This window comes from Myotis nattereri, assembly GCF_964212035.1.
Source record: "Myotis nattereri genome assembly, chromosome: 2".
Classification (NCBI taxonomy): Eukaryota; Metazoa; Chordata; class Mammalia; order Chiroptera; family Vespertilionidae; genus Myotis; species Myotis nattereri.
The window spans coordinates 105,854,586-106,141,682 of record NC_138076.1 but is presented as its reverse complement, the minus strand read 5'-3'; the positions used below and the strand labels follow the sequence as shown (position 1 = coordinate 106,141,682).

General features: G+C 41.0%; 2 protein-coding genes and 2 pseudogenes across 4 annotated transcripts; 1 reads left to right on the top strand and 3 right to left on the bottom strand.

Moving 5' to 3' along the window:
• Positions 1–17,790: 17,790 nt before the first annotated feature.
• Positions 17,791–19,580, bottom strand: LOC308514544 (tripartite motif-containing protein 60-like; annotated as a pseudogene). The gene is made up of 2 exons: positions 19,323–19,580; positions 17,791–19,240 (listed from the first exon to the last, which is right to left on the bottom strand). The product of its transcript is annotated as a tripartite motif-containing protein 60-like (transcript).
• A 61,554-nt stretch (positions 19,581–81,134) lies between these two features.
• USP18 (ubiquitin specific peptidase 18) lies at positions 81,135–143,495 on the top strand (the record flags this gene model as incomplete). Its single annotated transcript, XM_081083514.1, is given in 11 exon segments — positions 81,135–81,150; positions 81,153–81,293; positions 82,536–82,632; positions 97,574–97,719; positions 132,856–132,935; positions 133,238–133,384; positions 134,195–134,290; positions 136,531–136,698; positions 140,924–141,055; positions 141,558–141,607; positions 142,873–143,495. Coding segments are annotated over 11 exon segments (1,119 nt in total). The 3' UTR covers positions 142,919–143,495.
• A 4,482-nt stretch (positions 143,496–147,977) lies between these two features.
• Positions 147,978–286,347, bottom strand: SOHLH2 (spermatogenesis and oogenesis specific basic helix-loop-helix 2; the record flags this gene model as incomplete). Its single annotated transcript, XM_081083924.1, has 11 exons — positions 147,978–148,001; positions 155,614–155,877; positions 159,132–159,246; positions 159,878–159,969; positions 160,120–160,267; positions 204,839–204,949; positions 207,110–207,209; positions 210,076–210,180; positions 210,260–210,321; positions 244,091–244,302; positions 286,300–286,347. The coding sequence occupies 11 exons, from the start codon at positions 286,345–286,347 to the stop codon at positions 147,978–147,980; spliced, it is 1,281 nt and encodes a 426-aa protein (XP_080940050.1).
• On the bottom strand, positions 152,102–152,505 carry LOC308514399 (large ribosomal subunit protein eL42-like; annotated as a pseudogene). Its single transcript has one exon. The product of its transcript is annotated as a large ribosomal subunit protein eL42-like (transcript).
• Positions 286,348–287,097: the final 750 nt, after the last annotated feature.

The window sequence follows — 287,097 nt, the reverse complement described above, 5'->3', positions numbered from 1 at the left end:
CCCCAGTATTAACTACAACAATCAAGGCTTAACTACAACAAGACTGCACACAAAGACCACTAGGGGGTGCACCAAAAAAGCATAAAAAAAATGCGGAGACAAAGAAACAGGACAAAATTGTCAATGGAAGATATAGAGTTCAGAACCACACTTTTTAAGGTCTCTCAAGAACTGTCTAGAAGCTGCCGATTAACTTAATGAGATCTACAAGAAATCTAATGAGACCCTCGATGTTATGATAAAGAACCAACTAGAAATTAAGCATACACTGATTGAAATAAAGAATACTATACAGACTCCCGACAGCAGACCAGAGGAGCGCAAGAATCAAGTCAAAGATTTGAAATGCAAAGAAGCAAAAAACACCCAACTGGAAAAGCAAAATGAAAAAAGAATCCGAAAATACGAAGATAGTGTAAGGAGCCTCTGGGACAGCTTCAAGCGTACCAACATCAGAATTATAAGGGTGCCAGGAGGTGAGAGAGACCAAGATATTGAAAACCTATTTGAAGAAATAATGACAGAAAACTTCCCCCACCTGGTGAAAGAAATAGACTTACAGGTCCAGGAAGCGCAGAGAACCCCAAACAAAAGGAATCCAAAGAGGACCACACCAAGACACATCATAATTAAAATGCCAAGAGCAAAAGACAAAGAGAGAATCTTAAAAGCAGCAAGAGAAAGAAACTCAGTTACCTACAAGGGAATACCCATACGACTGTCAGCTGATTTCTCAAAAGAAACTTGGCCAGACCAGAAGGGAATGGCAAGAAATATTCAAAGTGATGAATACCAAGAACCTACAACCAAGATTACTTTATCCAGCAAAGCTATCATTCAGAACTGAAGGTCAGATAAAGAGCTTCACAGATAAGGAAAAGCTAAAGGAGTTCATCACCACCAAACCAGTATTATATGAAATGCTGAAAGGTATCCTTTAAGAAGAGGAAGAAGAAGAAAAAGGTAAAGATACAAATTATGAACAACAAACATGCATCTATCAACAAGTGAATCTAAGAATCAAGTGAATAAATAATCTGGTGATCATAATAGAATCAGGGACATAGAAAGGGAATGGACTGACTATTCTTGGGGAGGAAAGGGGTGTGGGAGATGGGGGAAGAGACTGGACAAAAATCGTGCTCCTATGGATGAGGACAGTGGGTGGGGAGTGAGGGCGGAGGGTGGGGCGGGAACTGGGAGGAGGAAAGTTATGGGGGGAAAAAAGAGGAACAAATGTAATAATCTGAACAATAAAGATTTAATTAAAAAAAAAAGAGACTGCTTTCGCTGTGTCCCATAGGTTTTGGATTGTTGTGTTTTCATTGTCGTTTTTTGCCATGATGTTTTTTATTTCTTCTTTTATCTCTCTGGTAACCCAGTCATTGTTTAATATAGTGCTATTTAGTCTCCATGTGTTTGATTTTTTTTGGGTTGGTTTTTATTGTAGTTGATTTCCAGTTCTATGCCATTTTGAACTGAGAAGATGCTTGATATGATTTCAGTCTTCTTGAATTTGAAGAGACTTTGCCTGTGACCCAATATATGGTCTATCTTTGAAAATGACTCAGGTGCACTTGAGAAGAATGTATATTCTTTGGCTTTGGGGTGAAATGTTCTGAAGAGGTCAATTAATTCCATCTGATCTAGTGAGTCATTTAGGATTGATGTTTCTTTGCTGATTTTTTGTTTATAGGATTTGTCCAATGGTGATAATGGGGTTTTCAAGTCCCCTACTATGATTGTATTGCTGTCAATCTCTCCCTCGATCTCCTCCAGAAGATTTCTTATGTATTTGGGTGTTCCTATATTGGGTGCGTATATGTTTACCAGAGTTATTTCTTCTTGTTGGACTGCTCCGTTTAGTATTATGAAGTGGCCTTCCTTATCTCTTTTTATGTCCTTCACTTTGAGATCTAATTTGTCAGATATAAGTATTGCTACCCCGGCTTTTTTTCTGCTTCTATTCGCCTGAACACCTTTTTCCATTCCTTCACCATCAGTCTGTGTGCATCTTTTTTTCTGAGGTGTGTTTCCTGTAGACAGCAGATATATGGGTCATGTTTTCTTATCCACTCAGTTACCCTATGTCTTTTTATTGGGGCATTTAATCCATTTACATTTAAAGTTATTATTGATACATAATTGTTAGTTGCCATTTTTATTCTTTACCCCTGTGTTCCTTCTTTGTTTCCTATTTTTTCTTTTTACAGCAGACCCTTTAGCATTTCTTGCATTGCTGGTTTGGTGGTAAGAAACTCCCGTAGTCCTTTTTTGTCTGTGAAGCTCCTGATTTCACCCTCAATTTTGATTGATAGCCTTGCTGGGTACAGTATTCTTGGATTCAGACCCTTCCTTTGCATGACTTTGTATATTTCATTCCATTCCCTTCTTGCCTGATGTGTTTCTGTTGAGAAATCAGTCGCTAGTCTGATGGGGGATCCTTTGTAGGTAACTTTCTGTCTCTCTCTGGCCACTTTTAAGATTCTTGCTTTGTCGTTGGTGTTTGCCAATTTATAATGTGCCTTGACGTGGGTCTTTTGGGGTTCATTTTTTTGGGGACTCTGTGAGCTTCTTGGATTTGTGTGAGTTTTTCCTTCCCTATGTCAGGGAAGTTTTCTGTCATTACTTTTTCAAACAGGTTTTCTATTCCTTGCTCAGTTTCCTCTCCTTCTGGTACTCCTATTATTCGGATGTTGTTTCATTTCGTGTTGTCCCACAGTTCATTTAGGCTCTCCTCCTGCTTTTTAATTTTTTTTCTAGAAGCTGCTCTGCTTGGTATTTTTTCCTACCTTGTCTTCTAGCTCACTGATGCGGTCCTCTGCTTCTTCTAGTCTACTGTTGATGCTTTCTATTGAGTTCTTTATATCAGTGATGTCATTTTTCATTTCTTCTTGGTTCTTCTTCATTTCCTCTTGGTTCTTACACATATTGTTGAATTTGTCTTCCATTCTTTTCATCCACCTTATGGCCAATTCTCTGAATTCTTTCTCTGACAGGTTGCTTGCCTCCATTGCCTCCATTTCGTTTACTTCCTTTTCTAGTGATGCCTGTTTTTCTTTCATATGCAGGCTGGTTCTTTGTCTCACCATGATCTCTCTTCTCCAGGTGTTTGGTTATGTAGTTCTCTCTCTGCTGCATTAATTGAAAGCACAAAATACAACACAACAAGGCACAACACACAAGGCACTGAATACAAATGTATTCATGATATTAATAACCCCAAATAAAGGTGACCACCAGAGCAATGAGAATTAGGGGATAAGGAAGAAAGAAGAGAAAAAGATAAAAGAGAAAAAGAAAAAAAAAGAGTGCAAAAATGATATTGGGAAAAGGGAGATAAAAAAGTAAGAGAGAAAAGAGAGAAATGAAATAGAAGAGGGGAAGAGACTATTTATATGGGGAGAAAACTCCAATAGAACCACCACTAATCTCAACCAATTCCAGCAACAGATCCGTGGAAACGAATGCAAACTACAAACAACCACTAATATCAAGCGAGGCGAGGGAAAACAGAAGCACAAAAATAACCGGAGGAAAAATAAACCAACAGAAAAATTAAAAGCAAAAGCAAAACAATCTCACTAAGAAGCATAAAAAACCCAATATACTCAACAATCAAGCTAACAATAGAAAAACGACAGAGAGAAAAAAAATTTGGATAGTGAAGAAAGATAGGAGAGAGGTGTATATGGATTTAGAGCAGGTAATTGGAAATTAGATATATAAGTAGAATGAAATTTAGACAGGGTGTAAAAAGAAGGAATAGGGAAAACTAAAGCAGGAATAGGGTAAGAGAAACAGGACAACAAAAGGGGAAAAGTGAGGAAGAGAGTTTTGGCATAAAGGTAAAGTTGAGGTAGAGAAAAGTGATGCTAAAAGGATGATAAAAATAGAATGTAGAACACTAATCCCAAAATAAAATAAAGAGAAAATAAAATGACACTTTAAAAAATGGTAAAATGGTAGTAGTAATAATACTGGTTAAAAATAAAAATGTAGTAATTAAAAAGGTAAAATCAGATGATGAAAAAAAATAGTTTCTTAATTAAAAGGTGAAAAAAGAATTAAAAAAAAATAAAAGTGTGCAGTAGTGAAGGTGCTTCAGTTTCTCTACTCTTCTTTTCGGCACGCCTTAATCCTGCCAGGTATTCAGGAGAGTGTTGAATTCCCCTGCGATACACAGTTCCTCTGTGTTGTAAACCACAGTCCTGATTTTAAGGCAGGCTGTATTTGTTTCCCAGACTGCCTTTATTTGTGTTTACAGAAGAGTCAGTTCGTGGATCAGCCCCTGGATGGCAGTGTTTCTGGATTGACCTCCGAGGCTATAAGTCCTCTCTATCCAGCAGTTAGGGTTTATTTTCCCTATCGCACTTAAAACTGGTTTGGGAGAGTCGACTGCCCTAGAGCCTGTTCTTTAATCATTACTCCCCGCTCTGTTTCCCAGGTTCCACAAAAACAATTTTACCCTGCAGTCTCTGCTAGTGACCCCAACTGGGCAATCCCATGCACTGGGTTTTATGATCAAATGCAAAGATTTAAAGGGAAGAGAAAAAACAAGAGCCTGAGAAGTTGCGCTAATTTGCAACCCTCCACCTTCCAGCTCTGTGCACAGTCTCTTCCACGTGTCCTCTCTCCCCTGGCACTAAGCAGCCAGCACACTGGCAAAATCTGAGGCTGCTTTTTTGCATCCAGTCCAGCTATGGGCTTGTTTTTAGTGTTCCCTTCTGCCAGGAGCCCTGCGGGAGCCCTTCCACACTCGCGGATCATGCTGGCCCCACTGGCCACGGACTTTGTGGAGCGCAGATTTCCCCAGTGCATTCCTCTCTTCAACCTGAATTGCAAACCGCACCTTTTAGGGGAAATCTGACCTTTCCATGAGGAGAAGCAGGGTTCCTCTAAGTCCACGTAGTTGCACTGCTTGAGATCCATTGTTTCCAGGTTAGTAGCCAATCTCTGGATGCCGTGGATGCCGGGTCTTTGGATGTATACGCTTCCAATAACAGCCACTCAAGATGGCATGGTCTCCGTGGCTGAGCCGGTGGTCCGGGAGAGATTTTAGCCGCAGTCTCCAACCATGCCCCTTCTCTGGGAGTCCTCTGTCTTTCCCGGCTGCAAACTGTCTCCCAGCTGAATATCTTCTGCTTTTTCGGGCTGTATGTTACCCGTTTCAGCTGCTCACCCTTATATGCTCTGGGACAAGGCACGGGACACGTCCGTCTATACCTCCGCCATTTTCTTCCTCCTCGCCACGACCCTTTAATATAGTTCCTCATGTTGTGGTGATCCCAACCATAAAATTATTTTCATTGCTACTTCATAACTGTAATTTTGCTACTGTTATGAATCGTAATGTAAATATCTGATATGCAGGATATATTTTCATTGTTACAAATTGAACATAATTAAAGCATAGTGATTAATCACAAAAACAATATGTAATTATATATGTATTTTCTGATGGTCTTAGGCGACCCCTGTGAAAGGGTTGTTCGTCCCCCAAAGGGGTCGTGACCCACAAGTTGGTGACCCACAGGTTGAGAACCGCTGCTCTAGGAGATGTATCCATAAACATATTGCCATGAGAGATGTCTGAGATTTTGCTGCCTATTGTTTCTTTTAGAATTTTTATGGTTTTCTGATTACATTTAAGTCTTTTATCATTTTGAGTTTATCCTTGTGTATGGTGTGAGTTGGTAGTCTAATTTCATTTCTTTTGCATGTATCTGTCCAATTTACCCAACACCATTTATTGAAGAGACTGTATTGACTCCATTGTATGCTCTTGCCTCCTTTGTCAAATATTAATTGAACATAATGGCTTGAGGTCTCTGTTCTGTTCCATTGGTCTATGTGCCTGTTTTCTTGCCAGTAACAGGCTGTATTGAGTATGGTGGACTTGTAGTATAATTTGAAATCTGATATTGTGATCCCTCCAACTTTGTTTTTCTTTTGCACGATTTCTGTAACTAGTTAAGATCTTTTTTGATTCCAAACAAAATTTTTAATATTTGTTCTAGGACTGTGAAATAAGCCATTGGTATTTTGATAGGGATTGCATTGATAGAATGGACGTTTTAATGATGTTGATTCTACCAGTCCATGAACACGGTATATTGTTCATGTATTGGTAGAATATCTTCCTCTATCTCTTTTTTCAGTGTCCTGTAGTTTTTCGTGTGCAGGTCTTTTACGTCCTTGGTTAAGTTTATTCCCAAGTATCTAAATTTTTTTGTAGCAATAGTAAATGGGGTTGTTTGCTTGGTTTCCCTTTCTGAGAGTTCATTATGGGTGTATAAAAATGTCATAGATTTCTGGGTTTTAATTATATATCCTGTTATGTTGCTGAATCCATTTATTAAATCTAGTAGTTTTCTGATGGAGTCTTTAGGATTTTCTACATACAGTATCATGTCATCTGCAAATAATGAGAGATTTACTTCCTCTTTTCCAATTTGGATGCCTTTTATTTCTTCTTTTTGTATGATCACTATGGCTCGCACTTGTAGTACTATGTTGAACAGGAGTGGTGAAAGTGGGCATCCCTGCCTTGTTCCTGTTCTTATGGGAAATGGTTTTAGCTTTTGTCCATTGAGTATGATGTTAGCTTTTGTCCATTGAGTATGATGTAGGTGTGTCATATAAGGCTTTTAATGTTGAAGTCTGATCTCTCTAGTCCCATTTTGTTGAGAGTTTTTATCAAAAAATGGTGTTGAATTTTGTCGAATGATTTTTTGATATCTATTGATATGATCATGTGGTTTTTATCTTTCAGTTTGTTTAGTGATGTATCACTTTTTTTGATTTGAAAATATTAGTATTGTATCATGCCATGCTTGCATACCCAGAATAAATCCCACTTGGTCATGATGAATGATCTTTCTAATGTATTGCTGGATCTAATTTGCTAGAATTTTGTTGAGAATTTTAGCATCTATGTTCATTAGGGATATTGGCCTGTAATTCTCTTCATTTGTAGTGTATTTATCTGGTTTGGGGATTAGGGTAATGCTGGCCTCATAAAAAGAACTTAGAAGTGTTCATTCTTTCTGAAATTTTTGGAATAGTCTGAGAAGAATAAATTTTAGTTCTTCTTTAAATGTTTGATATAACTCCCCTGTGAAGTTGTCCAGACTGAGGCTTTCGTTTGCTGGGAGTTTTATTACTGCTTTGATTTCATCAGTAGTTATCATTCTATTCAGGTTTTCTGATTCTTATTGATTGAATTTTGGAAGATTGTATTTTTCTAGAAATATATCCATTTAGTTAAGGTTGTCCAATTTATTGGAGTAGAATTGTTCATACTATTTTTCTTTCTTTTTTTTTAAAATATATTTTATTGATTTTTTACAGAAAGGAAGGGAGAGAGATAGAGAGTTAGAAACATCGATGAGAGAGAAACATCGATCAGCTGCCTCCTGCACATCCCCCACTGGGGATATGCCCGCAACCCAGGTACATGCCCTTGACCGGAATCGAACCCGGGACCCTTCAGTCCGCAGGCCGACGCTCTATCCACTGAGCCAAACCGGTTTCAGCCATACTATTTTTCTTTTAATGATCCTTTGTATCTCTGGGGTCAGTAGTTACTTCACCTCTTTCCTTTCTGATTTTATTTGTGTCCTCTCTTGTTTCTTGGTGAATCTGGCAAGAGATTCATTGATCTTGTTTAATCTTTCAAAGAACAAGCTCTGGTTTTATTGACTGTTTGTACCATTTTCTTGGTCTCTATATCATTTATTTCTGCTCTGAGCTTAATTATTTCCTTCCATCTATTATTCTGGGTTTTCCCGTGTTCCTCCCTCCCTTTAGATTTCTTCTTTACAGCAGTTCCTTTAAAATTTCTTGCATTGCTGGCTTGGTAGTTATAAACTCCTTTAGACTTTATTTTTGGTCTGTGATGCTCCTGATTTCACCCTCAATTTTGAATGATAGCCTTGCTGGAGAGAGTATTCTTGGATTCAGTGTCTTTCTTTGCATCACTTTGTATATTTCATTCCATTCCCTTCTGGCCTGATGTGTTTCTGTTAAGAAATCATGTTGCTCTCTTTCTAATTCTTTAAGTTGTAGTGTTAGGTAACGTATTACAAAGTTTTTCCTGTTTTTTTTGTTTGTTTGTTTGTTTTTTTAGGTAAGCCTGTAGTGCTATGAACTTCCCACTCAGGATTGCTTTCACTGTGTCCCATAGATTTTGAGTTGTTGTGTTTTCATTGTAATTTGTTTCCAGGATGCTTTCTATTTCTTCTTGATCTTTTTTGGTAACCCATTTATTGTTTAATAGCATGCTATTTAGCAGCCATATGTTTGATTGTTTTTGATTGATTTTATTGTAGTTTATTTCTAATTTCATGCCATTGTGATATGAGTTTCTTGATATGATTTCAATCTTTTGAATTGTAGAGACATAGTCTATGGCCTAACATGTGGTCTACCTTTGAATATGTCCCATGTGCACTTGAGAAGAATGTATATTCTGTAGCTTTGGAGTGAGATGTTCTGAAGATGTCAATTAGTTCCATCTGATCTAGTGAGCCATTTAGGATTGCTGTTTACTTGTTGATTTTTTATCAAGAAGATTTATCCAATGATGTCAGTGTGATATTAAAGTCTCCTACTATGATTGTGATCTCTCCCTTGATATCTTCGTGAAGTTTTTTTTATATATATATATGTATATTTGGATGCTTCTATAATGCGTGCATATATCTTTACCAGAGTTATATCTTCCTGTTGTATCAACCCCTTTAGTTTTAAGAAGTGGCCTTCCTTATCTCTTGTTATGGCCTTCCCTTTGAGGTCTATTTTGTCAGATATAAGTATTGCTACTCCATTTTTTTTTCATTTGCCTGAAGAATTTTTTTCTTCATCCCTTCACTTTCAGTTTGTGTGATTCCTTTGATCTGATGTGGGTCTCTTGCAGATAGTATATATATGGGTCATGTTTTCTTATCCATTCATCTACCCTATGTCTTTTGATTGGAGCATTTAATACATTTACATTTAAGGTTATTCTTTAAAGGTACTTGTTTGTTGCCATTTTTTGTTCTTTATGCCCATGTTCCTCCCTCCTTTTAGATTTCTTCTTAACAGCAGTTCCTTTAAAATTTCTTGCATTGCTGGCTTGGTAGTTATAAACTCCTTTAGACTTTATTTTTGGTCTGTGATGCTCCTGATTTCACCCTCAATTTTGAATGATAGCCTTGCTGGATAGAGTATTCTTGGATTCAGTGTCTTTCTTTGCATCACTTTGTATATTTCATTCCATTCCCTTCTGGCCTGACGTGTTTCTGTTAAGAAATCACTTGATAGTCTAATGGGAGATCCCTTGTAGGTACTTTCTGTCTCACTCTTGCAGCTTTTAAGATTCTTTCTTTGTCTTTTATATTGGCCAATTTAATCACGATGTGTCTTGGTGTGGGTCTTTTGGGGTTCTTGCTTGGGATCCTCTGTGCTTTTTGGATTTGTGTGACTTTTCTCTTCCCCAAGTCTGTGATGTTTTCTATCATCATTTCTTCAAATAGGTTTTCAATTCATTGCTCAGCTTCCTCTCCTAATAGCACCCCTATTATGTGGAAAATTGTTTTGTTTCAAGTTGTCCCAAAGCTGCCTTAGACTCTCCTCCTGTTTTTAATTTTTTTTCCAGTTGCTGCTTTGCTAGGGTGTTTTTTCTACTTTGTCTTCTAACTTGCTGATTTGGTCCTCAGATTCTTATAGTCTACTCTTGAAACCTTCCATTGTGTTCTTTATTGCACCTATGTCATTCTTCATTTCCTCTTGGTTCTTATTTCACAGTGAAATTCTCATTCAGCTCGCTCCTCATAATTCTCATTGAGTTGTGTGTATTTGTTATCCAGACGTTTGAGCATCCTTATAACCATTACTCTGAATTCTTTCTCTATCAAATTACTTGCTTCCATTTCATTTCATTTATTTTCTGGAGATTTCTCTTTTTCTTTCCTTTGGAGATTCTTTCTTTGCCTCCCCATTTTTCTGTACAATTGTAATTGTTTCTATGTCCTAGATCCAATTGCTATGCCACCCAGGTTTTTGGGCATAGTCCTATGTAGTTGGTGAGTTATGGGACCCAGTGGTGCAGTCTCTCAGATCTCCTGAGCTGGCTGTTCTAATGGAGCCACCTACTTGATTTATTAGGGTTCTCCTAATGTAGTTGGGTCTTGAATGTTAGTTTCTCATTTGTGGTTGAGGTCTCTTCACAAGTTGCCTTACAACATGACTCACCCTCAGCCTCCTCATCTAAGCTGTTGTGGATATGCTCTAGATTCCAGCTTTTGTGGCAAATTTGTCTGAGGTCTCACTGGTGTGGGGCTCACTGTAATGTTCTGGAGTCCACATTCTGGGTGTCAGGGGTCCCTGGACCCTCGGCTAGGGTAGTTCAATTCTGGCTGGTGTGGTATGACTCCTGCTGGGGTGGTGTCACTCTGTGAATCAATATAAGGGTTCTGGAGCCTGGGATGGGGTGTGGGCATCCTGAAGTCTGGAGGTAAGGCATTGGGACTCTGGTTGGGGTGGCTTCACTCTGCAAATCATGATGGGGTTCAGGAGCCAGCAGCCATGAACCCCATCAGGGTCATGGGGTCTGCAGCTGAAGCAGCACATCCTTGGTGGCTGTAGAGATTTATACTCAGCAGCTCTCTGAAGGGCCCAGGAGCTGGCAGCCATGGGGTTTGCAGCCAAATCAGTGTGCCCTTGGCAGGAGAGTTGTGCAATCATCAGCTCACTGAGGTGCCCAGGAGCAGGTAACCAGGGACACAGTAGTAATGGGGTCTGTTAGTCTGTCAGTGAAGCAGCAGCACTTTGACCAGAGTGGCTGCAGCATCTGGGATGGTGTTTAAAGCCAGTTTGGGTGGTGGTGAGGCTGGGCTCCTAATCCTGTAGTGTCTTTATCTGGGTTTGGAATTAGGATAATGTTGGCTTCATAAAAAGAGATTGGAAGTGTTCCTTCTTGAATTTTTTGGAATAGTTTGAGGAGTATAGGTATTAGTTCTTATTTGAATGTTTGGTAAAACTCCCCTGTGAAGCCATCTGGACTTGAGCTTTTGTTTTCTGGTAGTTTTTTGATTACTGCTTCTATTTCATCAGTTGTTATTGGCCTATTCAGGTTTTCTGATTCTTTCTGATTCAATTTTGGAAGATTGTATTTTTCTAGGAATTTGTCCATTTCATCCACATTGTCCAGCTTGTTGGCATATGGTTATTCATACTATTTCCTTAGAATATTTTGTATTTCTGTGGTGACAGTGGTTATTTCTCTGCTTTCCTTACTGATTTTATTTACTTGAGTCCTCTATCTTTGTTTCTTGATGAGTCTAGCTAACTGTTCATCAATTTTGTTTATCCTTTCAAATAACCAGCTCTTGGTTTCATTAACTTTTTTGTATTTTTTTAAGTCTCTATGGTATTTGTTTCTGTTCTAATATTATTTCCTTCCTTCTAATTACTCTGGGCTTTTCTTGTTGTTCTCTCTCTAGTTCTTTAAGTAGTAGGTTAAATAGTTTATTGCTGATTTTTCTTATTTTTTTGAGGTATGCTTGTAGTGCTATGAACTTCCCTTTCAGGACTGCCTTTGCTGTGTCCCAGAGATTTTGGGTTGCTGTGTGTTCGTTTTCATTGTTTTTCAGGAAGTTTTTAAATTATTTATTGATCTCATTGATAACACATTCATTGTTTAATAACATGCTTGTAGAAACTTGTTTTGTGTCCTAACATGTGGCCTATCTTTGTGAATGATTCATGTGCACTTGAGAAGAATGTATATTCTGCAGATCTGGGGTGAAATGTTCTATAAATGTCAATTATATCCATCTGATCCAGTGTGTCCTTTACAGTCACTGTTCCCTTGCTAAGTTTTTGTCTGGAAGATCGATCCAGTGAAGTCAGCAGGGTGTTAAAGTCCTCTACTATGACTGTGTCGTTTTCAAACTCTCCCTAAAAGTCCTCTAGAAGTTTTTTTTTACATATATATCTAGGTGTTCCTATATTGGGTGCATATATGTTTATGAGGGTTATATCCTCTAGTTAGATTCAACCCTTTAGTATTATGTAGTGACCTTTGTTGTCTTTTGTGATGGCGTTCACTTTGAAGTCTATTTTGTTGGATATAAGTATTGCTACTCCAGCGATTTTTTCTTTCCGTTTGCATGAAAATATTTTGCCATCCCTTCACTCTCATCCTGTGTGTATCTTTTGTTCTGAGGTGGGTCTCTTGTAGATAGCATATAATTGGGTCATGTTTTTGTATCTATTTAGCTACCCTATGCTTTGTAATTGGAGCATTTAATCCATTTAAATTTAGGGTTATTATTTTTTTTCCTTTCTTTATTAACTAAGGTATTACATATGTATTTTTATCCCCAATTGTCCCCCCACCTCATGCCCTCACACCCTGGTCTCTGTGTCCATTAGTTAATCTTATACACATTCATACAAGTCCTTTGGTTGATCTCTCCTCATTACCCCCACCTTTCCCTATCTTCCCTCTGAGATTTGAGCATCTGATCAATGCTTCTCTGTCTCTGGATCTGTTTCTGTTCATCAGTTTATATTGTACATTATAATCCACAAATGAGTGCAGTTAGGTAATTTTAGATTGCAAAGGGCCAGGTCATTCCTATGCAAAAGCCTCTGCACACAACTTGGGTGGGGCGGGGTCTCAAGGAATCAACAGGGCAAAGCAAACAGCTATGGCTGATCCTCAGTCCTACCCTAAGAGGCCCTCGGTCTCAGTGTTCCTCGGTATTCGCTGAAAGCACCTCTGAGAAAGCTGCCCTCGAGTTCCGCCCAATGCCAGACAGTACAGTGTCTCCCCATATTGAGTCTGGGTCCCCAGAGACTTCCCGGAACTGGAGTTCAGAGCAGTCGGGGGCTTGTGACTCCCTCCTGATTCAAAAAGACAGCAGCATCCTCAGTTGCCAGCCCTTTCCGCGTGTGCCTCCGTACCTCTGCACTCCACCTCCGCAGCTCCTCTGAGCCTCAGTGTGCTTTTCTCTTTCTTTCTAGTTGTAGAATTTCCACTCAGCCAGCTTTCCTGTAGTTCTGGATGATGTCCATTTTGTCTTTTAGTTGTATTTTTGAAGTTGTTGTGGGAGGCAGCAATTTCCGGTGTTTACCTATGCCGCCATCTTGGTTTCTCTCAACTCTTAGTTAAGTTTATTCTTAGGTATCTTAATTGTTTGGTGCGATGGTAAATGGGATTGTTTTTAATCCCTCTTGCTGTAAGTATACTCTTGGTGTATAAAAATGCCCTAGATTGCTTGGTGTTAATTTTGTATCCTGCTACATTGCCAAATTCATTTATTAAGTCTAATAAGTTTTTTGTTGGAGTCTTTAGGGTTTTCTAGGTACAGTATCATGTCATATGCAAACAATAGACAATTTTACTGCTTCTTTTCCAATTTGGACTCATTTTATTATTCTTCTTGTCTGATCGCAATGGCTAGCACTTCCAGTACTATGTTGAACAGGAATGGTGAAAGCGGGCATCCCTTCTTGTTCCTGTTCTTAGGGGAAATGGTTTCAGTTTTTCTCATTGATTATGATGTTGGCTGTAGGCTTGTTATCTAAGGCTTTTATTATGTTGAAGTATGATCCCTCTATTCCTACTTTGCTGAGTGATTTTATCAGAAAATGGTTTTGGACTTTGTCAAATGCCTTTTCTGCGTCAATTGATATGATTATGTGATTTTTGTCTCTCAATTTGTTTTTGTTATGTATCATGTTTATTGATTTCCAAGTATTTTATCAGCCTTGTATCCCTGGAATAAATTCCACTTGGTCATGGTTTATGATCTTTCTAATGTAATGCTGGATCTGCTTTGCTAGATATTTATTGAGGATTTTAGCATTTATGTTCATCAGGGAAATTGGCCTGTATTTCTTTCTTTGTAGTGTCTTTATCTGCTTTTGGGATTAGGTAATGCTAGCTTCATAGAAAGACTGTTGAATTGTGCCTTCCTCATGAATTTTTTGGAAGAGTCTGAGAAGGATTGATTTTAGTTCTTCTTTGAATGTTTGGTAAAACTCTCCTGTGAAGCCATCTGGTACAAGGCTTTTGTTTGCTGGAAGCTTTTTTATTACTGTTTCAATTTCATTAGTAGTTATCAACCTATTCAGGTTTTTTGATTCTTCCTGATTAAGTTTTGGAAGCTTGTATTTTTGCAGGAATATGTCCATTTTGTCAAGGCTGTCCAATTTGTTGGAGTAGAGTTGTTCATAGTATTTTTTGACAATCCTTTGTATACCTTTGGGGTCAGTTTTTATGTTACCTCTTTCATTTCTCATTTTATTTGGGTCCTCTTTCTTTGTTTCTTGGTGAGCCTGGCTAGAGTTTCATCAATATTGTTTATCCATTCAAAGAACCAGCTCTTGGTTTCATTGATATTTTGTGTGTGTATGTGTGTGTGTGTGTATATATATATATATATATATATATATATATATATATATATATATATCTTAGTGTCATTTATTTTGCTCTGATCTTTGTTATTTCATTCCTTCTACTACTCTAGGCTTTTCTTCTAGATCTCTTTCTAATTCTTTAAGTTGTATAGTTTTATTTATTTATTTATTTATTTATTTATTTATTACCATTATTTTCTCATTTTTGAGGTTGGCATGTAGAGCTATGAACTTCCCTCTGAAGATTGTTTTCACTGTGTCCATTGATTTTGGATTGTTCTGTTTTGATTGTCATTTCTTTCCTGGATACCTTTTATTTCTTCTTTGATCTCTTTGGTAACCCAATCATTGTTTAATAGCATGCTATTTAGCCTCCAAGTGTTTGATTTTTTTCATTGTTTTTATTGTATTTGATTTCTAATTTTATGCCATTGTGATCTGAGAAGATGCTTCTTATGATTTCTATCTTCTTGAATTATGGAGAGACTTTGCCTGTGTCATAATATGTGGTCTATCTTTGAAAATGTCCCATGTGCACTGGAGAGGAATGTATATTCTGTAGCTTTAGGGGGAAATGTTCTGAAGATGTCAATTAAGTCCATCTAATCTAGTGAGTCATTTAAGATTGCTGTTTCTTTGCTGATGTTTTGTCTAGAGGATTTATCCAGTGGTGTCAGTGGGGTATTAATGTCCTCTACTATGATTGTATTGCTTTTGATCTCTCCCTTGATATCTTCCAGAAGTTGTTTTATGTATTTGGGTGCTCCTGTATTGGGTGCATAAATGTGTACCAGAGTTATATCCTCTTGTTAAATTGCTCCCTTTAGTATTATGAAGTGGCCTTCCTTATCTCTTGTTATAGTCTATTTTGTCAGATATAAGTATTGCAACCCCAGCTTTGTTCTCATTTCCATTTGCCTGAAAATATTTTTTTTATCCCTTCACTATCAGTCTGTGTGAATCCTTTGTTCTGAGGTGATTCTCTTACAGACAGCAAATATATGGGTGATGCTTTCTTATCCATTCAGCTACCCTATGTCTTTTAATTGGAGCATTTAATCCATTTATGTTTAATGTTATCTTCAATGTTATTGATAAGTCCTTGTTTGTCTCCATTTCTATTCTTTATGCTTTTGTTCTTTCTTGCCTTTCTATTTTTTCTTTTTACTGCAGTCGCTTTAGCATTTCTTGCATTGCTAGATTGGTTTTAATAAACTCCCTTAGTCCTTTTTTGTCTGTGAAGCTACTGATTCCACCTATTTTGAATGATATCCTTGCTGGGTATAGTATTCTGGGATTCTGTCCCTTGCTTTGCATCACTTTGTATATTTCTTTTTTTTTAAAATTAAATCTTTATTGTTCAGATTATTACATTTGTTCCTCTTTTTTTCCCCCCATAACTCCCCTCCTCCCAGTTCCCACCCCACCCTCCGCCCTCGCTCCCCACCCACTGTCCTCATCCATAGGTGCACGATTTTTGTCCAGTCTCTTCCCGCATCTCCCACACCCCTTTCCCCTCCAAGAATAGTCAGTCCATTCCCTTTCTATGTCCCTGATTCTATTATAATCACCAGTTCATTCTGTTCATCAGATTATTTATTCACTTGATTCTTAGATTCACTTGTTGATAGATGCATGTTTGTTGTTCATAATTTGTATCTTTACCTTTTTCTTCTTCTTCCTCTTCTTAAAGGATACCTTTCAGCATTTCATATAATACTGGTTTGGTGGTGATGAACTCCTTTAGCTTTTCCTTATCTGTGAAGCTCTTTATCTGACCTTCAGTTCTGAATGATAGCTTTGCTGGATAAAGTAATCTTGGTTGTAGGTTCTTGGTATTCATCACTTTGAATATTTCTTGCCATTCCCTTCTGGCCTGCAAAGTTTCTGTTGAGAAATCAGCTGACAGTCATATGGGTACTCCCTTGTAGGTAACTGACTGTTTTCTCTTGCTGCTTTTATGATTTTCTCTTTGTCTTTTGCTCTTGGCATTTTAATTATGATGTGTCTTGGTGTGGTCCTCTTTGGATTCCTTTTGTTTCGGGTTCTCTGCACTTCTTGGACTTGTAAGTCTATTTCTTTCACCGGGTAGGGGAAGTTTTCTGTCATTATTTCTTCAAATAGGTTTTCAACATCTTGCTCTCTCTCATCTTCTGGCACCCCTATAATTCTGCTGTTGGTATGCTTGAAGCTGTCCCAGAGGCTCCTTACACTATCTTCCTATTTTTGGATTCTTTTTTCATTTTGCTTTTCCAGTTTGGGTGTTTTTTGCTTCTTCGCATTTCAAATCTTTGACTTGATTCTTGCGCTCCTCTGGTCTGCTGTTGGGAGTCTGTATAATATTCTTTATTTCAGTCAGTGTATGCTTAATTTCTAGTTGGTTCTTTATCACAACATCGAGGGTCTCATTAGATTTCTTGTACATCTCATTAAGTTTATCGGCAGTCTCTAGAAGACTCTTGAAAGACCTCAAAAGTGTTGTTTTGAATTCTATATCCAGCAGCCTGCTTTCCTCCAGTTTTGTCATTTGTGTCATGTTTCTTTGTCTCGGCATTTTTTATGCTTTGCTGTGTCGATAGAGTGGCTTTCTGTGCTAAGTGTCCCAATTACCTGAGGTAAACACTCTTGGTGCACCCCCTTGTGGTCTTTGTGCACAGTCTTCTTGTAGCTAAGCCTTGATTGTTGTAGGTAACACTGGGGGGGATTTGACCTCCAGGCCAACTGTCTGTGAGAATCAGTTGTGTCTGCAGTGGGAGAACTTCTGTCCTCTAGGGAGGTGCTAATCTAGCCTTTGTCTGAGGCTATCCAGCAAATGCCTCTGTGCAAGGCTTGGGCAGGGCAGGTCACAGGGGATCAACAGGGAGGGTGGAGTGAGCATTTATGGCTGCTCTCAGTCCCGTCCCCAGAGGCTCTGCCTCTCAGTGTCCCAGTGAAAACCTCGGAGAGAAAGCTTCCCTCGAGTTCCAACTGAAGCCAGACAGTCCCACTTCTCCCTTATGAGTCTGGGTTCCTAGAGACTCACCCGGAACTGGAGCTCAGAGCCTGAGACTCCCTCCTGATTAAAACAGACAACCGCACCCTCAGCCACCAGCCCGCTCCGCACGCACCTCCGCACCTTAGTATTACACTTCCGCACTGCGCCTCCTCTGAGTCTCGGTATGCTTTTCTCTTTCCTTCTAGTTTTGGAATTTCCACTCAGCCAGACTTCCTGTGGTTCTGGGTGATGTCTGTTCCGTCTTTCAGTTGTATTTTTGAAGTGGTTGTGTGAGGTAGCAATCTCCGGTGTTTACCTATGCCGCCATCTTGGTTTCTCCACTTTGTGTATTTCATTCCATTCCCTTCTAGCCTAGTGTGTTTCTTTTGAGAAATCAGTTGATAGTCTAATGGAAGATCCCTTATAGGAAACTTTCTGTCTCTCTCTGGCAGCCTTTAAGATTCTTACTTTGTCAGTGATATTTGCCAATGTAATTATGATGTATCTTGGTGTCATTTGTTTTGGGCTCAGCTTTTTTGGGGCTCTATGTGCTTGTTGGACGTGTTTGGGTTTTTTTCTTGCCAATAACAGGGAAATATTCTTTCTTTTCTTTTCTTTCTTTCTTTTCTTTCCTCTTCTTTTCTTTTCTTTTTTTTTTTTTAACCAGAATCAGGATATTTATTATAAGTATTTTTTTTTTATTACAAGGGAAGGAAATAAGCACATACAAAAATCCATCCAAATTGTCATCACTTGCCTCTGCAGATATTGATTATAAGAGATGCTGAAGAAGATGCAATGGAGAAATAAGGCATAAGTTTTTTTGTAAATGTATCAGTGATTCCATACAAGTATGAGCAGTTATTCAAATTATAAAATGAAACCTCTTCCACCTCATAGTCCAGAAAAATGCCAATCTTTGGTTGTCCTATAGGGCTAGGGCCACTTGTAGGAATCCAGAACAATTATCGCCAGCATCCATTTCTTGCCAATGGTGGTATGTGAGTGTTTCTGGGGAAAGATTCCTTACACACACCTAAGAAACATTTACCTGTGCCTGTTATTTTTACCCCCAAAAAATGTCTGTCAGCATCAAATCCCTCAGAACTCAGGACAGCTGGGTAAGAAGTAAGATCCTGGGGATTAGGGAAATCATCTGGTGTCTTATATGTCACACTTATTCTATCTCTTAACATAATGAATTTTGGATGGGCAGTTTCAGGATCCAGTGTCAAATCTGCCTGAAACATGTGGATCGTTTTATGCAGGCCCAAATAATGTTGGGGGACATTGTAAGTCTCCTTCTTTAAATCACATGAAAAGACTGCTGGGTCTCTAGGTTTTCATACTTGTTGTGGAAACTTTTAATATCTGTGAGTAAATCCAGGTCTTTCTGCAAATACTTCTCTTCTATTTCACTTAACAGATTGTTTGACTTGAACATATGGTATGAAATGTGCCTTCCATTTTCAATTAGTTTTTCTTCAACATCATTCTCTTCTATAAGTAGATCATTATCAATTTCATTTTGCTCAATTGCTAAGAAACACTTAATTTCTTTACATTTATTGTCCAACTCCTCCCTCCATTTTTCCATCTTTCTCTTCATTTCCCAAGTATTTTTCAACTTGGCTTTTATATACCGTTTCAACAACTCCAAGGTGATTAGTCTTGGCCTCAATGTTCCTTTTGAGCATCCCCCTGTGACTAGCAGCAGCTTCCTCAATGGGGATCAGAGGCTGATCCTGGTGGTTGGATGACACCCTGCACTGGGCACACAGCAGCTCCAGGTCCTTCTCACAGAATACAGTCAGAACCTCATGGTGCTTCTTATACAGGGGTTCTGCACTGGGCACACAGCAGCTCCAGGTCCTTCTCACAGAATACAGTCAGAACCTCATGGTGCTTCTTACACAGGGGTTCCTCTTACCATTTCCTCTTTCCCCTCATGGTGGGAATCTGCTGAACAATCTCAGTCATGCGACATAGCTGGATGTTCCTCATCAAGCAGGGCAGTGGTGGAGGCAGACAGTGGAAAGGTGCCCTTCAGACCTTCCCAGAACTGGTGGATGCAGGAGTGACAGAAGTTGTGCCCACAGGCAATGGTCACTGGGTCTCTCAAGTAATCCAGGCAGATGGGACAGCTGGACTCTGCCTGGAGCTTGGCCACAGGAGCTTCAAAGGCCATTGTGCAGTGAAGGTGTCTATCAGAAGAGACTCTCTTCAGTCAGTGTGATCCTCCAGGAGCTAGGAAAAGTGAGAAGCTGAGGTTGGCTCAGTTCTACCTCTCTGTGGAAGTCACTAGGAGCTTCCAAGCAGAGTTCCAGTGGGCAGATGACATCCAGTCTTCTGTCACCTACTCCTTCTGTATTTAATGTCAGGTTGCCCCCAAGTGAAGATCAGCTGTGGACTCTGGTAAAAAAACCCAGCACAATCCAAGTCATAAGTGGTTTCTGGAGCCTGCTCCTTTGAGTCAATCCCTGAAGTGTGTCTCCAAGAAGAGTCTCCAAAGCCAGTCTCCTACCAGTTATGTCATTATTTCTTTAAATGGATTTTCTAGTCCTTGTTCAGCTTCCTCTCCTTCTGGTACTCCTCTTATGCGGATGTTTTTTGTTTGTTTTGTGTTGTCCCAAAGCTCCCTTAGGCTCTTTTCCTGCTTTTTAATTTTTCGTTAGAGTTGCTGCTGTGTTTGTGTGTTTTTTCCTACCTTGTCTTCTAATTCACTGATGTGGTACTCACCCTCTTCTAGTTTACTGTTTAAGCCTTTCATTGTGTTCTTTATTGCAGCTAGGTCATTCTTCATTTCCCCTTGATTCCTTTCCATGTTGGTGACATTCTCATTCAGCTCCTTATAATTCTCATTGAGTTGTGTGTATTTGTCATTTAACCATTTGAGCATCCTTATAACCATTACTCTGAATTATTTCTCTCACATGTTACTTGCCTCCATTTCATTTAGTTACATTTCTGGTGATTCCTCTTTTCTTTCCTTTGGGGATTGTTTTTTTGTCTCCCAATTGTTTGCTGTAACGTTTTAATTGTTTCTATGTCTTAGATCAGGGGTTCTCAACCTGTGGGTTGCAACCCCTTTGAGGGTTGAATGACCCTTTCACAGGGGTCCCCTAAATACATCCTGCATATCAGATATTTACATTATGATTCATAACACTAGCAAAATTACAGTTATGAAGTAGCAACGAAAATAATTTTATTGTTGGGGTCACCACAACATGAGGAACTGTATTAAAGGGTCGCAGCATTAGGAAGGTTGAGAACCACTGTCTTAGATCCAGATACTTTGCCACCTGATTCTTTTGGGGGTGGTGATTTTTGGTACTCAGTGGTGAAGTTTCTCAGGTCTTCTGGGCTTGATTATATAGCGGAGCTCTCTACTTGAGCTATTTGCAGTCTCTTGATCTAGTTGGGTCTTGAATGTTAATTTCTTATTTGTGGATGAAGTCTCATCATGGATTGGCAATGTGACTCACCCCCAGCTTCATTGTGAAAGCTGTTTTGGATTTGATTGTGGTTCTGGCTCTTGTGGAAATGGTTGCCTGAGGTCTCACTGTAATGTGCTCACTGTGGGTTCCCAGAGTCCATGGTCTTGGAGGACGGAGTCTTGGGGCCGGAGGCTCAGGTACTATGACTTTGGCCAGTGTTGTGTGACTCTTCCTGGAGTAGTATCACTCTGCAACTCACTATGAAGGTCCTGGAGCATGTGAAAGTGGTGGGCTGATGTCTTGTAGTCTCTGGTTGAGGCAGTGGGACTCTTGCCAAAGTGATTTCCCTCTCTGAATTTTGAGGGGGTTCAGGAGCCAGCAACTGGGGATGTGGGAATCTCAAAGCCTGTGGCTGAAACAATATGACCTTGTCCATGGAGGCAAGTCCTCAGTAACTCACCAAGGTGTCCAGAGGTAGGCATCAAGGATGGGGATGTCATGGATGCTGTTGAGGGAGCCGTGCACCCTTGGTTTGAGAGGCAAATGCCCAGTGGCAGCTCACAGAGGGGCCCAGGAGCTGTCTGCCAGGTGTGTGTGCTTGTGGTTCCCACATGTTGGATTGGAGAGATTGTGGAGTGCCACCAGACCCATGGAAGGAGAAGTCCCAGTTTCTGCTTCAGGAGACGTGTGTCCTTAGTTGTATATGCATGCCCAGCGGCCACTTACAGAGGCACCCAAGAGATGTCTTCTGGGGCAGTGGGCTCAGGGGCCCTGTGTGCTTCAGTGGCACTACTGTGGGGACTGGATGCTGTCAGCCTGGGTTGTGCCTTGCAGTGGCTCAGAAAAGCACCCCAGAGCTGCCTTCTGGGGCAGCGGGCTCAGGGTGCTAGGCATTGTATTGGTGCAACTGTGGTGACCAGGGGTCGGCAGCCAAGGAGGGGGTAAGTCTAAGTTTCTGTTGCCAGGGCCTTGTGCCCTTGGTTGGATATGAGTGTGCCTAATGGTGGTTCACAGAGGCACCCGGGAGTCACCTGCTGGGGCGGCAGAGGCAAGGGGCCTGCGTGCTGAAACCACAGGACCGTGGTATCTGTGGGAAGGCAGCTGGGAAGGGGGGAGTCCGAATTTCTACTGCTGGGGCTGTGCACCCTTGTTTGGATACAAGCAAGCCCAGTGGGGGCTCAAAGAGGCACCCAGGAGCTGCCCATAGTGGCAGCAGGCTCAGGAGGCCTGCATGCTGGAAAGGTGCAACTGAAGTGTCCAGAGGTCAGCAGCCAGGGAGGGGGAAGTCCCAATTTTTGCTCCCTTGTACTTTTGGTTGGATTCACACATGCCCAGCAGCAGCTCAAAGAGGCACCTGAAGCTGTTTTCCAGGGTGGCACACTCAGAGTGGCCCTCATGTTGAAGCTGCATGACTGCGGTGTCTGTGTGCAGGCAGGTAGGGAGGGGTAGACCAACTTTCTGTTGCTGGGACTGTGTGCCCTTGTTTGGATATGAGCGCACCAAGCTGGGGCTCACAGAGGCACCCAAGAGCTGCTTGTGGGGCAGAAGGCCTTTGTGTTAAAGTTCACTTTGTCTGGTATTGTGTATGGCTATCCCAGCAATACATAATTTTAAAAATTATCATTTTTGACTACTGCTGAAATTTCTCCTGGGGTGGCCAGCTCTGCCACAGAGACTGTGTCATCTTGGAGGGGAGAGTAGCTGTGATCGGAAGTCCAGCCTTACCTTCACCCAAGGAGACCTCAGATACCACCTGGGACCCTTCAGCCACAACGCCCAGGGACCAGCTGCATAGGCTATAACCCACAAACACCAGGACTCCAGTCTCCCCAGCTGCGGGTGCCTAAGATGTTTGTCTAGGGGGAGACAAGGTGGCAGCCGAGTAGGCAGACAGGTCCTGCACCCTCTCACAGAGCAAGTAGAAGAAACAGCTGAATCGAATAACATCTACCAGGAATTGGCAAATTAGACACAGCTGGTGAGGCAATCTGTGGACAGAAAGGTCAGAGATCGCCTGGAAAGAGGTGGGATCAGGGATTTGGGCTGCAGGGAGAAACACTGGCAGCCAGGACTAGAGTTTCAGAGGGAGACTGCGCAGCACAAAATCTGCATCCTTTGGGGTCAGTGTAGCCCTTGAATGTGGAAGGGGGTCCACATGGCTGCTGGCAGCAGTGGATTCTAGATCTAAGCCCACAGCCACGGGAGTCTTTGCCCAGAAAGGCAGCCTGAAATTTTATACTGGCTGTGCAGTGCCAGGGGGAGAAAGACGCGAGGTAGCGTGGTTGCTCTATCTTTATAATTTCCATGCTTTTACTTGCTAAACCCAGTGTATAGGATCTTTCAATTAAAAACACTCACTGAGACTGCAGGGGGAGGTGGTTTTTGTGGAAACTGGGAGAGAAGAATAGGGAGAGATGACAGGAAGCCAGCTCTGGGTGTGTCCATCCCTCCAGTCCTGAACGGACATTTTTCTCCTGAAGACCAGGCTCCTCCTATCAGTCCAGCTGCACCCAGTCTTGAGCATGACAGGAAAAGGAAGATTCTAAATACCCCAAGAAAGCCCTGGGGGACTGGATTAAGGGGTCATTTGGTCCCGGAAACTAATACAGAAACACCACCACCTAGGGTTCATGTCAGAAAATAGACACTTGTGTAAATATGACTGAAAGCAGGCAGAAAAATAAAGTGAGCAAATTGATCCTGACTATTTGAAACCAAGGTTGTGGCATATGACACAGGAGCAGTGGATTGCTGGGAACTTCAACACTGTGCTGACTACCTGACAGGAAACTGAGACATGGCAGGTGGAACAGTAGAGAGGGGTCTTAAATCAGGCCCCATGGGACATTGAAGCTCTGCTGAAGTGAACGAACTTCACTACTTCACTTTTTTATTATTTTAACTTTTACTTAAGGAACTAAAAATTTTTTTTTCACTTTATTTTAGTATTTTTATTATTATTTTAATTTTATTATTATTTTTTTTACCTTTCTTTCTTTTTTTTAATTTAAATTTTTATTTTTTTTGGATCAGTGTTCTACATTCTATTTTTATTTTTTATCATTATTTTACACTATTTCAGCTTTTCCTTTATGCCAACACTTTCTTCCTCACTTTTCCTTTTCTCATCCTGTTTTTCATCTCCTGGTTCTGCTTTAGTTTTTCTCTATCCTTTCTTTTTACTTCTTGTTCAAAATTTATCTTTATCTTTTTTATTGATATATTACTATTAAAGTAGTTTCTGTTGGCCTACTCATATATCTAATTTACTCTCCTCTGCTCCAAGTGCATGCACGCTTTTATTTTCTCTTTCTTCGCTAGCCAAAGTCTTTTCTTCTTGTTGTTGTTTGTTAGGTTTTTTTTTTAATTTCATGCTTTTGTTTTTCCTCTCCTTTCTTGTTCTCTTCTTCTACTAATAGCTTAATTAGTTTCAATCACCAACTCAGGCCTATCTGCTCTCTATTCTCTTTTTCCAAAAATAGATGAATACATAAATATGTAGATTAAAGAAAGGGAAAAATTATATATATATATATATATATATATATATATATATATATACACACTAGAGGCCCGGTGCACAAAATATGTGCATGGGGGTCTGCACTCTCTCTATTCTGGGACCCCTTGGGGGATATCTGACTGCCAGTTTAGGCCTGATCCTGTAGGATCAGGCCTAAACCGGAAGTCAGACATCCCTCTCACAATCCAGGACCACTGGCTCCTAACATCTCACCTGCCTGCTTGCCTGATTGCCCCTAACCACTCTGCCTGCCTGCCTGATCACCCCTAACTGGCCTCCCCTGCTGGCCTAGTCATCAATAACTGCTCAACCCTGCTGGCCTGGCCACTCCTAATTGCTCTCCTCTGCCGACCTGGTCACCCCTAACCACCTCTTTTTTGGCCCCCACCACTGTGGCTTTGTCCAGAAGGCCATCTGGAAGGATGACCGGTCTAATTAGCATATTACCCTTTTATTAGTATAGATATATACATTTTTAATATATATTTTTAATATATATATTTTTAAATTATTATTTTTTTCAATTATCATTTTCTACTATTTTTTGTATTTTGTTTTTTATTTTTCTTCTTACTAGTATACACTCATTCTCTTGCTATATCCCCTATACTGAATCATGGCCATTTCCCCATTTATTCAATTCCTTGACCTCACCTTCTGGAAATAATCTCTGCCTCTTCAGATTTAGCTTCCTGCCTTCTTTTCTGGGTGTTTGTTGTTTGCATTTTTTTGGATTAGTTCTTGGTTTTTTGGATTAGTTCTTGGTTTTTTGGAGTTTTCTCCCCATATACATATATTTTCCCCTACTTTTTTTCTTCTTTTTCTCTTCTGTCTTACCTTTTTTTTTTCTTTTCTCAATATCATTTTTGCACTCTTTTCTCTCCCCTAATTCTCTTTTCTTTGGTGTTCACCTATATTTGGAGTTATTCGTATCATGAATACATTGTGTAAATACACAATGTATTCTCTGTATTGTGTCTTGTTGAGTTTTTTTTAAAAATATATTTTATTGATTTTTCACAGAGAGGAAGGGAGAGAGATAGAGAGTTAGAAACATCGATGGGAGAGAAACATCGATCAGCTGCCTCCTGCACATCTCCCACTGGGGATGTGCCCGCAACCCAGGTACATGCCCTTGACCGGACTCGAACCTGGGACCCCTCAGTCCACAGGCCGACGCTCTATCCACTGAGCCAAACCAGTCTCGGAGTGTCTTGTTGAGTTTTATTTTGTGCCTTTAAGTCAACTTGGTAGAGAGTGAGCCACATGAACAGACACCCTGAGAAGAGTGAAAATGGGGAGACAAAAAAAAAACAGCCCACATATGAAAGGAAAGGAGGAATCACCAGAATAGCATGTAAATGAAATGGAGGCAAGCAATTTGTCAGAGAAAGAATTCAAAGCAATGGTCATAAAGACACTGAAAAGGATGGAACACAAATTCAACAACCTGTGTAAGTACCAAGAGGAAATGAAGAAACAAGAAGAAATGAAGAATGACATAGCTACAATAAAGAACACAACAGAAAGCATCAACACTAGACTAGAAGAAGCTGAGGACTGCATCAATGAGCTAGAAGACAAGGTAGGAAAAAATACCCAAGCAGAGCAGCAACTAGAAAAAACAAACTTAAAAAACAGGAGAAGAACCTAAGGGAGCTTTGGAATAACACAAAACAAAACAACATCTGCATAATAGGGGTCCCAGAAGGAGAGGAAACTGAGCCAGGAGTAGAAAACCAGTTTGAAGAAATAATGACAGAAAACTTCCCTGATATTGGGAAGAAAAAACTCACACAAGCTAAGAAGCTCACAGAGTCCTAAACAAGATGAACCCCAGAAGACCGACACCAAAACACATTATAATTAAATTGGCAAAAACCAACGAAAAAGTAAGAATCTTAAAGGCTGCCAGAGAGAGACAGAAAGTTCCCTATAAGGGATGTCCCATCAGACTATCAACTGATTTGTCAACAGAAACATATCTGGCCAGAAGAGAATGGAATGAAATATGCAAAGTAATGCAAAGCAAGGGACTGAATCCAAGAATAATATATCCAGCAGGGCTATCATTCAAAATGGAAGGGGAATTCAGGAGCTTCACAGACAAAAAAGGACTAAGGGAGTTTATTACCACCAAACCAGCAATGCAAGAAATGTTAAAGGGACTGCTGTAAAAAGAAGAAATAGGAACGGAAGAAGGAACACTGGCATAAAGAATAAAAATGGCTACAAACAAGCACCTATCAATAATAACCTTAAATGTAAATGGATTAAATGCTCCAATCAGAAGACATAGGGTAGCTGAATGGATAAGAAAACATGACCCATATATCTGCTGTCTACAGGAGACCCATCTCAGAACAAAGGACATACACAGACTGATAGTGAAGGGATGGGGAAAAAATTTTCAGGCGAATGGAAATGAAAGAAAAGCTGGGGTAGCAAAGCTTACATCTGACAAATTAAACCTCAAAGTAAAGGCCATAACAAGAGATGAGGAGGGATACTTCAGAACACTAAAGGGAGCAATTCAAAAAGAAGATATAATTCTGGTAAATATATATGCACCCAATACAAGAGCACCCAAATACAGAAAAAAACTTCTGGAAGACATCAAGGGAGAGATCAATAGCAATACAGTCATAGTAGGGGACTTTAGTACTCCACTATCACCACTAGATAAATCCTCTAAACAAAACATCAGCAAAGAAACAGAAATGTTAAATAACTCACTAGATCAGATGGCATTAATTGAAATCTTCAAAACATTTCACCCCTAGCCACAGAATATACATTCTTCTCAAGTGCACATTGGACATTTTCAAAGATATACCACATATTGGGACACAGGCAAAGTCTCTTCAAATTCAAGAGAATAAAAATCATAACAAGCATCTTCTCAGATCACAATGGCATAAAATTAGAAATCAACTACAATAAAAACAATGAAAAAAAATCAAACACTTAGAGGCTAAATAGCATGCTATTAAACAATGATTGGGTTACCAAAGAGATCAAAGAAATAAAAAGCATCCTGGTAACAAATGAAATGAAAACACAACAATCCAAAATCTATAGGACACAGTGAAAGCAGTCTTGAGAGAGAAGTTCATAGCTCTACAGGCCTACTTCAAAAAACAAGAAAAAATGGTAATAAATTATCTAACCCTACAATTCAAAGAATTAGAAAGGGAACAACAAGAAAATCCAAGTGTAAAAAGAAGGAAGGAAATAATAAAGATCAGAGTGGAAATAAACAACATAGAGAAAAAAAATACAAAAGATCAATGAAACCAAGACCTGGTACTTTGAAAGGATAAACAAGATTGATGAACCTCTAGTCAGTCTCACCAAGTAGCAAAGAGAGAGGACCCAAATAAACAAAATCAGAAATGAAAGAGGTGAAGTAACAACCGATCCCACAGAAATAGAAAGGATTATGAAAAAATACACTGAACAACTCTATTCCAACAAACTCGATAACCTAGATGAAATGGACATATTCTTAGAAAAACACAATCTCCCAAAACTCAATCAGGAAGAATCAACAAATCTGAATAGGCTGATAACTAGCAAAGTAATTGAAGTAGTAATAAAAAATCGTACAGCCAACAAAAGCCCTGTTCCGGATGGCTTTACAGGAGAGTTCTACCAGACATTCAAAGAAGAACTAAAACTTATCCTCCTCAGATGATTTCCAAAAATACAACAGGAATGCACACTTCTAAGCTGTTTCTATGAAGCCAGAATTACCATAATTCTAAAACCAGATAAAGACACCACACACACAAAAAAGAGAACTACAGGTCACTATCCTTGATGAACCTAAACACAAAAAAATTCTAGCAAATCAGATCCAGCATTACATTAGAATGATCATACACCATGACCAAGTGGGATTTATTTTGGGATGCAAGGATGGTACAATATCCGCAAATCAATAAATGTGATACATCACATAAACAAATTGATAGACAAAAATCACATAATCATACCAATCTATGCAGAAAAAACCTTTGATAAAAATCCATCATTATTTCTTCATAAAAACTCTTGGTAAAGTGGGAATAGCGGGATCATACCTCAACATAATAAAAGCCTTATATGACAAACCTACAGCCAACATCATACTCAATGGGCAAAAACTAAATCTATTTCCCCAAAGAACAGGAACCAGACAGGGATGCCCACTTTCACTACTCCTGTTTTATATAGTATTGGAAATGCTAGCCATAGCGATCAGACAAGAAGAAGAAATAAAAGGCATCCAAATTGGAGAAGAAGTAAAATTGTCCTTATTTGCAGATGACATGATACTGTACATAGAAAAACCCAAAGACTCCATTATAAAACTACTAGACTTAATAAAAAAATTTGGCAATGTAGCAGGATACAAAATTAACACCCATAAATCTACAGCCTTTTTTACGCTAATAATGAACTGACAGAAAGAGAAACTAAAATAAACAATCCCATTTACCATGGCACCAAAAAAATTAAGATACCTAGGAAGAAACTTAACTAAGGAGGTAAAAGACCTGTACTCAGAAAACTACAGGACATTGAAAAAAGAGATAGAGGAAGACATATAAATGGAAGAACGTATCATGTTCATTGATTGGTCAAATCAACATCATTAAAATGTCCATACTACCCAAAACAATCTACAGATTTAATGCAATCCCCATTAAAATACTAACAGCATATTTCAAAGACCAAGAACAAACTCTCCAAAATTCATCTTGAATAAAAAAAAAGACCCCAAATAGCCACAGCAATCCTGAGAAAGAAGAACAAAGTTGGAGGAATCACAATACGAGATATCAAGCTATATTACCAAGCCACTGTTCTCAAAACTGCCTGGTGCTGGCACAAGAACAGACACATAGACCAATGGAACAGAACAGAGGCCCCAGAAATTGGCCCAAGCCATTATGCTCAATTAATATTTGACAAAGGAGGCAAGAGCATAAAATGTAGTCAACACAGTCTCTTCATTGAATGGTGCTGGGAAAGTAGGTCAGATACATGCAAAAAAAAAAAAAAAAGAAAGAAAGAAAGAAAGAAAGAAACTAGACGATCTACTTACACCATACACAAAAATAAACTCAAAATGGCTAAAATACTTAAATGTAAGATGGGAAACCATAAAAATCTGAGAAGAATCCATAAGCAGCAAAATATCAGACATATGTCATAGCAATATCTTTACCAATATAGCTCCTAGGGCAATGGAAACTAAGGAGAAAATAAACAAATGGTACTACATCAAAATAAAGAGCTTCTGCACAGCCAATATACCATCAACAACACACCAAGAAAGCCACTGCATGGGAGAAATCATTTCACAATGCTATTTCAGATAAGGGTTTAATCTCCAAAATTTACAGAGAACTCATACAACTTAACAAAAGGAAGATAAATAATCCAACCAAAAATTGGCAAAGGATCTAAATAGACACTTTTTGAAAGAGGACATACAGAAGGCCAGGAGACATATGAAAACTTGCTCAAAGTTACTTATCATCAGAGAGATGCAAATCAAAACGACAATGAGGTATACCATCTACCACCTGCCTGAATGGGTATCATCAACAAATCAACAAACGACAAGTGCTGGTGAGGATGTGGAGAAAAAGGAAACCTCCTGTACTGCTGGTGGGAATGCAAACTGGTGCAGCCACTGTGGAAAACAGTATGGAGTGTCCTCAAAAAATTAAAAATGGAACTCCCATTTGATCCAGTAATCTCACTTCTAGGAATATATCTCAAGAAACCAGAAACACCAATCAGAAAGGGTATATCTGCCCTAACCAGTTTGGCTCAGCGGATAGAGCGTCGGCCTGCAGACTGAAGAGTCAAGGGCATGTACCTGGGTTGCAGGCACATCCCCAATAGGGGGCGTGCAGGAGGCAGCTGAATCGATGTTTCTCTCTCATTGATGTTTCTAACTCTGTATCCCTCTTCCTCTCCCTTCCTCTTTGTAAAAAATCAATAATATATATATAAAGAAAGGGTATATCCATCCCTGTGTTCATAGCAGCACAATTTACCATAGCTAAGATTTGGAAACAGCCTAAGTACCCATCAGCAGATGAGTGGATTAAAAAACTGTGGTACATCTACACATGGAATACTATGCTGCTGTAAAAAAGAAGGAATTCTTAACCATTTGCAACAGCATGGATAGAAATGGAGAGCATTATGCTTAATGAAATATCCAGTCAGAGAAAGATAAATATCACATGATCTCACTCATATGTGGGATATAATGATCAACATAAACTGATGAACAAAAATAGATCCAGAAACAAATGTCAGGGGATGGGAGGGGTTTGAGATCAACCAAATGATTTGTATGAATACATATTAGCATAACCAATGGCCACAGACACTGGGGTTGTGGGGGCTTGCTCTTGGGGGTAGGAGTGGCTGGGGGGTGTCAACTGGAGGAAAAAGGAGACATATGTAATACTTTAAACAATAAAAAACAATAAAAATGATCATGTTCATGAAATGTCTTTTTCCATCTCTTTAAGTTTGTGTATGTCTTTCCATCTGAAGCATATGTGTAGGTCTTCTTTTCTTATCCATTCAGCCGCCCTAAGTCCATTTACATTTAAAATAATTATTTATAGATATGTACTTATTGCTATTATTTAAAACTAGAGGCCCTGTTCATGAATTCGTGCATGGTTAGGGTCCAGCTGGGCCAGCTTGGGGGAGGGGCCATGAGAGGTTGGCCGACCAGGGGGAGGGTCTGCCGGCAGCTTCAGGGAGGGGCCTGGAGAAGACCCACTGAGCTGGAGCTGAGCATGGGCCTCAGGCTTCCCAGGGAGGATGGCCTCAGCAAGGAAACAGAAACCACCAGAAGGCTCTGCAAATAGGCCCTGAGCTCCCTTTGGCCAGATGGACTCAGAGCTGGTGTCTCTGTGTATACATTAGACATAGCCCAGAACTTGCCTTTGTTTGTTAGTCAAATCCATTGCATTGAAAAACTTATTCCCCTTCTTCTCTTTGGGCCCTTACAAAAATACAGGCCAATTGGAAGACATGGGCTCCAGTGGCAGAGCCCCAAAATCACCTGGAATTTAGGGCTAAGACAACTGGATAGCAATCTCCCAGAATACAGTTTTAGTGTCTTAATTCTCCCCTAAAATGTGCCCAGCTGCTCCTCTTTAGCCAGCATAGACTGAACTAAGAAACCAAAGACCGAGTTTCCTTTGAGGTGAGATCCACCGGGAGCCAGCTTGTGGCAATGCCCCTCACAGGCTGCTGCCTTCCCCCCAAGCTCAGTGTGCTCTGAGCTGGTCTGTTTCTGGTGGTGCTGGGTCCTGGAATGCTGGTCCAGTGGCAATTACACAGAATTTCTCTCTGCCACCTTCCTGGCCTCCCAAGCAGTACCCTCCAGCCCAGCGTGCCAGGCAGCTGTTGCTAGAGCCAGAACTCAGAGGACTAAGGAGCTGGACCTGCAGGTGACCAGGTTGCACCTCCCACCCCACTTTTCAGTCTTGCTCACATGGATTGGGCCAAAGCCCATTGCCCAAGACTGGCACCATTAGGGGAGGGTCATAGCGTGGAGAGGGGCACCCTGACCTCCAGCCTTGGTGATGATCATCTCGGTGCCCAGCTGATTGAATTCACAGAGCCTTCACCTCAAGCTGCACGCTCACACTGGCCACCTTCGCATTCTTTACAGGCACCTTGGTGGCGGACATGTATCTGGCCCTGGGGCCCTTGGGCTTGGCAGTGGTGCTGGTGGCTGCCTCTGCCACTTGCACATCAGAGCGACTGGTTGTTCTGGTTATTCTGCCATAATGGTCGCTGGGCTTTTATTATTCTATCTAATAAAAGAGAAACATGGTAATTAGCCGTAACTTCGCTACCCTTCCCATTGGCTAATCAGCGAGATATGCAAATTAACTGCCAACCAAGATGGCGGCCGGCAGCCAGGCAGCTGACACGAACATGGAGGCTTGCTTGCTCCAGTGACGAAGGAAGCCAGGTTCCCTGCCTGCCGGCCTCTCAGCTGCTCTCTAAGAAACATTGTTACAAATATAGAAGCTAAACAAAACCCCAGAAACCTGCTTTCAGTCAGCCGGGATCTCAGAGCTGGAGTCGCAAAAACGTTTCAAATACAGAAGGTAAACAAAGTCCAGAAACCTGCTTTCAGCAGCCGAGGTCTTAGAGCTAAAGCCAGCTCTCAGCTCCAGTGACAGCCATAGAAGGTAAATAAAATCCCAGAATAAAAAAGAAAAACTAAATAAAAGAGAGGTTGGGAGCTTCAGTCACCCGCCAGCCTGAAAACAGCCCTCAGCCCCTCACCCAGACTGGCCAGGCACCCCAGTGGGGACCCCCACCCTGAAGGGGGTGTGACTAGCTGCAAACAGCCATCATCCCCTCATCCAGGCTGGCCAGGCACCCAAGCGGGACCCCCACCCTGATCCAAGACACCCTTCAGGGCAAACCAGCCGGCCCCCACCCATGCACCAGGCCGCTATCCTATATAGTAAAAGGCTAATATGCCTCCCAGCACCGGGATCAGCGGAGCCTCAAGTCCTCCCGGCACCGGGATCAGTGGAGCCGCGAGGCCTCCTGAACCTGGGATCAGCGAAGCACTGAGGCCTCCCAGCACCAAGATCAGTGAAGCACTGAGGCCTCCCAGCACCAGGATCAGCGGAGCCGTGAGGCCTCCCGGCCTGGGATTAGCGGAGCCACAAGGCCTCCTGAACCTGGGATCAGTGGAGCAGCGAGGCCTCACTGCCCTGGTGTCAAGCAGAGCTGTGAGGCCTCCCAGCACTGGGATCAGTGGAGCCACGAGGTCTCCTGGCCCCTGGAGCAGTGTGACAGGGGGCAGCACCCAACCCCCTGATCGCCCTTCGGCTCTGTGTGTGACAGAGGGCGGGGTCACAACCTCCCTATCTGCCCTGCTCTGTTCGTGACAGGGGAAGGTGCCCCAACCCCCTGATCGGCCCTGCTCTGTGCCTGATAGAGGGGAGCTCCCCAACCCCCTGATCGGCCCTGCTCTGTGTGTGACAGGGTGGAGCCGCAACCTCCCCATCGGCCCTGCCTTGAGTGTGACAGGGTGTGGCGCTCCAACCCCCCAATCGGCCCTACACTGAGCGTGACTGAGGGTGGCATCGCAACTTCCTGATCCGCCCTGCTCTGTGCATGGCAGGGGGATCTCCCCAACCCCCTAATCGGCCCTGCTCTGTTGGTGACAGGGGGGAGCTCCCCAACCCCTTGATCAACCCTGCTCTGTGTGTGACAGTGTACGGAGCCCCAACCCCCCTGATGGGCCCTGCTCTGTGCGTGACAGGGGGCAGCACCCCAACCCCCTGATCGGCCGGCTCTGTATGTGACAGGGGTGGCGCCACAACCCCCTGATCTGCCCTGTTCTATGCGTGACAGGGGGTGGCGCCAAAACCGCCCCATCGACCCTGCCTTGAGTGTGACAGGGGGAGGCACCCCAACCCCCCAATCGGCCCTACCCTGAGCGTGACTGAGGGTGGCATCGCAACCTCCTGATCTGCCCTGCTCTGTGCATGACAGGGGGTGGTGCCCCAACTCCCCAGTCGGCCCTGCTCTGAGCCTGACCAGGGGCTGCACCTAGGGATTGGACCTGCCCTCTGCCACCCAGGAGCGGGCCTAAGCCAGCAGGTCGTTATCTCCCGAGGGGTCCCAGACTGTGAGAGGGCACAAGTGGGGCTGAGGGATAGACCTCTGCCCCCGCCAGTGCACAAATTTTTGTGCACTGGGCCTCTAGTATAGATAATATTTTCAGTCTCTTTATTTTCTTTTTCTTTTTAAATATATTTTATTGATTTTTTACAGAGAGGAAGGGAGAGAGACAGAGAACCAGAAACATCGATGAGAGAGAAACATTGATCAGCTGCCTCCTGCACATCTCCCACTGGGGATATGCCTGCAACCCAGGCACATGCCCTTGACCGGAATCGAACCCGGGACCCCTCAGTCCGCAGGCCGACGCTCCATCCACTGAGCCAAACCGGTCATAGCTCTTCTTTTTCTTTTAGAAGTCCCTTTAACATTTCTTGTAATACTGGTTTGGTGGTGGTGGACTCCTTTAGTTTTCTTGTCTGGGAAGCTCTTTATCTCTCCTTTGATTTTAAATGATAGCTTTGTTGGGTGATATTTGTTGTAGGCCTTTGGTTTTCATCACTTTGAATATTTTGTGGCAACAGCTTTGGGCCTGCAAAGTTTCTGTTGAGAAATCAGCTGACAGTCTTATGGGAGCTTTTCTTCTTTCTCTCTAGATGCACTTAAGATTCTCTATCTTTAAACTTTGCCATTTTAATTATGATGTATCTTGGTGTGGGCCTCTTTGGGTTCATATTGTTTGGTACTCTTTGTGCTTCCAGGGCTTGTATCTCTTGTATGTCCATTTCCTTCACCAGATTAGGGGAGTTTTCCATAATTATTACTTCAAATAAGTTTTCAATTCCTTGATTTCTCTCCCCTCATTTGGTATCCCTACGGTGTGAAGGTTGGTATTCTTGATGTTGTCCCAAAGCCCCTTAAATTATCCTCATTTTCTTTGATTTCCCCCCTTTTTTCCCTGTTCTGACTTGGTGTTTCCACTATCTATCTTTCTAATCTCTCATTTGATGCTGTGCTTCATCTAATCTGTTAATTCCTTTTACTATACTCTTTATTTCAGTTATTGTAGTCTTAATTTTTGACTTAAAAATTGTTTCTATGTCCTTTTTCATGCTGTTGAAGCACTCACTAATTTCCTTGAGCATCGTTATAACCATTGTTTTAAACTTTATATCAAGTAGATTGTTTGCCTTCATTTCATTTAGTTCTTTTTCCAAAGATTTTTCCTATTCTTTTATTTGGGGCATGTTCACTTGTCTCCCCATTTTTGCTACCTTCCTGTGTTTGTATCTATGTATTAGATAAAGCTATTTCATTTACTGGTCTTGGTAGAGTGGCCTTATATAGTAGGTGTCCTGGAGGCCCAGTGGTGCAGTCTCCCTGGCCACCTGTGCTGGGTGTTCCAGGTGTGTTGTTTGTGTGGGTTGTTTGTGCCTTGTTGAGGTGAACTTTGATTGCTATTGGCAGATCAATGGAGGGGATTGACCCTCAGGCTAATAAGTAATGAGGACTGGCCATGACTACAGTGGAGGAGCTTTTGTGCAGGTGCTGACCCCACTTAGTAGGATTTGCTTTAGTGGGGCTCTGGTGTTTGCTGTGTCTGTCATTTGCTGAGATGGTGGGTGGTGCTCTGGAATGGTCTGAATGTGGACACAGGTGTGTTGGTTCTGGGGCCTCTTGGGAGGTCAGGCCAAGGTCAACTGCTGCCTGTATGCTTCCTGGGGCCACCTTATATGAGCTACAAAGTGATCTGCTGATGACTGCCACTTGTGTAGAGCTTGGAGGTGCCTGGGAGAAACTAAGTTGTAAACTGAGGTTGTTGGATAGCACTAGTGCTGGAGTTGGGGCTGCTTAGTAAGAGGTATGGGGCATGCCAAGGCCAGATACTACTTGTTTGGGGTTTGTGAACCTTTGAGAGATTTTACGGTAGTCTGCAGCATGAGGCAAGACAGGCCATTTGTATGAAAATGCCACTGGAATCAGCTTGTATGGGCCTTCAGGTTTGCTGTGGCCTTCAAGTTTACTCAGGGAATCACCAGGGTAGGTAGAACAGTGTTAGCCAGGTTGATGGAGGTTCAGATCTGATATTTGCCTACACCTGCAGAGGGAGGGCTCAGTAAAGTAACAATGGCTTATGCCAACACTTCTGTCTGGGAGAAAGCTGCTGTTCCAGCCCTAAACCTGAAGCTAGACAATTCAGCTCCTCCTTTATGTCCCTGGTGCCTTTCAAGCTGCTGTCCCAGCGCTGGAGCTCAGAAGGAGTGAGTATTTCATTAAGTAAATTGACAGGCTCTTTAAGAGGAATGCCTAGGGCTCCAGCAACCCTCCATCTCACTCAGCCACAACCCTGCTGGTTGTTACAGTCAGAAGATATGGGGACTGTCTTCTTAGCACTGGAACTCTGGGGAACCCAGTGTGGGGCTGGGACCTTTCATTCTTCAGGGGGGCCTCCATAGCTGATATTTCCCTTCTGATCTTTAATTGCTACACGTGAATATGAGACCAGCCCATTCTGTGCCTCCATTCCTCTTACCAGTCTAAATGTGGCTTCTTCTGTAAATTCTTAGTTATAAGACTTTTGTTTAGCTAGATGTCAGGGTTTCCTGGTAGAAACCCTGTAGTTTAGTTATAATTTTGAAATGGTCATGGGAGGAGGTGTTTACCTACTTTGCCATCTTTACTGAAAGCCAACCGATGAATTGATAAATGAACTGCAGTACATTCATACCATGGAATAATACTGAGCTATAAAAAGGAAAAAAAAAGTATTGATATACTCAACAATCTGGATACATCTCTAGAGAATTATGCTGTGTGAAAAAGCCAATCCTGAAAGGTTACATACTGTGTGATTCCATTTATATAACAGTTTTGCAATGAAAAAGTTATGGAAATGGAGAAGAGATTAGTGGTTGCCAGAGGTTAAGGAGGGTGTAGGGGAGGGAAGAAAGTAGGCGTCGCCATAAAAGGGCAACATGAGGGATTCTTGCATTGATGGAAATGTTTTTTATTGTCACTGACTGCATCAATATCAATATCCTGATGTACTAGAGTTTTACAAGATGGAAAACTCGAATATTTCTGCATTACTTCTTACAGCTGCATGTGACTGTATAATTATCTCAAAATAAAAAAATAATAACTAAAATAAAAGTTAAATAATAATGGAATGAAATTATGGCTTGGATTATGCATTGGAAATAATAATTGATATAAAGGACAATATTGGAATAATTGGAAAAAATTAAATATTGACTATATATGTTAGAAAATTGTATTGTATCAATATAGATTTCTTGAACTTGAGAATAATTGCACTGGGGTTATGTAGGAAAATATTTTTTTATTCTAGGCAATATACTGGATTACTTAGGGCTGAAGAATTTTAATCCCTGTAATTTCATCTCAAATAGTCTAGCAAAAATACCTCAACACTGATTTAATATATATACATATAGGGAGTATGTGTGTGTGTGTGTGTGTGTGTATGAAGACAAAAGCTATAAAGGAACTGTGCCAAAATGTTAATGAGTGAAGAGTATATGGGGGTCATTGTAATATTTTTGTATGTTTAAAATTTATTTTCTAAAATAAAATATTTAATTTTAAAAAAAGTCCTCTTTTTTTTTTTTTTTTTAATCCTTGCCAGAGGATAATGACTAGGGAAGGTAACAGATGCCATGCCATAGTCTGTCTTAATTCTACCTGAAACCCATGTGTGGGGCCCTATATAAGAGTACACCAGATGATTCAAGGCCACTCTAAACATGAACTAATAGGGGGTGCTCAAGGTTAGATACTTTATGCAGGTACAAGGTTGCCGGAAGCTTTACACTGCGCAGAAGTACCTTTCTGTAGTAAAATGCTGATGGCAAAGTGCCTTCTTTGTTTGAGATTGTTTGAACATGTATATAAGCTGTCACTGACCAACCAGCTATGGCTGCTATTGTGTGGAATAAAGCATGTCCCATTGCCTGCTTGTACATATGTGTTCTGTAACAGCGTGACCTGCAGAGATGACCGCCAGGCACTCAGATCAAAATTTAGGAGCCTTTATTAAGCTGGCCAGTGACTACAGTTACAGCACCTTGCCAAAGCAGAGGCTGAACTGCAGTGCCGACTACAGGAGTTACATTTTATTATTAAACTAGAGGCCTGGTGCACAAAAGTTTGTGCACTCGGGGGGGGGGGGGTCCTCAGCCTGGCCTGTGCCCTCTCGCAGTCTGGGACCCCTTGGGGGATGACCACCTGTTGGCTTAGGCCTGCTCCCCGGGGGATTGGGCCTAAGATGGCAATCAGACATCCCTTTGGCAGCCCGGAAACCCTCGGGGGATGCCCACTTGCCAGCAGGGAGCAGACCTAAGCTTCAGTCATACATCCTTAGCGCTGCTGAGGAGGCAAGAGAGGCTCCCACCACCACTACTATACTGGCAGCCATCAGCCTGGCTTGTGGCTGAGCAGAGCTCCCCCATGTGGGAGCGCCCTGACCACCAGGGGGCAGCTCCTGCATTGAGCATCTGCCCCCTGGTGGTCAGTGTGTGTCATAGTGACCAGTCATTCCCAGACTTTCTGCTGTTAGGGTCAGTTTGCATATTACCGTTTTACTATATAGGATAGAGGCCTGGTGCATGGGTGGGGGCTGGCTGGTTTGCCCTGAAGGGTGTCCCAGATCAGGGTGGGGGTCCTGTTTGGGTGCCTGGCCAGCCTGGGTGAGGGGCTGATGGCTGTTTGCAGCTGGTCGCACCCTCTTCAGGGTGGGGGTCCCCACTGGGGTGCCTGGCCAGCCTGGATGAGAAGCTGATGGCTGTTTTCAGGCTGGCCACACCCCCTTTATGGTGGGGGTCCACACGGGGTGCCTGGCCAGTTTGGGTGAGGGGCTGAGGGCCGTTTTCAGGCTGGTCGGTGACTGAAGCTCCCAGCCTCTCCTTTTTTTCTTTTTTTCTTTTTTTTTTTTTTATTCTGGGATTTATTTACCTTCTATAATTGAAACATTGTTGCTGTCACTGGAGCTGAGAGCCAGCTCCAGCTCTGAGGCCATGGCCTGCTGAAGCAGGTATCTGGGGTTTGCTTAGCTTCTATAATTGAAACTTTGTTGCTGTCACAGGAGCTGAGAGCTGGCCTGATGAAAGCAGGTAGCTGGGGTTTGTTTAGCTTCTATAATTGAAACTCTGTTGCTTTTGGAGCTCAGAGCCGGGCCGCGGCAGGCGGGGAACCTTGGCTTCCTCCATCACTGGAGCAAGAAAGCCTCCTGCTCACTTCAGCTGCGTGGCTGCCGGCCGCCATCTTTGTTAGCAGTTAATTTGCATATCTCCCTGATTAGCCAATGGGAAGTGTAGCAGAGGTACGGTTAATTACCCTTTTTGTCTTTTATTAGATAGGATTTCGTGGAGGCCCAGAGAAAAATGTGTCTTTCAAATTCTGGGCCCCAATATGGAGGAAACTCTCTTTATTTATACTTTTTCCAGTCCTTTGTCTCCCAAATTTGGAATGAGACTTCTGGGCCTTCTGAGAGAGAAGGCCTGCATGCTGGGAAGGGGTCATGAGACCATATCTCAAGGCCTGGCCTCGTGTCAGCACTGAGAACTCTGTCTGGAGCATAGTTTATGGTCTCTCTGGAATGGGAGTAGTCTTATTTTTCTTATTATTTAAAACAGAAGCCATACTATCAGGGTTAAAATTTCAAACAGCAGTTTTTATATAAGATGGATACTTAGGTTCTTCCGATTTCCCTCACAGAGGAGAGTCAAGTCCTTGGCTGAAGAGTTAGCAACTCACAGTTGGCGTAGTGGTTGACAGGATTCTGGAGTAAGTACCCCTTCTACCCTGTTGGAGGACATATGGCCCCAGACCGGGTTGTGGTATCTGGTAGTGGCCATCCTGAAGCCCCAGAAGAATGGGAGCAAATTCAGGCAATGCTGGAGGTGTTGGAGAAGGCTTTGTCATCCTTGATGGACCAGATCCCAAAGGACCAGCGGAAAGCTGCCAGGCAGGTAGGCTGGTTGCTCCTAACAGCCCTGAAGCTGAGAAGGAGGACTTGGAGGCCTAGGTGCATGCATTAGAGTAGCAGGAGGCAGCCTCCGTGGGACAGGAGGGACTGGGAGAGACAGAGGAAGGCTCGGAGAAGGACGGTGCTACTGCAGGTGTGGAGACCTCTGTTTTGCAGGCACAACCGATGGTGAAGACATATCTGGAACACAAACAGCCTGTGGCCTCAGGAGGTGGAACTCAAGGGCCACCCATGGTTACTGAATTAACCACATATACTTCCTATACCCCCACAGAGCTAAGTTAGGAAAGCAGAGCCAATTCCTGCCAGGGTTCATATCTCAGCATCAAGAAGGGTTCAGGAAATCTGGAGAAGGCTGTGTGTAGATTAAATAGGAATCCAGAGACAAGCATAATTTTGAAAGGCATTTGGGGGTCAGAGGAGCTTAGCTAAAGGAGCTAAGATTTAAGTTGTAAGGCAGCCGTGGGCAAACTACGGCCCGCGGGCAGGATCCGGCCCATTTGAAATGAATAAAACTATTGAAAAAAAAAAGACCATACCCTTTTATGTAATGATGTTTACTTTGAATTTATATTAGTTCACACAAACACTCCATCCATGCTTTTGTTCCGGCCCTCAGGTCCAGTTTAAGAACCCATTGTGGCCCTCTAGTCAAAAAGTTTGCCCACCCCTGTAATCTAAGGTCTTAAAAGTCTTAGGTCTCTTCGTCTCAGGACCCCATGCTTTTTATTAACACAATTTGTCCTGAAGCAAGGCAGAGATATACACATCAAAGGGTCAACATTTTGTACAGAGTCCATTCTCAGAATGGGGGAATTAGCCTAAGGCTGTTCAGGTGTTTGGCCAGTAGGAGGCAATAACATGTAGATTAAGATGCCCTTTAGCTGTCTGGTAGCCAAGAAATCAATTTAATGTATCCTATTCAGGTTTAGGGAAATGCCTTCAGCCATTCCCAGATGCAGCCCTGCTGTCATGCAGGAATTAGTCTCTGGCAACTTCCGGTGTGGCTCTTAAGGCAGTGGGATGAAGGTGCAGATAGCCTGCAGCTGTCTCCATCCAAGATGGAGATGTTAGCCTCCATAATGAACCACCCCTCCTTGCAGCAGTGACTGCAGATTAGTTGCTGTTTGGGAGACAGACAGAAAGGTCACTCCCTGATGGACTGGTTAATGGCAGTGTCTGGAAGCATTTGGCAGAATGCCGGAGAACTGCCCAACACTGTGAGTACATGGACTACGAATATAGATTTGGTGCAAGTGATATGAGAAATGAGCATGAGACAAGCCATGTTTAACTCGAGTACTCGTGGTCCTGATGAGTGTTTTACAAAGCATATGAAAGAATTCTCTCTACCACTCCTCCAGAGGGCAACATTTGGCTCACTGGCAGCTATTCTGATACCTTTTGTAGACCACCGTAGGTCACTACAGCCATGGCCAGCTTGGGGTACGTGGAGGTAAAGCCATGAGAAAAGGGAGTAGCAAGACCCATGACTGTGCAGAAGTCTATGGTATGTAAAGCAGTGCCTAAGACAGTGGGCTCTGGATCTGGAAAAGCAGCGGGGGCAGAGCCTGTGAAAATCTCCCACATGCAAATGTGGGTGGACTTGCTGGCTGCAGGAGTTCATCAGCAGCCTAATGATGTGCTTCTGGCTCTGTGGAAACAATTATCAGTAGGACAGCGTTTCTAGCAGCTGCTGATGAAAGGCAGTTCCCTGAGACTGGTGGTCTCCAAGATTACTTAGACTTCCCCCAGGGGGAAGAATATAACCTTCTAGAGTCTGAGAAAAAGGCCAAGGGACCTGGTTAGGAGTAGACCCGTAGGACCAGAGGCCTCATGTTTAACTTACTATTCTCTGGTCCTCCCCGCAATGTGCAATGTGTGTTGGCACTGGTGGACACGGGTGCAGACTGCAGCTTGTTGTATGGTAACCGAAACAGATACACTGTCCCGTTAGCCCATATAGATGGGTATGGAGGCAGGACTGTCCATTACAGCAGGCAACGTTGACACTGGGTATTGGCCGCCTCCCCCCGAAGGCCTACACTTTGTTTATTGCCCCCATGCCTGAATACATCTTGGGCATGGATGTACTTAAAGGGTTAACTATTGCAACTGCCCAGTGCAAATTTCGCCTGCGGGTGCATGTGGTAAAGACTACCACAAGAGGGCACCTGCATCATGCAGCTGTGACTCTGCCTAACCCCTGCAGAGTGGCAGTATTGCCTCTCAGAGAGCATGAAGAGATCAGGCAGAGGGTTTTGCAGCTGGAAAAGGCAAAGATCATCCGACCCATGCACAGCCCCTACAGTACTCCAATATGGCCTGTGAAGAACCCAGATGGCACCTGGCGAATGACTATGGATTAGAGAACTGAATAAAATGACTCCTCCGTTACACTCCGCAGTGCCGGCTGTAACGAACTAGATGGACCGTTTGACTTTGTCTTTGGGCAATATCACTATGTGGTGGATTTGGCTAATGCTTTCTTTTCCATAGATATAGCCCTGGAGAGCCAGGAGCAGTTTGCCTTTTCGTAGGAAGGCCGAAGTGGACTTTTGTTGTTCTCCCTCAAGGATATATGCACAGCCCTACTATCCGTCATGGTCTGGTGGCCCAAGATTTAGCCACCTGGGCAAGCCTCTCACAGTGACACTGTTCCATTATATTGATGATATCATGCTACTCATGATTCTCCTGCATATTTGAATGCAGCTGCCAGTAGCCTATGGCAGGTGTTGGACTCATAGGGATGGGCAGTGAATGACTGCAAGGTCCAGGGACCTGGCTTGTCTGTCAAATCTTGGGAGTTGTCTGGTAGAGTAAGACGAAGGTGATATCCGAAGAAGTCATTGACAAAGTGCAGGCTTTTCCCCGTCCTACTACAGTGAAACAGTTACAGACTTATGTTGGTCTTTTGGGGTATTGGAGAGTATTCATTCCCCACCTGGCGAAATTTTTGCAACCCTTGTACCAGTTATGTAGGAAGGGCTCCAGAGTTGAGGAGCCCTTTCTTGCTGCCAAGAGGGCAGTGGCCCAAGCCCAGACCTTACAGGTTATAGACACAACACAACCATTCCAGCTGGACATAACTGTTACTCCATTGGGGTTTGATAGGGGTCTGTGGCGATAGCATGGGCAGAGAAGGGTGCCCATTGGGTTATGGTCTCAGTTGTGGAAGAGGGCCTCATGGAGAAGCACTTGGCAGCCACTTATGTGGCCTTGCAGGCATGTGAGGCAATCACAGTACAAAGTAAGGTGCTCGTCATTCACCATAGCTAAGATTTGGAAACAGCCTAAGTGCCCATTAGCAAATGAGTGGATTAGAAAACTGTACATCTACACAATGGAATACTACGCTGCAGTAAAAAAGAAGGAACTCTTGCCTTTTCCAACAGCATGGATGGAACTGGAGAGCATTATGCTAAGTGAAATAAGCCAGTCAGAGAAAGATAAATACCACATGATCTCACTCATTTGTGGAATATAGAGAACAACATAGACTGATAAAAAGGGACAGATCCAAAGACTGAGAAACAGCGATCAGGCTATCAATCCCCAGAAGGAAAGTAGGGGAGGGAGGGGGTAAGGGGAAGAGATCAACCGAAGGACTTGTATACATGTATATAAGCCAAACCAATGGACATGGATAATAGGGGGATGGGAGCATGAGTGTGCAGACCGGGGGAGGTTGGGGGTTAATGGGGGGATGAGGACACATTTGTAATACCTTAACTAATAATAATAATAATAAAAAGCAAGGTGCTCGTGAAGACTGCCTATACCAGGGGTGGGCAACCCCTGGCACGCCTGGCACGCGTGCCAAACATGGCACACCAGTAACTTTTGCTGGCACGCGAAACCCTCTCTTATAATCTTCCATTTACAATTTTTTTCTTAATATCAACTCTTTTATTTTTCTGATAAATTCAGTGTAGGTGCATCTTAGACAAATAAATAATTTTACATAACAAGTTATCTTAAAGACCATAGACATGGATTGATGAGAGAGGGGAAGAGCAATTTCTATGCCTCTGCCTTAACTCTCCCTGCCTTCCTAGATCCGACCAGTGTTTTGGTTTCATCCACATATGCTTGTGAATCTTTGTTCTCAGTGATGAATTTTGTTAAGTCTCGTAATAGGAGTAGCCTGATGGATGAAAGTAGTAGCTCATGCATATCTCTGAAGGTCACGAAATATAAACCTGATGTAAAATCTCTGTCATCAGTGATGCAGCCACAAAAGTCCCACTGATAATATCAAATGGAGTCATAAAGTTTTCTGTCAGACTACCAGTGTACAAGTATACATTAAAAATAAATGTATTTTTCATCATCATATACTGTGTTTTTGTCGCTTGAATGAATTTTATTATTTCTTCAAGGTTCTTCACATACGTACACCTTAAGAGATATCAAGTAGGCATAACATGTTCTAAAAAAATTAGGGTTGGCACATAGAAGAATTTTGAGTCAGAGATTTTGCTGGTTTTGGCACGCACTCACAAAAAGTTTGCCCACAATTGGCCTAGGACAAGTGAAGTTAAAAAATAAGCCTTATTTCAGATTGGTTTAAATTGGCTAATTAAAATAAATGAATATTCATAAAAATTTTGTTGTACTGGGCAGAAACTGTTTCTGAAGCATTAACTAATTTTTTTAAAAATATATTTTATTGATTTTCCACAGAGAGGAAGGGTGAGGGACAGAGAGTCAGAAACATCGATGAGAGAGAAGCATCGATCAGCCACCTCCTGCACACCCTCTACTGGGGATGTGCCCGCAATCAAGGTACATTGACCGGAATCGAACCTGAGACCCGTCAGTCCCCAGGTCAATGCTCTATTCACTGAGCCAAACCAGTTAGGGCAACATTAACTAATTTTTTACTAATGGTTTATCTCATAGTTCAAAAACTTGCTTAACATGCAGTGAATCCAAACCAGTCATATTTCTGTGCATAAAATTAAAAAGTTATCAAGACTGCATTGCAAAATTTCCAAAAGCCTCTTAATATTATTTAAATCAAGAAAAGAAGGGGGATAGTGGAATAATCCCCTGTGAGTAAATTACATCAAGAAAATTTTTTACTTTAAAAATTATTTTTCACTTGTAATGCTGAAAACAAGACACCCATGAAAACACACATGGTGTCAAAATAAGCCAAAGGAAAATGGTTTGGGCACAATGAAAAGAAAGGATCCCAAGTCTAGTTTATAGAAAGATTCCTTTATTAACCTTTGGTCGAGAATATGTTTATATATTTCCAGAAAACTCCTCCAAGCCTGTGTGGATTCCTGCAACAATGAATCCCAGAGAGGAACTGACCAGATTGCTCCAGCCACGAAGACAAGAGGAGAAACAGTCCAGAGATGGAGATGGTGAAGATGCCTTGCCATAATAGCAGTCAGCAGCTGTGCATCGCTGCAGGTTGCCCAAGATCAAGTCAGAGAAGGTCAGACCTGCATTGCCACCATTTATCCACCATCCAAAACTAGAATATCATTGCTGGCATGTACACATAAGGAACTGTTGGACATTGAAATTGGGACTCAAAAAACTGTTGGCCCAGGAAAAAACTTACTACAGACTGATTCATTTGCCTCTCAGCATAACCACTATTGCTTGTCTCATTTTTGTTCTCATATGTTTATTTCTAGTCTGCAGATACAGAATAAAGAGTCTTAAAAGGACTTGAACCTTTCAGGCAGCATTCACTTTTCAAGAATTATTAAGGAAAAGAAACTGGGGAGATGCAGGAAGCCACCCATTGTCTTCACTATCAGAGAAGTGTAAACAAGGATCCCGGAAGGCTGGTGAACCTTGAGCCCATGGCAAGAACCAGAGCTATGCACTGATTGTTTAGTCCAGACAATGGTGGCTCAAACTATTTCCTGACCAAATAGTCTCAGAGTAAATCTTTCTAATATTTACTGATCTTTAAGATAGTCTGTCTGTTACCACAGTTACCTGAGTAAGAGCTAGATGTATATCCAAAATGGAATAAAAAGTTGGTGAGGCCTGGGCACCAGTGGAAGTCCTTTCTCTTGCATTGGGCTTGCCTACCTGGCCCCCAATATTTCCAAATTATTATTTCTTGTCTCGTCTCTTTCATTTGTGTGCAGCCCCTTCTCCAGATCCTGAACCCTGAACCCTGAACCATGCGGGATGTGGGGTCACATACTCATCCAATACATGTTAGGTCCTGTGAACCCTGAGGAAGAAGACATCTATGAAGTAGGGCTTCCAGTGGCTAACTGGGCTAAAATTAAAACAAAAACGAGCAACAACAAAAACACGGAGCCTAGCAGCCATTTTTACACAGGGGCTTCGCACACAAACTATACTTTAGGGAGAAGCCTGTACTGAACTGCCTGCCTGCACTGTATTCCTGCCATCTGAGCCAGCCTTTACAAAGGAGTTCTTGGAATCCTATTTCAACCAAGAGGACTGAGGCTCTCCCCATCCAATTGGAGCTGCAGCTCCAGCCAACTAGAGTGTCTCTATTCTGACCAATTAAGATAGTGCCTTTTGGGCCAATCAAACTTCAAGGATTGGCATCCTCATTTGCATGAGGACAGACTAGTCAGGGACTAGGGGCAGAGACTTCTGTCCATATAAGCCAGCTCCCCTGGTTTTGAGAGCCTCTTCCATTTCTATTGAAGGTTGCATTCTGGCTGAACTGAAACACTGAAGGTGTCTTCCTGGAACAGAACTGAGCAGAACAGCGCAGGTCAGAGTACACTGGCACAAAATGAGCAGATCAAAGCACAGCAGAGCAGACCAGCACAGTGCAGAGCAAAGCAAAGCAGACCAGCAAGGAGCCGAGCAGAGCTGTCTAACCAGAGACAGGCCTGGGCTAGGACCACCTGGTCCCAGAGCTGCCTCACTGCCAAGCTGTTTCCCAGCTGTGCTATATTACAATTGAGCTGTTTTGCACTGAATAAAGTTTCCTTCTTATTTTTAAAAAATATATTTTATTGACTTTTTACAGAGAGGAAGGTAGAGGGGTAGAGAGTTAGAATCATTGATGAGAGAGAAACATCGATAAGCTGCCTCCTGCACACCCCTGGGGGTGTGCTTGAAACCAAAGTACATGCCCTTGACTGGAATCGAACCTGGGACCTTCAATCTGCAGGCCAAAGCTCTATCCACTGAGTCAAACCTGTTGGGGCAAGTTTCCTTCTTTATGGCACCCCAAATTGGGGATTCCTGTTAGTGTTGAATTGGTACCAACGACCACCTGTTGACAGTTTAAAAGTCAGACCTTGCCACTGGAAGTTCTAATGAGAAATAAGAAGTGCACTTTCTTTTCCCATTTTGCTCTACCATTCATCTCTTGGATTCTTTTCTGCTGATTATGCAAGCAGCAGAACAATAGAACAGAATAACGACTTTATGCCTACATGCCACATTTCACTGAATCTAAAACGTATTGATTTTAAGGTACATGATTTAAGAAATTATACTTTAGCATTAGGAAAGAAAAAAATGCTGCCATGTGTACTATGCAATGCCAAGAGATTATGAGTCTAGAAGAGCCTGGCATATCTCAGGGATCTTAAAATGTCAGATGAAAAAAAGATGTCTTCTTGGGATCCTAGACAAAATGCATATATTGAAAACACAGCATACTTAAATGTGCAAGTGCCAAAGCAGACACAGAAGCTCCGCAGAGCGGCTCTGTTGTTGCCCGCCAACTCGCCTATGCAGGCGCCCTTCAGCTCCGCCCCTTAGGGCTGAACACAGGGCTCTGCTGAGTTTCACTTTCCATTTCGTGGGAATCAAAAGCCCTGGCGGGGGAGGCGAGGCGTGGCCAGAGCTGGAGCGGCTAGCTAGCACCAGAGCCCTCCTCTGAACTTCCCCAGCATCCAAGTCAGCAGTGGAAGCTTGGCGCTGCCGTGGCACTTAAGGCAAGTTTGGTGCTAATTTGGAAGCTTTCTTTCCAGGAAAGACATCCCACGGGGCTCTACTCATATGCCACGTGGGTAATTAAGAAGTTTATTGGGGAATCTGCAAATTTTAATAATGGTCTGTAGTCATTGCATACATATATTGGACTAAGAATTTTTCCCCAAGCTTATATATTTATTTGGACTCTTGCATGACTTTGAGTTTAACTTAAAAAGAAATTACAGAAATGTTGCAAGCTTTTAAAAAGAAAATACAAACCAGGGGTAGAAACAAAAGTTTCTCTTAATCTTCAATCTGCATACCTAAGTTATCGAATGTATTCCTTGGAGAAATGGGTAGGAGACTAGCACAGGCATACAGCTTTATCTTGATTTATGGAACACTAGCAAAAAATGACAGAAAAGCCTTTTTTTTATTTTCCTTTTTCATTATTAAAAGATGTGTTGCACAGTTTTGGTGCTTGTGCACAATGCTGGGCTTGCAAAGGAGAAAAGTTTAACATCTACACAGGCTCAAAGAAGGTAAGTCCTAATGCCTTTCACATGAGCTCTTTTTTTTTTGAGAAAGACCCAAAACCCCCTCTTATTTTGGGTTTTATGTGCTGTGTGGTAATCTGTGTGTCCAGCACAGTGCTATCACTCAAAACAACAACAACAAAACAGCAAATGGTTAAGAATGAAGTCTGGATTTGTTGTTGCCTTTATGGATTGGATTTGGAAGACTGGAGCAGCTTGTATCATGTTCCAGGCATGCTAATTTTATTCCTCTTAGGGCATTTACAGACAGAGTCAGTATTTCTTTCAAAGTCTAGTTGTGAGTGAACAGCCCAATTAGAGACCGGAACCAGGTTTCTTGCATCATGATTTTTGCTGTTTCTTGAACACCCTGATTGATTCTTTGTCTACAATGACAGTGAGCCTAAACCAGCTGCTTCTGTCATTCACATTTACTTATTTTAAGGGTAAAAATTTTAGAAAGTGTGGGAGGTAAGTTGGTGTAGCTCTTTGGAACCAAACAATAAAGCTTTAAAAATAACATTATTAATCAATGTCAGCCCAATACACTTAATTAAAAAAATAAAATAACAGACTTTATTTTTTACAGCAGTTAGGTTCACAGCAAAATTTAGTGGGAAGTACAGAGACTTCCCAGGCCCTCTACCCCCAGGGTCTGTCATTATGACATCCCCCACCAGAGTGATACATTTGTTAAAACTGATGAATCTACAGTAACACATCATTATCATCCAAAGTCCATTCTATGAGCTTTGACAAATGTATAATGCCATGTAGCCACCATTATAGTGTCATACAGAATAGTTTCATTGTCTTAAAAATCCTCTCTTGGAGCCAATTTTTTTCTTTTTTTTTGTCATGGATTGAGTTTGAAAATGCAACTTTCTTGGAATGTATCTATTCTCTTTGGTGGGTGCTTGTTGCCACTCGCGTAGCTCAACTGCATGCTGTCTGCCCACTCTGACTTTCCCCATCCTTCTTGCATTATAGTTTCACTTTCCTTCTTTTTGTTGCTTCACATAACTGTCTCCCCTCTGTGATCAGCTCTGAAGGTTGCTGCTTTTTTCTCTTGCCCTTTGGTATCTGGCCTGCCAGCCTGCCCAATTGATATACTCCACTGGGTTTTATTGTCCTATTTGGCTGAAGTATTTTCGAGGTCTTGGTATAGTCCAGAACAATGTCTCTGGAAAACACAGGCTGGCCCCTTTCAACTCTTTTTCATCAGATTCCCCTCAGTGTGGTCTCAAAATCCTACTTCTTGCTCATGGAATTGTCAATTGTCATCATTTCTCTTTCAACTTAACTCTCCTAGACTGAGCCTCATAAGAACAACTATTCATGACTTTTGAAAATAAATATTTTCTAAGAAAAAGAGGTTGTTTGTTAACATGAATTTAATAATCTATTCATTTATATTTAGTTGTTTCCCAACTTCAGATGTCTGCTTTTCTCCACATGTTGTAAAAGAATTAAGAAAAAAAGATTGGGATACTTCTTTTCATTCCTAATTTATCAAGCTTTTGTATCTTGGAACAGGAATGCTATTGCCAACAAAGGCTCCATTAAAATATATTAAATCTATCCTTTAAGTGAATTACTATTTTAAAATTATATATCTATTAATTACAAGATATTTGTAATTTAAGAAAAATAATAAAGAAAAAAATCCCAAAATTATTTGTGATCCCACCAATGAGCATTACCTTTTAATTACATTTTTGGTATATTCATCCCAGTCATTTTTCAATATGTGTGTGCATGTGTATACAGTAACATTTATGTTTTATAAAATTAGGCTTATACCATATGATTTCTTTATAAACCTTTTTTATTCAATGATTATAGTCATTTACCACTCTTTATTAAACAGTCTAAAATGATTTTAATGTCACTATACTATTCTATTCATAATTTACTTAACTCTTATTGTTGCTTTTTCATTTTTTTGACCATGATAAATAGTGCTACAGCTCTTGAATTTGAAAGGGTACTTTTATTTTTTTGGCAGTTGACAACAATAACAAAAGTCCCCATTTAAAAAATTGCCTCATGTTAATAAAGGTGGAACAAATGATTTTTAAAAGAATGAACAAAATGATAGTGGTATGACTTCACCACTATCTCCTAAATGTCATAATTATTCTTATAAATATTTCATTTTATTTTATTTTTAAAACATAAAAATGCAACATAATGAAAATAGGTAATAAAAACAAATTTTGGTCAACAGTCTTTTGCATAGATCTTTGTATGCATCTCTGATTATTTACTGAATGGAGTCCTAGAAGTAGAATCAGTATTAATCAGTACTCTTTCAGCTACAAGTGACAGGAACCCATTTCCAACTAATTTTAAAAATAGTAAAGGGATTCTGAGTTTAGAAGTTTGGTGGGTAGGTAGCTTGAGGCTTTATTAGGTCCAGGGCTTAAGCTGACGGCCTCCGGATTCTGTTTTTCTGTCTTTCTCCATTTCTTGGCTCTGTTTCCAGTCATTGGCTATTTTCTTTGGTTAGTGGGGTTTCTTACTGTGATGGAAAAGATGGTTCAATGTCAGTTCCTCGCTTAAAATCCTATTTAAGAAGTCTGGGGGCTGATTATGATGAGCCCTAATTGGGTCTACTGCAATAGCCACTGTGACACTGTGTGTCAAAATGACTGCCCTTACAGCCAGGATGAGCTCTACCCAGTACTCATAGTCTGAAAATGGAGATGGTATTTGAAAAGAAAAGATGAGTCTGCTACCAAAAGGAAGGGCACTGGTCTAGCAGAAACGACAGCTGTCCAATGACTATTTTTGAGGTTGTGATATATGTTGCCAAATTGGCATCCGGGATGGCTGTAGCCATGGCCACTCCCAGTGGCAGCATATGGAAAGCTGGCTGTTGCTGCTGGACCTGGGCCAAGAGATTTCTGTCTTTCATATCTATACAAATACACAACATGAGCTTTTCAATAATGACTTCCTTAGATGGAAATAAAGCAACCTGGAAATCATGCACATTTAGGAAAGCTAACACTGAAAACAATCTCCATGAAACCAATGAAGGTAGTTGCTCCTCATTAAAACCTGTATTCCACTGGCCAACACTTGACAACCAGATATTCTTCAGTACTTGTTGTCTAGAGCGGCTTCTCAAACTTTAATGCACATACAGATCATATAGGAATCTCATCAAAATGCAGATCCCAATTCAATAGGTCTGCAGTGGGACCCAGTATTCTGCCTTTTAAACAAACTTCCAGGTGATGCTGATGCTGCTGGTCCAGAGACCTGTCTTTCTAGTAGCAAGATGTTAGTTAGACCAGTAGATCCCATTATTTAAGCAAAGCAGAACAAATCATTGCAGGATCCCAACCTATCAAGATAATTGTACACTGCTTGTGGGAATGCAGACTAGTGCAGCCACTGTGGATAACAGTATGGATTTTCCTAAAAAAATTATAAATGAAACTACCATTTGACTCAGGGATCCTACTTCTAGGAATATATCCCAAGAAGCCCAAAACATCAATCAGAAAGAGTATATTCACCCCTATGTTCATAGCAGCATAATTTACAATAGTTAAGATCTGAAAACAACCCAAGTACCCATTAGTAGATGAGTGGACAAAAAAGCTGTAGTACATTTACACTATGGAATACTAGGCAGCAGTAAAAAAAGAAGGATATTTTACATTTAAGACAGCATGGAGGGACCTGGAGAGTATTATGCTAAGCGAAATAAACTAGTCAGAGAAAGAAAGGTATCACATGATACCTTTCTTTGTGGAATCCAATGAACAAAATAAACTGATGAACAAAATAGATCCAGAGACAGAATCATAGAACAGATGAATCTCAGAAGAAAGGTGGGGGTGGGTGGGAGGGTGAGGAGAGATTAACCATGGAATTTATATGCATACATGCATAGCCCATGGACACAGACAATAGTGTGGTGAAGGAATGGGGGTGGGGGTGTGAGGTCAATGTGAAAGAAAAAAATGGTGACATCTGTAATACTTTCAACAATAAAGATAAATTTTAAAAATAAAATAAAAAAGAAAAGATAATAATTGTACTTTTAGTATCCATTAATTGAGAAAACACTTTGAAAATCACTATTACGAAAAGCTTTTACACGAGCTTGTGTTTTTATAGTCACGACAGCATCTGCTTACATTTTGGCATCTTTGACAGAACACTAAAGGACTGAGTGTTAAAATCAACATTTTGGTTACAGTTGAGGCCACCTGCTCTTCACCTTTATTTAAATGCACACCAATTTAAGCAATCTTTACTGAAGTTAAAGGACAGGAGGATCTTACAGTACATAACTATATGAGAAATATTGGATTCTCAAGATGATTTTTAGCTTAGTTACTTCTTCAGTAACTTCTAGTGACCAACCTGTGGTGCCGGGGTTCATGTCCCAGCATCAAGAAGGGTTCAGGAATCTGGAAAAGGCTGTGCGTAGATGACATAGGAATCCAGAGACTAATAAAGAGTCCTGAGACAAGATATAATTTTGAAAGGCATTGGGGGGTCAGAGGACCTTCAGCTAAAGGAACTGAAGAGTGTCCCTCCTTGTCTAGGACCCTTGCTTTTATTAACACAATTTGTCCTAAGGCAAGGTGGAGATAATACACTTCAAAGGGTACAGTTTCAAAGGGTACAGAAGCATTGTCACTTTGGGGAATAGCCTACGGCTGTTCAGGTGTTTGGCCAGTAGGAGGCAATAACATGTAGATTAAGATGCCCTTTAACTGTCTGGCAGCCACAATCAGTTTCCTATTCAGGTTTGGGGAAATGCCTTTAGCCATTCCCAACAGGTGACTACATGTGTGACTCAACCCTGTTGAGTCCCCAAGTCTCATCAACCTTTTGATGAAACTCTTAAAATTATGACATTCTGGAGTTGGTCTACGGCACTGTGGACACTATATTCTGCAAACTATAGTACTTTTATGGTCACTGTTCAAGTAGCATTTTAAACTCATAATGTCTGCTATTCCATAGTGTTTGAATATCTCATATAAGTACCCAACAAGATGATTCCAAAATATCTTTGTTGTCAGGTAGTGTGCTCTTGACTGATAAAGAATGAGCGATGAAGCTGTCCCACTGTCTTTCTCCTTTGGTCATAATTTCTGTTACATTATGCTATGCAATAATTACTTCCTAAACACATACTGAAAGACGTGAACAAACTACTGGATGCTAGGCAGATTACACAATTTGTGAGTTCCAAGGTAAAATGAAAGCATAGGCTCCTTTTAAAAATTCTTAAGAATTCAAGATTGCAACAGGAGAGTATTAAACCAAGCCTGCGCTCTTCTGAACACTGGTTTCTGCAACTACACAGGTCCCACACTCATGAAATCAGCCTTAATTCCCAAACCACTGATAGCCTACATTTTGTTTGTTTCCTTGTTGATAACAATTGTATGGCATTGCCATTTTAAAAACTGGTTTTCCAGTCTGTAAATACTTCCTCAATCAGATTTGCAAGAAGAGAATCCTGGCTGAATTCACCATTAATCCACCATGCTGTTAACTCTGGTTGTTTCTGCCTGTTCAGATTCCTGATGTACATGATATAGAAGTAGCACATTTAGAATTATCACTGTTTTTGTGTGTGAGAACAGCAGAATATAATTCAGAAAAATTATTTTTATGAATATATTTTACAGAGCAATGTTGTGCCTAGAATTTATAGTTTGGGCAACTCTCAAAAGCTGGGAGTTGCATTTCCAACAATTGAATTGAGTGACAACCCAGAGCCATCATTTGGACAAACATTCTTAGCCTCCAGAAATAGACTAAACACTAAAAAGAGCTGTGTGCTTGATTCATTTGTGTAGTTTCATTTTTGAACCTTGGCTAATGAGAACAAACTGTGTTTTGGGTACCTTTTTTTTTTCAGGTTAAAAAATATCCTTTATTATACCCAAATTGCTTGGTATTTATTATTGCATTTTAAATATATTTTTGTCTGGAGTTTTTCCTCTAATGATAATTTGAGGTAATGAAGTTGAAGTTGTGCTTTTAATTCATCTTTATAAGATGTGCAGAATTTTCAAATATAATTTTTTTTTCTCGAAAGACTCATGGCTTACTTGGGATTAAATAATTAAAACTCAAATACAATTCTAAAATATTACTTTGTTTAATATTATGAATGCTGGTGTATTAAACAATTTTACAAAGCATAGAAGTAATCTAATCTTTTTAAAAATTTATCTTTAGCCCTAACAGGTTTGGCTCAGTGGAGAGCATCAGCCTGTGGACTCAAGGGTCCCAGGTTCGATTCTGGCCAAGGGCATGTACCTTGGTTGCGGGCACATCTCCAGTAGGGAGTGTGCAGGAGGCAGCTGATCAATGTTTCTAACTTTCTATCCCTCTCCCTTCCTCTCTGTAAAAAATCAATAAAATATATTTTTAAAAAATTTATCTTTATTGTTGAAAGTTTTATATATGTCTTCTTTCCCCCCATTTCCCTCTTCCACCCCTCCCCTGCAAGCCTTCACCACTCACTGTCTGTGTCCTTGGGTTATGCATATACGCATATGCGTTCACTGGTTGATCTCTTCCTTCCCTCCACCCTCCCCTGCCTTACCTCTGAAGTTTGACTGTCTGTTCAGTGCTTCTATGTCTCTGGGTCTATTTTTGTTCATCAGTTTGGTCATTAGATTAAACAAATGAGTGAGATCACGTGATACTTATCTTTCTCTGACTGGCTTATTTTGATTAGCATAGTGCTCTCTTGGTCAGTGATGGTGAACCTATGACATGTGTGTCAGAGGTGACACGCGAACTCATTTTTTTGGTTGAATTTTCTTTGTTAAATGGCATTTAAATATATAAAATAAATATCAAAAATATAAGTCTTTGTTTTACTATGGTTGCAAATATAAAAAAATTTCTATCTGTGGGATTACTGGGTCAAATGGGAGTTCCATTTTTACTTTTTTGAGGAAACTACATACTGTTCTCCATTGGGACAGCACCAGTCTGCATTCCCACCAGCAGTGCATGACGGTTCCTTTTTCTCCACACCCTCGCCAGTACTTGTCATTTTTTGATTTGTTGATGATAGACACTCTGACAGGTGTGAGATGGTACCTCATTGTTGTTTTGATTTGCATCTCTTGGATGATTAGTGACTTTGAGCATGTTTTCATATGTCTCTTCGCTTTCTTTTTTTTGTTGTAGTTTTTTTTTTGTTTTGTTTTTGTTTGTTTTTTTCTTTATTTCTTTCTTTTTTTTATTGCTTAAAGTAATACAAAGGGTATTACATATGTGTCTATTCCCCCCCCACCCCCGCCCTAGACAGTCCCCTAGCCTCCCCTCTCCCCCAGTGTCTTATGTCCATTGGTTATGCTTATATGCATGCATACATGTCCTTTGGTTGATCTCTTACCCCCCTACCTCCTGTCCCCCAAACCTCCCCGGCCTTTCTGCTGCAGTTTGACAATCTGTTTGAGGCAGCTCTGCCTCTGTATCTATTATTGTTCAAAAGTTTATAATGGTCTCTATTATCCATGAATGAGTGAGATCATGTGGTATTTTTCCTTCATTGACTGGCTTATTTCACTTAGCATAATGCTCTCCAGTTCCATCCATGCCATTGCAAATGGTAAGAGTTCCTTCCTTTTTAGAGCAGCATAGTATTCCATCGTGTAGATGTACCACTGTTTTCTAATCCATTCATCTACTGATGGGCACTTAGGCTGTTTCCAGATCTTAGCTATGGTGAATTGTGCTGCTATGAACATAGGGGTGCATATATCCTTTCTGATTGGTGTTTCTGGTTTCTTGGGATATATTCCTAGAAGAGGGATCACAGGGTCAAATGGGAGTTCCATTTTCAGTTTTTTGAGGAAACTCCATATTGTCTTTCATAGTGGCTGCACCAACCTGCATTCCCACCAGCAGTGCACAAGTGTTCCTTTTTCTTCACATCCTCTCCAGCACTTGTCGTTTGTTGATTTGTTGATGATAGCCATTCTGACAGGTGTGAGATGGTACCTCATTGTTGTTTTGATTTGCATCTCTCGGATGATTAGTGACTTTGAGCATGTTTTCATATGTCTCTTGGCTTTCTGAATGTCCTCTTTTGAAATGTGTCTATTTAGGTCCTTTGCCCATTTTTTGATTGGATTGTTTATCTTCCTTTTGTTAAGTTGTATGAGTTCCCTATAAATTTTGGAGATTAGGCCCTTATCAGATATGACATTGGCAAATATGTTTTCCCACACAGTGAGTTTTCTCATTGTTTTGTTGATGGTTTCTTTTGCTGTGCAGAAGCTTTTTATTTTGATGTAGTCCCATTTGTTTATTTTCTCTTTAGTTTCAAGTGCCCTAGGAGCTGTATCAGTGAAGAAATTGCTTCGGAATATGTCTGAGATTTTGTTGCCTTTGGATTCTTCTAGAATTTTTATGGTTTTATGTCGTACATTTAAGTCCTTTATCCATTTTGAGTTTATTTTTGTGTATGGTGTAAGTTGGTGGTCTAGTTTCATTTTCTTGCATATATCTGTCCAATTTTCCCAACACCATTTATTGAAGAGACTATCTTGGCTCCATTGTATTTTCTTGTCTCCTTTGTCAAATATTAATTGAGCATATTGGTTCTGGCCGATTTCTGGGCTCTCTATTCTATTCCATTGATCTATATGCCTGTTCTTGTGCCAGTACCAGGCAGTTTTGAGAACAGTGGCTTTGTAATACATCTTGATATCTGGTATTGAGATCCCACCTACTTTGTTCTTTTTCAGGATTGCTGTAGCTATTCGGGGTCTTTTTTTATTCCAGATGAATTTTTGGAGAGTTCGTTCTAGATCTATGAAGTATGCCATTGGTATTTTAATGGGAAGTGCGTTGAATTTATAGATTGCTTTGGGTAGTATGGACATTTTAATGATATTGATTCTACCAATCCATGAACACGGTATGTTCTTCCATCTGTGTATGTCTTCCTCTATATCTTTTTTGAACGTCCTGTAGTTTTCTGAGTAGAGGTCTTTTACCTCTTTAGTTAAGTTTATTCCTAGGTAGCTTAATTTTTTTGGTGCGATGGTAAACGGGATTGTTTTTATAATCTCTCTTTCTGAAAGTTCACTATTGGTGTATAGAAATGCCTCAGATTTCTTGGGGTTAACTTTGTATCCTGCTACATTGCCAAATTCATGTATTAAGTCTAGTAGCTTTTTGATGGAGTCTCTAGGGTTTTGTATGTATAATATCATGTCGTCTGCAAATAAGGACAGTTTTACGTCCTCTTTTCCAATTTGGATGCCTTTTATTTCTTCTTCTTGCCAAATTGCAATGGCTAACACTTCCAGTACTATGTTGAACAGGAGTGGTGAGAGGGGACATCCCTGTCTTGTTCCTGTTCTTAGGGGAAATGGTGTTAGTTTTTGTCCATTGAGTATGATATTGGTTGTGGGCCTGTCATATATGGCTTTTATTATGTTGAGGTATGATCCTTCTACTCCCGCCTTACTGAGAGTTTTTATCAAAAATGGGTGTTGAATTTTGTCAAATGCTTTTTCTGCATCAATTGATATGACCATGTGGTTTTTTTCTTTCAATTTGTTTATGTGATGTATCACGTTTATTGATTTGCGGATATTGTACCATCCTTGCATCCCTGGGATAAATCCTACTTGGTCATGGTGTATGATCTTTCTGATGTACTGCTGGATCCGATTTGCCAAGATTTTGGCATCTATGTTCATGAGGGATATTGGCCTGTAATTCTCTTTCATTGTGTTGTCTTTACCTGGTTTTGGTATTAGGGTGATGCTGGCTTCATAGAATGAGCTTGGAAGTGTTCCTTCCCCTTGAATTTTTTGTAATAGTCTGAGGAGGATAGGTTTTAGTTCTTCCTTGAATGTTTGGTAAAACTCCCCTGTGAAGCCGTCCGGTCCTGGGCTTTTGTTTGCTGGAAGCTTTTTGATGACTGCTTCAATTTCTTCCATAGTTATTGGCCTGTTGAGATTTTTAGATTCTTCCTGATTGAGTTTTGGAATGTTGCATTTTTCTAGGAATTTGTCCATTTCCTACAGGTTATCTAGTTTGTTGGAGTAGAGCTGTCCATAGTATTTTTTAACAATCCTTTGTATTTCTGTGGGGTCTGTTATTATCTCTCCCCTTTCATTTCTGATTTTGTTTATTTGGGTCCTCTCTCTTTGCTTCTTGGTGAGTCTGGCTAGAGGTTTGTCAATCATGTTTATCCTTTCAAAGAACCAGCTCTTGGTTTCATTGATTTTCTGTATTGTTTTTTTCGTCTCTATGTCATTTATTTCTGCTCTAATCTTTATCATCTCCTTCCTTCTGCTCACTCTGGGGTTTTCTTGTTGCTCTCTTTCTAATTCTTTGAGTTGTAGAGTTAGATGATTTACTACCATTTTTTCTTGTTTTTTGAGATAGGCCTGTAGAGCTATAAACTTCCCTCTCAGGACTGCTTTCATTGTGTCCCATAGGTTTTGGATTGTTGTGTTTTCATTGTCATTAGTTTCCAGGATGTTTTTAATTTCTTCTTTGATCTCATTGGTAACCCAATCAATATTTAATAGCATGCTATTTAGCTTCCAGGTGTTTGAGTATTTGGGGTTGTTTTTATTGTAGTTTATTTCTAATATTATGCCATCGTGGTCTGCGAAGATGCTTTTTATGATTTCAATCTTCTTGAATTTGGGGATACTTTGCTTGTGACCCATATATGGTCTATTTTTGAATATGTCTTATGAGCACATGAGTAGAATGTATATTCCCTGGCTTTGGGGTGAAGTGTTCTGAAGATGTCTATTAAGTCCATCTGATCTAGTGATTCATTTAGGATTGCTGTATCTTTGCTGATTGTTTGTCTAGAGGACTTATCCAGTGCTGTCAGTGGTGTATTAAAGTCCCCTACTATGATTGTATTGTTGTCGATCTCTCCTTTGATATCTTCCAGGAGTTTTTTTTATGAATTTGGGTGCTCCTGCATTGGGTCATATATGTTTATCAGGGTTATATCTTCTTGTTGTATTGATTCCTTTAGTATTATGAAGTGGCCTTCCTTATCTCTTGTTATGGCCTTCACTTTGAGGTCTATTTTGTCTGATATAAGTATTGCTACCCCAGCTTTCTTTTCCTTTCCATTTGCCTGAAAGATATTTTTCCATCCTTTCACTTTCAGTCTGTGTGAGTCTCTTCTAATGAGGTGAGTTTCTTGTAGACAGCAGATGTATGGGTCATGTTTTTTTTTATCGATTCAGCCACTCGATGTCTTTTGGTTGGAGCATTTAGTCCGTTTACATTTAAAGTTATTATTGAAAGGTACTTGTTTGTAGCCATTTCTTTTTTGGTGTAGCTGTTTTCTTTCTGAGCTTTTTATTTTTCTTTTTATACCAGTCCCTTTAGCATTCCTTGCAATGCTGGCTTCGTGGTGATAAACTCCCTTAGCCTTTTTTTGGTCTGTGAAGCTTCTTATTTCCCCTTCAAGTTTGAATGATAGCCTTGCTGGATAGAGTGTTCTTGGATTCAGTCCTTTGCTTTGCATCACTTTGTAAATTTCCGTCCATTCTTTTCTGGCCTGATGTGTTTCTGTTGAGAAATAATTTGATAATCTAATGGGAGATCCCTTGTATGTAACTTTCCATCTCTCTCTTGCAGCCTGTAAGATTCTCTCTTCGTCCTGAACATTTGCCATGGTAATTATGATGTGTCATGGTGTGGGTCTTTTCGGGTCCACCTTGTTTGGGACTCTCTGGGGTTGTGTGACTTTTTTCTTCCCCACCTCAGGGAAGTTTTCTGATATTATTTCTTTGAATAGGTTTTCTAATCCTTGTTCATCTTTCTGTTGTTCTGGCACCCCTATTATTCGTATGTTGTTTCGTTTCATGTTGTCCCAAAGCTCCCTTAGGTTCTCCTGTCTTTTAATTTTTTTCTCCAATTGCAGTACATTTTGGGTGTGTTTTGCTTCCTTGTCTTCTAATTCACTAATTCAGTCCTCCGCTTCTCCTAGTCTACTGTTGATACTTTCAATGGTGTTTTTTATTGCAGCTATATCACTCTTCATTTCTTCTTGGGTCTTACTTAAGTTGTTGATTTTTTCATCTGTTTCTTCTAGCTTTTTCCATATGTTATTGATTTTTTCATCTGTCTCTTCTTGCTTCTTGCATAGGTAGTTGACTTTTTCATCTGTTTCTTCTTGCTTCTTGTAGAAGTTGTTGATTTTTTCCTCCATCCGGTTTATGCACTCTAGGACCCTTATTCTGAATTCTTTTTCTGTCATGTTGCATGCCTCTGTATTACTTAGCTGCTTTTCTGGAGAGTCCTCCTTCTCTTTCTTTTGGGGGTTTCTTTGTCTACCCATGTTTGATCTCACTGACATATCTAGACGTTGAGTCATTCAGTGGTTGCTCCCTGGGTGGCAGTGACTCCTTGGTCTGTGGTTGTTCTTCGGGCGGTTGCGGTAGCAGCTGCTCCTCAGTTGGCAGCAGCTCCTCTGGTGGGTGCTGTTCACAGCTGTGGTGGCTCTTCTGGCTGGTGGGGGGAGGCTTCACGTACAGCTGCTGTTCCTCAGACTGAGGGTGTGGCGCTCAGGAGGCTGCTGTTGCTTGGATCTGCTGCGTTGATTTAAAGGCACAAAATACAACACAACAAGGAACCACGTACCAGCTACTAAACACAAATATATTCACGATATTAATAACCCCAAATAAAGGTGACCACCCGAATTAAGAGAATTAGGGTTAAGGAAGAAGTAAGAGAAAAAGATAAAAGAGAAAAAAGAAAAGAAAAGTAGGGACCAAAAAAGGAGGTCAAAAATGAAATTGGGAAAAAGGAGGGGAGAAAATAAAAGCGAGAAAAGAAAAGAAAAAAAAAAAGAGCGCAAAGAGAGCATGAAGTGGAAGAGGGGAAGAGACTTTTTATATGCGGAGAATACTCCTATAGAACCGCCACTAATCCCAACAAATTCCAGCAACAGCTCCCTGGAGATGGATGCAAACTAGAAACAACTAATAATATAATGATGAAAATAGAATAGAGGACACTAATCTCAAAATAAAATAAAGAAAAAATAAAATGGCACTTTAAAAAATGGTAAAATGGTAGCAGTAATAATTCTGGTTAAAAATAAGAAGGTAGTAATTAAAAGGGTAAAATCAGGTGATGGAAAAAGAAGAAAAAAAAAGAAAAAAAAAGAAAAAAAATGAAAGAAAAAAAATTTGTTTCTTAGTTAAAAGGTGAAAAAAAAAAATTTGCAGTAGTGAAGGTCCTTCGGTTCTTCTATTCTTCAGTCTGGCTTGCCTTTAGTCCTGCCAGGTATTCAGGAGAGTGTTGAGTTTCCCTGCGATACACTGTTCCTCTGTGTTGTAAACCACAGTCCTTATTTTAAAGCAGATCGTATTTGTTTCCCAGACTGCCTTATTTTGTGTTTAGCAAAGTGTCAGTTTGTGGCTCAGCCTCTGGGTGGCAGTGTTCTGGGTTTGGCCTCTGAGGCTATACGGCTTCTCTATCGCATTTAAGACTGATTTGGAGAGGTCAACTATCCAGAGCTGGTTCCCTAATAGTTACCCGCTCTGTGTTGTTGCTGGGATTGAAAATCCCTCTATAGGCCAGACCCTGTTAACTCCCAGGGACTGATCAGATCATTTTAATCCTTGATCTCCTTCAGTGTGGAATCTGGGTGTGGCTGTGCTCCTTGGCTGGGGGCGGGGCGGAGGAATCTCACTCTCCGGAGAGAATGGCTGCCCCAGTCCTGGGCTCAGGGGTGTCTCAGCGCTCAATTCGCTGGCACCTCTCCCGGCCCCCCTTCTCTCCTCAGTCTCTCCCCAGATTCCACTCCTCCGCACCCTCTCCCTCTCTTCAGCACAGGTGAGTATCTGTATCTGAAATATCTCATGAACAGGATTCAGTGAAAACAAACAAACAAACGCTGGCTGCGGAAATGGGGAAGGCTTGGTTTCTGTAAGCTCTTCTCTTACCAGCACTGCATGGTCTGGTCAGCTCTTCAGGCTGTCCCCTTTAGGCTCAGTCCTCCGTGATCACAGAACCCAGCTCTCAAATCCCCCGGCGGCACCAGGAATCCCGCGGATCTCCTTTCCCCAGTCAGGAGCTGTGCCTGTCCCAAGGGACGCGGCTGTCTGCCATGCGGTCTTCCTCCGACCCTCTGGGCTCAGAGGTCTGGCAAACTTTCCTGCCCAAATCCCTGTTTTTTTTTTTTTTTTTACCTTTCCAGGGGAGTTCTGCCCTTCCCGGCTGCAAACGGTCTCACCAGCTGAGCAATTTCGCCAATTCGGGGTGGGTGTTATTAGTTTCAGCTGCTCACTCCGTTTGCTCCGGGACACGACCTGGGACGCGTCTGCCTATATCACCGCCATCTTCAGAATCCCCTCTTCGCTTTCTTAATGTCCTCTTTCGAAAAGTGTCTAGTTAGGCCCTTTGCCCATTTTTTTAATTGGATTGTTTATCTTATTTTTGTTAAGTTGTATAAGTTCCCTGTAAATGTTGGAGATTAAACCCTTATCAGAGATAACATTAGCAAATATGTTCTCCCATGCAGTGGGCTTTCTTGTTGTTTTGTTGATGGTTTCTTTTGCTGTGCAGAAGCTTTTTATTTTGATATAGTCCCATTTGTTTATTTTCTCCTTAGTTTCCATTGCCTTAGGAGTTGTAGTGGTAAAGATATTGCTATGACAAATGTCTGCTATTTTGCTGCCAATGGCTTCTTCTAAGATTTTGATGGTTTCCCATCTTAGGTTTAAGTCCTTTATCCATTTGGAGTTTATTTTAGTGTATGGTGTAAGTTGGTGGTCTAGTTTCATTTTTTGCAACTATCTGTCCAATTTTCCCAACACCATTTATTGAAGAGGCTGTCTTTACTCCATTGTATGCTCTTGTCTCCTTTGTCAAATATTAATTGAGCATATGTCGATTTCTGGGTTCTCTGTTCTGTTCCACTGCTCTATATGTCTATTCTTGTGCCAGTACCAGGCAGTTTTGAGAACAGTGGCTTTGTAGTATAGCTTAATATCTTGTATTGTGACCCCTCAAACGTTTTTCTTTCTCAAAATTGCTGCAGCTATTCGGGGTCTTTTTTTATTCCAGATGAATTTCTGGAGAATTTGTTCTAGGTCTTTGAAGTATGCTATTGGTATGTTAATGGGGATTGCATTGAATTCATAGATTGCATTGGGTAGTATGGACATTTTAGTGATGTTGATTCTACCAATCCTTGAATCTGGTATATTCTTCCATTTGTTCATGTCTTCCTCTATCTCTCTTTTTTTTTTTTTTTTTAGCATCCTGAAATTTTCTGAGTACAGGTCTTTTATCGCCTTGTTTATTCCTAGGCATCTTAATTTTTTTTATTGCAATGGTAAATGGGATTGTTTTTAAATTTCTCTTTCTGTGAATTCATTATTGGTGTATAGAATAGCCAACTACTTCTGGGTGTTAATTTTGTATCTTGCTACATTGCCGAATTCATTTATTAAGTCTAGTAGTTTTTTTTTTTGTTTTGTTTTGTTTTAAAATATATTTTATTGATTTTTTACAGAGAGGAAGGGAGAGAGATAGAGAGTTAGAAACATCGATGAGAGAGAATCATCGATCAGCTGCCTCCTGCACATCCCCCACTGGGGATATGCCTGGAACCCAGGTACATGCCCTTGACTGGAATCGAACCTGGGACCTCTCAGTCCGCAGGCTGACGCTCTATCCACTGAGCCAAACCGGTTTCGGCAAGTCTAGTAGTTTTTTGATGAAGTCTTTGGGGTTTTCTATGTACAGTATCATGTCATCTGTGAATAAGGACAGTTTTACTTCTTCCTTTTCAATTATGGATGCCTTTTATTTCTTCTTCTTGTCTGATTGCAATGGCTAGTACTTCCAGTACTATGTCGAACAGGAGTGGTGAGAGTGGGCATCCCTGTCTTGTTCCTGTTCTTAGGGGAAAAGGTTTCAGTTTTTGCCCATTGAGTATGATGTTGACTGTGGATTTGTCATATATGGCTTTTGTTATGGTGAGGTATGATCCTTCGATTCCCACCTTGTTGAGCGTTTTTAATCAAAAAAGGTTGTTGGATTTTGTTAAAAGACAAAGACTTGATTAATGTTGGATTTTCTCTGCATCGATTGATATGAATATGTGATTTTTGTGTCTCAGTTTCTTTATGTGATATATCACATTTATTGATTTGTGGATATTATACTTTCCTTGCATCTCTAGAATAAATTCCACTTTTTCATGGTGTATGATCTTTCTAATGAAATGGTGGATCAGATTTGCTAGAATTTTGTTGAGGATTTTAGCATCTATGCTCATCAGGGACATTGGCCTGTAGTTCTCTTCCTTTGTGGTGACTTTATCTAGTTTTGGAATTATGGTAATGCTGGCTTTGTAGAAAGAGCTTTGAAGTGTGTCTTTGTCTTTAATCTTTTGGAATAGTCTGAGGAATATAGGTTTTAGTTCTTCTTTGAATGTTTGGTAGAAGTCTCCTGTTATTGGTCAGGAAGAGGGCTTTTGTTTGCTGGAGCATTTTTAAATTACTGTTTTAATTTCATCCATAGTTATCAGCCTATTAGGTTTTTTTATTCTTCTGATTGAGTTTTAGAAGCTTGTATTTTTCTAAGAATATGTCTATTTCGTCTAGCTTATCCATTTTGTTGGAGTATAGTTTTTCATAGTATTTTTTAAAATAATCCTTTGTATTTCTGTGGGGTCTAGTGGTCGCACACCTATTTGTGATTTTCTTTATTTTGGTTCTCTCTCTTTGTTTCTTGGTGAGCCTGACTAGAGGTTCTTCAATCTTGTTTATCCTTTCAAAGAACTCACTCTTGGTTTTATTGATCTTTTTTATTGTATTTTTTTTTTCTGTCTCTATGCCACTTATTTTCCCTCTGATCTTTATTATTTTCTTCCTTCTGCTTGCTCTGGGCTTTTCATGTTGCTCTTTCTAATTCTTTAAGTTGCAGGCTTAGATAATTTATTACCAGTTTTTCTTGTTGTTATTTTTTAGGTAGGCCTGTAGAGCTATGAACTTTCCTTTCAGGAGTGCTTTCACTGTGTCCCATTGATTTTGGAATGTTGTGTTTTCATTGTCATTTGCTTTTTATTTCTTCTTTGATCTCTTTCGTAACCCAATCATTGTTTAATAGCATTGTTTAGCCCCCAACTGTTTCACTATTTTTATTGCTCTTATTGTAGTTGATTTCTAATTTTATGATGTTGTGATCTGAGAATATGCTTGATATGATTTCTCTCTTCTCTAATTTGAAGATACTTTGCTTTGAAAATGTCCCATGTGTACTGTAGAAGAATATATATTCTGTAGCTTTGGGGTGAATTGTTCAGAAGATGTCTATTAATTCCATCTGATCTAGTGAGTCATTTAGGATTGCTGTTTCTTTGCTGGTTTTGTGTTTAGATGATTTATCCAATGGTGTCACTGAGGTATTAAAGTCCCCTAGTATGTTTGTATTGCTGTCAATATGTCCCGTGATATCCTCTAGAAGTTTTTTTTATGTATTTGTGTGCTCCTGTATTGGGTGCCTATATGTTTACCGGAGTTATATCCTCTTGTTGAATTGCTCCATTTAGTATTATGTAGTGGCCCTCTTTATCTATTCTAATGGCCTTCACTTTAAGGTCTTGCCATGACCTTCCTGGTGAGGTTCACGATCTGACGGGGGCTGATGCACAAGTGAAAATGCTATACAACAAATATGAATTAGGAATGCATTGGGGGCCAGGTGAAGACCTCTTTACTGAATTGGCCCAGCGACCTCTGGCCTGGTCTGCTCTTTATGTACTTGAATACACATTTTCCCATTACCAATGCATACAGGCAGATCAAAGGTAAAGTTTAAGGATTATCAGGTTAGGAAATTACCTTGAGCCATTGATCCCACAGCAGGGCAGTTTTATTCTGATTTTCAGTTCTGCTGAATATCAATGCCATTGGCCTTCCAATGTTTGTTTTTGCATTCTTATGCTAACTGCTGTTTGCTTTAGCCTCTAGCAAGGTCTATTTTGTCAGACATAAGTATTGCTACCCAACCATTTTTTTTCATTTGCCGAAAAATATTTTTCCATCCCTTCACTATCAGTCTGTGTTACTCCTTTGTTTTGATGTGGGTCTCTTGTAGACAGAAAATGTATGGGTCATTTTTTTTTAATCTATTCAGCTACCCCAGTGTTTGGCAAACTGTGGCTCGTGAGCCACATGCAGCTCTTTGGCCCCTTGAGTGTGGCTTTTCCACAAAATACTGACTTCTGCGCATGGGCCACGAAGTTTCAATCACACTGTACATGCATGCCCGCACATGGTATTTTGTGGAAGAGCCACACTCAAGGGGCCAAAGAGCCACATGTGGCTCATGAGTTGCAGTTTGCCGACCACTGAGCTACCCTATGTCTTTTGATTAGAGCATTTAATCTATTTACATTTAAAGTTATTTATTGGGATCTGAAGATGGTGACTGACAGGAAGGTAGGGAGGGAGAGAGTATGAGAGAGTGAGAAAGCGATAGAGGAGTGTGTGGACATGTGTGGTGTGTGTGTGTATGAGCTAGGGACAGTTAGATTCTGTAGGTTTTCCAAGTGGTGGCCAAACTGGGCAGTCTTAGATGGCGGAGCTCCACTGCCACCACAGACACTCTGGGGGCGGCCAGCGTGGGCACAGAGACCACGCCATCTTGAGAAACAGAGCTGCTTGAGGCTGGGATCCTGGCCTCAGCACCACCCAGTCTGGTCTCAGATGCAAACCGGGACCCTGCAGCCACTGAGGACAGAGACCTGTGACCACAGCTGCAGACCTACAGACACCAAGAATCTAGACATCCCAGCTGCAGATTTCTGTTAGTCACAGAGCCCATCCCCCTTCCCGCAGGCTCATGGCAGTGCCATAGGAACTGCTAGACCCACCCCTCGCACAGGGCCACAGCTCCACTACAGGAATTTGAGCCTAGGCATGCGCTGACACTGGGAATCTGTTCCCTGCAATGCAATCGCAAATCAGGCGACCAAACCCCATGCCCACACAGGGCGGCAGTGCCACCTGATTTTGATTCTGGGCAAGCACACACGCAAGTCTGTTTTTCACAGAACAGGAATGGACCTCCTACTGACACAGTGCACCTGTGCAACCGATCCCCCAAGCAGACTGGGGACCCTGATTCTCTGCGCGAGAGGCAGCACTGAGCACCAGTGACGTGACTCTGTTTCTCATAGCGTGCGCCTGGGATCCCAGATTCCCAGTGCATTCACACTAAGAGTCAGTGACTCCAATTCTTGGCACATGCACACAGAGGGACCCTGATTCTTGGTGCAAGGCCGCACCAAACAACAGAGACTCTGATACCCGATTCTTGGTGTGGGCACAGGGAAACTCTGACTCCTGGCACACGCTAGGTGACTCTGATTATCAGCACATGCCAGCGAGGTCTATGTTTTAGTGTGGCACAGGCAGGGTCCCTGATTCTAGGTGCATGCACAAGACCACACTGAGTGCTGGTGACTCTGATCCTGGGCGAGCGTGGTTCCCAGCAACCCATGGCAGCTACATGTCTTGGTGTTGGAGCTCTTCAGTGACACTTTGGTGGTGTGAAGCTCCCACTGTTCGTGGCCCAGGCCCACACAACTCAATGTTTGAACCTTCTGGTGATAGTCAGAATGGGGAGACGACACAATCCCCAGAGGAAAGAAAATGAGGAGTTGCCAAGAAAGGAAATAAGTGAAATGGAAGCATGTAACATGACAGAAAAAGAATTCAGAGTAATGGTCGCACAGTTCATACACTGGATGGATGAGAAAATCAACAACCTATACCAGTGGTCAGCAAACTGTGGCTCGCGAGCCACATGTGGCTCTTTGGCCCCTTGAGTGTGGCTTTTCCACAAAATACCGACTTCTGTGCATGGGCCACGAAGTTTCAATCGTACTGTACAGGCGTGCCTGCACGTGGTATTTTGTGGAAGAGCCACACTCAAGGGGCCAAAGAGCTGCATGTGGCTTGCGAGCCGCAGTTTGCCGACCACTGACCTATGCAAAAATCAGGAAGAAATTAAAAGTGATATATTTATGATCAAAAACACCATGGAAGGTTTCAACAGTAGACTAGAAGAAGAAGGACCAATTAGTAAGTTAGAAGATAAGATAGAGAAACAAGCTCAATCTGAACAGCAACTGGAGAAAAAGATTAAAAAGCAGGAGGAGAGCATAAGGGAGCTTTGGGACAACATGAAACGAAGTACCATACATATAATAGGGCTGCCAGAAGGACAAGAAGGGCAGCAAGGATTAGAAAATCTATTTGAAGAAATAATGAAAGAAAACTTCCCGGGTATGGGGAAGAAAAATATTACACAAGTACAGAGAGTCCCAAGCAAGGTGAATCCCAAAAGATCCACACCAAGACATGTCATAATTACAATGGCAAATGTTAATGACAAAGAGAGAATCTTAAAGGCTGCAAGAGAGAGACAGAGAGCTACCTACAAAGGATCCCCCATCTGATAATCAAATGATTTCTCAACAGAAACACATCAAGCTAGAAGGGAATGGAAGGAGGTATATAAAGTGATGCAAAGAAAAGGACTGAATCCAAGAATACTATATCCAGCAAGGCTATCATTCAAAATTGAAGGGAAAATCAGAAGCTTTGCAGACAAAAAATGGCTAAGGGAGTTTATCACTACCAAGCCAGCAATGCAAGAAATGCCAAAGGGAATGCTGTGAAAATAGGAAATAGAGGAGAACCACCAAGATAGAGGCATAGGTAAACACCTATACCTGCTGCCTCTCACAACCACATGAAAATTACAAATAAAAGGCAGAACAACTACCACCCAGAACCGCAGGAAAGCTGGCTGAGTTTTGTTCCACAACTAGAGAGGTGAAGAAAGCACATTGAAACTGGTAAGAGGTGCAGAGGCATGGAAAGTGCTGGCACCTGGATGTGCTGCTCTTTTAACTGGGAGAGAGATACAAGCTCCTACTTGCTCTGAACTCCAGTTCTGGGTGAGACTCTGGGGGTCCCAGGCACATATGGGGAGAAACTGGACTGTCTGGCATTGGGACAGGAACACAAGGGCGGCTTTCTCTCAGAGGTGCTGGCAGCAATCATTGTTCCAGCATGGGGTCATGGATCGTGGAGGCCCAGGGACCTCTCCGGTGCAGGGCTGACTGGCAGCCATTGCTGTTTGTTCTGCCCTGGTGATTCCTAGAGACCCCGCTCCACACAATTTACAACCCCACCCAAGCTGTGCACTTCGGCTTTTGCATATGAATGGCCTGTCCTTTCTCTGCCTAATACCTGTCAAGCTGCAGCTGGGTCAGAGAGCCCCAGAGCTTCCAAAAGAAGACCCAAGACCTGGCAGCAGCAGCCTGCCTTGCTTTACAGCTGGGCTTCGTGTGGGCACTTCCAAACCCTGTACAAAGAGGAGAAATCTTCAGTTGTCCATGTAGCTCCTCCTGGGTGGCCCCAGACAGTGGTTGACCTTGCACCTCCTTGGAAATCCAAGAGCCAATGCAACCACTGGTCAGAGTGAGACCATACTGGATTACAACTCTTCACATCCATAAGAGACACACTCAAGGGGCAGACTCAGTGAGCAACAAAGCCCCACTGAAGCAAGTCCTGCCCCAAAGGGTGTCTCCTGTGTAACAGATCTTCCAGTGTAGACACACCTGGTCATCACAGCCAATGGCCTGGGGGTCAATTCCTCCCAGTGATACCAACAGCAATCAAGGGTTGACTACAACAAGACTGTGCACACAGCCCACAAGGGGTGCACCAACAGTGTCCACCTCAGGTGACTGGGGAGGCTGAGCCACTGGGCCTTATAGGACACCTACCACACAAGGCCACTCTATCAACTCAAGGAGACTTAGCAGCTACCCAGTACATAGAAACAAACATAGGGAAGCAGCCAAAATGCAGAGACAAAGAAACAAGTCACAAATAAAAGAAATGGATGAAACAAAATACTGGATATAGAGTTCAGAACCATGGTTATAATGTTACTTAAGAATCTTCTAGAAACCTCTGAGAAATTTAGTGAGACCCTCAAGGATATGAAAAAGGACCAACTAGAAATTAAGCATACACTGACTGAAATAAAGAATAATATACAGAGATCCAACAGCAGACTAGAGAATCCCATGAATCAAGTCAAAGATCTGAAATATGAAGAAGCAAAAAACACCCAACTGGAAAAGCAAAAAGAAAAAAGAACCCAAAAATATGAAGATAATGTAAGGAGCCTCTGGGACAACTTCAAGCATACCAACATGTGAATTATGGGGGTGCCAGAAGAAGAGAGAGAGCAAGATATTGAAAACCTATTTGAAGAAATAATGACAGAAAACTTCCCCTACCTGGTCAAAGAAATAGACTTACAAGTCCAGGAAGTGCAGAGAACCCCAAACAAGGAATCCAAAGAGGACCACACCAAGACACATCATAATTAAAATGCCAAGAGCAAAAGACAAAGAGAGAATCTTAAAAGCAGCAAGAGAAAGACTGTCAGTTACCTCCAAGGGAGTACCCATACGACTGTCAGCTGATTTCTCAACAGAAACTTTGCAGGCCAGAAGAGAGTGGCAAAAAATATACAAAGTAATGAATAGCAAGAACCTTCAACCAAGATTACTGTACTCAGCAAAGCTATCATTTAGAATTGAAGGTCAAATAAAGAGCTTCACAGACAAGAAAAAGCTAAAGGAGTTCTTCACTACCAAATCAGTATTATATGAAATGCTGAAGTGTATTCTCTAAGAAGAGGAAGAAGAAAAAGATAAAGATAAAAAATTATGAACAACAAAGTGACAACAAATACATATCTATCAACAAGTGAACCTAAAAATCAAATGAATAAAAAACCCAATGAACAGAACAGACTGGTGAATGTAATAGAATCAGGGGTATGGAAAGGGAGTGGACTGATAATTCTTGGGGGGAAGAGGTTGTGGGGTGTGTGGGAAAAGATTGGACAACGAGCTTACACATATGAACGAGGTTAGTGGGGGGGAGGAAGGCCTGGAGTGGGGTGGGTACCAGGTGGAGAAGCTATGGGAGGGGGAAAAAGGAACCTCTGTAATAAACTGAACTATAAAGATAAAAAACCAAAACAAAAAACAAAACAAAAACAGTCAACAGAAGAAAAAAAGAAGAAATAGAAAGGGAGGAAGGAATACAGGCATAAAGTACAGAAATGGCTACAAACAAGTCCCTATCAATAATAACATTAAACCTAAATAGATTAAATGTTCCAATCAAAAGACATCCAGTGAGTGAATGAATAAGAAAACATGACCCATATATATGCTGTCTACCGGGACCCACCTCAGAACAAGGGACTCACACAGACTGAAAGTGAAGGAATGGAAAAATATCTACCAAGCAAAAGAAAAGCTGGGGTAGCAATACTTATAGCTGACAATATAGTCCTCAAAGTGAAGACCATAACAAGAGACACGAAAGGCCTATTCATAATTCTAAAAGGATCGATAGAACAAGAGGATATAACAATGGTAAACATTTATGCACCTAATGCAGGAACACCCAAATAAATAAATAAAAAGACTTCTGGAAGAAATCAGGGGAGAGATTGACAGCAACACAATCATAGTAGGAGACTTTAATACCCCATTAACATCACTGGATAAATCCTCAAGACAAAAAATTAGCAAAGAAACATCAATCCTAAATGACTCACTAGATCAGATGGACTTAACATCTTTAGAACATTCCACCCCAAAATTATAGAATGTATGTTCTTCTCAAGTGCACATGGGACCTTTCCAAAGATAGACCCCATATTAGGACACAGGCAAAGTCTCTCCAAATTCAAGAGAATTGAAATCATATCAAGCATCTTATCAGATCGCAATGGCAAAAAATTAGAACTCAACTACAGTAAAAAACAATCACAAAAAGTCAAACACTTGGCGGCTGAATAGCACACTATTAAACAATGAGATCAAAGAAGAAATAAAAATACATCCTGAAACAAATGACAATGAAAACAGAACAATCCAAAATCTTTGGGACACAGTGAAAGCAGCCCTGAGAGGGAAGTTCATAGCATTACAGGCCTACCTCAAAACAAAACAAAACAAAAACACAGACACACAAAAAAACACACACACACAGAAAAAAACAAAAAATAAGAAAAACTGGTAATAAACCATCTACTCTGCAACTTGAAGAATTAGAAAGAGAGCAACAAGAAAAGCCCAGTGTGATCAGAAGGAAGGAAATAATAAAGATCAGAGTGGAAATAAATGACATAGAGGCAAAAACAACAACAAAACAATACAAAAGATCAATGAAACCAAAAGCAAGTACTTTGAAAGGATAAACAAGATTGATGAACCTCTCACCAGGCTCACCAAGAAACAAAGAAAGAGGACCCAAATAAAATCAGAAATGAAAGAGGTAAAATAACAACAGACCCCACAGAAATATGAAGAATCGTAAAAATAATAGTATGAGCAACTCTACTCCAACAAACTGGTCAACCTAGAAAAAATAGAAATTTTCGTAAAAAAATATGACCCTCCAAAACTCAACCAGGAGGAATAAAAAAATCTGAATAGGCCGATAACTATGGAGGAAATTGAAGCAGTAATAATAAAACTTCCAACAAACAAAAGCCCTGAACCAGATGGCTTCACAGGGGAGTTTTATCAAACATTCAAAGAAGAAATAAAACCTATCTTTCTCAGACTATTCAAAAAAATTCAAGAGGAAGGAGTACTTCCAAGCTCTTTCTACAAATCCAGGATTACCCTAATCCCAAAGCCAGATAAAGAAAATACAAAAAAAGAGAATTGCAGGCCAATATCCCTCATGAACACAGAAGCCAAAATCCTCAACAAAATTCTAACAAATCAAATCCAACATTACATTAGAAAGATCATACACCATGACCAAGTGGTATTTATCCCGGGGCTGCAAGGATGGTGCAACATCCACAAATCAATAAATGTGATACTCTACATAAACAAACTGAGAGATAAAAACCATATAATCATATCCATTGATGCAGAAAAAGCATTTGACAAAATCCAACACCCTTTCTTGATAAAAACTCTCCGCAAGGTGGGAATTGAAGGATTATACCTCAACATAATAAAAGTCAAATATGACAACCCCACAGCCAACATCATACTCAATGGGCAGAAACTAAAACCATTTTCCTTAAGAACAGGAACAAGACAGGGATGCCCACTCTCACCACTTCTATTCGACATAGTACTGGAAGTACTAGCCATTGCAATCAGACAAGAAGAAGAAATGAAAGGCATCCAAATTGGAAAGGAAGAAGTAAAATGGTCCTTATTTGCAGATCACATGATATTGTACATAGAAAACCCCAAAGACTCTTTCAAAAAACTACTAGACTTAATAAATGAATTCAGCAATGTAGCAAGATACAAAATTAACACCCAGAAGTCTACAGCTTTTCTATGCACCAATAATGAACTCCTAAAAAGAGAAATTAAAAAAAAAAATCCACTTACAATTTTATCAAAAAAATTAAAATACGTAGGAATAAACTTAACCAAGGAGACAAAGGACCTGAGACAGAAAATTTCAGGACACTAAAAAAAGAGATAGAGGAAGACATGAACAAATGGAAGAATATACCATGTTCAAGGATTGGTAGAATCAACATCATTAAAATGTCTATACTACCCAAAGCAATCTATAAATTCAATGCAATCCCCATTAAAATACCAATGGTATACTTCAAAGACCTAGAACAAATTCTCCAAAAATTCATCTGGAATAAAAAAAAACCCCGAATAGCTTCAGCAATCTTGAGAAAGAAGAACAATGTGGGAGGGATCACAATACCAGATATCAAGCTATACTACAAAGCCACTGTTCTCAAATCTGCCTGGTACTGGCACAAGAATAGACATAGAACAGTGGAACAGAACAGAGAGCCCAAAGATCAACACAAGCCAGTATGCTGAATTAATATTTGACAAAGGTGGCATGAGCATTGAATGGAGTCAAGACAGTCTCTTCAATAAATGGTGTTGGGAAAACTGGACAGATACATGCAAAAAAAGAAAAAAAAAAAGAAAAGAAACTAGACCACAAACTTATAGCATACACTAAAATAAACTCCAAATGGATAAAGGACTTAAACATAAGATGGGAAACCATAAAAATCTTAGAAGAAGCCATAGCAACAAAATAGCACACATTTGTCGTAGCAATATCTTTACTGATACAGCTCCTAGGACAATGGGAAATAAAGAGAAAATAAACAAATGGGACTACATCAAAATAAAAAGCTTCTGTACAACAAAAGAAACCAACAACAATACAACAAGACAGCCCACTGCATGTGAGAGCATATTTGTGAATGCTATTTCCAATAAGCGTTTAACCTCCAACATTTACAAGGACTCATACAACTTAACAAAAGGAAGATAAACAATCCAATCAAAAAATGGGTAAAGGATCTAAATACATACTTTTCAAAAGACATTAAGAAAGCCAATAGACATATGAAAACATGCTCAAATTCACTAATCATCTGAGATATGCAAATCAAAACAACAATTTGGTACCATTTCACACCTGTCAGAGTGGCTATCATCAACAAATCAACACATGACAAGTGCTGGAGAGGATGCAGAGAAAAAGGAACCCTCATGCACTGCTGGTGGGAATGCAGACTGGTGCAGGCACTTTGAAAAGCAGTATGGTATTACCTCAAAAAATTAAAAATGGAACTGCCATTTGACCCAGTAATACCACTTCTTGGGAATATAACCCAAGAAAACAGAAACACCAATCAGAAAGGATATATCCATCCCTATGTTCATAGCAGCACAATTTACAATAGCTTAGATTTGGACACAGCCTAAATGCCCATCAGCAGATGAATGGATGAGAAAACTGTGGTACATCTACACAGTGGAATACTATCCTGCTGTAAAAAAAAAAAAAGGAATTATTACCATTGGCACAGCATGGATGGATCTGGAGAGCATTATGCTAAGTGAATTAAGCCAGTTAGTGAAAGAAAAATACCACATGATCTCATTCATTTATGGATAATAAATAACATTACAAACTGTTGAAGAAAAATAGACAGAGGCAAAGAAGCATTGAACAGTCTGTCAAACTACAGCGGGAAGGTAGGGGAGGGTTGGGAGGGTAAGAACTCAACTGAAGGACTTGTATGCATGCACATAAGCACAACCAGCTGACGCAAGACACTGGGGGCAGGGGGACGAGGACAAGTGCGGGAGGTAGGGGAGGCTGGAGGAGGTCAGTAGGGAAAAAAAAAAGAGACATGTACTCCTATTTGTAATACCTTAAACAATAAATTTTTTAAAAAAACACAATACATTTGCAAATATAAAATTCTTTTTAAGAATAAAATCAATTGATAGTCTAATGGGAGATCCCTTGTAGGCAACTTTCTCTCTGGCAGCCTTTAAGATTCTTACTTTGTCATTGTTGTTTGCCAATTTAATTATGATGTGTCTTGGTGTCAGTCCCAAACAAGATGAACCCAATGGGGGTGGTTTCTTTTTCTCCCCTTTTCTTTCAAATGGGATTTATTTCTGTCTTCCCATTTTTACTCCCCGTTGTTCCTTTGTGGTTGTTTCTATGTATTAGATAAAACTTCTATGTCACCCAGATTTTTTGAGTTTGTTTTATATAGTAGATGTTTTGTGGGACCCAGTGATGCAATCTCTCAGGTCTTCTGGGCTGGTTATTCTAGGGATGCCCCCTACTTGGGATATTTGGGTTCTCTTGGTGTAGTTGGGTCTTGAGTGTTATTGTCCTGTTCATGGGTTGAGTCTCCTCTCACAGTGTCTGGTTATGTGGTTCACTGTTTACTACATTGACCGAACTGCACAAAATACAACTTGACAAGACACAACTTAAAGGGCACAATACATGAATGTACTCACAACCCCAATAACCCCAATAAAAGTGACCACCAGAGATAAGAGAATTAGGAGAGAAAAAAAGAAATCAAAATTATATTGAGAAAAGAAAAAGAAAAGGTAAGAGAGAAAAGAAAAGGAAGAAAAAAGGAAGGGGAGAAATATATATGGGGAGAAAACACTACAAAACAAACAAATATGCCAAAAAATGCAAACAACAAATACTGAGAAAAGGGGTTTAGGGACAGAATCTGTAGAGGCAGAGCTTATATACAGAAAGTAAGGTTATGAAATTGAATGAATAGGGGTAGGATTATGGTTCAGTATAGAGGATGTAGAAAGAGAATAAGTGGTTAAGAAGAAAAGTAAAAAACAAAAAAATGAATAAGTTAAAAAATAAGATAAAACAGAATTTAAAAAAATTTTTCTATCTATATATTCATCTATTTTCAGAAAAGGAGAATAGAGGAGAGAGAAGATAGGCTTGGGTTTAGTGAGTGAAACTAATTAAGCCATTAGGAGAAGAAGAAAGTAAGGGAGGAGAGGAAAAACAAAAGCATAAAAAAGGTGGCTAGTGAAGAGAGAGAAAAGGGAAGGGTGCATTAAGCCTGGGGGCGTTGCTTCTCGCCGTTGTGGACTTAGATCTAGACTTGGAGCAGGGGAGAGAAAATTAGATATATGAGTAAGCCAACAGAAACTACAATAATAATACATCAATAAAAAGTTAAAGGTCAATTTTTAACAAGGGGTAAAAAGAAAGGAAATAGAAAAACTAAAGCGGGGACAGAAAAAGAGAAACAGGATGAAAAAGGGAGAAGTAAGAAAGAAAAGGTTGGAAAAAATGAAAAAATAAGATAAAATAAAATGATAAAAAATAAAAATAGAATGAAGAAAAATAATACAAAAATATATTTTTTTAAAAAAATAAGAGGTAAAAAATAAAAAAGTAAAGTGTCATTTGCTTCAGCTGAGTTTTAATGTCCCATGGGGGCTGGTTTAAGACCCCACTCTACTGTTCTGTCTACCACTTCTCAGTTTCCTCTTAGGCTAGCCGTGGGCAAACTACGGCCCACGGGACGGATCCGGTCCGTTTGAAATGAATAAAACTAAAAAAAAAAAAAGACCGTACCCTTTTATGTAATGATGTTTACTTTGAATTTATATTAGTTCACACAAACACTCCATCCATGCTTTTGTTCCGGCCCTCCGGTCCAGTTTAAGAACCCATTGTGGCCCTCAAGTCAAAAAGTTTGCCCACCCCTGTCTTAGGCAGTTAGCACCATGTTGAAGTTCCAAGCGATCCACAGCTCTTTTCTGTTTGTGTCTATCTCCACAGCCTTGGTTGTAAGCAGGCAGGACTAATCTGCTGGCTTTGTTTGTCTGCCTGCTATCAGTCTTAATTACTCAAGCATCTATTTCTGACATGGGCTTTAGGTGGGGATGTTGCAGTATTGGTTTCCAGGGCCAAATGGTCCCCCAACCTAGTCCCCAAGGTCTCCCTGGGGCTATTCAGAGTTTTTGTTTTTTCTGCAAAGTTTGAGGCTGGATGCAGCTGCACTAGTTTCCCTGCACCTGCTGGGAGAGGCTGATTCTTAAGGAGAAAAATGGCTGCTTAGGTTTGGAGGGTCTGGAATGTGTCAGTGCCAGATTCCTGGTCACCTTTCCCTGTCCTGCTCTTCTCCACATCCTCTCCCCCAGCATCCACAAAACTGCACCTCCATCTGCATCACAGCCTTGGTGAGTGAGTGTAATTGAAAGATCCTATGAACTGGGTTTAGTGAATAAAAGCAAGGAAAATACAGACTCAAAACAACTGTGATACTGTGAGTTTTTCCCTCCCTCCCCCTGATCCGCATGGCTTAGGCAGTTCTTCAGGCTGTCTTTCTGGGAACAGCTTCTCGCCATTGTGGACTTAGATCTAGATTCCCCAGCCACCAACAGCCCTGTGCACCTCCCTTCCACAGTTGGGTGTTACGCATGTCCCCAAGGGATGTGGTCTTGGTGCAGTGCTGGTTCCTTCTGACCCCTCTTGTCCCAGTGGTCACACATCTCTCTCTCCAGCCCAGATCCCCAATCCTATCATTCTCCAGGCATCCTCTGTCCTTACTGGCCAAGGATTGTCTCACCAGTTGTATTTAATTAGCCAATTGCAGGTGGATGTTATTTGATTTAGTTGTTTCTTCTATCTGCTCAGTGAGAAGGCGCAGGACATATCTGCCTATTCAGCTGCCATTTTGAAACTCCCAAACTAAGCCCTTTCCTTTCTTTATTGAATGCCCACTATGCACTATGCAGAGTGTATTGGGAGCAGTTGAAAATACACAGTGCCCACAGTTGGATGTCAGTTTAGACACTAAGACTCTGTCTGAGATGTGCATTCAGGAGATTTAGTGCCCTTTGAATTAATGACTAAGAGGGGTGAGCAAAGCAGGGATGGGAGGAAGGAAGAGGTGACTTGCCAGACAATTGCAACAGAGGCCTCAGAAGATCTTAAGGGGAGCTCTGGAGCTGGATGACTGACCCTTCAGAGCTATTTTACCTTGAGGCAAGGTGTTAAAGACTTTATATCTGCTCCTTGTTTGGTCACTGAATAGGGATCGAGCCAGTGTTTCTAGCTGAGCGACCCAGGTGGGAATTGTGTACCACTAACACTCCCCTCCACCTGGGGAATGGTGTCTGTCCTGCAGGAGTCTCAATGGTGCACTCACTCACAGAAGAGGCAGCTCTTCCCCACACCCTATATAAAAAAGAGGTAATGTGCAAATTGACTGTCACGCCCTCGCACAGGATGGCTGCCCCCCTGTGGTCAAAAGATGGCCGCCACAAGATGGCCAGCAGGGGAGGGCAGTTGTAGGTGATCAGGCCAGCAGGGAAGGGCAGTTGGGGGCAATAGGGCCGGCAGGGGAGGGCATTTGGGGGCGATCAGGCCTGCAGGGGAGGGCAGTTGGGGGTGATCAGGCCTGCAGGGGAGGGCAGTTGGGGGTGATCAGGCCTGCAGGGGAGGGCAGTTGGGAGCGATCAGGCCTGCAGGGGAGGGCAGTTGGGGGCGATCAGGCCTGCAGGGGAGGGCAGTTGGGGGTGATCAGGCCTGCAGGGGAGGGCAGTTGGGAGCGATCAGGCCTGCAGGGGAGGGCAGTTGGGGGCGATCAGGCCTTCAGGGGAGGGCAGTTGGGGGTGATCAGGCCTGCAGGGGAGGGCAGTTGGGGGTGATCAGGCCTGCAGGGGAGGGCAGTTGGGAGCGACCGGGCCTGCAGGGGAGGGTAGTTTTGGGCGATCAGGCCTGCAGGGGAGGGCAGTTGGGGGCGATCAGGCCTGCAGGGGAGGGCAGTTGGGGGCGATCAGGCCTGCAGGGGAGGGCAGTTGGGAGCGATCAGGCCTGCAGGGGAGGGCAGTTGGGGGCGATCAGGCCTTCAGGGGAGGGCAGTTGGGGGTGATCAGGCCTGCAGGGGAGGGCAGTTGGGAGCGACCGGGCCTGCAGGGGAGGGTAGTTAGGGGCGACCAGGCCTGCAGCGGAGGACAGTTGGGGGCAATCAGGCCAGCAGGGGAGCAGTTAGGCGTCGATCAGGCTGGCAGGGGAGTGGTTAGGGGTTATCAGGCTGGCAGGGAGAAGCGGTGAGAGGCAGTCAGACAGGCAGACAGGCGAGCAGTTGGGAGCCAGCAATCCTGGATTGCGAGAAGGGATTGAGCCTAAATTGGCAGTTGGACATCCCCCGAGGGGTTCCAGGATGGAGAGGGTGCAGGCTGGGCTGAGGGACACCCTCCCCTACACCCATTGCATGAATTTTGTGCACTGGGCCTCTAGTTAGAATATGATGAATCAAATATTTTAAAAGCTTTGTGTGCAAAGTGTCTGAGGGGAGCCAGGAAAGGCTTTCCAGTCTTACACTAAAATCAAAAGGCCAAAGTGAGAGGCAATACGCATTTTTTATTTTTGTTTGTGATCAAAGAACAGTGTTCAGGAAGCTCTGATTCAGGGGGCAACCCAATTAATATTCTGATTAGGACACAGAGGCAAGAGATATGCATGAGAAAGGGAAGGAAAGGCAGTTTTATTGGTGCAGATAGGCTAATCTTGTGTCACTAATGCTAAAAAATGTTTTAAATTTTGGTCTGGTAGCCATCAGGCCCTTAGTCATAATACTGCTTTCTTGTTATCTTTGCAAACAATTCTTTGAGATACACTGTTGCTTTAGTTCCAGTCCAAAGGTTATTTTGCACTGTTTGAACATTCCAAAGGTTTGAGGCATAAGACCTGCACAGCAGTTCTTCTGGCATGGCAGCTCTGACTTCATTTTAAGGCCGCTCTCTTTATTATTTGTTTATACCAGGAAGTCAAGGGTATGGAGAGAAAGGGGAGTGATTGTGAGAAGCTTTTAGGCAGTAGAATTGACAGACCTCAGTTTTTTTGGGCCTGGGAAGGAGGAGCAAGGGGACATCAGTCTCTGATCTGCAATGCTTGGTGAATATTGTGCCATTTGCCAGAAGGGCAAACCTTGGTGGGGAGTGGTTGGTGGAAGAAAATGGGGCATTCCTCACATGTGGGACAAGGAGGGTGGGTGTGTAGCCTGGTTCTCATTTCTAGCCCTAGAGCTTTGTGAGCCAGTCTTTCCATACATCTCCCTCCAAGACTTGGCTCCTTGGAAACAGAACTGCTCACATGAATGTACTTTTCCCTTTGCTTACCCTTAACTGTCTGTCGTGTATTTTCGCAGAAGTCCCACCAAGGCTGACTCATGAGAATGCTTCCCAGAAGTGAGGTCATGCAGTGCTGAAGAACTGCCAGCCAAGAGCCTGGAGATTTTGGCGTGATCACTAATGGGCAAGGTGTTTGGATTCCTAAAGAAATTTGCCAATCAGTCCTGGCTGAGTCTCAACATTTCTCAGTAGACCCTGTTGAGAAGAAGCAAGAGAACAGCAACATGAAGAAGAGGGAGAAGCTACCAAAACACTTGGATGCCTGGAACTGCCCTAAGGGTCATTACCTCCCTCCCATTTTTCAATTTTTGACTATTTAGAAACATTTTGTTTACTCACTATACTCTGAAGCAGTAGAGCTTTGTGGTTAAATGACTCCCGATCCCTTGTGCCACCATTTCTGCATTTTTAAGTGGGAATAACCATAGTACTGAGAGCATACAGTTGTTGAGAGAATAAATGAGATAATCTGTGGAAACTTCTTTAGATCATATAGTAGCAGTTAGTTCCTGTGTTTACTGTTGTACCTGTGTGCAAGTATGTCTAGAGGCAAGTGCTTCTGCTGATTCAGGAGTGTATATCTGTGATTACCTGCTACCCTGGATTTTTACATTTTTATTGCCCTATCTCATGTACACCAAAGCCCTTTCCACAGGGATCCTGATATTAGTGGTACTTGCTCCCTCTTTTTTTTTTAAAAAAACCCACCCCCAAAGATTTGCTTTCACTGATTGAGAGAGAGAGAGAGAGAGAGAGAGAGAGAGAGAGAGAGAGATCAGTTGTCTCTCCTATGCACCCTGACTGGGGATGAAGCCCACAACATGGTATGTGCCCTCACTGGAAATTGAACCCACAGCCTTTAGGTGAACAGGATAAAGCTCTAACCAACCAGACCACCCTCTTAAATCACTCACCTTTGTGGGGTCTGTGGAACCCAAGGCTGTGTTTAGAAAGGCTGTGTTTGGTTGCAAATGGGTTAGAGAAATGCCATCTTTTGGTTGTCTCATAAGTTTCTTTTGGCTTCCAGCCCCTGGAGGTGAATGTAGATGAGTGGATTTCTCCCAAAGCTTTCTTCTGATTTCTCCAATCATGAGGTGGGAACTGGGTAGGGCCTTTCCACTGGAATCCAAAATTACTCTTATCCCTGAGCCCTGTAGATGCCCAGACTCAACTCTGGCAGGAACTCATAATTCTCCCAGGTACACTTTCTGTAATCTTTCTCACTTTTCCTTTGCTCATACAACAATGGCTTGTACTACACATTTGACAATAAGTAATGCAACTCTTGTGACATCTCTCTTTCCTAATGGATGACTAAACTTTTATTACTATTTTACTTACAGAGCTCATGCTTTATCTCTTCTCCCCAATTATTTTGCATGCTCCCTAGTGATATCTTTGTGCCTCTGAGAGTACTTTGTAGGATTTCATGTCCTTAAGTAGATTCCAGAAAAAAACATGACTTCTGTTAAATCCCTTAGCTAGTCCTTGTCCTCAGTATTTTTTCTCTTTCCCTTACAGGCCCAGTTGGTTTACACAACATTGGACAGACCTGTTGCCTTAACTCCCTGATCCAGGTATTGATTATGAACATGGGTTTCACCCAGATACTAAAGAGGTAAGGCTGTTATTCAGGCTATAAACATGTATAATCCTTTATGTTTTCAAATATTCAGTTATTCACAGTGACTTAAAGTTTTTTAGAATAATTTTTAAAATTTTTCAATTACAGTTGACATTCAATATTTTATTAAGGTATACAATATAGGGACTAGACATTTATATAACTTACCAAGTGATCAGCCTGATAAGTCTAGTACCCACCTGACACCATACATAGTTATTACAATACTAGAGGCCTGGTGCACAAAAATTTGTGCACTTGGGGGGGTCCCCCAGCCCGGCCTGTGCCCTCCCACAGTCTGGGACCCCTTGGGGGATGTCCACCTGCTGGCTTAGGTCCACTCCCTGGGGGATTGGGCCTAAGCTGGCAGTCAGACATCCCTCTGGCAGCCCAGGAGCCCTCAGGAGATGTCCACTTGCCAGTGGGGAGCAGGCCTAAGCTGCAGTTGGACATCCTTAGCGCTGCTGAGGAGGCTGGAGAGGCTCCCACCACCACTGCTGTACTGGCAGCCATCAGCCTGGCTTCTGGCTGAGCAGAGCTCCCCCTATGGAAGCCCACTGACCACCAGGGGGCAGCTCCTGCATTGAGTGTCTGCCCTCTGATGGTCAGTGTGTGTCACAGTGACCAGTCATTCCCAGTCATTCTGCTGTTAGGGTCAATTTGCATACTACCCTTTTATTATATAGGCTAATTGCCTGTACACCAGTGATGGCGAACCTTTTGAGCTTGGCATGTCAGCATTTTGAAAAACCCTAACTTAACTCTAGTGCTGTGTCACATATAGAAATTTTTTGATATTTGCAACCATAGTAAAACAAAGACTTATATTTTTGATATTTATTTTATACTAGGGGCCCGGTGCATGAAATTCGTGCACTGGGTGTGGGGGCGGGGAGAGTGTCCCTCAGCCCAGCCTGCCCCCTCTCACATACTGGGAGCCCTCAGGCATTGACCCCCATCACCCTCCGATCGCCTGATCGGCCCCTTGCCCAGGCCTGACGCCTCTGCCAGAGGTGTCAGGCTTGGATAGGGGACCCCCATCTCCCCCCGATCACTGGCTCTGGCCCCCGTCCAGGCCTGAGGCCTCTGGCCCAGGAATCATGCCTGGGCAGGGGACCCCCATCTCCCTCTGATCGCTTGCTCCACTCCCTGCCCAAGCCTGACGCGTCTGACCCAGGCTTCAGGCCTGGGCAAGGGGACCATCATATCCCCCCAATCCCCGGCTCCGCCCCCCACCCAGGCCTGATGCCTCAGCCAGAGGAGTTGACTTCATCACCCTGTGATCACCAATCACCGGATCGGCCCCTTGACCAGGCCTGAGGCCTCCGGCAGAGGTGTCAGGCCTGGGCAGGGGACCCCCAGCTCCCCGTGGTTGCAGGCTCTGCCCCTGCCCAGGCCTAACGCCTCTGGCCTAGGCATCCGGCCCAGGCAGCGGGGACCTGCAGTGGCAGCGGGGGGCGCCGCAATCGTGGGCTTCGCTTTAGGCCCAGGCAAGGGACCCCTAGCTCCTGGGACTGCCAGCTTTGACCGTGCCCAGCTCCCATCGCTGGCTCCACCCCTACTTCCTGCTATCACTGGCCAGGGCGGCAAAGGCACCTGATTCTCCGATCATGGCTGGGGGGCAGGGCAAAGGCGGCCCCAGGGCCGCCTTTGCCCTGCCCCCAAGCTCTTAGCTCCACCCTGGGTTTCCGATCACTGTCAGTGGCAGGGGGCTTCTTCCTGCTTTCCCTTTCGCCTCCCTGCATTGTGCCTACATATGCAAATTAGCCGCCATCTTGTTGGCAGTTAACTGCCAATCTTAGTTGGCAGTTAATTTGCATATAGCCCTGATTAGCCAATGAAAACGGTATCACCATACGCCAATTACCATTTTTCTCTTTTATTAGTGTAGATATTTAAATGTCATTTAACAAAGAAAAATCAACCAAAAAAATGAGTTCACGTGTCACCTCTGACATGCATGTCATAGGTTCGCCATCACTGCCTTATGCTGTACTTTACATCTCTGTGAGTATTCTGTAACTACCTATGTGTAGTTTTTAATTCCTTTGCCTTTTCATCAATTCTCCCAACCCCACTCCCATCTGGCAACCTCAAAATGTTTTCTGTATTTATGAGTTTTCTGCTTTGTTTGTTTATTCTATGTTTTAGACTCCACATATAAGTGAAACCAGAAAATATTTATCTTTCTCTGTCTGACTTATTTCACTTAGTATAATAGACATCCATGTGGTCACAAATAGTAAGATTTAATTGTTTTTTTTTTGGTCAAGTACTATTCAATTATATAATATATATATATATGTCATTTATCCCTCTTTTAAAAAATTACATTTATGGGGGTGACATTGGTTAATATGATCATACAGGTTTCAGGTGTGGGTTTCTACGTTGCAAGAACTGTTTATTGCACTGTGTGCCCACCCCCCAAAGTCAACTCATCTTCCATCACCTTATATTAGGTCTCTTTAACCCCCTTGCTCCCACCACTTCCTTCTGGCTACCACCACACTACTGTTTGCGTCCATGAGTTTCAGTTTTATATCCCACATATGAATGAAATCATATGGTTCTTAGCTTTTTCTACCTGACTTATTTTACTTAGCATAACATTTGCAAGGTCCATCCATGTTGTCACTAAAGGCAGTATTTCATCTTTTCTTATGGTTGAGTAGTATTCCTTGTGTATATGTACCACATTTTCTTTATCCTGTCCTCTGTCACAGGACACATTGGTTGTTCGCATGTCTTGCCCACTGTGAATAATGCTACAGTGAACATAGGGGTGCATATATCTTTGTTAATACATGTTTGGAGGGGTTTTTTTGGGGGCGGGTATATATGCAGGAGAGGGATTGCTGGGTCATATGATACTATATTCTTAATTTTTTGAGGAATTGCCAGACTGTTTTTCATAATGGCTGTACCAGTCTACATTCCCACCAGCAGTGAATGAGGCTTCCCTTTTCTCCACAACCTCTCCATCACTTGTTATTACTTGTCTTATTGATAATAGCCATTCTAACAGGTGTGAGGTGGTATCTCATTGTAATTTTGATTTGCATTTCCCCAATTGCTGGTGAAGTTGAATATCTTCACACATGTGTTGGCTGTTTGTATGTCTTCTTGGGAGAGATGTCTGTTCAGGTCCTATGCCCATTTTTTGATTGGGTTGTTTGGTGCTGAGTTTTATTGAGTTCTTTTTATATTTTGGATATTAAACATTTGTTGGAGCTATTGTTTGCAAATACTTTTTCCCATTTGGTTAGCTACCTCTTTGTTTTGTTGTCAGTTTCTTTTGCTGTGTAGAAGCTTTTTAGTTTGATGTAGTCCCATTAATTTATTTTTGCTTTACTTCCCTTGCCTTTAGGGTTAAGTTCATAAAATGTTCTCTATGACCAAAATCAGGTGATGGTCTTCTGGGATCTCCTTGTAAGTAACTGACAGCTTTTCTCTTTCTGCTTTAAGATTCTCTCTTTGTCTTTAACCTTTGGCATTTTAATTACAATGCGACTTTATGTAGGCCTCTTTGAATTCATCTTGCTTAGGACTCTAGGACTCTCAGTACTTCCTGGGCTTGTATGTCTATTTTCTTTGCCAAGTTAGGGAAGTTTTCTGTCATTATTTATTTAAATAAGTTTTCAATTCCTTTCTCTCTCTCTTCTCCTGCTATCACTATGATGTGAATATTGGTACACTCCCAGAGGCTCCTTAAATTATCCTAATTTTTGTTTTGCTGTTCGAATTGTTTTCAAAATTGTTGTCTTCAAAATGCTTCTTTGAACTTCTGCTTCTAATCTACTGTTGATTCCTTCTAATGTATTCTTCATTTCAGATATTGCATTCTTAACCTCTGTTTAAAGATGTTTTCTCTCTCCATTTATATGTTTCCTGACTCCTGTTGAAGTTCTCAGTGAGATCATTGAACACCCATATAACCAGTGTTTTGAACTCTGCATTTGGAAGATTGCTTGTCTCCATTTTCTTTCTTTCTTTCTTTCTTTCTTTCTTTCTTTCTTTCTTTCTTTCTTTGGGTTTTGTCCCTTTTTCATTTGAAACATGTTTCTTTGTTTTCTCATTTTGGCTGCTGTTAGGTCTGATCAAATAATTGAATCGATCCCCCCTCCTCTGGGAACTGACCTTTAGGCCACTTCACAATGGGCATTCCACTTGCTTAGACCACATTCCACTTGCTAAGACCATTATCTCTCCTCTCTGGAGTTTCCCAGAATACAAACCTCCACAGAGATTTCTCCACCCAGAAAAAGCCCGCCTAGAGTCCTTTAAAAACCTCTGACACCCTGTCTTTGGGTTCTAGTGCCATTTTGGGGCTCAGCAGCCCACCTGGTATCCAGATGACCCAATGAATTTATAATTCCTTACCACTTTGGCCTCATGTGTTCCTCCTTCGGTAACCATAATATTTGGTGCTGAAACCCAAGGGGGTTCCACGGGGATGGGGAGTCATCGCCCTGGCTTCAGACACCATGAATTTGCTACTCGGAGAGCAGTAGGCAGCGGCAGCTCGACCTGGATTTTATCACCGAATCCTACTGAGGTGACATGATGGCCGGCCTCGATTAGGCCTTCCTCCCTTATGGACACCACCCCCGCACCCCCCAAGCCAGCAAAGGAGAATGCTGGATCAAGAACTGCTCTTTCTCCATTGTTGATTATCCATTCCACACTGGCCAATCTTGTCTAGGTGAGTGACATTCCATAAATTCCCTCATCTTGAATCTTCTGCCTTCTCTCTCTCACTGACTTCTCAAAAGTCTCTGGTCTTGAAAGTCCTAGCGCTAGGCCAGAAGACTCCTCAGCCATTTGGCTTTGGGTCCTTCTGGATTGGAGATGCCCAGTCCAGGGGGTCACCTCTTATTTCTTGTGGTAGTTTGTTTAGCAGTGGGGATGCCTGCCCTAAACAGTCACCTTTGGATTTGTGGTCTGTGACTCACCCGTCCTCTCTCATGGGCCACACTATACTCCCTCTGCACACTCATGGGGAAGATCACGCCCAAGCACTTCATTTTATTTTGTAACACTGTGTGGCCACAATATAAACTAGCCTCAATGGCCTGAAAATGGCACTTTCAATTTTAACACACTGAGCAATTATATTTCTGTCACCACAATGAAAAATGGTCAGAGATTCCCTACGTCCAGGCCTTTTGCATCCCCCTGTCCTGACCTTCTCTCTGTCAATCCTTCTCTACCCATCAGATTCTTCTCCTTCACACAAAACATCATACCCCTAACACTTCTGATTCTGAATCTACTTTTGACCCAGCAAACCACCGACCTCCACCCCCTTACACGCTCCCAAAATACAGACCCTCCTAACAGCAACCACCTTCTCCCCAGGCCCCTCAGAGCCCAAATCCCGAGAATATGAATTCTAATACAGCCTTTTCCCTCCTAACACTCACTCTTGAGCAACCCAAAGACTGCCTTCCTCAATAGCCACTTCTGTTCCCATACCCATTCCACCCCTGAGGGAGGTAGCAGAAACTGAGGGCATAGTCCAAGTCCACGTCTCATCCTCTGTGTCCAATCTCACACAGATTCAGAGTTGTCTCAGGTCTTTTTCCACTTGCCTGACCACATTTACTAAGGAATTGAGTACCTGACCCAGTCCTTTGACCTGACCTGGCACGACATTTAAGTCATCCTGTCCTCCTCTCTAAACCCAGAGGAGAAGGAGTGCATTTGGATAGCTGATCAGGGCCATGCCAATATCCTCCATAGACAGAATGTGGCAGCAAACCCTCTTGGTATTGATGCATTCCTCAGAACTGACCCGAGATGAGACTATCAGGTTACTTCTCCAGGGCACCAGTTCTGTAGCCATATAATCACCTGTCTCATTGCCAGACTCAGAAAAGTTTGCCCATAAAGTGGTCAACTATGACAAACAATGAAATCACTGAGGGCCCTGACGAAAACCCAGCTCTCTTCCTCTCCTGCCTCATGGAGGCCTTAAAGAAATGTACCATCTTAAACCCACCTCCCCAGAGGGAACCCTTCCTCTGAATACCCATTTTATATCCCATTCAGCCCCCAAAATATGCTGCAAACTTTAAAAAAAATAGACATAAGTCCACAAACCCCTCAAAAAATCTTGTTAACTTGGCCTTTAAGGTCTTTAATAATAGAGACGAGAAGACCCAGATCCAAAACGAAGGTGAGATCAGGCCAAAGCTGAGGCCCAGAGGAGGCCTTTCAGCTCCTAGCCACCGCTTTCATGAACCCCAAACAAGGTGCCGGTCCTCCAACCAAGGGTAACTCAGGTGCTAAGCCTCCTCCAGGCCCATGCTTCAAATGCAACAAGGAAGGACAATGGGGCAAGTCCTGCTCAAACCCAAGATCCCCTCCTGGGCCCTGCCCAAGGTATGGAAGGAAAGGCCACTGGAAATCAGACTGTAGTCTGACCCCTCCAGGTCGGACCTTGGACAGTCCAGCCAGGACATCCTCTGGGTCCAGTTTGGAGCTCCCAGACCTCCTGGGTCTGGCCACCAAAGACTGAAGGTGCCCAGGCCCCAATAAGGCCCCACAGACTTACATCACCAGGACAGAGCCTTGGGTAATGATTGTGGTGGCAGGTAAGACAATCTCTCTTTAATTGACATGGGGATCACTTATTCTGCCCTCCCCGAATTCACTGGGACCCTTGTCCTCCCCTCAACCTCTATTATGGAGGTTGATGGATTAATCTCTCAGCGATTAGCCATCTCTCCTCTATATTCCATCTTACTAGACACTCCTTTTATCCACTCTTTCCTCTTTCTACCTCAGTGCCCGACCAGGGCTACCTCACATCCCCTCATAAAACCCAGTTTTCCTAAACCACAGTCACCTGCCTCAGTTTCACTCTCACCCCACAGAGCTGAGCCAGTATCTTGGACCTTAAACACCGTATCTTCTCCATGACTGTCTGGTCCTCTAGATAAGAAATAGGCTCCTTTCTTGGCATCACTGAATACTTTATCCTCTGGGTTCCCAAATTTAGTCTTCTTGCAAAGCCCCTCTATGACACATTGAAGGGAGCCCTCACTAAGCTTTTAGATCACAATGCCAGCATTTTCATCCCTTTAATGTTCTGAAACAACTCTTACCTAACTGCCTTCTCAACCCCCTTCCCAATGAACACCTTTCTTTACTAAAAAACTGCAAACACTTACTTAACAGTCCTGCTACTATCAGAAGGTGAACTCATTATCATCCAAACCTTAACATGTTATCTCTAAGGAAAAATGTGGCAGTTTTAAATCCAAGTGACTAGAGACCCAGGGACATGCTGCTGAGCCTGCTTCCTCCCCCGCCCCCCCCCCCCCCCGTTTCTTTTCTCCAGCCTCATATGCCTATAGATAATTTTCCAAAGTCTTTGGTAACTTAAAGACTTTAGAGCATTGCAGGATTAAATGATAAACATCTAAATATTTTAAAATAACATAAAATACTGAAACATTGATTGCTAGACAAGTTTTAATTTGCCTGCTCTTAGCTCTTATTATAGTAGGTCTCTTATACTTTGTTGAATGCATATTTTCTTGAAAGTAAGATTGTGTTTAAAGTGTGTTGATAAATGTCAATCTAGGTTGTTTGCTTTTTGGCTAAAGCTGGTTATTTGTGAATGGATAGAAGGTTTGTGTTGTTCAGTGAGTCAGGACCCAATCACCCCTGATGTCCAAAGGGACCCCTTCTCTCCTAGTAAGCTAAAGCCGTCCTGCCCAGGCTCTCTCCTATTACTTAAGTCCTTATATCTAGACTTTATTTCCACTGCTCATTCACAGTCCTTGACACTATCATTGAAATCATCAACATGTCTTCCTGCTTAGTATTTAGGAATCTCTCTCCCCTTTTCTAACTTTCTTAAAAGTCATACACTGCAAAGGACACCGAGTCTGGAATGATCCCACAATACAGGGAAATAAAGCAGACCAGGAAGCCAAGGCAGTGGCTCAGAGGAAGCTTCCATCTCCTCAACTCTTAGCTATACCTCATATAACACCCTATATACTCCAGAGGAACTTCTGTCCCTATTAGCTTTTGGGGCTCCTCAGTAAGATCCATGGTTAAAATTTCAGGGAAAATATATCCTTCCCCAAGGACAGGCCTATGATATCTTAAGGGCTATTCATAATTCCCTACATATAGGATACATTTACAACTCCTAAAACACCTAATTGCATGTCCTAGACTAACCTTCCTACTGTAAGATACCACCAAAACCTGTTCTACTTGTTACTCAGTATCTCTCCAAGGACAGGTTAGACCTCCTTCTTTCTCCACTCATAGGCAAGAGGCCAAATCTCTGGACAAGACTGGCAAATTGACTTCACTCACATGCCCCCTATAAAAAGAGCCAAATACCTCTTAACCCTAATAGATACCTTCTCAGGCTTGGTAGAAGCCATTCCCAACTATGTCTGACCCACCTCATTACAATCATATAATGGACCTGCTTTCATGTCTCAAATGACTCAACAGGTCTCCTCCACTCTGAACATCCAGTGGAACTTACCTTCAGACAAGGTAGAAAAGGAAAATTCCTTAAGTAAGTCTAACCTAATAAATTAACTCTTGAAACTAAAGTACCTTAAACTAAAGTACCTCCTACCTTTAGCCCTTATGCACATCAGGGCAACCCTCCCGTGCACACTCCTTTCTTAGTTCATTTGAATTTATGTATAAAAGACCCTTATTATTAGGAAACCTCCCTCCCACAGAGGCCCCTCTAGGAGACTATGTCCCCATTTTAAATCTCATCCAACAATTACTGAGAGAACATGCTCATCAGGTCCTCCCTCAACCTTTTGTGGGAGACATGCCCCCCCCTACTCCTCACATCCAGGGGACTGGGTACTCCTAAAGGAAATCTATTCATCAAATAATTTATAGGTTCAATGGCAAGGCCCTTATAATTACCCCAAAAGCAGCTAAACTATCGGGGCATATCCATGGTTCCACCCTTCCAGATTAAAACCCATCTCAGGAACACCTCCATCACTGCCGGGAGCCGGTCCATGCTTGCTGTTCAAGGGACCTGGCATATATGGCGTGCTGTTCTTAATATGTTTGCTCACCTTCTTGGCACTATGTGTTTTAACCAAGGTCTCTGAGAAAGGTTGTTTCCCCAGGCAGGGATTTCCCCCTGAAGTTAGGGAGGGAATAAAACCTCTTAACTAATTGCCAGGCGGGTAATTAATCACTTTAACTATGAACAATCATGCTTAAGCTACATAATCTTTACTCCCTGGAATGGAGATAAGAAACGCCCTAACCTTTGTAATAGAGATTGATAGGATTGAATCAACTGGTATAAATACAGATGTAACAAGACAGAAGAGAGACAGAACCTAGGCACAGAACCTACACAGAACGTTCTCTAGAGACAGAAGAACTTCTCTGGAGAGAACATGGCAAAAGATCCTGGACAGAAACTGGCCTCAGAACCTAGAGACAGAACCTAGCGAGAGAACATGGCCAAAGATCCTGGACTGAACCTGACTACAGAAATTGGCAAGAGAACCTGACTAGAACCTTGTGACTGAACCTGGCTGGAGAACCTGGACAGAACCTGGCTGGAGAACCTAGCGAGGGAACTTGGCTGAAGAACCTGGCTACAGAATCTGGTGACCGAACCTGGCTAGGGAACCTGGAGAACCTGGAACCTGGCTGGAGAACCTAGCGAGGGAACATGGCTACAGAACTTGGCTGGAGAACCTAGAGAACCTGGCTATGATGATCAACTGAACTCTGCCTCCGTGTCCTTCCTTCTTCGCCGACTCCGTCCACACCTTTGGGGACCCCTGGACCCGCTGGGGTTGGACCCCAGCACATCACATGAGCTGGAGTTCCCTTAGCATTACAGCCACCTGATTGGGCCAACCAGACTCCACCTTCTCTGCATCCCAGAAGAAGAGGATGAATGAGTGAGCGAGCACCCCTGCACATGCTCCCTATATATTAACCCTACCAATCCTGACTTCTCTGAAAGTCCACCTTCTCTCCCAATACAAATACTCCAGGTCCTAGCTACTACCCCCTCTCCCTTTGCATCAGGATTCTCACCTTCCTATGGGACTCCCTTCTATAAGGGGACTTTGATTACCCATGGGAAGAGACTTACTTCTTTCTAGACCCCAAACATATCCTTCCTAACCTTGGGACAATCCCTGATCCTGGAAGTGGGGGTTAGCTCTCCTTCTCATCCTATTCTAGTCCTTGTCTCCTACACCCATAAGGAATTTTCTCGCCTCCACTCATTCAAATACTTAACCTTACGCATTCCCTTCTAAACCAGACCAATCCAACCTTTGCCAGGGATTGCTGGATCTGCCTTTCCCACTGCTCTTCAGCATATACCACCATCCCTATACCAATCACAAGATGGCATCAGGTAAAAATCACTCTAGCTTATAAAAAGGAAAAGGGAACTACATTTCTCAAAAAGGCAGACATGCTTCTGACATCCTATAGCCCAACAAATCAAGCCTCCCTTCTTTTCTGTATTTATATTCAATCTCTTGCTAAGGTAGCTCCTTCCTCCATCCTAGTCACAGGTCCTATTACTCTACACGAACCACTAATTGCCCAAACCCCTTTATACTTTACAAGGTCACAAGGCAATATAATAATAAGCCATCTCCCATCATCAGCTTGCAACACCACAGTTAATGTAGAAATACCAAATGGTCACTGGTCCCAATGGGTTGACTACCAGGTCTTCCCAGAAGCCAATGGTTATTTCCTACATCCAGTCAGATTTACTTCTTATCCACCCATTCAGGCCCGAGGCTCCTACCGCTTCTTTCCTTCCCTTTCTCTTTTCCCTTGGATAACAGCCCATTCTATCGTTCCCTTCCACGTTCACTGCAATAAAATCTCAACCACTCATCTGTCACTCCTTATTGGTAGTGCCATGGTGACTACCCTTTCAGCTTGGAGTGCAGGACTGGGAAAAAGAACCTCATACCCTTTAGTCCACCTCTTCTCTCTATACCTTTGAGCTTGTCTCCATGATCCAGGATTCTTTTTCTTTTGTGGAGAGAACACATACATCTGTCTCCCCACCAACTGGACAGGAACCTGTACTCTCATCTATCTCTAACCCAATGTAGATGTAACCCCCAATAATCAGTCTTTACCTGTCTCAATAACCCACCATATCCAACACAAGAGGGCAGTTCAGATAATCCCTCTCCTAATAACCTTTGGCATCACAGAAAATGTTGGAACTGGCATAGAGAGCCTAACCACTGCTTTATCCTATTTTGAAATCCTGTCTCAGGACCTACAAGAAAGCTCTAGATGCCTAGTAAAACTAGGAAAACAAGAACCTCTCCCCCAGGGTAACCTATCCTCCCCTTTAATATCACTAGTCAGGCAACGTAGACCCCTGATCTTTTTATTTTATTTATTTTATTTTTTTATTTATTGCTTAAAGTATTACAAAGGGTATTACATATGTGTCCATTTTATCCCCCCCGCCCTAGACAGTCCCCTAGCCTCCCCTATCCCCCAGTGTCTTATGTCCATTGGTTATGCTTATATGCATGCATACAAGTCCTTTAGTTGATCTCTTACCCCCCTCCCTTCTGCCCCCCAACCCTCCCCGGCCTTCAGGCTGCAATTTGACAATCTGTTTGGGGCAGCTCTGCCTCTGTATCTATTATTGTTCAAAAGTTTATAATGGTCTCTATTATCCATGAATGAGTGAGATCATGTGGTATTTTTCCTTCATTGACTGGCTTATTTCACGACCCCTGATCTTTTCCTCCCTAAAGATAACATCTAGGCCTCAGCTGCATTTCAGACCAAGGCCCAGAAAAACAGCAAAACCAGACAAGTAATGCTGTGGCAACCTCAGGACCAGCTTTTACTCCCAAGCCACTCAACAGGACCATTTTTGAGCCTTCACCAACCAGTTTCTTGGGGGAAATAATGCTGCGGAGACCCCTTGTTTAGCCCACTACTATCAAAGCTCATTCCCCTGTGATCTCGACATCCCACCTCAGCAGGAAGTAGATATAGAAGATATGACCTTCGTCCCTATTCCATAAACAAAAAGGCTGGAATGTTAGGTATGATCAAATGATTGAATTTATACCCCCTCCCCTGGGAACTGACTTTTAGGCCACGTCACAATGGACACTTGCTTGGACCACATTCCACTGGCTAAGACCATTATCTCTCCTCTCTGGAGTTTCCCAGAATCTGGTCCTGCACAGAGAATACTCTGCTCAGAAAAGCCTACCTAGAGTCCTTTAAAAACCTCTGACTCCCTGTTTTTGGGTGCTGGCACCATTTTAAGGCTCAGCCCATCTGGTAGTCAGATGACTTAATCAATTTATAATCTCTTACCACATTGGCCTCATGCATTCTTCCTTCAGTGACTCCAACAGCTGCCTCTCTGTGTATGTTTCTATGCATTAGGTACAACTTCTATGTCTCCTGGTCTTGGCAAAATGGACTTACGTAATGGGTATTTTTTGTGGGCCAGTAGTACAGTCTCCTCATCACCTGAATTGGTGCTACAGGTATGTGGTTGGTGTGGGTTGTTCCTTCCTATTGTTGAGCCTTGATTGCTATTGGCACTACAGTGGGAGGGATTGACCCTTATGCTGATTGGTTGTGAGGGCTGGCCATGACTACTGTGGACAAGTTGTTGTGCAGAATCTGATCCGATGAAGCAGGATCCACTTTAGCTGGGCTTTGGTGTCTGCTGGATTCACCCTTTTGGGCGTGTCATTTGTAGAGGTGGTTGGGTAATGCTCTGGTGGGGAGTGAATCTGGTCACAAGGTGTGTTGGTTCTGGGGCCTCTTGGGAGGTTAGGCAAAGGTCAGCTGCTCCCTGGGCCCTGCCTGTGGCCACCTAGTATAAGCTACAATGTGATCTGCAGGTGGTTGACGCTTGTGCTGGACTTGGAGGTTTCTGGGAGAGGCTAAGTTATGAACTGAGGCTTGCTTCTGCAAATGCTGGATTGGGACTGCTTAGCAAGAGGATGGGCCATGCCAAAGGCCACATGCTGCTTGTTTGGGGTTTATGAACCTTTGAGACTCTTTATGGAAGTCCTCAGCATGAGCCTAGATAGCTATTTGTTTTAAAAAGCCACTGGAATAGGCTTGGATGGGGATACAAGTTCAGTGTGTTAGGGTCTCAGGGAATCACCAGAGCAGGGCAAAAAGTGTTACCTAGGTTGATGGAGACTCAGATCTGGTGCTTACCTGCACCTGCAAGGGGAGGAATCAGCAAACACACAATGGCTTCTGCCAGCACTTCTTGCTGGGAAAAGCTGCCCCTTCATCCCTCACCCCAAAGCCAGATAATTCTGTTCTTCTCTGTATGTCCCTGGTGCCGTTTGAGCTGCTGCCCCAGCAATAGAGCTCAGAGCCAGTGAGTCCATCAGCAGATAAATTTGTGAACTCCTGGGACTCCAGCAGCTCTCTGTCTCAGTCAGCCACAACCTCCATTAGTTTTCACACTTAGAGGTTATGAGGACTCCTCTTCCTAGCACTGGACCCTGGGCTTAGTGACCCTGTGTGGGACTGGGACCCTTTGCTCTTCAGGGGACATGTGCAGCCAAGATAACTCTCCTGAATTTTAACCACCACATGTGTAATTGGGAACAGCCTATTCTGCGACTCTGCTCCTCCTAACAATCTCGATATGACTTTTTTGGTATATCATTAGTTACAGGATTCTGTTCAGCTAGACTGCAGGCAGTTATCAGTGATGGCTGTTCTGTAGTTTAGTTGTAATTTTGATGTGGTCACAGGAGGAGATGAGCATAGCATTTACCTATGCCACCATCTTGACTGGAAGCCCACAGTGACTTGGACTTTTAAAAATATTCTTTCAAATGTTACTGGAGAAGAGTCTTGTTCTGCACATTTTGGACTACACATTCTAATCATTTGAGAAGTTTAAAATATAAATGCCTGGTACTACCCCCAGACATTTGGTTTCATTTGGCCTATGGTGGGACACAGTCACTGGTACTTTTTAAAAAATATATTTGTATTGATTTCAGAGAGGAGGGGAGAGAGAGATAGAAACATTAATGATGAGAGAGAATCATTGATCAGCTGCCTCCGGCATGCCCGCCTACTGGGGATCGAGCCCACAACCTGGGCATGTGCCCTGACTGGGAATTAAACCACAAACTTTTGGTTCATAGCTCAACACTCAACCACTAAACCATGCCGGTTGGGCCACTGGTACTTTTTAAAAGATGCTTCGGGTGATTTAAACATGCAGTCATGATTGACAGCCACTGATTTGATTAAAAAGAAATTGAGAGTAGACCAGTGTGAAAGGAGGGATAAATCAGTAGGCACACGCAAAAGTCTCTCTTGATTTTTTCAAACAAAGCAAACACGCGTATGTATTATTACACATTCTTTTCTGCCCCGTGTTTTCTGTTTTTTCCCCCCTTCCATTGGCATGGACAATTTTGAGATACCTATAATTAAGTATATCATTTCTAAAATGCTCTGACATACCTTCACATTGCTCTTTCTTCCCAGGATCTAGATGAGTATTTGCTTTTTCACTTTGGGGTGCTTCAGGATGGATATTGTGCTGCATGCCCTCTTTACTGTAGACCCAGACAAGACATACTGTGTCTGCCTTTTATTTTAGTGTGATTGTCAGGCAGAGTGGAGAGAGAGGTGGTGGGGCAGCAGTTGTTGTGCTGATACCCTCTCAGGAAGTTAAAAATCATGGTGTTTTTTAACCTTGTCTGTACATTTAAATTATATGGGAAACTGAAAAATTTGATAACTGAGTCCCACCTCCAGAAATTCTGATTTAGTTATTCTACAGAGTGGCCTGGACTTAGAGATTTCTGGAGGTTTCTTCAAGTGATTCTAGTATGCACCTAACATTGAGAACTGTTGTAACAAGAGGTTCATGGCTGTTCTAATTTGGCAGGGTAACAGTACCAAGGAGAGTGGAAGAGCAGAGGAGAAATGTCCCCTTCCAGTTGCTCTTACTGCTGGAGAAGATGCAGGACAGTCGACAGAAAGCAGTGCGACCCATGGAACTCGTCTACTGTCTCCAGAAGTACAATGTACCATGTAAGACAGTGCTCCCAGCACTTGCTCCTGATCTAGTGCTCTAAAGGGTGTGGGAGATTGAGAAAGAGATAGGAAGAAGGAGGGGGAAGAAAAGAAGAGGGAGGAGAGAGACAGGGAGGAGAGGGAGAAAAATAGGGAGAAGGAAGGAGAAAAAGGGAGAGGAGAGAGAGGAGGGGGAGGATAGGAGAGGAGAGGGAAAAGAAGAGAGAGGAGAGGGGAGAGGGACTAATAAGGAAGTTAGGTAGACTGTGGACCTCTTGTGTTGGAGGCATTTATGAAGATCTGAAATATTTTGAAGAGCCCCATTTATATATGCATAAATAATACCAAATACAGATTTGGTATTATTATTATTTTTTTTAATTTTTTTAAAACAGAATATGATTATTTTTAATGCACAAGTTTGATACAACCAAAAAGTAAAACAGCAGAGTAAAATAGTAACAAAAAAACATGGTATATCATTTGCAATGCATGAGAAATGGTTAACATCTTTAGTTATAAACAAGCTCTTAAAATCCAGTGACATGATAATAATGCAAGGAAGCTGGAAAAATGAAATGAAAAAGTACAAGTGATGATTAAGCAGTGAGCATATATGATTTTGCTGAACAGTGATGGAGAATAACTTCTCTGCAGTGTCAGTGAGCAGAATAAAGACAATGACGCCTAACAATCTACAGCTTTGGAGAGTGTTGTGCAGTTTGAAGTCTCAAGCAGGGGGAGGCAGAATAAAGAGAAGGACCTAGAATGAGGGGAAAGCTAACTTTTGAGTCTATATATTAATTGAGTATTTTTAGCCAGAGTAATTCCAATTCATTGGAATTTTTTCAACAAGTTAGTTGAATAAATTCCAAACAGATTTGGTATTATTTATGCATATATTTCTTTCACACTTACTCTTTTTCTGCCTCACAGTAGCATAAGTAAGCCTAAGAGTTTCCTCAAAGCTGATTCAGCTGCAGGTAAGGAATCCCAGGAAAACATAATAAAGGATTAATAAGGAGAAACCATTTTCTACAAAAGACAACTCATAAAATAGTTTTGTTTTAAAAACCAGCTTTATTGAGCTATACATCACATACTGTAAAATTCAATCTTTTAAAAATATGTAATTCAGAAGTTTCAGTATACTCACAGAGTAGTGCAGTCATAATCACAATATACTTTTAAAACAGTTTATCACCCGAAAAGTGACCCCATACCTTAGCAGTCATTCACAATTCTGTTTTGTTTTCTTCTAGGTTTTATACTTTTAGCTCTTACATTTAGATTTTGTTTCATTTTGAATTAATTTTTGTGAATGTTGTGAGGTAAGGGTCCCAACTTCATTCTTTTGTATGTGAGCATTTAATTATTCTAGCACCATTGTAGAAAAGAGTATTCTTTACCGATTGAATTCTTTTCTTTTTAAAAAATCTTTATTGTTGAGAGTATTACATATGTCTCCTTTCCCCCTTGTTGACCTCTCCCAGTCCGCATCCCCCAGATCTTCACCACCCTATTTTCTGTGTCCATGAGTTATGCATATTTGCACCAAGTTTATTGGTTGATCTCTTCCCACCCATCCACCCTCTTCTGCATTCCCGCTGAAGTTTGACAGTCTGTTCGATGCTTCTGTGTCTCTGGACATGTTACTTTATGTTGTTCATTAGATTCCACTTATGAGTGAGATCATGTGATACTTACTTTTCTCTGACTGGCTTGTTTCACTTAACATTCATGCTGTTGCAAATGGTAAGATGAGGCAGGGGGTCCTGCGGGGGTGAGGCCGACGGAGTCCTAATGAAGCATGCCCGACTTCGGAGACCAGGTTCAAAGACGCAGATCTGAGTTTATTGTTTAAGTGCAGCAACATATATAACATTCCAGACCAATCAGAAGTTTACACCATCCTTAGGGCAACCAATGGTAGGAAAGATAGGGTACTATGTAGGGGCTCTAGGGGGCTTACTCAGGCGGGCGCTGCCACTTCCCGGTGTGCCGAGGAAGCTTGTATAGGCGGAGTGCACTCACGCCATTGCATCTGCCACTGCACTGAGATAAATCTCCTGAGCTCTTCCCACAGTAAGAGTTGTTTGTTGTTTTTTTTTTGTTTGTTTTTTTGTTTTTGCATAGCTGCATAGTATTTCATTGTGTAAATGCAACACAGTTTTTTTAATCCATTCAACATGGGATGTTTCCAGATCCTAGCTATTGTAAATTGTGCTGCTATAAATAGAGGGGTACATATATTCTTGTAGATTGGTGATTCAGATTTCTTTCTTTTCCCCATTATTGATTAAGATATTACAAATGTGTCCTTATTCCCCCAATATCCTCTCACCTCCCATATCCTGCCCTCACCCTCACCCCCTGTTGTCCACATCCATCGCTTATATACATGCATACAAGTCCTTTGGTTGATCTCTCCCCCTCACCCCAACCCTCCTCCACCTTCCCTCTGAGGTTTGAGCATCTGATCGATGCTTCTCTGTCTCTATATCTGTTTTTTGTTCATCGGTTTGTGTTGTTCATTATAATCCACAAATGAGTGAGAGCATGTGATATTTATCTTTCTCTGACTGACTTATTTCACTTAGCATAATGCTCTCCAGCTCCATCCATGCTGTTGCAAATGGTAGGAGTTCCTTCCTTTTTACAGCTGCATAGTATTCCATTGTGTAGATGTGCCAAAGTTTTTTAATCCATTCATCTGCTGATGGGCACTTAGGCTGATTCCAAATCTTAGCTATTGTAAATTGTGCTGCTATGAACATAGGGATGCATATATCCTTTCTGATTGGTGTTTCTGGTGTTTCTGGGATCACTGGGTCAAATGGGAGTTCCATTTTTAGTTTTTTGAGGAAACTCCACACTGTTCTCCACAGTGACTGCACCAGTTTGCATTCCCACCAGCAGAGAAAGAGGGCTCCTTTTTCTCCGTATCCTCATCAGCACTTGTCATTTGTAGCTTTGTTGATGATAGCCATTCTGACAGGTGTGAGATGGTACCTCATTGTCAGTTTGATTTGCATCTCTCAGATGATTAGTGACTTTGAGCATCTTTTCATATGTCTCTCAGCCTTATGAATGTCCTCGTTCGAAAAGTGTCTAATTAGGTCCTTTGCCCATTTTTTGATTGGATTGTTTATGTTCCTTTTGTTAAGTTGTATGAGTTCCCTGTGAATGTTGGAGATTAAATCTTTAGCAGAGATAAATTGGCAAATATGTTCTCCCATGCAGTGGGTTTTCTCATTGTTTTGTTGATGGTTTCTTTTGCTGTGCAGAAGCTTTTTATATTGATATAGTCCCATTTGTTTATTTTCTCTTTAATTTCCATTGCCCTAGGAGCTGTGTCAGTGAAGAAATTCCTTCGGCATATATGTGAGATTTTGCTACCAATCTATTCCTCCAATATTTTTATGGTTTCCCGTCTTACGTTTAAGTCCTTTATCCATTTTGAGTTTATTTTTGTGTATGGTGTAAGTTGGTGGTCTAGTTACATTTTTTTGCATCTGTCTGACCAAATTTCCCAGCACCATTTATTGAAGAGACTGTCTTGACTCCATTGTATGTTCTTGCCTCCTTTGTCAAATATTAATTGAGCATAGTGGTTTGGGTCAATTTCTGGGTTCTCTTATTCTATTCCATTGGTCTATATGTCTGTTCTTGTGCCAGTATCAGGCAGTTTTGAGAACAGTGGCTTTGTAATACAGCTTGATATCTGGTATTGAGATCCCTCCTACTTTGTTCTTCTTTCTCAGGATTGCAGCAGCTATTCTTTTTTTTTTTTCTTTTCCAGATGAATTTTTGGAGAGTTCTTTCTAGTTCTATGAAATATGCTATTGGTATTTTAATGGGGAGTACATTTAATCAATAGATTGCTTTGGGTAGTATGGACATTTTGATGATGTTGATTCTATAAATCCATGAACACGGTATGTTTTTCCATCTGTTTATGTCTTCCTCTATCTCTTTTTTCAATGTCCTGTAGTTTTCTGGGTAGAGGTCTTTTACCTCCGTAGTTAAGTTTATTCCTAGGTATCTTAATTTTTTTGTGCAATGGTAAATGGGATTGATTTTTTAATTTCTCTTTCTGTAAGTTCACCATTAGTGTATAAAAATGCCATAGATTTCTTGGCGTTAATTTTGTATTCTGCCACATTGCCAAATTGATTTATTACGTCTAGTAATTTTTTGATGGAGTCTTTAGGGTTTTCTAAGTACAGTATCATGTCATTTGCGAAAAATGACAATTTTACTTCTTCTTTTCCAATTTGGATGCCTTTTGTTTCTTCTTCTTGTCTGATCCATTTGGCTAACACTTCCAGTACTATGTCGAACAGGAGTGGTGAAAGTGGGCATCCTTGTCTTGTTCCTGTTCTTAAGGGAAATGGTTTTAGTTTTTGCCCATTGAGTATGATGTTGGCTGTAGGTTTGTCATATAAGGCTTTTATTATGTTGAGGTATGATCCCTCTATTCCCACTTTGCTGAGAGTTTTTATCAAGAAAGGGTGTTGGGACTTTGTCACATGCCTTTTCTTCATCAATCGATATGATTATGTGATTTTTGTCTCTCAACTTGTTTATGTGATGTATCATGTTTATTGATAGCCTTGCATCCACGGGACAAATCCTACTTGGTCATGTTGTATGATCTTTCTGATGTACTGCTGGATCCGATTTGCTAGGATTTTGTTGAGGATTTTGGCATCTATGTTCATGAGGGATATTGGCTTGTAATTCTCTTTCATTGTGTTGTCTTTATCTGGTTTTGGTATTAGGGTGATGCTGGCTTCATAGAATGAATTTGGAAGTGTTCCTTCTTCTTGAATTTTTTGTAGTAGTCTGAGGAGGATAGGTTTTAGTTCTTCCTTGAATATTTGGTAAAACTCCCCTGTGAAGCCGTCCTGCACTGGGCTTTTGTTTGCTGGAAGCTTTTTGATTACTGCTTCAATTTGTTCCATAGTTATTGGCCTATTGAGATTTTTAGATTCTTCCTGATTTAGTTTTGGAAGGTTGTATTTTTCTAGGAATTTGTCCATTTCCTCCAGGTTGTCTAGTTTGTTGGAGTAGAGTTGTTCATAGTATTTTTTTAACAATCCTTTGTATTTCTGTGGGGTCTGTTATTATTTCTCCCCTTTCATTTCTGATTTTGTTTATTTGGGTCCTCTCTCTTTGTTTTTTGGTGAGCCTGACTAGAGGTTCATCAATCTTGTTTATCCTTTCAAAGAACCAGCTCTTGGTTTTGTTGATCTTTTTTTTTTTTTTTTTTTTGGTCTCTATGTCATTTATCTTCGTCCTGATCTTTATTATTTCCTTCCTTTTGCTTACACTGGGCTTTTATTGTTGCTCTCTTTCTAACTCTTTGAGTTATAGGGTTAGGTAATTTATTCTCATTGTTTCTTGTTTTTTTGCAGTAGGCTTGTAGAGCTATGAACTTTCCTCTCAAGACTAGTTTTGCTTTGTCCCATAGGTTTTGGATTGTTATGTTTTCATTGTCATTTGTTGCCATGATGTTTTTTATTTCTTCTTTGACCTCTCTGGTAACCCAGTCATTGTTTAATAGCATGCTATTTAGTCTCCACGTGTTTAATTCTTTTGGATTGTGTTTATTGTAGTTGATTTTCAATTTTATGCCATTGGGATCTCAGAATATGCTTGATATGACTTCTATCTTCTTGAATTTGAAGAAACTTTGCCTGTGACCCCATATATGGTCTATCTTTGAAAATGACCCATGTGCATTTGAGAAGAATGTATATTCTGTTGCTTTGGGGTGAAATGTTCCGAAGATGTCAATTAATTCGATCTGATCTAGTGAGTCATTGAGGATTGATGTTTCTTTGCTGATATTTTGTTTAGAGGATTTGTCCAATGGTGATAGTGGGATATCAAAGTCCCCTACTATGATTGTATTGCTGTCAATCTCTCCCTTCATCTCCTCCAGAAGTGTTTTTATGTATTTGGTTGCTCCTGTATTGGGTGCATATATGTTTACAAGAGTTATTATTTCTTGTTGGATCGCTCCATTTAGTATTATGTAGTGGCCTTCTTTATCTCTTTTTATGTCCTTTACTTTGAGATCTAATTTGTCAGATATAAGTATTGCTACCCCAGCCTTTTATTCATTTCCATTCACCTGAAAAACCTCTTTAGATCCCTTCACCATCAGTCTGTGCACATCTTTTTTTTTTGAGGTGGGTTTCCTGTAGACAGCATATATATGGGTCATGTTTTCTTATCCACTCAGGTACCCTATGTCTTTTTATTGGGGCATTTAATCCATTTACATTTTAAGTTATTATTGATAGATACTTGTTTGTCGCCATTTTTATTCTTTACCCCTGTGTTTCTTCTTTGTTTCCTATTTTTTCTTTTTACAGCAGACCCTTTAGCATTTCTTGCATTGCTGGTTTGGTGGTAATAAACTCCTGTACTCCTATTTTGTCTGTGTAGCTCCTGATTTCACCCTCAATTTTGATTGATAGCCTTGCTGTGTACAGTATTCTTGGATTCAGACCCTTCCTTTGCATGACTTTGTATATTTCATTCCATTCCCTTCTTTCCTGATGTGTTTCTGTTGAGAAATCAGTTGCTAGTGTGATGGGGGATCCTTTTTAGGTAACTTTCTGTTTCTTTCTGGCCGCTTTTAAGATTCTTGCTTTGTAATTGGTGTTTTGCCAATTTAATTATAATGTGCCTTGGCGTTGGTCTTTTGGGGTTCATTTTGTTTGGGACTCTGTGAGCTTCTTGGATTTGTGTTTTTCTTCTCTATATCAGGGCAGTTTTCTGCCATTATTTCTTCAAACAGGTTTTCTATTCCTTGCTCAGTTTTCTCTCCTTCTGGCACCCCTATTATGCAGATGTTGTTTTGTTTCATGTTGTCCCAAAGTTCTCTTAGGCTCTCCTCCTGCTTTTTAATTTTTTTTCTAGAAGCTGCTCTGCTTGGTATTTTTTCCTACCTTGTCTTCTAGCTCACTGATGCGGTCCTCTGCTTCTTCTAGTCTACTGTTGATGCTTTTCATTGAGTTCTTTGTCATTTTTCATTTCTTCTTGGTTCTTCTTCATTTCCTCTTGGTTCTTACACATATTGTTGAATTTGTCTTCCATTCTTTTCATCCACCTTATGACCATTTTTTTGAATTCTTTCTCTGACAGGTTGCTTGCCTCCATTTTGTTTACTTCCTTTTCTGGTGATGCCTGTTTTTCTTTCATATGCAGGCTGTTTCTTTGTCTCCCCATGATCTCTCTTCTCCGGGTGTCTGGTTATGTAGTTCTCTCCCTGCTGCATTGATTTACAGGCATAAAATACTACACAACAAGGCACAATGCACAAGGCACTGAATACAAATGTGTTCACGATACCAATAACCCCAAATAAATGTGACCACCAAAGAAAGGAGAATTAGGGGATAAGAAAGAAAGAAGAAGAGATAAAGAAAAAAGAGAAAAAGAAAAAAAAGGAGTGCAAAAATGAAATTGGGAAAAGGAAGAAAAAGTAAGAGAGAAAAGAAAGAGAATGAAATAGCGGAGGAGAAGAAACTATTTATATGGGGAGTAAACTCCAATAGATCAGCCACTAATCCCAACAAATGCCAGCAACAGATACCTAGAGAAAAATGCAAACTACAAACAACAACTAATATCAAGTGATGTCAGGGAAAACAGAAGCAAAAAATAACTGGGGAAAAAAAACAACAAAAAAATAAAAAGAAAAAGCGAAACAATCTCACAAACAAGCATAAAAACCCCCAATATAATCAACAATCAAGCAAACAACAACAAAACGACAGAAAAAAATTTGGATAGTGAAGAAAGAGAAGAGAGAGTTGTATATGGGCTTAGAGCAGGGGATTGGAAATTAGATATATAAGAGGGTGAAATTTTCACAGGGGGTAAAAAGAAGGAATAGGGAAAATCTAAAGCAGGAATAGGGTACAAGAAACAGGACAACAGAAGGGGAAAAGTGAAGAAGAGAGTTTTGGCATAAAGGTAAAGTTGAGGTAGAGTAAAATGATGCTAAAGGAAAGATGAAAATAGAATGTAGAACACTAATCCCAAAATAAAATAAAGAGAAAATAAAATGACACTTAAAAAAAAAGATAAAATGGTAGTAATAATACTGGTTAAAAATAAAAATGTAGTAATTAAAAAGGTAAAATCAGGTGAAGAAAAAAAAATTGTAGTTTCTTAAGTAAAAGGTGAAAAAAATAAAAATGGGCAGTAGTTAAGGTCCTTCATTTCCTCTACTCTTCTGTTTGGCACGCCTTAGTCCATTAGTCCTCTCTAGCCAGTATTTAGGTGTTGTTTTCCCTATCGCACTTTATACTGGTTTGGAGAGTTGACTGCCCCAGAGCTGGCTCCTTGATCATTACTCCCCGCTCTGATTCCCAGGTTCCACAAAAACAACTTTCCCCTGCAATCTCTGTGAGTGACCCCAATTGGGTGATCCTATGTATTGGGTTTAATAATCAAAAGCAAATATTTAAGGAACAACAACCAAAAAAGAGCCAGAGTATGTGCATGAGCTCTCAGCCCTCCACCATCCAGCTCTGTGTTAAATTCTCTCAAAGTCTCTTCCGCATGTCCTCTCTCCCCTGGCACAAACAGCCAGCACACTGAGGCTGCCTTTTTGCACCCAGTCCAACTATGGGCTGATTTTTAGAGTTCCCTTCTGCCAGCAGCCCTGTGGGACTCCTTCCACACTCACGGATCACACTGGCCCCAATGGCCGTGGACTTTGTGGGGCGCAGACTTCCCCCGAGCGCGTTTCTCTCTCCAACCTGAATTACAAACCACACCTTTATCTAGGTGAAATCTGACCTTTCTTTGAGGAGGAGCAGGGCTCGTCTGAGTCCACGTATTTGCGCTGCTTGAGATCCGGTGTTCCTGGGTTCTTAGCTGGTCCCTGGGTGCCGTGGTTGCAGTGTCTCTGGATGTATACGTTTCCGATATCAGCCACTGAAGATGGTGCTGTCTCCGTGGCTGAGCTGGCCACTCTGGGAGAGATTTCAGCAGCAGTGGAGGCTGCCCAGTTAGGGGAGCCCTATCCGGCAGTCTTCAACAGTCCTCTGGAGTATAGTTATTGCTCACTCACAAATTTACACACTCAGGACGTCCACACACTCTCCTTTTGTTCTCTCACTTTCACAATGGCTTGCAGTCTGCCTTCCCGTCGGCAGCCGTCTGCCTTCTCTTTAGCTCCCAGAAGTTTTTTTTATGTGTTTGGGTGCTGCTGCATTGGGTTCTTATATGTTTACCAGAGTTATATCCTCTTGTTGTATAGATCCCTTTAGAATTATGAAGTGGCCTCCATTGTCTTTTTATGGTCCTCACTTTGAGGTCTATTTTATCAGATATAAGTATTGCTACCCCAGCTTTTTTTCATTTCCATTTACCTGAAAGATATTTTTCCATTCCTTCACTTTCAGTCTGTGTCAGTCCCTTGTTCTGAGGTGAGTCATGTTTTCTTATCCATTCATTCACTGGATCTCTTTTGATTGGAGCATTTAATCTATTTACATTTAATGTTATTATTGATAGGTACTTGTTTGTAGCCATTTCTATTCTTTATGCCTGTGTTCCTTCCATCCTTACTATTACTTCTTTTTACAGCATTCCCTTTAGCATTTCTTTCATTGCTGGCTTGGCAATGATAAACTCCTTTAGCCCTTTGTTTGTTTGCAGAACTCCTGATTTCCCCTTCAATTTTGATTGATAGTCTTGTTGGATAGAGTGTTCTTTGACTCAGTCCTTTGCTTTGCATCGCTTTGTATACCTCCTTCCATTCCCTTCTAGCTTGATATGTTTCTGTTGAGAAATCATTTGATTATCTGATGGGGGATCCTTTGTAGGTAACTCTCTGTTTCTCTCTTGCAGCCTTTAAGATTCTCTCTTTGTACATTTGCCATCGTTATTATGAGTGTCTTGGTGTGGGTATTTTGGGATTCATCTTCCTTGGGACTCTCTGTACTTGTGTAACTTTTTTCTTCCCCATATCCGGGAAGTTTTCTGTCATTATTTCTTCAAATAGATTCTCTAATCCTTGCTGCTCTTCTTGTCTTTCTGGCACCCCTATTTTATGTATGTTACTTTGTTTCATGTTGTCCCAAAGCTCCCTTAGGCTCTCCTCCTGCTTTTTAATCTTTTTCTCCAGTTGCTGTTCAAATTGGGTTTGTTTCTAACTCACTAATTTGGTCCTCTGCTTCTCCTAGTCTACTGTTGAACCCTTCCATGGTTTTTTGATTGTAGCTATATCACTTTTGATTTTCCCCTGATTTTTGCTTAGGTTGTTTTTTTCATCCATCTGGCTTATGAACTGTACGACCATTATTCTGAATTCCTTTTCTGACATATTGTATGTGTCATATTTCACTTATTCCCTTTCTTGGTGATTCCTCTTTTTGTTTTCTTTGGGGATTGTTTCATTGTCTCCCCATTCTAGCTATGACCAGATGGTCCAAGTGACAAGTTGTGGGGGCCTGAGGTGTGTGGCAGGAGTGTCGCACCACCTGAGCATCACTGAAGAGCTCAGGTACTGAGATGTGTGGCTTCTGTGGGTCGGCGGGAGCCACACACACCGAAAATCAAAGTCCCCACATGCCTGTGCCGAGAATCACAGTCACGGGCACTCAGTGTGGCCTCTTGCGTCTGCCGAGAATCAGAGTCCCCACGCGTGCTAATAATTAGAGTCACTGGTGCTTGGTGTGGCTTCATTCTCACACCTACAATTAGATTATCTGCATGCACGCTGAAAAACAGAGTCCCTCCATGCATGGACCAAAAACCAGAGTCTCCCAAGCATGTGCTGGGAATTGGAGTCCCTGTGTACACATGCCGAGAATTGAGAATCAGAGTTTCTGGTGTTTGGTGTGGCCTCACGCACTCTCCGATAATTAGGGTCCCAGTGCACATGCGACAAGAAACAGAGTCCCCAGGGATGCTCCCTGAGAATCAAAATCACTGGCCCTCAGTGTGGCCTAGTGCGTACTCCCAGAATAAGTTCGTGCATGTGGATAATCAGAGTCCCCATGAGCGCGCGATGAGAAACAGAGTCCCTGGGTGCATGTGCCAAGAATCAAAGTCATTAGTGCTCAGTGTGGCCTCGCATGGCACCAAGAATCAGTCCGTGTGTGCTGATAATCAGAGTCCAAGTGCACGCATGCAACAAGAAACAGAGTCTCCTCTTGTGCGTGCAGAGAAACAAAGTCACTGGTCCTCAGTGTGGCCTTCCAAGTGTACCAGTAATCCGAGTCCCTGGCCTGCTAGTGGGGTGGGGTTGCACATTGCCCGGTGTTGGTGGGAGGCTCGCTTGCACACCACATGTCATGCAGGCCCTTTACCACTGTGGCAGGCTGAGGGGGCAGGGGTGTGTGCTTTGTGACTAACTGAAATCTGCAGCCTGGAATGTCTGGAGTCTCGGTGTCCCTGGTTCTGTAGCTGTGGTAGCAGGTCTTTGTCCAGAGTGGCTGCAGGGTCCCGGTTTGCATCTGAGGCCAGTCTGGGTGGTGGTAAGGCTAGAATCCTAGTCACAACAGTTCTTCCCTTCAATATGGCATGGTTTCTGTGCCAGCGTTGGCTGCCCGGGAGTGTTTGCAGCAGCAGCAGGGTCTCACAGTCTAAGACCTTCCAATCCACCAGCCCCCGAAAGTCGTGCAGGATCTAACTGTCCCTAGTTCACACACACACTCACCACACACGTCCACACACTCCTCTTTCGCTCCCTCACTCTCTCACACTCTCTTTCTCCCTGCCGTCTTGCCAGTTGCCATCTTCCTTCTTCCTGTACCACAACTTTTTTATCCACTCATCTATTGATGGGCACTTGGGCTATTTCCAGATCTTGGCTATTGTAAATAATGCTGCTATGAACATGGGGGTGCATATATTTTTTTCTGATTGGTGTATTGGGATTCTTAGAATATACTCCAAGAAATGGGATTGCTGGGTCAAAAGGAAGTTCCATTTTTAATATTTTTGAGGAACCTTCATACTGTTTGCCATAGTGGCTACCTCAGTCTGCATTCTCATCAATAGTGCACTAGGGTTCCCTTTTCTCCACATTCTCACCAACACTTGTTGTTTGTTGATTTATTGATGGTAGACATTGTTGCAGATGTGAGGTGATATCTCATTGTACTTTTAATTTGCATTTCCCTGATGATTAGTGATGTTGAGCATTTTTTCATATTTCTCTTAGCCATCTGTATGTCCTCTTTGGAGAAGTGTCTATTCAGGTCCTTTGCCCATTTTTAAATTGGATTGTTTGTCTTCCTGGTGTTAAGTTGTATAAGTTCTTTATATATATTGGAAATTAACCCCTTATTAGATGTGTCATTGGCAAATATGTTCTCCCATGCAGTGTGTTCTTTTGTCACTTTGCTGAAGGTTTCTTTTGTTGTGCAGAAACCTTTTAGTTTGATGTAGCTCCATTTTTTTTTTTTAAATTCCCTTGTTTCTCTCTGCCCTAGAACAGGGGTGGGCAACACCTGGCACGCGTGCCAAACATGGCACGCCAGTAACTTTTGCTGGCACGCGAAACCCTCTCTTATAATCTTCCATTTATAATTGTGAATCTTTGTTCTCAGTGATGAATTTTGTTAAGTCTCATAATAGGAGTAGCCTGACGGATGAAAGTAGTAGCTCGTGCATATCTCTGAAGGTCACAAAATATAAACCTGATGTAAAATCTCTGTCATCAGTGATGCAGCAGCAAAAGTACCACTGATAATATGAAACAGAGTCATAAAGTTGTCTGTCGGACTATCAGTGTACATGTATACATTAAAAAATAAATGCATTTTTCATCATCATATACTGTGTTTTTGTCGCTCGAATGAATTTTATTATTTCTTCAAGGTTCTTCACATACGTACACCTTAAGAGATATCAAGTAGGCATAACATGTTCTCAAAAAATTAGGGTTGGCACGCAGAAGAATTTTGAGTCAGAGATTTTGCTGGTTTTGGCACGCAGTCACAAAAAGGTTGCCCACCCCTGCCCTAGAAGATATATTGGCAAAGATTTTGCTATGAGAGATGTCTAAGATTTTACTACATTTGGTTTCTTCTAGGATTTTTATGGTTTTGCAACTTACATTTAAGTGTTTTACCTATTTTGAGTTTTTCTTGTGTATGGTTTAAGTTGGTGGTCTAATTTCATTTTTTGCATGCACCTGTCCAATTTTCCCAATACTATTTATTGACAGGATTGTGTTTACTCCATTGTATGCTCTCACCTACTTTGTCAAATATTAATTAACCATAAAGGTGGGGGTTGATTTCTGGGTTTTCTGTTCTTTCCCATTATCTATATGCCTGTTCTTATGCCAGTACTGGGCTGTTCTTTGTTTGTTTGTTTGTTTGTTTGTTTTTTAGTTATGTTTCAAGTTTATATTTCATTTTATTTTATTGTTTAAAGTATTACCTATATCTCCTTTTTCCCCAATTGACCTCCCCCTCCACTCCCTCCCCCCAGGACAAGCCCCCATCACCCCAGTGTCCCTGTCCATTGGTTATGCTAATATGCATGTATACAAGTCCTTTGGTTGATCTCTTGCCGCACCCCGCCCCCCCCCCCCCCCCGCCTCCCCTGAGCTGTTTTTTTAAAAAATATGTTTTTATTGATTTCAGATAGGAAGAGAGAAGAGAGAGATAGCAACATCAATGATGAGAATCATTAATTGGCTGCCTCCTGTGTGCCCCCTACTGGAGATCTAGCCTGCAACCCAAGCATGTGGCCTGACTGGGAATCAAACCATGACCTCCTGGTTCATAGGTCGATGCTCAACCACTCTGCAACCTTGGCCAGGCAGTACCAGGCTGTTTTGATTACAATGGCTTTATAGTATAATTTGATATCTGGTATTGTGATCCCTCCAACTTTGCTGAAAGATCTCAAGATTGCTGAGGCGATTGGGTCGTTTTTGGTTCTACATAAAATTTTGGAATATTTATTTAGATCTGTGAAATATGCCATTGGTATTGAAATAGGAATTGTATTGAATGTATAGATTGCTTTGGGTAGCATGGACATTTTAATGATGTCAATTTTCTAATCCATGAACACGGTATATGCTTCCACTTGTTTGTGTCTTCTTCAATTTCTTTCTTCAATGTCACATAGTTTTCCCAGTACAGGTTTTTTGTTTTTGTTTTTGTTGTTGTTGTTTTTTTACCTCTTTGGTCAAATATATTTTTAGGTACCTTATTTTGTGGTATTATAATATTAAATGGAATTGCTTCCTCAGGTTCTATTTCTGAGAATTCATTATTGGTGTATAAAAATGCCACCAATTTCTGTATATTTATTTTGTATCTGCTTTGCAAAATTCATTTGTTAGATCCAGGATTTTTGTTGTTGTAATTTTTTTTTAGTACTTCTAGTACTTTGTTGAATAAGAGTGGTGAAAGTGGACATCCCTGTCTTATTCCTAATCTTAAGGGAAATGCTGTTAGTTTTTGTCTATTGACATTGACAAAACTAGGTTTCTCATATATGTCCTTTATTATGTTGAGGTATGATCTTTCTATTCCCACTTTGCTGAGAGTTTTATCATAAACTAGAGGCCTGGTCACGAATTCGTGTGTGGGTATGGTTCCTAGGCCTGGCCTGTGATCAGGGCCATCTTCCCCAGCTGCCCGCAGCTGGCCCCGCCCCCTGCCTCCACCCACCTCCGGTTCCCCATTCACCATTAGGCAATCAGAGCCTGCTGGCTAGGGGAGGCACCAAGAGGTCAGCCACTCCCTGGCCCTGCCCCCTACCCCAGTTCCCCATTTGTCATTGGGTGATCAGAGCCTGCTGGCCAGGGAAAGGGACCAAGAGGTGGTTAGTGCACCTCATAGTGACTGGCCATCCAAGGCTTGCCTGTGCCTTGGGCTGGCCATTGGCAGCTGGGGGGCTGAGGGGACTGGGTGACTCTGGAGGCAGGTGCATAGAGCCTTGCCGCGCACCTGCCACCTTGGTGGAGATAAAGGGACTGGGCGCCGCCATCTTGTGGCTGTGGGCACTGCCATCTTTAAGGGCATGGCAGTCAATTAGCATATTCCCTCCTTATTGGCTGTGGGCACCACTGTCTTTGAGGGTGGGGCAGTCAATTAACATATACCCTCCTTTATTGGCTGTGGGTGTCACCATCTTTGTGATGGTGTGAGGTTCAATTAGCATATTACCCTTTTATTATATAGGATGGCTGCTGGATTTTATCAAATGCTTTTTCTGCATCTATTTTTCTTGAAGGGGGAGTGTCTTTATTGATTAAGGTATTACATATGTGTCCTTATCCCACCCATTGCCTCCCACCCCCCACTCATGCTCTCACCCCCTGTTGTCTGTGTCCATTGGTTAAGCTTATATGCATGCATACAAATCCTTTGGTTGATCTCTCCTCCTTACCCCCACCCTCCCTACCTTCCTTCTGAGGTTTGATGGTCTGATCAATGCTTCTCTGTCTCTGGATTTGTTTTTGTTCATCAGTTTATGTTGTTCATTATATTCCATACATGAGTGAGATCATGTGATATTTATCTTTCTCTGACTGGCTTATTTCAATTAGCATAATGCTCTCCAGTTTCATCCATGCTGTTGCAAATGGTAAGAATTCCTTCTTTTTTACCGCAGTGTAGTATTCCATGTGTAGATGTATCACAGTTTTTTAATCCATTCATCTGCTGATAGACACTTAGGCTGTTTCCAAATCTTAGCTATGGTAAACTGTGCCACTATGAACATAGGGGTGCATATATCCTTTCTGATTAGTGTTTCTAGTTTTTTGGGATATATTTCTAGAAGTGGAATCACTGTGTCATTTTTCTGCATCTATTGACATGTGATTTTTATTCTTCATTTTGTTTTTGTGATGTATCACATTTATTATTTTGCAAATATTGTACCAACCTTGCATACCTGGAATAAACCCCATTTGGTCATAGTGTATTATTTTTTTAATGTGTTGCTTGGATCTCATTAGCTAAAATTTTGTTGAGGATTTTAGTATCTATGCTCATCAGGGATGTTGGCCTATAGTTTTCTTTGTTTGTAGTATCTTTATGTGGTTTTAGAATTAGGATAATGCTGGCCTTGTAAAAAGATCTTGGAAGGCTTCCCTCCTCTTGAATTTCTTGGAATAGTTTTAGGTGAATAGTTATTAGTACTTCTCTGAATGTTTGCTAAAATTCACCAGTGAAGTAATCTGTTCCATGAATTTTGTTTACTGCTTCAATTTCATTTGTTGTTATCTGTCTATTCAGGTTTTCTGATTCTTTCTGATTCAGTTTTAGAAGGTTGTATGTTTCTAGGAATTTGTCCTTTCCTCCTGGGTTGTCCAATTTGTTTGCATAGTTGTTCATAGGATTTCCTTGCCATCCTTTGTGTTTCGTTTTTGTTGTTGTTGTTTTTGTTAATCCTCACCTGAGGATATTTTTCCATTGATTTTTAGGGAGAGTGGAAGAGAGAAGGAAAGACAAAGAGAAACATCAGTGTGAGAGAAACACATTGATTGGTTGCCTCCTGCAGTTGCCTCGACCAGGGCCCCAGCTGGAGAGGAGCCTGAAACCAAGGTACATGCCCTTGACTGGATTCAAACCCAGACCCTTTGATCCACAGTCCAATGCTCTACCTACTAAGCCAAACTGGTTAGGCCTGTGATGTCAATTTTTACTTCTGCTCATTCATTTCTGGTTTTATTTATTTGAGGCCTCTCGCGTTTCTGATGAATCTGCTTAAAGATTCATCAATCTTATTTATTTTTTCAAAGAATCAGCACTTGATTTCATTTATCTTTTGTATTTTTTTAAATATATTTTTTATTGATTAAGATATTACATATGTGTCCTTGTTCCCACGTTACCCTCTACCAACTACCCCCCCCCCCTCCGCTCATGCCCTCACCCCCCCGTTGTCCGTGTCCATTGGTTAGGCCTATATGCTTGCATATAAGTCCTTTGGTTGACCTTTCCCCCTTACCCCTACCCTCCCCTACCTTCCCTCCAAGGCCCGACAGTCCAATCAATGCCTCTCCGTCTCTGGATCAGTCCTTGTTCATCAGTTTATGTTGTTCATTATATTCCACAAATGAGTGAGATCATGTGGTATTTATCCGCTCTCCAGTTCCATCCATGCTGTGGCAAATGGTAAGAGTTCCTTTTTCTTCTTCCTCTTCTTAAAGAATACCTTTCAGCATTTCATATAATGCTGGTTTGGTGGTGATGAACTCCTTTAGCTTTTTCTTATCCGTGAAGCTCTTTATCTGACCTTCTATTCTGAATGATAGCTTTGCTGGATAAAGTAATCTTGGTTGCAGGTTCTTGCTATTCATCACTTTGAATATTTCTTGCCACTCTCTTCTGGCCTGCATGGTTTCTGTTGAGAAATCAGCTGACAGTCGTATGGGTACTCCCTTGTAGATAACTGACTGTCTTTCTCTTGCTGCTTTTAAGATTCTCTCTTTATCTTTTGCTCTTGGCATTTTAATTATGATGTGTCTTGGTGTGGTCCTCTTTGGATTCCTTTTGTTTGGGGTTCTCTGCGCTTCCTGGACTTGTAAGTCCATTTCTTTCACCAGGTAGGGGAAGTTTTCTGTCATTATTTCTTCAAAAAGGTTTTCAATATCTTGCCCTCTCTCTCCTTCTGGTACCCCTATAATTCTGATGTTGGTACGCTTGAAGTTGTCCCAGAGGTTCCTTACACTATCTTCATATTTTTTGAATCTCTTTTCTTTTTTCTTTTTCGGTTGGGTATTTTTTGTTTCTTTGTATTTCAACTCCTTGACTTGATTCTTGGGATCCTCTTGTCTGCTGTTGGATCTCTGTAAATTATTCTTTATTTCAGTCAGTGTATGCTTAATTTCTAGTTGGTCCTTTTTCATGTCCTCCATGGTCTCACTATACTTATTGAGGGATTCCTTAAATTTATCAGCGGTTTCCATAAAATTCTTGAAAAACCTTATAAATGTGGCCTTGAACTCTATATCCAGTCGTTTGCTTTCCTCCATTTCTGCCATTTGTGACCTGTTTCGTTGTCTCTGCATTTTGGCTGCTTCCCTGTGTTGATAGAGTGGCCCTGTGCACCAGGTGTCCTGTAGGGCCCAGTGGCTCAGCCTCCCCAGTTACCTGGGGTGGACACTCTTGGTGCACTCTTGGTGCCTTGGTTGTTGTAGGATCACTGGGAGGAATTGACCTCCAGGCCAATTGGTTGTGAGAATCAGCTGTATCTGAAGTGGGAGAACTTCTGTGCTGAAGACACCCTTCTGGGGCAAGACTTGCTTCAGTGGGGCTTACTGAGTCTGCTCCCTGAGTGTGTCCCTTATGGATCTGAGGAGTTGCAATCTGGATGGTCCTCCTCTGACCACTGGGTACAGTGGCTCCTCGATCTAAGGAGGTGTTAATTCAGCCTCTGCCTGAGGCCACACAGCAGGAGCCACGAAGAGGCTCAGCTGTGAAGCAATGCAAGCCGCTGCGGGGCCTTGGGCCTTCTCTTGGAAGTTCTGGGTCTGCCTGGCTCGGCTGTAGTTAGGTACATTCACATGCAAAAGCCTCTGCCGCAGCCTGGGTGGGGCGGGGTCTCAGGGAGTCAAAGGGCGGAGAAAGCAGCTATGGTGATTCTCCGCGCCCGGAGTTGCGCTTCTCAGTGTCCCGGTAACGGCTACAAGCACCTCTGAGGGAAAGCCGCACTCAAGTTCGCCTGCTACCCGACAGACCAGCTCCTCCCCATATGAGTCCTGGGTCCCCAGAGACTTCCCGGAACCGGAGTTCAGAGCAGTCGGGAGCTTGTGATTCAAAAAAAACAGCCACGTCCTCAGGTGCCACCCCCTTTCTGCACGCGCGCCCGCGCGAGCCGCCGTACCTCTGCACTTCACCTCTGCAGCTCCTCTGACTCTCAGCGTGCTTTTCTTTCCTTCTAGTTGTAGAATTTACACTCAGCCAGCCTTCCGGTTGTTCTGGATGATGTCTGCTCTGTCCTTTGCGGTATTTTTCAATTGTTGTGGGAGGCGACAATTTCCCGGTGTTTATCTATGCTGCCATCTTAGTTTCCCCCTATCTTTTGTATTTTTTAAAATCTGTATGTCATTTATTTCTGCTCTGGTATTTATTATTTTCTTTCTTTTTCTGAGCTTGTTGTTCTTTGTCTAGTTCTTTTAGGTATAGGATTAGATTTTTTATTTGATGTTGTTCTAGCTTCTTCAGGTAGGACTGTAATGCTATGAATTTCCCTCTCAGGATTGCTTTTGCTGTGTTCCATAGATTTTGGATTGTTGTGTGTTCATTTTCATTTGTTTCCAGGTAATATTTTTATTTCTTCCTTGATTTCTTTGTTAACCCATTCATTATTTTATAACATGCTGTTTAGCTTCCATGTGTTTGAATGTTTTAGGGTGTTTAAAATTGTAGCTGATTTCTAGTTTCATGTCATGGTTATTCGAGAAGATGATTTCATTCTTTTTGAATTTGTTAAGACTTAAGTTGTGTCCAAATATGTGGCCTATCTTTGAGAATGTTTCATGTGCATTTGAGAAAAATGTATATTCTGCTTGCTTTGGGAGGGAATGTTCTGCAAATATCCATTAAATTCATTTGATCTATTGTGTCATTTAAACTACCTGTTTCCTTTTTGATTTTTTGTCTGGAAGATCTATCCAGTGATGATGTGGGGTATTAAAGTTTCCTACTATCACTGTACTGCTGTTGCTCACTCCCTTAAATTCCAGCAAATGTTTTTTTATATACATAGATGCCCCCATATTGGGTATATATAGTTTACATGGGTAATATCCTCTTGTTGGATTTATCCTTTTAGTATTATGTAATGCCTTTCTTTGTCTCTTCTTATGGCCTTTGTTTTGAAGTCTATTTTGTCAGATATAAGTATTGCTACCCCAGTTTCTTTTTGGTTTCCATTTGCATAGAATATTTTTTCCATCCCTTCACTTTCAGTCTTTGTGAATGTTTTGTTCTTAGGTGGGTCTCTTGTAGACAGTATATAAATGGGTCATGTGTTGTTATCCATTCCATTACCTTATGTCATTTTACTGGAACATTTAATCCATTTACATTTAATATTATTATTGACTAGAGGCCCAATGCACAAAATTTGTGCAAGAGTAGGCCTTCCTTTCCGCAGCTGCCAACACTGGCTTCCCTCTGGCACCTGGGACCCAGGCCTCCCCTTGGCACCAGCAGGCACCCAGGACCTGGTCTTCCCTCATAGCCCCTGCTTTGTCCAGAAGGTCGTCTGGAAGGATGTTGGTCTAATTAGCATATTATGCTTTTATTGTAGACTTGAGGCCCAGTGCACAAAAATTTGTGCACTCGGGGGGGAGAAGGGGTCCCTCAGCCCAGCCTGTGCCCTCTCGCAGTCTGGGACTCCTTGGGAGATAATGACCTGCTGGCTTAGGCCCACTCCTGGGTGGCAGAGGGCAGGACCAATCCCTAGGTGCAGCCCCTGGTCGGGCTCAGAGCAGGGCCAACTGGGGAGTTGGGGCGCCGCCCCCTGTCATGCACAGAGTAGGGCAGATCGGGAGGTTGCGATGCCACCCTCAGTCACGCTCAGGGTAGGGCCGATTGGGGGGTTGGGGCACCGCCCCCTGTTACACTCAAGGCAGGGTCGATAGGGAGGTTGTGGCACCACCCCCTGTCACGCACAGAGCAGGACCCATCAGGGGGGTTGGGGCTCCGTACCCTGTCACACACAGAGCAGGGCCGATCAGGGGATTGAGGAGCTGCCCCCTGTCACTCACAGAGTAGGGCCGATAGGGGAGATGGGGCACCGCCCCCTGTCACACACAGAGCAGGGCGGATCATGGGGTTGGGGCGCCGCCCTCTATCACCCACAGAGCAGGGCCAATCAGGGGGTTGGGGCGCTGCCACTGTCACACTCAGGGCAGGGCCGATGGGGAGGTTATGGCTCTACCCCGTCACACACAGAGCAGGGCCTGTACGGGGGTGGGGTTGGGGTGCTGCACCCTGTCACACACAGAGCAGGGCTGATCAGGGGGTTGGGGCGCCGCACCCTGTCACACACAGAGCCGCAGGGCAATCAGGGGGTTGGGGAGCTCCCCCCTCTCAGGCACAGAGCAGGGCCGATCAGGGGTTTGGGGCGCCTTCCCCTGTCACAAACAGAGCAAGGCGGATAGGGAGGTTGTGGCCCCGCCCCCTGTCACACACAGAGCTGCAGGGCGATCAGGGGGTTTGGGCACTGCCCCCTGTCATGTTGATCCCGGTGCCGGGAGGCCTCGCGGCTCCGCTGATCCCGGTGCTGGGAGGCCTCGCTGCTCCGCTGATTCCGGTGCTGGGAGGCATATTACCCTTTTACTATATAGGATAGAGGCCTGGTGCATGGGTGGGGTCCAGCTGGTTTGCCCTGAAGGGTGTCCTGGATGAGGGTGGGGGTCCCCACTGGGGTGTCTGGCCAGCCTGGATGAGAGGATGATGGCCGTTTGCAGCTGGTCACACACCCTTCAGGGTGGGGGTCCCCACTGGGGTGCCTGGCCAGTCTGGGTGAGGGGCTGAGGGCCGTTTTCAGGCTGGCGGGTGACTGAAGGTCCTAACCTGTCCTTTTTTTCTTTTTTTTTTATCCTGGGCAAGCTTTAGCTCTGAGGCTTGGCTCCAGCTCTGAGGCCTCGGCTGCTGAAAGCAGGTATCTGGTTTGTTTGGGTTCTATAATTGTAACACTGTTGTGGTCCTGCTCACTCCAGCTCTGAGATCCCGGCTGGCTGAAAGCAGGGATCTGCGTTTGTTCTATAATTGAAACAATGTTGGCTGGGGTTTTGTTTAGCTTCTATATTTGTAACAATGTTTCTTAAACTGCAAGCTCAGAGGCCGACAAGGCAGGTGGGGAATGTTGGTTTCCTCTGTCACTGAAGCAAGCAAGCCTCCTGTTCGCTTCAAGCTACCTGGCTGCCGGCTGCCATCTTGGTTGGCAGTTAATTTGCATATCACCCTGATTAGCCAATGGGAAGGGTAGCGGAGGTACGGCTAATTACCATGTTTCTCTATTATTAGATAGGATAGGTACTTATTGTGATTTTATTTTTTGTACCTATGTTCCTCTCTTTCTATTTCTTCTTCTTAAAGCAGTCCCTTTAACATTTCTTGCAAGGTTTATTTGGTTGTAATGAACTACTTTTAGCCTATTTTTTTTGCCTAAGAAGCTCTTTATTTTGCCTTCAATTTTTAATTATAGCTTTACTGGGTAGAGTAGTTTTGGCTGCAGGTCCTTCCTTTCATAACTTTGAATATTTCATGCCAGTCCCTTCTGGCTTGAGTGTTTTCTATGGAGAAATCAGCTTACAGCCTTATTGGAACTCCCTTGTAGGTAATTAACTGCCTCTTTGTTGCTACCTTTAAGATTCTCTCTTTGTCTTTAATCTTTGCAATTTTATTTATTTATTTATTTTTAAAATATATTTTATTGATTTTTTACAGAGAGGAAGGGAAAGGGATAGAGAGTTAGGAACATTGATGGGAGAGAAACATCGATCAGCTGCCTCCTGCACACCTCCTACTGGGGATGTGCCCACAACCAAGGTATATGCCCTCGACCGGAATCGAACTCGGGACCTTTCAGTCCGCAGGCCGACGCTCTATCCACTGAGCAACACCAGTCAGGGCAATCTTTGCCATTTTAATTATACTGTGTCTTGGTGTGGGTCTGTCAGGGTTCATCTTGTTTGGGATTCTGTGCTTCATGAAGTAGTGTGAGTTTTTTCTTAACTAGGCTAGGGAAATTTTTAGCCACTATTTCTTCAAACAGGTACTCTAGCCCTTGTTCACTTTCTTCTCCCTCTTGTAACCCAATAATGTGGATGTTGTTACATGTCATCTTGTCCATGATATCCTTTAAACTGTACTCATTCTCTTTAATTATTTTTTCTTTTTGCTGCTCTGATTGGATGTGTTTTCCTACCTTGTCTTTTGATTCAACCCTCTTGCTTTATCCAACTTACTTTATATTCCTTCTAGTGTATTCTTGATGGCATTCTTCATTTATGATTTGTTATTTTTCATGTTTTTTTATGTTCTTTGTCATGTTGTGGTAGTTTTCACTAAGCACCTTGGGCATCCTTATAACCATTACTTTGAACTCTATTTCTGGTAAGTTCCTTACCTCCATTTTTTTTTTTTTCCCCTGGAGATTCCTCCTGTTCTTTCATTCTGGGCCTGTTTTTGTTTTTCCTTTTCTTTTTTATCTCCCATTATGGCTGTCTTTTTGTTTTTGTTTCTATGTATTAGGTAGAACTCTGACTCCCAGTCTTTGTGGGTTCACATTATGTAATAGGTGTCCTGTGAGACCCAGTGTGAAGTTCCTTGATCTCCTGAGCTAGGTGATCTAGGAATGTCCTTTGTGTGTGGTAAGTGGACCCTCCTGTTGTAATTGGGTCTTGATTGCTGTTAGTTTGTTCATGGGTGGGATAGACTCTCTTGAGGCTGAACTCTGAACACAGCATGCAAGCTTCTATATAGGTGATGCAAAACAAAGAAAAAAGAAAACAAAAAACAGCAACAAGAAAGAGAATAAGGAGGAGGAACCAAGATGGCGGCGTAGGGAGTAGACCTGTGCGTGCTGCCTCCCACAACATCATTGAAACTACCAACTATAACACAAACAACCACCATTTAGAACCATGGGGAAGTTGGCCCAGTGGGAGTTCTACAACTGGAAGGAAAGAAAGAAGCACAGTGAGACTGAGTAGGAGCTACAGAGGCGCCAAAAACAGAGTTACACAGTCGCATGCCAGGCGGGCTGCAACTGGATGTGCGGTTTTTTTTTCATTCGGACGTGGTTACGAACCCTTGAATCCTCTGGGCTTGCTCGGGGCGGATCTCTGAGACCCCAGGCCCCACGGGGAGAGGCAGCACAGCCCTGCAGTGGTCGGAGAGCGAGGGAGGCTCTGGCGCGCAACTGCTCGCCGGCACTGGGGGACGCGAAGTCCCGGTGTCCCTGAGAGGCGAGGAGCCGCGGAAACGCCGCCATTGCTGTTTGCCCCGCCCTGGCGGCTGCCTGAGACCCTGCCCTACTCAATTTACATTCCCATCCAAGCTGTGCCAGAGGCACAAGAGGAAACGCCTGCGCTTTTACAAACTTGAATCCACTGAGCTGGTTTGGGCAGGATCATGAGCCACCAGACCCTACCGGGAGAGGCAGCACAGCCTTGTAGCGGTCAGAAAGCGAGGGAGGCTTTGTTGTGCAGCTGCTCGCTGGCACTGGGGGACACGAAGCCCTGTTGTCCCAGAGAGGAGAGGAGCCGAGGAGATGTCGCCATTGCTATTTCCTCTGCCCTGGCGACTCCCTGAGACCCCGCCCTAATCAATTTACATCCCCATCCAAGCTGTGCCAGGTGCACAAAAAGACCCACCTGCGCGTTTGCAGCCTAGCCCAACAAATTGCAGACTTCAACTCCTCACACCCATGGGAGACACGCTCAAGAAGCAGACCCAGGAGAACCAAGATGGCAGTGTAAGGAAGAGACCTGTGCGTGCTGCCTCCCACAACAACATCGAGGCTACCAACTGTGGGACAAACAGCTATCATACAGAACCATGGGAAAGCTGGCCCAGTAGAAGCTCTACAACTGGAAGGAAAGAAAGAAGAGCATTGAGACTGAGTAGGATGTGCAGAGACACCAAGTACAGAGCCCAACCCAACAAACTGCAGATTTTAACTCCTCATATAGAAAGAAGAGCATTGAGACTGAGTAGGATGTGCAGAGGCACCAAGTACAGAGCCCAACCCGTACAGAGCCCAACCCAGCAGGCTGCAGATTTCGGCTCCTCGCATCCAGGAGGGATGCACTCGGGTGGCAGAGTCAGGTTCGGGGCAGGCTGGGGCCAGGCCCAGCTAGGCCGGTGATGTGGAACTGCTGTACCAGCAGGCGCACAAGCACACCCACCGGTTTCAGTCTCGCATGGGACGCTGGGGGACGGCAGACGGCAGTCTGTGCACTTGGTGGAGGGCAAAGTCTGAGCAGGCGTACTGGATGTTCAGCCACCAGGAAAGCCTGGAGATATTGTCTGGTGGGGAGCCGCCCGGCAGGGGACAGAGTGCCAAACTTCGTGTTTCCCCGTTGAGGTTGGGACGGCCCCGGTAAGGTCGGGGCGGCCCCGGTGAGGCCGATACAGCCCTGGTGAGGTCGGGACGGTCCCAGTGAGGTCGGGACGGCCCTGGTGAGGTTGAGACGGCCCCGGTGAGGCCGAAATGGCCCAGGTGAGGTCGGAATGGCCCCGGTGAGGTTGAGACAGCATCCCGGGCCGGAATGGCCCCGGTGAGGTCGAGACGGCACTGGTGAGGTTGAGATGGCCCCAGTGAGATTGGGACAGCCCCGGTGAGGTCAAGATGGCCCTGGTGAGGACGAAACGGCCCCGGTGAGGTTGGGATGGCTCCAGTGAGGCTGGGACAGATAATGGGGACCAGTATAGACTGATGAACAGGGGTAGATGCAGAGGCAGAGCAGCATTGAACAGACTGTCAAATTACAGTGGGAAGCCTGGGGAGGGTTGGGGGGGGCATTAAGAGATCAACCGAAGGACTTATATGCATGCATATAAGAATAACCAATGGACACAAGACACTAGGGGGTAGGGGCCGGGGGAATGTCAAGGGGGGAAAAAAGAAGACATATGTAATACTCTTTGTAATACTTCAAGAAATAAAAATTATTTTAAAAAAAGAATAAGAAAAGAAAAAAAGAATCAGAAGAAAAAAAAGAAATAAGAATATACAAAGAATTAAGGAAAAGAACAGAAAAGAATACAAAAACTAAAAGGAAAAATACTAAAGAATAAAAGATAGAAATGAAAGAATAAGGATAGAAAAAAATAGAAAAAAAGAAACGAGAAAAGTAAAGAAACATAAAATAAAAAAGAAAGAAAATAAACAGAAAAAATTGGAGCTCATCTCAGCAAAGTTTAGTGCATGCTGTGTTCTCCCTTTGGATATACTATTTGTGAAGCTTGTTGGATTCTGCACCAATGATGTTTGAAGCTTTCTACTAGGTGTGTTGGTTCTATGCCTCTTGGGAAGAACTCTGGTGTAAGCCAGTGTTAAACTATGCTATGCTTGGCCCTTGGCAACCTGTCTGAAGCTACAAGCAATCCACAGTTTGTAGCTGCCTCTAGTGGACTTGGCTGTGCATGAGAAAGACCAAGCTGTGCTCCAAGGCTAGCTTATTTTCAGTACAGGGCCAAAAGGTGGAATAGCAAGCATTTCAAGGCACTCTGGGACCTGCCTCCAAATGCCTCCACCTGCTGTCTGGCTGTAAGTTTTAGTCACTGAAAGGGCTCAGTCACTAGAAGTGCCTCTGGTAGAATCAGGAAGATGGGACTAGTGGATCTTCTGTGAAGGGAGGTGCCTTTCAGACTTCATGGAAGATGGTGGGTATGATTCTCCCAGAGCCACACATCTGAATCTGTCCATGATTTTTCTCTGACCTTGGCAAGGCAGAGCCCCTGGTAGTTAGGTGGGTGGAGCTTTGAGAACCCAGGGGTTGAGTCTGCTAAAGCTGGGAGGGTGTTTTTATTGGGTTTCCCTTGATGGAGAAGTGTCAGTCTGGTTCATGGGGAAATGGTGGGAATGACCCCGCCCAAAAGCCAGTCGCTGACCCCTTCCCTGAGTCTGCTCAGACTTCTACACCCTGGCCAATGCTGCTGACTCTTCAGCAGGGCTTAAGACCCACAGGGTGGTGTGAGAGGGATTTCTGAGGGTGAGTAGTAACTTTCCTGCAGGCTGATTCCTTTCAGTGGGGATTGCTCCACCCAAGAAAGATGGCTGCTGCAGGATTGGAGGATGACTCAGTACAGGAATCCTGTTGAGTATGCCCCCTACATTTCTCCCTAATGCCACAAACCTCATATTCTCCTCAGGTGACTCCAGTCTGCACTGCACTCCCTCTACTGGAGTCCAGGGTGAATAGAGGCAAACAAAATTTTGTGTGTTGGCCCTTTAAGAGGGTGCCTTTATCTCCAGTGGGTTCCACCTCTCCTTGGCAGACAGAAACCCTGCCAGAATTTCACAGCCAGATGGTATGTGGGCATCTGTTTCTGCCTCCGGTGCTCTGGTTGGGAGCCCATTCTGGAGTTTAGGCTTCACACCTCTCAGAGGGAACCTCCCACAACTGAGCTATCCCTCTGTAAATTCAGCTGCTGCCCATGGGGGTGTGAGGCCAGCCCCTTTCGTATCTCTGCCCTTTCTACCAGTCTCTTAGTGGTTTCTTCTGCCAGTCCTTTGTCATAAGTATCTTCTTCAGAGTCTTTAGTTTGAAATTCAGGGTGATTGTTCCCCAATTTAGTTGTCTTTCCAGAGTGGTTCTGGGTGGAGGTCAGAGTAAGATCCATCAAATCTGTCACCATCTTGAAAAGAGCTGAAAAAGCCTCTTCTTACTTAGATCCTGTATTTTTTACTGCATAAACATTTTAAAGATATTTGTAAACTTTTGGTTCATGCCCAGAGTTGTGAAAACATTTATTTTGACAATTTTTTAAAAACCAGTATTTTAGTTGCTTTATGGAGGAATAGATTTGCAGAGACCCTGACTCTACTATTACTGTTTTAGTCTCACCTTCCTTTAACTTTCCACAGCTGTTTGTACACCTGGGGGAAATTTCCTTATTCTTAATTATGTGAATATTTTTCCTCCACTAGACTATAGGTTTCTTTGGGACAGGAACATTCTTTGGTGTGTGCAGTGCCTTGAACATAGCAGGTGTTAAGTCAATTATTGGTTGGGCAAATATCTCTGTATTTGTTCGGTATGGTCAGACAAAGCAAAATGTCTCCACATGGCAAGGTCATCCTACTGCTTTAATGTTCAGTGTTGGCTCTGTAGCAGGCAGTAAGCAATTTTCTGGAGATAACATCAGTTCATCCCTGCTGTTTGTCTTTAAGTTTTGGGATTATTATTTTAGAATATAGCTGAATTAATCCATTAAAGTAATATGTAATATTTACTTATTATGTGCAAGGTGTTGTACTAGTGCTGTAGACAAGGTAATAAAAGTAATAGAGTCTTTGACTCCATGGAGTTTAAAATTTAGAGGAGAGAAAGGCAAAAACAAAAATAAAACAACAACAACAACCCCCAAACATTAAGTACAAGTTGTGATAAATATCATAAAGGAAATAAAATGGTGTCGAGATAGCAAATGTGACTATTTAGTACACTTACAATAATGGCTTTTTGTTGCAATATCTTTGTATTTTGGCAGATATATGTCCTTTTGGAAGATAGTCCTCAGTGTGTTTTAATTTTTTTTTTTTGTCTTCCTAGGCTTTTTTCCTAAGAGATCTGTACATGTCATTTTAGCTTTATGTTTAGATATATAACATATACAGAATTCACTGCTTCATTCTTGCCTCCTCTTAGCCAGCACATTTTATCACTGCAATGGGGTCCTTTTTCTTGTTATCTCAGACACTGCCGGGAAGACCTAGGTCAGATACGAGTAATGGGAACCTGCTACATTTTTAGAAGAGTGAATAAAGAAAATATATAAAAGCAAAATTAACACCCAAATATCTATGGCATTTTTATACACCAATAATGAACTCACAGAAAGAGAAACTTAAAAAACAATCCCATTTACCATTGCAATAAAAAAATTAAGATACCTCTGAATAAACTTAACTAAGGAGGTAAAAGACTTATACTCGGAAAACTACAGGATGTTGAAAAAAGAGATAGAGGAAGATATAAATAAGTGGAAGATTATACCATGTTCATGGATTGGTACAATCAACATCATTATAATGTCCATACTACTCCAAGAAATCTACAGATTCCAATGCAATCCCCATTAAAATACCAACAGCATATTTTGAAGACCTAGAACAAACTTTCCAAAAATTTGTATGAAATAAAAAAATACTCCAAATAGCTACAGCAATCCTGAGAAAGAAGAACAAAGATTGAGAGATTACAATACCAGATATCAAGCTATATTGCAAAGCCATTGTTCTCAAAACTGCCTGGTACTGGCACAAGAACAGACATATAGGCCAATGGAACAGAACAGAGAACCCAGAAATCAACCCAAGACATTATGCTCAATTAATATTTGACAAAGGAGGCAAGAGCATACAATGGAGTCAAGACAGTCACTTGAACAAATGGTGTTGGGAACATTGGACAGATACATGTAAAAAAAACTAGATCACAATTTACACCATACACAAAAATAAACTCAAAATGGATAAAAGACCTATATATATAAAGAGCCAGGGTCCACAACGACCGAAGGCTCAACTTAACACGGGAAGTCAGTGCTGCATTGCAATAGTGGCCTTACTGCAGCCGGTGCCAGGGCAGCAACCCAGCACTGACTGCTGAGGGGACTGCTGATTAGGCCCAGAGAGAGACCTGCAGAGAGAGAGAGACAGGGTCTGATCTTCAGCCTCAGTGGCAGCTGTTGATCAGCCCTTGCCTCTCTCTTTCTATCTGGGATTCACCAGCAGCCCCACCTCTGTTTCTCTCCAGGCCTCTGCGGGGCTGCTGATCAGCCTCGCCTCTTTGATCAGGCCCATAGATGGCCCAGAGATGCTGACTGGCATAGAAACCAACCAATCAGAACCAAATCTGGGTGAAGTGCCAGAAGCCACTGGCTGCCTAGGAGGTGGAGCTTTTGATGCTGACTGGCATAGAAACCGACCACTCAGAACCTAATCTGGGTGAACTACTAAGGCAGAACCTAAGGTGCGGGCTGAGGAGGGGTTTTAAGGGCAACAGCTATTTGGAGTATGGTGTAAGAGAGCAGTTCAATTTTTTTTAAATATATTTTTTATTGATTAAGATATTACATGTGTGTCCTTATCCCCACGTTACCCCCTACCCCCCTACCCCCCCCCCCCCCATGCCCTCACCCCGTTGTCCGTGTCCATTGGTTAGGCCTATATGCTTGCATATAAGTCCTTTGGTTGACCTTTCCCCCTTACCCCCACCTTCCCCTACCTTCCCTCCAAGGCCCGACAGTCCAATCAATGCCTCTCCGTCTCTGGATCAGTCCTTGTTCATCAGTTATGTTGTTCATTATATTCCACAAATGAGTGAGATCATGTGGTATTTATCCGCTCTCCAGTTCCATCCATGCTGTGGCAAATGGTAAGAGTTCCTTTTTCTTCTTCCTCTTCTTAAAGAATACCTTTCAGCATTTCATATAATGCTGGTTTGGTGGTAATGAACTCCTTTAGCTTTTCCTTATCTGTGAAGCTCTTTATCTGACCTTCTATTCTGAATGATAGCTTTGCTGGATAAAGTAGTCTTGGTTATAGGTTCTTGCTATTCATCACTTTGAATATTTCTTGCCACTCTCTTCTGGCCTGTATGGTTTCTGTTGAGAAATCAGCTGACAGTCGTATGGGCACTCCCTTGTAGGTAACTGACTGTCTTTCTCTTGCTGCTTTTAATATTCTCTCTTTGTCTTTTGCTCTTGGCATTTTAATTATGATGTGTCTTGGTGTGGTCCTCTTTGGGTTCCTTTTGTTTGGGGTTCTCTGCACTTCCTGGACTTGTAAGTCTATTTCTTTGACCAGGTAGGGGAAGTTTTCTGTCATTATTTCTTCAAATAGGTTTTCAATATTTTGCCCTCTCTCTTCTTCTGGTACCCCTATAATTCTGATGTTGGTACGCTTGAAGTTGTCCCAGAGGCTCCTTACACTATCTTCATATTTTTGGAATCTTTTTTCTTTTTCGGTTGGGTATATTTTGTTTCTTTGTATTTCAAATCTTTGACTTGATTCTTGGGATCCTCTTGTCTGCTGTGGGTCTCTGTATATTATTCTTAATTTCAGTCAGTGTATGCTTAATCTCTAGTTGGTCTTTTTTCATATCCTCCAGGGTCTCACTAAATTTATCGGCGGTTTCCATAAATTTCTTGAAAAACCTTATAAACGTGGTTTGGAACTCTATATCCAGTCGTTTGCTTTCCTCCATTTCTGTCATTTGTGACCTGTTTCTTTGCCTCCGCATTTTTTATGCTTCCCCTGTGTTGGTAGAGCGGTTTTGTGTGCTAGGTGTCCTGTAGGGCCCAGTGGCTCAGCCTCCCCAGTAACCTGAGGTGGACACTCTTGGTGCAACCCATTGTGGGCTTTGTGCACAGTCTTGTTGTAGTTATGCCTTGATTGTTGTAGGATCACTGGGAGGAATTGACCTCCAGGCCAATTGGCACTGATACTCAGCTGTGTCTGCAGTGGGAGAACTTCTGTGCTGAAGACACCCTTCTGGGGCAAGACTTGCTTCAGTGGGGCTTTGGTGCTCACTGAGTCTGTGCCCTGAGTGTGTCCCTTATGGATCTGCGGAGTTGTAATCTGGATGGTCCCACTCTGACCACTGGGTACACTGGCTCTTGGATCTAAGGAGGTGCTAATTTAGCCTCTTCCTGAGGTTACCCAGCAGGAGCTACGAAGAGAACTGCAGATTCCCCTTCTTTTTTTTCGAGTTTGGAGGTGCCCTGATGAGGCCCAGCTGTGAAGCAATGCAAGCTGCTGTGGGGCCTTGGGCCTTCTTTTGGAAGTTCTGGGTCTGTCTGGCCCAGCTGCAATTTGTTAGGTAATTTTCAGGTTGCAAAGGGCCAGGGCATTCATATGCAAAAGCCTCTGCCACAGCCTGGGTGGGGCCGGGTCTCAGGGAATCAAAGGGCGGAGCAAGCAGCTATGGCTGGTCCTCAGCCCTGCCCTAAGGGGACGCGCTTCTCAGTGTCCCGATAATTGCTGCAAGCACCTCTGAGGGAAAGCCGCCCTCAAGTTCAGAGTTCTGCCTGCTTCCAGACAGTCCAGTTCTCCCCATATGAGTCCTGGGTCCCCAGAGACTTCCCGGAACTGGAGTTCGGAGCAGTCGGGAACTTGTGACTCCCTCTTGATTCAAAAAGACAGCTGCGTCCTCAGGTGCCAGCCCCTTTCCCTGCGCACGCTCGAGCCTCCGTACCTCTGCACTTTACTTCCGCAGCTCCTTTGGCTCTCAGTGTACTTTTCTCTTTCCTTCTAATTGTAGAATTTCCACTCAGCCAGCCTTCCTGCAGTTCTGGATGATGTCCGTTTTGTCTTTTCGTTGTATTTTTGAAGTTGTTGTGGGAGGCAGTAATTTCCGGTGTTTACCTATGTCGCCATCTTAGTTTCTCCCAGTTCAATTTTTTAATGACTGCTTTGCCAGTATAGTGCATATGGCTGGCTGTCAGTCCAGATATAGGATTATGTGTTTTTGTCTGCCAAGAGAATGTCCTCCTGTTGAAAAAAGCTTTCCCCCCGCTCCATTTAAGCAATCCTATCCTATATAATCTATCTATACTAATAAAAGGGTAATATGCTAATTAGACCAGGTCAACCAGCCATCTTTCAGATGTCTGACTTCCTTCTTGACAAAGTCATGGTGGTGGGGGCCGAGGCAGAGGCAGTTAGGAGCAATCAGGCCATCAGGGGAGGGCAGTTGGCGGCGAGATCAGGCTGGCAGGGGAGGGAAGTTGAGGGTGTGATCAGGCCATCAGGGGAGAGCAGTTAGGGGTGATGAGGCAGGCAGAGGCAGAGGCAGTTAGGGGCAATCAGGCCAGCAGGGGAGGGCAGTTAGGGGTGATATCAGGCTGGCAGGGGAGGGCAGTTGGGGGCAATCAGTGTGGCAGGGGAGGGCAGTTGGGGGTGAAATCAGGCCAGCAGGGGAGGGCTGTTGGGGGCAAGATCAGGCCGGCAGGGGAGGGCAGTTTAGGGAAACCAGGACAGCAGGAGAGGGAACTTGGGGGCGAGATCAAGCCAGCAAGGGAGGGTAGTTAGGGGTGATCAGGCAGGCTGGCAGAGGCAGTTAGAGGTGATCAGGCAGGCAGGCAGAGGCAGTTAGGGGTGACAAGGCAGGCAGGCAGGCAGAGGGGTTAGGGGCAATCAGGAAGGCAGGCAGAGTGGTTAGGGGCCATCAGGAAGGCAGGCAGAGGCAGCTAGGGACCATGAGGCAGGCAGGCAGGCAGAGAGGTTAGGGGAAATCAGGCAAGCAGGCAATGGGGTTAGGGCCAATCAGGCAGGCCAGCAAAGGCAGTTCGGGATTATCAGGCAGGTAGGCAGGTGAGTGGTTAGAAGCCAGCAGTGCCAGATTGTGAGAGGGATGTCTGACCACTGGTTTAGGCCTGATCCCACACGGGCCTAAATCGGCGGTTGGACATCCCCCAAGGGGTCCCCGATTGGTGAGGGTGCAGGCTGGGCTGAGGGAACCCCCTAGCCCCATTCATGAATTGGGGGCGAGATCAGGCCGGCAGGCGAGGGCAGTTAGGGGAGATTAGGCAAGAAGGCAGAGGCAGCTAGGGGTGATCAGGCAGGCAGGCAGAGAGGTTAGGGGCAATCAGGCAGGCAGGCAGAGGAGTTAGGGGCAATCAGGCGGGCAGGCAAAGGCAATTCAGGGCGATCAGGCAGGCAGGCAGGTGAGCAGTTAGAAGCCAGCGGTCCCAGATTTCGAGGGGGATGTCTGACCGCCGATTTAGGCCTGTGGGATTGGGCCTAAACCAGCAGTCGGACATCCCCCAAGGGGTCCCTGATTGGAGAGGGTGTAGGCTGGGCTGAGGGAACCCCCTCCCCCCATACACGATTTTGTGCAGTGGGCCACTAGTTTAAACATAAAATGGGGAACCATAAAAACCTTAGAAGAATCCACAGGCAGCAAAATATCAGACATATGTCATAGCAGTATCGTTACTGATAAATCTCCTATGACAATGGAAACTGAGGAGAAAATAAACAAATAGAACTACATCAAAATAAAAAGCTTCTGCACAGCAAAAGAAACCATCAACAAAATAACAAGAGAGTCCAATGCATGAAAGAACATATTTGCCAATGTTATCTCTGATAAGGGTTTAATCTCCAACATTTATAGGGAACTCATACAGCTTAACAAAAGGAAGATAAACAATCCAATGAAAAAATGGGCAAAGGACCTAAATAGTCACTTTTCCAAAGTAGACATACAGAAGGCCAAGAGACATATGAAAAAATGCTCAAAGTCACTGATCATTTGAGAGAGGCAAATCAAAACAACAATCGGGTACCACCTTACACCTGTCAGAAAGGCTATCATCAACAAATCAATAAATGGCAAGTGCTGGCAAGGATGTGGAGAAAAAGGAACCCTCATACACTATTGGTCGGAATGCAGACTGGTGCAGCCTCTGTGGGAAACATATGGAGTTTCCTCAAAAATTAAAAATGCAACTCCTATTTGGCCCAGTAATTGCACTTCTAGGAGTATATCCCAAGAAATCAGAAACACCATTAAGAAAGAATATATGTACCCCTATGTTCATAGCAACACAATTTACAATAGCTAAGATTTGGAAACAGCCTAAGTGCCCATCAGTAGATGAGTCGATTAAAAAACTGTGGTGCATCTACACAATGGAATACTATGCTGCTATAAAAAAAACAAGAACTCTTACCATTTGCAACAGCATGGATGTACATGGAGAGCATTATGCTAAGCGAAATAAGCCAGTCAGAGAAAGAGAAATATCACATGATCTCACTCATTTGTGAAATATAATTAACAACATAAAGTGATGAACAAAAATATATCCAGAGACATAGAAGCATTGAACAGACCAACAAACTTCATAGGGAAGGCAGGGGATGGTGGCGGGGAGGGGGTAAGAGATCAACCAAATGACTTGTATCCATGCATATGAGCATGACCAATGAACACAGACACTAGGTGGGGGCGGTGAGGGTATGTGCTAGAGGGTGAGGGTGGCCAGGGAGAAGCCAATGGAGAAAAAGGAGACATATGTAAAACTTTCAACAATAAATAATTAAAAATAAGTACATAAAGACAGAGAAATGGGTGGCCATAGGAATCTAATTAGAGTATTGGTTTGGCATACCTGGTAGACATAGGAAAGAATCCACTGTTGACTGTTGGTTTTATCTAGCTGTGTCCCTGAGTAGAGGCCAATAGGTATGGGTGGCAAATCAGAGGACAGAAAATTTGGATTTTAATTTTTAAGAGGAACTCGCAAAATCAATACCAACCTTTTTTTTCCATTTCTAACTCCTAACATGTAGTGGAAACAGCCTTAAAATGAGACAAAGACTAGGAAAATGCAAAGTGGTGAGTGCTCATGTGCATCTAGGTAGCTAGGGCAGAAGGGCATGAAAAGTATTCGTGGTGACCTCACTAATTGGGCTGTTACTTGTCTCTTTTGCCAGTGTTTGTCCAGCATGATGCTGCTCAACTCTACTTCACAATCTGGAACCTAATTAAGGGCCAAATCACTGATGTGGACTTGGTAAGATTCTAGGAATAGAGAACTAAAAAGTTTAAGATGCTGCTCATTTAACTCATTAAGCAATTGTTAATGCAATGTATAGAGGGTGTTACTAGTAAAAGAGAAAATTCTATAAAATGCTTATCACAATTCCATAATATTATTAATGTTATTATTTTGTACCTTTTTTAATAGAGCCAAGAGCATTAGTGGCTGTCATTTCTGGAGCTTCTATCTCGTGGCTCCCACTTCGGGAAATTATCCTGACCTCGTCCACTTATGGCTCTGTGTCCTTCTTATCTCTCCCCTCCTCTGTCTTATAGGTAGAGAGACTGCAGGCCCTGTATACAATCCAGATGAAGGAGTCCTTTATTTGCCTTGAATGTACCATAGATAGTAGCAGAAACAGCAGCATGCTGACCCTCCCACTTTCTCTTTTTGATATGGACTCAAAGCCCCTGAAAACAGTGGTAAGGGATTTCTCTTTGTGAATTTCCTGTTCCCATGTAACCCAGTGTTTCCAATGCCTCTTGATTCTTTTTTTAAAAATTGAGTTTATTGGGGTGACATTGGTTCAAAGAACCATACAGATATACAACTCAATAAAACATCATCTGCACACTGCATCATGCATCCATCACCCCAAGCAAAGTCTCTTTCCATCCCCATTCTCCCCACTTTGCCCACCTCCACCTACCCTCACCCCTTTCCCTTTGATTATCATCATATTGTTGTGTATGTCTGTGTGTGTGTATGTGTGTGTGTGCAAAAGTAGGTTTATAGTTGTTTGTATGGAAAAATATATAATACAAGAATAAATAATATTACAAGAATAAACTCTGTGTTTCATGTACTCACAACTGTAAACCTACTTTTGCTCACCCGTGTGTGTGTGTGTGTGTGTGTGTGAGTGTGTGTATGTGTTTGTTTTTTGCCTAATCCTTTCACCTTCTTTCTTCTTCAGTTTACTAATTGGGCTTTTTAGCTCACCCTTGACTTTTAAAAAGTCATTTCTGTTTTTTTTTTTGCATGGCTCTGCCTAAATTCTCCTTTGATTTGACAAAAAATAATTTCCCCTCCTATTTCCATTTTCAAGTGCCTCCTCCTGTTTTTTCTTTCTGATCAGTTGGTACTTATTGAGATCCTGACCTCTGGGCCAGACATTAAGGGGGACATAGAGATAACTAAAATAAAAACTTAAATCTCCGTCTGCAGGGTGAGGGGATGTGTTCTAGATGGGAAATGCCAACCCTGTTTTATTTGTTGTTCTCCTGGGACAGGAGGATGCCCTTCACTGCTTCTTCCAGCCCAGGGAGTTGTCAAACAAGGACAAATGTTTCTGTGAGAACTGTGGGAAGAAGACCCGTGGGAAACAGGTACTCACTCCATGAAGCCAGATTCTTCCCCAGTCCAGGTTGCCCCATGAGGGTTTCCCAAAAGACTTCACAGAGTCACCAAGGCACCTCATGGGGACTGAGCGAGGGATTCCTAATTGAGCCCCTGGATCCTAGGGCTCCTCAGATCACATCACTGAGAGGGACAGAGCCTTTAAGGATAAGAAGAGAAGGTCTTAGAGCAGGGGCAGAGTTTTTTCCTCAAGACTAGACTAACTCCATAGAGCAGATTCTATTGTTGCCCTGGATTCCAGGGCCTGTACAGAATCTGGGCTGCTCAGGCCTTCTGCACAAGAACTCAACAGACAGCCAATAGGACCTCCACTGTGTATTGTATCATTCTGCTCCCCCTCTTTTTTTCTTTTACAAGCTCATGTATTTTAGTAGTTTAAACAGACATTTCAGAAAACAATTAGAATTAAAGATAACACTTCAGAAACTGCACTGTGTTCACTGAAACTACATTTAGATAATTAATAGAGGATTGCTAATACACTTAATTTTTTATCATTTCACACTCATAACAACTTTAAAAATGTTGGTAATACAGAAATTCTCATATTAAATGCTATAACAATATTTAGTATTTTAAGTTTATCAATATTTAAAGTTTTAAGCATGATGAATGTACTTTTTGCTTGTTAAATATTCTAGGTTGGATTGGTGATAATGCCAGTAGCAGGAGATAATGTAGTATATCTAAATTGTTTCTATGTTTATTTAACAACACTCATAGCAGAGAAAGCAGTCTCTCAAATGTATATTTAAGGGAATGGAAGAAGAGGAATCCATAGGCAGCAAAATATCAGACATATCTCATAGCAATATGGGACTACATCAAAATAAAAAGCTTCTGCACAGCAAAAGAAACTATCAACAAAATAACAAGAGAGCCCACTGCATGGGAGAACATATTTGCCAATGTTACATCTGATAAGGGTTAATCTCTAAAATTTTTAGGCAACTTATACAACTTAACAAAAGGAAAATAAACAATCCAATAAAAAATGGGCAAAGAACCTAACTAAGCACTTTTTGAAAGTGGACATACAGAAAGCCAAGAGACATATGAAAAAATGCTCAAAGATCATTCAAGAGATGCAAATCAAGACAACAATCAGGTACCATCTCACACATGTCAGAATGGCTATCATCAACAAATCAACAAATGACAAGTGCTGGCAAAGATGTGGGGAAAAGGGAACCCTCATACACTGCTCTTGGGAATGCAGACTGGTGCAGCAGCTGTGAAAAATAGTATGGAGTTTCCTCAAAAATTAAAAATGGAACTCCTGTTTGGCCCAGTAATCCCATTTCTATGAATATATCCCAAGAAACCAGAAACACCTATAAGAAAGAATATATGCATCCCTATGTCCATAGCAGCACAATGTTTAAGGGAATGGAAGAAGCAGCTATGAGTTGGAAACAGCCGAAGGACCCATCAGCAGATGAGTGGGTTAGAAAACTATGGTACATCTACATAATGAAATACTATGCTGCTGTAAAAAAGCAAGGACTCTTACCATTTGCAACAGCATGATGGATCTGGAGAGCATTATGCTAAGTGAAATAAGCCAGTCAGAGAAAGATAAGTATCACATGATCTCACTCATTTGTGGAATATAATGAACAACATAAAGTGATGAACAAAAATATATCCAGAGACATAGAAGCATCAAACAGACTGTCAAACCTCAGAGGGAAGGCAGGGGAGGGTGGGCGAGTGGGAGAGTGGTAAGAGATCAATCAAAGAACTTGTATGCATATAAGCATAACCAATGGACACAGACAATAGCAGGTGAAGGCCTGGGCTCAAGGGGGGTGGGGGGTGGGCTGGGAGAGGACAATGGGGGGAAAAGGAGGCATATGTAATACTTTTAACAATAAAGAATTAAAAGTACATAAGTAAAAATTTAATTTTGAAAAAATAAAAATAAATAAAATATTTTATAAAAAAGAGGAGATTTTATTTATTTATTGACTTATTTATTTTTTCAATTGTTTACACTATTACAGATGTCCCCATTCCCTTCCTCTCCCTTTGCCCACCTTCACCCAGCCCCTACCACCCTATCCCTGGCCTTAACCACACTGTTGTCTTTATCCATGGGATATGTATCTGCTTCCCTTTTAACATACCTTTTGCTGTGGTATTTCTCTGAATTTACCCATTTCAAGTGCCTTAGGATTTCATCTCCACAGTGATTTTGCTTTTGTAGGTCTTGAAGCTGACGCATTTGCCCCAGACCTTGACAATCCACCTTATGCGGTTTTCCATCAGGAATTCACGGACAGAAAAAATCTGCCACTCACTGTATTTCCCCCAGAGCTTGGATTTAAATCAGTTTCTTCTGACTGATAACGACCTCTGCAATGCTGAGTACCAGGTGACATGCTCCTCACCTCCTGTCCATTGACATCTCATTAGACACTGTGTCCTTTTGATTTTGCCCATCTCCCCTAGGCTGCTTGAAGTTACACACTCAAATGACATTTTGTGGTGTCTCATCTGTGTCATTCTTTCATCTCAGAAATTATGTCTTCTGCTCTTCATGTTTGGTATACAAAAAGGAAGGAAAACTCACCACCAATAAGGTGTAATTAATAGAAACATTTTCATATATTCAAGAAACACTTATTTTTAAAAATAATATTTTAATGATTGAGACCTGTGTGTTTTTGAACAACAATGGTGAATTGTTATCACCATGCCACCACCACCACCACCACCACCACCACCACCCTCATTTGCTCTTTATAGCTGCTTTTCTTAAAGATTCAAAAGACTATATTTATAAATATTGGGTTTGTACTCATATAGCTCATAGCATGGGGAGTAGGAACCTGAGGGAAAGAACCCATAATTCAGGACCTTCCTTTTAATAAGATGTGTAGTACTTACATGTACATAGGTAAACACAATGGGCTCTAAATATAACACCAACCAAGTTTTCTTCTTAAAGCAGCTTATGTCCACTTTGAGGATAATAAGGAAGTGTCCAGTACATTGGACCAAATTTAATCAAAATAAAGTTGAATTCAACTGTCCTGAGCTAATAACTTATTGAAAAATTATAAGAAAAAAAGTGACATAAATAGATTTTCTCTATACGTTTGAAATTATACATTTAGCACATTCTACTTTTAGCTGTATATACCCATTTCTGAACTGTTTTGTTCCAATGGTCTGTTTACTATTCATGCTCTAGTATTTTAAATATTGAGGCCTGATAATATGTTAGAATAGCTTATATTATAATATAGTTTCTTTATCAATTCAGGGCATATACACTTTATAGGATTCTCATTTTTTTCCCTAGTTTTGTTTATTTTTACTTGCACAGTTTACCTGATGATCTAAAAATTTTTTCTACTTAAAAACAACACTCCCCAGGGAACCCCTGATTTGTTCCCCTGCAGATCACTGGGGAAAGGGATAGAATAATGAAAGTGGAGGTAAGCACATGCCTTAGAAGTCAAAATGATGCAAGGAGAGGTGCTTGACCATAGAGGCCTGTCCATCTAACCTGGAGAAAGAATGGATTGGTCAGGAGGCAGGCCCAGTGCAAGCTTGGGAAAGCTTGAGAAGTTAGTTGTTTATTTTGAAAAAGCTCCTGGTGCATCCCAAGCCTGAGAACATATAACCCCAGGGAACAAAGAGTTATCTCTCTCCCTCAATAATGTGCACTCATCCGTTCTTTCCTGTATTATCTCTATAGCAACCATGTAGGTTTAGCAGCCCTGCCTAGGGCCCATGGCAGTCCTCCTGAGCTTCAAAGGACTAAGCTTTAATAGGAAACAGAAACTCTGGACATTGGCCTTTGTTCTGATCTTGATGAAGACAAGATTGGATTTTTTCCAATTTGGGATGAGGGAGATGGGACATTGGGAACCCACAGGCAGCCTTCTATTTCAACTGGAATAAATCTTGCCACACCACACACATACCCCCCCTCCCCCGCACACACACACACATACACACACACACACACAACAACAACCACACAAAAAATTTGTGGAAAATTTTGAATATATTCTAAAGTAGTGACGAATTATGCAATGAATCCCCATGTCCATCAAGCAGCTTAAACAGTTACCAAAACTCATGGCTAGTCGCTTTATCTATACCTTTATTCTCTTCTTTCCTTGACAGTCTCCTGGATTATTTTGAAGTAAAACCCAGATACTATACCATTTCATTAGTATTTCACTGTCTCTCTCTAAAGAATTAACATGCTTTTTCTAAACATAACCAATTCTACCTCATAATTCCTTAATATAATCTAATATCCAGACAATATTCAGATTCCCCTGACTGCCTTGTAATTTGTTTTGTTTGAATCCAGATATAAACAAGGTCTGCATGTGCATTTGCTTAAGTTTGTTCCTTCCTTCTCTCCCTTCCTTTCTTCTTTTAGGTTAAGTTTCATATTTTATGTTTTCTCTCATTTTCTTTACCTTGCAATTCATTTGGTTGAGTTTTTTTTTAATAGATATCTAACATTGGCTGGTTAGTGAGATTTAACGTGTTCCTCTATCCTTGTATTTCTTGCAAACAAAGTAGTTAGATCTAGATAATTGTCTTGCATTTTAAAAATCCAACATAAAGTCTCCAAATGAAAATAGAGAATAATTTGAGCCCCTCTTTAGGTAACTTAGCATCATTTGCACTATCCTCACCCCTGTCCTGCTTCATTGATCCTGTTTCTAAGTCTCAGGTTAGGAACATTATTTGACTGGTTGGGAAAATAGAATATTCCTAACTAACATGGAGATCCTGTTCATAATAAATCAAAACTCTATCTTTCCTACCACTGTTCCCTTTTCATAGAGAATTATTTATCTTGACTTTCTAAGTTTGAGTGGATAGAATCACTTAATGCCAAATCTAATGGATACTTCTTGGTCTTACATGATATATCTGTGATATTCTGTGCTAATGATGCTATTTTTCTCCACAAAATTTATCTACCCTAGTTTTCTCTTTTTCTGGATCCTTTCATGCCCATCCTTTTTTGTAATTTATTTATTTTTATTTTTAATTGATTTTTTAAAGAGAGGGAAAGGGAGAGGGAGAGATGATAGGAACATTGATAATAGAGAAACATTGATTGGCTGCCTCCGGCACCTCCTTTACTGGGGATCAAGCTTGCATCCCTGGCATATGCCCTGACTGGAAACATAACCAGCAAACTCTTGGTGCATGGGACCACGCTCAAGCCACTGAGCAACACAGGCTGGGCATGTTGGTATTTAGTTTTAATTTTATTCTTTCTTCCCATTTTTTATATATCATTGTATTAATTCTCATAGTTTCAATGATCACCTCAAACTGAACACTTGTAAATATGTATCTCCTGTCCAGATCTCTCTCTTGACCTCCAAACCAGTATACTCATCTCCTAGTGAATGTTGTTACACAGTCCCCAAATTCATTATCTTAATTCCCAAACAGTTCTGTTCCATATTTAATTTTACGGTACTAGCATCTTCCCGAAATCTGGGATTCATCTTTATAGTGCCTTTGGCTTACTCCCCATCTCTGCATCCAATCGGTTACAGTGTACATTTAATTTTGCACAAATCTGTTTTCTCATCTCCACCTTTACTACCACTTCCTCACTATAGTGTAGGGTTTAAAAGCTTGAGCTTTGAAACCAGATTGGCCTGGGTTGAAATCCTACCTCTTTTGAACTTTGGGTAAATTACTTTACCCCCATGAGCTTAGAGTTCACCTCTGCAAAGTAGGATTTATAGGCTTGTGTAAATATTCAATGAAATAATGCATGTAAAAACTTGGCCAAATGCATAGTGAATGCTAAAAGTTAGCTAATAATTATGTCAATAATGATTATCATTTTAGTGCTCACACTGATATTATTCAGGTTATTACCATTTCTCCCTTGCACGATCATGGTACTCTAACGTGTCTCATTGGTTTCCTTCTCACATGAACTCTTTTTTTTTATTATTATTAGTTAAGGTATTACAAATGTGTCCACATCCCCCCCATTAACCCCCAACCTCCCCCCCACACACAAACTCATGCTCCCATCCCCCTGTTGTCCACTCACATGAACTCTTAATCCATTTTTCAAACCACATTATTTCAGTGCATTTCTCAAACACAAATCTTATGGACTTCACAGTGCCCTCCCTGACTTCCTTTTCCTCAATATGCTCTGCAATGTTATGCTGCAGAACCTTTGCAGTTTCTGGGTCCATTTTGAGTATACCCCCTTTCCATAACTTGTCTACTAATCTTGTTCATTCTGGAAAAGATCATTTCAAGCATGTCTTCTCTGGAGAGCTTTTCCCCCAGCTCCTCAGCCTTTCCTCAGCTGGTTGTTCCTTTTCCTTTTTTGTGCAAAAGTTGAGTTTTCCAGAATTTACCTGTAAATACATCTGGTATAAAACATGACATTCTAATTCTTGCTTACTTAGCTGTGAAATTATTGAAGTCAAGGAATGTTTTCTAGTCCCCTTGAAGTACCAGGGCCTGGCATGGAGTACTCACTGAATAAACAAGTAATGAAATGTTTCCTTATTTTAAAGTAGGGTTAGAAAAAGAAGGATGATGGGTGAATAATTTTATGCCTTGTGTTCTTTCAGCTTGAAGGACTATATGAACTCTTTGCTGTGATTGCCCATGTGGGGATGCCTGACTTTGGTCATTATTGTGCCTATATCCGGAATTCTGTAGATGGAAAATGGTTCTGTTTCAATGATTCCAGTGTTTGTTGGGTAAGGAACATCATCTAAATTGCCTCTTGCCCTAGATTAGCTACCTCTGCTATATTCTGAGCCCAGGGCTAGATGGGTCCTCAAGGTCAAGCAAGCCACATTATTGTTCTCTGTGTGTGGGACATTTTATGAGCTTGAAAGCTGTTTTCTGCATGAAGTGTCCAAATGGTCTCTAAGAGTCCACTTAGCTCAATGTCTATATTTTTGATGTTCTAAGTTCAGTGCCTTCAAGCTCTGTGGGAAATATATGGAAAGCAAGAAAAGTTAGAAATACGAAGTTAGAACTCTGGGCTGAACATAACCAAGTGTAAACAGAGGGGCAAGGGTACTGAAAGAAATTTCATTTACATGGCATTTATCACTAGATGCTGTGGGTTTTGGGAGTTCCTAGGGGTAGGTTTATCTGAAGGAGTGAGGGAGGGCAGAATGTAGCACCCTGTACTCTCTGGAGGCTTCACAGATGTCAGCTGGTTGCTTCACTTTCTATGTTATATACTTCCAGGTATCCTGGGAAGATATCCGATGTACCTATGGAAATCATAAGTGCCGCTGGTAAGAGAAGTGTTAGTGATGGAAACCAATGAGCTTACACAGGATTCTTATTGCCGTGTGACACTCTCATGGATTCAACTGCCCCTTATATTTACATAACTCCTCAGCGACTAACTGGCCAGCCTCATCTTTCAGTATCCATCCCATTGCACCATATTTTCTCACAATTTAGACTCCAACAATAACTAAAGAGGAAGTTGCTCCCCAAACATCAGATCCTCCGTTTTTCCCTCATGACTTTGCACATGCAGTTCTGGCCAGTATTACCCTCTCTTAACTTATCATCAAGGCAAAGTCCTATCCATACTTCAGTACCTCTGCTCATGGTCTTTTCCTACTCTTTTAATGCCTTGTACTGATTCACCCAAGTATGTCTGTAGGGGCTTCTCAGTGCTTTCACTGTGTTTTGAGCATACTTCTTTTATAAAAAGGGTCACACTCTTGTCATTTTTGTTTATGTAACTTTCACATTAGACCACAAACTCTTTGGGGGCAGGGATCGATCACTCATTTTCTCTTTCTTTGTCTGGTGCAGTGGCTTGTGTTAGTAAATATCAATAACTATTTTTTAGAAATCAATAACTACAGAGAGGAAACTGAAAAGAAAAAAAGCTGGGTGAAATTAAATCAGAGATTTTATAGGTTTTCCCAGCTGAGTTTCTGGGTTAGGGTGATATTTGAGATGATTTTAGCCACAGAAGTAGGCCGGATCATTTGAAAAATAATGAATGAGCTAGAATTGTGTTTGAAATCCTTCTCCAATGTTCCTTTTTTCTACTTTCTTATAACCACCTCCTTTGAATGCTCACTTTTTGTCACTTTCTGGTTGCCAGCAACTTCCCCATTATTTAAGTAACAGTTTGGCAAACTTTCTCTATAAAGGGCCAGAGAATAAATATTTTAGGCTTTGTGGGCCAATTTCTGTTGCAACTATTCAACTCTATCTTTGTAATCAAAAGCAGCCACAGATAATTTATGAATGAGCATAGCTGTGTTCCAATTAAATTTATTTGCAAATACAGGATCTGATTTGACTCATGGATTCCTAGTTTGTCAACCCCTCATTTAGATGTTAACTAACTGCAGGTTAGTTGTTATTTTCCTAGGTCACATATTTTGTTTTCCTCTGGGGTGATGGATAGATGAAGACTTTATCCAACAACCTGGAAAGTTTGTTGACTTTTTTCCTACTGTGAATTAATAATGTATTAGTTAACTATGAATGTTGCATTTCTGCTATGATGCTGCATTTTTTTTATTTCTAGGCGGGAAACTGCCTACCTTCTGGTGTACATGAAGACGGAGTCCTAATGAATGTATCCTAAATCTTTAGGAACTGACAAAGTATCATTTTCCTTGTCTATTCCTGAATTTGCTCTTTTAGAAAGATTTTGCAATGAGGAGAAGCACTGTTTTCAAATTGTATAATTAAACTTTATTTATAATCAGGATAATTATCAAAAGATTTAAATAGTGACACTGCACAGATCTAGATCAGTCAGAATGGATATTTCCATCAGTTGACTCTGGCCACATGGTTGGAGCAGTGTCCTGTGTGTTCCCAGTTGTGTAAGACATCAAGTGTTTAGTTGGGAGATTGTGGGAGTCCAGATGCTTTCAGGGGAAGAGAGACCTGGCCACCAATAGTAGTGGGAAGTATTCAGGTGGCAAGGGGCAGTGGTAGGGAAGTATTTAAATATTTTACAACTTACTATGACTGTACTGGTTTGTATTGACTGAATATAATTTTTTGTTTATACTTTAAAATTTTATTTTTAAAACCCATGTTAATTTCATAAAACTCAAGTGACAAATATGTATTGATTACCCACTCTTCATAAGAATGCATGCTAGGCACAATAATGAATAAAGTTTTTCTCTCAAAGGCATTTGCAGTTTAATGGACAGTGATTAAAATACATAAGGTTTTTGGTATAGGAATTCAGAGTAAAGGGAAATCACTTCCATTGTGGAGCCATGGGAGAAGACTTCAGGATGGAAATAGGCTTAGGATGGAAGACAATGCATTTATAGGGAAAAGCATACTCAATGGCATGGTTGAAAAAGGCAAGGCTCAAGGTTCAGAAATTGCCTATCAACCTTGCTTCGAAAGAAGAAAGCAAGTGATAATGATGGCAGGTATGTGGGGCTCTGAATGTAGAGGATCTTGAACTGAACTAAGAAGTTAATAACTTAATTTTAAGTTATCTTTATTGTTGAATGTATTACAGATGTCCCCCCTTTTTTCCCCATTGACCTCTTCTAGCCCACACACACTCCATGCCCCAGGCCTTCACCACGCTATTGTTTGTGTCCCTGGGTTACAAGTTATTTGGTTAATCTCTTCCCATCCACCCACCCCGCCTTCCCTCTTCTATGTCTTTGGATCTATTTTGTTCATCCGTTTATTTTTTCTATAGTATCACATGAGTGAGATCATGTGATACTTATTCTTCTCTGGTGGGCTTATTTTGCTTAGCGTAATATTCTACAATTCCCTCCATGCTGTCTCAAATGATAAGATATCCTTCTTTTTTACTGCTGCATAGTATTCTATGGTATAGATATACCACAGCTCTTTTATCCACTCATCTACTGATGGCAGCTGGGCTGTTTTCAGATCTTAGCTATTGCAAATTGTGCTGCTGTGAACATAGGGTTGCATATATTCTTTCTGATTGGTGTTTCAGGTTTCTTAGGATATATTCATAGAAGTGGGGTCACTGGGTCAAATGGAATTTCTATATTTAATTTTTTAAGGAAACTCTATATTGTTTTCCATTGTGGCTGCAACAGTCTGCATTCCCACCAACAGTGCACTAGGGTTCCCTTTTCTCCACATCCTCTCCAGCACTTGTCATTTGTTGATTTGTTGATGGTAGCCATTCTGTCAGTTGTGAGATAACTCATTGTTGTTTTAATTTGCATCTCTCTGATGGTTAGTGACTTTGAGCATTTTTTCATATTTCTCTTGGCCATTTGTATGTCCACTTTGGAAAGTGTGTATTTAGGTCCTTTGCCCATTTTAAAAATTGGATTATTTGTCTCCCTTTTATTAAGTTGTATTAGTTCATTATATAGTTTGGAAATTAACCCCTTATCAGATGTATCATTGCCAAGTATGTTCTCCCATACAGTGTGCTCCCTTTTTGTTTTGTTGATGGTTTCTTTTGCTGCGCATATGCTTTTTATCTTAATGTCATCCCATTTGTTTATTTTCTCCTTAGTTTCCTTTGAGATGTAGCGGCAAACGTATTGCTACAAGAGATGTCAGAATTTGTTGCCTATGGTTTCTTCTAGGATTTTATGGTTTCACAATTTATATTTAAGTCTTTTATAACAATTTTCAGTTCATTCTTATTTATGGTATAAGTTGGTAGTCTAGTTTCATTTTTTGTATAAATCTGTCCAATTTTCTCAACACCATTTATTGAAGAGGCTGTCTTGACTCCCTTGTATGTTCTTGCCTCTTTTTTTCAAATATTAATGGAGTGTATTGGCTTGGGTTGATTTCTGGGCTGTTTTGCTTTGTGTGTTTTTTCCATTGATCTAAATGCCTGTTCTTGTGCCAGTACCAGGCTCTTTTGATTACAGTGGCTTTGTAGTATAACTTGATATCTGGTATTGTGATCCTTCCAACTTTACTCTTTTTTTAAATTGAAATTATTTATTGTTTAAAGTATTACATAAGTCTCCTTTTCCCCCGACTGACCTCTCCCCAACGGCCCTCACCCCCCAGCACATGCCCTCACCACACTGCCCCCCCAACCCCCCCGTCTGTGTCCATTAGTTATGCTTATATGCATGCATACAAGTCCTTTGGTTGATCTCTTACCCCCTCACTCCCCACCTTCCCTCATAGGTTGGACAGTCTGTTCGATGACTCTATGCCTCTGGTTCTATTATTGTTCATCAGTTTATGTTATGTTGTTCATTATATTCCATAAATGAGTGAGATCATGTGATATTTATCTTTCTCTGACTGGCTTCTTTTGCTTAGCATAATGCTCTCCAGTTCCATCCATGCTGCTGCAAATGGTAAGACTTCCTTTTTTTTTTTTTTTTTTTTTTACAGCAGCATAGTATTCCATTGTGTAGATGTACCATGGTTTCCTAGTCCACTCATCTGCTGATGGGCACTTAGGCTGTTTCCAAATCTTAGCTATTATAAATTGTGCTGCTATCTTGAAATCCTAAGAGTTTTAATCACTTTCCTTAGAAAACGCCAACTCATTTCTCGGAATTATTTATTTAAGCTGTACACTCGTAATTTCCCAGCTGTTTGAACTTGAATTCTGTGTTGTAGTACTGACTTACAGATATTAAGGCTCTATTTACTTGTAATCCAAGTGTTTCATATATATTTCTAGACAATTCCAGGGTCTATCACTGTGATTTCTAAGAGGAATATCTACATTTAGATAGTGTTCTGAGCTCCATAAACGTGAATTCTTAAGGGCTTTAAGCAGTTTCCTTAAAAAACGCCTACTCATTGAACTGGAATTATAAATGTAAACAGTACACTCGTAATTTCCCAGCTTTTTGAACTTGAATTCTCAGTGTTTCAGTACTGCCCTACAGACATTAAGTCTCTATTTACATGTATTGTTAGCATTTCATACAGATTCCTATACATTTCCAGGGTCTACCATTGTGAACTCTAAGAGTTTTAACCTCATTCACATAGTGTTCTAAGCTCTATAGAATTGAATTCTTGAGGGTTTTAATCACTTTCCTTTAAAACACCAAGTCACTGACTTGGAATTATAAATGTAAACAGTACACGTGTAATTTCCCAGCTGTTTGAACTTTTATTTTCTGTGTTTCAGTACTGTCCTACAGACATTAAGTCTCTACTTACATGTATTTTTAGCGTTTCATACACATTCCTATACATTTCCAGGGTCTACCATTGTGAACTGTAAGAGTTTTAACCTCATTCACATAGTGTTCTAAGCAATATGGACTTGAAATCTAAGAGTTTTAATTACTTTCCATAAAAAAAGCCAACTCAATAACTCAGAATTATGAATGTAAACAGTACACTCATAATTTCCCAGCTGTTTGAACTTGAATTCTGTGTTGCAGTACTGCCCTACAGATATTAAGGCTCTATTTACTTTTAATCCAAGTGTTTCATATACATTTCTAGACAATTCCAGGGTCTATAATTGTGCGTTATAAGAGTTTTAACCACATTCAGATAGTTTTCTGAGCTCTATAAACGTGAATTCTTAAGGGTTTTAAGCATTTTTCTTATAAAAGGCCAACTCACTTAACCGGAAGTATAACTGTAAACAGTATACTTGTAACTTCACAGCTGTTTGAACTTGAATTCTCAGTGTTTCAGTAATGCCCTACAGACATTAAGTCTCTATTTACATGTATTTTTAGCGTTTCATAGACATTCCTATACAATTCCAGGGTCTACCATTGTGAACTCTAAGAGTTTTAACCTCATTCACACAGTCTTTTTCACACAAAATTAAATTCCCTACATAGTACTGCTAAAAGTGGAAACACGTATTTATTAAACAAATCAAAAATGGGTTACCATTTTCAGTGTCTAAACTGAATATTTAATTATAAAACATATTAAGCATAAGAACATTTCAAGGAAATATGAAACAAAAACATTTCTCCCTTATTTTCAATAGCCTTTTCTAATGCCAAATAGAGAGGAGGAAATTGAAAACAAACAACAACAACAACAAAAATACTTGCTGATGTGTAATAAAAGATTCTAAGAAAAAAATTACCTATTATTATTTCATCCAAGGGATTATGAGATGCAAAAACAAACACATCAATTTACTAAATAGTCTAGTGGGAAGGTAAACACCTCTCTCAAACTATGATATCTTAGTGAATGGTGAATAACAAAGGAAACTCTCTAAATATCAAATCTACCAAAAACAAACAAACAAACAAAAAACAAAACAAACACACACCTAGAAATAAGTGACAATAATTCAGTAAAACTAGAAATAATCAACTTGCTATATGTGTGTCTTCAGTAACACCAGTATCCATGCACCTCCCCAATCATATCACTTTATCAAGTTTACGTGGATCTTCTTTATAGTATACTAGTTTCATAAAATGTGGAATATTTTTTGAGGAGAAAAACAGTGTAGGTCATCTAGGCCATTTGTTCTTGTAACTCTCTGGGTAAGGGAAAGCATATGGCTAGCACTTTTGCTGCCATTTTTATATCTGCAGAAACTTTTAGCACATTTATGGGAAGACATACAATGCACTCTTGAAATTAGGTCTTTGGATGTAGCTTTCAAGATCATTCTTTGTTCCATTCTTCCTGGGTGATCAAATTGCACCCAAAAGGTGGTCTAGAATGTGAATTTCAAACATGCTATTGATAGGCCCAGAATTGTTGCTGTAAAGGGGGAAAAAAGACCCACATTAATTGAATCCTGGCTTGTTCTTACTCATAATTCATAAATATGTTTTCTATGTCCTACCTAAAGCAATATGAATTGATTTTTAAAACCATGTGAAATATTCTGATGCATAATCCCACAGGTTTTAAACTATGTATTACTTACTATTATTAAAATTAAATTTTTCTTACAACAAAAACTACATTCAGTAAGTATAGGTCAACAATAAAACAATAATGTTGCAACCCTTTTTTCATTTACTCTGGTTTTCCTGTTGGTACACTGATGACCATTAGCCAGAGTATTATATTTGCAGATACTTCATATGTTAAAATTTCTTTATAATTCTCTGGATATGTTTCTCATAAACTTTTTGGCAAGGTCACTATGATTTCCATTTCATAGATGTCATTTGGAAATAATAATAGTACTTACCTCAAAGGATTTTTTCCGTCATTAAATCATATATATTAAGGACATAAAGTATTTGACAAATTAATTATTGAGCACTCAAAATATGATGGCTATTATTATTATGCAAAAGTATTAGCAACTATTTTAAGGTTATCAGAAGTACATTTAAAATTTTATCTTTATTGTTGTAAATATTACAGATGTCCATTTTTAACCCCATTGGCCTCCTCCACCCTGCACACCCCCATCCAGGCGTTCACCAAACTATTGTCTGTGTCCATGGGCTATGCATACAATTTGTTTAATCTCTCCCCACTTACCCGCCCAACTGTGTCTTCCCTCTGAGATTAATCAGTCTGTTCCATGCTTCTATGCCACTGGACCTATTTGGTCCATAAATTTATTTTATTAGATTCCACATATGAGATCATGAGATACTTGTCTTTCTCTGACTGGCTTATTTCACTTAACATAATACTCTCCAGATCCCTTAATGCTGTCTCAAAGGGTAAGAGATTCTTTTTTTTTTTTTTTTTTACTGCTGCATAGTATTCCATGGTATAAATGTACCATTATTTTTTAAAAAAATATATTTTATTGATATTTTACAGAGAGGAAGGGAGAGGGATAGAGAGTTAGAAACATCGATGAGAGAGAAACATCAATCAGCTGCCTCCTGCACACTCCCCACTGGGGATGTGCCTGCAACCAAGGTACATGCCCTTGACCAGAATCGAACCTGGGACCCTTGAGTCCGCAGGCTGACGTTCCATTCACTGAGCCAAACTGGTCAGGGCTACCATTGTTTTTTTATCCACTCATCTACTGATGGGCACATGGGCTGTTTCCAGATCCTAGCTATTGTAAATTGTGCTGCTATGAATATACCAGTAGGTGTGCATACTTTCTTTCTGATTGGCATTTTTGGTTTCTTGGGATATATTCCTAGAAGTGGGTCAAATGGTAGTTCCATTTTTAATTTTTTGAGGTAACTCCATACTGCTTTCTACAGTAGCTGCACCAATCTGCATTCTCTCCAACAGTGTTCAAGGGTTCCTTTTTCTCCATGACCTCACCAGCGCTTGTCATTTTTTGGTTTATTGATGACAGCCACTCTGATAGGTATGAGCTGATACCTCATTGTTTTAATTTGCATCTCTCTAGCAATTAGTGACATTGAGCATTTTTTCATATGTATCTGGATGTCCACTTTGGAAAAGTGTCTGTTCAGGCCCTTTCCCATTTTTAAATGGATTGTTTGTCTTCCTTTTCTTAAGTTGTATGAGTTCCTTATATATTTTGGAGATTAATCCTTTATCAGATGTATCATTGCCAAATATGTTCTTCCATAAAGTGGCCCCCCTTTTCATTTTGCTGATTGTTTCTTTTGCTGTGCAGAAGCTTTTTACTATGATGTAGTCCCATTTGTTTATTTTCTCCTTAGTTTCCTTTGCCCTTGGAGATATATTGGTAAACATTACTATGAGAGTTGTCTGATATTTTGTTACCTACATTTTTTTCCTAGGATTGTTATGGTTTCACAAAGTACATTTAAGTCTTTTATTCATTTTGAGTTTATTCTTGTGTATGTTGTAAGTTGATGGGCTAGTTTCAATTTTTTGCATGTATCTGTCCAATTTCCAACACCATTTATTGAAGAGACAGTCTTGACTCCATGGTATGCTATTGCCTCCTTTGTCAAATATTAATTGAGCATAATGGCTTGGGCTGATTTCTGGGGTCTCTGTTCTTTTCCACTGACTTATATGCCTGTTCTTGTGCCAGTACCAGGCTGTTTTGATTACAGTGGCTTTGCAGTATAACTTGATATTTGGTATTGTGATCCCCCCAACTTTGTGCTTATTTCTCAAGATTTTTGTGGCTATTTGGGATCTTTTATGGTTCCATATAAATTTTTAGAGCATTTGTTCTAGATCTGTGAAATATGCCATTGACATTTTAATAGGGATTGCATTGAATCTGTAGATTGCCTTGGGTAGTATGCACATTTTAATAATGTTAATTCTGGCCCTGACCAGTTTTCTCAGTGGATAGAGTGTCAGCTTGCGGACTAAAGGGTCCCGGGTTCGATTCCGGTCAAGGGCATGTACCTTGGTTGTGGGCACATCCCCAGTGGGGGGTGTGCAGGAGGCAGCTGATCGATGTTTTTTCTCTCATCAATGTTTCTGACTCTCTATCCCTCTCCCTTCCTCTCTGTAAAAAATCAATAGAATATATTTAAAATAAAAATAATGTTAATTCTACCAATCCATGAACACACTATATCTTCCTCTATATATTTTTTCAATATCTTGTACTTTTCTGAGTAAAAGTCTTTTAACTCCTTGGTTAACTTTATTCCTAAGTATCTTAATTTTTTACTGTAACGGTAAAAGGGATTGTTTAGTTTGTTTAGTTTTTCTTCCTGAAATTTCATTATTGGTGTACTAGAGGCCCGGTGCATGATATTCGTGCACAGGTAGGGTCCCTAGGTCTGGCTGGTGATCAGGGCCTATCTGTGGGGCAACTGGTGGGGCAATTGGGGGCCCCTGCTGGCACACCTTGGCCAGCCTGGTGCCAACCACTCACCAGCCATGTCCCCCCGCCGCAGCCACCGGTCACCTCCCTCTGTGGGAGGCGACAGGCGGGGTGATCGGGAGGTGGTGCCACCCGCTCTCCATCCGGCTCCACCCCTTGATTGCCCCGCCACCGCTGCTGGTTGCCTCCCTCTGCAGGGCAACTGGCGGGATGATCAGGGGGCCCCAGCTGGCACCCGCCTTGGCTGACCTGGAGCCTGCCAGCTGGGGGCAGCTCCGGCATTGAGTGCTGCCTCCTGGTGGTCAGTGCACATCACAGTGACCAGTCGTTCCACTGGTCATTCCACCGTTTGATCAATTTGCATATTAGGCTTTTATTTATTATATCAGAGGCCCGGTGCATGAATTTCCTGCATGGAGCAGGGGGGTCCCTCAGCCCAGTCTGCACCCTCTCCAATTGGGGACCTCTTGGGGGATGTTTGACTGCCAGTTTAGGCCCGATGTCCGACTGCCAGTTTAGGCCCGATGCCTGTGGGATCAGGCCTAAACAGGCAGCCAGACATCCCTCTCCCAATCTGGGACTGCTGACTCCTAGCTGCTCACCTGTGTGCCTGCCTGATTGCTCCTAAGTGCCCTCTCCTGCTGGGCTGATCTCGCCACCAACTGCCCACCTCTCCTGGCCAATTTGGTTCTGATTTGTCGGTTTCAATGCCAGTCAGCATCAAAAGCTCTGCCTGCTAGGCAGCCATTGGCTCCCCACAGCACCCGGATTTGGTTCTGCTTGGTAGGTTTCTTTTCTTTTCTTTCTTTCTTTCTTTCTTTTCTTTCTTTCTTCCTTTCTTTCTTTCTTTCTTTCTTTCTTTCTTTCTCTCTCTCTCTCTCTCTCTCTCTCTCTCTCTCTCTCTCTTTCTTTCTTTCTTTCTTTCTTTCTTTCTTTCTTTCCTTCCTTCCTTCTTTCCTTCCTTCTTTCCTTCCTTCCTTCCTTCCTTCCTTCCTTCCTTCTTCCTTCCTTCCTTCCTTCCTTCCTTCCTTCCTTCCTTCCTTCCTTCCTTCCTTCCTTTCTTTCTTTCTTTCTTTCTTTCTTTCTTTCTTTCTTTTTTGAACATACCATGATTTTATTGTCTTATAATCAAACAATATGAAGCTTAGAACTGGATCACTTGGCCCTTTCTCTTCTTATCTCCTCCCAATTCAAAATGCTTGCATCTCTTAATAGCCAGCATTCTCTTAGATCTGCAGTTAGGCTCAACGCATTCAAGCCTCAGCACAATATTCTTTGTAGTTATAGCCTTTTTTCAGAAAATCGGCTTAGTCTGCCTACCATATCCACTTTGCTTTCTGTCATAACGCCGCTTTTCCTGTGCATACAGAGAATCCTTGCCCTTCTTATACTGTGTTACTTTGTGGGGTTGATGCTTGCCACACTTCTTACAGAAAGTTCGGTGGGTTTTAAGAATGTTCACCATGCCTGAGAGAGCTATAAACAGGGAAAAAATGATTGGTCGGTTTCTATGCCAGTCAGCATCAAAACCTCTGCCTCCTAGGCAGCCATTGGCTCCCCACAGCACCCAGATTTGGTTCTGATTGGTCGGTTTTTATGCCAGTCAGCATCAGAAGCTCCACCTCCTAAGCAGCCATTGGCTCCCCACAGCACCCAGATTTGGTTCTGATTGGTCGGTTCCTATGCCAGTCAGCATATCCAGGCCTATCTGTGGGCTTGATCAGAGCAGCAGGGCTGAACAGCAGCCCCCCCAGAGGCCAGGAGAGAGAGAAAAGCCCAGCTGCTGGCGAAGCTCAGAAAGAAAGAGGGAGAGAAAGAAAGAGGCAAGTACTGATCAACAGCTGCCACTGAGACTGGGAATCAGACCCTGCCTCTCTCTGGGTCTCAGCCCCTTGGGCAGTCAGTGCTGGGTCACCATGGCAACCCAGTGCTGACTGAAGGATTTCAGGCTTGGTCAGCCTTGGGTAGTGATCAGTGGTTAAAACCCTGGCCTTTTATATATTAGGATAGGATTTTTAAAAAGCCAATTTTTGAGTGTTCATTATGTATCCTGATACATTGCTAAATAACTTTATTAAATCTAGTAGTTTTTTGGTGGAGTCCTTAGGTTTTTCAATGTATATGTCATCTGTGAATAATGAGTTTTACTTCTTTCCAATTTGGATGCCTTTTTTGTTTCTTCTTGTCTGATCACTGTGGCTAGAACTTCCAGTACTATGTTGAATAAGAGTGGTGAAAGCAGACATCCCTGTCTTGTTCCTGTTCTTAGGGGAAATGGTTTTAGTTTTTGCCCATTGAGTATGATGTTGGCTGTAGGTTTGTCATATAAGGCTTTTATTATGTTGAGGTATGATCCCTCTATTCCCACTTTGCTGAGATTTTTTATTAAGAAAGGGTGTTGGACTTTGTCAAATGCCCTTTCTGCATCAATCGATATGATTATGTGATTTTTGTCTCTCAACTTGTTTATGTGATGTATCACGTTTATTGATTTGTGGATATTGTACCAGCCTTGCATTCCTGGAATAAATCCCACTTGGTCATGGTGTATGATCTTTCTAATGTAATGCTGGATCCGATTTGCTAGAATTTTGTTGAGGATTTTAGCATCTGTGTCAGGGGTGGGCAAACTTTTTGACTCGAGGGCCACAATGCGTTCTTAAACTGGACCAGAGGGCCGGAACAAAAGCAAGGATGGAGTGTTTGTATGAACTAATATAAATTCAAAGTAAACATCATTACATAAAAGGGTACGGTCTTTTTTTTTATTTTAGTTTTATTCATTTCAAACGGGCCGGATCTGGCCCGCAGGCCATAGTTTGCCCACGGCTGATCTATGTTCATCAGGGATATTGGCCTGTAATTCTCTTTCTTTGTGGTATCTTTATCTTGCAATTCTCTAGTCTGCTGTTGGATCTCTGTATAATATTCTTTATTTCAGTCAGTGTATGCTTAATTTCTATTTGGTTCTTTTTCATAACCTCGAGGGTCTCACTAGATTTATTGAGGGTCTCACTAAATTTATCGGCGGTTTCTAGAAAATTCTTGAAAAACCTTATAACTGTGGTTTTGAACTCTATATCCAGTAGTTTGCTTTCTTCCATTTCTGCCATTCATGACCTGTTCTTTGTCTTCGCATTTTGGCTGCTTCCCTGTGTTGATAGGGTGGCTTTCTGTGCTAGGTGTCCTATAGGGCCTAGTAGCGCAGCCTCCCCAATTACCTGAGGTGGACACTCTTGGTATACCCCTTTGTGGGCTGTGTGCACAGTCTTGTAGTTAAGCCTTGATTGTAGTTGGTATCACTGGGAGGAATTGACCTCCAGGCCAATTGGCTATGAGAATCAGCTGTGTCTATGGTGGGAGAACTTCTGTGCTGGAGACACCCTTCTGGGGCAAGACTTGCTTCAGTGGGGCTTTGGTGCCCCCTGAGTCTGCCCCATGAGTGTATCCCTTATGGATCTGAGGAGTTGTAATCTGGATGATCCCACTCTGACCACTGGGTATACTGGCACTTGGATCTCTAAGGAGGTGCTAATTTAGCCTCTGCCTGAGGCTACCCAGCAGGAGCTATGGAGAAATCTGCAGATTCCTCTTCTTTGTTTGGGATTTGGAGGTGCCCAGATGAGGCCCAGCTGTGAAGCAATGCAAGCTGCTGTGGGGCCTTGGGCCTTCTCTTGGAAGTTCTGGGTCTGTCTGGCCCAGCTGCAGTTTGTTAGGTAATTTTAGATAGCAAAGGGCCAGGTTATTCATATGCAAAAGCCTCTGCGCACAGCTTGGGTGGAGCAGGGTCTCAGGGAATCAACAGGGTGGAGCAAACAGCTATGGCTGATCCTCAGTCCTGCCCTAAGAGGCCCCGGGTCTCAGTGTCCCACAGTAATCGCTGCAAGCACCTCTGAGAGAAAGCCGCCCTCGACTTCCGCCCGATGCCAGACAGTCCGGTTTCTCCCTGTATGAGTCTGGGTCCCCAGAGACTAGCCCGGAACTGGAGTTCAGAGCGGGAGCGTGTGTCTCCCTCCCAATTGAAAAAGACAACCACGTCCTCAGTTGCCAGCCCTTTCCGCATGCGCCTCTGTACCTCTGCACTTTACTTCTGCATCTCCTCTGAGTCTCAGTGTGCTTTTCTCTTTCCTTCTAGTTGTAGAATTTCCACTCAGCCAGCCTTCCTGTGATTCTGGATGGTGTCCATTTTGTCTTTTGTAGTTTTGAAGTGGTTGTGCGAGGCAGCAATTTCAGGTGTTTACCTATGCTGCCATCTTGGTTTCCTCTAATTCCCTTTTAATGTGCACGAATTTCATGCACTGGATCACTAGTGTTTTCATATCACGTGATGGCTAGCAGTCTAAGAACCTGCTGAGTGTGAGGCTATAACATGGTATGTGGTATTATGGAAGTAGGGGGGAAGAAGGGAAGGGCTCTAGAGAAACTCAGGTTCTGTCTGGTTACTAATGGTCAAACCAGCAGATCCACATCCAGATTCACTGGCTCTGGATATGTAGATAGCAGTCCTGTAGCACATGGATCAAGGGCTGGGTTAACTACACCTGGTCTGAAGCCTAAGTGATTTCTGACTAGAGTATTCACAGCAGATTGCAAATCAAGGCCCTTGCTGGCTGGAATGACAAAGTCCAATCTGATTAAAGACCCCAGAAGACTTACCAGGCAGTTGGGATGTGTTGTGCATGTCTGGCCCAACACAGAATTGCATTCCTGAGGAAGAAACTTTGAGACTTTGGGCACAGCTGATGGAAAATGAACTGAAATGTTCTGATTTGTTACGGCAACTGCATCATAGGAAGGGATGACTGTAGAATAGTAATTGACAGCATGGAAGGAATTAAGAAAGAGAGCTGTGCTGGGAACTTCAGTTTTATACACATCACGAATAGCATTCTCTGAAGTGGAGCTAGACTGACCTTTAATAAAAAGGAAAACAAATAACTATCAGTATACACAACTCTGTAACTCTGAACTACTGTATTTGAGACAAATTGTCCTCTATATACAATTTTCTCACACATTTCAAACTTATACTACTGCTACACTTAAATTCTGTTGAAAAAACAAAGTGAACATTTTTGTAGCAATGTTTAATGCAATAAATACACTATAAATTAGTGTTCATATGTCATTAAAAGAGATTTTAGAGAAGCATCAGATCTCTGTGCTTTTGGGTGTATTTTTGTGTGTGCATTTTTGTGTTTGCATGTTGCTACCATCATAATAAAAACTGTGACCATCTCTATGAAGCAAGGAAGAATGTTGGGAAGAACTCCATTCAGCCATGAATAAAATTTTCTATCAGTGAAGTGGGTTATATCATTACATATCTATACTCTGTACAGTATCTAGAAGGCAGAAAAATATTTAAAAATATATAATGATTGTTAACAATATACTCAAATCCCTCTGTGAATTCCTATTTATTTTTTTCTGGAAAGTAATAATAGTAAAAGTAAAGTAATTTTATCTCTACTTTAAATACAAATGTATCTGGAATATTTGTGAATATTTGCATTTCAGCAAATGGATACACTGATTGATGGAAAAGTATAAGTAAAGGCAACCTAATGAAGTCTAAACACTGAACCAGATCAGCACTTTTGTGTCACAGGACAGACTTTAGCACAGAAATCTGGTAACACCAGGTAGTTGTTTAACTTCTCCAGCCTTCAATTTACTGATGTAAGTGATGAAAGTGAAATCTGAAGAATTTAAGTGATTTCAACTTAAATCGGAACAGATCCTCTTTCAAAAACAAATTAGCTCATGCATTCCTTGCTATACATGTGCTCACATCTCAAACTCATTCCTTACAGACTTCTAGGAATCTGGCCCAAGGAAAAGACCAAAACATGGAAACATCATATGTGGGGACATACTATTTCCTATTATATAATATATAATATATTGTTATATTACATATATATCAACATAAAACTGGAAACACTAAATATAGCAATTGGAGGATGGCTAAGAAAATTATTTTATAAATCATTTGATAAACTAGTAAAATAAAACGATGATGAGGACTGCATAGTAAAGAATTAAACTATATATGGCATGATATTAAGTAGCAAAAGCAGAAGATAAAATTGAACATCCAATATGATTGCTAATGTAAAAAAAATACATAAAAAAGACTGAAAGAAAAGACATTTAAAAAAAGTTATTATCTTTGTTGGGCTAGTAAAGGACTAATATTGCTTTTCAAATAAAAGAAAGTGTATCTAAATAAAATTAAAATAGGGGTTTAGACTCAATGACCTTCAAGCTCTCCTCCATTCTAAACATACCACAGCCTATGGTCCTAGTGTGTCTGTGTTGTCCCAAGAACAGCTGGTTAAGATGAAGCAATACAAGAGATGCTGCGGCACATAAAAGCCTGAACTCACTACCTCAGAAAGAGTATTTCAGAGTTTCTGCAGAATATAAATAGTGAGAATGCAGAAGTAAGAATGTATGTATAAGAAATAACATTGATAGGCATATGCCTGTGGCCTGATCTCTATATGATTTAATCCAGGCTGACTTCATCATTCAGTGTGACATTCAGACAGCTACTTCCAGTAGATTATCCATGGTTCATGGCTACTCTTTTTCTATTCACCTCCACTCTCCTTAAGTTATGAGAAAAGTCTAAATTGACTTTTCTCTGAGACTGACTTGATTATATGAAAAAGGAGGGCTACCTTCTATTTTTGGCCCCTTTTCTCCTTCGATGTTAGATGCCACTCCTAGTAACCTTGTTGGTGCCCCTGACTTCCACTATATCCCCACAATATGCACAGTATCTCTGTAACAGCATTTCAGTTACTAGAGGAATTACATTTTGCTATTGTGAGCTCTGTAAGAAAAAGAACTGCATCTTGTTCATTCTTGTGTCCCCATCCGTGAAGCAGGGACATTTGAGCTAGAACTGGGAGTTAACTAGGTAGAGTATGGGAAAGGCCACTCCCAGCACAGGGAAGGTTCTGAAGTGAGAGAGCAAAATCCCTTTGAGGAAGTCAGCAGAAGGATGACCTCAGACTAGGACATCAAGGAGATGGGTAGGGGTGTCTGTCATCCAGCATCTGACAGGCAGGTTAGGAGCACAACACTAAGGACTGGTTTCTCAAAGAAGAGTAACCCTGCAGGAATACTAAGTCACAAGCTGCTAGCTGTGTTCTTTAACTCTGGCTCTGTTTTGTTTTTTTTCCATCATCTTATTTCCACAAGTCCCTGAGCATGCCTAGACTATATAACACAAATAACAAAAATGCCTCATGGTGAGTAAATGTTTGTTTCACAGTGAATATGCATATGATATATGTTTCTTGAGCACCTACTGTGAGTTGCTCATTGCTCTAGGTCAGTGGTCGGCAAACTCATTAGTCAACAGAGCCAAATATCAACAGTACAACGATTGAAATTTCTTTTGAGAGCCAAATTTTTTAAACTTAAACTATATAGATAGGTACATTGTTATTAACTTAATTAGGGTACTCCTAAGGCTTAGGAAGAGCACACTCAAGGGGCCAAAGAGCCGCATGTGGCTCATGAGCTGCAGTTTGCCGACCACGGCCTAGGTATTAGAAATACAGCAATGAACAAAACAGGCAAAAAAATCCCTATCTTTGTGGAGTTGATATTCTAGTGGGATGAAATGGGCTATAAACAAAGTATGCAAGTAAAGAATACTAGAAGGTGATAAGTGCTGAGTAAGAAAATATGGTGGAGAAAGTGGATAAAGAACCCCACACTAGATGTGATGCTGGGAAGGAGCATCCATTTTAGTTGCATTCCCTGAGAAGGTGGCAAAGACATGAAAAAGTAAATAAATTAATGTATTAAATGCTCAGTACCTAGTATTGAATTAATACAAATACTTCCCTTCCCTTTAAATTCTACTCACATAATAAAATCACCAATGTGTTTCTCATATATCAGTAAGATGAGCTTTCTGATAATGATGGTCAATTTTGAGCCCCATTTTTGGATAACACTATTTAGGTGCCTGTGGCCAGTTTGTATACTTCAAGCAGACGACATCAGAATGACTCCTAGTGGAATCTCCCAGCCTCATTCCATTCCCTGGTTACAGCGTGACTGTATAGGAGCTGAGGGGTTCATGGGACATATATGCAGGCGCAAGCATATTACAATGACTCAGGGGTCAGGTGAAGCTGACCTCTCACAGTGCCATCCAAGGAGCCCCCTGAGGCAGGAACAGAATACACATTCAGGCACTTATTAGTCAGGAAACTGATTCCTCTCAGAGGTGAGTGTGTGCTTGCCAATACACTGTTTTCCCTTAAAAGGAGAGAAAAAAAAAAAAACTTTACACATTTCCCAAGGAAGGTAATATGAACATTGCTGAGTTAAATTGTTTTTCTATCATTCAAGTTATAAAAACCATAGCCAGAGTTTAAGCTATGGATTATTTAAATATAAGAACAAAATGTTGAATAGGACTCAGGATGATTCTTTAGGATGTGAAAGAATGACCTGCTTTTCCGCTATAGTTTTTCTTCATTTACCTATCCTAATTAATTTAAACAGCAAGCATCCCTTTGGCAGTCACATTGTGTACTAGCAATTTTTTAAGGAGTCCCAACTGATATAGGGACTCCTGTGACAAAGGAATGACTGCTAAAATCCATCATATCCTTACTCGATTGCCACAGTCACAACCATCACTACTGGTAAAGCCCCATTTTAAAATCCTCAGAAATAACAAAAGGAGTTTGAGGCAAATGATAAAAGAATCATGAGTCTAAGAATATTATATATTTTATCACTGTAATTAAATGATACATATTAGCAATGGGAAAAGTTCACTGATTCTTAATAAAGGCCTGACTGTTCACTATGATGGGTTCAGTGTCTGTCTACACTTCTAGCATTAGCATCAGAGGGAAATAAGCAAGAGCCCTTATCATACCTTTGTGCCATGATTATGCCTGGGAGGGATAGCTGGATGGGCATTTGTTGTTTCTTACAAAATCTCCTATTGCTCTGAAGTACTTCTGTAATCTAAAAAATAGAGGTAGAGATCTATTTAGAGATATTTTTTTCATATATACAAACACATATATTTCCAATGATAAAATTAGAAAGAAATAAAAATATAGCATTAAAACATTGTCTATAAGGATAACATTCAAGGGCTTGGAAGTTGAATACCTGGCCCATAGCAGCTGGAGGGATTTTCTTTAGGATATACTTCACATAATCAACTGTGGCCTCAAGAATTGAAGCCGCATCATTCTTTCTCCCCTTTATACTTGGCACCAGAGTACGCAGCTGCTCACAGCAATGCTTGATTCGCTCTCTAAGCAGGTAATGGTAACAAATAATGAATAATTAGTCTCATTTTCTTCCTGGGTTTGTTTGTAAAGGAACTGCCCCCTCCCTATTTAGTCTCCCTTTGAGAGAAAGGCCATGTTTCACAAGGCAGAAGCTTCATAACCCCTGGAATCAAAGCAACCCAGGGCACCTACAAATATTGCTGCAAAGTACAATGTCTGTGATGATGGCCACCCAGCTCCTTGCCCCAGGCCCACTGCAGTGTGCAGGATTCCAGACACCGGGGGAGTATAGCAGTCACCCCTCATCTGTAGTTTCACTTTCTGAGGTCTCAGTTACCTGCAGTCAACAACGGTCCAAAAATATTAGGTGGAAAATTTCAAAATTAATCAATTCATAAGTTTTAATTTGTGCACTGTTCTGAGTAGGATGATAAAATATCACACCATCCACTCTGGCCCATCTGGAATATTCTGAATCATCCCTTTGTTATGTGTATCATGATGCACATGCTCCCTGCCCATTAATTACTTAGTGGGTTGTCTCTGATTGGTTATGTAGGGTGAGAGACCACATTCACATAACTTATTATTATAGTACTAGAGGCCCAATGTACAAAATTCATGCAAGAGTAGGCCCTCCTTCCCCTGGCCCCTGGCACCAGCTTCCCCCTGGCACCCAGGACCTGGGCTTCCCTCTGGCTTCATCCAGAAGGTCGTCTGGTCTAATTAGCATATTACTCTTTTATTATTATAGATATTGTTATAATTGTTCTATTTTATTATTAGTTACTAGAGGCCGGTGCACAAAAATTTGTGCACTGGCGGTGGGAGGTGTCCCTCAGCCCCACTTGTGCCCTCTCACAGTCTGAGACCCCTCGGGAGATAATGACCTGCTGGCTTAGGCCCACTCCCGGGTGGCAGAGGGCAGGCCCAATCCCTAGGTGCAGCCCCTGGTCGGGCTCAGAGTGGGCCGATTGGGGGGTTGGGGCGCCGCCCCCGTCACACTCAAGGCAGGGTCAATGGGGAGGTTGCAGCACCACCCCCCGTCACACACACAGTAGGGCCGATAGGGGAGTTGGGGCACCGCCCCCTGTCACCTACAGAGCAGGGTGGATCAGGGAGTTGGGGCACCGCCCTGTCACCCGCAGAGCAGGGCCAATCAGGGGGTTGGGGCACTCCCCCCATCACACTCAGGGCAGGGCCGATGGGCTCCACCCTGTCACACACAGAGTAGGGCCCATGGGGGGGTTGGGGCGCCTTCCCCTGTCACAAACAGAGCGGGGAGGATAGGGAGGTTGTGGCCCCACCCCCTGTCACACACAGGGCAATCAGGGGGTTTGGACGCTACCCCCTGTCACACTGCTCCAGGGGCAAGGAGGCCTCGCAGTTCTGCTGATCCAAGTGCTGGGCGGCCTCGCAGCTCCGCTTGACACCGGGGCAGTGAGGCCTTGCTGCTCCGCTGATCCCGGTGCTGGGAGGCTCCGCTTTTCCCGGTGACAGGAGGCCTCGCGGCTTCGCTGATCCTGGTGCTGGGAGGCATATTAGCCTTTTACTATATAGGATAGAGGCCTGATGCACGGGTGGGGGCCAGCTGGTTTGCCCTGAAGGGTGTCCTGGATCAGGGTGGGGGTCCCGCTTGGGTGCCTGGCCAGCCTGGATGAGGGGATGATGGCTGTTTGCAGCTGGTCACACATCCTTCAGGGTGGGGGTCCCCACTGGGATGTCTGGCCAGTCTGGGTGAGGGCCTGAGGGCTGTTTTCAGGCTGGCGGGTGACTGAAGCTCCCAACCTCTCTTTTTCTTTTTTTTTTATTCTGGGATTTATTTACCTTCTATGGCTGTCACTGGAGCTGAGAGCTGGCTTTAGCTCTGAGGCTCGGCTCCAGCTCTGAGACCTCGGCTGCTGAAAGCAGGTATCTGGTTTGTTTGGCTTCTATAATTGAAACACTGTTGCAACTCCAGCTCAGCTGGCTGGCTGAAAGCATGGGGATTGTTTAGCTTCTATAATTACAACATTGTTTCTTAGAGTGCAAGCTCAGAGCCCAGCAGCGGCAGGCGGGGAACCTTGGCTTCCTCCTTCACTGGAGCAAGCAAGCCTCCTGTTTGCTTCAGCTGCCTGGCTGCTGGCCGCCATCTTGGTTTGCAGTTAATTTGCATATTACCCTGATTAGCCAATGGGAAGGGTAGCGAAGTTACGATTAATTACCATGTTTGTCTATTATTAGATAGGACTAGAGGCCTGGTGCATGAAATTCATGCAAAAGTAGGCCTTCCTTCCCCCAGCTGCCGGCACCAGCTTCCCTCTGGCACCTGGGACCTGGGCTTCCCTCGCAGCCTGGGCTTCATCCGGAAGGTCATCCTGAAGGACGTCTGGTCTAATTAGCCTATTACGCTTTTATTATTATAGATTGTTGTTAATCTCTTACTGTGCCTAATTTACAAATTAAACTTATCATATGTATGTATAAAAAAAACATAGTAGATATAGGGTTTGGTACTATTTGTGGTTTTAGGCATCCATTGGGAGTCTTGGAATGTATCCCCCATGGATGGGGGGACCACTGTATATATCCAACCTCCTCTGGAAATCTACAGGTGACTCTTCCCTCAGAAGAGAGAATCACACATTATATAAAGTAAATACTTTTGAAATTCACACTAAAAGCCTAGAAGACAAAGAGTAGTCAGAATATTCATGTCCCTGTGATTTGGGCCACATTTCCAACAATAGATCAATTAGCATCTTCTAAGCATGGGCTTTACATGTAACTTGGTGCTCTGAGCCAAAATCAGAAGTGATAGGTATGGACAGAACAAATAAACCAATACACGAATGAGAACATCCAGGCTAGTACCAGAAAAAAACTAATCTAAGTGTTTCATACTTCCTAAGGGAAATACATAGGAAATATAAATCTAAATTGATCTAAGGCTTTAATACCTTCATTCTTCCATGTGTTCAGTTAATAAACATTGTTCATAAACCTGGTTTGTGCTGAATACTGCCTTGATACATGTAATGTCAAGTGGTAGCTCTGCTAATTATTAGCTGAGACCATCAATAAATTACTTAATCTCTCTGAGTCTCAGAATGGCAATAGCCAGTAATATATAGCCAGTGATATAGAGTCAATGAATAACTAAAATATTCTAGATCAGTGGCTTTGAGGAGTTCTGAGGGTGTCTCAGTGACTATTCTGGGAAGAGAGGGATGGAAATGCCCACAATTTAACAATGTATACGAAGGGCTTTGAAAGTTTTCACACATTTTAACATGGTAGTTTCACTTATAAGGATCTAAAACATGGAACAAACTTTTGCTATCCATTATAGTAGTATGTCAGTAAAACATGAAAAAAATCTAAACATGCTATAATATAAGTGGATGCTTAAGTAAGCTACATTATACTAGTTCAGTTGAATATTATTTGGCAGTGGAAATGATATGTTATAAAGCTTATTGGGGAAAATAGGATGTTTGTATAAGATATAAGACAACATTTTAAATATAACCACAGCTATTAAAGCAAAAATAAAGCATAGAAAAAATACTAAAAGTAAAATCATCAATTAATAGTTATTTCTAGATGATTGGACTATGGAAAACATTATTTTTTCTTTTTATTTTCTATATTTTCTAAATATTTTTGCTGGGTATATGTCACTTTTATAATGCAAAATCATATTAAATGTTCTTCCAACATCTATTAGGAAAGTGTTCAAACATAAAGAAAGACTGAAAATCAGGCTGATGAAGCTCAAGAGAGGGCAGGGTAGGGAGCAAGAAATTAACCAAAGAATTTATATGCATATAATCATAACCCATGGACACAGACAATAGTGCAGTGGAGGCCTGGGTGGATGGTTGGGTAAGTGGTTTAGAAGAAGTCAATGGGGGAAAAGGGGAACATATATAATACTTTCAATAATAAAGACAAATTTAAAAAATTCTTAATACTTAAAAGTTGAAATAAGTAAGAATTTGTATAGGAAAACTTATATACTCACCACCTAGATTCTACAATGAACATTTAATGCCATTGTTTTACATAATTGTAAACTTCAGTTACTAACCCTTAAACATATCATTAGAGTTCAAATTATTCTATTTTTAGGTAAAAGTTACATAAAATAAAATACACACATCATAAGGATGCCATTCTATAAGTTTCAACAAATGCACAAAAGTAGATATCACAAACCCCAATTGACATTATCATACCTTCTGAAATTTTCCTGTGTGCATTCATGGGCAATCTCATCCTGAGTAAGAAGCAACCACATTCTTGATATTTTTCTATTCCACATTATTTTTTTCCTGTCCTTGAACTTCATATAAATAAAATCTTACAGCATGTGCACTTTCATGGATTTCTTTCACTTATAATGTTTTTGAAATTTATCCATGTGGCTGCTTATATCATTAGATTGTTCCTTTTTATTGAGTATTCCATGGTATAAATATGCCACAGCTTACTTATTCATTCTCTTATGGATGACTACTTTAGCTGTTTCCAGTTTTGGAACATTATAAATAAATCTGCTAGGTCATTCTATATATCATTTTGTAAATGTGTACTTTTATTTCTCTTGGGTAAATATCTAGAATAGAATTAATGATTTTACAAATTCATAAGAAACTGGCAGAACTTTTCTCAAAATAACATTATTTTACACACTCCCACCACCATCATTGTATGAGGTTTCCTGTTATTCCAGTCTTTGACATTTAATATTGTGAGTAGTTTTAATTTTAGTAGTTTGGCCTTTCTGAGGTATATGTGGTAGTATCTTATGCTTTAATTTGCATTTCCATGACAAATTATGTTGAGCATTTTTTCTGATGCTTGTTGGGCACTTGTATAGCTTCCTTTGTCAAGTGTCTCTTCAAATATTTTTCTATGTTTTAATTGGATTTCAGGTCTTTTTATAATTTAATATTAGGAGTTCCGTATATGTCCTTAATTACAGTCTGTTGTCAGTATACTTGTTTTGAAAATACTTTCCACAGTCTGTGGCTCATCTATTTATTTTTTAAGTGCTGTCTTTTGATAATAAAAGTTTTAAATTTTGATGAGACTAATTCATCTACTCTTTCTTTTATGGTTATTGCTTTCTGTGTCCTATGTAAGGCACAGCTGCCTACCCCCAGCTTGTGAAGATATTCTCCTATATTTTCTTCTAGAATTGTACTATCCAATTTAGCAGCTATTAGCAACATGATTATTTAAATATTAATTAATTAAAATTAAATAAAATTTAAAATTCATTTCCTAAGTTGCAACAGTCACATTTCAAATAATAACTACATGTAGCTAGCTGCTAACTTATTGAACAAAGCAGATATAGGCCATATCTAACACTGAAAAAAGTTCTATTGAACAGTACTATTATAGAAGATTTATAATTTTTCTTATAGTATAGCTCTGACTATGCTCCACCATGAATTGATTTTCATATTAATTCAAAAGTTCATTGTTTTTCCATATGGATATCCAATGGTTCCAACACTATTTATAGAAGACTTGTTTCTTAATTTGTTTGTTATAGTGATTTGTTGAAAATCAAATGACCGTAAATGTGCGGATTTAGTACTGGGCTATTGTGTTCCATTGATCTATCTGTTGACCTTTATGCTGGTAACATGGTACCACATGGATTATTATAGCTATACTAGAGGCCCGGTGCACAAAAATTTGTGCACTCGAGGGGGAGGGGGGGGCCCTCAGCCCGGCCTGTGCCCTCTCGCAGTCTGGGACCCCTCGGGAGATAACGACCTGCTGGCTTAGGCCTGCTCCCGGGTGGCAGAGGACAGGCCCAATCCCTAGGTGCAGCCCCTGGTCGGGCTCAGAGCAGGGCCGATTGGGGAGTTGGGGTGCTGCCCCCTGTCATGCACAGAGCAGGGAGATTGGGAGGTTGTGATGCCACCCTCAGTCACGATCAGGGTAGGGCCGATTGGGGGGTTGGGGCACCGTCCCCTGTCACACTCAAGGCAGGGCCGATGGGGAGGTTGCGGCGCCACCCTCGGTCATGCACAGAGCAGGGCCTATCAGGGGGTTGGGGCACTGCCCCCTGTCACTCACAGAGCAGGGCCCATCAGGGGGGTTGGGGCTCTGTACCCTATCACGCACAGAGCAGGGCCCATCAGGGGGTTGGGGCACCGCCCTCTATCACCCACAGAGCAGGGCCGATCAGGGGGTTGGGGCGCCGCCACTGTCATACTCAGGGCAGGGCCGATGGGGAGGTTATGGCTCTACCCCATCACACACAGAGCAGTGTCCGTGGGGCGGGGGGGGGGGGGTTGGGGAGCTCCCCTCTATCAGGCACAGAGCAGGGCTGATCAGGGGGTTGGGGCGCCTTCCCCTGTCATGAACAGAGCAGGTGGATAGGGAGGTTGTGGCCCTGCCCCCTGTCACACACAGAGCTGCAAGGCGATCATGGGGTTTGGGCGCTGACCCCTGTCACGCTTATCCTGGTGCTGGGGGGCCTCATAGCTCCGCTGATCCCGGTGCTGGGAGGCATATTACCCTTTTACTATATAGGGTAGATGCCTGGTGCATGGGTGGGGCCGGCTGGTTTGCCCTGAAGGGTGTCCTGGATCAGGGTGGGGGTCCCCACTGAGGTGCCTGGCCAGCCTGGGTGAGGGGATGATGGCTGTTTGCAGCTGGTCACACAATCCTTCAGGGTGGGGGTCCCCACTGGGGTGCCTGGCCAGTCTGGGTGAGGGGCTGAGGGCTGTTTTCAGGCTGAGGGTAACTGAAGCTCCCAACTGCTCCTTTTTTTCTTTTTTTCTTTTTTTTATTCTGGGCCAGCTTTAGCTTTGAGGCTTGGCTCCAGCTCTTAGGCCTCCGCGGCTGAAAGTAGGTTTCTGGCCTTTGCTTACAATGTTGCGAATCTGCTGGCTGAAGTCTGGTGGTATTTGTTACAGAGTTTCTTAAACTGCCCGCTCAGAGGCCTGCAGCGGCAGTTGGGGAATGTTGGTTTCCTCCGTCACTGAGGCAACCAAGCCTCATGTTAGTTTCAAGCTGCCTGGCTGCCAGCCACCATCTTGGCTGACAGTTAATTTGCATATCTCGCTGATTAGCCAATGAAAAGGGTAGCGGTCGTACGCCAATTACCATGTTTCTCTTTTATTAGTGTAGATACTTAGCCTTGAAATCATAATTTAAGTCCTCCAACTTTGTTGTACTTTTTCAAGATTGCTTTATCCTAAGTCCTTTTATCTTCTAAGTCTTTGTCATATATTTTAAAATCATATTGTCAATTTTTACCAAAACAAAAGCCTACTGGGATTATTATTATTATGATCCAAATAGTTACATTCCAATTTAGTGAGAACTGACATCTTTACAGTAATGAGTCTTTCAATTCACAATTATGATATAACACAAGATTTAGGTTTTCTTTAATTTCTCATAGCAATATTTAGAGTAATCAATGTACAGATATGTGCCTTTTGCATATTTGTTTTTACATATACTAAGCCTTTTTTACTCTACCATAAATGTCATTTTTTAATTTTCATTTTTCAATTGTTTGCTGCTAATATATAAAAATATAATTATTATTTTGCACATAGACCTTATATTCTACAACCTTGCTATATTCATATTTTAATTCTAGTAGTTGTTTTTTAGATGTCTTAGATCTTTATACATACATAAATAATTATTCCATCTATAAATAAAAGTTTTGTTTCTTCCTTCCTAATCTGTATGTCTTTTATTTCTTTTTCTTAGCTAATTATAATTGCTAGAAAAGCTTATTCAATGATGAATAGGAGTGATATGAATGGGCACCCTTACTTTCTTCCAGATCTTTTAAGGACAAATGGTCAAAATTACATCACTAAGTACAATGTTAGCTATAGGAGTTTTATAGATGCCCTTTAACAGATTAGGAAATGCTCTTCCCTATCTAATTTGCTGAAAAGTTATTTTTAATCTTGACAAGGTATTTAATGTTGCTAAATAATTTTCCAGAATCTGTTATCATATGGTTTTCCTCCTTTATTCTGTTTAATGTAGTGAATTTAATTGGGTTTTTAAAAATGTTATACCTGCCTTACTTTTCTAGGATAAACTCAGTGTGGTCATGACGGATTATGTCTCTACACACTACTTGATTTGATTTGTTAAAATTATGTTAAGCACCCTAGCCGGTTTGGCTCAGTGAATAGAGTGTCGGCCTGTGGACTGAAGGGTGCTGGGCTTGATTCCACTCAAGGGCACATGCCCAGTAGGTAGCATGCAAAAGCCAGCCAATCAATGATTCTCTCTCATCATTGACGTTTCTATCTCTCTCTCCCTCTTCCTTCCTCTCTGAAATCAATAAATGTCTCAGTTCATCAGGGATTCTTGTCGGTAATTTTCTTTTTTAATAATGTCTTTATCAGGATTATAGTTACACTGGCCTCATGAAATAGGTTAGAAAGTGTACCCTCTTCTTCGTCCTCCATTTTTTTCTAAGAATTTATTTAAGATTGATATTACTTCTTTAAATATTTAACATGTGGGCTTGGTGTTTTATCTTTGGTAAATTCAATATCTGTAATATATAGTGCTATTCATATTTTCTGCTTCATTTGATATTGGTTTTGATAAATTATGTTTAAGAATTTGTAATTTCATCAAAGTTATTGAATTTACTGGGATAAATTCAATCTTTTCATATTACAATATTTAGAGAATTTATAGTGATAATCCTTCCTTCATTCATGATATTGGTAAAATATATTTGAAAAATCAGACAGAGGCCGAAAACCAGGACTACAGGCTTTATTAGAGGAGAAGGATCTGCCAGGCTGTCTCGAAAGGGGAGAGCAGCAGCACGTGCAGGGGTGGGCACGCCTTTTGAGGGGCGGAATGGGAAGGAGTGGGGGGCTTAGTGTACTCGGCACACACTGATTGGTGGCTTACTGCATTGTCCATATAGGACAAGGGCTTAGGGTATTTGGCAGGTGCTGATGGGTGGTTCAATGTATAGTCCATTTAAGGTATATGGTTAGTCACTCAGGTATTTCCGGGCTGCAGGTTACGTCATACTCCGCCCACCAGTTGGGGGAAGGAAGGATCTATCAGTATTCATTCTCTCTCCTCACTTGCTTCTCTTCTCCCCTATTTAACCTTGGATTTTCTTTACTTTCCTTTTTCTACCTTCTTAAGATGGATCCTTTTTAGACCCTTTGCCTTTCCTAATACAAACATTTAAAACTATAGGGTTTTCCATAAGCTTTGCTTTAGCTGCAACTCACAAAGTTTGAAATATTATCCTAATATATAAAAACCCAGGGTCTATAACATCCAAAACGACCAAAAACTTGACCAACCGGAAGTCAGTCCTGCAGTCAGTCCTGGGTTGCCGTGGTGACCCAGCACTGACTGCTGCCACTGAGGGTGGGGTGACCCAACACTGACTACTGAGGGGTCTGTGGATCAGGCCTGGAGAGAGGCCTGGAGAGAGAAGCAGGGTCTGATCCATAGCCTCCATGGCAGCTGTTGATTAGCTCTTGCCTCTCTCTTTCTCTCTGGGCCTGGCCAGCAGTTATGTCTCTCTTTCTCTCCGGGCCTCTGCGGGGGGCTGCTGATCAGCCCCACCTCTCTGATCAGGCCCAGGGATAGGCCTGGAGACACTGACTGGCATAGAAACCAATCAATCAGAACCTAATCTGGGTGAACTGTGAAGGCAGAACCTAAGGTGGAGACTGAGGAGGGGTTTTAAGGGCAACAGCTGTTTGGTGTAAGGTATAAGAAAGCAGTTCAATTTTTTAATGACCAGTTTGGCAGTATAGTGCATATGGCTGGCTATCAGTCCAGATATAGGGATTATGTATTTTTGTCTGCCAAGAGCATCTCCTCCTGCTGAAAAGGCTTCCCTCCCCACCCCCATTTAAGCAATCCTATCCTATATAATCTATCTATACTAATAATTTATACTAATAAAAGGGTAATATGCTATTTAGACCAGGTTAACAGTCCATCTTCTGGATGTCCAACTTCCTTCCGGACAAAGCCATGGTGGTGGGGGCTGAGGCAGAGGCAGTTAGGGGCAATCAGGCCAGCAAGGGAGAGCAGTTAAGGGCGAGATCAGGCCAGCAGGGGAGGGCCATTGAGGGCAAGACCAGGCCAGCAGGGAAGGGCAGTTGGGGGCAAGCAGGAGGGCAGAGGAGGGCAGTTGGGGGCGAGACCAGGCTGGCAGGGGAGGGCAGTTGGGGGCAACCAGGCCAGCAGAGGAGGGCAGTTGGGGGCAAGACCAGGCCAGCAGCGGAGGGCTGTTGGGGGCAAGATCAGGCCAGCAGGGGAGGGCAGTTGGGGGCAACCAGGCCAGCAGAGGAGGGCAGTTGGGGGTGAGATAAGGCTGGCAGGGGAGAGCAGTTAGGGGTGATCAGGCAGGCAGGCAGAGGCAGTTAGGGGTGATCAGGCAGGCAGAGGGGTTAGGGGCAATCAGGTAGGCAGGCAGAAGCAGTTAGGGGCGATCAGGCAGGCAGGTAGGTGAGCAGTAAGGAGCCAGCGGTCCCAGATTGCGAGAGGGATGTCCGATTGGAGACGGTGCAGGCTGGGCTGAGGGAACCCCCACCCCGTGCATGAATTTCGTGCACCAGGCCACTAGTATTATCATAATCTTTCATTTGAAATATTTTCTAATTTTTCTTGTGATTATTTTCTTTTACCCATGGATTACTTAGAAGAGTATTTTTTAATTTCTAAATATTTGAGGTTTTCCTTTATATCTAATTCTTATTGATTTCTAATTTAATTTCACTGTAGTCAGGGAACACTTTCCTTGAGAATTCAAATATCTTAAATGTATTAAAATGTATTATATTCCCCAGCATGCAGTTTATCTAAGTGAATGTACCATGTGCCTTTGAAAAGAATGTGCATTCTGTTACAATGATAGTATATAATGTTCCATAAAAATATATTATATCAAGGTAGGCAATAGTGTTCACATCTTCTATATCTTATATTTTTTTGCTAACTGTTGTATCAATTGTTTAATTTTTAACACTGCTCATAGATATTTGTTTCTTTAATTCTATGAATTATTCTTTGAAATACTTTGAAGTTTTGTTATAGTCACATACTATTTGTGATTGTTATATCATCTGATAAGTTAATATTTTCATCAGTATAAAATGTCACTCTACCTCAAGTGATAGCTTTTGTTGAAATCTACCTTATTTGGTATTAACATAGGCAGTCTGGTCTTCTTATACTTCCTGCTTCTTATACTTCCTGCTTTACCTTACTGTGCCTTTATATTTGAAATTTGTCTCTTACAGATAGTAGATATTGATCTTATTTGTTTGTTTTTATCCATTCCAATAATCTATACCTGTTAGATATAGTTAAGTAAAGGTACACCATTTTACTTTTTATTTCCTGTAGTTTCTTTTGGCTTTTCTTTTATTTTGTTTTTCCTTTCCTGACATCCTTTAGAATAATTTTTCAAATGCAATTATAATTTTCCTATGGGACTAGTAACTATGCATTTTGCAAATCTCTGTAGGGTTGCTTTAGGGATTACTATATATATGTAACTTTTCACAATCCATTTAGAGTTAATATTTTATAACATCACATAAATGCTACTGTCATGTAAGTACATTTATCTGACTCACCCTTCATGGTATAGTTGCCATATGTATCACAAAGCCCACAAGAAAATGCTGTAATCTATATATATATATATATAAGCCTAAGCAACAGTTACAACCAAATGACTGGATGACTGGATAGTAGCTATGATGCACACTGATCACCAGGGGGCAGACGCTCAATGCAGAAGCTGCCCCCTTGTGGTCAGTGCGCTCCCACAGCTAACCTCCCTCAGCCGGACCTCCCGTGGTCCCTCCCCCTGGCTGGCCCCGATTGGCCCCAATGGGGACTGGATGAGACAGCCCCACTCGGCCCCCATCGCCGGCCAGGCTGAGGGAATCCACCTGTGCACGAATTTGTGCACCAGGCCTCTAGTTTTAACATAATAATGTGAAGCATTTTTATGGATTAAAGACTTAAATGTAAGACCTAAAATCATGAAACTAATAGAAGAATACATAGGTAGTAAAGTATTTGACATCATTATTGGTAATATCTTTTTTAAATATATTTTTATTGATTTCAGAGAGGAAGGGAAAAGGATAGATAGAAACATCAATGATAAGAGAGAACCAGTGATCAGCTGCCTCCTGCACACCCCCCACTGGGGATTAAGCCTGCAACCCAGGCATGGAATGGAATCGTGGCCTCCTGGTTCATAGGTCAATGCTCAACCACTGAGCCATGCCAGCTGGGCTGTAATATCTTTTTTGACATATCCCCCAGACCAGTGGTCGGCAAACTCATTAGTCAACAGAGCCAAATATCAACAGTACAACGATTGAAATTTCTTTTGAGAGACAATTTTTTTAAACTTAAACTATATAGGTAGGTACATTGTTATTAACTTAATTAGGGTACTCCTAAGGCTTAGGAAGAGCTACACTCAAGGGGCCAAAGAGCTACATGTGGCTCATGAGCCACAGTTTGCCGACCACGGCCCTAGACAAAGAGAAACAAAAGCAAAAATAAACAAATAGACTTCCTCAAATTAAAGAGCTTCATTCAGCATATAAAAGGAAACCGCCAACAAAACAAAAAGACAACCTACTGAATGCAAGAAAATATTGGCAAATGATATATTCAATAAAGAGTTGATATCCAAAATCTAAAAGGAACTTATAAAACTCAATAACAAAAAAATTAACAATCTGACCAATAAATGGGCAGGGCACATGAGACATTTCTCCAAAGAAGGCATACAGATGGCCAACAGACACATGAAAAGATGCTCAACAACACTAATCATCAGAGAACTAAAAATCAAAACCACCTGACAGCAGTCAGCATGGCAATTATCAAAAAGTAAAAATAGCATGTGCTGACAAGAATGTGGAGAAAAGGAAACCCTTGTGCACTGTTACAAATTGGTAGAGCCACTAGAAAAAATTGTATAGAGTTGCCTCAGAAAACTAAAAATAGATCTAACATACCACCCAGCAAATCCACATCTGGGTATTTATTTACTTGAAAAAAATGAAGACGCTAATTCAAAAAGATAATGAAATAAAAAACTAGTGAAATCTTTCCATTTGTGACAAGATGGATGAACCTAGAGAGTATGATGCTGAGTGAAATAAGTCAGACAGTGGAAAACAAATGGTTTCACTTACATGTGGAATCTAATAAAACAAAATAAATGAACAAACAAAACAAAAACAGACTCATTAAAAGAGTGATTAAACTTATGATTGCCAGAGGGGTGAGGGGGTAGGGGATGGATGAAAAAGGTAAAGGAAAAAATAGTCAATAATATTGTAATAATTTCACATGGTGACAGATGGTTACTAAGTAGACTTAGTGTGTAAGCATATTGTAAGGTATATAAATGTCAAATCTCTATATTATACATGTGAAACCAATATAATATTGTATACCAAGTCTACCTAATAAAAAATTTGAAGCACTTAAATAAAGAGGAAAATGTATCTTTTCTAATATTTACTCATATATTTATCATTTTTTATGCTACTCAATCCTTCCTGAAGATCCAAGTTTCCATTTTTTTGGCATTTCTCTTTAGCCTAAAGAATTTCTTTTAGGTTTCTAACCCTATAGGTCTGTTAGTGTCAAAATTTCTAAGTTGTCTTTTAACTAAAAATGTCTTTATTTTTCTATTTGCTGTTGGGAAACAATGCCTGATGGAAATATGATTTAAAGCAAAAATAATGACAATATGATATTGATAACATATGTAAAAATAAGATATATGACAATAACAAAAATAAGACAGAGTACATAGAAATACTACTGTATATTAAGTGTCATAATGTTAATTCAAAGTAAACTATGATAAATTAAGGATGCATGTTATAACTCTAGAACAACCACTAAAACACAAGTTTTAGCTAAAAAGCCAACAGATTAGACTAAATGAAAACAAATTGAAATCTCATGGACCTAAAATCAAGCCTAACAGTAATTTTATTACATGTAAAGAAACTAAACACTCCAATCAAACAGAAGAGATTGTCAGAATAAGCAAATAAAAAAGAAAAACAAGGTTAAATTACATGCTAATTACTAGAGATACTCTTAAATACTGGTGTACATGCATATAAACATTATAAGAAAATCATGCAAACATTAATCCCAAGAAAGATCTATTAATATCAAAGTAGACTTTATGACAGGAAGTATTGGCATAGATAAATTACCATTTATCATTTCCTAATAATCAATGGTCAATTCAAAAGAAGACAGGCACCTTCCAACAGAGTGTCAAAATACATGAAGCAAAAGCTACAGGAATAAAGTGAAAAACAGACCAATTTATACTCATCACTGAAGATTTTAACCCTCATAAAATCAATAAGGATACAGAATGTATTAATATTTATAGAACACTCTACCCCAAAACAGCAGTACATCTTTCAAGTACACATGGAATATTCATCAAGAAAGACCATGTTTTGGGCCATAAAACAAGTCTCAGAAAATATAAAAAATTAGAAACCTTACAGAGTATTTTCTCAGATGACAACTGTAATCAAATTATAAGGCAACACCTGGGAAATCTACAAATGTTTGGAAATTAAGTTACACACTTATAAATAATAATTGATAAAAACAATAACAAGGGGTATGAGAAAAATATTTTGAACTGTATGATAATGAAAATATATCAAAATTTATGATCTGCAGCTAAAGCACTGCTAAGAGACTTTTATAAAGTTAAACATATGGTTTTACATGCTTACATTTGAAAAGAAGTAAAGGTTAAAATCAATAATCTAAATTTTTACCTAAGAAGATATTAAAAAGACCAAAGTATGGAAAAAAAGGAAATGATAAAGAGTGAAAATCAATGAAGTATAAAATGGGCAAATAATATAGAAAAATCAATAAATAAAAATCTGGTAAAACTGATAAACACCTTGCTAGACTAAGCAAGTAAAAAGAGAGAAAATACATATTATCGATACCAGGGATAAAAGAGGGAATATCATTAAAAACCAACAAACATTAAAATGATAAGAGAGTACTATGAACAAAAAGTGTTTGTTTCAGTAAACTTGACAATAGATTAAATGGAAAAAATTTATTGAAAGACATAAACTAAACCAAATGAATAAACGTAAAACATAAGAAACCTAGTCTTGTAATCATAAAAGAAATGGAGTTTGTAATTAAAACCTTCCAAGTCTAAATGACTTCATTATTTAATTCTATTCAACATATCATTCCCATTCAAACTCATTCAGAAAATAAGAGAAAAAAATAAAACTTCTTATTTCATTTTATGAGGTCAGCATTTCCTTGGTACCAAAACTCAATAAAGACATTATAGGAAAACTACAGACCAATACCCTCATTCACATACACAAACTGTTAACAAATATTACTAAATCTAAACCAGGAATTAAAAGAAAAGATAGGCCTGGCTGGTGTTTTTCAGTGGTTAGAGATCTATCCCATGCACAGGGTTTGATTTCCTGTCAGGGAATATAGCCAGATTATGGATTTGATCCCCAGTTGGGGCATGTACGGGAGGCAACAGATTGATGTTTCTCTGTCACATAGATGTTTCTCTCTCTCTCTCTCTCTCTCTCTCTCTCTCTCTCTCTCTCTCAATGAAAAGAAAAACATATCCTCATGTGAGGATTTTTTTAAAAGGATAATATATCAAGACAAATCGGGTATAGCATTTTTAAATATCAATGTAATCACTACATTAACAGAAGAAGAAAATCATATAGTCATCTTAATAAGTACAAAAAACATACTGACAAAAAAACTTAAACTATGAAGAGAAGGAAACTTTCTTATGGTAATAAAAGGCATGTATACTACTTATAGCTATGTCCCACGTAATAGTAAAAGATTTAACAATTTCTCTCTAAGATGAAAAACAAGGTAAAGATGTCTACTTGCATCATTTCTAACTCAAAAATTTTACTAGACAGGTCAGTGAGGCAAAAAATAGAAATAAAAGCCACAAAGATTGGAAAGGAAAATGTAAACTGTTTGATTCACAGAAGACATAATAATGTATGTAAAAAATCCCAAGGAATCAATAAAAAAATAACTAGAAGAGATGAATAGATATAGCAAAGTCAAATGATACTAGACCAACATATAAAATAAATTTAATTCTACATGCTAGCAATGAAAATTTGGAAATACAAATGAAAAACAAGACTGTCTGCAATGAAAAATTTAAAAATATACAAAACACTCAGGAATAAACAAACTATAAAACATTGCTGAAAAAAAACCTTCAATAATGGAAAGATGAACAGTAAGAATATTATTCAATATCACTTATGCCCCAAACTAATCTATTTATTTAATACAATCCTAGTCAAAATTCAACAAGGTGGAGAAAACATGAGCATGAGGATGAGAGAAAAGAAAGATATAAAAATAAGCCATATAAAGACTAGCTGGAGAGAATCCTGATAACCAAGGATGGAAAGTGGAGACCTCATAGAAACTGATAGGAAGTGTAGAGACACAAAAGGGCTGGCCAGGCTCACACAGACAGCAGCTGAAGTTCTGGAGAGATATCTCAACTGTGGGGGGGTTGCCACTGAAAACTCTGGGTCTAATCCCCAAGTAGGGTACCCCAGCAGAGAGCACCAGAACTGAGAAAGGTACTCACATAACATCTGGCTGTGAAAAGCAGCAGGGTTGCTGTCTGCCAGGGAGAGACAGCTGGAAATGCAGGCATCCTCATAAAGAATCAACACACAAAATTTCACATAAAGCCACTCACTTTGGGCTCCAGCAGAAAGAGGGCAGAGTAGACTGGAGCTGTGTATAGATAAACCAGGGTTGGGGGCTCTGGGGCTGGATCTCAGAAGGCAGACACCTCGGTTTCCTGTGCTGAGTCATTCCCTCACACAGTGCAGGTCATCTGTCTCAGGTGGACCTTTGTTATCCAGGCAGTGTTTGCATGTGGGGAAGACTGTTGACCCAATCTATTGGAAAACCCCTTGCCCCACTCTGGAGTTTCTGAGGCTCATTAAGAGATTGAGAATAACAATGAGCCTCCAGGCAGAAGCAACTGTCCCACCCTCTTGTAAAACCTTTCACCCCACCTGTGGATGATTGCTTGAGGCTACTCAAGGCTGAATCCAATCAGTATTCAGACAGAGGCAGGTCTCTGAAGGCTTTGAGTCTTTGCCTGATCTACTTAGTCAGAAATAGCATTAGGGTTCCCAGCACAGACACCACCCCAGACAATTCAGGGAGGCGAACATCAACGGCACCTTGCATACACCCCTCCACCTGCACACACAACCCCAGACCACACAGCAATGCAAAAGCAGGACCCTAAATGCCTGCAGTTGACACCTGTGGGGCCAGCTCTTTGGGGGAAGGTAGTAAAGCTCAGAACAAGGACAATCAAGGTGAGAGACTCAAGGTAGACTCAGTCTCTGTGCTAAGGAGTTCCTGACCACTGAACTACTAAGGGCTTCAACCTCTCAGACCCTAATCAGGTTGCACAGGACCAAAAAGGGACAGTGACTCACATTCATCTGTACTAAAGAAGCTCCCAGGAGGCCCAGGATAGACACACCAAGGGACCAGATTCAATAACATCAGAGAAAAATTGAGTGATCCTCAAAAATAGTGAACCAAAAGCATGAAAACATTGTAGTTGAACCTCACTGGCAGCAAGTCAGACAGGAGATCCCTCCCACAAACTGGACATCAACAATCAAGTCCCAATTACTGCAGGAGAGCCCAAAAAATATACACAAGGGACATTCTACAGCATCCCACTCAGATGAACAAAAAGACTGCACCACTTTGAACTTCAAGACACTTCCTACATAAGGCCACCCCACAAACAATGGGAGGCATAACAGTTCCATCTAATAAATAGAAGCAAATAAAAAGAGATAGCTAAAATGGGGAGACAAAGAAACAACCCCCAAATGAGAGAAAAGAATGAATCTCCAGAAAAAGAACTAAATGAAATGGAGGCAAGCAACCTATCAAAAATGGAGTTCAAAAAATGGGTATAAAGATGCTTAAGGAACTTATTGCAAATAACAAGAGCAGTAAAAGGGAAATAGAGACCATGAACAACCACTAGACAGAAATGTAGAATAACATATCTGACATCAAGAACACACTGGGAGGGATTAAAAGTAGATTAGATGAAGCAGAGAATTAAATCAGCAATTTTAAAGACAAGGTTGAAATAAATATCCAATTAAGAGCAGAAAACAGAGAAAACTATTACAAAGCAAGAAGACAGCTTAGCCCTAACTGGTTTGGCTCAGTGGATAAAGCATTGGCCTATGGACTAAAGGGTCCCAGGTTCGATTCTAGTCAAGTGCATGTACCTTGGTTGTGGGCACATTCCCAGTAGTAGATGTGCAGGAGGCAGGTGATCAATGTTTCTAACTCTCTATCCCTCTCCCTTCCTCTCTGTAAAAAAATCAATAATATATATATATTTTTAAAAAGAAGATAGCTTAAGGGAGCTCTGGGACAACAGGAAACACAACAAAAACGCACTATAGGAATACCAGAAGGGAAAGAGGGTGAGAATGGAACAAACAACTTGTTTAAAGAAATAATGACGGAAAACTTCCTCAACCCAGAGAAGGAAAATGTCACACAGTTCAAGAGGTACAGAGAGTCCCAATCAAGTTGAACCCAAAAAAGACCCAGAACTAGACTCATCATAATTAAAATGTTAAATGTTAAAGACAAAGAATCTTAAAAGCAGCAAGAGAGAGACAAAATTACCTACAAAGGAGTTCCCATCAGAATGTCAGCTGATTCCTCAATAGAAACATTTCAGGCCAGAGGGGAGAGGAATGAAGTACTCAAAGTAATGAAAAGCAAGGGCCTAAATCCAAGACTCCTCTATCCAGCAAGTCTATCATTTAAAATTGAAGGTGAAATAAAAAGCTTTCCAGACAAAAAAAAAAAAAAGAGTTACAACCAAACCAGCAATGCAAGAAATGTTAAACGAATTGCTTTAAGAAAAAGAAAAGGAGAGAGAGAGAGAGGATCATCATAGGCATAAAGAAAATAAAAAAGGCAATAAAGAAATACCTATAAATAACAAAGTTAAATGTAAATGGATTAAATGCTCCAATCAAAAGACATAGGATGACTGAATGGATAAGAAAACATGATCCATACATATGCTGTCTACAAGAGACGTACCTCAGAACAAAAGATACACACAGACTGAGAGTGAAGGGATGGAAAAATATATTCTATGAAAATGGAAAGTGAAAAAAAGCTGAGTTATCAATACTCATATCAGACAAAAGAGACTTCAAAACAAAGGCATAATAAGAGACAAAGAAGGCCACTTCATAATACTAAAGAGAATAATTCAACAAGAAAATATAACCCATGTAAAAATATATGCACTCAATATAAGAACACCCAAGTAACCCTAGCTGGTTTGGCTCAGTGGATAGAGTGTCGGACTGCAGGCTGAAGCGTTCCAGGTTCGATTCCAGTCAAGAGCACATGCCAGGGTTGCAGGCTTGATCCCCAGTGTGGGTGTGCAGGAGGCAGCCAATCAATGATTCTCTCTCATCATTGATGTTTCTATCTCTCTCTCCCTCTCCTTTCCTCTCTGAAATCAATAAAAATATTTTTTTTAAAAAAAAAGAACACCCAAGTACATAAAAAAATAAAAACTCTTGATGGACTTTAAGGGAGAGCTTGACAGCAATACAGTTATAATAGGTGACTTTTTAACACCCAAGTGACATCACTGGATAGATCTGTGAGACAGAATATTACAAGGAACAGAGGCCTTAGATGACACACTAGATCAGATGGATCCAATGGAAATATACAGAACATTTCAGCCCAAAGCAGCAGAATATAAATTCTTATCAAGTGCATATGGAACATTCTCAAAGATAGACATGTTAGGGCACAAAACAAGTCTATACAAATTAAATGTCCTTGCTATATAAATTAAAGAAGATTGATATAATACTAAGCATCTTCTCAGATTATAATGGCATGAAGTTAAAAACGAATTACAATAAAAAAAAACACCTCAAAAACACTCAAATACATGAAGGCTAAATAGTATGTTATTAAACAATGAGTGGGTTACCTACGAGATCAAGCAAGAAATTAAAAACTTTCTGAAATCAAATGAAAATGAACACACAACAACCCAAAACCGAAGGAACAGGGCCAAAGCATTTCTAAGAGGGAAATTCATAACACTACAGGCCTATCTCAAGAAACAAGAAAAAGCACTAGTAAGCTACAACTAAATGAATTAGAAAGAGAACAGCAAGAAAATCCCAGAGGAAGTAGAAGGAAGGAAATAATAAAGAACAGAGAGGAAATAAATGACATAGAGACTAAAAAATATAGTACAAAAGATCAATAAATCCAGGAGATGTTTCTTTGAAAAGATAAACAAGATTGATGAAATGCTAGCCAGACTCATTGAGAAACAAAGGGAGAGGATTCAAATAAATAAAATCAGAAATGGGAGAAACTAAGATGGCGGCATAGATAAACACCGGGAAATAGTCGCCTCACACAACAATTGAAAAATATCCCAAAGGACGGAGCAAACATCGTCCAGAACAACAGGAAGGCTGGCTGAGTGTAATTTCTACAACTAGAAGAAAAGAAAAGCACGCTGAGAGCCAGAGGAGCTGCGGAGGTGAAGTGCAGAGGTACGGCGGCGGCTCGTGCGCGGAAAGGGGGTGGCACCTGAGGACGCGGCTGTCTTTTTGAATCACAAGCTCCCGACTGCTCTGAACTCCGGTTCCGGGAAGTCTCTGGGGACCCAGGACTCATACGGGGAGAAGCTGGTCTGTCAGGCGGCAGCGGGCGAACTTGAGGGCGGCTTTCCCTCAGAGGTGCTTGCAGCCGTTACCAGGACACTGAGACGCGCGACTCCGGGCGCGGAGAATCACCATAGCTGCTTTCTCCACCCTTTGACTCCCTGAGACCCCACCCCACCCATGCTGCGGCAGAGGCTTTTGCATGTGAATGTACCTAACTACAGCCGAGCCAGGCAGACCCAGAACTTCCAAGAGAAGGCCCAAGGCCGCGCAGCAGCTTGCATTGCTTCACAGCTGAGCCTCTTCGTGGCTCCTGCTGTGTGGCCTCAGGCAGGGGCTGAATTAGCACCTCCTTAGATCCAGGAGCCACTGTACCCAGTGGTCAGAGGGGGACCATTCTCCCACTTCAGACACAGCTGCTTCCCACAGCCAATTGGCCTGGAGGTCAATTCCTCCCAGTGATCCTACAACAACCAAGGCACCAAGAGTGCACCAAGAGTGTCCACCCCAGGTAACTGGGGAGGCTGAGCCACTGGGCCCTACAGGACACCTGGCGCGCAGGGCCACTCTATCAACACAGGGAAGCAGCCAAAATGCGGAGACAAAGAAACAGGTCACAAATGCCAGAAACGGAGGAAAGCAAACGACTGCATATAGAGTTCAAGGCCACGTTTATAAGGTTTTTCAAGAATTTTATGGAAACCGCCGATAAATTTAATGAATCCCTCAAGGAGTATAGTGAGACCATGGAGGACATGAAAAAGGACCAACTAGAAATTAAGCATACACTGACTGAAATAAAGAATAATTTACAGAGATCCAACAGCAGACAAGAGGATCCCAAGAATCAAGTCAAAGATTTGAAATACAAAGAAACAAAAAATACCCAACCGAAAAAGAAAAAAGAAAAGAGATTCAAAAAATATGAAGATAGTGTAAGGAACCTCTGGGACAACTTCAAGCGTACCAACATCAGAATTATAGGGGTACCAGAAGGAGAGAGAGGGCAAGATATTGAAAACCTTTTTGAAGAAATAATGACAGAAAACTTCCCCTACCTGGTGAAAGAAATGGACCTACAAGTCCAGGAAGCACAGAGAACCCCAAACAAAAGGAATCCAAAGAGGACCACACCAAGACACATCATAATTAAAATGCCAAGAGCAAAAGATAAAGAGAGAATCTTAAAAGCAGCAAGAGAAAGACAGTCAGTTACCTACAAGGGAGTACCCATACGACTGTCAGCTGATTTCTCAACAGAAACCATGCAGGCCAGAAGAGAGTGGCAAGAAATATTCAAAGAGATGAATAGCAAGAACCTGCAACCAAGATTACTTTATCCAGCAAAGCTATCATTCAGAATGGAAGGTCAGATAAAGAGCTTCACGGATAAGAAAAAGCTAAAGGAGTTCATCACCACCAAACCAGCATTATATGAAATGCTGAAAGGTATTCTTTAAGAAGAGGAAGAAGAAAAAGGAACTCTTACCATTTGCCACAGCATCGATGGAACTGGAGAGTGGATAAATACCACAGGATCTCACTCATTTGTGGAATATAATGAACAACATAAACTGATGAACAAGGACTGATCCAGAGACGGAGAGGCATTGATTGGACTGTCGGGCCTTGGAGGGAAGGTAGGGGAGGGTGGGGGCAAGGGGGAAAGATCAACCAAAGGACTTATATGCAAGCATATAGGCCTAACCAATGGACACGGACAACGGGGAGGTGAGGGGATGAGCGGGGGGGGCGGGGGGGGGGTAGAGGGTACACATATGTAATATCTTAATCAATAAAAAATATAAAAAAATAAAATAAAATCAGAAATGAAAGAGGCAACATAACAACAGACACCACAGAAAGACAAAGGATTGTAAGCAAATACCATGAACAACAAACTAGACAACCTGGGAAAAATGGGCAAGTTCCTAGAAATATACAATCTTCCAAAATCAATCAGGGAGAATTAGAAAACCTGAGTAGGCCAATAACAACATATGAAATTGAAGCAGTAATTTAAACTCCCAGCAAACAAAAGTCCTGGACCAGATGAATTTACAGGTGAATTTTACCAAAGATTCACAGAAGAACTAACATCTATCCTCCTCAAACTATTCCAAAAAATTCAAGAGTAAGGAATACTTCCAGGCTCTTTTTATGAAGCCAGCATTACCCTAGTTCCAAAACCAGATAAAAACATTACAAAGAAGGAAAATTACAGGCCAATATCCCTGATGAACAAAGATGCTAGAATCCTCAACAAAATATTAGCAAATTGGATCCAACAATATATTAAAAAATCATACACCATGACCAAGTGGGATTTATTCCAGTGATACAAGGCTGGTACAATATTTGCAAATCAATAAATGTGATACATCACATAAACATCGAAAGACAAAAATCACATGATCCTATAAATAGATGCAAAAATATCATACCACAAAATCCAGCAGACTTTTTTAAATAAAAAATCTCAGTAAAGTGGGAATAGTGGGGTCAGTCCTCAACATAATAAAGGTCATATATGACAAACCTACAGTGAACGTCAGACTCAGTGGGCAAAAACTAAAAGCATTTCCCTTAAGAACAGGAACAAGACAAAGATGTCTGCTTTCACCATTTATTCAACATAGTACTGGCAGTCCTAGCCACAGCAATCAGACAATAAGAAGAGATAAAAGGCATCCAAATTGGAAAGGAGGAAGTAATACTGTCATTACTTACAGATGACATGATATTGTACAGAGAAAAATGCTAAAAACTCCATCAGGAAACTACTAGACTTAATAAATGAATTCCTCAAGGTAGCAGGATATAAAATCAACACCCAGAAATTGATGGCATTTTATATACCAAGAATAACCTCTCAGAAAAAGAAACTAAAAAAACAAATCCCATTTACCATTGTAACAACAACAAAATAAGATACTTAGGAATAAACTTAACCAAGGAGGTAAAAGACTTGTACTTGGAAAACTATAGGACATTTAAAAAGAAATAGAGGAAGATACAAATAAATGGAAGCTCATACCATGATCATGGATTAGAAGAATTAACATTATTAAAATATCCATACTACCCAAAGCAATCTACAGATTCAATGCAATCCCTATTAAAATACCAATGGAACACTTCAGAGAGCTAGAACAAATACCCCAAAAATTTATATGGAACAATAAAAGATGCCAAATAGCTGCAGCCATCTTGAGAAAGAAGAACAAAGTTGCAGGGATCACAATACCAAGTATAAAAGTATACTACAAAGCCACTGTAATCAAAATAGCCTGGTATTGGCATAATAATAGGCATATAGATCAATGGATCAGAACAGAAACCTCAAAAATTGACCCACAACATTACATTCAATTAATATTTGACAAAGGAGGCAAGAACATACAATAGAGTAAAGATAGTCTCTTCAACAAATGGTGCTGGGAAAACTGGTCACACACATGGAAAAAGATGAAATTAGATCACCAACTTATACCATAAACAATAATAAACTCAAGATGGATAAAAGACTTAAATGTAAGGCATGAACCATAAAAATCTTAGAGGAGAACATAGGCCGTAAAATCTCAGACATCTCACATAGCAATATGTTTACAGATACATCACCTAAGGCAAAGGAAACTAAGGAGAAAATAAACAAATGGAACTACATCAAAATAGAAAGCTTCTGCACACCAAAAAAAACCACCATCAAAATGAAAAGGGAACCTACTCTACAGGAGAATATATTTGCCAATGATACATCTGATAAGGGGTTAATCTCCAAAATATATAAAGTATTCAAACACCTAAACAAAAGGAAAACAAACAATCCAAGTTAAAAATGGGCAGAAGACCTGAAAAGACATTTCTCCAAAGAGGACATACAAATGGCCAAGAGACATATGAAAACATGCTCAAAGTCACTAATCATTAGAGAAGTGCAAATTAAAACCACAATGAGATATCTCCTCACAACTGTCAGAATGGCTATCATGAACAAATCAACAAACAATAACGACTAGCAAGGATGTGGAGAAAAGGGAATCCTAGTACACTGCTGGTGGGAATGTAGATTAGTGTAGCCACTATGGAAAACATGGAACTTCCGTTTGACCCAGTGATCCTACTTCCTGGAATATATCTTAAAAACCCCAAACACCAATCAGAAAGAATACATGCACCCCTACGTTCATAGCAGTGTTATTTATAATAGCTAAGATTTGGAAACATCCCAAGTACCCATCAGTAGGTGAATGGATAAAAAAGCTGTGGGACATTTACACCATGCAGTTGTAAAAAAAGGATATCTTACCCTTTGAGACAGCATGGAGGGACCTCAAGAGTATCATGCTAAGTGAAATAAGCCAGTTAGAGAAAGAAAGTATCACATGATCTCACTCAGATGTGGGATCTAATGAACAAAATAAACTGATGAACAAAATAGGTGCAGAGACATAGAAGCATGGAACAGACTGACAAATATCAGAAAGAAGACTGAGGTAGTGGGGTGATTGGGGAAAGATTAACTGGGTAATTTATATGCATATATGCATATCCGATGGACCCAGACAGTAGTTTGGTGAAGTCCTGGGATGTGGGGTGAGATATATGGGGCCAATGGGGGAAAAAGGAGGAGACATCTGTAATACTTTCAACAATAAAGATAAACTTTTAAAAAAATGCTTGATACAACATAAGAATTCCATATATATGTATGTTTTTTTAAAAAAATCATGAGTAATTCATTCAATTGTATTATTTTAATATACTTTTATTGATTTCAGAGAGTTAAGAAGAGTGAGAGAGATAAAAAAAATTTCAATGATGAGAGAGAATTATTGTTCAGCTGCCTCCTACACATCCACACTTGGGATCGAGCCTGAACCCAGGCATGTGTCCTTACTGGGAATTGAGCCATGACCTCCTGGCTTAGGGGCCAATCCCCAATCACTGAGTCATGCCAGCAGTGGGCCTTTAATATCCAAGACAATTTGAAAATGAAGTACCAAGGTAGAATAATTTATCTGATTTCAAGACTTAACTGTAAAGCTACAATAATCCTAATAGCATAATATCAGAGTAAAAAAGACATAAATAGGTGGAATAAAATAGGGAATCCAGAAATACACTAATAATTATATGAAAATTGATTTTATGAAAGTACCAAAGTAATTCACTAGAGAATAGAAAGTATTTTCAACAAAATCTTGAAAATATCCATCTGAAAAAAAAAAATCCACCTGCAAACTTATTTTATGCCACATATATAAATTGATTTAAGATGATTAAAATATTCATAAAGGCTAAACTATAAAGCTTCTTACAGACAACACAGGAATCTATCTATCATCACAACTTGGTGGTAGACAACAATTTCTAATATAGGATAGGAAAAGCATGATACATATTGTAATATATTGGTAAATTAGACTTAATAAAAATTTTTTAAAAAACTTCTGCTCATCAAAATAAGTTACAAAAATAAATTGTGAGCCACAGACTGGAAGAAAATAGTTCAACACATAAATGTGACAAATAATTTATATTTAATTTTTTTAAATTAAATCTTTATTGTTGAAAGTATTACATGCTTCCTTTTTTCCCTCTTTGACCCTTTCTAGCCCACTCCAAACCCTGCCCCAGGCCTTCATCACCCTATTGTTTGTGTCCATGGGTTACACATACATGCATACAAGTTCTTTGATTGATCTCTTCCCACCTACCAACCCTTCCCCACCATCCCTCTGAGATTCTGCAGTCTGTTCTAAGCTTCTATGTCTTTTGGATCTATTTTGTTCATCAGTTTATTTGTTTATTTTTATTTATTTATTTTTTAAACAGGAGGATCTGAGCATTTGAAGAAGGCAGCATTTATTTTATTTAATTTTTTTTTATTTTATTGATTTTTTACAGAGAGAAAGGGAGAAGGATAGAGAGTTAGAAACATCAATGAGAGAGAAACATCTATTAGCTGCCTCCTGCACACTCCCCACTGGCGATGTGCCCGCAGCCAAGGTACATGCCCTTGACTGGAATCGAACCTGGGACCCCTGAGTCCCCAGGCTGATGCTCTATCCACTGAGCCAAACCGGTCAGGATCTCCAGCGAAGTTCTGGTTATGATCTCCAGCCAGGTTCTGTGTCCATGTTCTCTTGCTAGGTTCTCCAGCCAGGTTCTGTAGCCATGTTCCCTCGCTAGGTTCTCCAGCCAGGTTCTGTCCAGGTTCTCCAGCCAGGTTCACTCACCAGGTTCTAGTCAGGTTCTCTTGCCATGTTCTATCAAGGTTCTGTAGCCAGATTCTGTCTCTAGGTACTTCAGCCAGGTTCTCTCGCTAGGTTCTGTCTCTAGGTTCTGTGGCCAGCTTCTGTCCAGGATCTTTTGCCATGTTCTCTCCAGCAAAGTTCTTCTGTCTCTAGGTTCAGTGTAGGTTCTGTGACTAGGTTCTGTCTCCAAACACCATTTATTGAAGAAACTGTCTTGACTCCATTGTATGTTCTTGCCTCCTTTGTCAAATATTAATTGAGCATATTGGTTCAGCCGATTTCTGGGCTCTCTATTCTATTCCACTGATCTATATGTCTGTTCTTGTGCCAATACCAGGCAGTTTTGAGAACAGTGGCTTTGTAATACAGCTTGATATCTGGTATTGAGATCCCACCTACTTTGTTCTTTCTCAGGATCACTGCAGCTATTCGGGGTCTTTTATATTCCAGAGGAATTTTTGGAGAGTTCGTTCTAGGCCTGTGAAATATGCCATTGGTATTTTAATCGGAAGTGCGTTGAATTTATAGATTGCTTTGGGTAGTATGGACATTTTAATAATGTTGATTCTACCAATCCAAGAACATGGTATTTTCTTCCATCTGTTTATGTCTTCCACTATCTCTTTTTTAAACGTCCTGTAGTTTTCTGAGTAGAGGTCTTTTACCTCCTTAGTTAAGTTTATTCCTAGGTATCTTAATTTTTTTGGTGCGAAGGTAAATGGGATTGTCTTTTTAGTCTCTCTTTCTGTAAGTTCACTATTGGTATATAGAAATGCCATAGATTTCTTGGCGTTAATTTTGTATCCTGCTACATTGCCGAATTCATTTATTAAGTTTAATAGTTTTTTGATGCAGTCTTTAGGGTTTTTTATGTATAATATCATTTCACATGCAAATAAGAAAAGTTTTACTTCTTCTTTTCCAATTTGGATGCCTTTTATTTCAACTTCTTGTCTAATTGCAATGACTAATACTTCCAGTACTATATCGAACAGGAGTGGTGAGAGTGGGCATCCCTGTCTTGTTCCTGTTCTTAGGGGAAATGGTGTTAGTTTTTTTCCATTGAGTATGATGTTGGCTGTGGGTTTGTCATAAATGGCTTTTATTATGTTGAGGTATGATCCTTCTATTCCCACCTTGCTGAGAGTTTTTATCAAAAATGGGTGTTAGATTTTGTCAGATGCTTTTTCTGCATCAATTGATATGACTATGTAGTTGTTTTTCTTTCAATTTGTTTATGTGATGTATAACGTTTATTGTTTTGCGGATATTGTACCATCCTTGCATCCCTGGGATAAATCCTACTTGGTCATGGTGTATGATCTTTCTGATGTACAGCTGGGTCCAATTTGCTAAGATTTTGTTGAGGATTTTGGCATCTATGTTCATGAGGGATATTGGCCTGTAATTCTCTTTCATTGTGTTGTCTTTGCCTGGTTTTGGTATTAGGGTGATGCTGGCTTCATAGAATGAGCTTGGAAGTGTTCCTTCCTCTTGAATTTTTTGTAGTAGTTTGAAGTGGATAGGTTTTAGTTCTTCCTTGAATGTTTGGTAAAACTCCCCTGTGAAGCCGTCTGGTTCTGGGCTTTTGTTTGCTGGGAGCTTTTTGATGACTGCTTCAATTTCTTCCATAGTTATTGGCCTGTTGAGATTTTTAGATTCTTCCTGATTGAGTTTTGGAATGTTGCATTTTTCTAGGAATATGTCTATTTCCTCCAGGTTGTCTAATTTGTTGGAGTAGAGTTGTCCATAGTATTGTTTAACAATCATTTGTATTTCAGAAGGGGCTGTTGTTATTTTCCCTCTATCATTTCTGATTTTGTTTATTTGGGTCCTCTCTCTTTGCTTCTTGGTTAGCCTGGCTAGAGGTTCATCAATCTTGTTTATCCTTTCAAAGAACCAGCTCTTGGTTTCATTGATTTTATGTATTCTTTTTTTTTGGCCCCCATGTCATTTATTTCTGCTCTAATCTTTATTATCTCCTTCCTTCTCCTCACTCTGGGGTTTTCTTGTTGCTCTCTTTCTAATTCTTTGAGTTGTAGAGTTAGATGATTTACTATCATTTTTTCTTGGTTTTTGAGATAGGCCTGTAGAGGTATAAACTTCCCTCTCAGGATTGCTTTCATTGTGTCCCATAGTTTTTGAATTGTTGTGTTTTCATTGTCATTAGTTTCCAGGATGTTTTGAATTTCTTCTTTGATCTCATTGGTAACCCAATCAATATTTAATAACATGCTATTCAGCTTCCAAGTGTTTGAGTATTTTGGATTGTTTTTATTGTAGTTTATTTCTAATATTATGCCATCGTGGTCTGAGAAGATGCTTGGTATGATTTCAATCTTCTTGATTTTGGGGAGACTTTGTTTGTCACCCAATATGTGGTCTATTTTTGAAAATGTCCCATGAGCCCTTGAGAAGAATGTATATTCTGTGGCTTTGAAGTGAAGTGTTCTGAAGATGTCAATTAAGTCCATCTGATCTAGTGAGTCATTTAGGATTGCTGTTTCTTTGCTGATTTTTTGTCTAGAGGATTTATCCAACGATGTCTGTAGTATATTAAAATCCCCTACTATGATTGTATTGTTGTCGATCTCTCCTTTGGTATCTTCCAGGAGTTTTTTTATGTATTTGGGTGCTCCTGCATTGGGTGCATATATGTTTATCAGGGTTATATCTTCTTGTTGTATTGATCCCTTTAGTATTATGAAGTGGCCTTCCTTATCTCTTGTTATGGCCTTCACTTTGAGGTCTATTTTGTACAAGATAAATATTACTACCCCAGCTTTTTCTTTCATTTCTATTTTCCTGAAAGATATTTTTCCATCCTTTCACTTTCAGTCTGTGTGAGTCCCTTATTCTGAGGTGGGTCTCTTGTAGACAGCAAATATATGGGTCATGGTTTTTTATCCATTCAGCACTCAATGTCTTTTGGTTGGAGCATTTAGTCTGTTTACGTTTAAAGTTGTTATTGAAAGGTACTTGTTTGTAGCCATTTCTTTTTTTGTGTGGCTGTTTTCTTTCTGAGCTTTTTATTTCTTCTTTTACACCAGTCCCTTTAGCATTTCTTGCATTGCTGGCTTGGTGGTGATAAACTCCCTTAGCCTTTTTTTGTCTGTGAAGCTTCTTATTTCCCCTTCAAGTTTGCATGATAGCCTTGCTGGATAGAGTTATCTTGGATTCAGTCCTTTGATTTGAATCACTTTGTAAATTTGCTTCCATTCTTTTCTGGCCTGAGGTGTTTCTGTTGAGAAATCATTTGATAATCTAATGGGAGATTCCTTGAATGTAACTTTCCATCTCTCTCTTGTAGCCTGTAAGATTCTCTCTTTGTCCTGAACATTTGCCATGGTAATTATGATGTGTCTTGGTGTGGGTCTTTTCGGGTTCACCTTGTTTGGGACTCTCTGTGCTTCTGTGCTTTTTTTCTTCCCCACCTCTGGGAATTTGTCTGATATTATTTCTTCAAATAGGTTTTCTAACCCTTGCTCCTCTTTCTCTTGTTCTGGCACCCCTTGATTTGTATTTTGTTTCGTTTGATGTTGTCTCATAGCTCCCTTAGGCTCTCCTCCTGTCTTTTAATTTTTTTCTCCAATTGCTGTTCAGTTTGGGTGTGTTTTGTTTTCCTGTTTTCTAATTCGCTAATTTGGTTCTCCACTTCTCCTAGTCTACTGTTGAAACTTTCAATGGTGTTTTTTATTTCAGCTATATCACTCTTCATTTCTTCTTGGTTCTTACATAATTTATTGATTTTTTCATCCGTTTCTTCTTGCTTCTTGCATAAGTTGTTGATTTGTTCCTCCATCCTGTTTATGCACTCTAGGACCCTTAATCTGAATTCTTTTTCTGTCATGTTGCATGCCTCTGTATCACTTAGCTGCTTTTCTGGCAAGTCCTCCTTTTCTTTCCTTTGGGTTTTTTTTTTTTTTTTTTTGTCTACCCATGTTTGATCGTACTGCCATATCTAGATGTTGAGTCATTCAGGGGCTGCTCCTTGGGTGGCAGTGGCTCCTCGGGCTGCAGTTGCTCCTTGGGCGGTTGTGGTAGCAGCTGCTCCTCAGTTGGTAGCAGCTCCTCTGGTGGGTGCTGTTCACAGTTGTGGTGACTCCTCTGGCTGGTGGGGGGAGGCTTCACACACAGCTGCTGTTCCTCAGACAGCAGGTGTGCTGATCACGAGGCTGCTGTTCCTTGGATGGCTACACAAGCAGCTGCTACTCCTTCGAATTGTTACTTTTAATCTCTTAAGCAGCCTGAGGTCAAGGTGTTTTCCAATAGAGTGTGTCAAAGGCAGGCAGATGTCTATCCCGCCAGGCAAGGCTGATGTCTATGTGGCTGTGTGAGGGAATGACTGAGCCAAGGAGACTTGGGGTGTCTGCCTTCTGACCTCTGTCCCTCAAGTCCCCAGTGCTGGCTTCTGCTCTCACAGCTCCAGTCCACTTCACTCTCCCTCTGCCAGAGCACAAGGTGGGTGGCACCACAGGAATGTTTGTGCCTTGCCCTTTAAGAGGGTGCCTGAACTTTTAGCTGCCACTTCCTGGCAGACAGCACCCCACTGCTTTTCACAGCTTGATGCTATGTGAATACCTTTCTCAGTTTGGTGCTCTCTGCTGGGGAGCCCAGCTCCAGGATTAGATCCCAGAATTCTCAGTGGCACCTCCCCCCGCCCCTCCACCACCGGCTGAGATACCTCTCTGGGACTTCAGTTCCCCTCTGTGGGTCATGTCCCTGCCCCTCTTGCCAGCTCTACCTCCGGTCCTGGGTATCAGGGTTCTCTCCTGTGAGTTTTCCGTTGATTATTCAGGAAGCCTTCTCGTATTTCAGTTGTAAATCCAGCTTGTTCCTGGGAGCATGACCATGGAGCATCCTCCTACTCTGCCGCCATTTTTAATCTCTGAATCATGTATTTGTATCCATTCAGCAACCCTATGTCTATTGCTTGGAGCATTTAATCTATTTACATATAAGTTTATTATTGTTAGGTACTTATTTATTGCCATTTTAATTCTTTATGCCTATTTTTCTCTATTTCTTCTCATTATAACAGGCCCTTTAGTATTTCTTGCAGTGTTGGTTTGGTGATGATAAACTCTTTTAGCCTTTTTTTCTGAGAAGCTCTTTATTTCACCATCTATTTTTTTTTTTTTAATGATAGCCTTGCAGGCTATAATAACCTTGGTTTCTGATTCTTGCTTTTCATTACCTTGAGTACTTCATGTCATTCCCTTCTGACCTGTTGAGTTTCTGATAAGAAATCAGTTGAAAGCCTTATGGAAGTTCCTTTGTAGTAACAGATTGCTTTTCTCTTGTTGCCTTTAAGATTCTTTGTCTTTAATTTTTTAAAAAATATATTTTATTGATTCTTTACAGGGAGGAAGGGAGAGGGATAGAGAGTCAGAAACATCGATGAGAGAGAAACATCGATCAGCTGCCTCCCACACACTCCCCACTGGGTATATGCCCGCAACCAAGGTACATGCCCTTGACTGGAATCGAACCTGGGACCCCTGAGTCCCCAGGCTGATGCTCTATCCACTGAGCCAAACCGGTCAGTGCAATTTTTGGAATTTTAATTATTATGTCCCTGGGCATGTGCCTCTTTGGGTTCTTCTTGCTTAGGACTCTCTGTGCCTCCAGAACTTGTGTGACTTCTTCCTTCAGCAGTTTTCTTTCATTATTTCTTTAAACACATTCTCCATACCTTGATCACTTTCTTCTCCTTCTGGCACTCGTATTATGCAAATATTGTTACATTTCATGTTGGCCCTCAACTCCCTTAAACTGTCTTCTTGTGTTATAATTGTTTTTTGTTGTTGTTGCTCTCTGATTGATTTTTCCTACCCTGTCTTCTAATTCACTGATCCAATCCTTGGCTTCCCCTAATCTGCTATGTATTCCTTCCAATGTGTTCTTTATTATTGCTATGTCACTTTTAGTTCTGACTGGTCTTTTTGTATAGTTAGTCTGTCTTTTCTCATGCTGTTGAGCATCTTTGCCATCATTATTCTGAAATCTACATCTAATAAATTTCTTATATCAATTTCATTTATCTCTTCTTCTGGAGAATTCTCTTGTTCTTTCACTTGGAAGTTTATTCTTTTGTCTCTCCATTTTGGTTGCCTGTTTAGATTTTTGTTATGTATTAGGTAGATCTGCTATGACTCCCAATCTCTATTGCATGATAATGTCATACACTATCCTGTTTCTGACTGGCCCTAGGCACCCTGTTTGGAGCTAACAGCAATCAACAGGTTGTGGCTCCCTCTGCTGGGGCTGGGTGCCTTTGAAAAGGACCAAGATGTGCACCAGACTCTGTTTTTACTAGACCCAGGCCCAGAAGGAGATCATGCAAAGACTCAAAGCCTCCAGAGACCCCCCTCTGCCTGTAATCCAATTGACATTCAGTCTTGATTTGCCTCAGGCTATTGACCACAGGGTGAGATTAGAGGTCTTCCAACAGGGTGGGCAAACTGTGGGAAAAAAGTCCATGGAGAAAGATGCCCTCTGCAGCTTGAGGGAAGGACTCAGCATAGGAAACCTGAGTGGCTATGCTCCAAGCTCCAACCCCTGGGCCCCCAATCCTCACACAGCTCTAGTCCACTCTGCCCTACCTTTGTCAGAGCCAAAAGTGAGTGGCTGCACACAACATTTTTTGTGCTGGCCCCTTAAGATGGTATCTGCACTTTAAGCCATCTCTGGCAGCCAGCCACCCTGCTGCTTTTCACAGCATGGTGTTGCATGGGCATCTTTCTCAGTTCTGGTGCTCTGGACTGGGGAGTCTAGCTTGGGATTTAGACCCCAGAGTTCTCAGTGGGAACCCTTGCCACTGAGATATCCCTCTGCACCTTCAGCTGCTGTCTATGGGAGCCCAGCCAGCCTTTTTGTGACTCTGTACTTCCTACCAGTCTCTATGCGGTCTCCACTTTCCGTCTTTGGTTATCAGTGTTCTATTAACTAGTCTTCAGTTGATTTTTCAGAGTGATTTTTCTGTACTATATTTTAGTTGTATTTTCAGTTTGGTCCCAGAAGAATGTCAGTGTAACGTCCCTTTACTCTGCTGCCATTTTTAAGACCACTGTCCAGAAGATATTTTTCCATGACTTTTAGGGACAGTCTGACAATGGATTTAAATCCAGAAAATTAAAGAGCTCCTAGAACTCAGTTAAACAAAAGAAAAAAAGACACAAGTAACCAAATACTTTTTGATGAGCAAAACACTTGAATAAATTTTCCATAAAATAAGATACACAAATGGCCAAAAGCACATAAAAAGGTGTCATCAGGGAAATTCAAATTTAAAATCACAATTAGATCATATTCCACAACCACTAAAAGAAGGAAGATGAAAAAGACAAATAATACCTAATATTTGTGAGGACATGGTACAATTGGCATTTAAAATTGCTGGTGGGAGAGCCAATGGTGTTACTCTTTTGAAAATTGCCTTGGAAGTCTTCTAAAAACAGAAACATCCATCCATCCCTATGACATGCAATTTAATTTCTATGTACCTGGTATGTAGTTAAGAGAAATGGAAATCTAGGTTCACAAAACATATATAAAAGGATTGTTCACAGCATTAGACAAAAACCCAGAGAATAAATAACCACAATATGATATGTTGACATACTGAAATGCTCAACAATAAGAAGGAACAAACTACTGATACTTACACATTAATGAATCTCACATTTGCTGAGTGAAAGTAGCCAGACATAGGTGTATATTTTAATGATTCTATTTATATGAAATTCTAGAACAAACAAACCAAATAATGGTAATAGAAGTCAGAACAGTGGTTACCTCTTGTGGGTGGTAAAGAATAGACCAGGAGAAAGTGCAAAGTGGTTTAAAATGTAGGTTGTATTATATGGTGTGACCAACAGATCAGAAGATGACTTCCATTAAAAACATAGTTGGTTACTCACAGTTCCCAAGAGGAGAGGGCACTTCATGTATTGAGTGCCATAGTGTACCTCTCCTCTTATGAATAACAAACCATCTCTACAAAACTCAACAAACTATATACTCAAACACACGCAACCTATCTCTTACAAACACTAATTTAATATTATAATGCCTATTAAATGTAACTCTTTATCCTAAATTCTCTAATATTCCAAAGACTATGAAGGGTATTAGCAAATATTATGAATCTAACCTTGTTCATTGCTTCTCAAATCTTTCTGGTTCTAACATCTAGGTTAGGAACCTGAGACTAGGGGAGGGCTGGGGAATATGCACTGTGAAATACATAAGCAAAATTTCATCCTTTTGGGCATAACCCAAAGTGCCCTCTTGTGACCAGAATTTCATTCAAGTCTTGTGTATTAGCTAAAAATATGTATATGTCGACACATGGTCTGATAGAAGATATTTGCAATATAAATATTTCTCAAAATGCTAGTAACCAGAATACATAATGAACTTATAAGTCATAAGAAAAAAAGGTAGAAAACCCCAATAAAAAAATTGGACAAAGAATGAACACAACCAAAGGTAAAGAAAAACTATACACTTATATTTCATTATATGTCAATTTCATTGTATGTTAATAATGCCACATTTAAAAAAAAACAAACAACTAACAAACAAAACAATTAAGAGAAACTATTTATGAAAGTTTTTGAAGAACATTAACATTGCCTCAGAAAAGTAGGATAACAGGCTGCAAGGGTTCCACCTGTCCCTATCTTTTTCTTTTTCCTTTGTGTATAGAAGCAGCAATAGGCAACAACAAATCAAGGGATGTGTTTTGATGTTGTCATCTACCACAGAAGTTATCTTGGTTATGACCTAATTCACACAAGTCAGGAAAAGAACAAATCTGGTTTCAGTCTTCCTCAGTTAACAGTGATTTCAAGAAGCTGAAAGAGACCTGAAAGTAAAGCTTAGTCTAAACCAGGGGTGGGCAAACTTTTTGACTTGAGGGCCACAATGGGTTCTTTTTTTTTTTTTTAATATTTTTTATTGATTAAGATATTACATATGTGTACCCTCTACCCCCCCCTCTCCCCGCTCACCCCCTCACTCCCCCGTTGTCCGTGTCCATTGGTTAGGCCTATATGCTTGCATATAAGTCCTTTGGTTGATCTTTCCCCCTTGCCCCCACCCTCCCCTACCTTCCCTCCAAGGCCCGACAGTCCAATCAATGCCTCTCCGTCTCTGGATCAGTCCTTGTTCATCAGTTTATGTTGTTCATTATATTCCACAAATAAGTGAGATCTTGTGGTATTTATCTGCTCTCCAGTTCCATCGATGCTGTGGCAAATGGTAAGAGTTCCTTTTTCTTCTTCCTCTTCTTAAAGAATACCTTTCAGCATTTCATATAATGCTGGTTTGGTGGTGATGAACTCCTTTAGCTTTTTCTTATCCGTGAAGCTCTTTATCTGACCTTCCATTCTGAATGATAGCTTTGCTGGATAAAGTAATCTTGGTTGCAGGTTCTTGCTATTCATCTCTTTGAATATTTCTTGCCACTCTCTTCTGGCCTGCATGGTTTCTGTTGAGAAATCAGCTGACAGTCGTATGGGTACTCCCTTGTAGGTAACTGACTGTCTTTCTCTTGCTGCTTTTAAGATTCTCTCTTTATCTTTTGCTCTTGGCATTTTAATTATGATGTGTCTTGGTGTGGTCCTCTTTGGATTCCTTTTGTTTGGGGTTCTCTGCGCTTCCTGGACTTGTAAGTCCATTTCTTTCACCAGGTGGGGGAAGTTTTCTGTCATTATTTCTTCAAAAAGGTTTTCAATATCTTGCCCTCTCTCTCCTTCTGGTACCCCTATAATTCTGATGTTGGTACGCTTGAAGTTGTCCCAGAGGTTCCTTACACTATCTTCATATTTTTTGAATCTCTTTTCTTTTTTCTTTTTCGGTTGGGTATTTTTTGTTTCTTTGCATTTCAAATCTTTGACTTGATTCTTGGGATCCTCTTGTCTGCTGTTGGAGCTCTGTAAAGTATTCTTTATTTCAGTCAGTGTATGCATAATTTCTAATTGGTCCTTTTTCATGACCTCCATGGTCTCACCATACTCCTTGAGGGATTCATTAAATTTATCGGCGGTTTCCATAAAATTCTTGACAAACCTTATAAACGTGGCCTTGAACTCTATATCCAGTCGTCTGGCCTCCTCCGTTTCTGCCAATTGTGACCTGTTTCTTTGTCTCCGCATTTTGGCTGCTTCCCTGTGTTGATAGAGTGGCCTGCGCGCCAGGTGTCCTGTAGGGCCCAGTGGCTCAGCCTCCCCAGTTACCTGGGGTGGACACTCTTGGTGCACTCTTGGTGCCTCGCTTGTTGTAGGATCACTGGGAGGAATTGACCTCCAGGCCAATTGGCTGTGGGAAGCAGCTGTGTCTGAAGTGGGAGAATGGACCCCCTCTGACCACTGGGTACAGTGGCTCCTGGATCTAAGAAGGTGCTAATTCAGCCCCTGCCTGAGGCCACACAGCAGGAACTACGAAGAGGCTCAGCTGTGAAGCAATGCAAGCCGCTGCGGGGCCTTGGGCCTTCTCTTGGAAGTTCCGGGTCTGGCTGGCCCGGCTGCAGTTTGGTAATTATCAGGTTGCAAAGTTCTGGGGCATTCACATGCAAAAGCCTCTGCCGCAGCCCGGGTGGGGCGGGGTCTCAGGGAGGCAAAAGGCCGGAGAAAGAAGCTATGGCTGATTCTCCGCGCCCGGAGTCGCGCGTCTCAGTGTCCCGGCAATGGCTGCAAGCACCTCCGAGGGAAATCTGCCCCCAAGTTCGCCCGCTGCCACCTGAGAGAGCAGCCTCTGCCCGTATGAGTCCTGGGTCCCCAGAGACTTCCCAGAACCGGAGATCAGAGCAGTCGGGAGCTTGTGATTCAAAAAGACAGCCGCGTCCTCAGGTGCCACCCCCTTTCCGCGCGCGCGAGCCGCCGCGTACCTCTGCACTCAGCCTCCGCAGCTCCTCTGGCTCTCAGCGTGCTTTTCTTTTCTTCTAGTTGTAGAAATTACACTCAGCCAGCCTTCCTGTTGTTTTGGACGATGTTTGCTCCGTCCTTTGGGCTAATTTTCAATTGTTGTGTGGGGCGACTATTTCCCGGTGTTTATCTATGCCGCCATCTTAGTTTCTCCGCCACAATGGGTTCTTAAACTGGACCGGAGGGCCGGAACAAAAGCATGGATGGAGTGTTTGTGTGAACTAATATAAATTCAAAGTAAACATCATTACATAAAAGGGTACTGTCTTTTCTTTTTAGTTTTATTCATTTCAAACGGGCCGGATCCGTCCCGCGGGCTGTAGTTTGCCCACGGCTGGTCTAAACTAAGTCCTTGGGTCTCTCATATGTACAAATATGTCTGAAGAACTCAGAGAGAAGGGTTTCTTGGCAACATATTACTTATAACTCTCTGAAAATTTCTTGTTCTACCTTCCTTAAATTTCTAAGACTTGACCAATCCTGGAAAAACCTTTGTTTGTGAGAAACTATCACACAGCTCATTTTCACTTCTTTTCAAGTGAGTAGACATCCTAAAAATTATTAAGCAACCATCACTTGGACTTATAGCAACACAAACAAAATAATGGCATCACTTTGAAAAGCATGTACCTTACCAAGATAGACATAAATATTTATGTTTTTAAAACTAATAATTAAAGGGATTTCACCAAGAATATTAGAATTAGGTAGCTAATTTTTATTAAGTGGTTCTGAAAGGAAACAAAAATGTTAGAAATGTTTTAAAAAGAAATTCCCAAATGAAAATATTCAAAACTATTTACTGGGGCTATTACTTCCTTATCATTAGCAAACATAATGCTACCCTATGCTATTTAAAACAGAGCAAAATGAAACAAAAAATACAAAACCATATGCAAAGCAGATGATTGGGAGGATGAGAATAAGAAAGGGAAATAGACTAGAAACATCTATTTGAAGATTCAGGAGAGAAACCAAGATGGTGGCATAGGTAAACACCAGAGATTGCAGCCTCACACAACCACTTCAAATATACAACTAAAAGATGGAACGGGAATCATGCAGAACCACAGGAAGGCTGGCTGAGTGGAAATTCTACAACTAGAAGGAAAGAGAAAAGCATACTGAGACTCAGAGGAGGCGCAGTACGGGAGTAAAATACTAAGGTGCGGAGTGCATGTGGAGCGGGCTGGCGGCTGAGGGTGTGGTTGTCGTTTTCAATCGGGAGGGAGTCTCAGGCTCTGAGCTCCAGTTCCAGGCAAGTCTCTAGGGACCCAGACTCATACGGGAGAAGTGGGACTGTCTGGCATCGGTCAGAACCCTAGGGCAGCTTTCTCTTTGAGGGGCTTGCAGTGATTACCGGGACACTGAGAAGCAGAGCCTCTGAGGGCAAGACTGAGAGCAGCCATAACTGCTAGCCCCGACCTGTTGATCCCGTGGGACCCACCCCACCCAAGCCCTGCAGGGAGACTTTTGCTGGATAGCCGCAGGCAAAGGCTAGATTAGCACCTCCCTAGAGATCCAGGAGCCAGGAAGCCCAGAGGTCAGAGTGGGACCATCCAGTTTGAAGCTCCATGGAACCATAAAAGACACACTCAGGGGGCAGACTCAGTGAGCACCAAAGCCCCATCGAAGCAAGTCTAGCCCCAGAGGGGTTTCTCCAGCACCGAAGTTCTCCCACTGCAGACACAGCTGATTCTCACAGCCAATTGGCCTGGAGGTCAATTCCTCACAGTGATAACTACAACAATCAAGGCTTAATTACAACAAGACTGTGCACAAAGCCCACAAGGGGGTGCACCAAGAGTGTCTACCTCAGGTAATTGGGACACTTAGCACAGAAAGCCACTCTATTGACACAGCGAAGCATAAAAAATGCCGAGACAAAGAAACAGGACACAAACAACAGAAATGGAGGAGAGCAAACTGCTGGATATAGAGTTCAAAACCACACTTTTAAGGTCTTTAAAGAACTGTCTAGAAGCCGCTGATAAATTTAATAAGGCCCTCGAAAAGACTGGTGAGGCCGCCGATAAATGTAGTGAGATCTTCAAGAAGACTTTTGAGACCGTCGATAAATGTAGTGAGATCTTCAAGAAATCTAGTGAATCCCTCAATGTTATGATAAAGAACCAACTAGAAATTAAGCATACACTGACTGAAATAAAGAATATACAGACTCCCAACAGCAGACGAGAGGAGCGCAAGAATCAAGTCAAAGATTTGAAATACGAAGAAGCAAAAAACACCCAATCGGAAAAGCAAAATGAAAAAAGAATGCAAAAATAAGAAGATAGTGTAAGGAGCCTCTGGGACAGCTTCAAGCATACCAACATCCAAATTATAGGAGTGCCAGAAGAAGAGAGAGCAAGATATTGAAAACCTGTTTGAAGAAATAATGACAGAAAACTTCCCCTACCTGGTGAAAGAAATAGACTTACAAGTCCAGGAAGCGCAGAGAACCCCAAACAAAAGGAATCCAAAGAGGACCACACCAAGACACATCATAATTAAAATGCCAAGAGCAAAAGACAAAGAAAGAATCCTAAAAGCAGCAAGAGAAAGAAAATCAGTTACCTACAAGGGAGTACCCATACGACTGTCAGCTGATCTCTCAACAGAAACTTTGCAGGCCAGAAGGGAGTGGCAAGAAATATTCAAAGTGATGAATGCCAAGAACCTACAACCAAGATTACTTTATCCAGCAAAGCTATCATTCAGAATTGAAGGGCAGATAAAGAGCTTCACAGATAAGGAAAAGCTAAAGGAGTTCATCACCACCAAACCAGTATTATATGAAATACTGAAAGGTATCCTTTAAGAAGAGGAAGAAGAAGAAAAAGGTAAAGATACAAATTATGAACAACAAATACACATCTATCAACAAGTGAATCTAAAAATCAAGTGAATAAATAATCTGATGAACAGCATGAACTGGTGATTGTAATAGAATCAGGGACATAGAAAGGGAATGGACTGACTATTCTTCGGGGGGAAAGGGAGGTGGGGGGTGAGCGAAGAGATTGGACAATAATCGTGCACCTATGGATTAGGACAGTGGGTGGGGAGTGAGGGCGGAGGGTGGGGTGGGAACTGGGTGGAGGGGAGTTATGGTGGGAAAAAAGAGGAACCAATGTAATAATCTGAACAGTAAAGATTTAATTTTTAAAAAAAGATTTACGGGTGTAATCAGAAGGGTTAAGAGGAGGAAAAGGCAAAAAAAAGTAATCATGGATGGATTGTTTACTTTCTGGTATCTCTTAAGCAAATTCCTAAAGGGAAAGAGAACTTTTCTTTTAGAGAAACAAAAATTTCTAGCCCTTTAAATAATGCCACAGGGGTGGACATCCCCCAAGATGTCAGTTTATAGTTTGCTAAATGAATGGTTCTCCAATTTTAGTTTTCACAAGCCATTAATATTAAAAAATAAAAACAACACAGAACTGTAAAGGAACCAATAAAGGATTGCCAACATTAGATATGAACATGAAAAATAATGAAAAAAGGTACTATCTCCCAATATCATTATGTTGTAACTATTAACTAAAATCACAACAATTTTAATACCAAATAAAGTATGGAAAACACAATCATGGTATATGATTGTAAGTTATATAATTTTAAAAATACTCATTGCACTGTTTTTTCTCATTTCACTGCAGATCATTGAACTCTATAGGATAGCACTGGCCAGCAAGCCTTAAGTCTTTATTTACTTGGCCAAGGCATAGGACATGTGAATGAAGGCCTTTTGGAATAGACTAACCCATCCCCCAGCCCAATTTATCAAGCTCAAAACCCCACCATCTTCCCACTAATCTTCAGCAGATAATGGAAGCCATTTGGCAAAACTTGCTCAATCTAACCCCCATCAAAGATTAATCTTTATCCACACTTAGTTTTAGCTCCTTCCCTATATTTTCCATAGAAAAGGTTTCTTCCAATTGGTTCCTTAGCCTTCTGACTCCTCATGAATGCTAAATCCATCATCAACCCCCTTATTAAGTATAGGGGATTAAAATTCTTTGGCATTCTTCCCACTGAGAGGTGGGATCTATATACCCTTCCCTTACATCTGGCTCTGTGACTACTTTGACCAATTGCATAGGTAGAAGGGGCACTGGTCCAGCTTCATCTTCATTTCTCTTGGAACAATCTCTCTAGGAGCCCTGGGCTGCTGAAGAAGCTTCAGTTGATGGCCCTGGTAATGTCTTGGACTCTTTTGACTAGACCACCCACAAGCTAAATACTAACAAGTGACCCCAGTTAATGTCATGTAGGCAGAATTGCCTGGCTGAGCCTTGCTCAAATTGTTAACCCATAAAACTATGTATCAAACCAATAAATTCTGGTTTCTTTTTTTTATGTAGCCTTAGATAACCAGAACATGACCTCTTTCTCTCTTACAGCTATTTTCTTTTGGAATATAAATATATTAAAGTCTGGCCCAGACTTTTCCAAATCCCATTTTACCCTAAATCTCCTTTTATATGCCATTCACCTTTCATTTTATCTTTCATCTATGCTCTGACTTTCATTCTCCATCTTTTTGCAATGATGCTTCTTCCCTAACCATGCTGTCAGTGTAGGTAGCTAGTTATTGATATAAGGGAGGTAGCTCGTTATTAATATAAGGAAGAAAGCAAAAGGGAACTAAATCTTAATAAACTGGGAAGCTGAAGCAGCTAGCAGGACAGCATTCCATTAGGTGTACTAGTTCACACACTCTAGGGAACTAGAAATGGATGGGAAAACCTCACCAGGGTGCTAAAAGCCCAGTACCAGAGAGAGGGGAGGAAATTCCTCTGCTGGGCACATGCGCAATAGAAACGAGATGATGTAATTGAACTTTTGGACACGCTCAATGAGAATCAGGATGATGAAACAGAGGGACAGGGACTAGCCTGGGAAAAACTAGAAAGGTAATTCAGTTGGATAAAAGGCATGAAACCCCAATAGAATTTGCTGGGATGAGGCCTGGGAAAAATTAAAAATTGGAGTAGGATAGTTTGAGTGGTTCTTTGTTCTTTACCTGAACCAAGAAGATATATGGAGGATTAACAGGAGGCTTGTGCCAGTGCTTTAGTGCCTGCCTACCCTCCACTTCACTGAGGGTGTATGAATTCCCCTTAATTCACGAAATCTTGCCATCAGGTTTACACTTCTCCACCCATGTGCCTTTGAAATTCTTTTCTCAGGACAAATAGTGAATTATCACTTCTGACCTTATTTGAATTCTGTGTCATGTGATATTCCTGAACACTCAATACTTTAGGAAACTCCTCCTCTGGTCTCAATACCTCTCCCCCTTGCTTTTCTTCTTATCTTCCTAGTAACTCTTCTTACCTTGATCTCTTCTTGGCTGCCTATGCCTTAAATATTGAGCTTTTCCCCAAGGTTCTCTTCTCTTTGTGTCTCCTTCCTACATGTTTTTGAAAGTCATATCCATCCTACATTCACACTTCAAATAGATGCTGTATGTATCCTGAGAATTTAAGTCTATATTTCTAGCCTAGACCTTTCTCTAGAAGCTAAGGGCCAATTCCTTACTTGATAGCTACCTCCATTTAAACCCAGAGATTTAAATGCAAAAGCAAAAAATCACCTCCAACAGTCAGACTGCCATTCCACTGTGCTTCCTAGTCAGTCAATGGTTCCACCACCTACTTGAAAGTTACACTTGACTCCTCCTTCAACCATGCTCATATTGATTCTACCAACTTAATGTATCTAAAGTTGGCTTATTCCTCACTATCCCATTTCTAACACCATAGTCAGGATTATACCATTTCTTATTACAGACTCTTCTGGCCTCCAGACTTAATTCACTCTCAAACATCCTGGTAAAATATTCATCCTATGGTACAAATCTTGTCATACACCCCACTCCTTTGCTAAAATCCTTTAGTGCCTCCCCAGTTGCTCAGTTTAACTTCAAATTCCTTAACATCTCACACCCAATCCTTACCTACACCTCTAATCTCTTGGCTCTTTCCACATGTGTCATTATAGTTAACTATATGAAAATACTTGCAGTTTCATAAATTCACTATATAGTCTCATACTACCAGCCTCTGCACCTGATACTCTCCCACATAAAAGTCCTCCCTTATTTCTAAACCAAATTAATAGTAACTTTTGGTTGAAAGCTCAATTTAGTTCTCATCTTCTCAAGAAAACTCTTCTTGCCCCCTTATTCTGTCATACGTAATTTTCCTATGTGTTTCCTATGTGTTCCTCTCTATGATAGCATGTGTTAAAACATAGAGTTCTATTTAATAGCTGTGTATATAGAAGTCTGTCTGAACACTAGACTATGATCTCCTTGAAGGCAAGGATTTATTTTTTTATCTGAGTTCTCCAGTCATATTATGGCACACAGTAGATATTCATAACTACTTATTGAATAATCAACTGAATGAATGAGTGGTATGTATTTAATTTTCAGATTTGCTAGTTTCACATAGACTTTAAACAATATTACAAAAAATTATAAAATTCATGAAAGTATTTCATCCTAAAGGGAATAATGCTAAAAGGGCTATATCAAAATTCACCTTCTCAGCTTTTCCTTGCTTGAATGAAGAACAGAAATCTTTTTGCTTGTTTCAAAATCAGAAAATGGCGCCTTTAATTCAAGCCCAATGTCCTTTCTTAGAGACTCAGAGCTAGAAACAAGAGAAAATCATACTATATATTTAAGAGGAAAATTGTTCAGGCAATATTAAATAATAAGCACCAATACACTAATCAAAGGGTGTTTATCTAAATATCTTGTTTCATACAAAATTACAGTAAATATCAAAGCATGTCACCTTACATATTTGGTGCAGAATATTTTATTTCAAAAGAATTTATTACCAAGATCATAAATTCAATGATTGATCAATATTCTAAAATACACAGATAAAGAATAACAGATACAAGCAGGATTAAAATAATCTGACCTCACTGCTTACAACTATTCCAAATTATAAAATTGTATCTAAAGGTGCATTACAATGCTTCTCTGTCTGCATTGATCAGACCATCAGACCTCAGAGGGAAGGTAGGAGAGGGTGGGTGTAAGGGGGAGAGAGCAACCAAAGGACTTGTATGCATGCATATAAGCCTAATCAATGGACACAGATTCCAGGGGGGTGAGGGCATGAGTGGGGGGGGGGGCGGTGCTGGGGGAGGAATGGGGGGATAAGGACACATATATAATACCTTAATCAATAAAGAAAAATGGATTAGAGGGCCAAGATATACTATTCCAACTTGATCAGCAAGGGCTGGTTCCAACTGCCCAGGTAGAGTGGCTCAGTTGGTTGAGCATTGTCCTGTGCATTGAAAGGTTGCCAGTTCAATTCCTGGCCAGGGCACATACCTGGGTTGCGGGTTTGATCCCCGGTCAGGGCATGTACGGAAGGCAAGAGATCAATGTTTCTCTCTCACCTCTCTCTCTCTCTCTCTCTCTCTCTCTCTCTCTCTCTCTCTCTCTCCCCCTCTTTCCTCTCTCTAAGCATGCCCTCAGATGAGGAAAAAATAGAAAAATAAAAATTTGTCAACTAATGGACATTTTCTAGCTCTACCATTTTTCTAGAACTTCTTCAAGCATTTTAATTAACTAATTTGATTGATTTTTATGAAATTCTCCTAAGAAACTTACAAACTAATATTAGCTCCTTTATCCCAAGAGATATAACGTGATTTGAAAATTTACTTGTATTTTTAGTAGGATTCTTAGGAAGAACAAAGATTCAAGATGAGTGAGGCTCAAAAAGCAGTTGCAAATAATGTAAGAAAATCACAAAGCCTTCCAAAACCTTTCCCAACCTCATATCCCAAATAAGGTTTAATACAGTAAATTTCTTTGAGGTTAAAATGTTAAATAAGATCAAGAAAGCTGTTATCTCTGCATTACTTAAGTGATGGCATCTTTGGCTTCACCACATTTATTGGTTGCCAAGTCTCTTTCTTGTTCAAAATAGTAAATGGCCACATTTCTACAAATAGTGGATTGTCATGTTCTACAAATTCTGGAAGTGATGACTCAAAACTTCCATCATCACCCATGTCCTCAGAAAGTATGTCCATTGTTTGTAGCCCTATGCTATAAGGCTACATCAAAATTCACTTCTCAGCTTTTCCTAGTTTGAATGAACCTCCTGGAGAATCAACTTAAATTGAAAGGAAAAAATTCACAAAAACTGAATTTTTATAAGCATAATACAATGCTAGCATTAGAAGCACCAGTTAAACTGCCTATAAACTGCAGATTTGAATACCAGTTCTAATATCTCTCAGATGGAGGAATAGAAGCAGAGAGAGAAAACTTTTTAAGTGTTCTTTTCAATAATTGGGCATATAGGTTAATTAATTCAAAAAAGACATCAGGGAGATTAGTAAGTGGGTAACAGCTGAGGCTGCTCTTCTTTGTTTAATTATTGGGGTTTATGTAAAATTTTTGTTTGAAGATAAGCTTCTACTGTTTTAAAAAAGTTTGAACACCACTACTGTTATTTAGTTTTGATTAGTGATCATCCAGACTCTACTTTAACACATCCAATCATGGGGAACTTACTACCTTATAATTCATCTGGCTCCCCTATAGTCAACTATGATTGTTATGAAATAGTTCCTTATATTTAGCTGAATACTCTGTAATGTGTACCTATAGTCCCAGCTCAGGATCCTGAAATATAGAAAAAATTGCATCCCTACTCCATAAACTAGCCTCTTCTATCTTTTGCATCATCCCCAGCACAGTAAGTTCTTGATAAATTTTAAATAAAATATGTACAGTAAAAACTGCTACTTTGAAAAAGTGAAAAAAAAAAACTAACCAAGAAAATAGATCGGTAGAAAAACATCCCAGCTGTTCACTACAGGACTTCTGCCGGGGAAATCCAGATTGTTCAGGTTTCATAGAACTTTCATTCTTAACTGGAAGTTTTAAAAGGGGGACCACTTTAATTCTAAAATCACACATACACATCATAATCAACAGCAGTTGTCACTTTTCACTCAATAGATTTTACAAAGCAGTATTTTTAAAAACAGAAAGCAATTTATCAACTTCAATGATGAATAATGAATCCACTCAGGTTAGAAAGCAAAATCAAAGCACTACATACAGTTTACCCCAGGACATTCTCTTACAACCAGATTCTAGAAATTTAGAAATACATTTGTTTGAAACACATTCAACTGAGTTTACTTACTACGTTTTTATTTATAGATGAATGGCAGAGATAGTAAATATGTATGAGTCTTCAGTAAGCAGCTACGTTGTCAAAATATGGCATCTGATATTTTTATTGTGTGTGTTTTTTATGATTTTTGTTTTGTTTTGTTTTGCTTTGTTTTTGCAACTGCTCATTCTCAGAGCAAAGATGAGAAAACTGGAAGCAGATGTAGTTAAGACCAATAGAAAGGGTGCTAGACAGGTGGTGATGAGCAGCTGCTCTATTTCTACTGAGAATCATATAAGAATAGACTGCAGAAAGATCTTCATTCACTATGATAAGCCATTCCAGGAAGAACTCTGAAACTGTAGGGGCTGGGAGCCACTGGAATGTTACAAAACAGACTCACTAATCTTCCCTGAATATTAATAAAGAACATTAAAAAAGAAGGGTGTATTGAATCTTATATCATCTGAAGTATGAGCTTATACAGGATAATCTGAGTCTGTCAGACTCATTTTAAGAAAAATATTACCTTAATTTTAAAAGATTTCCAAGCTAGTATCCCAGGCCTAAAAAAACCATAAATAGTCATTGACCAGCAATAATTCCAGTAGAATTTAATTTCAGAAATTGGAAGATATCCTTTTACAAGCCAAATTAAAGCTAATATAATTTCTAAAGTGTTTAGATGTTGGTGATATCTTATCTAATAAAAGAGAAACATGCAAATCAAATTGACCAGACCTCTGCTACACTCACAAGCCATGCCCACAAGCCAAGCCCACAAGCCAATCAGGAGCAAGTATGCAAATAAACCCAACCAAGATGGCGGCAGCCACGGAGCTGGAGCGAATAGGCTTGGGTTGCCCCTGGCGATGGAGGAAGCCAAGCTTCCCGCCTGCCCTGGCCGACTATGGACTCCACTAAAGGCTACAAAGTTTCAATTATAGAAGATAAATCCTAGATACCTGCTTCCAGCCGCTGTGGCCTCTGCTCAAGGAGGGTCTGAAAGTCTGGGTTGCCCGGGGCCATGGCAAGCCTGCAAACAGCCATCAGCCCCTCACCCAGGCTGGCTAGGCACCCCAGTGGGGACCCTTACCCTGATGGGGGTGTAACCAGCTTGAAAACAGCCCTCAGCCCCTCACCCAAGCTGGCCACACCCTCATAGGGTGAGGGTCTCTGCTGGGGGGCTTGGCCAGCCTGAAAACAGCCATCAGCCCCTCATCCAGGCTGGACAGGCACCCCAGTGGGGACCGCCACCCTGAAGGGGGTGTGGCCAGCTTGAAAACAGCCTTCAGCCCCTCACCCAGGCTGGCCACGCCCCCCCAGCAGGGACCCTCACCCCATGGGAGCACGGCCAGCCTGTAAACCACCACAGGCCCCTCGCCCAGGCCGCCCCATACCCAAAGGGAACCCAAACCCTGATCCGGGACACACTTCAGGGCATACCAGCCGTACCCCACCCGTGCACCAGGCCTCTATCTATACTAATAAAAGGGTAATATGCTAATTAGACTGGGAGACCTTTCAGGAGACCTTCCGGACGTTCTTCTGGACAAAGCCATGGTGGCGGGGCCAAGGTAGAGGCAGTTAGAGGCCAAGAGGGGAGGGTAATTGTGGGTGATCAGGCTGATGGGGGGCAGGACCATTGGGGGTAAGCATACCAGCAGGGGGGCCAGTTGAGGGCAAGCAGGCCATCAGTGGGGGTCAGTTGGAGGTGATCAGGACAGCGGGGGGCGGCGGGAGTTTGGAGTGAGCAGGCCAGCAGGGGGGCATTTGGGGGCAAGCAGGCCAGCGACGGGTGGCAGTTGGGGGGTGAGCAGGCTGGCAGGCAGAGTGGTTAGGGGCAATCAGGCAGGCAGGCAGGTGAGCGGTTAGGAGCCAGCAGTCCTGGATTGCGAGAGGGATGTCCAACTGCCGGTTTAGGCCCGATCCCTGTAAACCGGCAATAGGACATCCTTCATGGGGTCCCAGATTGGAGAGGGTGCAGGCCGGGCTGAGGAACACCCCCTCCCCCATGCACTGGGCCACTAATACTATATAATACAATAGAAGTGAAGGGTTTAGAAATGTTAGATCAAATTAAAGCACTGATATTATCTATTTCTAAAACAGAAATAATAACCACTCTATTAACTTACAGAAGTAAAATAATTTAAATGCAAGTGTTTTTTGCAAAGCACAAAGTATGATATGATTCAAGGTAGTGGCCCTGGCTTTTAGACAATCTTATAAGGACACGGCATGATTAATTTAATTTTAATGACTAAGAAATGATGTAGCAGCTAGATTACCAAAACCAAAATAACAATCTCACTCTTAATAAATAACACCTGTGCCTACCACAATGCTATATTGGTCCTGTATAATACATTTTAATCCCAGGAAGAGGCAATTCTTTTCTCCATAGGTATAGAACACGTTTCTATTTATTTATTTACACTTGTTTTCTTCAGACTATGATTGGCAAGGATTACATATTCTTTACAGTACACAGCATATAGTCAATTCTTAGCAAATAAAAGGCACAAGTGATAAAGCAACTTTAAAAAATATGAATATAATTTTGTGGTATTTTAAATAGACATTTTAAAAGCTTTGCAAATTTGTTTTTCACTCACCAGTATTTGAGAAATATGCTTTCCAATATTTTACCACAATGTTAAGTTTCTCCATAGTCAGTGGTTCAATTAAAGTAATATCAGCTCCGTACCCTGAAAGGCAACCTAAGAATATTTGTATTAAATACTGATCTATGATTTCTATTTGAAGAAAAAACAAATAATAGACCTACTAGGCACATACCTTTAAAATTTTCAGAGATTATAAAAACAAACAGCAAGTGGTTATTTTTCTTCCTGCCAAATCTGAGGGGAAAAATATCAAAGTGAAGCAAAATCATCATTCAAAAACTTGGGATTCAATAATTTAGCCTCTTAGGAATTGAACTAGAATGATTTTCTTTATTGCTTTAAAATTTAAAGTGGTGGCATTAATACTGAAATTTAGTAAAAGTAGCATCTCAAATCAGTGAGGGAAAGGTAGAACACTTTAACAACTTATAAGGAAAGGGAATGTATTTTTATTTCATATAATTGCATACAAAGAAGTCTGAAGTGTGATGCTGGCTAGGGTGTATAGTATAAGTGCAGGTTACTTGATAAATACAAGGGAAAGAGATACTCTGCTAAAAATAATATTTACTCCATTTAATGCTTTTATTTATGAGAGATGCTTAAGGATCTCTAGTTTAATGGGCAAGGAAATCCAAATTCTGAGTCTTTAGTCAAACCCACGGCTTCTCTGAATAGGAATTCATTCTGTTAATATGAATAGTCTTTTTCTAATTCACATCCATGGCAACCACTGATGCTTGTTTCTTTACAACTGGGAAGGGAAAAGTGAATGACTTTAAAGAAATAAGCCTTTATTTTTAGAATAATTTTATACTTAGAGAAAAAATATGAAAATAATAATTGAGTTCCCACAGATCCAAACCCAATTTTCTGTATTGCTAACATTTTATGTTAGTATTCATATTTCTCACAATTAGTGATCCAATATTGATACATTATTATTAATTTAAGTTCATATTTTGTTCAAATTTCCTTAGTTTTTACTTATAATCCTTTCTTCCTAGCCCAGGATCCCATGTATTGAGTTATCATGTCTTCTTAGTTTCCTCCAAATTGGAACACTTTTGTGTTGTTGTTGTTGTTTTTTTTTATGATCTTGACAGTTTCGAGAATATTGCTCGGGTATGTGTAGAATGTAAGATGGGTCACTTTTATTCTTGCTTTTAAAAAATAAGACTAAATATTATCCAGATTCTTGCTCTAACCACCAGTTTACAAGAAATTTAAGTAAAGAGGAATATTTTAAGAATAAAGATGAAGTGAGCAAAATCCCAATTGTAAGAAATTCTATTTTAAGAATGACCCTTTTGCCGTGATTGGTTTGGCTCAGTGGATAGAGCGTTGGCCTGCAGACTGAAAGGTCCCAGGTTCAATTCCGGTCAAGGGCATGTACCTTGGTTGCGGGCACATCCCCAGAAGGGAGTGTGCAGGAGGCAGCTGATCGATGTTTCTCTCTCATCGATGTTTCTAACTCTCTATCCCTCTCCCTCCCTCTCTGTAAAAAATCAATAAAATACATATAAAAAAAGAATGACCCTTTTAAAAACATATAAAGAACAAGACCAAAAATAACAGAGGAAAGGAAAAAGTAAATCCTGATCCATATAAACTTACAGTTTAAAAAAATAAATCATAAGATAAATAAGAGAAATTTCAACATTGTTTGTATATTTGACAATATTAAAAAATTGTTATTAATTTTTAGGTATGATATTGGTATTGTGAATATTTTAAAAGACTTCTTATCTTAGATACTTATTAAACTATCTATGTTTGAAAGGAAATGATGTCTTAAAGTTGCTTTAAAATAATTCACTAGTCAGCAGGAGAGGAAGGGTGGGAAAGGAGGTATGGGAAAGGGAAGAGATGAAACAAGATTGGCCATATGTCTGCAACTATTTTTTTTAAAGCTATGTATTTTTTTAAATATATTTTATTGATTTTTTACAGAGAGGAAGGGAGAAGGATAGAGAGATAGAAACATCAATGAGAGAGAAACATTGATCAGCTGCCTCTTGCACACACCCCAGTGGGGATGTGCCCACAACCAAGGTACATGCCCTTGATTGGAATCAAACCTAGGACCTTTCAGTCCGCAGGCCGACGCTCTATCCACAGCCAAACCAGTCAGGGCTGTCTGTAACTATTAAAGCTACATTATGAGAACATGGAAGTTCATTATATTATTCTTTCCACTTTTATATCATTGAAAGTTTCCAAAATAAGACTTAAGTTGTGGCATTATTCTGCATGGGAGAACATATTTGCCAATGTTATAGCTGATAAGGGCCTAATCTCCACAATTTATAGGGAACTCACACATCTTAACAAAAAGAAGATAAACAATCCAATAAAAAAAAATAGGCAAAGGACTTAAATAGACACTTTTCGAAAGTGGACATACAGAAAGCCAAGAGACATATGAAAACACGCTCAAAGTCACTAATCACCCAAGAGATGCAAATCAAAATGACAATGAGGTACCATCTCACACCTGTCAGAATGGCTATTATCAACAAATCGACAAATGCCAAGTGTTGGCAAGGATGTGGAGAAAAAGGAACCCTCGTGCACCGCTGGAGGGAATGCAGACTGGTGCAGCCACTGTGGAGAACAGTATGGTGTTTCCTCAAAAAACTAAAAATGGAACTCCCATTTGACGCTGTGATCTCACTTCTAGGAATATATCCCAAGAAAACAGAAACACCAATCAGAAAGGATATATGCACCCCTATGTTCATAGCAGCACAATTCACCATAGCTAAGATCTGGAAACAGCCTAAGTGCCCATCAGTAGATGAATGGATTAGAAAACTGTGGTACATCTACAGGATGGAGTACTATGCTGCTGTAAAAAAGAAGGACTTCTTACCATTTGCAACAGCATGGATGGAACTGGAGAGTATTATGCTAAGTGAAATAAGCCAGTCAATGAAGGAAAAATACCACATGATCTCACTCATTTGTGGATAATAAAGACCATTATAAACTTATGAACAAAAATAGATACAGAGGCAGAGCAGCCTCCAACAGGCTGTCAAACTACAGCGGGAAGGCTGGGGAGGGTTGGGGGGCAGGAGGGGGAGTAAGAGATCAACTGAAGGACTTGTATGTATGCGTATAAGCATAACGAATGGACATAAGACACTGGGTGGTAGCGGAGGCCAGGGGATTGTCAAGGGCGGTAAAAAAAGGAGACATATGTAATACTCTTTGGAATACTTTAAGCAATAAAACAATTAAAAAAAAATCTCCTAGAGATCAACACAGAGTCTAACACAGAATAGGTTCTTAATGCTGTATATATGACCCAGATGTATAAATTACTTGTAATGTAACTAGCAATATAGAATAATGTATATTTACCTTCAAATGCATGTGTAAGATAATCTAACAATATTATGCAGTGGGGGGTTTTCAGGTCTTGTTTTAACCCTTTGACTGCCAACCAATATCCTAGGAACTATGCTAAAATTGCCAAGGCATTTTTGCTGATTTTACAGCAGTTTTGGAAAAAAAATTATGAATCGCAAGTAAATGAAGTTACATATTCAAAAACTTAAGGAAACTTTTACTACATTGACATATTTAGCAATATCATCATCACTAATAAAGGCAGACTTAGAACTGGACACCATTTCGAAGCTTTGATAGTACTCCCAGCACTTTTGGCGAAAGACAGGAGGAGTGCAATCGTGCTCCCTGGCACCCTAGGGGTTAAAGAATTCTATATAATAAAAGCCTAATATGCTAAGTGTCCAGTCATCCGTTCAACCAATCAACGCATAATATGCTAATGATATGCTAAGGCCACTCAACTGCTTGCTATGATGTGAACTGACCACCAGGGGATAGACACTCCCACCAGTAGGTTAGCTTGCTGCTGGGGTTCGGCCAATAGGGACTGGGTGAGAGGGCCGGACATGCCCTGGAGCCCTCCCATTGTTCCTCCATAGCAGGCCAACATCCCCCATCCTTCCCTGGCCCCAATCATGCACCAGTGGGGTCCCTTGGCCTGGCCTGCACCCTCTCGCAATCCAGGCTGAGGGACTGACCCCCCCTCACCCCCCGAGAGCATGAATTTCATGCACCAGGCCTCTAGTAAATAATAACCATCTTTATTACTTCCCCATAAATAATGTTTTACATATTTAAGGACAGTTTGTTTTTCTGAGGCAGTTTTAGCTGTTCTCTTTAAAGTCAGGTTCACAATAATTTTCTCCTTGGAAAATAATTTATCTTTTTTTTGTCTTTAATTCCTTTATTGGTTGAGGTATTACAAATGTGTCCTCATACCCCATTAACCCCCAACCTCCCCCCCCCCAACTCATGCTTGTGTCCCCCTGTTGTCTGTGTCCATTGGTTTGGCTTATATGTATGCATACAAGTCCTTTGGTTGATCTCTTCCCCTTACCCCCCACCCTCCACTTTCCCTCCCAGGATTGACAGTCTGATAGTCTGATCACTGTTTCTCCACCTCTGGATATGTCCCTGTTCATCAGTCTATGTCAGTGATGGCGAACCTTTTGAGCTTGGCATGTCAGCATTTTGAAAAACCCTAACTTAACTCTGGTGATGTGTCACATATAGAAATTTTTTGATATTTAGAACCGTAGTAAAACAAAGACTTATATTTTTGATATTTATTTTATATATTTAAATGCCATATAACAAAGAAAAATCAACCAAAAAAATGAGTTTGTGTTTCACCTCTGACACGCGTGTCATAGGTTCGTCATCACTGGTCTATGTTGTTCTCTATATTCTACAAATGAGTGAGATCATGTGGTATTTATCTTTCTCTGACTAGCTTACTTCACTTAGCATAATGCTCTCCAGTTCCATCCATGCTGTTGCAAATGGCAAGAATTCCTTCTTTTTTACCACAGCGTAGTATTACATTGTGTAGATACACCAAAGTTTTTTAATCCACTCATCTGCTGATGGGCACTTAGGCTATTTCCAAATCTTCCTATGGTGAATTGTGCTGCTATGAAAATACGGGTGCATATATCCTTTCTGATTGGTGTTTCTGGCTTCTTGGGATATATTCCTAGAAGTGGGATTACTGGATCAAATGGGAGTTCCATTTTTAGTTTTTTGAGGAAACACCATACTGTTCCCCACAGTGGCTGCACCAGTCTGCATTCCCACCAGCAGTGCAGAAGGGTTCCTTTTTCTACACATCCTCTCCAACACTTGTTGTTTGTTGATTTGTTGATGATAGCCATTCTGACAGGTGTGAGATGACACCGCATTGTCATTTTGATTTGCATCTCTTGTATAATTAGTGACTTTGAGCATGTTTTCATATGTCTTTCGGCTTCTGTATGTCTCTTTCAAAAGGTGTCGATTTAGGTCCATTGCCCATTTTTTTATTGGATTGTTTATCTTCCTTTTGTTAAGTTGTATGTGTTCCCTGTAAATGTTGGAGATTAAACCCTTATCGGTGATATCATTGGCAAATATGTTCTCCCATGCAGTGGGCTTTCTTGTTGTTTTGTTGATGGTATCCTGTGCTGTGCAAAACCTTTTTATTTTGATGTAGTCCCATTTGTTTATTTTCTCTTTAGTTTCCATTGTCCTAGGAGCAGTATCAGTGAAGAAATTGCTTCAGCATATGTCTGCAATTTTGCTGTCTGTGGATTCCTCTAGTATTTTCATGGTTTCCCGTCTTAAGTTTAAGTCTTTTATCCATTTTGAGTTTATTTTTGTGTATGGTGTGAGTTGGTGGTCTAGTTTCATCTTTTTGCATGTATCTTTCCAATTTCCAAACACCATTTATTGAAGAAACTGTCTTGACTCCATTGTACGCTCTTGCCTCCTTTGTCGAATATTAATTGGGCAGAGAGGTTTGTGTCGATTTTTGGGTTCTCTATTCTATTCCGTTGATCTATATGTCTATTCTTGTGCCAGAACCAGGCTGTTTTAAGAATAGTGGCTTTCTTATACAGCTTGATATATGGTATTGAGATCCCACCTGTTTTGTTCTTCTTTCTCAGGATTGCTGCAAGTATTTGAGGTCTTTTTTTTTTTATTCCAGATGAATATTTGGAACATTCTTTTTAGCTCTGTGAAATATGCCGTTGGTATTTTAATGGGGATTGCATTGAGTCTATAGATTGCTTTGGGCAATATGGATATTTTGATAATGTTGATTCTACCAATCCATGAATATGGTATGTTCTTCCATCTGTTTATGTCTTCCTCTATCTCTTTTTTCAGTGTCCTGTAGTTTTTCGCATGTAAGTCTTTTACCTCCTTAGTTAAGTTTATTCCTAGGTAGCTTAATTTTTTTGGAGCGATGGTAAATAGGGTTGCTTTTGTAGTTTCATTTTCTGTAAATTTACTATTGGTGTAAAGAAATGCCTTAGATTTCTTGGCATTAATTTTGTATCCTGCTACATTGCTGAATTCATTTATTATGTCTAATAATTTTTTGATGGAGTCTTTAGGGTTTTCTATGTACAGTATCATGTCATCTGCAAATAAGGACAGTATTACTTCTTTTCCAATTTGGATGCCTTGTATTTCTTCTTCTTGTCTGATCGCAATGGCTAGTACTTCCAATACTATGTTGAACAGGAGTGGTGAGAGTGGGCATCCCCGTCTTGTTCCTGTTCTTAGGGGAAATGGTTTTAGTTTTTGCCCACTGAGAATGATGTTGGCTGGGTTTGTCATATATGGCTTTTATTATGTTGAGGTATGATCCTTCTCTTCCTACCTTGCTGAGAATTTTTATCAAGAAAGGGTGTTGGATTTTGCCAAATGCTTTTTCTGTGTCAATTGATATGACTATGTGATTTTTATCTCTCAATTTGTTTATGTGATGTATCACGTTTATTGATTTGCAGATATTGTACCATCCTTGCATCCCCGAGATAAATCCTACTTGGTCATGTTGTATGATCTTTCTGATGTATTGCTGGGTCTGATTTGCTAGAATTTTGTTGAGTATTTTGGCATCTATGTTCATGAGGGATATTGGCCTGTAATTCTCTTTCATTGTGTTGTCATTCTGTTGTTTTGGTATTAGGGTGATGCTGGCTTCATAGAATGAGCTTGGAAGTGTTTCTTCCTCTTGAATTTTTTGGAATAATCAGAGGAGGATACATTTTTAGTTCTTCCTTGAATGTTTGGTAAAACTCCCCTGTGAAGCCGATTGGCCCTGGGCTTTTCGTTGCTGGGAGCTTTTTGATGATTGCTTCATTTTCTTCCATAGTTATTGACCTATGGAGATTTTTAGAATCTTCCGGATTCAGTTTTGGAAGATTGTATTTTTCTAGGAACCTGTCCATTTCCTCCTGGTTGTCTAGTTTGTTGGAGTAGAGTAGTTCATAGTATTTTTTAACAATCCTTTGAATTTCTGTAGAGTGTGTTGTTATTTCGCCTCTTTTGTTTATTTGAGTCCTCTCTCTTTGCTTCTTGGTGAGCCTGGCTAGAGGCTCATCAATCTTGTTTATGCTTTCAAAGAACCAGCTCTTGGTTCCATTGATTTTCTGTATTGTTTTTTTGGTCTCTATGTCATTTATTTCTGCTCTGATCTTTATTATCTCCTTCCTGCTGCTCACGCTGGTCTTTTCTTGTTGCTCTCTTTGTAGTTCTTTGAGATGTAGAGTTAGATGATTTACTATCATTTTTTCTTGGTTTTTGAGATAGCCTGTAGAGCTATAAGCTTCCCTCTCAGGACTGCTTTCATTGTGTCCCATAGGTTTTGGAATGTCGTGTTTTCATTGTCATTAGTTTCCAGGATGTTTTGAATTTCTTCTTTGATCTCATTGGTAACCCAATCAATATTTAATAACATGCTATTCAGCTTCCAAGTGTTTGAGTATTTTGGGTTGTTTTTATTGTAGTTTATTTCTAATATTATGCCATTGTGGTATGAGAAGATGCTTGGTATGATTTCAATCTTCTTGATTTTGGGGAGACTTTGCTTGTGACCCAAAATGTGGTCTATTATTGAAAATGCCTATGAGCACTTGAGAAGAATGTATATTCCGTGGCTCTGGGGTGAAATGTTCTGAAGATGTCAATTAAGTCCATCTGATCTAGTGATTCATTTAGGATTGCTGTTTCTTTGCTGATTGTTTGTCTAGAGGTTTAATCCAGTGATGTCAGTGGTGTATTAAAGTGCCCTACTATGATTGTGTTATTGTGGATCTCTCCCTTGATATCTTCCTGGAGATTTTTTATGTATTTGGGTACTCCTGCATTGGGTGCATATATGTTTATCAGGGTTATATCCTCTTGTTGTATTGATCCCTTTAGTATTATGAAGTGGCCTTCCTTACCTCTTGTTATGGCCTTCACTTTGAGGTCTATTTTGTCCAAGATAAGTATTGCTACCCCAGCTTTCTTTTCATTTCCAGTTGCCTGAAAGATATTTTTCCATCCTTTCACTTTCAGTCTGTGTGAGTCCCTTATTCTGAGGTGGGTCTCTTGTAGACAGCAAATATATGGGTCATGGTTTTTTATCCATTCAGCCACTCGATGTCTTTTGTTTGGAGCATTTAGTCCGTTTATGTTTAAAGTTATTATTGAAAGGTACTTGTTTGTAGCCATTTCTTTTTTTGTGTGGCTGTTTTCTTTCTGAGCTTTTTATTTCTTCTTTTTACACCAGTCCCTTTAGCATTTCTTGCATTGCTGGCTTGGTGGTGATAAACTCCCTTAGCCTTTTTTTGTCTGTGAAGCTTCTTATTTCCCCTTCAAATTTGCATGATAGCCTTGATGGATAGAGTTTTCTTGGATTCAGTCCTTTGCTTTGCATCACTTTGTAAATTTCCGTCCATTTTTTTCTGGCCTGATGTGTTTCTGTTGAGAAATCTTTTGATAATCTAATGGGAGATCTTTGAATGTAACTTTCCATCTCTCTCTTGCAGCCTTTAAGATTCTCTCTTTGTCCTGAACATTTGCCATGGTAATTATGATGTGTCTTGGTGTGGGTCTTTTTGGGTTCACCTGGTTTGGGACTCTCTGTGCTTGTGTGACTTTTTTTCTTCCCCACCTCTGGGAAGTTTTCTGACATTATTTCTTCAAATATTTTTTCTAACCCTTGTTCCTCTTTCTCTTGTTCTGGCACCCCTATTATTCGTGTGTTGTTTTGTTTCATGTTGTCCCATAGCTCCCTTAGGCTCTTCTCCTGTCTTTTCATTTTTCTCCAATTGCAGTTCAGTTTGGGTGTGTTTTGCTTCCTGTTTTCTAATTCGCTAATTTGGTCCTCCACTTCTCCTAGTCTACTGTTGAAACTTTCAATGGTGTTTTTTATTGCAGCTACGTCACTCTTCATTTCTTCTTGGTTCTTACGTAATTTATTGATTTTTTCATTTGTTTCTTCTTGCTTCTTGCATAAGTTGTTGATTTTTTCCTCCATCCCGTTTATGCATTCTAGGACCCTTAATCTGAATTCTTTTTCTGTCATGCCGAATACCGCTGTTTCACTTAGCTGATTTTCTGGCGAGTCCTCCTTTTCTTTCCTTTGGGCATTTCTTTGTCTACCCATGTTGGATCTCACTGACATATCTAGATGTTGAGTCATTCAGGGGCTGCTCCTTGGGTGGCAGTGGCTTCTCTGGCTGTGGTTGCTCCTCGGGCGGTTGTGGTAGCAGCTGCTCCTCAGTTGGCAGCAGCTCCTCTGGTGGGTGCTGTTCACAGCTGTAGTGGCTCCTCTGGCTGGTGGGAGGAGGCTTCACACACAGCTGCTGTTCCTCAGACAGAGGGTGTGCTGATCACGAGGCTGCTTTTCCTTGGATGGGGGCAGGCTACACACGCAACTGCTACTCCTTGAACTGGGGCGGACTGCTCACGTGGCTGCTGATCCTTGGATGGGCCTGGCTGCATGCTGCTCTTGTTCCTCTGATGTGGTGGGCTGCTTGTGGGGCTACTCCTCCTAGGACTTGGACAGGTTGATTGCAAGTCTGCTGCTCCTCAGATGGGCGTGGGCTGCTTGCGAGGCTGCTGCTCTTTGGACGGGAGTGAGCTGCACGCGTGGCTACTCCTCCTTGGACAGGGACGTGCCACTCGCCTGGCTGTTGCTCGTCAGACCGGTGCAGGCTGTTGTGGCTCTGCTCCTCAGACCAGTGCGTGCTGCGCAGGGCTGCCGCTCCTCGGACGTCAGCGTTCTGCTCGTGTGGCTGCTGCTCTTTGGACTGGGGTGGGCTGCTGCTGCTCCTCGAATGGGGCCGGGCCGCTCACAGAACTCCTGCTCCTCAAATTGGGCAGGCTGCTCATGTGGCTGCTGCTGCTTGGATGAGGGCAAGATGCTTGTGCAGCTGCTGCTCCTCGGACTAGTGCAGGGTGTGTGCAGCTGCTGCTCCTCAGATCGGGGCAGGCTGCGCAGGGCTTCCGCTCCTCAGATGTAGGAAGACTGCTCGTGCGTTTGCTGTTCCTTGGACAGGCCGGACTGCTCGCATGGTTGCTCCTCCTCGGATGGAGAAACAGGCCGCTCACACAGCTGCTGCTCCTTGGACAGGGGCAGGCCACATGAGGCTGCTGCTCTTACGCACGAGGCAGGCTGCTCACAGGGCTGATGCTCCCTGGACAAGAGCATGGTGCTCACGTGTCTGCTGCTCACGTGGTTGAAAAAATAATGTGAAAAGAAGTAGGAAATAAAGGAACAAACAAAAAAAAGGAGAACAAGGAAAAAAGAAAAAAAGCTAACAAAATAATAATAAAAAAATAAAAATGAAAAATTGAAATGTCATTCCTTTGGCTGGCTTAAGATCCCAGTTTTCAGGAATGTCTGTGATTTATTGTTGTTGTTGTTGTTGTTGTTGTTGTTGTTGTCGTTGCTGGGACTGAAAGCCCCTCAATAGGCCAGACTCTGTTAACTCCCGGGGACTAATCCAACTCTAGGAGATATTTTGATATTTTGAACAGACAGAAACAGACAAGGTCCCTTCTCTTATGGAGTTAACAGTTTCTTGAAGAAGACAGACATTGAACAAATACTGTAGATAATTATGTAAGTGACCAAATATGTGTCCAGTGCTATGAAGGAAAGCCATAGATAATTGGAGTGCATATTTGGACACCAACCTGCTCTGCAGCCTCAGGGAGGCTTCCTGGCAGAAATGCTTCAGTGGCTGTCTAGGCATTAGCCACCTGAAAGGTAGAGCCTGGGAGAGGGGAGGAAACAGATGACCAGTAAAGTACATTCTGGGCAAAGGGAACAGCAGGTATACAGCCCTGAGATGCACAGAACAGGTGAATTTGGGAAAGTAAAAAAATCAAGATGGCTCTAGCACAGAGCATCTGATGGAGAGACACAGAGATGAGACCAGAGAGATAGGTAGGGCTGGAGTCTGATTACAATAGGCCTTGTAGGCAAAAGTGAAGATTTGGTATTTAATTAAAATGGACAACAGGAAACTATTAAGCTCAGGAGTAACATGATTATATTTTCACATTAGAAATACCACTCTGGACACAGAAAAACTTGAGAACCAAGATGGCGACATAGGTTAACGCCGGAGATTGCTGCCTTGAACAACCAAATCAAAACACACCTAAAAGACGGAACGGACATCATCCAGAACCACAGGAAGTCTGGCTGAGTGGGAATTCTACAACTAAGAGAAAAGAGAATATCATACCCAGACTCAGAGGAGGCGCAGTGCTGAAGTGAAATACTCAGGTATGGAGTGCGCTCGGAGCGGGCTGGTGGCGGAGGGCACGGTTGGTGTTTCAATCGGGAGGGAGTCTCAGACTCTGAGCTCCAGATCCGGGCGAGTCTCTAGGGACCCAGACTCAAACGGGAGAAGCGGGACAGTCTGGCTTCAGTCGGAACTCGAAGGCAGCTTTCTCTCCGAGGTTTGCAGCGGTTGCTGGGACCCTGTGAGGCAGAGCCCCTAGGGATAGAACTGAGAGCCGCCATAACTGCTCTCTCCGGCCCGCCCTGTTGATCCCGAGCCCGAGAGACCCACCAGCCCCGCCCAAGCCCTGCACAGAGCCATTTGCCAGATAGCCTCAGGCAAAGGCTAGATTAGCACCTCCCTACAGGACAGAAGTTTTCCCACTGCAGACACAGCTGATTCTCACAGCCAGCTGGCCTGGAGGTCAAATCCCCCTAGTATTAGCTACAACAATCAAGGCTTAACTACAGGAGGACTGCACACAAAGACCACTAGGGGGTGCACCAAGAAAGCATAAAAAAATGCGGAGACAAAGAAATAGGACAAAACTGTCAATGGAGGATATTCAGTTCAGAACCACACTTTTAAGGTCTCTCAAGAACTGTCTAGAAGCCGCTGATAAACTTAATGAGATCCTCAACAAATCTAATGAGACCCTCGATGTTATGATAAAGAACCAACTAGAAATTAAACATACACAGACTGAAATAATGAATATTATACAGACTCCCAACAGCAGACCAGAGGAGCACAAGAATCAAGGCAAAGATTTGAAATGCGAAGAAGCTAAAAACACCCAACTGGAAAAGCAAAATGAAAAAAGAATCCGAAAATACAAAGATAGTGTAAGGAGCCTCTGGGACAGCTTCAAGCATACCAACATCAGAATTATAGGGGTGCCAGAAGATGAGAGAGAGCAAGATATTGAAAACCTATTTGAAGAAATCATGACAGAAAACTTCCCCTACCTGGTGAAAGAAATAGACTTACAAGTCCAGGAAGCACGGAGAACCCCAAACAAAAGGAATCCAAAGAGGACCACACCAAGACACATCATAATTAAAATGCCAAGAGCAAAAGATAAAGAGAGACTCTTAAGAGCAGCAAGAGAAAGAAACTCAGTTACCTACAAGGGAGTACCCATACAACTGTCAGCTGATTTCTCAACAGAAACTTTGCAGGCCAGAACGGAATGGCAAGAAATATTCAAAGTGATGAATACCAAGAACCTACAACCAAGATTACTTTATCCAACAAAGCTATCATTCAGAACTGAAGGTCAGATAAAGAGCTTCACAGATAAGGAAAAGCTAAAGGAGTTCATCACCACCAAACCAGTATTATATGAAATGCTGAAAGGTATCCTTTAAGAAGAGGAAGAAGAAGAAAAAGGTAAAGATACAAATTATGAACAATAAACATGCATCTATCAACAAGTGAATCTAAGAATCAAGTGAATAAATAATCTGGTGATCATAATAGAATCAGGGACATAGAAAGGGAATGGACTGACTATTCTTGGCGGGGGAAAGGGTGTGGGAGATGCGGGAAGAGACTGGACAAAAATCGTGCACCTATGTATGAGGACAGTGGGTGGGAAGTGAGTGCGGATGGTGGGGCGGGAACTGGGAGGAGGGGAGTTATGGGGGGGAAATAGAGGAACAAATGTAATAATCTGAACAATAAAGATTTAATTAAGAAAAAAAAAAGAAATACCACTCTGTTTATTATGAGATGGATTGACAGAGAGTGGCACAGTGGATATTAGCGACCACATTGCCATTATCCAAGAAAGGGTTGATGGTAGACCAAAGTAGAAACACCCAAGAACTTTCTTTAAAAAAATAAATAATTCATAACATTTACTAAGTTAGTTACTTCAAATAAATAGGATGTTGCTAAAGTTCACCCAATTGAGGTCTATTCAAACTTCATTCTATCCAATAAATTCTGAATTTGGACTGAAATAGAATGGAAAAAACATGTGGTTTCTGAGGAAATGAGAAGGTTGAACAGAAATACTACCATCAAAATAGGCATGTAAGGGAAAGAGGCTAGGATCTGACTAGTAGATTGACTGTGGCTGTAGGAAAGGCACATTAGCCCTAGCCAGTTTGGCTCAGTGTTTAGAGCGCTGGCCTGCAGACTGAAGGATCCCGGGTTTGATGCTGGTCAAAGGCATGCACCTAGGTTTCAGGCTCAATCCCTAGCCCTGGTTTGGGTGTGCAAGAGGCAATCAACCAATGTGTCTCTCTCACACTGATGTTTCTCTCTGTGTATTTCTCCACCTCCCTTTCATTCTCTCTAAAAATCAATAGAAAAATATCGACGGGTAAGGATTTAAAAAGAAAGGCACATTAGTATACGGTGTGGTAGAACATGGTGTCATGATGGGAATGGAGTCATAAGAATGATGCTTGGAGAGAGAAGATGGTGTGCCTGAAGAGGCAGAACTTTCTTGTGCCTCCTCCCAGGGCCAGAATGGAAATAAAACTAAATTAGAGAATATTCACCTGGAATTACCAACAGAGGTCCAGCTGAGGAGGAAACATATATCAAGGAAAGACAGAAAACACCTGGAGACTGGTAGGAAGGGCAAGATCACTAGAAGAGTTGACACAGCTTCCACAGGTGGCAGACCAAGAGTGAAAAGAGATCACTCAGCTATAGGAAGGTCATTTCCCTGAGAATATCGAGGTCAGAAAACCAGGCTAGGCAACAGAGTAGAGAACAGTAGCCCACATAACATCCAGCCGTGAAAGGCTACAGGGCTGCTGGCTGCCAAGGAGACCAAAGCCAGTGGGAGAAAAAGTCTCAGTTTATTTTTTTAACCTAGAATACAGGATTTTCACTTGCAGCTACTCACCTGAGGATTCAGTGGAAGAAGGGTGGTGAGGACTCAAGGTGCCTAAGGAGAGGCTGAGGTGGGAAGCGTTGGGAAGAGGCAGGCAGCAGACCTGCATTTGGTCTTACCCCCACAAACCAAAACAGCCATTTTTTTCTGAGAGGGGCTGGCCTCTCCCAGAAGCCACAGCTTAAAAAAAGGAAAAAAAAAAAACCCTTCCTAAGTGATACAACCCACCCCACTCTCAAGAGCCCTACCTGCCGCTCCCTACATCTCAACCTTTGCAGAGGAGACAGCAGCAGAGACCAAGCCTACAAGTTTGAATAGAATCAGGGAGCATCAGTGACTGGATTAGGGGTGGTGCCATCCACTCTACTATCCTGGGAACCTGACTGGTGCTTCCTCCTCACAGGAGAGCTTATAGGAACTCCCAGTAACCAGAGGATCTCTGCCCAGCTGAGGGCAGGGAAATATTCTGGGCCATTCTCAGAAGACTAGCTCTAGGACAGGGAAACACACACACACCACTTCGCCTGAAATTTGAATAGCAGCTCACCCTCATGACATATGCAGAGGTCTATACTCCCAAAGCCCTTTCAGAAACAGCCTTTTTTAAAATATAGTTTTATTGATTTCAGAGAGGAAGGGAGAAGGAGAGAGAGAAACATCAATGACGAGAGAGAATCATTGATCAGCTGCCTCATGCACAACCCATACTGAGGATCGAGCCCACAACCCAGGTATGTGCTCTGACCGGAAATTGAACAGTGACCTCATAGTTTGCCCAACCACTGAGCCATGCCAGCCGGGCTCAAACATATTTTTTAAGTAATGAAAACCTGTGTGGTATAATGAAGGCATTGAAAACAGAAAGAGGAAAGAATGGTAGAAGGGAACAATGGACTCAACAGATAAGACCACTGAAAGAAACATTGTGTAATTTAGTCCAATTTTTGAAATTAAAAAAATGCTTTTCAGATTCATAAAAAGTAAATGATCCTAAGTTAAAATACCCTAGAATTAGAAAATTAAAAAAAAAGATTGTTTTGCTTTTAGAAATAATCTTGCATCTATATTTTTAAATTTAAGTAATTGATCTTACTGATACAAAAATAGGTTTGATTTGGGTATATAGATTTGTATGCCCTGGTGACTTTCAATTTTCAACCTTTACCTCAGACAGAATTGGAATCCCTAGGTTTTTGTCATTAGTACAGAATCAATTACCAACCCAAACACTTTCCCTCCCAGTGAAACCCTAACTGTAACACTGTATAGAACTTCAGTCTTAGCTGCTCACTCACATTCTCTATAAATCTACAGGGTTTCTAGTTTCCAGGATCACCAAAAATATTTTTCAAAAAAAATGAGTGAATATTCTTTAAAAGACACATCCCAACTAATACCACTTCTTCCATATCCCAAAACCAAATTGCAGGTTCTGAGAGCTTATGAATACCTTCTCAAATGAAGTCTCTTCGGTTTTAAAATTTTATAATTCATGTTTCCTGATGTTCCACAGAATATACTGTTTAAATGTTGTGATGGTTCCTCATACTATCCTCCACATACAAAATTGGATACTGATATTTTAGTGTCCATTTCTATGACTGCCTCTAGTACTTTCTGGAACTGGAGGCAGCTCAAATTGTAGCAATGCTATCCCCAGTCTTGCCCCCATTTCCAGGTTTGTTCCCTGGTAATTGGAAAAAAAAATCATACAAAGTCTTATGAGCTAAGCTGTATACTTGGCTGACTAAAGAACCTCTGAAATCTATCATCTAATAAGAGGATCAAAGGGTTCTTATAAATCCTTATGGAGCTGGAAAAAAATGCTAAATTTATTTCCTTTCGAGCTGCAAGAATTTCAAGAGACAAAAGCCAATATCACTTTTCGGTTGTGGCTTTCTTGAATACAGTTACCTATTATGTTCTGCATGACCCAATGCAGCCAGACTAACCTGGTGTGGCCTATTTGATACATAACAAATAATGTTCTCTGTTAATTAATTAACTAATTAATTAATTAAGACAAGCATTTCAAGTAAGAAAATTGAGGGTTTTACTAAAAATTTAAAAACACCGAGTTCATTTGCTACTAATCGGGTACCTGCAACAAAATGTAGTCAAGTCCTTAGCTTATTCTGGTCAATAGTGAAGGGTGGTGTGTCCTGCTCCCACTATGCTGTTCGTCAAAAGAGTTCTTCCTATGAACTTTCTAAGTCAGGTTTACCACATGACATGAGGGTAGAAATGGTAAAGATCTAGAATTTTCCACAGTTCTGATTTATACCACCATCAATTTATGGAATAATGTTTTTACTAAAACTACTTATAGTACTTATAGTACTTGTTGTTATTGTGTTTATTATCAAATATCTAGGGGAACCAGTCATGCAAACTGCCTAATAAAATTTACTGAGTTGTATTGTCAAGTACAGGATGTTTTGGAATCAGGGACATAACACAAAAACTTGTTAGATTCCTGTGGCCCAGAAGATAGAATTTTCTTAGTGAAATAATAAGTTAACCAATCAAACAATTGAAACTAAATAGGAAAAAGTAAAATCAGAGTCAAATGTAGACTAAGCAAAGAGAACCACATTCTGCATTCCTTTCCTACTGCTAAACTGCTCTGAATTCATGAGAATCACAGAATTTTAGTAACAGTAGAGACATTTCATGGAATGGAAAATCATAATTTCTGACAGGATCTAATCAATATTAATTAGTTTGAAACACAGTCTGAGTAAAATATCTCCAGAATTCTGGAGCCAACCATATGAATCCTGAGACTATGTTAAAATATTTTACCACTGAGTTCATCTAACTCAAAAAATGCATTCATAAAATGAAATGTAATTAGGGAGTACTATTAGGAATGTTAACCTATAAATGAGATGTACCATAACTCTTGAAAATGTCATTCTGTAAACTACTGATATTTTTATGAATGATTAAAATTGATCAACAATTAGCTCCAAGCTGAAAACATAGTTCTTCTATAAAAACAAATTGAAGAGCCTTTTTAAGAAGGCTGCTTATATTTTATTCTAAAATGATCATGTGCTCTAATACTTAAAATAAGTTTGACACTTCTACTCTAGAGGAAGTTTCTCATTCACTGTGAGATACATAAAGTACCAAAAGAGAGAAGAGTAAGGTAAATAGTTGTATATTTTTCTGGAGCTATTTAGAGATATTATAAGATAACAACAAAGATCTAAGCTAAACCAAGACTCTTCAAATTGGTTTATCGTTAAATGTTACTGCTTTAGGAAAGAAGAAAGTTTAAATGCCTTATAAATGGGTCGCTATGTTTATAGGACTTATTACCCTAAGAAAAACTTATTACCCTAAGAGAATCATTGATCGGCTGCCTCCTGCACAACCCATATTGAGGCTCAAAAAATACAAATGATAAGGTCCACCTCGGGAAGAGGCTAGGTAGGCACCCTGCCTCGCCACCAGCCGGACTTGCTGCGGCCGCCGGAACCCACACACACCACCCCCAACCACGTGCACCTGCGGAGGACACTGCCCTAGACCCTGTGTGCCAGACACAGACACTGCCACAGGAAACCGAGGGGCCATCACTGATCTGCAGGACTCTTGCCCCTGCTATGGACTTACTCAACACCAACACTACTGTGCTACTATCACTGCCCTAGAGCTCGGTTCCTGTGGCCCAGAAGATAGAATTTTCTCAGTGAAATAAAAAGTGCTCTGCTCCACTGCCAGGACTTGGGGGCAGGAACCGCAATGAAGGCCGGGAGGTGGATGTAGGTCTCCACTGCCCTGGACCTATTAGAACTGAGGACCTGAGGATACTGAAGAGGCTGCAGATCAGTAGAATCTCCTGCTGGTGGTCAGATAGGGGACTAGAAAGTAAAACCAGGAAGGAGGATCAGCCCTGCGCACCTGAATGCAGGGGAGATGCCCTCTTTCCCACCGGCCTTGAAGAGGAGAGTGGCTGTTATTGGAAGCGTATACATCCAGGGACCCTGCAACCACGGCACCCAGGGATGAGCTACAAACCCAGGAACAGCAGATCTCAAGCAGTGCGAATACGTGGACTCGGACGCACACGTCTCCAGGGAGCTATTGCTGGAATTTGTTGGGATTACTGGTGGTTCTATAGGAGTTTTCTCCTCATTTGGATAGTCTCTTCCCCTCTTCTACTTCATTCTCTCTTTTCGCTCTTTTTTTTTTCTTCTCTTTTTTTTCCTCTTTTCTTTCCCTCTCCTATTTCCCAATTTCATTTTTGCACTCCTTTTTTTCCCGCCTACTTTTCTTTTCTTTTCCTTTTTCTCTTATATCTTTTTCTCTTCTTTCTTCCTTATCCCCTAATTCTCTTAATTCGGGTGGTCATCTTTATTTGGGGTTATTAATATCGTGAATATATTTGTGTTTAGTGCCTGGTACGTGGTTCCTTGTTATGTGGTATTTTGTGCCTTTAAATCAACGCAGCAGATCTAAGCAACAGCAGCCTCCTGAGCACCACACCCTCAGTCTGAGGAACAGGAGCTGTATGTGAAGCCACCCCCCACCAGCCAGAAGAGCCACCACAGCTGTGAACAGCACCCACCAGAGGAGCTGCTGCCAACTGAGGAGCAGCTGCTACCACAACCGCCCGAGGAGCAACCACGGCCCAAGGAGCCACTGCCACCCAGAGAGCAGTCACTGAATGACTCAATGTCTAGATATGTCAGTGAGATCAAACATGGGTAGACAAAGAAACTCCCAAAGGAAAGAGAAGGAGGACTCTCCAGAAAAGCAGCTAAGTAATACAGAGGCATGCAACATGACAGAAAAAGAATTCAGAATAAGGGTCCTAGAGTGCATAAACGGGATGGAGGAAAAAATCAACAACTTATGCAAGAAGCTAGAAGAAACAGATGAAAAAGTCAACTACCTATGCAAGAAGCAAGAAGAAACAGATGAAAAAATCAATAACGTATGGAAGAAGCTAGAAGAAACAGATGAAAAAATCAACAACTTAAGTAAGACCCAAGAAGAAATGAAGAGTGATATAGCTGCAATAAAAAACACCATTGAAAGTATCAACAGTAGACTAGGAGAAGCGGAGGACCGAATTAGTGAATTAGAAGACAAGGAAGCAAAACACACACAAAATGTACTGCAGTTGGAGAAAAAAAATTAAAAGACAGTAGGAGAGCCTAAGGGAGCTTTGGGACAACATGAAACAAAACAACATACGAATAATAGGGGTACCAGAACAACAGAAGGATGAACAAGGATTAGAAAACCTATTAGAAGAAATAATATCAGAAAACTTCCCTGAGGTGGGGAAGAAAAAAGTCACACAAGCCCAGAGAGTCCCAAACAAGGTGAACCCAAAAAGACCCACACCAAGACACATCATAATTACCATGGCAAATGTTCAGGACAAAGAGAGAATATTACAGGCTGCAAGAAAGAGACGGAAAGTAACATACAAGGGATCTCCCATTAGATTATCAAAAGATTTCTCAACAGAAACACATCAGGCCAGAAAAGAATGGACAGAAATTTACAAAGTGATGCAAAGCAAAAGACTGAATCCAAGAATACTCTATCCAGCAAGGCTATCATTCAAACTTGAAGGGGAAATAAGAAGCTTCACAGACAAAAAAAGGCTAAGGGAGTTTATCACCACCAAGCCAGCAATGCAAGAAATGCTAAAGGGACTGGTATAAAAATAATAAAAAGCTCAGAAAAAAAACAGCCACACAAAAAAAGAAATGGCTACAAACAAGTACCTTTCAATAATAACTTTAAAAGTAAACGGACTAAATGCTCCAAACAAAAGACATCGAGTGGCTGACTGGATAAAAAAACATGACCCATACATCTGCTGTCTACAAGAAACCCACCTCATTAGAAGGGACTCACACGGACTGAAAGTGAAAGGATGGAAAAATATCTTTCAGGCAAATGGAAAGGAAAAGAAAGCTGGGGTAGCAATACTTATATCGGACAAAATAGACCTCAAAGTGAAGGCCATAACAAGAGATAAGGAAGGCCACTTCATAATACTAAAGGGATCAATACAACAAGAAGATATAACCCTGGTAAACATATATGCACCCAATGCAGGAGCACACAAATTCATAAAAGTACTCTTGGAAGATATCAAAGGAGAGATCAACAACAATACAATCATAGTAGGGGACTTTAATACACCACTGACAGCACTGGATAAGTCCTCTAGACAAACAATCAGCAAAGATACAGCAATCCTAAATGACTCACCACATCAGATGGGCTTAATAGACATCTTCAGAATACTTTACTCCAGTGCCACGGAATATACATTCTACTCAAGTGCTCATGACACATATTCAAAAATAGACCATATATTGGGTCACAAGCAAAGTATCCCCAAATTCAAGAAGATTGAAATCATAAAAAGCGTCTTCCCAGACCACGATGGCATAATATTAGAAATAAACTACAATAAAAACAATCCAAAATACTCAAACACCGGGAAGCTGAATAGCATGCTATTAAATATTGATTGGGTTACCAATGAAATCAAAGAAGAAATTCAAAACATCCTGGAAACTAATGACAATGAAAACACAACAATCAAAAACCTATGGGACACAATGAAAGCAGTCCTGAGAGGGAAGTTTATAGCTCTACAGGCCTATCTCAAAAAACAAGAAAAAATGGTAGTAAATCATCTAACTCTACATCTCAAAGAACTACAAAGAGAGCAACAAGAAAAACCAGCGTGAGCAGCAGGAAGGAGATAATAAAGATCAGAGCAGAAATAAATGACATAGAGACAAAAAAAACAATACAGAAAATCAATGAAACCAAGAGCTGGTTCTTTGAAAGGATAAACAAGATTGACAAACATCTAGCAGGACTCACCAAGAAGCAAAGAGAGAGGACCCAAATAAACAAAATCAGAAATGATAGAGGCAAAATAACAACAGACCCCACAGAAATACAAATAATTGTTAAAAAATACTATGGACAGCTCTACTCCAACAAACTAGACAACCTGGAGGAAATGGACAAATTCCTAGAAAAATACAACATTCCAAAACTCAATCAGGAAGAATCTAAAAATCTCAACAGGCCAATAACTATGGAAGAAATTGAAGCAGTCATCAAAAAGCTTCTATCAAACAAAAGCCCAGAACCAGACGGCTTCACAGGGGAGTTTTACCAAACATTCAAGGAAGAACTAAAACCTATCCTCCTCAGACTACTACAAAAAATTCAAGAGGAAGGAACACTTCCAAGCTCATTCTATGAAGCCAGCATCACCCTAATACGAAAACCAGGTAAAGACAACACAATGAAAGAGAATTACAGGCCAATATCCCTCATGAACAAAGATGCCAAAATCCTCAACAAAATCTTAGCAAATCGAATCCAGCAGTACATCAGAAAGATCATACACCATGACCAAGTAGGATTTATCCCAGGGATGCAAGGATGGTACAATATCCGCAAATCAATAAACGTGATACATCACATAAACAAATTGAAAGAAAAAACCACATGGTCATATCAATTGATGCAGAAAAAGCATTTGACAAAATTCAACACCCATTTTTGATAAAAGCTCTCAGCAAGGTGGGAGTAGAAGGATCATACCTCAACATAATAAATGCCATATATGACAGGCCCACAGCCAACATCATACTCAATGGACAAAAACTAACACCATTTCCCCTAAGAACAGGAACAAGACAGGGATGTCCCCTCTCACCACTCCTGTTCAACATAGTACTGGAAGTGTTAGCCATTGCAATTTGTCAAGAAGAAGAAATAAAAGGCATCCAAATTGGAAAAGAGGAAGTAAAACTGTCCTTATTTGCAGACGACATGATATTATACATACAAAACCCTAGAGACTCCATCAAAAAGCTACTAGACTTAATACATGAATTTGGCAATGTAGCAGGATACAAAATTAACCCCAAGAAATCTGAGGCATTTCTATACACCAATAGTGAACTTTCAGAAAGAGAGATTATAAAAACAATCCCGTTTACCATCGCACCAAAAAAATTAATCTACCTAGGAATAAATTTAACTAAAGAGGTAAAAGACCTCTACTCAGAAAACTACAGGACGTTGAAAAAAGATATAGAGGAAGACATAAACAGATGGAAGAACATACCGTGTTCATGGATTGGTAGAATCAATATCATTAAAATGTCCATACTACCCAAAGCAATCTATAAATTCAACGCACTTCCCATTAAAATACCAACGGCATACTTCAGAGATCTAGAACGAACTCTCCAAAAATTCATCTGGAATAAAAAAAGACCCCGAATAGCTACAGCAATCCTGAAAAAGACCAAAGTAGGTGGGATCTCAATACCAGATATCAAGTTGTATTACAAAGCCACTGTTCTCAAAACTGCCTGGTACTGGCACAAGAATAGGCATATAGATCAATGGAATAGAATAGAAGCCCAGAAATCGGCCCGAACCAATATGCTCAATTAATATTTGACAAAGGAGGCAAGAACATACAATGGAGCCAAGATAGTCTCTTCAATAAATGGTGTTGGGAAAATTGGACAGATATATGCAAGAAAATGAAACTAGACCACCAACTTACACCATACACAAAAATAAACTCAAAATGGATAAAGGACTTAAATGTACGACAGGAAACCAAAAAATTCTAGAAGAATTCAAAGGCAACAAAATCTCAGACATATGCCGAAGCAATTTTTTCGCTGATACAGCTCCTAGGGCACTTGAAACTAAAGAGAAAATGAACAAATGGGACTACATCAAAATAAAAAGCTTCTTCAGAGCAAAAGAAACCATCAACAAAACAACAAGAAAACCCACTGCATGGGAGAACATATTTGCCAATGATATCTCTGATAAAGGTTTAATCTTCAACATTTATAGGGAACTCATACAACTCAACAAAAGGAAGATAAACAATCCAATCAAAAAATGGGCAAAGGACCTAAATAGACACCTTTCAAAAGAGGACATTCAGAAAGCCAAGAGACATATGAAAACATGCTCAAAGTCACTAATCATCCAAGAGATGCAAATCAAAACAACAATGAGGTACCATCTCACACCTGTCAGACTGGCTATCATCAACAAATCAACAAACGACAAGTGCTGGAGAGGATGTGGAGAAAAAGGAACACTTGTGCACTGCTGGTGGGAATGCAGACCGGTGCAGCCACTATGGAAGACAGTATGGAGTTTCCTCAAAAAACTGAAAATGGAACTCCCATTTGACCCTGTGATCCCACTTCTGGGAATATATCCCAAGAAACCAGAAACACCAATCAGAAAGGATGTATGCACCCCTATGTTCATAGCAGCACAATTCACCATAGCTAAGATCTGGAAACAGCCTAAGTGCCCATCAGTAGATGAATGGATTAGAAAACTGTGGTACATCTACACGATGGAATACTATGCTGCTCTAAAAAGGAAGGAACTCTTACCATTTGCAACGTCATGGATGGAACTGGAGAGCATTATGCTAAGTGAAATAAGCCAGTCAATGAAGGAAAAATACCACATGATCTCACTCATTCATGGATAATAGAGACCATTATAAACTTTTGAACAATAATAGATACAGAGGCAGAGCAGCCTCAAACAGATTGTCAAACTGCAGCGGGAAGGCCGGGGAGGGTTGGGGGGCAGGAGGTAGGGGGGTAAGAGATCAACTAAAGGACTTGTATGCATGCATATAAGCATAACTAGTGGACATAAGACATTGGGGGATAGGGGAGGCTAGGGGACTGTCTAGGGCGGGGGGATAAAATGGACACATATGTAATACCCTTTGTAATACTTAAAGCAATAAATTAAAAAAAATAAATAAAAAGCATAGAATCATTCAGTGATAATTAGGAGAAAATAGAGTAAATGATAACATGGTTAAAAAACAAAAAAAGGTAAAATCTATTTCAGAATGTACCTTCTGGCCCTTATGCATACCTTTAGGATTATCTACACAAAGCTGAATTACACACACACACACATACACATACACACCTTGTGCTAAGAAAAGCTATAAATATTTATGCTCATTATGCTTAACAACGCATATGTGTAGAACCTAAAACTATGGTTGGTTACTTTTACTCTGAACACAAAGTAGAAATGAGTCCAGACAAAACATGAAGTGTGCTTTCCCAGAGTCCTATCCTGCCATAGAACACAGTGAATGTTGTCCTCTGGGAGAGAGACAAGCCATTGAAATTCAGAGAACAGATTCTTAACACTGGCAAGCTATTTTTAGCTCAAGCTGTAGCTTAATTTGGAATCCAACCAGTTAAGGTCTTGCCTTTTTCTTGGATTGATTTTTTTTTTTTTAATGGCAGTAGACAGCGCTACATATGGAGAAAGACTTCTTCAAAAGTAACATTTTTAAATGTTCTTGAAGAATATATATTTTAAAACTCGTAGAAAAAGTGTTCATGTTAGAGCTTTGAAAGTTTTTAAAATCTGTAGATGGTTGTGTTTAGCGTCTCGGTGTATGGCCCTAAAAGAAAAAGGAAAGCTGCAACCAGTTTGGCTCAGTGGATAGAGCATCGGCCTGTGGACTGAAGGGTCCCGGGTTCAATTCCGGTCAAGGGCATGTACCTCGGTTGTGGGCACATCCCCAATGGGGGGTGTGCAGGAAGCTGCTGATCGATGTTTCTCTCCCATCCACGTTTCTAACTCTCCCTCTCCCTTCCACTCTGTAAAAAAATCAATAAAATATATTAAAATAAATAAATAAAATAAAATAAAATGGCAAACATTAAAGACAAAGAATATTAAGAGCAGCAAGAGAGAGAAAATTACCTACAAAGGTGTTCCTATTAGAATGTCAGCCGAATCCTCGATGGAAACACTTCAAGCCAGAGGGGAAATGGAAATAAGTATTCAAAGTAATGAAAAGCAAAGGCCTGAATCGAAGACTGCTGTATTCAGCAAAGCTATCAATTAAAATTAATAGTGAAATAGAAAACTTGCCAGGCCAAAAAAAAAAAGGATTAAAGGAGCACATTACCATCAAACTAGCAATGCAAGAAATGTTAAATATATTGCTTTAAGAAGAAGAAAAAAAAATGAGAGAGAGGGCTTCATAGGCATAAAGAAAATAAAAATGGCAATAAAGAAATACCTACAAATAATAAACTTAAATGTAAATGGAGTAAATGCTCCAATCAAAAAACATAGGGTGACTGAATGGATAAGAAAGCATGATCCATATATATGCTGTCTACAGGAAACTCACCTCAGAACAAAAGATACACACAGACTGAGAGTGAAGGGATGGAAAAATATATTCCATGAAAATGGAAAGTGAAAAAAAGCTGGGTTATCAATACTCATATCAGACAAAAGAGTCTTCAAAACAAAGGCCATAATAAGAGACAAAGAAGGCCACTTCATAATACTAAAGGGAATGACTCAATAAGAAAATATAACCCATGTAAACATATATGCACTCAATATAGGAGCACCCAAGTACATAAAACAACTCTTGGTGGACTTTAAGGGAGAGGTTGACAGCAATACAGTCATAGTAGGGGACTTTAACACCCATGTGACATCACTTGATAGATCTGTGAAACAAAATATTAACCAGGAAACAGAGGCTTTAAATGACACACTAGATAAGATGGATCCAATGGAAATATACAGAACATTTCACGCTAAAGCAGCAGAATATAAATTTTTCTCATGTGCATATGAGACAAAGATAGACAAAAAGTTAGGGCACAAAACAAGTCCTTGCAAATTAACGAAGACTGATATAATAATAATCATCTTCTCAGATCATAATGGCATGAAGTTAGAAATCACCTATAATAAAAATAAAAATAAAAAATACTCAAATACATGGAGGCTAAATAGGATGTTTTAAAAATGAGTGAGTTACCAATGAGATCAAGCAAGAAATTAAAAACTTCCTGGAAACAAATGTAAATGAACACACACAAAAAAACAAAACCTATAGGATACAGCAAAAGCAGTCCTGAGAGGGAAGTTCATAGCACTACAGGCCTATCTCAAGAAACAAGAAAAAGTACTAATAAACTATATAATTCTACAACTAAACGAACTGGAAAGAGAATACAAGAAAATCCCAGAGGAAGTAGAAGGAAGGAAATAGTAAAAATCAAAGCTGAAATAAAGACATAGAGACCGAAAACAAAACAGTACAAAAGATCAATGAATCCAAGTGCTGGTTCTTTGAAAGGATAAACAAGACTGATGAACCCTTAAGCAGATTCATCAAGAAAGAAAGAGAGAGGACCCAAATAAATAAAATCACAAACAAAAGAGGTGATAGAACAGTGGACACCACAGAAATACAAAGGATTATAAGCAAATACTATGAACAACTATATGCCAACAAACTGGACAATGTGGATGAAATGAACAAATTCCTAGAAACATATAATCTTCCAAAACTCAATCAGGAATAATTAGAAAACCTGAATAGGCAAACTGATGAAATGGAAGCCATAATTTAAAACTCCCAACAAACAAAAGTCCAGGATTGGGTGGACTTACAGGAGAATTTTACCATTCAAAGAAGAGCTAATACCTATCCTCCTCAAACGATTCCAAAAAATTCAAGAGGAAGGAGCACTTTCAAGCTTTTTTTATGAAGCCAGCATTATCCTAAATCCAAAACCAGAAAGAGACACTACAATGAAAGAAAACTACAGGCCAGTATCCCTGACAAACATTGATGCTAAAGTCCTCAACAAAATATTAGCAAATCAGATCCAGCAATATATGACAAAATTCAAATGCTATGATCAACTGGGTTTTATTATGGGGATACAAGGCTGGTACAATATTTGCAAATCAATAAATTTGATACATCACTTAAACAAAATGAAAAATAAAAATTACATGATCACATCAATAGACCCAGAAAAAGCATTCAACAAAATCCAGCACCCTTTTTATTAATATACAGTAGGTCCTTGGGTTACATCAGAGATCTGTTCCTACGGTGCAATGTAATGCGATTTTCACCGTAAGTCGGAACACACCTACATAAGCACCTACATCACTCATATGGAGCACATACACAGCAGTAATGAAGTGAAACAGTAAAAAAATTTGAAAAGAAAGATAACAATCCCTGACCTTTACTTGTAGTAAATAAATAAAAAACATAAAACACATATGTACATATGTCAAAATGACGGAACTTTTTTCTATAAATAAATGGGAGATGGTGACGTAACCACGAAATGATGTATGTCAAGTCTGATGTAACCCGAGGACTGCCTGTATTTTATTGATTTCAGTGAGGAAGGGAGAGATAAAAACATCAATGATGAGAGAGTATCATTGATAGGCTGCCTCCTATATGTCCCAAATGAGGACATGTGCTCTTGACTGGAATCAAACCTGGGACCCTTCAGTCCACAGGCCAATGCTCTATCTACTGAGCCAAACCAGTTTAGGCAAGCACCCTTACTTTGATAAAACCCCTCAGGAAAGTCAAAATACAGGGATAACACCTCAACATCATAAAGGTCAAATATGACAAACCTACAGCCAACATTATACTCAATGGGCAAATATTAAAAGCATTTTCCTTAAGAACAGGAAAAAGACAAGGATGTCTACCTTCACCACTCTTATTCAAATGAGTACTGGAAGTCTAAACCACAGCAATCAGACAAGAAGAGATTAAAAAGCACCCCAATTGGAAAGGAGGAAGTAAAACTGTCATTATTTAGAGATGACATGATATTGCACATAGAAAACCCTAAAGACTCCACAAGGAAACTACTAGACTTACTAAATCAATTCAGCAAGGTAGCAGGATACAAAATCAACACCCAGAAATTGGCATTTTTAATACACCAATAATAAACTGTCAGAAAGAAAAACTAAAAAAAATCCCACTTACCATTGTAACAACAAGAAAATACGATACTTAGGAATAAACTTAACAAAAGAAGTAAAAGACCTGTACTTGGAAAATTATGGAACATTGAAAAAAGAAATAGAAGGAGATACAAACAAATGGAAGACTATACCATGTTCATAGATTAGAAGAATTAAAATCATTAAAATGTCCATACTACCCAAAGCAGTCTATAGATTCAGTGCAATCCCTATTAAAATACCAGTGGCATTCTGCATATAACTAGAACAAATTCTCCAAAAATTTATATGGAATCATAAAGGACCCCATATAGCTGCAGCAACCCTTTAAAGAAGAACAAAGTAGAGAGATCATAAAATCAGTTATCAAACTATACTACAAAGCCACTATACTCAAAACTGCCTGTTACTGGCACAAGACAGGCATACATAGCAATGGATCAGAACAGAGACCCCAGAAATTGGTCTCTCCACACCATTATGGTCAATTAATATTTGCTAAAGGAGGCAAGCACATACAATGGAGTAAATGTAGTCTCTTCAACAAATGGTTTTGGGAAAACTGGACAGACACATGTGAAAAGATGAAACTAGACCACCAACTTACACCATCCACAAGAATAAACCCAAAATGGATAAAAGACTCAAATGTAAGCAATGAAACCATAAAAATTCTTAAAAACATATGCAGTAAAATATCAGACATAGCAACATTTTTGCTGATACATCTCCTAGGGCAAAAGAAACAAAGAAAAAAATAAACAAATGGGACTATCTATATATATAAAAGCCTAAGAGACCGTTACGACCAGTTGATCGAAAGACCAGTCGACCGGTCGCTATGAGGATGCACTGACCACCAGGGGGCAAACGCTCAATGCAGGAGCTGCCCCCTGGTGGTCAGTGCACTCCCACAGCCAACCTCCTATGGGACACCAACCTCCCGCAGTCCCTCCCCACAGCCAGCCGGCCCCAATCCGCCCGGATCGGCCCTGATCGTCAGCCAAACTGAGGGACCCCACCCATGCACAAATTTGTGCACCGGGCCTCTAGTATCAAAATAAAAATCTTCTGCACAGCAAAAGAAACTACCATCAAAATGAAAAGGGAACCCAGTGTATGGGAGAACATATTTGGCAATTACACATCTGATAAGGGGTCAATTACCAAAATATATAAAGTACTCATACAATTCAACAAAAGGAAGACAAGCAATCTAATTTAAAAATGGACAGAGGACCTGAATAGACACTATTCCAAAGAGCATATACAAATGGCCAAGAGACATATGAAAAAAATGCTCAAAATCACTAGTCATTAAAAGCTCAATGAGATATCACTTCACACCTGTCAGAATAGCTCAATAAATCAACAAACAACAAGAGCTGGTGAGGATACAGAGAAAAAGGAACACTAGTTCAGTGCTGGTGGGAATGCAAATTGGTATAGCCACTACAGTAAACAGTATGGAGTTTCCAAAAAAAATTCAAAATGGAATTGTCATGTAACCCAGCACACCCACTTAGGAATATATCCTAAGACCCCCGAAACACCAATAAGAATATATGCACCCCTATGTTCATAGCAGTGCTATTTACAATAGCTAAGATTTGGAAACAGCCCAAGTACCCATCAGTGGATGAGTGGATAAAAATGCTGTGGGACATTTACACAATGAATACCATGCAGCTGTAAAAAAAAAAAAAAAAAAAAAAAAAAAAGGGATGTTTTACCCTTCAGGATACCATGCATGGACCTGGAGACTATCATGCTAAGTGAAATAAGCCAATCTGAGAAAGACAAATATCACATGATCTCACTTATTTGTGGAATCCAATGAACAAAATGAATTGACCAACAAAATAAGACCCGAAGCATGGAGCCATGGAACAGACTGACATGCCTCCATGTGGGGGTGTGAGGATGAGGAGAGATAAACTAAAGAACTTATATACTTACATGCAAAGCCCATTGACATGAACAATAGGGTGGTGAAGACCTGGGTGGGTGGGTAGGGGCTAGGTGGAGGGATGTAAGTGGAGAGGGAAATGGGAGACATCTGTAATATTGTCAACAATAAAATAAAAAAATTTTTAAAGGATTAAAATAAATAAAACAAATGTCATTCAAAAATACAAACATTCTGTACAAGGGTTTAAATAATTCATAAATTATAAACTCATAACCATTCTGAGAGCAAAAAAGGAAATTTTAGAGACATTTCTTGTCTCTAAACCATCATGAAAGGCAAAACCTCTATGAAGATATCACTGTTGTTTTTTTATCAGAGAGGAACATAAAAGCTAGAACTCATTTTCTGCCCTACTCACTCACTCACTCACACCTACAGCAAGTTACTGAATACTTGGTATTACTGAAAACCTATGTATACTAGGTATTAAGTATAGTGTAACAAAAGACAAGAAGACCAAATCCAAGTGTATTCCACAAATTATCCTTAGTTTTTAAACAAATGCTTTTACAAAAAGCAAAATAGTATAAATACCATATGTATATGTGTACATATAGTACCTTCATCTACGTTCTTTTTCCTGCTAAGAAATCTTAAAGCTATGTTATTTAGAGCAAAGAAGCAAGAGTAGGGAGAATTCAGAGATGAGTATCAGACAGAAAGTTCTTTTCTCAAACCTACTGGTTTTAATTAATGCCCCCTTGACATAAAACTTGTTCTTAAACAGAACTCTATTCTTATCCTGTTTAAAATGTAGTTTCAATAATGAGCAAATACAAAGTCTACTCCATTCGGAGAGGCACAGCAAGGATTGTACTCTGAGAGTGAAGACAGAGATCAGTCATACTAATCTGTTCCAGTGCTCCTCCCAAACCATATGTGCATTTAGTTTATAATAAGTTTGGCTTATACTAAATTTCAGAGGTACAAATGAAGGGGCTGCAATACAGAAGACAATTAATTACAGACTTAGAAAGAACAATAAGGAAAAAGAAAAAAGCTCTGGTCTGAGTTGTGTGAAAAGAAGCCCATGTGGTCTCAGGCAAGTCAACTCAGCCTGTTTTCTAAGTATCAAATAGGAATGATGAAATCTTTCCCTACCTCCCTAGTAAAGCTGTTATAAAACTTTTTGATACTCTATAAATGAGATATTATTATGAATCCCCAAACAGGGGAACTCTGACTATAGGAGGTGTTTTTGTTGTAAGATATATAATAAAACTAGAGGCCCAGTGGGTGGGGTCCCTCAGCCTGGCCTGCGGGGATCAAGCTGAAACTAGCTCTCTGACATCCCCTGAGGGGTCCCAGATTGTGAGAGAGCACAGGCCAGGCTGAGAAAACCCACCGGTGCGATCATGGTGCAATCAGGGCGGGGAGGAAACCTGGGAAGGGCTCCAGGGCGTGTATGGCCCATCTCTCTCAGCCCCCATGGGCTGGATGCCAGCAGCAAGCTAACCTACTGGTTGGAGTGTCTGCCCCCTGATGGTCAGTGTGCATCATAGCAACTGGTTGAACGGTTGGGCACTTAACATATTAAGCTTTTAAATATAGACTAGAGACCCGGTGTATGAAATTCGTGCTTGGGTAGGATCCCTAGGCCTGGCTGGTGATCAGGGCCAATCTGTGGGGCAACCAGCGGGGCGATCAGGGGACCCCCACTGGCACCCACCTTGGCTGGCCTGGCGCTGCCCACTTGCTGGCCCTGCCCCCCACCACCAGTTGCCTCCCTCTGGGGGGCAACCGGCAGGGCAATGGGGGGCCCCTGCTTGTACCTGCCTTGGCTGGCCTGGGCCTCCGGCTAGAGGCAGCTCCTGTGTTGAGAATCTGACCCCTGGTGGAGAGTGCGTGTCATAGCGACTGGTCGTTCCATTGTTTGGTTGATTTGCATATTGGGCTTTTATTATATAGGATAGATAGGCATATCTTCAGAAGGAAAATAGTTCACAGCATGTTTTGGAAGTAAAATCTATTTTGGGGTAGTTTGCTGGTTTGTCTAGAATTCATATTCCCAGCAGAAAGCCAAAAGGAATGAAGAAGACCAACTGTTCTAACAAATTCCAGGAGTAATGTCTGTCTATCTGTCAGTCTCTTTCTCTTTAACAAGTAAGTCAGTGTCTTTGGCTTTTTGTCATTCCAACATTTTTTTCTGCTAACATAATATGCTCCCTCCTTTTGATTCAGGGACCACAATATTGTTTCTGAACTCAGTCCTTTAGCCTAGAAAAGCCTGTCCTATAATTCTGAAAAGTCCTTATATATTTGAATATTATCTACAATTATACTTTTTCTATCAAGTTTTTATATAAAAGGTGAGCAAATTTGTTCTGACTTATCCCTGTTTTAAAACATCCTAAATAGCTCAAAATCCTAGATAGCAAGGCAAGGAAGAGCCTAACTCTCACAACACTAGACTCCAAATCTTGAGAGTGGCGGGGCTCAAACAGAAGCAGAACTTATATGAAGCTTTAAGAATATTACAGGTGGTATTGATCTGTGGATACAGAGAGCTTCAGGGCTCTTTCACATTAGGATATCTTTTAAGAGAAACATCTTCAGTCCACAGACAACATGCCATGAAGCTAAGATTGTTCACCTGCTTCAGTATCTACCATGACAGTTTATGAATTCTAAAAGATTTGCCATTTTAATGACTTAGTTATTAAAAATGAATCTCTATGCGATTAAAGTAAGCATTATATTCCAAATAAATTTCTATGAACAATTAATTCTTACATTTTCATCCACACCTATTACTTTTGAATTTTTTTTAATACTCACCGAGGATATTTACCTAATTAATTTGACAGCTTCCATTGATTTTCAGGAAGAGTGAAAGGGAGGGTAGAGGAACCAATTAAGAGAGAAACATTTATGTGAGAGAGCCACATCAACTGGTTGCCTCCCACACACTCCCCAACTAGGGCCTGGGAGCAAACCTTCAACCAAGGTATGTGCCCTTGACTGGGAATCAAACCCACGACCCTTCAGTCCACGACTGATACTCTAACCACAAAACCAAACTGGTCAGGGCCACACCTATTATTTTTTAAGTTAAAATGATAATTTTTATAATAGTATGTCAAATAAAATAAAAACAACATGTATGGCCCTAGCCAGTTTGGCTCAGTAGATAAAGCATCGGCCTGTAGACTGAAGGGTCCTGGGTTCAATTCCGGTCATGGACACATGCTGAGGTTGTGGGCTCGATCCCCAGTGTGGGGTGTGCAGGAGGCAGCCAATCAATGATTCTCTCTCATCACTGATGTTTCTTCTCTCTCTCCTTCTCTCTCCCTCTCTGAAATCAATAAAAAAATATATATTTTAAAAAGTATGTAGATTCTGCCCACAAAAGTATCCTTTATCTTAAAAATTAAATTAGAAATAGTATCATTTTTATGGACTTTTATAGAAATATGTGCGTTGTTCTTTTTTTTTAACATGTTTTTATTGATTCTAGAGAGGAAAGAAGAGGGAGGAAGAAAAACATCAATTGGCTGCCTCCTACACTCCCCCTACTGCTGATAGAGCCCACAACCTTGGCATATACCTTCACCAGAAATACAATCATAACCTCCTGGTGCATGGGATGACACAATGAACCACACCGGCCAGACTAGAAATGGGTATTAATAAAAACTATTCTAAATGTATAGAATCAAGGTTTTGGGAATTTACCTAATTAATTTGACAGCTTCCAGATCCTTGGCAGTTGGTAAAGTCATCTTCAGGAAAACCATGTTGAATGTGCACTCATTCAGAAGTGCTGCTGCCTTCCTCACATCACTAATGGTTATGGTGACTTTTGCTATATTTGAAAACAATTTCTGTACAATATCAGACAGGTATTGAACAGTGACATCTCCAACTAATAAGAGGTCTATTTTTGCCTGAAAGAGAAGGAAAAAAGCAGAAGTATCACATAATTAATATTTGAGCACAGAGAAAAAAAATGTCATATATGAGAGGACAAAATAAAGTTCACAAATTACACAATGAGTGACTATACAGCTAGACTCAGTGGTCAGATAAAAGCACCTTGAGGCAGAAGCTATTAATTTCTTGTTCTCAGTTCCTAGGACAGTGAATGGATCTGAAGGCCATGCTATTTTTAAAAGTTTTGCCTACAAATACTATTTTCCTATGGTTTTCTTGCAAGTTTCTTTCTCATCCTATTAACAGATAGGATTCTTATGGCCTAGTTTCCCAATCACCATTTTTGATGGAAAATCTTTTTACTAATGAGAGAACCAAACTGGTTATTCTACCAAACTATTATTTTTTTACTCCCAAACACCTTTGATGTAACACAAATTCTATAAAACAGGGTAAGCTTTAAATTCCTAAATTCCAAGAAACACTCAAAGTCTTTTATTTGAATGGCATATACATTCTATTCAAATCTCAATATAAGGAATCAAAAACCTTCTTTATTTCCATTTAGGGATATTTTAAAGCACATTCAATTAGGGAAAATATAATTTCCTGCCGGCAGCCGGTCCATCCTTGCTGTTTCAAGGGATCTGGCATATATGGCATACTGTTCTTAATATGTTTGCTCACCTTCTTGGCACTATGTGTTTTAACCAAGGTCACCTCTCTGAGAAAGGTTGTTTCCCCAGGTAGGGATTTTCCCCTGAAGTTAGAGAGGGAATAAAACCCCTTAACTAAGTGCCAGGCGGGTAATTAATCACTTTAACTATGAACAATCATGCTTAAGCTACATAATCTTTACTCCCTGGAATGGAGATAAGAAACGCCCTAACCTTTGGGATAGAGATTGATAGGATTGGAATCAACTGGTATAAATACAGATGTAACAAGACAACAGGACATAGAACCTAGACACAGAACCTACACAGAACCTAGAGACAGAAGAACTTGTTGGAGAGAACATGGCAAAAGATCCTAGACAGAACCTAGAGACAGAACCTAGCGAGAGAACCTGGCTGAAGAACCTAGAGACAGAACCTGGCTACAGAACCTGGACAGAACATGGCAAAAGAACCTGACTAGAACCTGGTGACTGAACCTGGCTGGAGAACCTGGACAGAACCTAACTGGAGAACCTAGCAAGAGAACATGGACACAGAACCTGGCTGGAGATCCTAACCAGAACTTCGCTGGAGATCCTGAACAGAACTTCGCTGGAGATCATGAATAGAACTTGGCTGGAGATCCTGGCTAGAGATCCTGGCTAGGCTGCTGATCAACTGAATGCTGTCTCTGTGTCATTCTTTCTTTGCCGACTCCGTCCACACCTTTGGGGACCCCTGGACCTGCTGGGGTTGGACCCCAGCAATTCCATCTTCATCTTCTAGTCCCCATAGCTATTGAACACATACTACTGAAAATGTCAAAGAATGGACATGCTTGCAGTCAGTAGACAGTTGTAAATGTCAGGCCCTGGCCTAAACAGCTCCACATGAGAAAACAAATTTGGGAACTGACCAGATTTGAAGACAAAAGAGGTGGGGGAAGGAATTAGAAACACCTGTACAAAAAGAAAGGCAGCTTCTCAAACACACAATTATGCGGGGCAGGATGCTGTTGTAGGTGGCCCACCATGGTGTTCCCTGGCCCTTCAGCCTAGTTTCTCAAGGACTGCTGGGAAGAACATGTGAGGTGCAAGACGCGAGGCAAGTGAGTTCAAAGTAAGCAAAGCTTCTGCACTTCTCACTTCTATCTTCTAATTTTCTCCCCTTTTGTTAAAAAAAAAAGTGAGTCTCCCTTCACTCATTTCTCATATCCTAATTCAATCCCCTCCCTAGAAGCAACAACTGTCAACAATTTGGTCTATATACAGCAAACAATTTCTTTGTCAAATATATACCTTGATTTATTCTGGTCATCAGATTATTTATTCACTTGATTTTTAGATTCACTTGTTGATAGATGTGTATTTGTTGTTCATAATTTGTATCTTTACCTTTTTCTTCCTCTTCCTCTTCTTCAAGGATACCTTTCAGCATTTCATATAATACTGGTTTGGTGGTGATGAACTCCTTTAGCTTTTTCTTATCTCTGAAGCTCTTTATCTGACCTTCAATTCTGAATGACAGCTTTGCTGGATAAAGTAGTCTTGGTTGTAGGTACTTGGCATTCATCACTTTGAATATTTCTTGTCACTCCCTTCTGGCCTGCAAAGTTTCTGTTGAGAAATCAGCTGACATTCATATGGATACTCCCTTGTAGGTAACTGTTTTTCTCTTGCTGCTTTTAAGATTCTCTCTTTGTCTTTTGCTCTTGGCATTTTAATTATGATGTGTCTTGGTGTGGTCCTCTTTGGATGCCTTTTGTTTGGGGTTCTCTGCCCTTCCTGGACTTGTAAGTCTATTTCTTTCACCAGGTAGGGGAAGTTTTCTGTCATGATTTCTTCAAATAGGTTTTCAATATCTTGCTCTCTCTCTTCTTCTAGCACCCCTATAATTCGGATGTTGGTACGCTTGAAGCTGTCCCAGAAGCTCCTTACACTATCTTTGTATTTTTGGATTCTTTTTTCATTTTGCTTTTCCGGTTGGGTGTTTTTTGCTTCTTCGCATTTCAAATCGTTGACTTGATTCTTGCGATCCTCTAGTCTGCTGTTGGGAGTCTGTATAATATTCTTTATTTCAGTCAGTGTATGCTTAATTTCTAATTGGTCCTTTATCACAACCTCGAGGGTCTCATTGGATTTCTTGTAGGTCTCATTAAGTTTATCGGCAGTTTCTAGAAAATTCTTGAAAAACCTTAAAAGTGTGGTTTTGAACTCTATATCCAGTAGTTTGCTTTCCTCCATTTCTGTCATTTGTGTCCTGTTTCTTTGTCTCCACATTTTTTATGCTTCGCTGTGTTGATAAAGTGGTTTTCTGTGCTGAGTGTCCTCTAGGGCCCAGTGGTTCAGCATCCCCAATTACCTGAGGAGGACCCTCTTGGTGAACCCCCTTGGGGGCTTTGTGCATAGCCTTGTTGTAGTTAAGCCTTGATTGTTGTAGTTATCACTGGGAGGAATTGACCTCCAGGCCAATTGGCTGTGAGAATCAGCTGTGTCTGCAGTGGGAGAACTTCGGTGCTGGAGAAACCCCTCTGGGGCTAGACTTGCTTCAGTGGAGCTTTGTTGCTCACTGAGTCTGCCCCCTGAGTGTGTCCTTTATGGTTCCACGGAGCTTCAAACTGGATGGTCCCACTCTGACCTCTGGGCTTCCTGGCTCCTGGATCTCTAGGGAGGTGCTAATCTAGCCTTTGCCTGAGGCTATCCAGCAAAAGCCTCCCTGCCGGGCTTGGGTGGGGCGGGTCCCACAAGATCAACAGGTCGGGGCTAGCAGTTATGGCTGCTCTCAGTCTTGCCCTCAGAAGCTCTGCTTCTCAGTGTCCCGGTAATCGCTGCAAGCCCCTCGGAGAGAAAGCTGCCCTTGAGTTCTGACCGATGCCAGACAGTCCCGTTTCTCCCGTATGAGTCTAGGTCCCTGGAGACTCGCCCGTAACTGGATCTCAGAGCCTGAGACTCCCTCCCACATGCACCTCCACACCTTAGTATTTTACTTCCGTACTGTGCCTCCTCTTAGTCTCGGTATGGTTTTCTCTTTCCTTCTAGTTGTAGAATTTCCACTCAGCCAGCATTCCTGTGGTTCTTGATGATGTCTGTTCTGTCTTTTAGTTGTATTTTTGAAGTGGTTGTTTGAGGCAGCAATCTCCGGTGTTTACCTATGCTGCCATCTTGGTTTCTCCCTATTTTATTTTTTCTTTATTTTATTTTATTTTGGAATTAGTGTTCTACATTCTATTTTTATGTTGCTTTTACCATTATTTTACTCTATCTCAATTTTTCCTTTATGCCAACACTCTTTTCCTCACTTTTTCCCTTTTTTATCATGTTTCTCTTACCCTGTTCTTGCTTTAGTTTTTCTCTAGCTTTTCTTTTTACTCTCTGTTAAAAATTGATCTTACTCATATACCTAGTTTCCTCTCCCCTGTTCCAAGTCCATGGACATTTCTCTCTTCTCTTTCTTCACTATCCAAATTTTTTTCTTTTCTTCCTTTTTTAAATTTTTTTCCTCTTTCTTTCATTCTGTCTTGTTGTTGTTTGTTTGATTGTTTCTTAATTTGATTTGTTTTTTTTCCTTTTTTGTGCTTCTGTTTTTCCACTCCTTGCTTGTTCTCCTCTTCTACTAAGAGCCTAATTAATTCCAATCACCAACTCCGGCCCATCTACTCTCTATTCCCCTTTTCTAATAGTATATGAATACATAGATAGATAAAGAACAAGAAATTTTTTATGTAAATTTTCATATATATATATATATATATATATATATATATATATTCTTTTTTTGTATTTTGTTTTTTACTTTTCTTCTGTACATTCATTCTCTTTCTACTTCCTCTATACTGAATAGTGGCTATTTCCCCATTCATTCAATTCCTTGGCCTTACCTTTTGGAACTAAGTTCTGCTTCCTCAGATTCATCTGAGTTTTTGTTATTTGGGTGTTTGTTGTTTCATTTTTTGGATTAGTTGTTTTTTATTGTTTGCATTCATCTCTGGAGTTTTCTTGTTGGGGGCCAGATGTAAGCTGGCAAGGTCCTTGCACCTGCAGGGGCTAGCAAGGCTGGGACCCTTACCCACACAGTTTTCCCAGACTTGTGTGGATGGCGATTATCAGTAGAATGGGAGTAACATTTGTAGAATGAGACCAGCCTTTCATAGCTTGCCAAGAAGTCTATAACTATTTACTGAGATATGCTGTACTGAGAACTTGTCCTTCTGCTGTATCTCTCCCTTAGAGATTAAGAGGAACAAAGAATACATTCCTCTCGACAGACCTCCGATTCAGTGTGTTGTGTATAAATAGGATTGTATAGCTAATAAACTCGCTTCAGTTCATCGAGAGAACTGGGGTCCTCCCGACCCCGCTTTCTTGTCTTTCTTTCTTTTCTCAATTCCCACCTCCCTGCCTCAGCCCGGCTCAACCCTGTCAGGCTGGCCCTGGCAGATCTGGCGCCCGAGCTAAGGGACTGAGGAACTGGGAAAAAGAAGGTGAGGAACTCCGTCGGGCCTGGAGAGATGACGTGAGGATCTCCTCCGGATAAAGAGTGCACTCGTTAAGGTAACGGAGGAGCAATTTTGATAATCGGGAGTAAAGCATGGGGCAATTAGAATCTAGAGAAAATGCCCTTTATGGGCAAATGTTAAAGTTTATGTTCAATAGTAGAGGAACTAAGGTTAATGACAAGCAAGTAGAAAATTTTTTAAAATTCATTCAGGAGGTCTGCATTTCCTTATCCAATTTAATACGGGATTATTTAGATCCCAGGCATGACCATAATCAACCGTCTCTTAAGCCAGAAAAAAAGGAGAAGCAGCGTGATAGCACAAAACAGGGGTCTAAAAAAGACAGTATATTAAAAAGAAATAATGTAACTTTTAAAGACAATTTAACTCCTCAAGATGAGGAGGATTTTGAGGAAGCTGCTGCTCTTTGTCATGATGATAATACAGGTGTTGTTCAGGCAAAAGAGGAGGAAGAATATTTTTCTGCTGGAACTAAAGAGGGCAGTGATATAGAGGATGTGTTGGAATCTCTTTTAAAAACATTAAAGCTTCTTGGCAAGAAAAAGAGAAGCCGCGGGGGCCGTTCCCGCCGCTCTCCGCTGCCTTGTGCAGCACCAGTTCCACTTTCCCCTCTTCAGATGGCCTTGCAGGAGGCACGAAAGTGTGGTGAGGAATTGGGCATTCATGCCTTCCCTGTTATGGAACGGGTGAATCCTCACACGGGACAGCATGAGCGTGCTTATGACACGCTTCCTTTTAAAACCTTAAAAGAGTTAAAAACAGCCTGTGCTCAGTATGGGCCCACTTCCCCTTATACTTTAACCATCTTGGAAACGATGGCCTCAGCGGCTCTCCCACCTAATGATTGGAGAGCTATTGCCAAGGCTTGTTTATCAGGAGGGGATTATCTCTTGTGGAAATCAGAATATGATGAAAAGGCTAAGGAACAAGCTTCTCGTAATCGAGCGGCCCAGATTAATATTTCTTATGAAATGCTGGTAGGGGAAGGAGTCTATGCTGATACCCACAATCAGATTCAGTACCCCCAGGAAGCTTATGGACAGATTAATGGAGCTGGGGTCAGAGCCTGGAAAAAGTTACCCACCTCTGGTCAGAAAACAGAGGAGCTCTCAAAAATCATTCAAGGGCCAGATGAAAAGTACCAGGATTTTGTCTCTCGGCCATTACAGGCTGTTGGCCGGGTCGTGGTGGATGGAGAGGCTGGCATGTTAATAGTTAAACAGCTGGCATATGAAAACGCCAACACTGCCTGCCAAGCTGCACTGCGGCCCTATCAAAGACAGGGGACTCTCTCAGATTATATCCGCATCTGCGCAGATATTGGTCCCTCATATATACAAGGAGTTGCCATTGCGGCTGCATTAAAGGGAACCACCATTGAAGGAATTCTTCAGCAACAATTTAGCACAGGGAAAAGTCAAACACACAAGTGTTACACTTGTGGAGGAACAGGACACATAGCAACACAGTGTCCTTCTAATAAAGGGGTTAATAAAGGAAATGGCAGAGGTCCCAAACAACCTGGACTATGCCCTAAATGTAAAAAAGGAAAACATTGGGCAAATGAGTGTAAATCTAAAACAGATATCCAGGGAAATTCTTTGCCTCAACACCAGTCGGGAAACTACCAAAAGGGGCCAGCCCAGCCACGGCAAATAACAGGGGCATTGTCTATTTACCCTCCTGTCCCTGTGCCGTCTCAAGGTCAGCAGGCTGCACAGCACCCAGCCCGCCCCAGAGAGCAAAACAGATACAAGAGCTATTCCGAGCAACCCCCGGGAGTGCTGGGCTGGACCTTGGATCCATAGGAATAAGACATTCTGTCTGTCCTGGGTGCTGCCCTTGCCTACTGAAATTAACAAAATATCATTAGATTTAAAACCTCCCACATAGAGAAGAAATGATGATTTCCTTGCATTTCCGATACAGCTACAGCAAATGCCACCGGATCTGAAATTAAAAATACGTCTGGGATTTCTGTACATGTGTAAAGAGAAAACTGGCTTGGAACTAAGGCGCGCATTGTCCGATTTTGGACATTTAGATAGAGTTTCAAGCTAAAATCTCTTTACAAATATACAAAATAAAACCCAAGACTGATTATTTCCTAAGAAAGATGGCAAAATTTAACCCAAAGGAAAAAAGATGCTGGCTAGATTCTAGCAGCAGGATTGGCATTTCCATAATAAAGAACAGTTTTTAAATACTAATAAAGAATATTAAAAAGTTAATTTCAAGGCCGAAAAGGAAATTCAGTAAAATTATCTCTGTTACAAAAATTTGCTAAAGAATATGCCTTAAAATAATAAATTGAATTTAAATCTCAAGAATTATTAAAATATATTAATTATAAAAATCTAAGTAGCCCAGGTAAAAGACAGCTACGCCCTTTAATTAAGGCTGGCTTCCCAAAGCAGTTTCTAATAGAGGAAGGGCTAGCCTCCCTTCTCCCAACAGAGCAGGTAGGCCAAAAATTTCCTGCCAGTGACAACTTTAAAAAAGAGGCTTGCTTCTCAGTTTCCCATCCTTAATAGAAAGAATGTAACTAATTTGCATTTTAATGGTTACCTGTTTTCAGTGAATGGCACCCCAAGGCTTAGGAGTTTACTAAATTGAATTAGATATTCTGAAATAACAAAATGCTAAAATATTAATCTAAATGTCCCTCATGAAAAATCTAGAGGACAGAATTAAATCTATTTGATTATGTCAGGTATTTTTGAAGTTTATTCTTAAAAATGTTACTGATTAAGAAATACTAAATATTTAACTTGCCAGCTAAGAGTATAAAGTTCTGGTTACATAAATTGGGAGAAATCATATAATTATAATAAAATTTCAACATTTATCTAATTGAAAAAAGAGGATAAATTCTATAATCCCAACCAAAATTTTTAAATACAAAGATCAGTTTTAATTTAATTTATATCTCTTAATAATTATAAAAGGTATATAATCTTTAAATTATATATACACATATATATTTAATAGTTTTTTAAGTTAGATTTCAAAACTATAATCAAGGAATGACTTTAGGACATTTCATGGGCCCTGAAATGTTTTCAAAAGTTTATTCTCTTTTCTTAAATGATTTTTTAATAAAGCCAATTTAATATACTTGAAATCACATAGAAAGCTTTATAAAATAAATATTAATAAATATATATTTTAAGTTTTTGCCTCTAAGAAAGAGCAAAACAAGTTATCTTATTTAATATTTCTTAAAATACAGCAGTAGAATTTTAAGATATAATTTAAAATAACAAAAGCTCATTAATAATTTTTAATATTTTACAACAGCATATTGTACATTTATCCCAAAACAAACTTACAAATTCCTTAAATATTATTCCTTAATATTTGGTAGCAATTTAATAAGAACATAAAAGGATTTAATCACTTCCACTGTGTGGAAGGCCCCCTGGGAAGGCACTTAAGCATTCTATATTGACCTCTCTTGCCCTTTTTACCAAAGGGGGTCTCTCTTCCAATTGTCCACAGCTGTTACCTAAGCTCTCTGTTCATACTGAGGTTGAAGCCTCATGGTAGCTGGTACCATGGATCTGTCTCTTGCCCAATGGCGTAAGCTGGGCCCTCTTTGGAGAAGAAATCTGGGTCCCCCATGATCAATGCCGGGGCCCCGCCAGCAGGCGAGGGGATCCAAAGGCAGTTACTGGGCATGGAGGCCACAGGGGCATACGCTACCAAGGAGACAGAACTAAACCTCACATCACCCTGTTTGGCCCCGGAGGATGGCTGGTTAGTCAACGACGGGTAAGACCCCTCTGGGAGGGGCAACCTAAGACAGGCACAGTCGCAGGGGGCCTCAGGGGAGAACTTGGGGGTCAACAGAGGTGGGGCAGAGATCCTCACCACCCCAACTATGCAGGGGCTTGAACACTTGCCCCTTCTGAGGGAGGTCTCCTGCCCCCATGGCTGCTGCGCTTCCCATGCCCAGCTCAGATCGGGACCCAGGTAACAGAAAGAGACTTAGCTCAGCCGAAATCAGTACCCAGATAACAGAGACTTGGCTAACAGCAACTACCCTATATATAAATCTAGCTTAACACCAGGAATGCTCAGGGCCTTCTCAAGGATGCAAAATAATCCTTTCCATTAATATTTACAGTATAAACTAAGATTGTTATTAAAGTATTAAATTTAACAGTAAAATAATAGTCAAGTTTTCAGATTAATTAAAACTAGCTCAAGAAGTATTAACCAAAATTTTCATTTCATGGATAAATTGCTTAACATACTATAAACCTAAAGCAGTCAGATTTTTTATACAAAAAATTAAAATTAAAAGTTATCAAGACTACACTAAAAAATTTCCTAAAACCCCCTAATATTAAAAAATAAAAAAGGAGGGATAGTGGAATAATAACCTGTTAAGTAAATAATAACCTGTTAAGTAAATGCCTTAATTGCTTTAATATTTGAAAATTAATTTTTTCATTTATAATGCTAATAGCAAAACACCCATGAAAAACATATGTGGTGTCAAAATAAGCCAAAGGAAAATCGTTTGGACAAAAATTAAAAGAATCCCAAGTATAAATTATAGATATGATTCCTTTATTAACCTTTGGTCGAGAATACATTTGTATATTTTCAGAAAACAACTCCAAGACCATGTGGATTCCTGCAACAGAGAGGAATTATCAGGACTGCTCCAGCTACAGAATAGCAGTGGCACCATGAGACAACAAGAAGAGAAGCAGTCCAAAAATGAAGACGGTGAAGACGCCTTATCATGCTAGCAGTCAGCAGCTGTGCATCGCTGCAAGTTGCCCAGGACCAAACCAGAGAGGGTTGGACCTGCATTGCCACCATTTGTCCACCATCCAGAACTGAAATATTACTGCTGACATGTACACATAAAAAACTGTCAGACACTGAAACATGAACTTCGCCTAAAAAACAAAGAAGGGGGATCTGTTGGGGGCCAGATGTAAGCTGGCAAGGTCCTTGCACCTGCAGGGGCTAGCAAGGCTGGGACCCTTACCCACACAGTTTTCCCAGACTTGTGTGGATGGCGATTATCAGTAGAATGGGAGTAACATTTGTAGAATGAGACCAGCCTTTCATAGCTTGCCAAGAAGTCTATAACTATTTACTGAGATATGCTGTACTGAGAACTTGTCCTTCTGCTGTATCTCTCCCTTAGAGATTAAGAGGAACAAAGAATACATTCCTCTCGACAGACCTCCGATTCAGTGTGTTGTGTATAAATAGGATTGTATAGCTAATAAACTCGCTTCAGTTCATCAAGAGAACTGGGGTCCTCCCGACCCCGCTTTCCTGTCTTTCTTTCTTTTCTCAATTCCCACCTCCCTGCCTCAGCCCGGCTCAACCCTGTCAGGCTGGCCCTGGCATTTTCTTATTTGCATTTTTAGATTAGTAGTAATTTATTGGAATTTTCTCCCCATATACATATACTTTTTCCCCTTTCTTTTTTTCTTCCCTTTCTTTTCTCTCTTACATTTTTCCTTTTCTCAATATCATTTTTGCACTCTTTTCTACCCCCTAATTCTCTGGTGGTCACCTTTATTTGGGGTTATTAGTATTGTGAATACTTTTGAGTGTGCTGCCATGTGCATTGTGTCTTCTCATGCTGTATTTTGTGCCTTTAAGTCAACACAGGAGAGAGAGAGAGCTACATACCCAGACACCCTAAGAGGAGCGATCATGGGGAGACAAAAAAAACCCCGCATACAAAAGAAAAGAAGGAATCACTGGAAAAAGAGTAAACAAAATGGAGGCAAGCAATGTGTCAGAAAAAAAATTCAGAGCAATGGACATAAGAATGCTAAAAAAGGTTGGAAAACAAATTCAGCAATATGTGTAAGAACCAAGAGGAAATGAAGAAGAACCAAGAACAAATGAAAATGACATTGCTGTAATAAAGGACTCAATAGAAAGCATCAACAGTAGACCAGAAGAAGCAGAGGAGCTAGAAGACAAAGTAGGAAAAAAAACCCCAAGCAGAGCAGCATCTAGAAAAAAAACAACTTAAAAAACAGGAGGAGAAAATAAGGATACTTTGGGACATGAAATGAAACAACATCCGCATAATATGGGTCCCAGAGGAGAGGAAACTGAGCAAGGAATAGAAAACCTGTTCGAAGAAATAATGTCAGAAAAATTCCCTGATATCAGGTAGAGAAAAACTCACACAAGTCCAAGAAGCTCACAGAGTCCCAAACAAGATGAACCCCCCAAAACTGACACCAAGGCATTTTATAATTACATCGGCAAAGACCAAGACAAAGTAAGAATATTAAAGGCTGCCAGAGAATGACAGAAAGTTACCTACAAGGGATCTCCTATTAGAATATCAACTTATTTCTCAGCAAAAAAACATCAGGCCAGAGGGAATGGAATGAAATATACAAAGTCATGCAAATCAAGGGTCTGAATCTAAAAATACTGTACCAGCAAGGCTATCAGTTAAAGTTGAGGGTGAAATCAGGAGCTTCACAGACAAAAAAGGACTAAGGGAGTTTATTACCACCAAACCAGCAATGCAAGAAATGCTAAAGGGACTGCTGTAAAAAAAAAAGAAATAGGAACGGAAGAAGCAACACCACCATAAAGAATAAAAATGGCGACAAGCAAGTACCTATCAATAATGACTTTAAATGTAAATGGATTAAATGCCCCAATCAAAAGACATAGAGTAGCTGAGTGGAAAAGAAAACATGAACGACATATCTACTGTCTACAGGTGACTCACCTCGGAACAAAGGGCTCACACAGAATGATGGTGAAGGGATGGAAAAAGGTTTTTCAGGTGAATAAAAATGAAAAAAAAGATGGGGTAGCAATACTTATATCTGACAAATTAGACCTCAAAGTGAAGGTCATAACAATAGAAGGAAGGCCACTTCATAATACTAAAGGGAGAAATCCAACAAGAAAATATAACTCTGGTACACATATATGCACCCAATACAGAGGCACCCAAATATGTAAAAAAGGATATAAAGGGAGAGATTGACAGCAATATAGTCATAGTAGAGGACTTTAATACCCCACTAACACCACTGGAAAAATCCTCTAAACAAAAAATCAGCAAAGAATACCATGTTCATGGATTGGTAGAATAAACATCATCAAAATGTCCATACTACCCAAAGCAATCTATAGATTCAATACAATCCCCATTAAAATACAAACGGCATATTTCACAGATCTAGAACGAACGTTCCAAAAATTCATCTGGAATAAAAAAAAAAAAAAGACCTCAAATACCTGCAGCAATCCTGAGAAAGAAGAACAAAGTAGGTAGGATCTCAATACCAGATATCAAGCTGTATTACAAAGCCACTGTTATCAAAACAGCTTGGTACTGTCACAAGAACAGACATATAGACCAATGGAATAGAATAGAGAACCCAGAAATCGATCGAAAACACTATGCCCAATTAATATTCGACAAAGGAGGCAAGAGCATACAATGGAGTCAAGACAGTCTCTTCAATAAATGGTGCTGGGAAAATTGGACAGATACATGCAAAAAGATGAAACTAGACCACCAACTCACACCATACACAAAAATAAACTCAAAATGGATAAAGGACTTAAACGTAAGATGGGAAACCATAAAAATACTGGAGGAATCTATAGGCAGTGAAATCGCAAACATATGCCGAAGGAATTTCTTCACTGATACTGCTCCTAGAGCAATGGAAACTAAAGGGAAAATAAACAAATGGGACTACATCAAAATAAAAAGTTTCTGCACAGCAAAAGAAACCATCAACAAAACAACAAGAAAACCCACTGCATGGGAGAACATATTTGCCAATGTTATCACCGATAAGGGTTTAATCTTCAAGATTTACAGGGAACTCATACAACTTAACAAAAGGAAGATAAGCAATCCAATCAAAAAATGGGCAATGAACCTAAATTGACACTTTTGAAAGAGGACATACAGAAGGCCAAAAGACATATGAAAACATGCTCAAAGTCACTAATTATATAAGAGATGCAAATCAAAATGACAATGCGGTATCATCTCACACCTGTCAGAATGGCTATCATCAACAAACAACAAGTGTGGAGAGGATATGGAGAAAAAGGAACCCTTTTGCACTGCTGGTGGGAATGCAGACTGGTGCAGCCACTGTGGAGAACAGTATGGAGTTTCCTCAAAAACCTAAAAATGGAACTCCCATTTGACCCAGTGATCCCACTTCCAGGAATATATCCCAAGAAGCTAGAAACACCAATGACAAAGGATATATGCATCCCTATGTTCATAGAGGCACAATTCACCATGGCTAAGATTTAGAAACAGCCTAAGTGTCCATCAGCAGATGAGTGGATTAAAGTCTGTGGTACATCTATACAATGGAATACTGTGCCACTATAAAAAAGAAGGAACTTTTACCATTTTCAACAGCATGGATGGAACTGGAGAGCATTATGCTAAACAAAATAAGCCAGTCAGAGAAAGATAAATATCACATGATCTCACTCATATGTGGGATATAATGATCAACATAATTTGATGAACAAGAATACATCCAGAGACAAATGGTAGGGAGGAGGGTTTAGAGAGCAACCAAAGGACTTGTATGCATGTATGTTAGCATAACCAATGAACACAGACAGTGGGGCGGTGGGGATTGCCCGGGGTGGGAATGGCTTTGGGGGGAGGGGTCAATTGGGGGAAAAGGAGACATATGTAAAACTTTAGGCAATAAAAAAAAAAGGCCATCAAGAATATTGATTTAAAAGTGCTCATGAAACAATGATCACAGGCAATTGAAGAGGTAGAAAAACTGTTTTGATTTGAAAAAAATAAAAAGCAGTTAGCTGGTGACAGCATTTCAGAGGCAGTGATATGTGAAAAAGTGAAGATGCTGCATACTAACCTCCTAAAAGAAACTCCTGGAATGAGTACTGAAAGTGATTCATTTAAGGCTAGTAGGGAGTGGTTCAATAAATTTAAGAATTTTTTGTTCATAGATTAAACAGTTCATTAGACATGTCATATACATAAGAAAGGTTAAAATAGGGAATTATTTGGAGATCTGGAATGGATTAATTCAACTTATATTAATTCTAATTAAGTTCAAGAACCAAGGTTCTACTGTACTGTGCTCATGCATAGGAAGAATTAGCATCCTTAAAATGTCCACACTACCCAAAGCAATTTACAGATTCATTGCAACCCTTATCAAAATACTAATGGCGATTGAAAAGATGGCAGCTGACAGGACAGAGGTGAGCGATAGGAAGTGAGTGAGTGAGGGGATGAATGGAGAGTGTGTGGTGTGTGTGTGAGTAAGTGAGGGACAGTTAAATCCCGCAGGAGCAGAAGAGGCTGGCAGACCAGGCTCTCTGGGACACGGAGAGATTACCACCGCTGTGGCACTCCCGGGACTGTGGGACTGGGGCACGGAGCCCACGCCATCTTAAAGGGGAGAGTGGACTCTTCTAGGAACTCATCAGCACCACCACCCAGACAGGCCTTGGACACTGCCCGCAACCCGGCAGCCACTCCAGCTAAAATCCTGCTGCCCCACCTGCAGACTCACAGAGCCTGGGATCTCCACCTCCAAAGGACCACCACGCCTACAGCAGTAAGTGCAACCTCCCCATCCCCAGCCATAGACATCCGACATCACCTTCGCATGTCTCCAGCGAGCAGGTCTCCGAGGCACACCACTCCATAGACTTCTCTTAGGAGTCACTGGAAGCCTCAGCTGGGTGTGATTTTTGTACAGACACAGGTGCACTGCCACCCAGTAGAAATTCTGAATTCCCTCTGCCTGAATAACTGCCCACACAAACCCAGCTGCGCAATTTCAGTGCCAGGGCCCTTCAGCGCCAGGGCCCCTCAGAGTGCATCAGAGCTCAGCGCCTGGCAAAGGCACTGCCACAGTTGCTCACTCTCCCTGAGTCCATCTAGCCACAGGGCACTTTTGGAAGCTGCAGTGAGCCTCAGCTGGGTCCGATCTTGGACAGATAGGGACACACTCCCCTGGGCAATAGAAATTCTGAATTCACCTATCCTGGATAACTGACCAAAGATGCCTTGATTAAACTATTAAGCGTGCCAGGGCCCTTCAGAGTGCTTCAGTGCGCCTGCGCTAGCAAACTCACTGCGGGGGCTCCTGTGTGCCACCACCGGAAACGCACGCCAATCCATCACAGGTGCATCAGCAAAAACTGAGTTTCCCCACCCCAGAGCTGCAGAACTCTGGATACTACAGTTGCATACTTTTCCAGCGTGCAGGACTCCCAAGACCACCACTCCACAGGCAGCCCTGGGGGCCCACTGTGAGCCCTGCTCAACAGGCACTTAAACAAACAGCGGTGCAATGCTGGGCTGTAGAAACGCTGAATTCCCCCTTCTGGGATACTTGCCCACAGACACTGCAATCCAGTGGCTTCAGTGCCAGGGCCCTTCAAAGTGTGTCAGTACACCCTTCTGGCAAACACACCACAGGTGCCCCTGTGAACTGCCGCTGGGATTACATGCACCCAACCACAGAGGCAGAAGCAAAAGCTGAGTCTGCCCACCCCACAACTACAGAACTCTGGACACCACAGTCACGCTTTGCCAGAACGCAGGCTTCCTGAGCCCCACCACCACAACAGATGGTTCGTGGGTGCCACTGTGAGTCCCCGCTGGGCACGCATGATTTCAACCAAGGGCACAAGACAGCAAAAATTGGGACATGCCCTCCATAGCTGCTGACTTCTAGATACCTCAGCTTGCAGGCCTACATTAAGAGAACCCAAATAGCTCAAGTAGGGAGCTACACTAGATTATCAAGCCCAGGAGACCTGAGAGGTCACACCAGCAGCACCATACCTAAAAGAAACTGGGTATCAAAGCAATCGAAGCTACAATTAAAACATTACACAAAACATGGGAAGGCAAAAAAGCAATCCACAAAGGAAATAAAAAGAGAAATCACCAGAAAGGGCGTTAAATGAAATTGAGGCTACTGATTTATCAGAGAAAGAATTCAGAGTAATGGTTATAAGGATGCTCAAACGGCTGGATGCCAAATACACAAAACTCAATTAGAATTATAAGGAGCTGAATAAGAATGTCACCAAAATGAAAAGGAACCAAGAGGAAATGAAGAACGACATAGCTGCAATAAAGAACACAATGGAAGGCTTAAACAGCAGACTAGAAGAGGCTGAGGACCGCATCAGCGAATTAGAAGACAAGGTAGGAAAAAACACACAAACACAGGAGCAACTGGAAAAAAAAAATTAAAAAGCAAGAAGAGAGCCTAAGGGAGCTTTGGGACAATGCAAAACGAAACAACATTCACTAAATAGGGGTACCAGAAGGAGGGAAGGAGAAGCAAGGAATAGAAAACCTGTTTGAAGAAATAATGACAAAAAACTTCCCTGATGCTGGCAAGAAAAAACTACACAAGCCCAAGCAGCACATAGAGTGCCAAACAAGATGAAGCCCAAAAGACCAACACCAAGACACTTCATAATTAAATTGGCAAACACCAATGACAAAGTAAGAATCTTAAAGGCTGCCAGAGAGAGACAGAAAGTTACCTACAAGGGATCTCCTATTAGAATATCAGCTGACTTCTCAACAGAAACACGCCAGGCAAGAAGGGAATGGAATGAAATATAAAAAGTGATGCAAAGCAAGGGAATGAATCCAAGAATACTACACCCAGCAAGGCTATCATTCAAAATTGAAGGTGGAATCAGGAGCTTAACAGACAAAAAAGGGCTAAGAGAGTTTATTACCACCAAGCCAGCAATGCAAGAAATGCTAAAGGGACTGCTGTAAAAAACAAAACAAAACAAAACAAAAAAACCAGAAAGACAAGAAGAAACACAAACATTAGAATAAAAATGACCAAAAACCAGTACTTTTCAATAATAACATTAAATGTAAATGAATTAAATGCTCCAATCAAAAGACACAGGGTAGCTGAATGAAACATGACCCATATATTTCCTGTCTGCAAGAGACCCACCTCAGAACAAAGGATTCACACAGACTGAGAGTGAAGGGATGGAAAAAAATTTTTCACGCAAATGGAAATGAGAAAAAAGCTGGGGTTGCGATATTTATATCTGACAAAATAGACCTCAAAGTAAAGGCTATAACAAGAGATAAGGAAGGCCACTACATAAAACTAAAGAGAGCAATTCAACAAGAAGCTATAACTCTGGTAAACATATATGCACCCAAAAGAAGAGCACCCAAATACATAAAAAAAATTTCTGGAAGATATCAAGGGAGAGATCGATAGCAATACAGTCATAGTAGGGGACTTTAATACACCACTGAACCACTGGATAAATCCTCTAAACAAAAAATCAGCAAAGAAACAGCAATCCTAAATGTATCACTAGATCAGATGGACTTAATTGACATCTTCAGAATATTTCACCTCAAAGCTACAGAATATACATTCCTCTCCAGTGCACATGGGACATTTTCAAATATAGACCATATATTAGGACACAGGCAAAGTCTCTTCAAATTCAAGAGAATAGAAATCATAACAAGCATCTTCTCAGATCACAATGGCATAAAACTAGAAATAAACTACAATAAAAACATTGAAAAAAAATCAAACACTTGGAGGCTAAATAGCATGCTATTAAATAATGACTGGGTTACCAGAGAGATCAAAGAAGAAATAAAAAGCATCCTGGAAACAAATGACAATGAAAACACAATAATCCAAAATGTATGGGACACAATGAAAGCAGTCCTGAGAGGGAAGTTCATAGCTCTACAGGCCTACTTCAAAAAACAAGAAAAACTGGTAATAAATGATCTAACCCTACAACTCAAAAAGTTAGAAAGATAGCAACAAGAAAAGCCCACAGTATCCAGAAGGCAAAAAATAATAAAGATCAGAGCAGAAATAAGCCACATAGAGACAAAAAAAAAAAATACAAAAGTTCAATGAAACCAAGAGCTGGTTCTTTGAAAGGATTAACAAGATTGATGAATTTCTCAGCAGCCTCACCAAGAAACAAAGAGAAAAGACCCAAATAAACAAAATCAGAAATGAAAGAGGTAAATTAACAACAGACCCTACTGATATACAAAGGATTGTCAAAAAATACTACGAACAACTCTACTCCAACAAACTGGACAACCTTGATGAAATGGACACATTCATAGAAAAATACAAGCTTCTAAAACTCAATCAGGAAGAATCAAAAACCTGAATAGGCCAATAACTACTGATGAAATTGAAACAGTAATCAAGAAGCTTCCAGCAAAAAAAAGCCCTGGACCAGATGGCTTCACAGGGGAGTTTAACCAAACATTCAAAGAAGAACTAAAGCCAATCCTTCTCAGACTATTCCAAAAAATTCAGGAAGAAAGCACGCTTCCAAGCTCTTTCTATGAAGCCAGCATTACCCTAATCCCAAAACCAGATAAAGACACCATGAGGAAAGAATTACAGGCTAATATCCCTGACGAACATAGATGGTAAAATCCTCAAAAGAATTCTAGCAAACCGGATCCAGCATTACATTAGAAAGATCACCCACCATGACCAAGTGGGATTTATTCTTGGAATGCAAGGCTGGTACAATATCCGCAAATCAATAAACATGATACATCACATAAACAAATTGAGAGACAAAAATCACATAATCATATCGATTGATGCAGAAAAGGTTTTTGACAAAGTCCAACATCCTTTCTTGATAAAAATTCTCAGCAAAGTGGGAATAGAGGGATCATATATCAACATAATAAAAGCTTTATATGACAAACCTACAGCCAACATCATACTCAATGGGCAAAAACTAAAACCATTTCCCTTAAGAACAGGAACAAGACAGGGATACCCACTTTCACCACTGTTGTTCAACATAGTACTGGAAGTGCTAACCAAAGTGAACAGACAAGAAGAAAAAATAAAAGGCATCCAAATTGGAAAAGAAGAAGTAAAATTGTCATTATTCACAGATAACATGATACTGTACCTAGAAAACCCTAAAGACTCCATCAAAAAATTATTAGACCTAATAAATGACTTTGGCAATGTAGCAGGATACAAAATTAACACCAAGAAATCTATGGCATTTTTATACACCAATAGCGAACTTACAGAAAGAGAAATTTTAAAAAATCCCATTTACCATTGCTCCAAAAAAATTAAGATACCTAGAAATAAACTTAACTAAGGAGGTAAAAGACCTCTACCCAGAAAACTACAGGACATTGAAAAAAGAGATAGAGGAAAACATAAACAGATGGAAAAACATACTGTGTTCATGGATTTATAGAATCAACATCATCAAAATGTCTATATTATCCAAAGCAATCTATAGACTAAATGCACTCCCCATTAAAATACCGACAGCATATTTCACAGACCTAGAAAGAACGCTCCAAAAATTCATCTGGAATAAAAAAAAAAAACACCCGAATAGCTGCTGCGATCCTGAGAAAGAAGATCAAAGTAGGAGGGATCTCAATACCAGATATCAAGCGGTATTACAAAGCCACTGTTCTCAAAACTGCCTGATACTGGCACAAGAACAGACATATAGACCAATGGAATAGAATAGAGAACCCAGAAATCAACCCAAACCACTATGCTCAATTAATATTTGACAAAGGAGGTAAGAATGTACAATGGAGTCAAGACAGTCTCTTCAATAAATGGTGCTGGGAAATTTGGTCAGACACATGCAAAAAAAGTGAAAGTAGGCCACCAACTTACACCATACACAAAAATAAACTCAAAATTGATAAAGGACTTAAACGTAAGACAGGAAACCATAAAAATATTAGAGGAATCCACAGGTAGCAAAATCTCAGATATATGCATCAGAGCTCAGCGCCAGGGGAACTGCGCCTGCGAACTGCACCGCCACAGTTGCTCACTCCCCCTCAGGCCATCTATACACAGGGCACTTGGGGGAAGCCGCAGTGAACCTCTGCTGGGTCCGATCTTGGACTAATAGGGACACACTACCCTGGGCAGTAGAAATTCTGAATTCACCCATCCTGGATACCTGCCCAAAGCGTACCAGGGCCCTTCAGAGTGCTTCAGTGCGCCTGCGCTAGCAAACTCACTGCGGGTGCTCCTGTGTGCCGCCACGGAGAACATGAGCCTATCCACCACATATGCATCAGCAAAATCTGAGTTTCCCCACCCCACAGCTGCAGAACTCTGGACACTACAGTTGAATGCTTTTCCAGCGTGCAGGTTTCTCAAGACCACCGCTCCACAGGCAGCCCTGGGACCCCGCTGCAAGCCCTGCTGGTCCTGCACTTAAACAAACAGGGGTGCACTGCTGGGCTGTAGAAACGCTGAATTCCCTCTTCAAAGATACTTGCCCACAGACACTACAATCCAATGGCTTCAGTGCCAGGGCCCTTCAGAGTGTGTCAGTACACCCTGCTGGCAAACACACCACAGGTGCCTCTGTGAGCTACTGCTGGAATCGCGTGTGTCCAACCACGGAGGCAGCAGCAAAAGCTAAGTCTACCCACCCCATAACTACAGAACTCTGGACACCACAGTCACGCTTTGCCAGAACGCAGGCTTCCTGAGCCCCACCACCCTAATAGATGGTTCCTGGGTGCCACTGTGAGTCCCTGCAAGGCACGTGTGATTTCAACCAAGGGCACAAGACAGCAAAAATTGGAACACCCCCTCCACGGCTGCTGACTTCTAGACACCTCAGTTGTGCCTTTCCAGCTTGCAGGCCTACATCAAGAGAACCCAAATAGCACAAGTAGGGAGCTACACTAGACTACCAAACCCAGGAGACCTGAGAGGTCACACCAGTAGCACCATACCCTTAAGAAACTGGGTAGCAAAGCAATCGGAGCTACAACTAAAACATTAAAGCAAAACATGGGAAGACAAAAAAGCAATCCACAAAGGAAAGAAAAAGAGAAATCACCAGAAAGGGCATTAAATGAAATTGAGGCTACTAACTTATCAGAGAGAGAATTCAGAGTAATGGTTATAAGGATGCTCAAGTGGCTGGATGACAAATACACAAAACTCAATTAGAATTATAAGGAGCTAAATGAGAATGTCACCAACATGAAAAGGAATGAAGAGGAAATGAAGAACGACATAGCTGCAATAAAGAACACAATGGAAGGCTTAAACAGCAGACTAGAAGAAGCTGAGGACCGCATCAGCAAATTAGAAGACAAGGTAGGAAAAAACACACAAACACAGGAGCAACTGGAAAAAAAAAACTTAAAAAGCAAGAGGAGAGCCTAAGGGAGCTTTGGGACAACGCAAAACAAAACAACATTCGCTTAATAGGGATACCAGAAGGAGAGGAGGAGAAGCAAGGAATAGAAAACCTGTTTGAAGAAATAATGACAGAAAACTTCCCTGGTACTGGCAAGAAAAAACTACACAAGCCCAAGCAGCACATAGAGTGCCAAACAAGATGAACCCCAAAAGACCAACACCAAGACAAATCATAATTAAATTGACAAACACAAGCAACAAAATAAGAATCTTAAAGGCTGCCAGAGAGAGACAGAAAGTTACCTACAAGGGATCTCCTATTAGAATATCAGCTGACTTCTCAACAGAAACACACCAGGCAAGAAGGGAATGGAATGAAATATACAAAGCAAGGGAAAGAATCCAAGAATACTAAACCCAGCAAGGCTAACATTCAAAATTGAAGGTGGAGTCAGGAGCTTCATAGACAAAAAAGGGCTAAGAGAGTTTATTACCACCAAACCAGCAATGCAAGAAATGCTAAAGGGACTGCTGTAAAAAGAAGAAACAGAAAGACAAGAAGAAACACAAACATTAAGAATAAAAATGACCACAAACAAGTACTTTTAATAGTAGCATTAAATGTAAATGGATTAAATGCTCCAATCAAAAGACACAGGGTAGCTGAATGGATAAGAAAACATGACCCATATATTTCCTGTCTGCAAGAGACCCACCTCAGAACAAAGGATTCACACAGACTGAGAGTGAAGGGATGGAAAAAATTTTTTCAGGCAAATGGAAATGAGAAAAAAGCTGGGGTTGTGATACTTATATCTGACGAAATAGACCTCCAAGTAAAGGCCATAACGAGAGATAAGGAAGGCCACTACATAATACTAAAGGGAGCAATTCAACAAGAAGATATAACTCTGGTAAACATATATGCAACCAATACAGGAGTACCAAAATACATAAAACAACTTCTGGAAGATATCAAGGGAGAGATCGATAGCAATACAGTAATAGTACGGGACTTTAATACCCCACTGACACCACTGGATAAATCCTCTAAACCAAAAATCAGCAAAGAAACAGCAATCCTAAATGACTCACTAGATCAGATGGACTTAATTGACATCTTCAGAATATTTCACCCCAAAGCTACAGAATATACATTCTTCTCCAGTGCACATGGGACATTTTCAAAGATAGACCATATATTAGGACACAGGCAAAGTCTCTTCAAATTCAAGAGAATAGAAATCATAACAAGCATCTTCTCAGATCACAATGGCATAAAATTAGAAATCAACTACAATAAAAACATTGAAAAAAATCAAACACTTGGAGACTAAATAGCATGTTATTAAGCAATGACTGGGTTGCCAGAGAGATCAAAGAATAAAAAGCATCCTGGAAATAAATGACAATGAAAACACAACAATCCAAAATCTATGGGACACAATGAAAGCAGTCCTGAGAGGGAAGTTCATAGCTCTACAGGCCTACCTCATAAAAACAAGAAAAACTGGCAATAAATGATCTAACCCTACAACTCAAAGAGTTAGAAACAGAGCAACAAGAAAAGCCCACAGTATCCAGAAGGAAGGAAATAATAAAGATCAGAGCAGAAATAAACAACATAGAGACCAAAAAAACAATACAAAAGATCAATGAAACGAAGAGCTGGTTCTTTGAAAGGATTAACAAGATTGATGAACTGCTAGCCAGGATCATCAAGAAACAAAGAGAAAGGACCAAAATAAACAAAATCAGAAATGAAAGACTTAAAGTAACAACTGACCCTACTGATATACAAAGGACTGTCAAAAAATACTACGAACAACTCTACTCCAACAAACTGGACAACCTCGATGAAATGGACACATTCCTAGGAAAATACAAACTTCCAATCTCAATCAGGAAGAATCAAAAAACCTGAATAGGCCAATAACTACTGATGAAATTGGAACAGTAATCAAGAAGCTTCCAGCAAACAAAAGTCCTGGACCAGATGGCTTCACAGGGGAGGTTTACCGAACATTCAAAGAAGAACTAAAGCCAACCCTTCTCAGACTATTCAGAAAAATTCAAGAGGAAGGCAAACTTCCAAGCTCTTTCTATGAAGCCAGCATTACCCTAATCCCAAAACCAGATAAAGACACCACAAAGAATGAGAATTACAGGCCAATATCCCTGATGAACATAGATGCTAAAATCCTCAACAAAATTCTAGCAAACCGGATCCAGCATTACATTAGAAAGATCATACACCATGACCGAGTGGGATTTATTCCACGAATGTAAGGCTGGTACAATATCCACAAAGCAATAAATGTGATACATCACATAAACAAGTTGAGAGACAAAAATCGCATAATCATATTGATTGATGCAGAAAAGGCATTTGACAAAGTCCAACACCCTTTCTGGTAAAAACGCTCAGCAAAGTGGGAATAGAGGGATCATACCTCAACATAATAAAAGCTTTATATGACAAACCTACAGCCAACATCATACTCAATGGGCAAAAACTAAAACTATTTCCCTTAAGAACAGGAACAAGACAGGGATCCCCACTTTCACCACTCCTGTTCGACATAGTACTGGAAGTGCTAGCCAAAGTGATCAGACAAGAAGAAAAAATAAAAGGCATCCAAATTGGAAAAGAAGAAGTAAAATTGTCCTTATTCTCAGGTGACATGATACTGTACTTAGAAAACCCTAAAGACTCCATCAAAAAATTATTAGACATAATAAATGAATTTGGCAATGTAGCAGGATACAAAATTAACGCCAAGAAATCTATGGCATTTTTATACACCAATAGTGAACTTACAGAAAGAGAAATTTAAAAAAACAATACCATTTACCATTGCTCCAAAAAAATTAAGATACCTAGGAATAAACTTAACCAAGGAGGTAAAAGACCTCTACCCAGAAAACTACAGGACATTGAAAAAAGAGATAGAGGAAGACATAAACAGATGGAAAAACATACCGTGTTCATGGATTGGTAGAATCAACATCATCAAAATTTCCATACTACCCAAAGCAATCTATAGATTCAATGCACTCCCCATTAAAATACCAACAGCATATTTCACAGATCTAGAAAGAACGTTCCAAAAATTCATCTGGAATAAAAAAAAAAACACCCCGAATAGCTGCTGCGACCCTGAGAAAGAAGAACAAAGTAGGAGGGATCTCAATACCAGATATCAAGCTGTATTACAAAGCCCTGTTCTCAAAACTGCCTGGTACTGGCACAAGAACATATAGACCAATGGAATAGAATAGAGAACCCAGAAATCAACCCAAACCACTATGCTCAATTAATATTTGACAAAGGATGCAAGAACATACAATGGAGTAAAGACAGTCTCTTCAATAAATGGTGCTGGGAAATTTGGTCAGACACATACAGAGAAATGAAACTAGACCACCAACTTACACCATACACAAAAATAAACTCAAAATGGATAAAGGACTTAAACATAAGATGGGAAACCATAAGATTATTAGAGGAATCCACAAGTAGCAAAATCTCAGATATATACCGAAGCAATTGCTCCACTGACACAGCTCCTAGGGCAATGGAAACTAAAGGGAAAATAAACAAATGGGACTATATCAAAATAAAATGCTTCTGCACAGCAAAAGAAACCATCAACAAAACAACAAGAAAACCCACTGCATGGGAGAACATATTTGCCAATGATATCTCTGATAAAGGTTTAATCTTCAACATTTATAGGGAACTCATACAACTTAACAAAAGGAAGATAAACAATCCAATCAAAAAATGGACAACGGACCGAAATAGACACTTTTGAAAGAGGACATTCATAAGGCTGAGAGACATATGAAAACATGCTCAAAGTCACTAATCATCTGACAGATGCAAATCAAAACGACAATGAGGTATCATCTCACACCTGTCAGAATGGCTATCATCAACAAATCTACAAATGACAAATGCTGGCGAGGATGTGGAGAAAAAGGAACCCTCGTGTACTGCTGGTGGGAATGCAAACTGGTGCAGCCACTGTGGAGAACAGTATGGAGTTTCCTCAAAAAACTAAAAATGAAACTTCCATTTGACCCAGTGATCCCACTTCTAGGAATATATCCCAAGAAATCAGAAACACCAATCAAAAAGGATGTATGCATCCCTATGTTCATAGCAGCACAATTTACAATAGCTAAGATTTGGAATCAGCCTAAGTGCCCATCAGCAGATGAGTGGATTAAAAAACTTTGGCACATCTACACAATGGAATACTATGCAGCTGTAAAAAGGAAGGAACTCCTACCATTTGCAACATCATGGTTGGAGCTGGACAGCATTATGCTATGTGAAATAAGTCAGTCAGAGAAAGATAAATATCACATGCTCTCACTCATTTGTGGATTATAATGAACATAAACTGATGAACAAAAACAGATGTAGAGACAGAGAAGCATTGATCTGATGCTCATAACTCAGAGGGAAAGCAGGGGAGGTTGGGCATGAGGGGGAAAGATCAACTAAAGGACTTGTATGCATGCATATAAGCATAAGTGATGGATGTGGACAACAGGGGGTGGGGTGAGGGTGAGGGCAGGATTGGGGGGATGAAGGGACATTGGGGGGATAAGGACACATTTATAATATCTTATTCAATAAAGGGGGAAAAATACTAATGGCATTTTTTACAGAACTATAACAAATAATCCAAAAATGTATATGGAACCACCAAAGACCCCAAATAGCCACAGTAATCTTGAAAAAGAAGAGCAAAATTGGAAAAAGCATGCTACCTGATATCAAACCATACTGCAAGGCTATCATAATTAAAACAGCATGATACAGGCATAAAAACAGACACATAGATCAATGGAACGGAATAGTGAGGCCAGAAATAAACCCACAACTTAATAGTCAATCGTGTACCAGGCCTCTAGTATAAACATAAAATGTTTTATGTAAGCCTCATGATAATCACAAAGCAAAACCCTATATTAATACACAAGATAAATAGAAAGAAATCTAAGCATACCACTACAGAAAATCATCAAATCACAAAGGGAGCAAGATAAGAAAAAAAAATTACAAAACAGCCAAAAAATAATAAAATGGCAATAAGTACATATCAATCAATAGGCAACACCTGTGTACTGTTGGTAGGAATGCAAATTGATGCAGCTATTGTGGAAAACAGTATGGAGGTTCCTCAAAAAATTACAAAAAGAACTATCATATGACCCAGCAATTCCACTTCTGGAAATTTATTTGAAGAAATCCAAAACACTAATTCAAGAAGACATATGCACCCCTATATTCACTGCAGCATTATTTACAATAGCTAATATATGGAAGCAGCCTAAGTATTCATCGAGAGATGAATGGATAAAGAAGTGGTACATATATACAATGGAATATTACTTAGCCATAAAAAAAAATATTGCCATTTGGGACAACATGGATAAACCTAGAGGGTATTATGCTAAGTGAAGTAAGTCACAGAAAAGCAAATACCATATGATTTTGCTTATATGTGGAATCTTAAAAACAAAATAAACAGACAAAACAAGAACTCATAGATACAGAGATCAAATTGATGGTCGCCAGATGAGAGGGGTGTTGGGGAGATGGGTGAAAAGGAGGAAGGGAATAAGAACTACAAATTGGTTGCTACAAAATAGTCATGGGGATGTTTTAAAGTGTAGCATAGGGAATATAATAAAAAATATTATAATTACTATGTATGGTGTCGGATGGGTACTGGATTTATCAGGGTAATCATTATAAGTTATATAATATATACATGAAACATAATATTGTATATCATCTCTTATTGAAAATTTAAAAAAAATTAAGATATGCTTTGACAGTGTATTCTAATACTTTTATGGTACTACTTTAGCAGTTAGCTTTTTATCCTATTTGGAATTTATTTGGTGGTTAACATGAGGTAGGAGTTATCCAGTTTCATCCTTTTCAAATGCCGAGTTAATTACCCAAATAACATTATATGTATTGTTTTCCAGGGCTTCATTCTGATCCATTGATCTGTTTCCCTATTCCTGGTTAATACCACACTGTTTAATTTCTGGGTCTTTATAGTATGACTTATATTTGATAACACATATGGTTCTTGCTGTTTTCATTTTGGCTCTTACATATTTTCCCACAATTTCTTTTCCAACAGAATTTTAACATAAGCTTTGCAGGAACCCTGTCAAAATTTTTGTTATGGTTACATTTACTTTAAAGATTAATTAGAAAATGTCATTACTGTATCAAATCTCTCTATCTAAGAAGTATGATTCACAGAATTCTGGCCTTTTTAATGTCCTTCAGTTTTACAGTTTCTTTCATATGGATTTTGCATGTGTCCTCATATATTTATTCCTAACTATTTCAAGGTTTCAGAGTTTTGTGGTGGGTATAGCTTTTCTCTCTCACTACTTTTCATAGCTGACAGAGAAATGCCATTGATTTCTGTATAAGGAATTTGCTTCAAGTACTTTATTGTGCTCTCTATTTAGTTACAATACCTTTTAGTTGATACTTTTGAATTTCCCAGGTAGAGAATCATACTGCCTTCAAAAGAACATTTTTGCCCCTGTTCCATAATATATGCCTTATATTTATTGATCTTAAAGCATTGGCTGGAATATTCCAAACAATGGTGAATAGCAGAAGTGACAATGGGCATTCTTGCCTCTTTCTTTAGTGTAACTATTTCAAATGCTTGTACCAATAAATATGATACAAAAGGTTTCTGGTCGGTAACCTTTATCAAGTTAAAGAAGTTTCTTTGTACTTGAAAGTTAAGAATTTTTCATCAGAAATGGGTGTTAAAATTTACCAAATGCTTTTTTAGTAAACAATATTTTTTTCTCCTTTAATCTGTTAGGTAGCGAATTCCATTAATAGATTTCCTAATATCAAGCCTTCATTGCATTGCTGGAATAATGTGTAATGTACAATGAATGAAATTTGTTCCTCATTATTTTAGTTTTTTGTATCTATGTTCATAAGTGAAACCAGATACAATTTTTATGTCATTGTCTTATCTGGTTTGAGTATAAGGGTTATGCCAGCCTTAAAGAATAAAATAGGAAGTTTCAATATTATTCCATAGTCTTAAATATCTTATAATACATAGAAATTATCTGCTTTTTGAAGTTTAGGTAAAACATCTCTGTGAAATCTGAGCCTGATGTCATTTAGAGAGGGGGTTTAATTACCTTTTATAGTTCCTTAGAATTCAAAAATGTAGGTTTTATACCTCCTCTTACTTTTGTTCATATATATTTTTAAAAGTCCATTTCACATACCTTTTCAAATGTATTAATTTTAAAATTGATAACATTTATTACTTGCTTTTAATTCATCTTGCTTTCATTTTTTTTCCTGGCAATGCTTTATTAGAGACTGTGACCTCCTAGTTCATAGGTTGACACTCAACCACTGACCCACACTGGCTGGGCTGTTGATATTTTCTTTGTGGCCTAACAGACAACCAACTGTTGTTAACGTTCCATGGATACTTGAGAACAATGTGTATTTTCTGTTGGGCATATATTCTCTTCATATATTTTAGATTGAACTTGTTAATTGATTTCTTTCTTATTTTAGTAGCCCTGATCTTTCAGTTTATGAGATAAATTAGAGAAGTCTACTTCCCTCTTTAATTATGGTTTGTCAATTTCTCTAACTATAGACTCTAATTATGGGTACACTAGTGACCAGTGCATGGATTCATGCACATTGAAAGGAAATTAATTAGAAGGTGGCTGGCAGGGCAGGACTGGGCGAGATGGGCCAGACACGCCCTGGAGCCAATCTCCCTTGGTCCCTCAAGGGCATCTGCAGAGTGAGCAGGGTCCCTCTGGTAGGTGGGGTCCCTTGGCCTGGCCTGAGGGGATCTGGCTGAAACCGACTCTCTGACATCCCCCAAGGGGTTCCAGAGTGCGAGAGGGCACCCTGCAAAGTTGCTGTCATACAGGGTGTGGAACGCAAACGCAAGTGTGCAGTTAACCAGGTTCGGGGCCAACAGTGCCAACAACATAACCCATGGCCGAAGGTGGAATCACATGGCACCACGAGGAATCCAGCTCCCTCCTCTCTGGTTTCAGGGTGCATAACCAGAGAACCACAGTTGCCAAGTCACTGCAGCATGGCAGCTCCTACATTGAGCATCTGCCCCCTGGTGGTCAGTGCACAACCAGTCAAACAGGTGGAAGGACACTTAGCATATTAGCCTTTTATATATAGAGAGGTTGATAATTATACATATTCATATGACTATAATATTTAATATATACAATATGATATATAATGTATATATTAAATATTTTTAAAATATATTTTATTGGTTTTTTACAGAGAGGAAGGGAGAGGGATCGAGAGTCAGAAACATCAATGAGAGAGAAACATCGATCAGCTGCCTCCTGCACGCCCCCCACTGGGGATGTGCCCGCAACCAAGGTACATGCCCTTGACCGGAATCGAAACTGGGACCCTTCGTTCCGCAGGCTGATGTTCTATCCACTGAGCCAAACCGGTCAGGGGTATATATTAAATATTTAAATATCATATATTGATAATTACTTTTAAAACTATATATGTTTGAAATATACCTTTTTGTCTTTTAAACCCTTTTTACCTGAATTTTTTTTCTGATATAAAGAACTTTTTTTTCATATCACTCTATTTTGAGCCCTTCTATATTAGTTTGATTTTTGTATGAATTTTGTACATGACATATATTTGAATTTTTAGTTTTTCTTCACAATCTGAGACTTCAGTTTTTAATATAAGAATTTAAGTTATGACAGCCAGTTGGCCTGGAGGTCAAATCCCCCTAGTATTAACTACAACAATCAAGGCTTAACTACAAGACTGCGCACAAAGACCACTAGGGGGTGCATCAAGAAAGCATAAAAAATGCGGAGACAAAGAAACAGGACAAAACTGTCAATGGAGGATATTCAGTTCAGAACCACACTTTTAAGGTCTCTCAAGAACTGTCTAGAAGCCGCTGATAAACTTAATGAGATCCTCAACAAATCTAATGAGACCCTCGATGTTATGATAAAGAACCAACTAGAAATTAAACATACACGGACTGAAATAATGAATATTATACAGACTCCCAACAGCAGACCAGAGGAACGCAAGAATCAAGGCAAAGATTTGAAATGCGAAGAAGCAAAAAACACCCAACCAGAAAAGCAAAATGAAAAAAGAATCCGAAAATACGAAGATAGTGTAAGGATCCTCTGGGACAGCTTCAAGTGTACCAACATCAGAATTATAGGGGTGCCAGAAGATGAGAGAGAGCAAGATATTGAAAACCTATTTGAAGAAATAATGACAGAAAACTTCCCCCACCTGGTGAAAGAAATAGACTTACAACTCCAGGAAGCGCAGAGAACCCCAAACAAAAGGAATCCAAAGAGGACCACACCAAGACACATCATAATTAAAATGCCAAGAGCAAAAGATAAAGAGAGACTCTTAAGAGCAGCAAGAGAAAGAAACTCAGTTACCTACAAGGGAATACCCATACGACTGTCAGCTGATTTCTCAACAGAAACTTTGCAGTCCAGAAGGGAGTGGCAAGAAATATTCAAAGTGATGAATGCCAAGAACCTACAACCAAGATTACTTTATCCAGCAAAGCTATCATTCAGAATTGAAGGGCAGATAAAGAGCTTCACAGATAAGGAAAAGCTAAATGAGTTCATCACCACCAAACCAGTATTATATGAAATGCTGAAAGGTATCCTTTAAGAAGAGGAAGAAGAAGAAAAAGGTAAAGATACTAATTATGAACAACAAATATGCATTTATCAACAAGTGAATCTAAGAATCAAGTGAATAAATAATCTGATGAACAGAATGAACTGGTGATTATAATAGAATCAGGGACACAGAAAGGGAATGGACTCACTATTCTTGGTGGGGAAAGGGATGTGGGAGATGCCGGAAGAGACTGGACAACAATTGTGCACCTAGGGATGAGGACAGTGGGGTGGTAAGGGCAGAGGGTGGGGTGGGAACTGGGTGGAGGGGAGCTATGGGGGGAAAAAAAGAGGAACAAATGTAATAATCTGAACAATAAAGATTTACTAAAAAAAAAAAAGAATTTAAGTTATACACTACATTAGTGGCATTAACTGTTATTAATGTGATGTAATTAACTATTAATTGTGAAACATTTAGAACTTAATGTGAAATGGTTTTATTTACCTTATTTCAGATTTCCCATATAATGAATTTTGTTTCTTCTTTCTCATTCCTTCTCTTTTACTGATCAAATTTTTCCCTTTTCTGTCCTGCTGCTCATAAAATATTTTGGGAGTTAGACTTCTTATTTCTGTTATTTAAGTGGCATTAGGGAATCACAATTCAGTGTTAAGTTTGCCTAATAAGTACTCCTATGGTCAAAATTTCTTTCTCTGAACTTTGAAGATACTGGGATATTTTATGTTAGTGATACCATTGTAATTAGCTGGTTATTAATAATAGAAAAGGAGCAAAGGGAGGCCAGACATTATAGGCATGTCATTTAGGCAGCTTCACTAGGATGCTGCAACTTCACACTCCTCAGGGAACCACTGGCCCATTCCCTGCAAACACTGGGGAAAGGGACTGAACAAACAGAGTTATTGGGGCATGCACAGTGAAGTTGGGGTGATATAGGGAAGGTGCTTGCTGTCAATATAACCTGGAAACAGAGGGGGCAGGGCCAATGCAAGCCCATGAATATTTGGAAATACATACTCCCCTAGAGCCTAGAGACAAAGGCATTCACTCTCTCTCTTGGCTCTTGACTCTTGGCTCTTTGATTCATTTGGCTTTGCTCCTGCCTATGTTTTCCCCACCACCCTTAGCCATGTCGCCCTATGGACCCCACATGCAATGGACTAAGGGACTATAGCAAGGAACATAAACTAAGCTAGCCTGATGGTGGACTGGAGTTGTTCTCCAACATGGAGCAAAACTCTGGACACTGGCTTTTACCTTAGCCCTGCTAAAAATAAAATGGGACTTTTTCTTGACAGGACAAAGGAAAATGGGACCTTGGAAACTTAGGGTATAATTCCACAGAAATAAAGCTTTCTATAATAACTCTTATAAGGGCCTCCAGAAATTCTTATTCCAGGGGCACCCCAGGAACCCCATCCCACTGATAATACTAGCATCCAAAGTTTCTGATGAAAAGAATAAGCTATTTTATTTTTCTTATGGTGCTTTTCTCTTTTGCTGTTGGTTTTAATAGTTTTCTAGGATGTGCTGGGCATGGGTTTTATTGATTATACTTGGCACTCAGTGGATCTTTGGCTCTAGAATTTCCTTCTATTTCTTTATTCCCTCTTCTTTGTGTCTTTGTCTCTTCTTAGAAATCTCCCATTATATGTTAGACCAGCCGTGGGCAAACTACAGCCCGCAGGCCAGATCCGGCCCGTTTGAAATGAATAAAACTAAAAAAAAAAAAGGCCGTACCCTTTTATGTAATGATGTTTACTTTGAATTTATATTAGTTCACACAAATACTCCATCCATGCTTTTGTTCCGGCCCTCCGGTCCAGTTTAAGAACCCATTGTGGCCCTCGAGTCAAAAAGTTTGCCCAGCCCTGGGTTAGACATTCTAAATTGATCCTTCATGTCTCAACTTCTGAGAGACTTCCCTAACTTTATTTTTCATATGAACAGCTCAGTCTTCAGTCCTTCTAAAAATTTTTACAGTTTCAGTTTGTTTATTGTAAATGGCTCATTTCTAAGATTTTTTGGTAATTTTTGTCTAGTGTCTGTGCATTACATCTAGTTCTGTTCATGTCTGGTGATCCTTGGTTATCCAAACATAAAAATGAGTCATGGTTTAAGTCGATGGTTTTAAGTAGTTTCCCTTGCAGCTGAGGTGGCCTGTTTCCCCAATTACTGATTCCTTTAAAGGGACAACTAACAACAACCTTGGTGTGAGTGGATGGAACAATGGAAGCAAAGATTGGAGAGCAGAGGCTGGGACTAACAATTTGTCAAAAAACAGCAAGCTTTACTCTGAAATATTTCCCTCATGGGCAGAGTTGCCTTTCTGCCAGAAGCCGGTCCATCCTTGCTGCTTGACACAGTTGCTGCAGGGAAGAAACATCTGCACAGCATGTGTCTCGGGGGACCTGGCTTATATGGCATACTGTTCTTGATGTGTTTGCTCCCCTTCTTGGGGCTATGTGTTTTAACCAAGGTCACCTTTCCAAGAAAGGTTGTTTCCCCAGGTAGGGATTTTTCCCTGAAGTTAGGGAGGGAATAAAAACCCCTTAACTAAGTGCCAGACGGGTAGTTAATCACTTTAACTACGAACAATCACGCTTAAGCTACATAATCTTTACTCCCTGGAATGGAGATAAGAAACACCCTAACCTTTGGAATAGAAATTGGCAGGATTAAAATTAACTGGTATAAACACAGATGTAACAAGACAATAAACACAGAACTTGACTGGAGATGCTGGCTACAGAACCTGGCTGAAGAACCTAGCAAGAGAACATGGCTAGAGAACCTGGACAGAACCTGGCAAGAGAACCTAGCTACAGAACCTGGCTATGATGATCACCTGAACGCTGCCTCCGTGTCATTCCTTCTTCGCCGACTCTGTCCACACCTTTGGGGACCCCAGCACCTTTCCCAATCCTTTTCAGTTATACAGTTCTGCAAATTTCTAACAAGAACCTGTTGTTACTACACGTAATTGTACTACATATAGCTCATTTTCTTTGGAAAGAGCAGTTCCTGGGTTTTATCCTTAGTTTAAAAGAACTATGGCTCCAGCTGTAGTGGGAGTGAGCTGAGAGAGTCCAAGGGCTAAAGAAATTCAGGGGTTCCCCTGGCCCAGGTATTCTGCATGCAGCTAACTTCATCACCAAGTGAGTGCCCTCTAGCCCATTTCATTATTTTTTCACCTAACATTCTGCCTGAACTGTCACTAGAATTGCTTGACCTCCCATTTCTTCTCTTCTTTATGTATTTTAAACTGTGTTCTTGTACCTTTGTTTTAGTGACAATTTGATTCTATCTGATTTTTAAATTTCAAGTTTTCCTGTGGAAGTGTGTGTGTGTGTGTGTGTGTGTGTTTTCACAGAAAAGCTGCTTTGTTCAAGCCAAGATCCCATTGAGGACCTGCATTTAGTTGTTATGTCTCCTTGCACTTTTAATTTGGAATATCCCCCCTTTTTTTCTCTCCATGTTATTTACATTTTAAAATATCTCCTGCCATAGAGTCTGGGTGTATGGAGACAATGACATGCATGTTCAATTCACCATCATGAGCCAATCTTGCTCACCTGCCTCACCCTGTTTTAAACAGGATAAAAATTCAAACTCTATAGCCTTTCGTAGCAGAATATCAACCCATGTCACCAGTCTCTCCTTTCTACTTCCCTCAAATATCATTCATTACGACAACAGCATAACACTTTCAAATGAGCTTTGAAATTTTGAATTTCTATAGTAGAGAATATTAGGACCCTCAATGAGTGAAACACCCTTCTAGAATGTTTCCTTTTCATTTTATAAACATTCCTCATTTCTAATAGTACTGTAGGAGCACATGAGACTCTGAGCCACCTTGATGCTTTTAGTGCAGACTTTGCAAATCACCATTATGGCACAGGATTTCCTCTGTACCAATATGTTCCTATGTGAACCAAACACTAAGCATTGAAAATGTTTATTAACAAGTGGTCATAAAAGGAGTGATTCTAATTTTGTTTTTGAATTAACCTACAAATGTCCAAAAACAACCTATCTGTTACAGATAGGGTGACCATTGCATTTACCTTCCAAACAGAGACCCGGTGCATGAAAATCTGTGCACTTGGGGGGGGGGGGTCCCCTCAGCCCGGCCTGCACCCTCTCGCAGTTCGGGACCCCATGGGGGATGTCCGTCTGCAGTCAGACATCCCTCTTGCAGTCCAGGAGCCCTCTCTCCTTACCACCTGCCTGCTCGCTGCTCCTTAGTGCTGCCTGGGAGGCAGGAGAGGCTCCTGCCACTGCCATTGTGCTCACCTGGCTTCTGGCTGAGTGGTGCTCCCCCTGTGGAAGCGCACTGACCACCAGGGGGCAGCTCCTGAATTGAGTGTCTGCCCCCTGGTGGTCAGTGCACATCATAGCAACTGGTCATTCTGCTGTTCAGTCAATTTGCATATTACCCTTTTATTATATAGGAGAAACACATATAAATCAGGGTGTCCTAGCCTATGAATAACTTGTAAAACTCTCAATTAGAAAGGTTTATTTCCTTTTCCTTTAAAAGATCCTGCTACTTTGCATCTTCTTAAATATGGCTGAAATCTATTTATTCTCTCCATAGATATTTACTGAGCCCTACTATAGGGCAGATGCTATGCTGGGAATATAAGGTGAACAATTAGACAAAGTCCCTGTCACCATGGAGCTTACATTCTAGTAGTCCTTTTTCTGCTGATAAGTAAGTATGGCTTTCAATCCTTGGAACTCATGAAGTATAGTGTATGAGCCTCAGTTCCACCAAAGCTGTTACCACTGCTCCTTTTGTAACAGCTCTATGCAGTGAAAAGAGAACAAAGGCTTTCAAGGCACATAGGCCAGGGTCTGCACCCTAGTTCAGCCACTTACTAGGAAGATACTTACGTGATCCTAATCTGGGTTATAATACCTCAAAAGACTGTTATAAGAAGAAATGTGTGGACAATATCCTGTAGGTGGTTGTTATTGTCATGTTTTCTCAAGTAATACCAAACCTGAACACAAAGAGTACAGAAAAATGTCAAATCAACTTGGGGAAGGGGAGAGGTACAATTAGGAAAATGTGAGCACCTCAGGCAGTGAAAACAGCCTTAAATCAAACTGCTCTCTGCATTACTTGAGCCATAGGGCTCAAGTAATTGGGCCTACTGAGGAGCAAAGGTAAGTTTTGAATAGCGGACATCAGCTGATAACTTGATCCCATACCTAGCTAGCTAGTCCTGGTCCTTCTGACTGCATGCACCTCAGAGGCTCAGTTCTCTATTTCCCCCAACCTCTCAGCTAGTCTTGTGGAGTGAAGGACGGAGTGCGGGTCCTGGAGAGTGGGGAAAAATCCAAGAAGTGGGAGAGGGACCCACAAACTTATGAGGAAGTGCAACACCACTAAGCAGTCCTCTGCACAGGAGTCTAAGTTTGCAGAGTGCCTGGCACCAGAACACAGAGGGAGCATGAAAGAAAGCAGCTTTGGGAAGAAGAACCGATTGCTCTCGTGCAAAGGCTTCTTTTCTGGCCCTACAAAATTAGTGCCATAGCATACTTGTAATGTTAGAAATCAGACAAATTAGAACACTATTCCAAGGTCATGCAAATTAACTGAACAGCTTCTAATCAACTTAAATCATAATATTTATCAGTTAAAAAGATCTTGTTGATGGTTTAATATGAACATATGTGATGAGAAGAATCTACTGATAAGAATAATAAAAGAGCCAAAACCTGTTTGGCTCAGTGGATAGAGCGCCGGCCTGCGGACTGAAAGGTCCCAGGTTCGATTCCGGTCAAGGGCATGTACCTGGGTTGTGGGCACATCCACAGTGGGAGATGTGCAGGAGGCAGCTGATCGATGTTTCTCTCTCATCGATGTTTCTAACTCTCTATCTCTCTCCCTTCCTCTCTGTAAAAAAATCAATAAAATGTATTTTAAAAAATAATAATAATAAAAGAAAACTGAATAAAACTTTCTAGGATATGCTGCTCTGGAAAACTGCCTCTTAGTACATTTAAGATTTTCACCTGTACGCACCACAACTTGAACCAATGCTAGATTTCCTTTGGCAGACTTTTTTTTCCTATTTAAATTGAACTACCAAGCAAAATAGAGACAGATTCATAGATAGAGAGAAGGCAGATAGCTTGGTGGTGGTGGGAAGTGTTGAGGTGGGTGGAGGGATTAAACAGAAAAGAAAAAAAAAGAGAACACAGAGACAACAGTGGAGTGATTGAGGGGGGTGTGGAGGTGGAAAAGGGCATAGAGGGAATATATCATGATGGAAAATAAATTTAATATTTTAATTGCTTATTGCACCTTTTTAAAAAAATAAAAGTGTGGATGACAAAGGGACACATGCTAATCTGAGTAACTTAGGGAAGGCCTGTGCGGTGGCCTTGCAAACTCAAGAGACCTACAGTAACCATAAAGATGGTCTGAAATTAAAACCTTCTCATTAAAAAGCATTTCATAGTGGGTAGTCATGTCCTAGGCCAGTATCTTCCCTGACAAAGATCAACTTCAATCTTTACTGAGGATCTAAGATAACATACCTGTGGAATATCAGGGTAACTTGTAACTTCCCTTTTTCAGGGCCCCTCAGGGCACAAACCACAAATTCCTTTATTGTTAGTTATCTTGTTAATTGTTGACTGTTAACTATCCTGTGCTCTTTTATGTAAAAGAAGTATGTGTCTATCATTTTACTTTTTATCCAATCCCAGAGGTTTCCCCACTTTGCTTTCTTCTGCCTTCCTAATCTATCACCAATGAATTTTCATGTAACCCACTTACTTCTCCTCCTTTGATTATCCTATCTAATAAAAGAAAAACATGATAATTAGCCATACATCCGCTACCCTTCCCATTGGCTAATTAGTGTGATATGCAAATTAACTGCCAGCCAAGATGGCAGCTAATTTGCATACATAGGCTCCAAGTGGCAGAGCGAAGCCTGGTGAGGACGCAGGCATTCTGCCTCAACCCGCTGGTGGAGGGCCTCTGGGCCTGCTTGGTCAGCGCTGCCGGGGGGGATGGAGGAGCAGAGACACAGCCCACAGGAGGGTCGGCACCAAGCATCCCCAAGCCCTGCCTGGGCAGCGGGGTTGGGGGAGCAGAGACACAGCCCGCACAGGGCCCGTACCCAGAAACCCCAAGCCCCGCCTCAGCGCTGGGGTTGGGGGAGCAGAGACACAGGCTGCAGAGGGGCCAGCAGAGGGGCTGCACCCAGCCGCCCCACGCCCCGCCTCGGCGCTACGGTTGGGGGAGCAGAGACACAGCCCACAGGGGGGCGGGCACCCAGCAGCCCCAAGCCCCGCCTCAGCGCTGGGGTTGGGGGAGCAGAGACACAGGCCGCAGGGGGGCCGGCACCCAGCAGCCCCTAACCCCAAGGCCACAGAGGCGCTGGGGCCACTGGGGCTGCAGCAGAGACACAATATGGCAGGACACCTGTGGAAAGGGAGATAAACTATCATAACTTTATCTCCCTTTCCACAAGATGAGAAAACTGACCCTGATTATTTAGTGATATGGCCCACACCTTTCTACAAGCACAGGGTATGTTATGATCACTCCCAGGAAGTGATCAGAATACTGGTCAGAATACTGTTTCCAGGGAATAACGCTACTATGGCAAATTATCTAAGAGAGGAAACAAGCTTTTGTTGGGTTTATTCTGAAGGTCAGAGGACAGACCACCCCAACATATGCCATGTTGTTATATTGACGATCTTGACCTGCAGATGCTTGAAAAACAGCAAATGCAAGGAGAGGTTTTCACTGAAGTCTCCTTCTCTGCCTAAAATCAGACACCCCAAAAGGTTCCCTTGATGGGAAAAGTGCCATCAGCCAGTGAAGACTGACTCCTGTCACAGGACAGGAGACTAGAAGTTGACGTCACATCCAAACTTTGTTACAAACTATCTCCCCCACCCCCATTCATCTTTCCTAAAAATCATGTACTCTCCTCTGAGACCTACATATCCCATCCCCTTTCCCTAGAAAGAAGGTATTTAAATCTGGATTCTAAGCCACTTTGGGAAGTTATTCATTTTTCCCTGGGATCTCCCACATATACACGAGGTCCACATGTTAATGAACTTTGGTTTTTCTCTTGGTAATCTGTCTTTCATTACAAGGGCCTCCACTAAGAACTCAGAAGGGTAGAGGAAAACTATTTTTCCTCCTCCATAATTCTATCTTGGGAAATCAAGTCCCAGGCTGAACAGTGAGGTTGGCTCAAGTGCCAAGCAGTCCCGGCTGAGGGGAGGGAAGCTTCTAGGGGGAAATCAATGATACTGGCATCAAAGTAGGACAGAGGGCACATGCATGGTTGCTGGTGGGAGTTTAAAGTGATTCAACATTTTTGGAGGATGATTTGGCAAAATCGATAGAAATATCCAAGGTACATCCAAGAGTCTTCTAGGAATCTCATCTGCTGAGATAAAGCACGAGTGCATAAGCCCTGGTCAGAACCCAGGATGCTACTGCGGGCTCTCCTTCCATGATGGGAAAACCTGCTAACAACCTGCATTTTTAGGCAAGGTGGCATCTATACTAATAAAAAGGTAATATGCTAATTAGACTGAACATCTTCCAGATGAGGTTCCGGACATCCTTCCGGACAAAGCCATGGTGGCAGGGCTGAGGCAGAGGCGGTTAGAGGTGATCAGGCAGGCAGGGGAGAGCAGTTAGAGGGATCAGGCCAGCAGGGGAGAGCAGTTAAGGGGATCAGGCCAGCAGGCAGGTGAGCAGTTAGGTGCCAGCAGCCCTGAGGGGTCCCGAATTGGAGAGGGTGCAGGCCAGGGTGAGGAACTCCCGCTCCCATGCACAAATTAGGGACAATCAGGCAGGCACGCAGGTGAGTGGTTAGGAGACAGCAGTTCAGGATTGTGAAAGGGATGTCCAACTGCCAGTTTAGACCCGATCCCGGCAGTCGGACATCCTGGGATCAGGCCTAAACCAGTAGTCGACATCCCCCAAAGGGTCCAAGATTGGAGAGGGTGCAGGCTGGGCTGAGGGACACCCTCCTCCCGTGCACGAATTTCGTGCACCGGGCCACTAGTAATGTATAAAACAAGGTGAAAACCGCTATTCTCCAGAGCACTATCTTCATAGCTTGAGATCCCACTTCCCAGCAATTGTCAACAGTTTGGCTCAAATAAATTCACAAAAATTCTTTATAGGTTTGAATGTTGTTGTTTTTACGTTAACAAAACCAACATTTGGGAAATATTGGAACATTTGAAAAAGCCTAATGAGAAAGTAAAAAGTATCTGTGATTCCACCTCTCAGGAATAAACACTACCAACACAACACCTTGGTGTTGATCTTTTAAGTGCGGCAATTTTTATAATGCAGCATCCTTGTCACCAATACTCCTGATCCACTCCCTCTGATTTCTGAAATTACAGTAGCATTCCAGCCACTCCAGTCTCTAGATTTTTTAAATACTGGATTTCCATTTGCAATCTGCCCCAGGCTAAACCCTTAATTAGTAGCAATAAGTGCTCAAGTGCTTCAAGCCAATGGCTTCTACATTTTAGTGAGTTGTTATTTATGTCACTCTATCACCTGGAGCAGCACTGACACTCACTGGAGCTGGAGGGGCTGATGCTCTCACCTGGCAATCATTGGCCTCCATTTTCCCCAGGAGTCAAAGGCTTAAACATTTAACTCTATGTGGAGAAACTAAATTGCTCTTCAAATGCAAAAAAAAAGGTTCATTTGGGGCTTCAGACTGTCTTAAGGGCAGAAAACCACAATTATTTATTTACTACTAATCAGACATTTTATTCAGAATTCCATTTTGTGCAGCTTTGCCTAATCCTGCACCACAAAATACTATTTTTCCTTTGTGTTTAAATAGGTGCCTCCATTTTGAAATAATTAAGAAAACCAATTAAACTGATCCACTTCCAAAAGGCCATAATTCCAGTTCAGAAAGCTTGTTCCTAAGGAGTGAGGACATTGAAGTATGTAGAACATTCTAAGAGGTAACAAAACTTCACACAGCCCAAAAGGTTTCCCTCTCACATGGGAAATAAGAAAGCCAACACTGCCCTGCTTTCTGGGATGGGTGAGGTTTTGTTTACACCCTTCCAATTGGGATAATAACCACCTTTCATTTTTACCTAAAACAGCTACACAAGTGATTGTGTGTTTCTGCTACTGGATGATAAGTAAGGCACTTTCAAAGAGGCCTGTGGGCTTTTGGAGTTCCATGGAGGGTGGGAAGAAGTGTGAAGAGGGCAGCCGCTTTGGTTTTCACACACAACTGCCCATGAGGGTATGCGCCGAGGAAGGCTGCAAGGTCACTTGGGAACGCCATGCCAGTAAGCAAACTAAAGAAGAGCACCCAAGTTGTGCCAAGACAACAGTGCTGAAAATAAGCTTTCCTACATTACATACACTTTCCTATATTCAAGCTAAAAATGTAATTCACATTTTTCCAGGCCACCAGCCCCAACTACCTACTAACTTTTGCTCCTACCAGTTGTCTCCTGCCTGAAAAATGCTTTTAAGTTTGGCAGGTGCCAGGGCTAGAAAGAGGTTTCTTTGAAAAACACACTCTTCTTCCGCCTCCTTTCGTGGGAGGATACAGCCTGGTCCCAACCTCGAGTGGGGCAGGTGCCCAGCGTGGGACTCCTGGACCTTGGGCCTGGACAGCCTCAGAAGCCCTGCCTTACCCTCTGTCCTAGGCTGGCTCCCGCCCTTGAAAGTAGCCCTTCCTGCCCCTGCCCTCCCGGGATGAGTCAATGAGAGACGCCTGTGCCGGCTGTGCAGCAGCAGGAGCCACCACTGCCCCGGGCCGGGGCGCTTACAAACGCAGCTGCCTTCCCTTCCTCCTCCTCTGCCTCTTGCCTCTTACCTGACTAGAGATTTGGCTCGGCTCCTGGCGGATAATTGAGGCCGCCATGGCCCGTTGCCCACGTGCCCGGTGCTGGGGCAGCCTCCCCGCAGATCAGCTACCCCGGGCGACCAGCCCGCGCTAATGGTTCTGGGACCAGCAGCTGCGGGCACGTACGCCCGGCGGCCCTTAAAGTGGCCTTGCCGCTCAGGCCTGAGCACCTGGGGAAGCAGCAGAAGGCTCTGCAGTGGAGGAGGGGAGGACTGCAGGAAGCGGGTAGGAGCTGGGGGCTGGGGGCAGGCGGCAGGCGGCAGGGCTGCCTGAGAGGAGCTGCCCAAGGTGCCCTGGAGGGCCTTAGGGGACAGGACCCTAGGACTGGCCTGTTCCCTGGGAGATGGATTACACAGGCCTTAGAACTGCCACTTCCCCGCCTCGGGCTGGTCTAAATATCATATGAGTTATCTTATGGGAAATCTTGCAAGTTTTAATATTAGGTATTAGCAAACAGGTTTATTTTCTTTTTCCTAGACAAACGTATGTATAGGATAGGGAAAGCGAGTGCTGCGTTCTTTCCAACCTTTAGAAAAATTGAAAATTGTAGAAGCATTTCATTTTGTCCTGTGATTCAACAAATATTGTCCCCATTTTCCTAAGTGAGAAAGTGAGCCAATAAGAAGTCTCCTGGAAGTGTTGCTATGTAACCCACTTTATTCAGCCTTCACTAGACATTTTATTGAAGTCTGTTGAGTGCCAGAATCTCTTGTAGGTCTTTACTGCTGCTTCTGATTTCCCCATTGCTAAAATGGGGGGAAGTGGGGA